At 39.3% G+C, this 288,358-nt stretch overlaps 10 protein-coding genes across 20 annotated transcripts in view; 3 read left to right on the top strand and 7 right to left on the bottom strand.

The window, feature by feature from the left end:
- The window catches only part of LOC109036512 (octopamine receptor beta-1R), a 125,311-nt gene extending 115,113 nt beyond the window's left edge, over nucleotides 1-10,198 (top strand). Inside the window, exon 3 of the mRNA XM_019050788.2 lies at nucleotides 5,873-10,198. Within this exon, the coding sequence (XP_018906333.2) occupies nucleotides 5,873-6,287 (415 nt within the window). The 3' untranslated portion in view covers nucleotides 6,288-10,198. The remainder of the gene's footprint in view (nucleotides 1-5,872) is intronic.
- Nucleotides 10,199-30,730: 20,532 nt separating this feature from the next.
- LOC109035522 (uncharacterized) lies at nucleotides 30,731-58,216 on the bottom strand. 2 transcript variants are annotated; one of them, XM_072299673.1, is made up of 5 exons: nucleotides 57,930-58,216; nucleotides 56,425-56,690; nucleotides 54,140-54,340; nucleotides 37,666-38,675; nucleotides 30,731-34,237 (listed from the first exon to the last, which is right to left on the bottom strand). In XM_072299673.1, exons 4-5 carry the CDS (start codon nucleotides 38,427-38,429, stop codon nucleotides 33,550-33,552), a joined length of 1,452 nt encoding a protein of 483 aa, XP_072155774.1. In that variant the 5' UTR covers nucleotides 38,430-38,675; nucleotides 54,140-54,340; nucleotides 56,425-56,690; nucleotides 57,930-58,216; the 3' UTR covers nucleotides 30,731-33,549. The 2 variants fall into 2 exon arrangements, with proteins under 2 accessions (XP_072155774.1, XP_018904724.2); XM_019049179.2 differs by lacking the exons at nucleotides 54,140-54,340; nucleotides 56,425-56,690; nucleotides 57,930-58,216 and adding an exon at nucleotides 44,231-45,244.
- A 3,767-nt stretch (nucleotides 58,217-61,983) lies between these two features.
- Nucleotides 61,984-75,928, bottom strand: LOC140224488 (uncharacterized). Its single transcript, XM_072299672.1, has 2 exons — nucleotides 75,726-75,928; nucleotides 61,984-65,838 (listed from the first exon to the last, which is right to left on the bottom strand). Exon 2 carries the CDS (start codon nucleotides 65,755-65,757, stop codon nucleotides 63,403-63,405), a length of 2,355 nt encoding a protein of 784 aa, XP_072155773.1. The 5' UTR covers nucleotides 65,758-65,838; nucleotides 75,726-75,928; the 3' UTR covers nucleotides 61,984-63,402.
- On the bottom strand, nucleotides 69,536-76,061 carry LOC109035457 (uncharacterized). The gene is made up of 2 exons (XM_019049102.2): nucleotides 75,922-76,061; nucleotides 69,536-70,881 (listed from the first exon to the last, which is right to left on the bottom strand). Exons 1-2 carry the CDS (start codon nucleotides 75,959-75,961, stop codon nucleotides 69,542-69,544), a joined length of 1,380 nt encoding a protein of 459 aa, XP_018904647.2. The 5' UTR covers nucleotides 75,962-76,061; the 3' UTR covers nucleotides 69,536-69,541.
- Nucleotides 76,062-76,773: 712 nt separating this feature from the next.
- Nucleotides 76,774-98,927, bottom strand: LOC109036531 (polyamine-transporting ATPase 13A3). Its single transcript, XM_072299671.1, has 21 exons — nucleotides 98,638-98,927; nucleotides 97,614-97,869; nucleotides 96,676-96,902; nucleotides 95,913-96,117; nucleotides 95,075-95,144; nucleotides 94,350-94,612; nucleotides 93,839-94,021; nucleotides 93,294-93,482; nucleotides 92,642-92,863; nucleotides 91,885-91,965; nucleotides 90,990-91,031; nucleotides 89,975-90,137; nucleotides 89,191-89,318; nucleotides 88,736-88,853; nucleotides 87,764-87,918; nucleotides 86,554-86,757; nucleotides 85,799-86,005; nucleotides 84,177-84,400; nucleotides 83,030-83,181; nucleotides 81,107-81,297; nucleotides 76,774-80,609 (listed from the first exon to the last, which is right to left on the bottom strand). The coding sequence occupies exons 2-21, from the start codon at nucleotides 97,860-97,862 to the stop codon at nucleotides 80,484-80,486; spliced, it is 3,399 nt and encodes a 1,132-aa protein (XP_072155772.1). The 5' UTR covers nucleotides 97,863-97,869; nucleotides 98,638-98,927; the 3' UTR covers nucleotides 76,774-80,483.
- Nucleotides 98,928-99,238: 311 nt separating this feature from the next.
- On the top strand, nucleotides 99,239-120,945 carry Synj (synaptojanin). Of its 2 annotated transcripts, none has more exons than XM_019050559.2 (21): nucleotides 99,239-99,690; nucleotides 100,768-100,854; nucleotides 101,524-101,791; nucleotides 102,333-102,497; nucleotides 102,921-103,065; nucleotides 103,820-103,993; nucleotides 104,642-104,811; nucleotides 105,149-105,230; nucleotides 105,809-105,961; nucleotides 106,374-106,530; nucleotides 107,248-107,430; nucleotides 109,154-109,247; nucleotides 110,126-110,313; nucleotides 111,261-111,406; nucleotides 111,837-111,974; nucleotides 112,660-112,834; nucleotides 113,236-113,426; nucleotides 113,985-114,155; nucleotides 114,613-114,757; nucleotides 115,435-115,514; nucleotides 116,154-120,945. In XM_019050559.2, exons 1-21 carry the CDS (start codon nucleotides 99,564-99,566, stop codon nucleotides 116,493-116,495), a joined length of 3,381 nt encoding a protein of 1,126 aa, XP_018906104.2. In that variant the 5' UTR covers nucleotides 99,239-99,563; the 3' UTR covers nucleotides 116,496-120,945. The 2 variants fall into 2 exon arrangements, with proteins under 2 accessions (XP_018906104.2, XP_018906096.2); XM_019050551.2 differs by having other exon boundaries at nucleotides 99,240-99,690; nucleotides 109,148-109,247.
- Nucleotides 120,946-122,409: 1,464 nt separating this feature from the next.
- Nucleotides 122,410-130,833, bottom strand: Pus1 (Pseudouridine synthase 1). 3 transcript variants are annotated; one of them, XM_072299669.1, is made up of 8 exons: nucleotides 130,643-130,833; nucleotides 129,492-129,693; nucleotides 128,776-128,942; nucleotides 127,339-127,606; nucleotides 126,699-126,799; nucleotides 125,146-125,300; nucleotides 124,248-124,393; nucleotides 122,410-123,351 (listed from the first exon to the last, which is right to left on the bottom strand). In XM_072299669.1, the coding sequence occupies exons 1-8, from the start codon at nucleotides 130,668-130,670 to the stop codon at nucleotides 123,132-123,134; spliced, it is 1,287 nt and encodes a 428-aa protein (XP_072155770.1). In that variant the 5' UTR covers nucleotides 130,671-130,833; the 3' UTR covers nucleotides 122,410-123,131. The 3 variants fall into 3 exon arrangements, with proteins under 3 accessions (XP_072155770.1, XP_072155771.1, XP_072155769.1); XM_072299670.1 differs by having other exon boundaries at nucleotides 130,536-130,675; XM_072299668.1 differs by lacking the exon at nucleotides 130,643-130,833 and adding an exon at nucleotides 130,190-130,371.
- A 1,323-nt stretch (nucleotides 130,834-132,156) lies between these two features.
- Nucleotides 132,157-245,804, top strand: LOC109035992 (trehalase). Of its 6 annotated transcripts, XR_011899753.1 has the most exons (12): nucleotides 132,157-132,372; nucleotides 133,862-133,949; nucleotides 165,998-166,370; nucleotides 213,005-213,113; nucleotides 216,238-216,584; nucleotides 217,546-217,872; nucleotides 219,277-219,410; nucleotides 225,972-226,282; nucleotides 227,039-227,281; nucleotides 227,790-228,055; nucleotides 240,997-242,477; nucleotides 245,158-245,804. XR_011899753.1 is itself a non-coding variant. In XM_019049917.2 (11 exons), exons 3-10 carry the CDS (start codon nucleotides 166,264-166,266, stop codon nucleotides 228,057-228,059), a joined length of 1,848 nt encoding a protein of 615 aa, XP_018905462.1. In that variant the 5' UTR covers nucleotides 132,159-132,372; nucleotides 133,862-133,949; nucleotides 165,998-166,263; the 3' UTR covers nucleotide 228,060; nucleotides 237,083-237,975. The 6 variants fall into 6 exon arrangements, 3 of the variants coding, with proteins under 3 accessions (XP_018905462.1, XP_018905456.1, XP_018905452.1); XM_019049917.2 differs by lacking the exons at nucleotides 240,997-242,477; nucleotides 245,158-245,804 and adding an exon at nucleotides 237,083-237,975 and having other exon boundaries at nucleotides 132,159-132,372; nucleotides 227,790-228,060; XM_019049911.2 differs by lacking the exons at nucleotides 240,997-242,477; nucleotides 245,158-245,804 and adding an exon at nucleotides 228,446-234,488 and having other exon boundaries at nucleotides 132,159-132,372; nucleotides 227,790-228,060.
- Nucleotides 245,805-246,291: 487 nt separating this feature from the next.
- LOC109036024 (U-scoloptoxin(01)-Er1a) lies at nucleotides 246,292-261,966 on the bottom strand. The gene is made up of 5 exons (XM_019049929.2): nucleotides 261,845-261,966; nucleotides 254,754-254,799; nucleotides 251,301-251,347; nucleotides 249,648-249,871; nucleotides 246,292-248,326 (listed from the first exon to the last, which is right to left on the bottom strand). Exons 1-5 carry the CDS (start codon nucleotides 261,845-261,847, stop codon nucleotides 248,269-248,271), a joined length of 378 nt encoding a protein of 125 aa, XP_018905474.2. The 5' UTR covers nucleotides 261,848-261,966; the 3' UTR covers nucleotides 246,292-248,268.
- Nucleotides 261,967-265,287: 3,321 nt separating this feature from the next.
- On the bottom strand, nucleotides 265,288-274,950 carry LOC109037011 (peroxisomal N(1)-acetyl-spermine/spermidine oxidase). 2 transcript variants are annotated; one of them, XM_019051494.2, is made up of 7 exons: nucleotides 274,692-274,950; nucleotides 273,582-273,751; nucleotides 272,020-272,590; nucleotides 271,287-271,472; nucleotides 270,475-270,670; nucleotides 269,575-269,695; nucleotides 265,288-268,935 (listed from the first exon to the last, which is right to left on the bottom strand). In XM_019051494.2, exons 1-7 carry the CDS (start codon nucleotides 274,867-274,869, stop codon nucleotides 268,744-268,746), a joined length of 1,614 nt encoding a protein of 537 aa, XP_018907039.2. In that variant the 5' UTR covers nucleotides 274,870-274,950; the 3' UTR covers nucleotides 265,288-268,743. The 2 variants fall into 2 exon arrangements, with proteins under 2 accessions (XP_018907039.2, XP_018907030.2); XM_019051485.2 differs by having other exon boundaries at nucleotides 270,475-270,673; nucleotides 274,692-274,949.
- Nucleotides 274,951-288,358: the final 13,408 nt, after the last annotated feature.

Below are 288,358 nucleotides of genomic sequence, written 5' to 3'. Positions count from 1 at the left end.
AAGCCGGTGACCATGTCCATGGCCCCTTTGAGGCAGGGGTTACCAGCTGGGGTCCGCAGGATTGCTAACCCTGTGACACTACAGTCCCCCATACGGACTGCGAGAAAAATGATCTGAAAAATTGGAAGAAAAATATTCATGAGTTTATCTGGAAATTCGTGTTTTATCAAAGGAAATTTGACAACGCCTGATGGTTCATCCGACGTTTTTTCCTAGCACGGCGGTACTCTCTGAAATAACTGAAAGATAAAACAAAAATTCGGTATCCGAAACTCTGAAGCTTTTTTGGTTTTCTTCAAGAAAATTATGAGGAAAAGGGAAAACACTTTGGTTTCTCATCAGGGAACCAGCTCATGATAATCAGGAAAATAACAGGGAATAAGCACGGTCAAGAATTCTACACACCATGCTTTTATACTTTTTGTAGATGCCTTTTACAGTTAGAGTTGAGATATCTCGGGTCCTCATGTCACCATGGGTGGAGCTTGGCAGATCAGGGGATTATGCCCTTTCAGAAATCTACTTGGTACCTCTCAAAAATTGTGAGAGATTTCTGCTAGAAAGTGCGTGACATGACATTCGTTTTAGAAATTGCTAATATACCAATTTTCTTTGCAAAAATAGCTCAAAATTGGACGTATTTCTGCTAAACGATACAAAGCGTCAAGGGGGGAGACGGAGGAAGGGAGATGGGCTGATGGATAGACAGGTTCATGTGACAGAGAAGCTTCACCCGTCCTACGCTCTCAATGCTTTCGGATGGAACTTCGTTCCGTTTGGCAGAACGCACTATCTAAAATGCGGTGTACGTGTAATGCGTGAAGTATTCATATAGTCTTGTAGGCGCTAGTATGTGCTAAAATTACGTCCACTCGCTCATGAGGCGACTCAATTTTTCAAAATTTTCCCGGGAAGATCCTCTACACTCCCTTATAGTTAGAGTCAAGGAAATCTCCCAAATCCTCCTCTAGAGTGAGAGAATCATACATATTATTTTATTTACCCATTATGTTGAAGCCTGTTCAAGAGCAGGATTTCGCTAATGCCAAGATACGTGTGAAAGGTCTCTAGTTGTCTTTGTTTTCAACGTAAACTGTAAATCCTATTACCAGAAAATATAGAGATAGGGAATACTCAATCCGTTCATGTCAGCTCTGAAGTTGTCAAGTCTCCTTGATTTCCTGTCTAGCCATGTTTGGTGACTCAACAGACAAATTGAGGCATTTGGTGTAGAAAGGAAATTTTTGGCTGCGGTGTCTCAAAATCTTCACTGCTAATCGGACGTATTTCTGCCAAACGGAACTCTGTGTATTATGACGTGAGCCCTGTTATGCATATATTCTTATGGGTCTCAGGGCTCATGTCTTAATGCACACAGTTCCGTTTGGCAGAAATAAGTCCGATTTGTATTTTAGAGAGGGAACTATCAGTGAATTTTCTAAAAAATTTCGTTTTCAGCATCATAAAGTTATGAAGAAAATTCAGTAAAAGTTTGAACGAATTCCATTCATTTGCTTTAATTACAACGGATGAAACGTCGGCGGAAATTCGGAGACACCTCAATCAAGAAATGCCCTGTCTGCACCCAGCGCTTCAATCAGTGGCGAGGCGTGGATGATCGATTATCGATATTTCTCCATTTGAAGCTATGGTGGAGAATCGATTAATGAGGTGTACGTTGCGAACACCCTCTTTATCGACCCTTTTCCATAGGTTTAAACGGCATCTCAGTCGATATATCGCGAAGCACGCCACGCCACTGGCTTCAACACTGGAAAAAAAACACATTGGATCTAGAGTCCAGACTCTTAAAAACATCGACAAGAAAAAGTACTCTTGATTCAATCGGATTTTTGCTTAAATCGAAAACCGAGCCCCTTAATTTGAGCGGTTTTCCTTTTGATTCAAGCAAAAATCTGATTGAATCAAGAGTATTTTTTCTTGCCAATGTTTTCAAGAGTCTGGACTCTAGATCCAATGTGTTTTTTTCTCCAGTGCGCCACTGGCTTCGATCTATGAGCTAATCAAAATCAAAATGGTGCCCTCAATTTAACCTAATGCAGAGTCTTTTCCTGACGTTCGGTTTTTATTTTTTTCGTACGTCACCACTCGTCGAGTCATCTCGGCGGTAAACGACAACGACGCGGTCTTGAAACCCACCCGCAACAGTTGAGTGACGATGCCTCTCCCGGGACATCTCCGAAACCAGATTTGAGACGAAATTTTCCCGTTTCATCCCTCGCAATTTTGATCGGATGTTTTTCCCGCGTCGCATCGACGGCAACTACTTCCGCCGAAAGTCAACTTCAATCGGAGCTCAATCGACGCGACGTGACGTCCTTTCTTATTTCTCATCTCCTGTAGTTGTTTTTCTAAACTCCGCGTTTCATATATCATGAACTTTGACGCTTCCTCGATGTCTCGTGAATAACGACCTCGCCACATCCTCCACAGCAACTATCAAAGAAAGTTTCCTACACCATCCAGTTTTCATCTTCGCGTTTTGAGTCTCCTTTCCTTTGCCTTCAATATGCTTTTAAGTTTTTTTAATGGACGCCAATCCTCGCAATAGGTGTTTCCGCTTGCATGGTTGGATCTCTGACTCTGATTCGTCACGAGATTTTTCCGTAGTAGAGAATTTGCATGCAAATTTTTAATTGCTTCATCTGAAAGGGCTTAAAGAACTGATTTCACAGTATTTTTTATACTTTTTTTCAGATATGGAAATTTAAAAGTGAGAAAATGCACCGCTCAGTGACGTTATCTGGCAACATTTCCCTTTTAAACACTTGTATTTAGCAGATTAGGTCATTTTGTCGTATCTCCTCCAATCATTGTTTAATTCATGAACGAAGGGTATCCTCGCGTTCATTTCACTCAGTAGTTTCCACTTAAACACGAAATTCATCAAATTTCAGACACCTGCAAATTCTCTACTCAATTAAATATCATGATTACGGAGGAAAACATATTCATGGATTCATTGGGAGCCATTTAGGACCTTGAACCTAAATAAGAATATGATACACAAAGTAGCCCGAATAATTTTAGGGAAACAAAACACAAGAAAATAAGAGACCAGAGCTGAAAACTAACAGAATGCCTGGGACGTTTCAGGGTGGTTTCAACCCTCTCCTTGACGAGAATCAAAAATATAAAAATCAGGAAACCTCTCAGAACCCCATTGGTGATAGCCAAAAAAAGCCAAATTTTTCTGGTATGACGTCTCCCAAATAGTAGAGCGGCACTTCATGGTAACGCCTTTGAATGGCAACGTTCTTGACCAAAGTGAATCCTCCGCAAACTGATTGCGGTGGACACACGGGTCGTAAGACAGTATGTTGAAGTTTTTTGCCATCGTTCGTTAAAAAATTCAGCATAAAGCTGAAAATCTCAATGCAGAGGGAAAACGCTCATATGTACAAACAGCATATTTCTTCGAGGGAAAATTGTGCTCATATGAGCTTTTTCCGCCTGTATTGAGATTTTCAGCTTTATGCTGAATTTTTCAACGCACGTTGGCAAAAAACTCCAACATACTGTCGAATCCTCCAGTAGCTCTTCTTTCCCGATGAAGGTACTCTAGCTTGAATGATGGGCTTGTGGTAAGAAAGGGTTTTGCCACGACGTTACCTCAGTTGGTTCCAGTGGCGTAACTAGAAATCTTCACGCGCCCCCGCCGTTCTGAGGCTGCGCCCCTTCATAACGGAAGTTTTGAGCGGCGCACCCCTCCCCCCTCCCCCGCCCGTCTAGTCATTCAGATCTGAATAATTGGGAGAAAATCAAGGTATCGCTATGAGAATAGAAAGAAAAGTGAAGAGGAAATTCAAGTCCCAAAAAAGTATGAAAAAATGTGAGACTTACATGAAATGTTTGCATGATCAAAAATCTGACATGTCAGAGATCAGGTCGCAAATTACCCTACAAAGTCACCTGTGGGAGTTTTACGTACTTGTTCTCCTTGCTTTCCTCTTTCTTTCTTTCTTTCATACCTCTCTTTCTCCCTCTCTTCCTTTTCTTTTTCTTTTTCTCCTTCCTTTTCCCGTTTTCTTTTCCCAAAATTTTGTGCCCCTCGCATCACTGCCCCCCCCCCTCCCGCCCGGCGGTGGCGGCAGGCATGGTAGTATTACGCCACTGGTTGGTTCTTTGGAAACACTGATGAGAGTGTTGGCTTTCTCCAGGCGGAATCTGAGAAGGCGTCAAAAATAGCATTGTCGCGGCTGAGGGAAACGAAATGGTGGCCGATCAGGAAACAAAAGGGGATTTAATTAAACTTGTCGAGAGGAGGAATAAGGAGGGCGGCGCCTCCACGATAACGTCGTTGTAACACAACAATGACAAGAAAAGCCTGGCAGCCACGCACGAGACATTTTTGCTCCTTCCCTCACAAAAGAACCTAACTCGAATTTCAGACGAATCCCAAACCGTGCAAGGGCACGCCGGAAGCAGGGTTAGATTGGAATTGCAGATACGTCTTGACATCCAAGTTGCTACGATTCCTGGTGCCATTCAAGAAGTGACAAAATTTTAATCATACCCCCGTTCACGAAGCGACGCGACAGTCATTCTGAAATATCTCGTGAAATTCCATATCACTATGAAATTTGAGATATTGCACACTCTCGTTGCTGTTTTCGACGGCGCTTATTTTGCATACTTGGGCACGAGAAACGAGAATCAATTTGAAACACTTTGAGAAGCAGTTGGATAGTAGAGGTTGAATGTATTATTGCACCTTCCATCAAGTTTTCTCTTTGAATTTTACTGTAGAATATATGCAGAGCATGAATTAGAAGAAAATAAAATTGTCTCTTTGACCAAACTAATAAATTGATACATGCATTTCTTGATAAACTTCGTCCACTTAAATTTCGCCTACAATTTAGCGGTATAGGCAACGAATCTACAACGATCACGATATCGGTTCTTCAATGATACTCCCATTTAGCTTTGATTGAACTAGTTAATGATGTGCATGTGGAGCCATTGACTGATCATCCTTTTAATAGCATAGTGCAATATGTGTGGTTTTTTTTGTGTTTTTTTATTTTTGTCTTTTTTTCAAACCTCGTAATTAATGAAGCAAACTTATCGTCGGCATAAAGTATTAATTGCAAGGCATAACTTATTTCAGACAGTGGTAACATTGAGATGTTGCATGTGTGAGGATTTGCGATTGACTGTTGATTCTTGTGTAAAAGTTCTGAGAAACCACGATGGTGCAATGGTTTCTCGAAATCAACTCCAAGTCAAAAAAAGCTCTCGAGTTGAGGCCAAAATGGAGGGATATCCTCACTACTGAGAGTCACGTCTACATCAAGACAAACTCTCCATGCAAAGATAGGGAGCAAATACATCAGCAAGGTTGCCGTGTTTTCAGTTTTTGAGTCCCCATATAAAGTGGCAGCCCTGTCAATGTATTTGCTCCCTATCTTTGCATGGAGAGTTCGTCTTGATGTAGAGGTGGGCTCTCAGGATAGCGTGAGATATCCCCTACATTTCGGCCTCAACTGGAGAGCTTTTTTTGAGCTTGGGAGTTGATTTCAGAGAAAACCAGTGGCACTATCGTGTTTCTCGCGAACTTTTACATAAGAATCAACATTCAAATCGCAAATTCCTCACACATGCAACATCTCCATTGATAACAATTAACAGATCAAAACATCCTCAATTTTGTGACCCCGACGATGAAGCGCTTGCTTCGAAAAGCTTCAGTCAAATGTTATCAATAAAACGTAAGTTTTCCAAAAAAATGTTACATTATTTCTAGCATTTTGGTACACTCCACATACCGATATATTTCAGTGCTATTACCTTTTGAACATTGCGTTAATAATACAATGTTCGCTGACCTTGGGAAACTGTGTTGCAGGTATCTGATCTCATCCCTATGCGGGGACGCGTGCGACTTCTCACCCTCCGTGGTGGTGGTGGTGTTCTGGGTGGGCTACTTCAACTCGGCGCTCAACCCCATCATCTACGCCTACTTCAACCGGGAGTTCCGGGTGGCGTTCAAGAAGACGCTCCAGTCGCTCTGCCAGACGCTGCTCCTCCTCCTGCCCGGGCGCAAAGGCTGCTGGGGACGACGGGGCGACGCCAACGCCCTCTCGACGCCGGCCAACCGAAACTGCATCAGCAACAGCAACGTCTCCTCGACGGCCGAAATGAACTACATCAACCACTCCACCATCGTCCGACTCACCACCGACGACGACCTCAAGATGACTACCTCCACCTCCGTAGCAGCCGAGCTCCGACCCCCTTCCTCTGTCGACAGGGTATTCTAAGCTACTTTCCAGTGGCGGGGCGAGCTTTACGATATATCGATTGTTATGCCATTCAAATCTATGGAAAAGGATCGATAGACAGGGTGTTCGCAGCGAACGTTTTACTAATCGATTCTTTACCATGGGTTTAAATGGCATAACAATCGATGTATCGCAATTCACGCCACGCTACTGCTACTTTCCTCTGTACAAAATCACAACTATTCAATGATTGAATTTGATAGACGAAGCAGGGTGTCTGCAAGTCTGGAATTTCCGGAAAGTCCGGAAATAGTACTGATTCTTTAAGGGCGGCCCGGAAGTACTGAAAAAGTGCGGAAACCTCGCAAGAAGGTCCGGAATTTCACTCACTTTTTTGTCATTTTTGTCGCAATTTGAGCGAGAAATTTAAATATTTGAAATTTTTCGAATCTCGTCGATTGGAGGTTCTGGAAAAGTACTGAATTTTTCTGTTGAGGAGGTACTGAATTTTCGGGAATGTACTGAAAAAGTACTGATTTTTGGCCAGTCTGTTTCAGTGGACACCCTGGACGAAGCTACAAAGAGAGAAGACAAATGGATGGGGAGTACTCCTATCCTGCCGTGCTAAGGAAGAACGCCGTAAAGCCTTCAGGCGTTGCCATATTGCCTTCGATATAATACAAATTTCCAAAGAAACTGTTGGCTGTTTTCCTTCCAATTTTTAAGAGAATTTCACCAGCGATTTGATTTGGAGGATATGAAAATTTCAAGGAAAAATATTTATATCTTCCCTCAAAAATTAATGTTTTATAAGGGGAAATTTGACTACTCCTGGTGTTTCATAAGGCGTTTTTCTTCAGCACGGCAGTATCGGTGGAAGCGGGTGGTTGAAATCACGAAGGAGGTAGGCAGTAGACTAAAAAACGACACTTCACGAGTGACCATATAGTAGTCCACCATTTGCTCCCTTAATCTACAGGAACCACCCATTTCAACCGACAGAAAAGTACAAGACAGCAGCATGCAGCACTGCCGCGCTATAAGGAAGAACGTCGTACGAGCTTTCAAACGTTACCATATTTCCTTCGATAAAAACCGAATTCACTGGAAATATTGTAAATATTTTCTTCCAGAGATTTCAGACAATTTTTTACGAAATTTAATCTAAAATATCTGAAAACTTGGAGGAAAAATATGCATACATTTCGTTGAAAATACATGTTTTATAAAAGAAAATTTGGCAACTCTCGAATTTCCGTACAGTATTCTTCCTTAACACGGTAGAGCAGTCATTCACCGTGTGTTTACCGTTGATTACCTCAAACTGGGCAGTTGGCCTACCCATTAGTTGGTCGATAAGCTTCGGGTGACGCAATGTGCCAAAGAAGATTCCCAAACTTCGGCTTGTTTGCTGAACGAACTCATCCGTAGTCGTTGAAACTTGTGAGGATAAGTCAACAGTTGAGTAACTTTTGAGTCCAAAAAGTAAAAGCTACCACCATTGCCAAGATATCAGCTGAGAGGTCCTCAATATTTCTGTTTTAGTCCCATAGGAAAGGACGAATCGGGCAGGGTTCGGAATCAAGCATCATAATACATCGATGATAAAAAGTCGCAACTTACGAATATCGGTTTGCACAAAATTTGTGATTTCATCCACCATACAGACTAGTTTGTCCGTGTTGGGAATTTTCACATTTGATCGATAAATCAGAAATTCGCGATTTTCTTGATGTAAATTCGAATTTTCCAGTTGCCAAAATACCAGAGTCTACGTAGATTAAATTGGGCACGGATTAAATTGACTGATTTTACCGTGTCCTGCGATGAAATCCTTTAATTAGGAAGCCGAATTTGTGTCGACAAGTTTATGAGCAATGATGCAAAGCATCAAACAAGTTCATCAAACTTTCGCTTGTTTCCTGAGGGAAATGCTGCATCAGAGGAAGAGTAGGAAAATTTTTAAGAAACCTGACTCTCATTATTCATTGCTTGATAAGTTTAACTTCAATGACCAATTTGACCTAAAATTATTTTAGTTTTCATTTTGAGCGATGAATTTGAATTTGTTAAAAATGTATGAGCTGAAATAAATGCCAATTTTTCACTGCAGAGGTGATACTCGAAATTTTCAATATGTTCAACCTTTTTTGACAAAAAAACGTGTCACGCGACACTTACCTTCTCTCTTTTCCTTTCTTCTTCTCTACCTCTAATTATTGCATCGTCTAACGGACCAATACATTTTGAAGGTTGAGACTTATTAAATGTGAGCAAAGAGTAATAAAGTTTGTCCAAACGGCAAGTCTCTTCATTCTGTCTGAACGGAGATGTTATTGCCCTCGAAAAATACAGTGATTGAAAATATTCACCTCGGTGATGTAAAACCGTAATCTCTTCCATTTTGACTTTGTTTTTAAAGTACGTTGATCAATCTGTGATAGTGTGGGCATTCTTGATTTATCCAACTAAGCCTAAAAAATAATGCAAGGTCTGCATTTCTGCGCAGGATGCCATCAATCACTGTGTTTTCAAGGGCCTTCAATTACGGATAATTGCGTATGCTAATCTACTTAATTAAACCATCAAAACACGGTCAAGCGAATAGCGCATTCGACCCATTTATGTCAAGTTGGTCCTCGGATGATAGCTGGATGCTGGAGTCTACTAAAAAAGGGTACTTATCTTTTTCTCAATGACAGGTATTACATGACGCCAGTCAAAATCTCGCCAATTTATTTGTTCTAATTCGACGAGATTTTGAGTAGCGTCATGTAAAGTTGTTCACTCAGCAGCATAGAAATAAATTGTGATCTGTACCTCGTACCCGCAAAATTTGACTTGTTAAAATAGTTGAAATCCTTTCTCAAAATTACTTTTGCATCTGTTCTGTGATTACAAATGATTTTTATTCCGAATACTTTGGACCACTAAAAATAATTGCTATAAGCAGGGAGAAAAAATCCAAAATATACTTCCAGTGATTTTGAAAATAAGGAACCAAGGAGGGATCTAAGTTTCTCTCTTCGAGTTAACGTTTAAAGGAAATAGGTATGTACAAGTTCTGTAATTACTTACTTCCTCAAAGTCACGAAGTTGGATAAGTGCAGCATCAAAATTTACTTTTTTAAACCTGACTCTATACGACTGTTAAACACAACTATTTTCGATTGTTCGTTGTACTCCTTTCATCCACATACGAATTATTAGAATACCTGATGAGTATGATGCAACGCTCAGTGCTCATGGAGACTGAAACGTAAAAAGTTCCCTGGGTTTCTTCATCCTTTGGGAGTATTTTAAAACTGAAATATACGCATGTTTTGCCATACCTTTGAGCAAATTAAAAGTAGACAAGTGAAAGAGCCCTATTTGACTGCGATTGATATTTATCTCTGATTTTAATAATCCTAAGTGTTTTTCCTCAATCTGAACTGACTGTCCGAACGTTAACCACAAGTGGTATTGTACCTATGCTTTCCGCATTAGGCATTTTAGTAAAAATCAATGACGGCACATTTCATCATAACACGTAGTAAACTTTTCATGATGAAAATAGCCACAGTCAATACGTAATTTCTTTTTTAAAGCGTGCCCGTGTAGGGCGTGTTTTCCCCCCTTTTTTTGTTAAATCGTGAGTAACAAAACGACTATCACAAATTGGTTATTTTTATATAATCGGATCCCTTATTTTCAAACTGTACAAATTGTTCATTACCTTGTGAATTGGAAATAATTTAGGTTAAGTCATCCTGTGTTATTTCAGGAGTTGATCGAGCTACACCTGATTCAAAATGATGCAATTTTACCTAATAACCGAGTTTCATGTTTTCACAACCCACATTGTACAAAAAAGAGCTTGTATTTATATTACGTGTAAATCCTGTTGATCAGTGTAAAAAAATAAGACTCTTGAGTTTTCTCCTAGAATAAATGTAAAAACAAAGCAACACTTTGCTGATTTCTTTCTTTTACCACAAATACCTCCCTAATTACACATTGAAGAGGAAATATTGCACTCCAAAGATCACTTTTTTTTCAATGACCGAAAAATATGATCCCAAATTGCGGTGATGCGAATATCCACTCATATTTTACTCTCAAAAGAAATCTGGCTAAAGAACAATGCAACTTGTGCAATGTGTACATGAACATGTGGAAAATTATCAAAAGAGAAGCTGCCTAAACTAGAGTACCTGTATACGGGAGAGTGTTACCATCTCAATCCTTTTACCACAGAAAAAGTGTGCCGCTCTCTGATTGGTCGGTTATCATGGAGCCCCAAATTTTTACCAATGTAAACAAACCCCAGTCCCTCTGCTCCTAGTTTGGTCCAACGTAAACAAACAAGATGGCCGAAAAGTTCTAAAAAATTCTAGATGTGATTTTGGGTGTGATAGAAATTGTTTTACATCCAACTTCTGAATTGAGTTCGGATCGAACTTTGATAAATATTTTTGCCGAAAATTAAACTTCGAGTGTGATTATCATTCATTTCTCAGCCGGTAATACGTGTTCCTTTGGGCCGAGTTTATTTACATTGGTCCAACTTTGGAACTCCATGACAGCCTAAAACTGATGAATCAATCAGGGACCGGCACAAAGATGGCAATACTCTCCCGTAAACAGGTACTCTAGCCTTATAAAAGTTTTGGATTTGGTGCTCCCCGGGGTAAGGCAACTGGGACGTTCCATGAAGGAATGGTAGTATTGCAGGATTGACAGAGCATCAACGAAGAGATATTACGTTGTCAGTTGCTCAATAACCTTTGAGAAGAAAGGCACATGTGGCGTTTGGGTGTTGCAGAGCGCAATGGTGCGCTGAAGGAGCAACGCATATCGAGGGTGTAAGTCGGCAATCACATAACTCGGTTTACGACGTCGCAGACATCCTGTCATACTTAATTTTTTAAACGGAAAACCACTCAACGCCAATTCTTTAAAACTGCCGTGATTTTACGTCTCTGTGCGAAGAAAATTCCGCAAAAACTACAAGGAATGATGTCAATTTGTTCTCCTTTAAAAAAATAACATAATGGTGGAGATTTTCAGACACCGCAAACGCGTTATGTGATTGCAAACTTACGCAGTCGATGCGTATGTATAGTACGTATCTAGCTAAAGTATCGCGTCGAAATTTTCCTTAAAAATTTCCATTTGTTTCACTCATTTTTACAATCTCCGCAGAAAATATTAAAGAAATATTAAGTTAGTTTAAAAAGAATATAAATAAAAAAATTAAAAGATCCTTTAAAAACATCAAACAATCGAGGATCTCGAAACCTCACAACATTGGTATGGATGTTTCGACACTAGCTAATGAATACACCCCTAAAAAAACTAGAACAACAAGTAGCCTGATGATAAATATATATTGCTTTATTATTTTTTCAGACGAACAAAATGGGAAAGTTTATTCGTAGGTGGGTTTGATTTTTGGCGCTCCGCGAAATTTGAAAAATGAGCTGAGGTGCGTGATATCGTTCGGAGTATAAATCAAAATGCGCTACAATAACTACGTAATAAAACGATTTTTAAAGGGAAAGGAGGTCGAGATAGGGGACCGGGGTTAAATGATTTGCAGTCCGCACATGAGGAGTTGAATCCAAGGTCGCCCAACAAATGTGTAGTCAGAATAAAATGTACACGTCGCGTCTGCCAGATGGGGAGGGAGTAAAATTCACTCACTGGGGTTTTATTACGACGATCAATCTTGTTATAAGGCACTTATTTGTAGTTTCCGCGCCCTCCCCTCTCGTCGCCACGTTTCGACCCCCTCCCCCTCCGCTTTTTATCAGAATTATCGCATAGCCCCTCAACCGCACCGGCTCCAAGCATCACTTTTACGAGTGGCGAAAAACTTCGCACGTTCCAATTTCGCAATCGGGCGTATTTCTGCCAAACGAAACAATGTGCATTATGACATGAGCCCTGAGACCCATAAGAATATATGCATAACAGGGCTCACGTTATAATGCACATAGTTCTGTTTGGCAGAAATACGTCCAATTAGAAACAATGCGCTCGACAGGAGTGCAATGGGCCACCAGACAATGTATGATTTAAAGCGATACGTATTACATCCATAGGTCGGAAAAGCGTCTCTCTGTTGCGAAGCTTCGTTAATATGTCTGTAACGAAGTAATTACCTACTGCTAACGCCACGTATATGTTCTGAATTACTCTATCAAACGTAACTCTTACACCAGCTGCATACTGAAAAGTTAAAAATAATCCTGTTATGAACTGAATCGACATTATAAGCCCCGATGAGGACCCAAAATTTCAAAAACAAGGGATATTAGAAAGTGAGACTAGATCTGCAATAAATATATTTATTTGATTCAATTTAGATTTATGTATAAATGTATGATGCTTTTAAGTTTTACATTTGTAATGGGCGTCTACAGTTTTTGAAAATTTCATAAATAACAATGAAACAAAACAAGAGGTAGAAAATTTAAAAAATTAAAATCTATTAAAAGGAAAAGATATGAACTTAAGAATGAAATATTAAAATTCATAATAATGAATAGAAAAGTTTGAAAATTGTAAACTGAGATTTTGGGATTTTCAGAAGGAGATTTTGATTCAAAATCTCTGAAACAGGAAAACAGACCAAAAGCTCTCCTAAAATTGTTTTGGTAATGTCTTTGAATGTGTGTTAAAAATTAACAGAAATATTCTAAAAAAAGGGGGAAAAAAAAAAAAAAACAAGAAAAACTGTCGTTTGGTTTCTCGTAGAGGAATCACAGATAGAACAAGGAAATACCAGAAAAATGAAACAAGGAATACTCACTGAAATCCATTACCACCATGATCAATCTTCTAACTGTAATTTCACTCGTCGTTCTTCACCGTGCCCCATTTCTTTTACAAAACATTGAACGAGATGGAGGGTACCAATTTCATTCAACTCTAGTTGGGTTAAGCAACTAAACTAACTCTGCGGACACACATACGGTGTCCAGCGGAATTGAAGGCGCTTCAAGTCGTTATCGTTATGTCGGTCGGTTGCTCATCATTATTTATTAATTATTACGTATACCTTGATAATTTTATTTTATCCTATGGATGCAACTCTGGTTGCAAAGTAGCTTACCCTCTAAGCGCTTCACGCTGTAAAGGGGAGCCAATACCATAAAAATCTGCACCCTGATTTGATCAGTGTGGAATCACCCGGAGTATTATTATTATTGAGTGCTAATCGCCATCGTATAATGTATCCCGGTGGATTTCAAGATTTTACGGATTAAAATTTGGGGCAAAGAAATCGTTTTCCATATCGTGGATGAAGTTTGAGGGACAAATATTTGACAAACTGCTGAAGTTGTGCATTTACAAGAAGAACAACGATACGGTAGTTTTAAGAGACATTCATATCCGAACATATAGATCACTCGTAACAATAATATAGTTGTTTTGCCGACGGATGTAAATGACGATGTCTCGATCTTTTGGAGTCTTTGACTTCAGTAGCGTGGCGTGAATTGTGATTTATCGATTGTTCTGCCATTTAAACCTATGGTAATGAATCGATTTTTAAGGTATTCGCTGCGAACACCCTGTTTATCGATCCTTTTCCATAGGTTTAAATTGCAGAACAATCGATACATTGCAAAGCACGCCACGCCCTCTGTTTGACTTAAATAAAATGATACACTCAACTAATGAATTCCTATGAGGAGAAGGCGGCCTATGACGGTAAAGCATTCACGTGAAATAAACTTATTTTTCAGAATTCTAAGTTGAAAATTTTGTCACGTGTTTTTCCACATACATCATGCAGAAACTTCACATGCACACACTATAATTTTGCGCTTCCAACCTAATCCATGTATGTAAACATATTTTCATTTCGATCAAAGAGAATGTAATGGATACATGCCTAAAACTTAGAGTCGTCACAAAATGACTTTCCGAGATAATCCATGACCTGTATTGCAGATTGCGACGTTCAAATCGCAACTTAATTGCAAAATCGCAACAAGTGTGCATCCCATGATCGAATCTTTTCAATAAGATTGCAACGAAATTGCAATATCCTCTCATGACGAAAATCGTAATACATTTTGGTAGCTAGACACTTAACCCAATTTTTTTCACCCGATACCGAGTTTGGCCATCTAATTTAATCCAAGTCATACTTTGGCTGTGTTGCTCACGTCGCCCTTTAAACCCCGCTATAAATAAGACGATCGGAACCGACACAACGCGGAAATAGAGTAAGAGAAAGGACTCGCTTTGATGACGGCGCAGAGATACAACTACTCGTGCTTGATGGATGTCCGTGTTGTATCTGCTAACTTGAAGGCGCGATGCTTGAACTCGCAATGCTCCGCTTTATGCCGTCAATGAGGTATCGCTTGGATTCGAGAAAAAAGGTAAGAAAAAAGGGTCCGATTACATCTCTCCTATCTTCGGCTAACGTAGCCCTTGAAGCACCACTACAAATAAGACGGACGGAACCAACACATCATGGGAACAGAGCAAGGGAAGGTCGCGCGTTGATGACGGCGCAGGGATACAACTATTCGTGCTTGATGGATGTCCGAGTTGCATCCTCAAAATTGAAGGCGCGATGGCGTGAGACGTGAGCTCGCGATGCTCCGCTCTATGCTGCCAATGAATTGTCGCTCTGATTCGGGAGAAAACTTATAAAACCAGACCCAAAAACGTCTCTCCTATCTTCGGTTGTGTTGATATTTAATTTTGTACTTTTTTTTCAATTTGATGTTTTATCTTTTTTTAAGATGTATTTGTAAACCTGCTCAGTTTGGATATACCAGCCCCATGGAACCTGCGAAGTAAGTATTTTAGCGATCCTCGGGTCAATTTGATTCGGCTTGGGTATCTAAGTGTTACATTCCATTATTTGGCAAAATCTCAGCAGTTATACAATTGCCTACAACTGGACAAAGTAAACGATTGGTTCATAGAATATTGCACACAAAAAAACTATTGGACTAACTTTATGAGAGGACAGTGAAAAATTTGGATCCAACAAAATTGGGTAAAAATTTGAAAAATTCCGCACTTTAGTTGCAAGTTTGATCCCATTATAAAATTTTTCTACGCAGCACTATTGCGAGGTTCTTGGAAAACTTGGGAGCACATTGCGTTTATCTTAATATAGGTATGGCGATCAGCAGCATGGTTTTTATTCCTGGAGTTCAGCAATTTAATTTCAGGTCGAGGTATTTGAATTTTTTTAAATCTTTGATGCAACATAAGTAACAGGAGGGTCACTAAAAGTGAAAGAACCAACACATGTAAGAAGATTTTGAATGTTTCACGTCGTTTTTGAAATGCACATGTTGTATATAAATGCGAAAAATGTGCCGTGCATAAGCCCTTTATGCACGAGCTATTCCTGTTATTTTTTCACACATCATCCATGCTCCTGAATAGAATCCAAACACAACAGCCTGGACGAGAGGCTTTCAAAAGTCCCCCGACATAAATGGAAGGACCACTTTCCTTCAAGCACAAATGAAGAGGCGAATTTTGGTGCAAAACCGGATCTACACAGCTGTTTTAATTAATAAACCGCCGTATGTTTATTCTAATGTTTCCAAATTTCCCCCCCCAAAAATATATATTTTTGGGAACTTTTTTGAATACGTTTCTCCTAAATTGTCTGGTACATTATACCGTGTTGCGAGCAAAAATAACTATAAAAAACTATAGGAGAAAATACCCAGGTTTTCTGAAAATTGACTATTTGATACGAGGAAATTTCGCAGCGTTGAAATATTCATACGGTGTTTTTCCTCAACACGGTGGATGCACCCCGATTTTCACTTGGACAATGCGCTTTGAAGTCATCAGTTTGTCGCTGCATTCAGAATAACAGAGTGATTAGCTCTCCTTTTTTTCACCCATCCATTTCCTTTATAGCCGTGCAGGTCCCCTCCCCCTGCCGTCTGCTCCCGAAGAGCGAAATACTTATCAGATTGACATTATATTGGCGTGGAAACGGAGGGGTGGGTAAAAAAAGCGGTGCACTCCGCTAACGATGACACGTTCGAATGGAATCGCAGCGCCTCCTATTCAGTGACAGTTTTTAACCCACATTGACACTCTTCATCCTGCAGTAGTTGTTGTCTATTTTATCTGGTATTAAACACAACATAGGGTCCAAATGGCAAAAAGTCACTTTTTCCATGTTTCAGACATACATTAAAGTCGCTTTCACAGCGCGCCCGGGCGCTCTGCGAGACCTAATCGCCACTCTTGTCTGTCGACCCAGAGGTCATCTGGTAAATAGCATCTTGTAATTTAATCTTGAATATTCCATTTTTCAGAGAACCCTAAAAATCTGTAATTTTTTGGGGGTTACGTTGATTGGGCATCTGGAGAAGGCATGAATTAGCACAGTGCTAAGTGGTTTCTCTTCAAAATTTTGTAAGGAAAACGAATCATGCAACGGGAAGTCTGATAATCAACTCCTGAACAAGATATAAGTGTTTTCTACACTTAATGTGCACACAGTAGTACAGACATGGCAAAACTTTCCGTACAAACAGATGCTGTAGCACTTCTCAGTGATGTCTCATCGATGGATGGATTCTCTCCGAACCTCGTTTAAGCCTTTTCGAGAATGAATCGTTGGAAAATATCGTCTTAACCTCAATGTTCAATGTGCAAGACTGTGCAACTGTTCAGGCACAGGATCGCGCGGAAACGCTACCTGCCGACCGCGCAGCGGTGGGGCACCCGTTAAAAACAAAACGCAAAAACAATGGGAGCTGGGAAACGGTGCCGCCAACGACCAATGAAGCGTACGATAAGGAAATCGACGATGAGCAGTAGAACACACTTTGAACCGGTGGAAAAGCGAAAAAAACTCACCGTTATTTAAAATAAACGGGGTCTTCTCTGCCAGATCGGGCTTGAAACGGTATGCCTACACTGGAAAAAAAAGTTGCTTGGATCAGTCCAAACTTTCAATAACTTCGACAAGAAAACATACTCTTGATTCAATACGATTTTTGCTCGAATCGAGGAGCCGAGCCTCTTGATCTAGGAGGATTTCCTTTTGATTCAAGCAAAAAGTACGATTGAACCAAGAGTATTTTTTCTTTTCAATGTTTTTAAGAGTCTGGACTCTAGATCCAAGAGACCTTTTTTTTCCAATGCACTCGGGTGGAGAGGGTAAGGGGGCATGTAAGGTGATGGATTTACCCATTCTCTAAGTATATTTCTACAGAATTCATCCGCGGATATAGGCATGTTTATGAATAAAATTTTAGTGAACCTACTTGTACTTAAAATATTTCCTGGTACGCTGTTCGGAGCTCTCTAGCTCCATCATTAGCCGTATTCGGCGTACTAAAGATCTACAAGTCGAGTAGCTAAAATTGTAAAGTTTTATTCATCAAGCACCTACCTGTATCTGATCACGGTTATGTTTATTCTGCAGGTCGACTTCCAACCATGAAAAAAGATAAGTAACCGAGAGAAAGCACTGAGTTTCAGTTGGACCCACTTTCTCCCTCCTCCTGATTCAGCTTTACGAAATTTAGTCGCAATGACATACTGTAAAAGTAGGATCTTTGCTCTTACAATGCTCTCAGTGGACTCTAGGCCCTACTTGCCGACGTTTCTGGTTGCAGCTACAAACGTACTTTCGTTATGAAATATAGGAGGTAGGGAACATCGCTTCTGTTCTGATTACAGTGCTGCATTGTTATCAGGACCGGACATATTGTTACCGTGAGAAACAATTTCTCAAAGAGACCTTGCACCAACAATCTGATGGAATCAGTTGAGGCAAAAGTTAAATTCGAAGGCCAGCATTTCTTTTCGCCCATAGTTGACTTTATGAGCAGCTTGCTGCGTATACAGGTGCATAATAAAGCCTAATTGAAGAATTTTGGGATGTGCACTTACTGAGCGAGTTTTTATAAATTAAGTTGGGATTGCGAAACCAATTCCATTCGGTGAATTTGAGCGTTGATTTCCGAAAGTAACCCTTACGCTATAAGAAGGATAGCAGTGTGGGGTCGTCTCTAAAATACATTTTCATCGGTTACTGGGACCATACTGTTGATCACCACAAAATAAACATTGCAACCTGAAGTAGAAAAGTAGGTGGGATCTGAAGTCCGATTTGAGAATGGTAATCTTAAATTTGGTCTCTTTTTCTTTCCCTTAACTTGTAACTTTCACTAAATTTTTAGTAAAACATTGAACTTTTCTAGAACGTTTTTAAAACAAAAAAAAAATAAAAAATCAGGGTTCACATTACGATGGCTAAGGTTCGAAACCACTTACCTCAACTGCGGATCAAAATTTCCGCTCCTGCGTTTCACTTTTATAGAGAAACTTTAAAGCTTGACATTTTTACAGAATATTCTGCTAGCAGAAAAAAATTCTGGAATTTTTCAAAAAGTTATGTCATGACAAGCTTGCCGAAAAAAATGAAGTATGACAGGAAGTCTGCAACGCTGCAAACGAAAACAAGCTCAAATCCGCACCTTCACCATCGACACAAGGATTCTGAGATAAAACCTTTTTCCCTGCCATTAATATTTTAGGTTCCGAGAGTTAAGATGACGGTATAATTTTTAGTTTCATTTTAGGAGGTTTGATTTCGCGAAGCGATGGCCTCAAGAACTCACTGATTTTCAGTCACGCTAGACATTTTTACAGAATATTCTGCTATACGAGAAAAAATTTCTAAGAATTTTTCAAAAAAAATTACGACATGACAAACTTTCCGAAAAAATGAAGTATGGCAGAAAGTTAACAACGTTGCAAACGGAAATGAGTAAATCCGCAGCTTCGCCATCGATACAAGGATTCTGCGATAAAACCTTTTTCCTTCAATAAATAATTTAGGTTTCAAGGGTTAAAGTGTTGGTATGCCTTACAGTTTCATTGAGGTTTGAATTCACGAAGTGATGCCCTCGAGAGTACCGAAGTCTGATTTTCAACCACACTGGTCGTCATTTTCCCCGACCACTCTGCGTCGCGTCGCGCCGGTCGCACAGCCCGCCAAGCTCCGTCGAGTCATTTGATTATTGGAGTGTGAAGCTCCACTACCGATTGCTGCGCCCTCACCGCAAAATATCATGGGCTCGGGAAAAATGCCGATCAAGTCCATTGGACAGAACCGTGCACGAATCATCTCCGTGGAGGAATGAATGAAGAGTGACTCTTCAAGTTGTTACAAGGAGGGATCCGTTACTGACCTCTCCCACTAACACTGATGTAATTTTAACCGTGATAGATTAAACCAAACTGTGTTTTGTCGTTGTTTCCGAGATGAAGAACGTACTAATTTTAGATGTCAGGAAATTTCTCTTGAAAATTTCATTATTACTTAGAAACTACACGGCTGAAAATTTCACTGATTCTCCTCAGTACTTGCAAAATTAATCGAAATTTCAGATAAAAATTACGTTTTTTTAACGGATCCGGTTGTTTCCTCGGAAATTTTAAAACCACCCAGTATGACACATTAAAAAAAATCTCTCGTAAAAAAAGATGATATGAATGATAATCACACTCAAAGCTTAATTTTCGGCAAAAGTATTCATCAAAGTTCGATCCGAACTCAATTCAGAAGTTGGATATAAAAAAATTTCTATCACACCTAGGACTTTTTAGAACTTTTCTGCCATCTTGTTCGTTTACATTGGGCCAAACTAGGAGCAGAGGGGCTGGGGTCTGTTTACATTGGTAAAACTTTGGGGCTCCATGATAACTGACCAATCGAGAGCGGCACACTTTTCTGTAGTAAAAAATTAAGATGGCAATTCTCTCCCGTATACAGGTACTCTAGGTATACCGAGTCAAATAATTCGGAACAAATTGAATACTTCGGTTGTGTTGCCCAACAAGACTAGGTTCCATATTAGCAGTTTGATTTGATAAAACTTTAATAATATTTTGTTCAGCAAGCTGAGTATTCCAAGTCTCTTTCTAGCTAAAATCTAGGTACAATCAGAGAATAAACCCAGAATCATTGGATCAATTAACCGTGAGAGGAAGACGACCAGGTAAATACTCAATACTAATTATCGTGACTGGGACTTGTGGTTCATGTTGAGGATGGGCAGTAAGGACCTGAGAGAGGAGCCGTAGACCGGATGGAGCAAAGACAACAAACCACCACCGCCCAGAGCAACGCCCGCAGCCTGGCTCATCGGAGGCCGCCACAAGGATGCCAGGCTTGAAGATAAAGTGCATTTGTTGCAGCTGACCTTGTTGCACAAATGTCATTTTTTCAAAAGTGCATTCTCGGAGGCACATGCAATTTCATGGAATTTGATCGGGACTACAGGGCTCATAGGTGGATCCAGGGGGGGTGCACCTTCTCCCCCTCGTCCGTCTGAAAAATGGAGGAAGAAAAAAGCAAGAGAAGAAAGGAAGAAGGAACGGAGGAAATAAGAAGTAGAAAAGACGCTCAAATTTGGACCACGTTTAGCAGAAAGGACCCAAGCCACATCACTTACTGCCAAATTTAACCTGGCAGTTTAATTTTTTACATAGAACTTTTGTGAGGATTTCTTTGATAATTTTAAGGAACTCGCTTTGTACTCTGCAGAAAATTCACTGAAATTTGCACAAAAATCCGCACAACCCTCTTCATGGAAAACATTAAATTACCCATTTGGGCATATGGTTTTGGTTCTTTCCGCTTAACGCGGTCCATTTGATTTTTTAGAACTTGACTAAACCCATGGAAAAGGGTCGATTATCAGGGCGTTCGCAACGAAAACCGTAATAATCGATTCTGCAGGGTAGTTCTATATCGAAAATCGATTATCACGCCTCGCTACTGCAAGCGAAAGAACAGAACTGGCAACGTATCTGAGCAAGTGCATCCTTCGTCTCGGGGCGGACAGATCATGCGCGCACCGCGTTCGACCGTGAACTATGACGTCGATCATGTCTATCAAGTCCTCAGAAAGGTAAACGCAGCCGTGGTCATGCTAAAGACAAACTCCATAGGTATCGATGGACAAAGTGTGAAACCAAATCACTCCGTTGGCGACGTTGCAGACCTCCTGTCACACTGTGTTTTTTCTTTGAAAAGCTACTCCACGAAATTCCTCGAGAACTTCCTTTATTTTTGTTTCATGCTAGCAGCGTATATTTTGTAAAAATTACAAGCTATAAAGTTGACTTGTTTCTCTCTGGAAAAAAGTAGGAGCGGAAACTTTGAAATCCAGGAATCATGGTTTTGAAAAAAGTTATTTCAAATAAATTGTGATGTATGCGCCATTTTCAAGGTACCTACAATAAAGCCGGATTATAATGCAACAATATACCTTCCATTCATAAAAAAGGAACTAAATCTATTGAAACCTATTATTTTAAGATACAAGAGCATGTCTCAATTGTGCGATCCAACTGGACGAAAATTGCACTCTCGTGAATTTATTGTTTCCGGGGACCGATAATCCTCTTCCCAATATGTACGGTCTGATACAATGATTGTTTAGCTCGGAAACCACGCATTTCAAAAATTCCTGTTTTTCAAATCAAAATAGGTTTAAAAAATGACCAAATAATGTCTGAAGGGGGCTTTTCCATGCGTGTTAACTTCCTGAAACATTTTAAATATTATAATCGTGTCCTAGATATGAACTGCAAGGAAATAGTACATGCTTTTTCATCCCTAATCGAATCGACGCACTCATTGTCAGTGGTACACACATTCCTGTATCCGAATCAGTCACGCAGGGGAAAAAATTGCCTTCAAATGCTCGTGTATGCAATTTTCGCCAATAATTTTCCTGGATGGAGGATGGAGCTACTGAAAGATCGCAACGGTCATGGTGTCTCGATAGTTTTTGTCATGGGAACGGAGTTCCCCATGATATTACAATCGTTCCGTTGCTATCGCTATGGGATTCCCTATACCTCTGCGACCTTGAGCGTTTCGCCCAGTCTCCGATTTTTGGTTGATTTTCCGATGTATCAAAAACCGTTGTATTTTTTAGCCAATCATGTCTCTACGTCAAGTTGTGTTGATTGCTAAAATTCGCTTTCAGCGAGTTTTTTTCCACCTTGAGATGTCGTGTCTGACTGGTAAATCTGCGCAGAACCACGAAGTTCCGTTTTTGGGCAAATTCTTTTTTTTGGGAGGTTCTGATTGGTTATTTTTCGCCATCAGTTTTCTGTTCGTTGGTGCAAAAGATCGCCTACCTCGGTGCTCTTGAGAAGCCGCCATTATCCCACCTCAAATTTGACAAATAGAAGTAAAGACATAATAACCATCGTACAAGGTGGAAAATTGCTCTGGAGGACTCGTTACGGACAAAGAAGTCAAAATCAGAGCTCGATTGATTGATTTAATTCATGGATACGCAAATATTGCCTTAGCTCAACTGCCGCGATCGGAATGCATGTTGGGATGAACCTCGAGACACATTAAAACAGTGCGAACCATGGCTCCTACAGCAATGCGCTTCTCATATCCCAAGCGTCAAGGTCTCTTGTGATAAGTCCCGCCCATTGCCCGAGTCTTTTGTATGCTATTTTTACTCCCTCGTACACGGATCCGTTATAGCCTAGTTGACTCAACCGCCTCGTATTTTTGATTAGGTGCGGGCACTAGGCGATCGGGAGTTCGATACCCGACGATGGGTGTTACTTTTTAATGGTTGTATTGAATGTTTTAGACTAATCATCAAAAAATAATTAATACTAGATGATAAATGTACGAACATTTTCTCGTGAGTTAATATGTTAAACAAAAATACTGGAATATACCTTCTTCATATAATCAGCCACATGTTCCCCCAAATTAATGACGTTATTTTCTTTTTTCAATAAAGTTAATTTGCATTCAACGTTCGTAAGTTAAGCAAAAAGTACCTATTGATACAAATAGAAAGACATGAAAATAGTATGTCTAACATTTCAGTTGTTTTTTTTTTATTTATTTTTTGTTTTTTTGTTTTTTCAATAAAACAAATTGACTGGGACTAGAATCATTGTATCTCTGAAGACAAAAGCTAAGTTTTTTGATACAGAAATACTAATATATTCATCCTTTATATAATCAGGGAGATGTTGACCCAAATATTGATGTATATTTTCTCTGTTCGCCCAAATTAATGATGGTATTTTCTTTTTTCAATAAAATTCATTTACATTCCACGTTCTTAAAGCAATATTTTCTCCAAAATTCAGCAAAAAATAACAATTTATACCTACGCAAAAAGTAAATAAATAAATAAATAAATAAAGCAATGACATGAAAGTAGTATAGGTAGTACACATCTAACATTTCAGTTACATCTATTTGAATGAAAAAAATGGCAACTTAGGAAGCACATAAGTCACTTATGATGCGTATTCGGGCATATGCGTTGAGTAAAAATATCATACTTTACGCCGAAAAAACGAAACTGAAAGTTAAATGTGTTAACTTCCAAAAACCATACATAATCCAACGAAAATAAATAATTGGTAAATAACAGCTTTCTTGTATGCAAAGAAAAAAAATTAAAAATGTTAAAAAAGAGATGTCGACACAAAATTACATAGCCCCTTCAATTCTGAAGATACTACAAACGAACTGTACCTTAACATTTTCATATCCCAGAAGCAAAAGTTCCCATGACGAATATTGCTATCGCTAGCGATTGCAAAAACCAACTTGTTTATCATTTCTCTCACCAAGGCAATCTTATTGTTAGTAGGACGTATTTCTGCCAAACGGAACTATAGACGAATGGGAAAGATGGGGTGTGCTCTAAAAAGGTGGATGTAAAATTTTGTAAAAGTGGTCGTGATTCCCTTTGGGGAAATGGAAAATCGGAATTTTACATTTGGCCTACAAAAGTAAGCGCCAACTGTAAGCGGCACTCATGAGCCGCGGGCATGGGAAAAGAGAGTTGTGGACAGGGCTCATGAGTTAAAAAACCATGTTGCCGGGTCGTCACTCCCGTCGCACAGTAGATCGAGTCAATTAGGGAGGTCGGATGTGAAATTTTTGACTGAAACTCCAAATTTTGATGTTTTTCCCGTCATATTTTAAATTTGAAGGGGTGCTTCAAGAAGAAAATTTCACGAGAAAAGCAATGGAACCACTTTTGAAACCTCAAAGTGTTGTATAAATGGAGTTATAAGCGTTGAAAGGCTCCCAATTATGTCCGACCTCTCTTATTGACTCAATCCACTGTGCGTCGTCGCCACTGACGTCACTGGCGCTTTATAATTCCCATTAATTCTTACGGTCCTCGACCAAGGCGCGCACCTCTTCTTTCCCACAAGTCTCTGATTCCGTTCAGAAGAAATACGTCCAATAAGTCAATGGTACACTCTATGATTACATAAAGACAGGAGGTCCAACGCTTTTTAAGTTGGTATGTGTGGAATCTCGCGTAATATTTTACTGTTTTATTTTGTCTAAAAGTATTTTCTAAAAACTCTTCGAAATTAGCGCTTACACTTTTCTTCAAGAAACAAATTGATAGCAAGATTTTTAAAACGCCGGAGTCGAGATAAACGATGTTTTAATCTCATTGCGTCTGTACTGAGTTGAATGAGATCACATCGGCATCCATTAGCTCCCCTCTACCCGATAGATTTACAATTCTGAACATTCTGCGACTACAAATGGGACGACATAAATTCAACAGAATGCAATTATCTCGACAACAAAATGACCGAAGATTAATATAGTCCCTTTTCTAAATGCTGCTATACCTTTGAGTAGTTAAGTAGCACTACTTTTAGTGACGGAGATGAACTGGATACAGCGCGTGAAAACCAAGAATGGAAATTGCTGCTGCATATAGCTTTGAGGAATCGGGTTCGTTGGAAAACTGCAAAAAAGTTCTTGCTGGTACTCAATTTATGGGGAAAAAAAATACACACTTAAACGACTTTGGACTTGGTTCTTTTATCCGGGGCTTAATTCCTGAAAATAAACGAAACACGTCTGTCTCATTCTTGAGGTGGTTAATTTGGCTTTTCTTTATACAAATTCATGAGCAATTACATAAACACTGAAGGTAAAATTATAAACTTAGGAATATAAAAATCTCAGGAATTAGGTTGCACCTGAAATTTAGTCTAGGTGCCTGTTTGAAAACGAGATAAACAATAATATGGATCATTTACAGACATTCAAGAGGTTTATTAAAAAAAATAATAAAAAAAAAATACTATTTTTTCCGTTTCTATCGATAAGTAACATCGGGAAATGCGTATTTACATTGCGACTTTTCAATGGCCTTTATTACGCTTGATTTTGGAAAAGAAAGCGACTTAAATATAGCCTTGAATTTTTTCCTATAAATAGTTTCAAGCGAGTAAAGGAAATTTTAGAGAAACTTTTTCTTGATTTTCTTGTGGAAAATTAAACACCAGTAGAGATTCGCAACGTTGCATAAATCCTGATCGGAGTTTAAACGATGAGGAAAAGTCAGGATCAAAAATGTGAGATTCCATTTTTCCCTCAAAGAAATCCGCGCAAAAGTATTGACTTGGACTTTTGAAATTTTCAAAGCTCATTACATTCGTTCTAAGCTGTAATTTAAATTCAAGGTAACAAAAATTCATCATGCGAAAGAAATTTACAGTTTCTTGGAGTTCTCTAAAATTTTGAAAAAGGGACTTTGTCCCCATTCGATCATACAAGTTTCAATATTATCCTCATGGTAAAAACGATGAGCGCGCGCGTAGCTGAGAGGGCTACTCGAAAGCCGAAGCGCCTTCAATGTTCTGCGTATGCAATGCGGGTATCTATAAAGCATGAATAGTTGCATCAAGGCGCTGAGACGGCGTCCAAGTCCGTCTTTTCGACGTATTCGTCAATAGGTACACTGGATAAAATGTCCTCATCCTCATTTTATCTTCGTATTTGGAAATAAATCAATAATTGAACTTCATTATGCAATTAAGAACTGCAATTGAGGCGTTGGCCGTTGGGTGCAGAAAGGGCATTTCTCGGTTGCGATGTTTCAGAATCTCCTTTGCTAGTGTAGATTTTGGAGAGGAAACGATTGGGTAAATTTTCTGAAATTTTTAGTTTTAAGTATGGAAAAGTCATGAAAAAATGCAGTAAAAGTTATAAGGACATTTCGTCAACGATTTTTTGTCCGCGCACCTGTTTTTTTCCAGTACTTTACGTCCACGCGTTTTTTCGGCACGGGAGTTTTGGTCTACGTGCCCGTTGAGACCTAAAGCTAATTGGCCCACATGTAAATACAAACGACATTTGCTCACGACGTTTTTGGATGAAAATATATAATGTCTTAGAAGAATGAGGGTTTGCTTGTTTTTTTGTTTTGTCTGCTTGGTCCAACGGAGAATAATATATAGTTGATACTTTTGGTAAAAATGGAGGAGCGTCAATTTCATGAGACAAAATTCACTAAAACTCTCTACACCTCTTTGGTGTAACAGGACTTAATTATCTTTCAAGAAATTCCCACCTTGTTATACCTGAACCGGATGAACCTCTATATTTGCCTCAGCTAAAGGCTCTTAGATTTTTCCTGTGTACGATAAGTATCTTGATTTACTTTGCGAGGAAAGATCTGTACTTTTAAAGGATGCCTGTAATTCTTAATACGTTCAATTTCGTATAATACTGTGCAACACCTCTGTTGTGAAATAGTCGCTTCAGGCGCCGCCGCACGGCGGGCGGGCGGCCAGCGCCAAACGCGCATTGGCGCCTACAAACCTAAGTGGATACTTCAAGCATTGTGCAATGCGTGAAGTATCCACTTAGGTTTGTAGGCGCCAGTGAGCCTCTCGCGCTGGCAGCACGCCGCTCCGCTCTGTTCGGCTTAAATATTTGTACTCGCATAGTCAGCGTTTTTTAACTCATGATTTTGAAATGTTAGCACACTCTGCATTGATTATTCTCATTTAAATTGATGGGAAAAAATATGTATCAATTTATCAAAGGAGAATAATAATATCATGTGTGTTTTTTAAATATTGGTGGTTCCGAGTCAAATTTAATTATTTCAAATAACTTTAATTTTTTCTTTTACATTTTGTGCTTTTATTGTGCTGCAGCGAGGTGTACGCCCAACGAAACGCTCAAAATTTGACGTACCTATTTGACTCTAAAAGATCGATGTGCAAATGGGTTAAAACTGAAGATTGCATACTACTTGGTTTTTTTTTCTCTTTTATTCATTTTTGCAGTTTCTGTCGTCACAACGGCGGCTCATTGAGATTAATGTCGCTTGGAAAAGGTTTTACAAATATTTGTCTCGTTTTAAAAATATAAATGTTTTCAAAATGAAGTAATAATTTTGTAAAGAAAAAATAAAAAAAGAAAGCACCTATACATATATAAGGTATATTGTACATTCAATAATTTAAGGATAGAAATAAACCAATGACAATTTAAAAATATGATTCAAAAGCAGAAAGTGATAACATTTCATTTAGAAAATGAGCAACTATAACAACACCTCCTTCTCTCTCAATTTCTCATTTCCATATTGTCAATATACTTTTACATACGAGGTCTGTTAGATTAGAAACCGGATTTTTGTCATAACTAGCCCACAGTGCGTCCAAATTACGTTTTCTTGAGCTTTTCTGATAGCTGAAAATATATTTAAGAACGCTACGTTCACAAATTTGAAAAGTCCTAATTAGCTTTGATGGTATGTGGCTTGAAGTAACGCAACCTCAAGGGTGTTTTGCGATTTTTATGTTTGACCGAACTTGTCTCTCTTTTTTCGATCTTGCACTACATTTTTCAACCCACAAGGACGATTGGAGTTTCGTCTCCATATCGTAGCCGTACACTAACGTATTGTCACCGAAAATTATCCTATCCAAAAATGTAGGATCATTGTTAGAAAAGGGAAATTGACATTTGGTTGGATTTTCGTTCAACGGACAACAATCAAGGGGCAAGTGTACCTGAAACTCGATGCATGTCTACATATTCTATCAAAATTGTATGTACAGAGCCTTCAAAAATATTACTCTGTTCAACAAGCTCGAAACGACCATTTTCGAGCACTTTTGCCCGCACTTCTTTCACGTGACAAATGTCAGTTGCCGTTGAGGATCGATTCCCATGCTCCTCATCTTCGACGAACTCCTGACTAGTTTTGAATCGTTTAACCCACTCAAAACAGTAGGAACATCTCATACAATGATCTTGGTAAACTTTACTTAGCATACCAAAAGTCTCGGTACAAGGTATACCAAGTTTAAAACAAAATTAAATGTTGAATCTTTACTCTATCAGTGATCGCATGATGAAAATCGCAAAACGCACCTGACTTACTTGTATTCAAGATGACACAGAATAAACACTGATCAAAATAAACAAAATCTGTGAACGTAGCGTTCTTAAGTATATTTCCAGCTATCAGAAAAGCTCAAGAAAACCTAATTTGGACGCATTATGGGCTAGTTATGACCAAAATCCGGTTTCTAATCTAACAGACCTCGTACCTACTAAAATCTAACGCTTGGACCAAGTCACTGTTGCTTATTTTACGTGTGGGCGTAAACTACTGGACAAAAAAAGTGCGCGGACAAAAAAATCGTTGACAAAATGTCCTGAAACCGCAGTAAAGGTTTCAACGAAATCCAAGCATTTGCTTCAATTATAGTGAATGAAACGCTAACGGCATTGATACACCGCAACCAAGAAATGCCCTTTCTACACCCAGCGCTTCAATTTCTGGTTCATTCGCAAAAACACTCATGTGCATAGGGAAACTAATGGTGCATACGTTGCTTCCAAACTGATCCAGAAATTGCAGTTCCCGATTGCAAAATATAGTGCAATCATAATGCGTCATTATAGCTGAAATATTTAGCTTCTCCATATCAAGGGGGTACCTTAGCTTCAAGTAGCAACGTAGGCAATCGATAAGCCGGAGGCACCACGCTGCGAAAGGTCAGCAATTCGGTTTAAGAATCCGCGGTTCGAAGACCCTTCTTTAATTACAATCATTTGTATTAATTAAGGGAGAGGCGGAGCGTTCGTCGACGATTGTCACCACAATACACTCCGGGCGAAACTCGGAAAAGTGAAAGACAATTGCGTGACCGGGTCTTATTATTCACCACTCCCACCGAAGACGACGTTGACTCGCCCCCCTCTCGCAATTCTCAATTCTGTGGTAATCTTAAACGCCCCCCCCCCCCCCCCAACTCCATCACTCTCCAACAGACGTGAACTGAACTTTCCTTTACTTCACAACCACTCGATAAAACTCACCAAAAGATGAAAGCCGCAAAAAGCGACACAGACATCATACGAAGTATATCACATTGAACTGATTTTTTAAATTGATAGACACAGCGATAGACAAAGAAGATGTAGGGAGTGGTTGTTCCAGTTTATCGATTGCCTACCTTACTACTTGAAGCCAAGGTTTCTCCTTGATACGGGAAAGCTAAATATTTCAACTGAAATGACGCCTTATAACTATCCACTTATTAGCAAATACGAAGATAGAAGGAGGATGAAATTTTATTCAGCGATCCTATTGGAGGAAGTAGATGGTTCTTATAGATTAAGCGAGGAAATGATGGACTAACTATTTGGTCTCTTAGGTTGCCGTTAGATTAGTCCATTACCTACCTCCTCCGTTCATTGCAACCACCCGCTTCCATCAATAGGATCCGTCGACCCCTCTAAATCCATTTTGTCTTCTTTGTCTATACCTCTATCTGCCAATTTCAATAATCATCGGCCCGCACACATCTAAACGGGTGGAACTTCAAAACTTAGTAAGCGCCATCAAGTGAAGCGTAAAATTCAAGACCTTGTGAGTACCATCAGGCTACAAATGCTCATGTTGTTTCTGTAAAATACGAGTAGCCTAAAGTCCTCCGCTTCTGTGACTTTTTATCGGGATATTTTCTCAAATTGTAGTCTCATTTTTGAAGCAAAGATAGTCATTCTAAAAGGAGTAGTTGCACAATCTACATGAAGGAACTTAACTCCATTCCAAGGTTGCAAAATTTACTCAAACAATTTACTTTTTTACAAAAATGTACCTGTGCAATTTTTGTCCAACATTTTCCTGATTTTCGCATGAGATCAGTAGAAGAATAAGTGAAATTTTAGCCTGGTGGAAGAGCCTAAGATTCTTCCGGTAATATGCAATGAGAGGGGAGATTTGGCAACATTGAGATGTAGTTACGTTCTTTCATGATAGAGAAACGACAAAACTTAACAGCACTTGATGGCGCTTATAGAATTTTAAACCACGCAAGGGATACATTCCCCTTCTCCCATGATGGTGTCCGTAACCGTAAAAAACCAAAATTCCTTTCGCTCTTCATTGAATTTGCATTGAAAATTTGAGCTTTCCTTCCTTTCGAGAATCTTAAAAGGATAAGTTATGACTGAGTGCGATTCTTACTATTCTAGGGAGACATGAAAAAGCTCAACACAAAATTTCAAAAAAAAGTATTTCTTTATTTTTTTTTAATTAAAAAGTTTATCCGGAAACTCCTGAGGAAAAAAAATTAAAATGATTGACCGGAAAATATCTACAGTGCTAGTGAGATTTTGTAGCGAACACAGATTTGACTTTTACAGTTTACGTATCATAAAAAGGGTTTTGGACAAGGAGTAAAATGAAAGACATGGTTCGGTGGTTTAAAAGTTCATGCCGAACTCGGAGGACCAAAGTCAAAGAGCAAACTGAACAACGCTGTTAAGAAACTCTCGAACTTCGTGAGCTCCATGCAAACCGCCCTTTAGAGAGAGCATATCAGGCGAGGCCCCGGTCCTTCAGGGGTGTAAACTGTAAAGGCTGCTCTAATTTTCATTTTAACTTACGGAGAAACGGCTACAAATTTTCTTTTGGAAACTTGAGCTCATTTTCTTTGCATCAACTTGTCACGCAAGTTTTCTAGAAAAACCTGCGCCTTAAAATACCTAAAAATATCCTCTCTCTCTTACTACCTTCCACCCTAAAAGCGAAGATTTTGCGATATTGTTGCTACTAGTTTTAGATTCTAAATATCGCAACGAATGATTGAAAATCAGTGATGATGTAAATCTACCCGGTAGCAAAAAGTATGTCCCCATTCATTTGCTTTTTGGGGTTAAAATTTTCGGGAGCAATGAATTTGTTAATTCAGTTATGTCACATTCATGTATTTGTATATTTTTTGTCGCAAGAGAATAATGTGAAATTTGCAAGGTGGAGTACATTAGTAATATACCTAATGTCTCGATTTGATGTCAAATACAAAGTGAAGGGGTTATTCAAATTATAAGTATCCCTGTTTTCTATATCCAAAACTATTAAGGATCAAACAAATCCGTGAAATGTAAAATCTCGTCTCATTTTTTATTTTGGATTTTTTAGTTCACTTAAGTTTATGAGATTTTTTACAAAAGGTGTGCTGTAGAAAGATTATTGATTCCAAGACTTGATTGATTCAGTTCATACAATCCGCCATGAGAGCTGAAGGTATTGGTGATTGAAGGCGTGTGTTATTAACTATCACACAATGTTCTTCAGTTTTGGAAAGATGAACAAGGAAAAGACAGAACTTACTCTTAAAAGTAAGGAGAGCTTTTCCTTAGTAAGGAGAGCTATGAGAGATTTTCCTATTGGAAAATCTCAATATAATTTGATGAATTTTAAAATTTTTAAAAAAAGGAAGAACTGAAACCTTTCCGGTATTTATCAACAAAACTACTCTCTAGAAAAAACAATTACTCATTCATGCTTGTCCTTAAACAATAAAAATACGAATAAATCTACAGAAATAATTTACAATATTTTTTTGCCAATGTTCAATTGAAATAATACGAATCGCTCTATCTCTTGATTATTAAAATGTTAGACCGTAAAAGTTGTGAATCTAGAACAAAGAGGGAATGAATCAACTTTGACCCACTACTCGGAATCTCACTAGGAGTTCAAAGTAGAGAATTCTGACTCAGAATAGAAGAACAGTTTTGCGGCAAACGATGAACTTTCGCTTACCTCGTTCCGCGCAAATTTCGCAATGATTTGTTTACTTCACGGAAGACATATATTACTTAGAAGATTTCAAATTTGGTCCATTTTTTTTCAAACTGGTTATTACTTCAGGTATAGGAATTTCAATGGAGAAAAAATTAAAAAATTAAAAAAAGGTCTAAATTAGTGCGCAATTCAGCGAGGACTTCTTCGGTAAAAAGGAGTGAGGGCCATGCAATATAAAAGGAAATCAGGTCTTCATCCGCATCCGACCCACTCAAAAGCTCTGATGTGCATTTGGACTTCATTTTGTATATTTAGGAACTACAATTTCTGGCTCATCCGTAAAAACACGTATATACATAGGGAGACAAATGGTACATACGTAGTTTCTAAACTGAGCTAGAAATTGAAGTTCTTGATTACAAAAAGTGGTCCATTTGACCGCAATTTGGCCCATTTGACCAATACCGCATGCATTGTTTCTCAGTTTCCTGGCAGTAAATTAATTCCATTTGCTGCAAACGGTTTTACGCAAAATTGCATAATCTTACTCCTAAGATTATGAAATTTTGCAAAGACTACAAGCCCCTCTAGCGATGGTGTCCTCAATACGAGTTTCTAAAAACAAATACATGCAATTTCTAAAATGGCTTTTTAGCCAAAAAAGCGAGTGTAGCGACCGACATCGCTACACTCGCCGTGCACTGTGAAACCCGTCGATAAGAATTAAACAATTAAACAAGAACAGCAGGACTTTTTTAAATGGAGACAAAGCAAAGTTTGGAGCGTGTTGCGCTTGTTGCAGCTTTGTGATCCAAGCCACGTTGAAAAATTCAGTTTCTGCCCACGGTTAAGATTATGCGCGAGCGAGATTGTCCGCGGTTCCAGTTATTCGCGGATTTCGAATATTCGCGATCCCTCCAGTTCAGATTCCCGCACTATACCGTGCTAGGAAAGAGCGCCGTATGAACATTCAGGAGTTGCCAAAGTTCCTTCGATTAAATACTTATTTTTGAGGAAATTTATGAGTATTATTGCTTGAAATATTCACCAACTTTAAGTGAAATTGCGAACGAAATAATCTGAAAAGTTGGAAGAAAAATATTCTTCAGTTTACGAGTACATTCGTGTTTCATCAAAGGGAATTTGGCAACACCTGTTTCAAACGGCGTTTTTCCGTACCATTAGTTTCTGACGCACACGAGTGTTTCTACGGATTGGCTAGAAATAATTGGACTGAATTTTGCAATTTGAAACTATAAATTCTGGTTCTTCTAGAAAAACACTTATGTGCATAGAGAAACTAATGGCACATATGTTGTTTTTAAACCGGGCTAGAATTTATAATTCCAAATTGCAAAATGTAGTCCAATTTTGGTTCCCAATCGCAAAATGTAGTACATTTAATAGAAGTCCGTCTTCGTCCCGAAGTTTTCCTGAGTATCAACCGTTCGCTGAATGTTGACCTGGTTGTTGTCGTTGTTGTTGTTCTTCACCTCCTGGAAGCTCTTCGACACCTGCCCGTTACCCCCAGCACCCCCGCCGAACCCTGCCCCCTCTCCTCCCGCAAATGTACCCCCTCCACCTCCACCACCCCCTAGTCCTCTATTGGATCCTCCCGCATCCCTGGACTGCCCTGGGAAGGTCACCGGGAGGTTGGGTCTGCTCAGGTCCGTTTTGAAAGTCCACTTGGACGCGGGGAACTCCAACCGGGTGTCGAAGCCGGGCGACCGGATCCGCGAGTAGAAGTCATCGTTCTCGAGGTCCGTCGGGTAGTAGGTGGCGTAGCCGAAGCGCGGGGAGGGCCCCAGGGAGCCGAAGGAACCCGGGTTCCGGAACCCAGAGCTGGGAAGATCGAAGCGGTTCCGGAACCGCTCGGTGGGCACGAGCCCGGTTCCATTGAAGCCTTGGCCGTTGAAGTAGTAGTTCTGCTGGTTAAGCCGGTCCGCCGGGTAGTAGTTTGAGTAGAAGCCGGGGCCGTAAGAGCGCATCGGATCTCGCTCCATGTACAGGTTTCGTTGCGGAGGGAGCTCTACGATGGACGGGTAGCCGTAGACCTTCGAGAGTGGGTTCCGTCGAAGTGGGAAATTCCTGCAAACAGATAACCAATAGGTGAGGTGACCTTATAGAGGGGAGTAAGGAACACTAGATCCTGCGGTTCATCTTAGAAAACACGTTGCGCGCCTTATTTACGGACGTGCTTTCATGCGCTTTAAAACTGTCCCTACTTGCAATGGCTGTTTAAATTCGTTTTTGGAGGAACTCTTAAAGAGAACTGTAAAAATGTACGAAGAAGGAAACCATTTGGTGGGATTTTTTGCTTACATAAAACTTACGAGAGGCAAAGTTTAAGTGGACTAGAGACAGTGTAGAACAACTCTTTAAAAAACTTGATTTTTTAAAATAAAATGTGTGTGTTAAAAAAGTGACAAAAAATCAGTGCAAGTATAATTTTTAAGAGTTTTTTTTAAACAATTACTGTGCTTAAATTTGACCTCTCGTAAATTTTACGTAAAAAAAAACCCATAAAGGGTTTCCCTCTTTGTAAATTTTAATAATTTCAGGAGTTTTTTCATTAAAATTTATAAGTTTTTTAAGAAATGTTTTACATTATCCCTGCTACTAGGGGTTGGCACGTGGACTGAATTTTTTGGGAAGGGTGGGGGTGCAAAATTTGAGAAACGAGATGGAGGGGTTGGAAGGGTTGACTCTCAGCCTATGATACCACTAGAACGCAATTGTCGGTTGTTTTCATAGTAAAATACTGCAAATTAGAGAAGAAATTATCGAAAAATATAAGGGGCTACCGCCTCCTTCTCGTTCAGTACAAGCTTCGCCGCTGCGCTTCAATGGATTTCGTAACCTACCTACACGACTGATCATAATTATTGACAAATTTCAGAAAAATCAATTACATCTCCACGTGTGGAAGACACATTTGCCAACATATTGAGAAAAAATTTCGATTATACGAACCAATAAGCGCTTTTCGATTCAAAAGAACAAGCCCCTTTATATTCGTGCTGAACAATCTACGAAAATAAACCGTAGTCTCACTTCTTCGGGCTAATGTTGCTTTTCACAGTTGAAGGCTCAGTCCTCATCACCAACAGAACTTATTGGTTCTTGTAACTAAGATTTTGGCTCGATTATAAGCATGTTTAATTGAAATTTTGATTCATCGTCCCCATAGACGTAAGAAAAGCACTGCTCCGAATTAATGAATACGAATAATGATATATACATATAAGAATACCCTGGTAAAAATTGGCGATAAAAGCTGCGTTTCAAAATACCATAGGAATTCTTATAGCCGGCTAAAGAAGGCTACAGAAAATCATATAGCTGGATGTAGAATGCGGAGAAAATCATACGGCCGGGCTATGCGAAGCGATAAAAAAGTATGCAGCCGGGCTATAATTCCTATAGCCGGGCTTTACACTTTATCGCCTGGCTGTTGCTTTTTCGCCATCGATTATAAAAGGCTATAAGAAATTATGTAGATATTCATATGCTTTGGAAATCATTAAGTTTGATACAGAACCACCTTAATATTTACAAAACACACGTTATATTTTCCTTTAATACATATTTTATTCATCAATTAAAACGAGAATAATTCATACTGGATGTGAAACATTTCAAAATCATGAGTTGAATAACGCTGACTCCGCCAGATTAAATAGTAGAGCCTAACACAAAGCGGAGCGGCGACGCACTGGCGCCTACAAACCTAACAGGGATACTTCACGCATTGCGCAACACGTGAAGTATCCCTGTTAGGTTTGTAGGCGCCAATGCGCGTTCCGCGCTGGCTGCCCGCCTGCCGCACCGCAGCGTGCCACGGCGCTTGAAGCAACTATTTCACACCAGAGGTATTGCACAGTATCATACGAAACTGAAGGCGCTCTAATATAATAGGAATGGCAAGCATCCATCAAAAGTACGGAGCTTTCCTCGCAAAATAAATCAAGATACTACGGTCCAAAAACCCACGTCAAAGTCCTAGCATCCGTAATTAGTGACGTTTAGCATACACTTTATCGCCTGGCTGTAAGTTGCTTAATCGCCATCGGCTATAAAAGGCTATAAGAAACTAGGCCATATTTTGAAAATCTGAAAAAAGTTGGCTTATCTAGAGACAATTGCCCGTCGATAGCCGCAAAAATCATGAAAATCGGCCCGGTAGAACGCTGGAACTAAGCGTTACCAGTTACGCAAAATTAGGAGGCTTGAGAGCTTATAGTATAGATTGTGTAGCCGGCTATAGAGGCTAATGGAAATCTTACAGCCGGCCGTAGGTCTATGGTATTTTGGAACACAGATTCTACTGCCAATTTTTACCAGGGTATGTAATTATATATAATAATATGTGTAATATAAATAAATAATAATGTAACGAGTAAACATAAAAATTGCCGAACAAAACTAAAATACACAAGAAAAGGCTTCCGACGTTTTAGAGTGGTTTCAAAGCCCCTTGTAAGAGACAACTTAAACAAAAACTTAGAATCGAGGGTCCCCACTGGCTGATAACAGATAAGATATCTTACATGTCGGCGGTGAAACTACCAGACCACGTATCTCGTTTGCAGTGTTTAAAAATCTCCGCTCCCATTTTATCCTTCGGAAGGAGAAAAAATCAATATCATTCCTTGGAGTTTCCACAGAGTTTCCTTCGCACTGAGATGAATATTCACGGAAGTTTTCAAGGATTGACGTGGAGTAGTTTTCCATTAAAAAAGTAATGATAAGTATAATTGATTTATGGCCTGTCAATGATTGAATTCATCGCTACTCCGACGAAAGGGCGTATCTCGATTTCCACATGAGGCCCAAAAAGCATGGATTTATACGTGAAACAGTACATGACGTAATGTGACTCACGTGGAAATCCAGTTACGCCTTTTCGTCGGAGAAGCGACGAATTGTAATTAATTAACACAATTAACTCACGATGAATTCGCAAGTGAGATTACGTTAAGAGTTCGATATTATACATAATTTCTGTCAAACGGAACTACGTGCATTACGACGTGAGCCCTGTTATGCACATATTCTCATGGGTCTCAGGGCTCTTGTCTTAATGCACATAGTTCCGTCTGACAGAAATACGTCCATATCGAATGACGTAATGTGCTGGTTACACGCTCAAATTCCCATAAATTTCCGATCAATTGGTGACTGTTGCGCATACCATCTACCATCAAACTTCATGCGGCCTGCAAAAATTGGATGGTAGATGATGTAACTGTGGGGCTCATCCGTCATCTGATTTCTACACAATCGTGCTTATTTCATGCTTATTTCAATCAACACGCTGTTTTAATAAATTTTACTCATTAATCTAGATAACTCTTGGCCGCCATCTTGGTCATCATTTTGATCGGAATTTGGTGGAAATTTGAGCGTGTAACCAGGACATTCGTCACTAAATCAGTCTGTTGGAACCACCTATAACGTCCCAAACATTCTATTGTGTATTTTTTGAGGGGGTGGGTTTTTTTCCTGAGACATACCTCATAGAATCAAGGTTCCCAGAGAGCTGATTAAGGCCGCCCGACGTAGGGCCGAGGCGTTTCTTGGCGTCCTGGTCCCTGAGCTTGGACTTGGTCTCGAAGTTGAATCCTCCCGGTTTGATGAGCGGCTTCCAGCCGGGGGGCGGGTCCTCGACCTTGAGCTTCGTCGGTCGGCCCAGCCCCGTGATGACCTCCCCCTTGAGGTACCCGTCCACCTTCACCCCCTCGTCCGGCGACGTGATCCTGATCGGCCCGGTCGAGATCTGCTCCTCGCCACCCCCGCCCCCGTTCTCCGGCTCCTTGGACTGCCGCCGGGATTTCGTCGAGATCGTGTGGTACGCCCGACGCGTTATCCGTTTTTGTGACGTCGCGCCGAGTCTGTCCATCTTCTGGCCGCTGCCTCCACTCCGGGAATAGATCTCTCGGTCGCCGGAGGGGTCGCCTTTGTGCCTCGACGGTGTTTCCTTGGTGACTTTGTAGCCGGAGGAGACGGGGACCGTCGCCGAGGAGCTCAGCGCACTCTGGTGGGTGTTGCCGGAAGCTTCGTCGGTGTCGTTGACCGGGACGCTGAAGATTTCAGCTTTGAAGTATCCCCCTGTTTTGGACTTGAGATCGAGGGGGTCCTCCCGTATCGGGTCGTAGCGCATCGGACCCAGGTGGGTTATGATCACGTGATCGGAGTCGCTCTGGCGATCCGCTTCACACACGACGAATAAAACGTAGATATTTACAAAAATTATCCTCTTTTTCAGGATGACTAACATTTTGACGGTTTGGGAGGATTGCCTATCGTTGCTTTTTAATCGGGGTGGTTTGAGTATCGATTGGTTTGGGAGTTGAGATCTTTAAGGCTACATTTTTATACGGTTTGGATCTTGGATTTTCGGAGGTCTTTCCTTTTTCTTTTCTTCTTCTTCTTTTTCTGGGTGATTTTTTGACCAGTTCGACATCAATTGCCCATAACGTCAAGTATTGGTGTTTATTTGTTGATTGTACCGCCGTTTCAGCTCCTGCAAAGAAATGCAAAAAGGTGTGAGTGAGACCAGTTTTCAATGAGAGAGGGTCATTTTAGTTTTGCAGATTGCATTGGTTGAGTCATAATAATTTCTATATATATTTACACATCGACAGTAAAAGTGCACAAACGCGTATCTCGTGTGCGATGTTTCAACGCGTAAAAGCTAAAACCAATACTGCCGTCTTGAGGAAAAACGTCGAATGAACATTCGAGAGTTGCTAAATTTCCTTCGATAAATAGTTTATTTATAAGAAAAATTATAAATATTTGTCCTTGAAATTTTCAGACCCTTCAGATCAAATTACAAGCAAAATTATCTGAGAAATTGGCAGAAAAATGTTCAGAAATTTTCCTGAAATTGAGTGATTTGCCAGGAGAAATTTGGTAACGCCTGAAGGCTCATACGGCGTTTTTCCTTAGTACGGCAGAATAAAAGTTTATGAATTTTGGCAACGTTGTAATTATTCAACTATAATTGGACTGATTTTTGCAATGTGGAGACACAATATCTGTCTCAGTTTAGAATGCAACATTAGTTTCCCTATGCACATGACATGAGTGTCTCTACAAATGGGTAGAAAGTGTAGTTCCAAACTGCGAAATGTGGCTAAATTACAAGATGGTATCCTCTGGCTTAAAATTATAAAAAAAATCGAGGATCATTCAAATTGAGTTTCGTGAGTAAGCATTTTTGAAAGAGTGAAGTGTGAAATGCGCAAGCTAACAGTTCAAGCGGACAAATCTCTTTACACAGAGAGAATAGAACAAATAGTAAAAGAGTATTTATTTTTGATAAATGTGATGCATTTGAGAATTATCTAGTACATTTGGCAGTGACGGTAAGGCTAGAGATCAGTGAGTTTTCCTATTTCCGACATTCTCAGAGAAAAACAATCAACAGTTCGTAGTTTTATCCTGAAAGTTTTGCCATCCAAGTTTTTATCAAGCTCACCACGAAAACTCCGTAAGATATAAATGTGGACAGATGCAGTCCGCGTCAATGCTCCTTTTGAGATTTATTTTCCTTCAGCATTCAAACCACATCAAATTCTCAAAAGTAGAGAAACATTGACGTTCAATCTGAAGTTGATAGTGAGGAACTGTAAATATTTTCTCCATACATGCGTTAAGATACAAGACAGGAATTTTCCAGCGAGACGCATTCAAACTTTTCATGTGACCAAAGGCACCAACGGAGAATTTGCACACAAAAATGTTATTGCTTCATCTGAGAGTGCCTAATGAGCTGAGTTCGCAGTATTTTTCGTAATTTTTTTCTGACATGGGAAATTGGAGAAAATAGATTTAAAAGTGAGAAAATGTGCCGCCTTATGACGCCCATTATTATTATTGTGCCCATTTAAACACGTGGATTTTAGCAGATTAGGTTATTTGGTCATATTTTCTCCAATAATTCGTCGCCCTCACGACGAAGAGGCGTATCAAGATTCTGACTACTTTTCAGGAGAGCGAAAATAAGATTTTGAAGAACTTAATTCCTTCGCCGCTACGTCCCTAATTAACGTATCTGATTTTTTTTTTCGCATTCAGCGCCGGAAAAAGATCAGGATTTTAAATATCACATTGAATTTGTAAAATTATGTCTAGCAGCCCTGATATCATTGAAATATTAGAAAAGGGTCCTGATACGCCCGTTGGCGGAACACTGAATTCGGCACCTCCGCTGCTCCGCCGCGTCCTCTCGGCGGGCGTATCATCTTGTTGCGCTATATCTTCCCCTATTTCATTCCTTACTTGTTAGTTCTTTCACTTAATTTCTTTTCTTTGAGTTTGATTTTTCTTCCGCGATTTTTCTAGGTGGTCAGTTCTGTATATTTACTATGGTTTAAGGTACATCCTTTTTGAGATTTCTAAAAGGTTATGAAAATGAAAAATATCAAGAGAGCGCATATTCAATCAGAATTTTCAAAAGCAGTGTCTTATTAATACGACTCTAAAGGAATCTATACTGAAGTAATAAACATAAGAGTATATATTTTATGTCCTTCTTGATAGTTTGACATACTTTAATTTACAGCTGTTTAAGTTAAAACAATGCCTTGATAATAAAATTTAAGAAGAAAAAGAGGTTTAAATTCAAAGAGATGTGCCAATATTTCAATTTCAGGGCAGACTATGACATTTCATTTTAAAAGATAAAGTAAAATAATTTTTTTCATTCGCCAAAGACGAAATAATGTTAACTGTTAAAATTGACTGCATTAGGATGCTTAATTGTATTTCTGACACGACGAGTCATATTTCATTAACTGCATTTACTTTTGATCAATAAGAGCTCGCAACTTGAAGTGTTTAAAAATAATGTTTTCCTTGCCACTCCAAATGTATTTTTGTCATCCTTAATCACTGAAAATTAATAATCTTACCAAAAGCTTTGATATGTTGAATATTGAAATCTCATTATCTGAACAAAACGGCGGAAAGATTTTTTCTTTTATTCAATTGAAAACACTTCATTTTGCTTACTCTTGATGGCCAGGTGGTAAAAGCTGTGTCTGGACAATTAGAACAATGAAGTTAAATATGAATAATGAATGTCTATTTAAACGATAAAGCAAGAGAATGCCTGAAAAATCAAAAAATCAAACATCGATAGTAGTCGATTGTAATTATTACACTCATTATAATTGTAGGTGAAAGACAAAAAAACCGAACATGATTACATTTGATACGTCGTCAAAAGAAAACAATTAGAGCTAACCAAGTGTTTATTGGCATGTAAATAGAAACTGAAAAAATCTTGACCTAGTTGAGAATCTTTTGACATTTACCGTCTATACACCCCCGGACAATTTAGATCTTTTCCCAGAATATCCTGTCAAACCAAAATTAAGAGGCGAAAAGCCATCGAAATCAAAGAATCCCGACTGACAATACGAATGTTTACCGAAACACCCGACAAATTAGGTTTCCTGACCAATAACAATAAAGAGCTCTTTAGGCTGTAGCATTAAAACACGCCGACAAATATAAAAAATACCGCCAGATTGGTCTAAAATTTATAGCAGGAATAACAAAATACTGAAACAATAACTGAGAAACACACCCGATCAGTGAGTGACGGGCATATTGTGTCGCGCGAACCGAAAGGGTCTGATTTTCGAGGACGTATCATTGAGGAGAGGTCAGGTAGTCGCGTTTGCTTTATGATGCGCCCGTTCGCCGTACCCAGAAAAGGTCTTTCTTATGTTACGCCTATTTGTTTTTCCTCAATAACTCGGTTAATATTGAGAGTTGAGCTTTCAAACAAGACTCAATGGAAAAAGGAGCTTGAGGTGAAGAAGGATCCATTCATAACTCAAAATGTCCAATTTTGATGATACGCCCCTTCGTCGTGAGGGCGACGAATAATTGTCCGATTTAGAAACCGACGATATTCTCGTGCTCAGTTCCCCCAGTAGTATCATTTTAAAGATGAGATTCACAAAATTTCAGACACTTGCAAATTCTCTACTGAGGAGATCGAGGGGATGAACTGGACGTACTTATGATAAAAGGAACCATGTTGTACGCAACCCATATGCACATAGTTCCTTTTAGCAAAAGTACATCCAATTGCAAACTAGCCGGTCAAGCCTCCTCCACTGCGTTTGAAATTCGACCTTTTTTGTGGGGGGGGGGGGGATTTGCCAATATTAAGGCTTTTTTTTAGGTAAATTAAGTTTCGCGCCGCCCCCACCCCAGAGTACGTTTTACCTCCCCCACACCTTTCATTATCGCCCTGTCTTTGGTATTCGGCTAAAATAGCTCATTTGCTACTACGAACTACACCTCTAGAATGGCCGCGAGATAGCAAACCTGCGTAACGCGCATGGGCCGGTTCTTGAAGGCAGGAGAGGGGTGGGAGCCCAAGTATAGCTAACCTCAATCTCCATTTCTGCTGCGTCTTGCCCATAAGGATTACATGTGAAAATTTCAACCTTCGTAAACTTTCATTTTTTTGAGGTTTTCTTTCAAAGTTTCTAATTTTTGAGTAAAGAAAACCTTTTGAGGTGCGATTGTTCAGCAATCTTTTCATTGCTATCACTTTATTCAACAATATTCGGCAAAATGTGGGCAGCGTCTGACATGAGTTTAGATGGCAGCCTGCTGTGTGAGCCCAAGTAAACCTAACCTATATCAACTTCAAAACGTTCCGGGTCTCTAACACTGGTCAGCCATTCTAGAGGTGTAGTTCGTTGATTTGCTAGCTAAAGTCCTACAAATGGACTGCATTTTGCATTCAGGAACGACAACTTTTGGCTCATCCGTAAAATCAAGTATCTGCAGAAGAAAACTAATGGTACTTACGTTTTTTCTAAACTGAGCTAGAAATTCTAGTTCCTGATTGCAAAATGTGGTCCAAGTGTGTGTAGTCCACTGTGTTGTAAACCGAACACTAACAAGCTTTACAGTACGTAAAACTTTCACCAAAAATGTTTGACAGCCAACAAGAAATTACGCTCAAGAAATTACGGAGCCCATTTCAAAATTTAAAATTCTGAAATTTCTCGATTATTTTACACGATGGTATTAGTATCATCAAAAATGTGGGGGTTTTATTTTTGATTCATGAAAAATTACGTCACGGGAAATTAAAGGCCTTCTTATTCTTACAAAGCGGGCTACAAGTTCGCGGTCCAGTAGATCTAAGAAAGTTTGTCATTACGAAAAGATCGAGTAAAGACTGAAGGAAAGTAAGTTCCTGAGAACAATAAAAATTCTGCTTAAAATGCGGTGGAACGCATATGCTCGTCCTTAGCTCCGCGAGCTGCTTTTTGCGAGCGTCTAATAAAATCATTCAAAATCGCTCTCATCCGCATGTAGCATCTAAATTGCTCTTTATTTGGGACCAGAGTATTGAGCACCCCTCCGCCTGGAAAAGAGCTTTCTTTGTGTATGTTTTCAGTGACCACCGCTGCTGCAATGGCGTAAAATTTAACGAACCAAAATTGCTCAGTATGATCAACCGCAAAATGTATTTACTATAATAGTTAGTAAAGTTTCTAGTTATTATTAATTAGTCATATTATTTTCATTAATTTATTTATTTATTTACTTTTTTCTTCTTCTTATTTTTTTATAGTTTTACGCCAATTGAATCTAGTGCATCGCTTTCGACCAGGGATGATGGATATGGATCTTCCAAAAAAAAAAAAAAAAAAAAAAAAAAAACCAAGCAGCGGTAAACATTTAATACGTGGTCATTAGAGAAGCGCTTAGCGCAATTTTAAAGAGTTTCAGCTTTTATTCACTACATCTTATTCTTATTTGTCTTCTTGTTCTTCCTACTTTCTACTTCCATTCCTTTATCTCTTTTCTTCTATTCCCATCACTTTTCATCTTCCTATTCTCTCTTGTTCTTCCTCTACCTCTACCTCTTTCATCCAAATTCATCCCTCTCTGACTTGCCCGCTCACAAAGCTTCCCCCAAACAAGGAGTTTCGAGGAAACCCTCGCGTCTCAAAGACAAAGTTGGTCATTTTTTGCAGCCCCTCCATTGTGAGCGGAAAGTGACCCGGCTCTGAGAAAAAAGCGGGTACTCACTTGGAGATCACTCGGAACGCCTGTCGGTGCTGGGCATCTTGTGACGTCTCACTCTTTTTTGTCGGGGCACTTCATCAAGACCACTCGGAGTGAAATAATTAAGTGTGTGGATTTTTCCTTGCTTCTTCCCTCGTGGCCGTGGCGCTATAGCCGCTCCGGTCCGGGCAGTCCGCGTGCATCCAATTTATCACCCGCAGTCGTCCACTTCTCCGCAGCACGAGCCACCCCGTCTCTTCCACTCGCGATGACACACTCTCTTGACGGATCCTCGCCCGACAAAAACTTAGACTCGAGTTTTTATACTCCGAACCCGGATCCACCGTAAAAATTCCCGCCCGAACACACTGAAACCCTCATCAAGCACTTCGCACAAAATTTCACGATCGTCCTTCGATTTTTTTTTCCGGATTCCACACCGTCCGCGTCGAACTCGCCTGGTTTGAAAATCTACGTCCCGAGGATGAACTTCGCACACTTTCCCACAAAAATACACCAACGATGTTGTTTCGATTGCAGCTCTCTGCGTGTGGAGATACACGCGCGAACACTCGGTTTATTTTCGAAAGAGATTCGAGAGAGGACTTTACTCTCCGACGGCGGAAGTCGCTCGAACCTTCTCAAAAGCTAGATTTCTAACCGACGAGGCACAATCATAGACATGAAACTTGCGTTGGATCATACGAAACACACGATGCACAGTTCGTCCGTGGGGAAACGACACAAGTCCTCGGAGTTGGAAGTTTTTCGGTGTTAAGAGTCGAGAGACTGTTAGTTGAGGGACTTTTAGTCGAGGGACTTTTAGTCGAGGGACTATTAGTCGAGGGACTTTAGTTGAGGGACTTCGGGTGCGCGTTTGGAGCGGAGGTGTGAAGCCCCTGGCGCGAAGACTCAGGACGCGCGTGGGTCTGTTGAGCCTGGACGACGCGGATACGACCAGGACGCGACGCGACGCCTCCAAGATGGAAAACCTATCTGGACGACGTCCACCGACCACGGTCCTCGTCTTGGGCCGGATGACGCTTCGTTCTTCTTCATCTTCAACTTGAGCGCCTCCTCGGGCGACCGCGAGGGGGTTGCGGGGTGGGGGTCCGACGGGGGAAGGGGGGCGCTCCGGGACCGCCGCCTTTTCACGGTTCAGCGAGCCCCGGTTCCTAACTCGCCATTAAAATTGCATGAGTCTTCGTTAAACTGTCGCCGCTTCGTTTCTCGAGGCGAACCGCGATTTTTCCTCTCGTCTTTCTTCTTGCCCGGCCCCGGCTGGAGTGGCTTCATTCATCTGTGTCTGCGGCACTCCTCCCCGAGTGTGCCGCCCCCGTCCTCCCTGTCCATCCCCCGCGATGTCCTTCCCCGATTTTTTATCATTATCCCCATTACTTTTTTGTAATGGGACGCACTCCCGGCAACTTGGTGCCGCGGTTGCCACGCCGGCCTTACGGTGGTTCGTCCCGGGCGCTACGCAGTTCAAAATATCCCTTTCTAGGGGCCGTCCCTAAAATACGTAACGCTCTAAAGTCCTTCTCCCACGATCAAATGAACTACATCAAATAGTCATCAAATGCAAGATGGCGACTGGTTTTCGCGCAAGTCTCCTATCAAGTGTTAGCGGGCCGTCAAATGTTGATGAACCCGCCATCTTGCATTTGATGAGTTCATTTGATCGTGGGAGAAGGGCTTAAGGGAGGAGAAGGTATCGAGAAAATCGTTACACCATTTTGTTTTTACGTGTTAAAGGATACGGATCTACGTCACAAAAGCGTTACTAGGGGGAGGGGGGGGGGGTCAAAAATGCCGCAAAAAAGCGCTACGTAATTTAGGGACGACCGTTTGTGGTTACTTTGAGTTTTGAGTGAGGTCATGAAGGGTTCCTGAGAGCCCCTCCCAGAAAATTTTCGAGATTTTAAAGCTTCTGTTATTAAAATCAATTTTGTCGTGAATAATTACCAAATAAGAGCGTCTTTATTCCCGTTCTCTCCTCCTTTCTCTCCTCCTTCATGTTTTCTTCATCCTTATTTTCGGGCAAACAGGAAGGCATAAGCCCCCTCCCCTTTGGATCTGGCAACGCTTTGAGTTTCTTTTCTTTCAGTCAGATCAATCAAACGGACCTGGTTGATCGGCCGAATTTTTAGTGATGTGGACCGAAAAGGTAAGGTTACTCTGACAATAAGACACCTGAAGATGAAAAAGTTTCCTACTGAAGTAATGTACTCTTGCCTCTCTAATGACACTCACAATCAGCGCTGCTGATTGTTGAAACTTTGACTGGCTATGTCGGCAAAATAAAACAAGACATAGCCCTAACTACGCCGTATAATATATCGATTTTCGATTCTTGTCGTGCCGACATAAATTTCAACAATCAGGCTGCAGAGGTCGCGATTGGCTAGCGATTAGCTAATGAGATGCTCCACAATGCCATGTGGGTTCGATTCGCGCTTGATTTTTAATGAGGTTGCAGAATTTCAACCCAAAGATTTGCTCGCGGTAACCCAAAGAATGATTAGTCCAAAATATATGTAACCGCACATTTAGGTTCGTTTGCGTTATCCATTGACACAAGATGTCAGTTACGTCTCCTTACTGCAGTGTGAATACGGAACCCAAACCGCCCTCACGTGTTGGCGTATGCAACAAGGGCATTCGCTGAACACGAATAGTTGCATCCAGGCGCCTCTATTGAAGCGGAATGTGACCGTGCAGGGAGAGTATGAACACGGTAACCCATGAACGCCTTCAATTGTTCTTGCATGCAACACGGACATCCGCTGAACACGAATAGTTGTATCCAGGCGCCTATGTCAAAGCGGAATGTAACCGTGCAAGGAGAGTATGAACACGTCAACCCATAAACGCCTTCAATTGTTCTTGTATGCAACACGGACATCCGTCGAACACGAATAGTTGCAACTCGGCGCTACTGACAACGCGCAGCGAACTCTTATAAAATCGCAGACTGAAAAGTTGCAAATCGCTTGTTGCATTTTAATTTATTGAAAGAAAACCGACAAATATTATTTATTGAAAGTTTTACTGATTTTCCTTTATCCTTTGCACGATTATGTGACAATTTCAAACCTCAACATTAATTGTTTTCCTTTTTAAAAAGAAAAAGTTAAACATTTGCGGGCGGATTTTGAAGCTTTGCAATTTACTCTCAACTCATTTTTTTTTAAAAAAATGCGACTTGGTACATGACAATTGCCATGGGGCCGGTAAAATGTCCTTTAGAATTTTAAAAATAAGTCTCCTATAACCCAGAGATTATGGATTGATCGAATAAGTAGCGAATCGGTCTTCAAAATGGTAGGTTTGGAGTTACTTTAATTCAGTTTTTTCATTCTTTCTTTCAAATGATCATCGACATAAGCGAAGAATGTTCCATCGGCGGTGAGTCTGTGCAGACACCACGTCCACCAGATGCGGATCCCACAGGGCGGCAACATAGTATTTTCTCTACTCAAACTTGTGTCGAATGATCGATTCTTGTCGGAGCACCCGGCTCCCCCGAGAATCGATTCATTCCCACAAGTTTAAAGGAGAGAAAACACTGTTGCCCACTTGCTGGATCCGCCGACAATATCCAAACCTCCTAACTCCTTGCCTCATATAAAGTTGAGTCCCTTTATACTGAGAGTTAAGACAATGTTAATCCATTTCTGATTGGTCAACGTATATTAGGCCTCCACAGTGTCACAAACGAGAATAAAGACTACATTTTCACCAATTGCAAAGATTATAATCTGGAATGGACCTAGGAATTACGGGTTCGATAAGGAACAAACGGAATGAGAGAAGGAAAGGAGAAAGGAATTTGAGTAAGAGCCGGACCAAAGATTACAAAAAACGTTCAATTTGTGTAATCTTTATTTCCGTTTGTGACTCCATGAGGGGGCGTTGTCTTAGCTCTCAGTATAAAGGGACTCTAAAATAAAGTGGACGTGTCGAAATATGGAGCTCAAAGGGCCCAAAATGGCAGCCAATCCTCTAACACTAAAAAAGTCACTACTAATCTTCAGATTTTAATATGGAACCAAAATGGCCAAGAATGTTTATGCATAAACGTCCTTCCTTAAAAATGAGTGCATTTATGCAAAAATCAAGTCAAATACGTGCTCTAAAAACAACGAGTCGCAACAATGAAGAATTTGCATGCAAATGTTTTATTGTTTCATCTAAAAGTGCTTACAGCACTGATTTCGCAGTATGTTTTATAATTTTTTTCGGACATGGGAAATGGTATACAAATAGATTTAAAAGTGAGAAAATGCACCGCCTAGTGGCGTCATCTGGCGGCATTTCCCATTTAAACACACGTATTTTAGCAGATTAGATTATTTTTTCATATATTCTCCAATAATTTTTCAATTCATGAACCAAATGTATCCTCGTGTTCAGTTCACTCAGTAGTTTCCACTTAAACGAGAAATTCATCAAATTTCAGACACCTGCAAATTCGCTATCGTAATAATGAATCACTCTGTGTAATCTGAATCCACAGATTGGCTGGTCTTTTAGGCCCTAAAATATAAAAGCTCCATGACCTAACATCAAACTTACCGACACGTCCGTGCTCTGCCTATTTAGGCACTCCAGCTTGACGTCTAGCAGACGTCACGTCCAAGTTACGTTCTCCTCGGAAGATCCACGATTACGATTCCCGATCGCAAATCCTCCGACAAAAATCCAGCGGCGTCAGTCGAGATACCTCCGCACGGCCGTGTCACGGATGAGAGCCGTAAGCGCATTTTTGCACGAGCCACCGTTACCACATGCTCTAATGGGTCTCGTGGCTCATGCGAAACTCCGCTTACGGCTCTCCTCCGTAACGCGGGAGCGTAGTCGGTAACCGCGGCGCGGCGGCGCACGGTGGGTCGAGTCAATCAGAGAGGTCGGACATAATTTTTTGGACTTAAACTACAAATTTTTATGTTTATTTCGTCACATTTTAAACTGTAAGGGGTGGTTTCTTGAAGAAAACTTTACGAGGAAACCAATAAACCCACTTTTAAAACTTCAAACTTATATTTAAGCGGAGTTATAAGCGTTTAAAGTTTCCAAATGTTGACAGACCTCTTCTATTGACGCGATCCACTGTGCGGCGGTTACAGCAGTCAAGATCAAGAGGAGTTACGGACGCAGGATGTTAGCCGGGATTATCTAAGTTATCTAATTACAAATTTTTATGTTTATTTCGTCACATTTTAAACTCTAAGGGATGTTTCTTGAAGAAAATTTTACGAGGAAACCAATAAACCCACATTTAAAACTTCAAACTTATGTTTAAACGGAGTTATAAGCGTTTAAAGTTTCCGAATTTTGTCCGACCTCTCCTGCTGACTTGATCCACTGTGCGGCGGTTACAGCAGTCAAGATCAAGAGGAGTTACGGACGCAGGATGTTAGCCGGGATTATCTAAGAGCGAGCCCGCCGCGTAACACGACACAACAGGATTATCAATGCGCGATTTGTCTCGGTCCCGAGGCCCCCTCCGTCTCCAGCTCTCCCGAAAAGCGTCCACTCATCGTGACTTCCCGTTCCCACCCCGGGAACGGAGCCCCCGGCGGGGGACGCCGGGAGAAACTCCCGAGGGGGCGGGGGGCCCTGGGTTTTTGCATCTCGTGTTCCGGGGCCGCGCCGCTTTGACCGAATGCGGACAGCTCCGCGTCGCTAAGTAAAAACGCCGCATGAACATTCGAGTCTTGCCAAATTGCCTCTCAGAAAATATTTACTTTTGAGGAAAGTTGCCCTAGTAAAAATTGGCTATACTGCCGTGCTAAGGAAGAAGGCCGTACGAACCTTCAGGCGTTGCCGAATTTCCTTTGGTAAATAACGAAGTCTTGAGAAAGTTTGTAAATATTTTCTTCCAATTTTGATGATTATTTTGTTCGCAATTTCACCCGTAGTTTCTGAAATTTTAAGGAAAAATATTCATAACTATCCTCAAAAATATACATTTTATCGAAGGAATTTGGTAACTCTCGGAAGTTCATACGACGTTTTTTCGTAGCACGGCGGTGTAGGAGCTGCGTTCCAAAATACCGCAGGAATCTTATTACAGCCGGGCTTTACGAAGCGATGAAAAATTGTATAGCCGGGTGATAGTTCCTATCGTCGGGCTGTATGGGTCATCGCTTGGCTGTAGCTCTTATAGCTGTTGGCTGTATCCTAATCGTCATCGGCAATAAAAGGCTGGAAAAATTGTGTGGCCGGCTATAGAAAGTTGTAAGAAATCTAATGGTCCGCTATACTGCCATGCTAAGGAAGATTGCTGTATGAGTCTTTAGGCGAAGCCAAATTTCCTTTGATGAAGCACTAATTTCTTGGTAAGCTTATGAATATTTTTCTCCCAATTTAATAGTAAATTTTTTTCGGAATATCACCTAAATTTCTTGACATTGTCAAGGAAAAATATCATGAACTTTCCCCAAACATGAACATTTTATCAAAGGAGGCTTGGCAACTCTCGAATGTTCATACGACGTTTTTCCTTAGCACGGCAGTATAGGTCGATGGTATTTTCGAACGCAGATCCTGCACAGCCAATTTTTACCAGGTATGAATATTTTTCCTCGGAATTTTCAAACTTTGTAGATCAAATTACGAACGAAATCGTCTTAAAAATCAGAAGAGAAATATTTGTAAATTTTCATGGAAATTTGTGATTTGTCGAAGGAAGTTTGGCAACGCCTGGTGGCTCATACGACGTTCTTTCTTGGCGCGGCGGAGCTTGGCTAGTACCGTTGCGTTACGGAGGTTACGGAGCGGTGCCGCGCTCTCATCGCGGGTGGATTCGGCAGCTTCGCCCTGTTACCGAACGTTTTTTGGCCTCGTTTTGTAATATTCACCTGTGCGCCCGCCCCGTGTCTCCGTTTTCAATTCCTCGGACTTGGCCAAATTCCTGAGCGGCTCTGATAAAAGTTCCGCATTTTTGTCGCACGGAAAAAATTAAATTGCTGATTTCAACAATTCACTTGCTAAAAAAAGTGACTGCAATGTTTCAATGTAGATTTTACAACAAAAAAAAAATGCTACCTTAACAACCCCCGTGATTAAATAAGCTTACAGTAGTGGTTGAAGTAGCATTTTTTTTTGTTGTGAAATCTACGTTAAAATATTGCAGTCACTTTTTTTTAGAAATTGAATTGTTAAATCGGCAATTTAATCCCTGGTAAAAATTGGCGATAGGAGCTGCGTTCCAAAATACCATAGTAGTTCTTATAGCCGACTAAAGAAGGCTATTGAAAATCATATGGCTGGCTGTAGAAATCGGAGCAAATCATATAGCCGGGCTACACGAAGCTATAAAAAAGTATACAGTCGGGATATAGTTCCTATCGCCGGGCTTTACACTTTATCGCCATTGGCTATAAAAGGCTATAAGAAATTGTGTAGAAATTCGTGTGCTTTGGAAATCATTAAGTTTGATACGGAACTGCCTTAATATTTACAAAACACACATTATATTTTCCTTTAAAGCATATTTTTTTTCATCAATTAAAATGAGAATAATCCATAGGTACAGAGTGTGCAAACATTTCAAAATCATGAGTTGAAAAACGCTGACTCCGCAAGATTAAGTATAAGAGCCACACAAAGCGGAGTGGCGGCGCACTGGCGCCTACAAACCTAACAGGGATACCTCACGCATTGCGCAATGCGTGAGGTATCCCTGTTAGGTTTGTAGGCGCCAATGCGCGTTCCCCGCTGGCTGCCCGCCCGCCGCGCCGCAGCGTACCACGGCGCTTGAAGCAACTATTTCACACCAGAGGTATTGCACAGTATCATAAGAAATTGATGGCGCTCCAACATATTAAGAATGACAGGCATCGTTCAAAAGTACGGAGCTTTCCTCGCAAAATCAATCAAGATACTACGGCACAAAAAGAGAGCGGTAGTCCAAAAACTAACCAAGTCCTAGAATCCGTATTTAGTAACGTTTAGCATAAACTTTAGGTATCGTCTGGCTGTTTCTTAATCGCCATCGGTCATAAAAGGCTATAAGAAATTGTACAGCCAGCTACAGAGGCTATTGGAAATCTTACAGCCGGCTTTAGGTCTATGGTATTTTGGAACACAGATTCTACTGCCAATTTTTACCAAGGATTTTTTCCGTGTGCGTCCACGGAAGGAGAAGACTCTTAGGCTGGGTCTTGGGATGGTATTACCTGGACTTTGGGTAAATGCTAGCGCACCCCCTGGCTGATCATTGAAATTGACATGAAAAAGCGACAGACAAAGGGAAAATGGACCTTTTTTAATGGTTGAAATGGGTGGTTGCGATGGAAAAGGAGGTAGGTAATAGTCAACTAACGGCAACCCACGAGAGACCCTGCGCATAGTCAGTCCACCAAATCCCCCTTCGTCTATAAGTTGCGCCTATTTCAACCAATATGGTCACCCCATTTTCCTTTTGTCTGCTATGTCTATCGCTTTGTCTCTCAATTTCAATGATGCGTCCACAGGACCAATCAAAACAAAAGGCCTCTGGACAAGGTATATGAATTGGACTACATTTTGTGTAATAAGTGTAAAAATGGGTTAGTGCTAGAGCTAGAGTATAGTCATTTCCACGGGGGATGAGATCTTGTAAACGGCAACTCTCTCAGTTTTGTATTAAAATACGATGACCAAAGCAAGAAGACTTTAAAACCAGAATCTGAACTAAGAGTTCGGGCTCTCTTTTTAGAAATGAGACTTATACACCAAAAAATTTTTTTATTAATTAATGATCAAGATAATATTCTTCGGGCATTTTTCAAAATTACAGCTCGACTGAAGACTCCAAAATTATGAACATTTTTAGTCAACATCATTGTAGAGGGCCACTCACATAGTATACAGAAGAGCGCCTTCAACCCACTATGTAATCTCACTACGAAATTCTGATACCACTATTCGGGCGTCACGACAGGCATTTTGCTTGCCGGCAAATTGAAGGCAAATCATTGACCTGGGAAACACGGTACGAATTTCAGCAATGTAAGCAGAATTTTTAGGGAACAAAACCTCCGGGGGTACGGTACCCCGACCTGACATTCAAGCAGCACATCCCTCCGGGAGATACCACCTAGATATCCAAGAATTCCAACCCAAAGAGGTACCCGAATTTGAAAATGAAGCACCTTGATCATGATCAGGCTTCCTCGTAAGGGAACAATATATCAAAGAGCAATGCGAAGTGTAGATTGGAGTAATGGCGTTTTTCCTGTGGTACTGGCGGATCCAGCAAATTGGCAACAATGTTTTTTCTCCATTTAAACCTATGGAAATGTATCGATTCTTGAAGGGGCCAGGTGCTCCAACAAGAATCGATTATTTAACATAGGTTTAAATGGAGGAAATCCTATGTTGCCAAATTGCTGGATCCGCCCCTGTCCTATATGGTCGGCAGATTTGGCATATGATCACGCCGGGCTACGAAAACAAGAGCATTCTAGGCGATTACGCAATGCTGTCTTAAGCTCTCCCGTACTGCCGTGCTAAGGAAAAACGCCGTATGAACATTCGAGAGTTGCCAAATTTCCCCAGATAAAACTTGTATTTGTTGTAACATTCGTACATATTTTTCCATGAAAATTTCATATATTTGAGATTAAATTGCGTACAAAATTGTCTGAAAATTTTGGAAAATAATATTCGCAATTTTCCCGGTAAATTTGGTTTTTATCAGAGGAAACTTGACAACGTCTGATGGCTCATACGGCGTTTTTCCTTAACACGGCAGCGTAGGAAACTCCACGCAAGGAAGCGTTCGCTCGGTCACTGCATTCAGCGTGAGCCCATAAAGAATGGATCGACTTGGACAGCTCTGATGTTGTTCTTCCGATGTGTCACTCGGGTCGACGCCGCCGTGTTACGGATGAGAGTCGTAAGCGCATTTCTGTGGTGAGCCACGGTTGGCAGTATTCTTACGTGTTCAGAGGCTCATCGCAGACTCCACTTTAGGCTCTTTTCCGTCGTGATCAATCGTAGCGACGCTTAAAAAGGAAGCCGGGCCAGCCGCTGTAGCTCCCGGAGAACTTCTCCGTTTTGACGCAGCCCCCGATGCAGTTGCAGCAGAAAATATTGCAGGAGCCCACACCGCAGCAGAACTTCCCCTTCTCCGTGTAGTACCTGCACCAGGAGAACGAGTAGATCAACCACGATAACAATAGCGTAAGGCCTCGAGTATACTGCCGTGCTAAGGAAGATTGCCGTATGAACATTCGAGAGTTGCCAAATTTCCTTCGGTAAAATGTTTATTTTCGAGGAAAATTATGAAATTTTTTTTGAAATTTTCAGACGTTTTAAATCGAGGTACAAGAAAGATGATCTGAGAATTGGTAGACAAATATTTAAAAATTGTCCTGAGTATTAGTCGGCGCCCCTCTGACAAAAGGGCGTATCTCGATTCTTACGTGATCCCTGTTTCACATATAAACCCATGCTTTCTGGGGCTCATGCGGAAATCTAGATACGCCCTTACGTCAGAGGAACGACGTAGTGATTTGCAAGAGGGAATTTGGCAACGCCTGAAGGCTCATACGGAGTTCTTCCTTAGCGCGGCAGCACGAGAGAGTATAAATCGTCGCTCCTGAAACGAAAGGGCGTATCTCGATTTCCAAATGAACCCTGGAAGTCATGGCTTTATATGGACAATAGGGTTCACGTGGAAATCTAGATATGGCCTTACGTCGGATGAACGACGAAATGTCGCAGGCAAACTAGTCAAATCAGGCATTTAATCAAATGCCTGGTCAAAAAAGAGTTGAATAGTCGTACTTATACCAATTCTGATTCTATTGCTAATTTCAGACAAAATGATTCATTGCTCGTGTAAGAAAGATATCTCTGTGAAAATGTGCATTCCATGACCTCCATTCTTTCTTTTAAATGTGTGCTGAATAGGTTATCGCTTTTTTTCGGAGCTTTTGGCTCCTCAGAGAATCAATTTATTACCATAGACTTATATGGAGAGATCACAATGTTGGCAACTTTTTAGATCCGCCAATCAAAGTGGTCTTAAAGCAAAAAATGTACCCAAATACGATTTGCAGGGGATGAGTCTGTGGAACGTGTTGACTTGAAATTGCGAAAAATCAAAATCTTGGCTGACCCTGATTTCGAGATATCGCATTTTGAAATTTTCATAGTATATGCAAGTTTTCAACTGATTTTGATGCGCTTTGTTTAGTTATTTGTCCATTGAATCGGTCGGTGTTGACCGGTTCACGTTTTTATTTTTCGTTTGATTCATGTTGGTCGTACACATACCCTCTCGTTACATGCAGACTACCTGTCTTACTCTTTTTTTTAAACTGAACATTTCGCCTTCTGCTGCGTCTGCAGCAATTGTTGTTACAAATATGGTGTACGTGCCGATTTCAGCCCATTACATACTCGACTCTCTGAAGGCGTTCAATGTCGAAAGTAGAGCACCCTGTTGGAGAAAAACAGAAGTGAGATTGAATGAATCGCTCAATCCCTACTTCGTTCGTGCTCCGACAGACTGCGCTACTTGCGCACATAAAACGCCTTCAGAGATTTGAGTATGTAATGGGCTGAAATCATCACGCACAACATATTCGTAACAACAATTGCTGCAGACGCAGCAGAAGGCGAATTGTTCTGTTTAAAAAAAGAAGGGTATGGTAGGGTGGTCTGCGTGTAACGAGAGACGTGATTTGATTGACAACGATTCGATTGACAACCTTGCGTTGGTCGAAGAACCCGTGAATCGATCGACAAAGCGTTGAATCGCATCGAATCCCGTCGATCGATACACGTATTTATCTTTCGATCGAAACGACGCACAGTGGATCGAGTCAGTTAGAGAGGCCGGACATGAAATTTTTTACTAAAACTGCAAATTTTGCTGTTCATCTCGTCACATTTTAAATTTCGAGGGGTGCTTGATGAAGGAAATTTTACGAGGAAAACCAACGAAACTACTTCTAAAACCTCAAAATTATGTATAGATGGAGTTATAAGCGTTTAAAGTTTCCAAATTTTATCCGACCTTTCCTATTGACTCGATCCATTGCGCGATCCATTGCCGGTTTTTGTTCTACCCAATTTATCGATCAAATCTGTGTCGATCGGTGCACTTTTTCATGTTTCGATCGATTAACGTCGAGCAAATCCATACCCTCCCATTTAAATGAGGGTAAAGCAATACTTCCAACTTTCTGGATCCGCCAATGGCCTCGTCTTTTTACCTTGTCCCTCCGCAATAGTCGAAAGGCGACTGGAAAGCATGTGAAATGGCGGCACAACAAACAGCCTGGACCCCGGTTCTCATGATCGAGGCGGCGCATGCCACGAAAACCATCAGCTTGGCCAGCGAGGTGATCTGTACGACCTTTTGGATGCTAGGCATCTTGGATTATGAACACAAACTTCACTGCGAACCATTAGAATCCATCTGCTAACCAATCATCATTTGCCGTACTATGCCACAAACCGCACTTGCTCCTGACAGTCTCTAGAATCAAATTCTATCAAAATTGGACAACAAATTGCCATTGAGGGGCTTGGAAGTCAAGGCGCATATGTGCAGTTTCTGCTATTTCGAGAAAACGTTTTTAAAGTTCCGAAATTACACGGACCCTTTGGCGGAAAGAAAGGTCAAACTGACTATGTGATGCTTAAAAATTGGAATTTTGGAGCAAATTTTTCGCAGAATATGCAGTCAGACTAGTTTTACTTGAAATCGTTAACGCCTGGATTTTTTCAAAAATTGCACTTATGCGCCTTGTCCTCCAAGCCCCTCAATTAGGAACTACAATTTCTGGCTCATCTGTTAAAACACGTATCTGCATGGAAAAACTAATGAAACATATGTTGTTTCTAAACAGGGCCAGGAATTAAAGCTCCTAATGTGCAAAATGTAGTTCAATTAAAGTACGTAACTGTACTGGACGTAGGTCGAGACGCCCAGCAAAATCGGATCACCACTATGATCGATCTGAAGAGAGAAAGGACTCCTTCAGTGACCTTGTATCGGATTTTTATTTAAATGTAGTACATTCACAATTTTAATGAGTTGATTCGTATTTCTATGTTTTTTCCATCTGACTTCTACGTTCATGAAGCAGTGAGAACGAAGAAACTAATTTCTTAGGATTTTAGGTTTTTAAACGTGTAAATAGAATCGTGTACTCGATCAAAAAATCATTTTGATTTTCCAATACTTCAATATTGATAGCTCTACAGTCGCACAATTCCAACTCTTCCATCGGAATGTTTCGTAATTTCTATAAGTATGTTTTATTGTTTGTTGTCTTGAGGGGGGAAAAAACGAACCAAAATACCAAAATATATCCTAGAAAGTGCCTGTAAATTTTTCAAAGGAGAGCAAAATATCCACAAGAAAATTTAAAAAATCTGTTTCATTTTGTTAGAAAAGAACAATTAAAATGAGTGGTGATCTAAAAAGTCGCAATCGAATAGAAGCATTTTTTACTTTAGTCGAGCATCAACACATTCGTCACATCAAAAAATTATTTTCTGTTTAATTACGATTATTTTAATTCCGATCTGTATTCATCGCTTAAATTAGAGCTCCATTTCTCAGAAATAGCATCGATAATAATGTTCAAACAGCAATTGGCCATCCATTACGCACAATGATAATCAGCCGATCCGTGAAAGTTTTTCCGCAGTTTTAATGGTTTCAAAAGGCATAATTATATTGAAACAAAAACTAATTTCACTTACTTACTTGACAAACGAGAGTGGAGAGGATTGTAGAAACGAAGGCAAAACAAACTTAAAATTCCGACATAATACTGAAATCCGACTGAAAATCTTCTGAGGTGGTAAGGAAATAAAATGTACACAAGAGTTTCACAATGCTGTAGTAATTGCACGCTGAGAATTATACCACCACTCTTAATTTATGACCTTGCCGAGAGCATTTGCACCCTTTTAAAATCGACATGATTTAATTTTATGCGAAAAAATTTCAGAGTATGATGAAGAGAACACGTGCATTCTAAAACTTGTTCTAACTAGAATCGGCAGAAAATCATACAAAAATAACGATGAGCGGCTACTATGTGATCTGGAATGCCCTCAGGTAAGCATGGCTGCCAGATGAAACGATAAAGCTTACAATTAGTTGTGGTAAAATAAAACGAGCTATTTCAAATTATTCGAGATAACTCGGTAACGTTTTTTCTCTCTTTTTTCCTTTTTTTTTTCTTTCATTAAACCCCACATGGACGTATTAATACTAAAAGGAACCAGAGACGGGTGGGAAAGAAGGAGTTTCAAAATACCATAGGAATTCTTATAGCCGGCTAAAGAAGGCAATAGAAAATCATAAAGCTGGCTGTAGAAAGCGGAGCAAATCATATAGCCGGGCTATACGAAGCGATAAAAAAGTATGCAGCCGGGCTATAGTTCCTATCGCCGGGCTTTACACTTTATCGCCATCGGCTATAAAAGGCTATAAGAAATTGTGAAGAAATTCGTGTGCTTTGGAAATCATTAAGTTTGATACGGAACTACCATAATATTCACAAAACACACATTATATTTTCCTTTATTACATATTTTTTTTCATCAATTAAAATGAGAATAATCCATACAGGATGTGCAAACATTTCAAAATCATGAGTTGAAAAACGCTGACTCCGCAAGATTATATTGGAGCCTAACACAGAGCGGAGCGGCGTGCTGCCAGCGATAAGCGCGCACCAGCGCCTACAAACCTAACAGGGATACTTCACGCATGGCGCAATGCGTGAAGTATCCCTGTTAGGTTTGTAGGCAGTAAGGCGCTTTTCGCGCTGGCTGCCCGCCCGCCGCGCCGCAGCGTGCCACGGCGCTTGAAGCAACTATTTCACACCAGAGGTATTGCACAGTATCATACGAAATTGAAGGCGCTCCAACATATTAGGAATGGCAGGCTTCCTTCAAAAGTACGGAGCTTTCCGCGCAAAATAAATCACGATACTACGGCCCAAAAATAGAGCGGTAGTCCAAAAACTCACTAAGTCCTAGCATCCGTAATTAGTAACATTTAGCATACACTTTATCGCCTGGCTGTTGCTCAATCGCCATCGGCTATAAAATGCTATAAGAAATTGTGCAGCCGGCTATAGAAGCTATTGGAAATCTTACAGCCGGCTTTAGGTCTATGGTATTTTGGAACACAGATTCTACTGTCAATTTTTACCAGGGTCCTTTTGATTTAAGGTCAATTTCCACTTTTCCATTTTGCCAAAAGGTATTACGTCCAATTTTTCATTGTTTTCTTAAGCAGCTTTTACAAGCACACTCCATCTTTCCTATTTCTATTTCTTCCATTTCCTTTTAACGTAAATACATCCATATCGACGGCGTAAGTTCGCAATCACATATCCTGTTAGTGGTGTCTGAAAATCTCCTCGTCTATGTTATTTTTTAAAGGAGAACAAATTGAGATCATTCCTTGAATTTTTTGCAGAATTTTCTTGGCACAGTGAAGAAAAATCACGGCTGTTTTGAAGAATTGCCGTTGCGTAGTTTGTCGTTTAAAAAATTAAGTATGACAGGAAGTCTGCGACGTCGCAAACCGAGTTATGTGTTTGCCGACTTACACCGTCGATATGTACCTCCTATAATCATGATAAAGAATAAAAACAATACCGAATACGATTCTGATTCTTAAACATTGCATTAAGGTAATCAAAGCCTGACTCAGATGAGTATTCTCTTTTCATTTGCTTTGCGAGTCTTGTGACGTAAGCAGATAAAAATGGTAAACTTCTCTAAGACAGCTTGTCTACCTGCTTTAATTTTCAACTCATCCTTGAGCTAAAATTGCATCAAGCTTTTTATAGAGCTCTTATGCACACTGGGGCTAATAAGTTATTGTATGAGTGCTTTCCTGCAAATTTGTTGCCTATCCGGCAATATTGAAGGCAAACTTGAGGTGACCGATACCTGTAGCAAAGTAAGTGCATTTAATTTCTGACTCGATTAGTCGTGCTTTCCGAGAGGTTTGTTGCCTATCCCAAAAAATTGAAGGCGCTCTTCAAATGGATGATATCTGTGATTAGATTTTCAAATTCTCGGTTCATTCGGAGCATAGACGAAGTTTGCTTAGGTTCTTTCTAACGCTTATTCTTGGTTCTTGGACTATTAACCACTAAAATAAAGGTCGAGGGGACGTTGAGTCAATCTTCCATAAGATGGTAGGGCAATGTGGCAATGTGTGTGTGAGTGAAGGACTCCTAAGATAAAGCCACTGACGCGGTCTAAAATTCCGATATCTACCGATCAAAGAATTTGACACCATGACGACTACGATGTCAGTGCACTGAAATCGCACACATTCATTTCGCAAGTCGCGTTTGCGCACCCGTAACTTACGTGTCACCAAGACTTCAATTCCTTCATCTCCTTTGCATTTTCAAACTAGTACTGTAATGGGACGGAGAATTTCGAGGAATTGAATTTGTCAACCGCCCAAGTAGCACAGTGCGACAAAAATATTGCGATATCTTTACATCATTTGGCCAGTAAAAGTCAATTTTAAACGAGAATGGGCGGGCCCTAAAAAAAATTGCGTGTTTCCCAAACACTGAGAAAATTGCCTACGTTTCCTCTCGAAAAAATAACTTAATCTATTAATGCGTAAAGTCCGCAATCACATATCTCGTTTTCGGTGTCTGAAAATCTCCGCTTCTGTATTATTTTTTTAAATGAGAACAAATTGAAATCACTTCTCGAAGTTTTTGCAGAATTTTCTTCGCACAGAGAGGAAAAATCTCGGCAGTTTTAAAGAATTGCCGTTGAGTAGTTTTCCGTTTAAAAAATAAAGTATGACAGGAAGTCTGCGAGGTCGCAAACCGAGTTATGTGATTGCCGACTTACACCGTCGATATTCATAAATTGTCTGATATAAAAAATTATGATAAGATAACGATATCAAAAGAATTATTACATTTTTAACAAAAAATAAGGCGGAGTGAGACTCATGTGCCTACCATCTCTTCAACGATTGATACCAACGTTTTGATACAACTATTCGTGCTCCCGGGATGTGCGTGCTGCATACACACAAAATTGTAGGCGCTTTGGGTATCTTGTCCGGGCATCGAATGAGCGCAACGGCGCACAGTGAATCGAGTTAATAAGAGAGGTCGGACATGAAATTTTCGACTAGAACTGAAAATTTTGATGTTTATTCCGTCACATTTCAAACTTAAAGGGGTATTTTTTGAAGAAAATTTCACGAGAAAACCAATGGAACCACTTTCAGTACTTCAAAGTTGTGTATAAACGGAGTTATAAGCGTTTAAAATTTCCAAATTTGTCCGACCTCTCCTATTGACTCGATCCATTGTGCGGCGTGCTTTCACAGATCGCTGGAAAATGTAGAATTAATAAATTGGGGCACCGCCGACTGTCGAGCGGTCCCTTGCCAATATTAATTCTTCATTCAATGTCTTTTGCTCTTATTTGTAGGAACGAAACATAGCACCAACACCAACGACTAACGTTTGAGTGCGTCGCGGAAACTGCTCGTGCACCAATGTCCCAAGCGCCTTCATTCCATTAAGTATGCATCATGAACATCTCCCGCGCTTGAATAGTTGTATCAGATTTGAAAACATCCTCAGGAGATGTTTTCGAGCAGAATCATGTGCGAAGGTTCCACCTCATCACGCAAACGGAAAAACCTCCCGTGTGACAGAATCATTATTGAAGACTCAATACTGCGTCTTATCGCAAGAGAGTGACTAAATAAGAGTAAAAAATGTACGAAAAATATTTTATTTAAAACAGAAAATGCCCTTGGGTTGTGCGTAAAACTAAGGAATCAATAAGTAAGTAACTGGATACAAGCTTATGTTAAATTATTTACATTCAGTTTTAATGAACACAACATTTTTCGTTAATGAGGAAAATAATTTTCTTGCATTTATTTGCACGCAGCTCAAACTACCATGTGCTTTGAAGCAAGGCGCTTTTGCGGAATGAAACTGATAGGATCACCTAAGGTAACATCAAGTTGAGAAAAAAGGAGGCTGCCTTTGTGGGACTCGTTTCGGTTTTCCTCGGGAAGTCAATTGAGAGATTTCGGGCCCTATGGATAATTATACTTTTGAAGCGTTAATGCATTACAAATAAAAGAATTAGCTATGAAAATTCCCATATTTGACTTGTCTCTCCTTTAAAAATAAAAGTAAAATATTTTTGACCTCAGTGTATTTCACACTTTAAAAATTCGCCCGCATAGGTATTGCCGGATTTTCCTGCACATTAGGTAAACACACTGCAAACAAATATATTGGTCATGACAAAGTAGTCACGAGTAGAAATAATTAAAAGTACAATAATTACAACAGTCTAAGTAAATCATTTTCTGCAAGCAGAAAAAGTAACCTATTTTTGATGGTTTTCAACCTTGAAAATAATCTATACCTAGTTATAGCGCTCACTATGTAAACGCCAAAACAGCATTCCAACGAAGAAGGTGACGATGGAGGCGATTGCCATGGTGAAAACGAAGGTAGACTTCGCTATTGAATTGCAGGATGTGTAGGGGTTCGGGTGGCCATAGCAAACAACCTCTGTCGACATCAAGGCCCGATGTCCGATCTCCACGTCAATCTGGTTTGACGCCGGATAACATTCTGTCCTCTCAGCTGGGTTGAATTGGCTCGGTCCATTAGACTTAGGTAACGACTCTAGCTTGTCCGAACAGAGCTCAAAGCACGAATGTGAAAGGTCCTCTTCGCCTGACCGAGAGCGCAGCGGAGAGCCATCTTCACTGCACGGCAAGGTGCAGGGTTGGCAGTCATCCTGGTTCGGAACACAAGAGCAACCCTCTCGGCATGGATAAGACTCGTCCTCAAGGTGATTGTCGATGCAGGGGTGCGAATCAATCTCACTGGGGGCGAATGACTCATTTATGAATCGCAAGAGAAAACGATTGTCGCTACAGGAATTTGATTCTTGTCCACAGCCTAGACAGGAGCTCTTCTTGGGACAAGGTTGTGTGTGGGAGCTATTGTGAATGCATAAATTTGAAGCGGTCTTTCCCCATGGCGAACAGGAGCAACTTTCGCTTCGAAAATTCGTGCGGTGTTCGTGGCATGGATGGGGATCGAAATGGGAGCTTTCACCGGTTAATGCACCGGGATCATTTTCAAAACAGAAGTCAGAGCCAACCTCACTGCCGGAACATGATCCTTCTTTCATCCAGGGGTGGAAGCTTTTTCCACTGTGTTGGATAAGACTGTTCTTTTTTTGAGGATAGCGTCCACACTTCGCGAACGACGACCAACACCCATGTCTACCACAGAGAGAGTATACAGACAAAATGCTTGTCCGCTCACATCTTCAGAACTAATACTAGGACATCGTGTTCTCCTGTCAGCTTCTCGAAGGAACACTGGAGCAAAATTAACATCAGTTTTACTCGAGCCTTGAGGCCGCGTGCTTCCCTTTTCTCTGCATTCTAATGTTCGAGACTGAGTTCTCTCGGCTATATACCCTCTATCTTTGCTACGAATGAGTTCTGGGAGAGAGCGTGAGTTGATGGCACTCCTTGATTTTTGCGATATTGTGTTCTCGTGAGTTTGGGCATCATTATCATCTTTGTATGACCCGATCCATCTATCATCCAAACAAACTGCTCCATCTTCAGAAACATGAGAGTCGTTTGATTTGCAATTCAACATGCGGATTTTGAAAATGCTATCGTAGCTTACATTAATGCCATCGAACATCGATCGGGACTTTTTGGGCGATGAGGGATTTTTTCTCCGGTCAAAAATAGTGGTCGGTGGCGCGGATTGCTTGACCAATGAGCCAAGGCCATGACAGCGGTCCCTATCGGACTGTAAAGAGCATGCGCATTCAGACGCTACCATTGACGGCTGTTCCTCCAACTCGAAAAGCTGATTTTGTATCTTACTTTTTTGAGGTATGGAATCATCGCCAACTTTTTGGTCGGGACACGGCACAGTTGGGGACAAAATTGAATCAACCAGGGGCCTTCCGCAACTATCCTCGTGCATTGACGATGAATCGCTGAAAGTTCCGATCAGAAGATCCCGAATATTTGATAAGATATTGGTAGATAGAGTGCATTTGTCATCTTTTACAGTCATTTTATCGTTCATTTTATTCGTGCTTCTCACGAGGATTTTCTCTTCGATAATTATTTGAGTGCTCGAGGCAACCGATTCCCTCTCCGATAAATTAGACAGATTCTCCGTCATTCGTGATTTACCCATGTCGGATAATGCGGGAAAAGCTTCAAAAAAACGACTGCTAGATAAATCATGTTCCGATGTGCTCTTCGGTGGACTATAAGACTTGCTGCGAGCCTCAAATTGGCGAGTTGGCTTTGAGCTTGGGGAGCTTTGTGGTATATTACACTGAATTTTGACGCATCGTTTATTCAGGTCTTTCTGTGACGCCTTTCGACGATTCGGCATTTGCAAAGTTCCGTCCACCCAAAGAGACTCCGGGTAATTCGAACTTTCATTCAGCTCAATTGAGCCCTCTTGGCTCCATTCATCGCACCCATCGACATCCTCCCGAGAACTCGAAGATCTCTCATGGCCTGAGGATAGATTACATTGAGTCTCAGCGCACCGGTTTTGTTGCAGCACATTCCTTTCCGATCCTGGTTTCGATCTTGACGTGGAGGTGCATTTTACCTCTGGAGAGACATTTTTACCAGGGTCGTCTTGCTGATTCTCCTCGCTAAGGTCTTGGTTGGGTGCGGATTTTTCACTAATGAGGACCAGAATGTCTTCGGTTTTTGATCGATCAGATACAGGATTCACAACTTGCTTGAAAGAGGGCTGAATCACGAATACCCTGGATTTTGCAGATGAATTCTCCGGTTTCACTCTTCTCAAGATTTCGACGCTGGAAGTTCGCATAATTAATTTATGTTCTGGTTCAACCCCCCTTGATGCAGTGCTGCTGCCGCCATTCTCACTTCCCGCGCTTTTTAGACGATTTTCTGGATCATTTAAGAGCATACAAGGAGAGACGCTCGCTGTGGTTCCAGCAACCGTTGGACTATGAGACAAAGAAGAATAATGAGCTGATTCCTCTTCGGTAACACTTCGCCCAAGCGATGGACTGATCAAACAGTGTTTAGTGTCAAGTGTATCGGCGGAAACACACTTTTCATTCGTACTAGCTATGAGATTTCCAAGGATAGCGCAGTCGGTGTTCTCTTCAGTACTCGCTTGCAAATGGTGGGTTTCAGACGATTTTTGTTTATCAAAGGGCAAATGAATGAACTGCCTCTTTGATTGGACTGTTCCCATACATTCCTTACTTTCAGATGTCTGAATCTCAGAGGCATTACTTATATCGGCTTCACAAGACAAGGTTCCGTCACGTAATTCATCTTCCCCATAGGTTTCTATTATCTCACTTGCGTTGGTTTTGTCTTTAGAGGGACATCTTTGGAAAGACGCGACATCTTCGGTGACTTTGTTTTCTTCACAAAGTGCATTATTTCCTTGTGAAATCAATTCTTCGTTTGATCCAGTTCTGTGGTGCGAGTTTGATCCTCTACGCATGACGGTCGATTGTTTTGACGTAAAAGAGTTTGACAGATCAAAAATAATCAAGCTGGTTGCATTTGTCGAACACGTATTTTGCTGCACCGAACAGTAAAAAAATTGAAGATCTTAGTATTGACGAAACATGAATTTGTAAGCGATAGAATATGATTGGGACGTATTTCTGTTAAACGGAACTAAGCGCCAAATTGAATTCCTTTTGAGGATTTTAGAATCCCGGATACCGCGTTCTGTCAAACGGAACTAAGCGCCATGGAAAAGCATTATGCGAGTATAGGACGGAACGAGAATCGCGTTCCGCAACACCCGCCAATCCAAGCCCCCCTCTACCATCCTCCCCCGATGGCGCTTAGTTCCGTTTGATAGAAATACGTCCATTTGTTTCATGCTTGACAGCTCATGATATTTAAGTTTTACTGTATGCTGTGAATGTCAGCTATTTTGCCGTGCTATGGAAAAACGTCGAATGAGCATTCAAATGTTGCCAATTTCCTCTCGTAAGATATATATTTTTTAAGAAAGTTCTGTATATTTTTCATTGAAATTCTCTGAAACTTCAGATCAAATCACGAATAAAATTCTCTGAAAAATAGTGAGGGGTGTCTACCAATTTTCCCAAAAATTCGAGATTTTCCGCAGTATATTTGGCAACGGCTGAAGGTCCATATTACGTTTTTCCTCAGCACGGCAGTATTGGGCACTAAGTGGAAAAGGCAGACAAATTTGCATGAATATAACTGCAAAACAACTTTTGTCAAGTCAAATGGGACCACAGCGACAGCTCACACATAGGTAAAAGTATACAAATAGGGATCAAACATTTAATGATTCTCTTGAGGAAAAAAAACAAGAATATAAATTCGACAAAAATGACACGACGCCCCGTCTCTCTTAAAAGACGACAAGAGAGGAGCGCACAGAAATTGAATAGCAGTATCATTGCGAAATGGCACGCCTACTCAAGACACAGACAGAAAAGAAGTTTTTACAAAACGGGAAAAGATTAAAATCAACGCCAAGTCAGTTCGCCTTCAATGTCAGGGTAGGGAACATGAGCTCCCACTTAGTCGAATAGTGACAGCGTCGTGAAATGCCATGCTTACCCCGAAATCACTGAAAAAATAGGTTTTTATAAAACCGGATGAGGTTAATCGACGTCACATTAGTTCGCCTTCAATTTTTAGTGCGGGCAAAACGAGCTTCGACGTGATCAAATGGTGGTCCCGTCGAGGAATGGCGCGCTCACTCCAAATACACTAAGAAATTAGTTTTTTTACCAAACCTTAAGAGGTTATTAAGCGCCATATCAGTCTGCCTTCAATATTTCGTGTAGGCAACACAAGCTCCCAAGTGATCGAATAGTGGTACCATCCTGAAATGGCACGATCAATCGGAAAAATATAGCTTTTTAAAACCTAACAGGAAAATATTGAATTGACGCCATCGTCAGTTCGCCTTCAATTTTTAGTGTAGGCGACACGAGTTCCTCCATGAGCAAATAGTCGTATCATCCCCCTTAAATATAGTGTCTCACGGACAGTGTCGAACAATGTCTCTCGGGAAATTTTTTTTAGACATGACAACTTTTGTCGAGTCGACTTATTTATATTCCTCAGTAATGTGCTTTTAGGTTGTATGAAGTTTAAGTTACGCAGAAAATGAAGTGATCAATATTAAATTATAATTTATGGCAAATCCCGTGACTAAAGTCACGAGCTTCCCCATAAATTGTGATTTCAGTCTCGGGGTTTTCGCTGGTAGATCAAAAAATTAGATAAATGCATGTTTTCTTTTATTTTATTGATTCCGCAGAAATATAGTTTTAAGAAAAATGTGTGGTAAATTGGATAAGCCAGGTGCAATCTTACACTACTTTTTACAGTATTCTTAAAATTTCACTAGTTTTGGGGCAGTTTTTTAAGATCATCTATTTTAAAAGGAAGGAGCTCCGCGTAAATCTCTGTATGATATACACTCCTATAAACAAATGTTCAGAAAATCTCTAGAAAACTACATACAAGTGTGACTAATTTCACAAGCTCACATCCTATGGGCCACTACAATGTTTTTACGAGGTTTAGTTTAATATGTCTAGTGATAAATGTGCGAAAAATATTAAGCAGACATTTGTACATGATTAATAATCATATGTTGGTTTTTTTTTCAATGTCAGAAACTAATTCATACATTAAACATCCCAGATTTTTACACATCCCTTGACCACGACAAACATTGTGTGGGAATCTTTTGCACGGCAGTTCTCTTCTTCAACACACAGCTATGATATGATCACAAGATTCGGCTTTACTACTCTGGACGGCCGAGAAAATTCTGGGTGACAAAAGTCAGGGTGCTGAATGGTTGAATGGTAAAAGAACATATCAGCTGAATGCACGGGTTTCCTTCTCCAAAGGCTTTTCTGTCAACATTCACTCTTCCACTTCCAGTTTTCTTGTTTTGTCATCTCTCATTAGTCGCCAGACAAGCATCGCGATGAAAAAGAGGACGATAAAAATGATTAGCATGAAGAATACACAAGTGATACTGGACGTGTCTCTGTAAAAAACCGATGAACGGGATGGACATGATGTTGGAGCAGACGTCAAATGGCAAGCCTCGACGTCAGTTTCTCTTGACCGGCATGCTTTTTCGTACGGCTTACAGGATTTCGTAGCATATGACGACTGGTAGGTAATAAAGCTAACGTCACTACAAGACTGTGAGTCACTGATCTCTGTACAAGATCGCCCAGTGACGTCATTAAGAAAGACCGGAGAGCAGACGTCTGTCTCATGCCTATGTTCGTAGGAATCGTATCGTCTTCGACGGTCACTTTTGCGGCGAGGCGAACCACAAGACTTAACGTTTGGTTGCTTACAAACTTCGTTTTCCCACACCACTGAGCAGCGCCGACAGGCGCACCGATTTTTGGGCAACTTAGAACAATCATTGCTCTGTTTTGAAACGTTCCGCCCAGGAGATCTATCCTCACATCTTCTACGGTTCCTGTGATATAGAGGGGCGTGACAGTCAAATTTTGTCTCGTCTGCACTGTCGTTGTCACAGCTACTGTCGCAGATATCCTTTTCACAAGTGTACCGTCGGTATTTGCGACTAATGTCCGGTGACTTTGAGCAATCTGTACTCCGCTTTGAAACTTTATCATCGAGAAATCGACCCCTACATCTTTCGCTGTTCTTGTGATAGTCACTTTCGATCTCATACACTGTGTCTTTTTCACTATACCGATCGAGGAAAACACCTTGCTTGTAAGAGGCGATGGACATCTCGTCGAAGTAAACACATTTATCCTCGGGTAAATGACATTGGTCGACTTTGCTATCCTGACCTGTCGTCAGAGAATCACGTCGACTAGGTGGACTTGACCTGCCGTCGAAATACTTCCGACTGGACCTTGATGAGCACTGGTCCTTATTTTGTAAGACACAACTCGACTCTTCGTTCAATGGTTCAGACTGTGATGGCTGCGAGCATGAAATCCCTGCCGGAGTGGCACAATTATTTTTAGTGGAGGTGGTTTCATGAGACATAGATCTTCTGATCGGCGCTTCAGGGGGTGATGAAAAATTTCTGACAGGTTCTGCGGGTTCGTCGATCGATTTATTGTTTCGTTCGGCGAGCGACTCATCCTGATTCCCACTCAGTAGAGCGCGAATGCTCGACGCGAGAGACCTTCCACTAAAAATCGAGCGATCTCCAGTTATGATCTTCTTCCTGATCGCTTCGGGAGTACCTTTGACGTAGATCTTCTCCTCGATGACTATCTGGGTATTTGAATTGACCGGTTCTCTTTAGTCGAGGTTTGAGAATTCCCTCGCTTCCGGGACGTGTCCGAGGTTGACGGCCCGATGAAAACTTCAGACACGCCACTTTTCGAATCATCGACCTTGATTTTCGAAGGACTGGCAGACTTGCTCCGACCCTTCGGGCGAGGCCTAGAGCACTTCTGTGGCATCTTACACTGGATCATCACACCCCGTTGTCTATGCTGGTCTTTCCGTTCCGACTTCGAGTTTTGTGTAGAAAGGTCATCTTCCTCTGAGGAGGATTCAGAATAATGCGAAGCGGAACTTGTATTAACCAACTTGGGCTCATCCTGGCAAGAGAGAGCATTCTTCCCGATCCAAGATCTCTCGACGTTATCAGTCTGTACTTCCTTCGTCGACTGAGATACCAGAGGTCGTACACATTGCTCGAAAGTTGGCTGAATGACATACACGTTAGCCCCCTCGAGGTACTTTCTCGGCTTGGCTTTCTTCAAAAGCTCTGTACTGGGACGGTGCTTTGCCAGGCCAGACGCGGAGGCGTCTTCGCAAAGATTTTTCTTATCATCTGCTTGTTTCTTCACGCTACTTGAACTTCTTGGAGCTGAGAACTTCTTGTGCTCAGGTGGGTTTGTTGAGAAGGGCAAGGTCCTGGGAGCCAGAGGGTTCCGCCGGACGGGTGGACATTTGATGAGTTCAGCCTCGGTTTTCGTGCGGGGCAAGCTGGCTGGTAATGGTGCTCGCCTTTTGACAGGACTGCACCTCTTGCTCGGTGCTCGGGATGACTTAGGGGTGGGTGTGAAACTGGCGAGTTCTTGCGTGTGCAGGCACCTTTCGCATTTGTTCGCGACCATGTTCTCCAGGATGGCACACTCGCTGCACTCGGCGACGTCCTCTTTCGAGTGGCGGGCGATGAAGGATTCTTGAGACTCGACTGGTAGATGGGTGAATTTCTGTCTCGACTGGATTTCATGTTCACATTTCGTAGGCTCATTACATGGTTGAGTCTCTATGGACTTTTGTGAAACGCTTCCTTCGCAAGTTTCCTCACATGATTCTACTAACGCATCTCCTTCTCGTGAAACGGTTTCCTCGCGACACGCTGGTTCCTTGCCAGGTTTGATCCCCTCACAAGATGAAGATACAGTTCCTTCTGGTGTTGAATATTCCTCGCAGGACATGATTTTCTCTGGCGACACCTCTTTTCCTTGTGAATACGTCCTAACACGACTGATATGGCTTCGCTCAGATGGAGTTGACGTTTTTCGGTCCTTCGAATTAAATTTCAGCTTGGCTTGAGTGCAATTGTCGGAAGCACGTTTTGCTGCACAGGCTGCTGCACGAAAAGCAAAATAAATGTCGCGCTTAGAGTCAAAAGTGCAGTTGTGGGTACTTAATACATGGCTCACGATTGGACATATTTAATTGAAAATGAACTAATTCTGGTATGGCATGGGCCCGGGCATGCGTCTATTCTTATGGGTCTCAGGGCCTAGGTAACGATGGAGATAGCTCCTTTTGACTTGAGTTTTGATGCGTCAGGATTAATTTTCTTGTTTAACGGGAGGATAGGGTTACGCCTCCCTGAGAATCATCGGCAAAATGTTCACGAATGAATGAGTCATGAATTTTTGGGGAAATGAAGATATTAAATTCCATGGAATTTGAATTAATTTAATTCAGTTAATTAATACAAAATGAATGAATTAATTTAAATTAATTTAATCTCATGGAGAACGAATAGAGAAAAAAAATACAAGAAAATAAATAGATTAAAAAGTTAGAAGTGTTACTTGTTTCGAAATAATTAAAAGTTGGAGTTTTCAGAATTTTCTGAAAGAAGACGTCAAACCCCCTACGTATCTTTGAAGATGCATCTTCTTTTCCCACGAGAGATCCAATTGATCGCCCACCTAACCGAAATCGTAAATTTGAGGAAAATCAGGGTGGACCCAAGAACAACCCTTATCGATGCCACTCCTTTACGCTAGTTGCTAAAGACGCAGCACTGTGCCCAATCACTGTTCCTGTTATTTTTATCACTTGAAAATAAAATATATTTCTCGTGCAGTGAGAGCTAAGGATTGGACCTTTAAACTAACTACAAACATTAGAAAGGTCCTGGTCACATTTCAAAATATAACACCTTAATCAAGGGTGTAGAATCTTTACGAATGAGTGACCGATTGGTCGTTCGTGAGCTGCGTAGGCAACAATCTTGAATAATCGATGATAACAAATTGATTATGTTTTAATCAACATGAACTCCATTTTTGCGTGCACCTTCCGAAGTTGTGTATGCGCGCTACCTGCACATTTCTGCCGTGCTAAGGAAAAACGCCGTATGAACATTCGAGAGTGGCCAAATTTCCTTTGATATAATGTTTATTTATGAGGAAAATTATGAATATTTTTCTTTCACATTTTCAGGGACTTTCGATCAAAATTAAAAGAATATTCTCTAAACATTGGAGGAAAAATATTCATAAGTTTACCAGGGAATTCGTGTTTTATGGAATAAAATTTGGCAACGCCTGAATGTTCATACGGCGTTTTTCCTAAGCACGGCAGATTTCCAGATAGCGTGCGCAACTCGGATCTTAGCGCGATTCGCGAGTGAAGAATCGAGAGTGAGACTATAAATCAGAGAAGGGACGCAATGCTTGAGGTATCTCCAAAGTTTTGCAGGCGCTTCCCGCGATCGTTTTTCGCGCCGACTTCAAAGTTTCAGAAATTTTCTTCCGGAAAATGGGGTCCCTTTTCTCAGATCCGGTCACATTATGAAGAAACAAAACTCTCTTGCATATCCGCAAAAATGAAAAACGCAGCTTAGTCTCTTTTCCGCTAACTCAGAGAATTTGACGCAGAATAGAAAAGTTGGATGGGGCCAATCGCGTGATACAACTATTTCCACCTCCAAGTAGGTAAAGTTGCATATCCTCGAAATGGAGGAGAACGCGCACTCTTTTTAGCTGACTCAGAGACTTCAACGCAGAGTGGAAAATTTGGATGGGGCAAAACAGGAGAGATAGGTAACTGACTTGATAAAATTGCCCCATTATCAGGGTGTCCACCAGTTATAAAAATTCAAAATTGGGGACTTTCAAGGACTTTTTTTCCCGAGATAATAAGAGGAAGGGAACTAGTTAGAGCGTTAAAAGGCGTATATTTTTTACGACTTATCTAATTTTACAAGTCTTGTTGAACCGATGAAAACATACGAAAAACCAATCAACCACTTCAGTTTGTCTAACCATGGTTATACTATACGCCGCCGCGGCCGGCGGGAAAATGTGAAAATGCCGGTGTTTAGGACGATTTTTGTCATTTTTCGGGGACCTGAACAGGAAAATTGAGGACTTTAGGGGATATCGGGGACTCCCTTCCAAAATCAGGAATAATCGGGGACATTGGCGACTTTTGGGCACCGGTAGACACCCTGATGATAGAGGCATGGGATGTTTTTGGAAGATAAAGTGTAAGATCTTTTGGATGGTTGGTGATTGGTGAAGTACAGAGGAAATGAAACTCAACCGGAAAAAAAGAAAAATTTCATGACTCTCATGCAAAAAATGGCTGCGATAGGATTTCGCGAATGCACCCTTTTTATACCTTTTTGGAAATGCATAGGATTGCGCGAATTTCTCTGGTGCTAAAAATTCAAATGTTTGCGCGAATATTCGATATTCAACGAGGAACCATTAATTTGGCAACCTTGGTAGTTTGTGGTAGACAACTACATCGCGGAAAACTGTTCGTTCCCTCCTCACTTACGGGCATGTCTCTCTTCGATGGATAGCCCTCGCAGCACGAATGGCCCAGAGAGCTTTCACAGACATTTAAAAAGTGAATCAGGGGTCTGTGGCCGCTACACGGCTTCCAACCTTTGAAAAAGACTACATATAGAAAATCGTGGAACAACCACGTTCAAGTTTTCTACTAGATGAATGGATTCAAAACACGACGGGCGCACCTGAAAGCAAGCGTATATTTAAATCTGCTTGCAACGTTATGCACAACTTTTGTGCTTTATTTTTAATAAATGTTTTTAAAAATCTATAGATGAATGTGCACTATGGCAGCCCGAGAAGATAGGTATGGACAAGATAAGGCGGGGACGAGACTGAAAAAACACACAATAATTTACAAAATACGGGACGTTTTGACCGGTCTCCCGGTCATTATCAACCGTCAAAAGAATTAAAAAATCTAAAAAAAAAAAAAAAAAAAAACAATATTACCGGTCCCTGGTCACGGCAGCGAGAAGACCTTTTGAAAAAGGTTTATCAGTGTCTTTGAAAAGTTTCCGCGAATTACCTAAATGATCTCAAATAAAAGTATGTAAAATTTGGACGCTATATTTTCGTTCGTTCTATTTTCTTTCAATGTAAACCCCAAAAAATGAAATATCATCTGAGTTTCTAAATCGTTACAATGAGGATACATATTTACCCTTTAATTATAGAAAAAACTAGAGCAAAATGTCAAGAATGATGACACGCAGTCTCACAGCATTCCTGCAATCTTGTAGGCGCTAATATGCGTTTCGCGATAACTGATCGACTGCACTGCGTTTGGCGCAATGCGAGAAGTATTCGCGCAGTCTTGTAGGCGCTAATACGGGCCGTGCGCCGACCGCACTGTTTGGCGCAATGCGCGAAGTATTCCTACAGTCTTGCAGGCGCTAGTACCTACACGTTCAACGCCGCGCCGGCCGCACTGAGTTTATCACGATTATTCGAACTCGCGTTAGAATAATCGCGGCGTCGAATAATAGAGCTTTATAGGCCCACGTTGTGTTTCGACACCGTATGAGCATTCCAACGTTGCCTCGTTTCTGCCGAATAAATATTTTCTCCGAGAAAAGTTAGGAAAGTTCTTTGTACCCACGACCAATATTCAATATTTTCACTTCATTTATCATCGGAAGGTAAGACAACGATGACCTGTCAACAAACTAACCTTAACTAGCGTTAACATAAAATGCGTTCATTTTCCAACTGTTTCCTGTTTTGCCAACTTTCTACCTTAAATTAACTTCCGCAATCCTCATATATTTTCTTAGACCTTTCGCGCAATCCTGGAGTACCGCAAAAAATGGACCCGGATAATACCGGATGTATTCTACATTTCTGGTTAAATTGGTTGATCGCCGGAAACTCTTTCATTGCGCGGAAGGAGAATGCAGCATCAAATGATTATTTGCGGTGAATATTCACTTGACACTGTAAATTTCGTGGACGATGAGAAAGTATTACCGGCGATATGTTGATGCAAGCGGGGATACCCAATTAGGTAAATATCCACTTGACGTTGTAATATTCGTGCACGATCATAGCGTTTCTAGCGAATGGTTAATGGTACTGAAAACTCTGAATAGGTACTTCCGGTAAAACTTCACTGGACGTTGAAGCTTCCCTGCACAGGCACACTGAGAGAGTGTTTCCGGCGATCAGCTGACTGACGTTTTTCGGATCGTGAGATTCGGTTTTCAATTGGAAATGCCTTGTCTGCCTCATTTTGAGATGAAATTTTGCTGGCATCACCGCCATCTTTAGAGCCCTATCGTAGAAAAACGCCCGGGCCGTCACTGCCGTGCTAAGGAAGAAAGAACGCCGTATGAGCCTTCAGGCGTTGCCAAATTCCCTTCGAAAAATCACTAATTTTCAAGAAAATTTGTGCATATTTTTCTTCCAGTTTCTCAGATGTATGTGTTCAAAATTTGATCTAGAAAGTCTGAAAATTTCAAGGAGAATATTGATAATTTTCCTCAAAAATACCTAAACATTTTATCGAAGGAAAATTGACAACTCTCGACTGCTCATGCGGCGTTCTTCCTAGCGCGGGAGCATAGCTCTCGTTAGGCCGATGATGGATTTTGGGATCAGAGAGAAAAGTTCCGTCGATTTTCAAACATTTGTCCATTGTGACCGAAATGTCAGCGACCTCCTGGACTATCATGGAATTTTTTCTCCTAAAAAGATGACAGGCAAAATAAGTGCACTGCATACTGCACAATCGCCTTTGCAGCATAATCGGCAGCATAGAAATTTTGATTATAAATATTGCATGATTTCAAACAATAGAATAAGCTTCGGTTGATTTTAGATGTTTTTTTGTTGGTTGATGTGAAAGAGTAATGAATGAGGACTTGCAGTAGTGTTACCATTATTAACTCACCTCAGGTGATTGTTGAGAAGTATAAGAGGAAAATATTTAAGGGATCTTTTAAGAACTATTAGGGACTGTTAAAATTATTAATGAACACTTTGAAGAGATTGATATACATTAAAAATAGATAGATAACCTTGCTACTCAGGCCCACGGGGAGATAAAATTAACTACACAGCAACAAATCGGAGGTTAGGTACTTTACCAGTATGCCTGACTTTTTTCCGAGTACATTTGAATCGCATTCTGGGTTGAAAAATTATATAAATTCAAAGAATGTTCACACCTAAGCACTTAAAATCATTCGGGCTTTTCTTCATTCATAAGAACTTGCAAGGACTATAAGACTTTCTATTTCACTCCTGTAACCTGCAATTCCTTTCTGTCAGCTGATCCTATCTGAAAGTAGCTTTCAAATTGCATTCAAGAGCTAAACTGGAATGCAAGATGAGACTTTGGGGATAACGGAACAGAAAAACTATGAATTACCATGGAATGCTGGCATGTTAACCCATAAAAAGAATTTATTAAAAATTGAAGTACTTCAAATGGAGACAGTTTAAATTTTAAGCTTAGAAAGAGTAAAAACAAACAACTACCTAATTGGTGAACTGTTAGACATCCTGGCTAGCATTATATCTTTGCAAAACAAACTTTAAAGTACTTTGACTTTATTTGGGATTGGCTGAGAAAATCCTTGCAGCTATGTCAACAAAAGGACACCACTTTTAGATTGCGTGTCAATCTTCAGTGCTAATGGAATTATCTCGGAGATGCTCTTTCTTTTGCGTAAGCAAATGTTTTTGTCCTAAATTATCATCTACTTACACTTATTTGGTTTAAAAAAATTCACAAACGATGTAAGTACCTTCAGCTTACATCAATTTGAATACGCAAAAGCTTAGTATTGAAGATTCACGTGCGAGCCCATTAGTATAGGGTTGAATTACTTATACTAATTTGCACTATGCGTTTTAATGGTTATTTCAAAAAGAAAAGTGTGTGACTGTCTTGAAACAAAACAGAATTCAGGGAATTAAAAAAGATGCAACTGCTGTTGTTTTTATAGGAAACGAAACGAGTATATTCCAATCAATATTCTGAATTTTTAAAAATACAATATCAGACTTGATTAAAATTAATATCAATAAATGCGAACACTCTAAAGTAGGAAATTGAACTTCCAACATAAGATAAATGAGCGAGTAAAATAAAATAACACTCCTTTAACCATCTACAGTTTGAGCGAAACAGCTGTGGTTCACCCGTATAAAGCTTACATTTTCTATTTTTGATTTCAATAATAAGAGGTGTCAACTGAAGTCAGAGAGCAAAAATAGACAAACTATTTCAAGGTTTTCATGCATTCTCAAGGACTATTCCAAAGATAACATTGACAAATACTTATTTGGAACCTTCAAAACTTTCAATAAAACCTCCATTGGCTATAGATAGGTAGTCTAAACATTTTATTCAATACCTGCGAAATAAACTCATTGAAAGAAAGAAAGGAAAAAAAACATTGTTACAAATAATACTAAATGTCAAAATATTCAATTGCCCAGGTTGTGCTCTCTGCGCAATATCACTCCTGCAGAAATCTTGATTTTGTGTTCTAAGAGTCTAAAATTAGAGGTAGTGATGCTGAACTTGACAAATTTTACATTTTATCGCCCCCAAGAGTTCGCTCACAGAAGAGCTTCTTTCGAAAGATCAATCAATTTTAGAATAAAAACGCTAATTCAACTAGCCGACTAGGAATGGAAGCCATTGTATCTCTTATAGAGTGAATGTGAGTATGGACAAAGTGTTACTTGTAATTGGACGGAATAATATAAAAGAAAGTTGAAAAAAAACAAAGCATTTTGACTGATGATTATCAAGTCTACAAACAACTGACAATTAAAAACAAGACAAAATTGTACCATACAATCCTTAAGTGGTGATTTCTTACATTCTTAGATTTCAAATCACACAAACTGATGGATGAAAAGAAATTACATGCTCCATCGAAAAATAGCAATAATAATTAATTTGGATGATTGGTTACGATTTCATTCATTCCAGATGAATGAAAGCTTTTTGCTTTGTTCCACAATTTTCAGAGAATTCCGAGCTCAGCCTTATGTCCTATTGATATAATTCGTGTTTAACTACTGAAATTAAATGGTATGTATAGAGGTAATAAAAAAACAAACTTAACAAAAGCAATGACTGGAGGAGGCAGAAAACTTGTCAATAAAAAATGAATAACAGGCGCAAAGTACGGTCTGCCAATAATATTTGAGGCAATAAGTTGTAGAGAGTAAACCTGCAGTTGACAGCCTTCCTTTATGATTTAAAAAAAAAATAAATAAATAATTGACGAAGATAATGTTTTAAAAAATCAAAAGTCTCACTGATTTCAGATATAATTTTGATGTATTTGTGGGGTCCTATACTTAAAACTGAATGACGGGTGTTGGAAATAGCAGTATCAAAATTGGTAAACCTTTTGTTTCAATAATATCAATGTCATTGCCTGACCCGTTTTAAGACATTCTATGGCACGTAAACTAAAACTAAAGTGATAACAATGTGACTTAATCCGTTGAGTACCTAGTTAATAGTTTTAAAAAAAAATAACATCAGTCACAGAAAGTGGAAGCTTCCACTCTGATCTAGTAATATGTCTGTGTCTGAAAACAGTCATGAACATGCAAGAGCGCGCATTGGGAAATCTTTTGCCACCATAATTCACGCAGCCGGTATGTAATAACGTCATGGATTCTTTGACCGGCCACAAGAATTAATTGAATTTCAAAAGATCCTTCATGGCTTGTTTTTTCAATAATGAATCCCTCTTTAGTAACAATTTTTTTAAAGATAGAAAACCTCTGAGTAATTATTTTTAAAAAGAGAGAAATTATGAAAGCCCCCTTTCATTACCCTTGAACGCAGAATCAATGTTCAGCGATACGATATCCTCTCGGTAAAAAATCTATCATTACTCACAATCTCTACTCAGAGGTATTCCTATTTGAAGGTCTATCTGTCAAGGAAAATCTGAACTAAAAGTTTAGACACTTTCTGACAAAGGGCACTCCGATTTGTCTGCATAGCAACCAATTCCCATTGCGGGGCATGCGCCTTCAGAATCTAGCCTAGGAATGAAAGGGTTTCCTATGGTTTCGGCTCAGATAAAAAGCTTCACAGGAGAGAAAAAGAAGAAGAAGAAAAAAATTTACATGAGAACCTCAGAGGTACTCAGAACTTGAGTAACTTAAATAAAATTATGTTGATAAGCACACCACCATGGCTCATGGAAAATGCATACATTCTAATGTTAGAAGCTTTTAAAATGCTTACGCGGCACTACACATTAACTGAACACAGCCGCATTTATCAACAACTTTTTAATGCACATTTAAGAGTCTCACAATCAGCTACAGTAAAATTAATTTTACGTTTTGCCAAAAACTAATGTAAAAAATCAACTTTTTAGAATCCTGTGATGTATCAATTCAAGAATGGTTTTTTAAAGTTTGAATACATACTCTTAAGACTAAAAATAACTTCGAATTTTCAATGTAGGTATCCATCATTAATACTGAGTGAAGGAAAATAATTGGCTACATATTAATAAAATTTTAAAAAAATATCGACAGCCTATTATGTAATAAATTTTAATTAGAAAGCATTAAAATATACCTAAACACGAGTCACTGAGAAATAATTGGACATTAATGACATTTAAAACTGTTTAGGGTGCCATAAATATTTCAGTCATCGGTTTTAAATTCCACTTTACTAATTTCAAAAACTTCCACAAGAATTTCGATGTTATGTAAATTAGAGAATCCTTCCTACTAAAAGAAAAACTAAACTGGTACCTACATTCAAAATAATGTCTGGAAAATTTTCATAACAGTCTAGATATCAGTAATGGAACTGCAGAAATGCGTACCTCTGTTTTTGACGTTGCACATTTCCTGTTATACTTTATTTTCTACATGGAAAACTACTGAACATCATTTCCTGAAATCTTCGGTGACTTTTCTCCTCTTAGTGAAAACAATTCTGTGAAAATTGCAATTCATGATGTTAGCTTGGTTTCCTTTGAAAAAATGAAATAGGAGCAGAAATTTTAGAACACTGAAACCGACGTAAACATTTTTGCAATTTCACTGTCAATATTCAATTTCTTTGAGTTTCTCTCTCAGCAGAAGTGATCAGATCGGACTCATCACCCAAAAAGATAAGAGAATTTCACATTAAAGGTAGAGACCAGATGATTACTATATACTGGATCTCCCCTCTTCATACTTTCCTGAAGCATAGCTTAGATTGCTCACAATGGAATAATTATGAGCCAGAAAAATCAGGTACCGAATCAGACTCATGGTTTACTAAAAATGAAAATTTTCTTGCTGTATATATGTATAGTTTCAAAAAAATAGACGCATAATAAGATTCAATATGAGACCTATTCAGTCAATGAAATATGGCAGATAATCGACAGTCTAGAAAGGTACAACAATTTATAAAAAATAAATCAAATATCTGATCACAATACATATACATACGAGTATATCACAAATTATCCGTCAAAAACCTTTAGTCCCAAACCTTTAATGACTTACTGTGCGGCCATCTCTGACATTCGTTTTTCGAATCAATTACAATTGAACGATTATGTTAGGAGGTTGAAAGAAAAACTTAACTTACCTACCCCAACCTTAAAATTAACAAATTACCCAGGAAAAATGTACTTGAAGGCACCAGAGATCACAAATACTGATCTAGTTCACCATGGGAGTTCTCAAATTGCTTGTAGGGATTTTTGATGTAACCTTGACTGCATGTTATCAATTTGAACACTTTTTTCACGATTGGTGTATGAGCGATTACATTCTGAAACAAAAAATCAGACCCGAGTGATATTCAATCCATCAACTTGCAAAGACGAAGAAGAATTTAAAATGAATACTGGCAGTAGATTTTTGATCTTAATTGAATTGATATTTTTTTAAAAAGTCTAGATTTCCAGTTCCTGGTATATACGTAAGAGAAAACCTAAAAATTTTAAATGGAATCTATTTCCTTTTACAAATTAAACAAAATATTTTTGAGTTACACGATACATCGTTTCAGTATTTTTCTAAAAAAGCATTTCCAAAAGTACAAAATATTTTTAAGAAACTGATGCATGAAGATGTTATGACAGGTACATGCATGAAACAAACATAGAAACTAATCGATCCCAGAAAACACATTCCTTAAAATCAACTATGGAAATCTCTGTAAAGTATCTAGAAAATGAAAGTTTTGTAACAGCGTTCATTTTCTGCACAAGAGTCTAGGAATATTTGGACCATAATACTTTAGTGCAACTTTAATAAATTTCTTACCTCTATTAAGTAAGACAACAGGAAATTGCAAATTGGGAAAAGAAGTAGCGAGAGCCGGAAAAGTTTCTTGGCTTCCGGATCAGACGGAGACCAAGGCATCAACTCAAACTGATTGGCAATGAATTTAGATGGAGCAACAGTGAAGAAAGCAGTGAATGATGTCATAGAAACCACAACAATCACCAAAAATGCTGAAAAAAAATTTGCAAAAATAAAACCTGGATAAAGATACTTAAGGCTCTAAAAGCTCTACTCTCTATCAATTAATCAAATTTGAATAAAAATTGGAAGTTCTTGAAAACATCATTTCTTATCTTTGGGGATCATTGATTTCTAATCTGAATATTTTAAGAGAATGTCTGATGTTCATGATTTTCTTTTTTACCCTCCCAAAAAACTTCCATTTATTAGCATACATATGTTACACCCTGATGGCAGAATGACCCATTCTGCGGAATGGTCAGAATTTGACTATTCCGCAGAACGGTCAACGAGCTTGACCAGATAGTTAAATGAGCAGAAAATTGACCATTCCGTGAAATGGGGCAGCTGAAAATTGACTATTCCGCAGAATGGCATAGGGTACAAAGTATGTAGAAAACAGACGGAAATAGAAGCATTGCGCGCTCCTTCGCTTTGATGATAGTGTGGCTGACGACGAATAAATTGTAAGTGTGAGTGGGAGTTAAGTGGAGTTGAGGAACGTCTATTGTTTGCAGTCCGATTTTTAGGTGTAAACTAGATGATGATCTTGTCAGGAAGCAAGTGCAAAGTTCAATATACCTGCGTCGACAATGCAACTGTCCTTTCTCGCCAGGTGGCCAAGTCAGTATTTCGGCGACATTTCGTCCAGTCGCATCTTCGTGCATGTTTTAGCTTTTTTTCGTTTTAGCCTTTGTTTCGTTTTCCCTTGTGTTCTCTATTTTTTCATTGCATGTCTGGGTTTTGTGTATTGTTGTACGTTTCAATAACCATTTTTCGTTTTATTTTATAATTTATTTCCGTGTTTTGGTCTTCTTCTCCCCCCCCCCCCCCCCCCCCCCCCCGAAAATGAGTGTTATTGCAGATGCAATAGAAAAGTGTTTGATGTAGTGGTCGGATGAATATGAACGTGAAGCGATAAGTTTTTTAAAAGTTCTAAAGTGTGGCATTAAAAGGAGCAGAAATTTCCACCACATGCATGAAGAGTATAAATTAGTAGAGCTGTTAAGTGTTGAAAAAGTAGCCAGGAAGACAAACGATTGCATAATGGTTACAAAGTCACAAGCGCCTCGAATAATTACAGATATTCATGTTTTCTTAAACCACAACTAACTTAAATTCAATTAACTTCAATTATAATACTACATCTTCTTGTATTTTGTAACTTACAATTTGTGGCCACACACACTATTATCAAAGCGAAGGAGCGCGCATCGTTTCTATTTCCGTCTATTTTCGACGTGCTTTGCACCCGATGCCATTCTGTGGAATGGTCAATTTTCTGCTTATTTCACTATCTTGTCAAGCTCATTGACCGTTCCGCGGAATGGTCGAATTTCTGAGCATTCCGCCATCAGGGCGTAACACGTACATACCTGACAGAAAACGCCTGAATCTGATTACCAATAATTACAAAAACTTAGAATAAAGCTCACACAATTTGTGTGCATTTCTGTCAAACAGAGGGGGAATGCGGAGGTAAAACAAAAGTCAGGTTTTGACAAATGCTATTAATGAGTTAATTGAGACTTTGAACACCACAGCAAAGATGATCAGTAGTACAGTGAATAATGATTCAAAAATTTGGGGTATTTTGAAAAATTGAGACTCTAAACTACACAGAAAACATAGAAGCACTGCCGAGAATTTACATCCCCACCATTTATACCACACAAACATAGAGAGAAACTTTTAAGCTGGAAGCAAGAAGTCAAAGCTTACTGTTTTTGAAGAAAGAGACCCGATGCGGAGGTCCTTTGGAGTAAATTGTGGCGAGGATAAAATACTGGTAACAACTGACACAAAATATTACAGTGTCTTCCCAACAGAGAATAACATCATCATCTTTTTCCGCAGGGGATACAGGCGCATACCTGCAAAATTCCAATTTAAATAAGTATGTGATGGATGGAATGGGCCTGTTGCATGCAAGAGATACAGCCGTGCGAATAGACTATCTAGAGGTTAAATGACACGAAAATTACGATGGTCACATTAAAAAAGTCTGAAATACACTCCTTACTGCGCAATTTGTGTTGTTAGGAACGCGCTTTTTCAAATTTCCCGCGTCTGGGGGCAGTTTTCTAACGGAAACAATTAACGGCAACTCGCGGCTATTTCCGGTCAACTAAAACTGACAACATAACCTAAAAATTGGAGCTCGTGACATCGTGAAATGAAATGTAGAAGGATTGCGTTGGATATTTAAAAGTTGATCGATTTGATTACCGCATAAAGCGTATATGGACCACAATAGGAGATCACGTTGGGTTTGTAAACAAACTGAAGGAAAAAATAACAACAACAACAACGACTCGGCATCTTCCGGAAATCACCGAGCCCGCCGTTTGCTCGTTTCCGGTGATTAGAAAACTGCCCCCAGACGCGGTAAATTTGAAAAAGCGCGTTCCTAACAACGCAAATTGCACAGTAAGGAGTGTATTTCAGACTTTTTTAATGTGACCATCGTAATTTTCGTGTCATTTAACCTCTAAAAAGTCTATTCGCGCGGCTGTATCTCTTGCATGCAACAGGCCCATTACTGAAACAGTCATTTGCAACTAATGCAAGAATCATTCAAGTTTACTAAAAAAAATGTTAAGTAGACAAGATCATATCTAGATCTTCATTCCGCTTAACGTTTAAAATTTTTCATTACTACACAAATTGATTGATGTTATTTTCACAAATTGACTGATGTTATTTTGACAGCTTTTTTATAAATACATGAACACTTTCACTTGAAATTTTAGTCGTTCTTTTCATGTAGCAAATTTCATCTCTAAACTACACATGCAGAAGACATTAACCAGATACTCTCCAAATTAAAGGTTCCTATACACAAGAGTCATTTTTTAATTTTACTTACCAAGGTTGGCGCTGGAGCCATAAAACAGACGATATTTGCACTACAAAAACAAGAATAAACTGCAGTATCAATGGAATGATATTTGCGGCGGAGAACAGATTGATAATCGGTCGCTGCGGGGACAGCGATTCTGCTGGCTTGGTGTAGCCCATTGCTAGGGCAAATAAACTTGTCACAACTAGGTCCACGTACAGGAACTGTAGATCACCCATCATTAGGCCATACTAAAAAAATCCAGAAAAACATATTCAACATAATGCCTTGAATAAAACCAAAACTCTTTTAAGCACATTAAAAAAAGTTAAAAAATATCTTTTTAGAGGACAGACAATGGACATGCCATTTGCGGCATGGGATGCACTGATACTTCAATTTCACCTCTTGCTTGATGCAATAGCTTCGATTCTAAGTTGTTCATTGATACTTTTTCTGACCAATGCATGTTATAAAATTTAAGACGAATTAAAAAATTAAAATTTTCACGGTTCTACGTCCATTGATCTAGTCAGAATACGGCCTGAGGAGATGCAAAGCAACTAGTGACTCTAAGACTTTGGACTAGATTGTTTCATTGGGAGTAATGAAGGATAAACTCTCACTAAAATATTAGCTTATTGTTAGCTATATCTTTTATCTGCTCAAAGATGGGCGTAGTCTTTCTTGTTATACTTACAAGAACAACTTTTTGATTCCAAATCAACTGAAGCTCATTTTGGTACAGATGTCTACTTCATCTCTCTATTGCTCACCACTCTTTTCAAATTTCATATATAGTATCGTACAATGGGCTTGTTGCAAACTTTTGCAAGAGCAAAAATGAGAGTTCTCTCTATCAGTAAATGTCTCAAAAATCATGATGAGCGCATTGGCAAAGTTTGAAATACACTGGGGGTAAAAAATTTGAGTTTTTTCGAGTTTCCCGCTTCAAAAACGATACAACGGCATAGGTGAACATTTCATTAGAGGAGTTGTTCCATTTAATGGCAAGACCCAACATAGCCGACGCTTCCACGCGCAAATTTCAATCAAGAGCACATGGTTAACAAGAGCGGATCTTTATCAATGCGAAGAAATCGTTAATGTAAACTTGCTGGGTTGTTAACAAATGTTTAGAATCTCATCCAGGCACATGTGTTTTGGCAGACTGTGGTGTCAGCCATGTTGAGTAATGTGTAGTATCCTAGTGCAGAGGGGTTGGATAGAATGGCACCTCTAACGCAATGTTCACCTGTGCCATAGTATCCTTTTTGAAGCAGGAAGCTCAAGAAAACGCGAATTTCTTACGCAGATTGTGGAGTTAGGAGTGCATTTAAAACTTTGCCAATGTGCTCATCGTGATTTTTGAGACACTTACTGATAGACATAACTCTTATTTTTGCTCTAGCAAAAGTTTGCAACAGGCCCATTATCCTAATCATTGGTAAAACTAGGAGTATTAAGAAACTTCTAGAGTAAATGCCCAAGGACCTATTCCTAGCAATATAAGAAATGGGATCTCCTTGCTTTACTGTGAAATGGGAAGGATTTTGGGCTCATGAGTTCTTCCTGTTCTATTGTAAAGTGACGGAGGATTTAGGTTGACTTTCACAGGTTTAATTGCATATTTTTAGAAGAAAACTTACATGATAAAGGATTAAGACGGAGACAAATTGAATAATACTGTAACTAGCCATATACTTGAATAGACCAAAACTGGTGACCAAGGCACATCGGCCTTCTCTGATTATTTGAGACACACAAGAGATATCAGCAACCTTTGAAGTGAAAGGTGCAGCAATAGAAGCTTCCGCACTTGACAAAGATACACCTACATGAGCAGCTTTCAAAGCCTGAAAATTTTAAGAGGGCACATTAAAAATAGCAGAAAATATTAAAAAAGGGAAAACTCAAAATTACGAACTTGACATAGTAAAAGGTCAGTGACACCCTTTTTTATTAATATACCTTCTGAAAGTATGGAGTGAACTATTTTTGTGAACAGAGTGAACGGATTTTAATTAGCTTGTTCTCCCCTTTGAGATTTTTTAAACTTTTAAATTGAACTTTACATGGCAAGAAATTTTTGCAGGGTTGGAGTGAAGTTTTTCTTTTGTAAAATTTCATGAAAAAATCAAGAAGTTCGTCGGAAAACTCCAAAAATTATATAAAAATGATTTTAACTCCATTAAAAACGGAGATAATATGATAAAAACCTAACACTGGGCTCAAACTAAAAAAAGCAAAAATAAAAAAGCTTTTAGTCCTCCTAATCGTTGCACAACTTGTGTGGCACATATTTTGTTAAATGCTTTATTTTTGATAAACTTTCAAAGAAAGACGTACCCTAAGGACTTTTGTTATAAAATTTCTGCATAAAAAAGTAAAACAAACAACTTACACCACAATCATTGGCACCATCTCCAACCATGGCAACGATGTAGCCCAAATCTTGCAACAGCTCTATTAACTGTGTCTTCTGGTCTGGAGACATCCTTGCAAAAACAACTCCTTTCGTGACAATTAGTGGTAGCAGGTGCGTAAAATATGTTTTAACCATCGCCCAATTATTACCATCAATGGCAAATTTTACATGTGAGCCCACCTTGAACAAAAGATTACTATTACTGACAATAATCTGAGGAAATGGGTACAAAAGCTATTGGGGCCTTTTAACCCACTGACTTAAACTGACGGCTCCCAGCCGTCCACGCTGCGCTGGGCCAGATCTGAAGAGACGGCTCAGAGCCGTTCGTCGATTTTTTGCGTTATTTCAGCGATTCTCCAATAGATTGCGTTCTCATCAATGTTTATATGAGTAGTGTGGCCCTTCTTTGACTTATTGTGTACGGTAATTTCTTGTTTCGTTACAGTATTTTCATATTACTGTGCGTTTGCACATGAAATAACCTCAAAATTTTCTGATTTTCGCTGATTTTGCGATTTTTGCGACTTAGACAGCTACAAACCACAATAAGAAAATCATTTTGTTCAAGGTTTTCACGATTTTTCTCAAACCTTGTATTGTGAATGCTTATTGTGTCAATTATCACCCTTGAAGAAAGAATTTCTGGATTATTTTGAAGTGTTCAAAGTTACTGATTTCCGCCAAATTAAAGCTTAATTCCTGGCCCGGCAGGGTCAAATTAAATTATAAGTCGATGGGTTAATTACACCCATACCTACATATTGACCGTGAAAGGGTAGAAGTGTGTATCTCTGCTTGCAGCGTCACAGACTTCCTGTCGAACTTTATTTTTTCTTTGGAAAACTAGTCAACGTAATTTCTTGAGAACTTAATTGGTTTTTCTTCTCTTTCGGCAGAATATTCTGTATGAATTTCAAGCTATAAAGATGGCTTGTTTACTGTCCAAAAAATGCAATAGAAGCGTAAATGTTGAATCATTGCGATGGAGATACGTTGTTCCTAATTTTGGCCAACAATGAGCAGATAATTTAATAAAAATCATAATGAAATCAACTGCAATCGATGATTCCTCAAACCTGTCTCTTACGAGTTTTTTAAATTCCTTATGGATTTTGGAAGAGAGAAGACAATACACTACATTGAGCAGTGGTTAGGAAAGAAAAAAGTGACAGAAAAATTGTACCATTTTAAATTTTTCACCGGTTGAAGCAGCCTCAAAAGTGATCGTAGGAGGCACATCCTCTGAGGGTCCATGAGCAATCACAACAGCTATTTCTTGGTCTGGATGAATAAGGTCTGAATCTCGGCTCACACTGATTGCTGTCAAAATATTGTCACCTGAAAATGTAGATATAAACATAAAAAGTGCTTTAAATTGAAATTAAATAATCAGGGTTGCTGCAGAAGTAAAAATGAAATTCCCTGACATTTTCCTGATTTCCTTGACAAATTTTGGTAAAATTCCTTCACATTTGAAAATACGTAAAATGGTAGAAAATTGCAACTTCCAAACCCATACAAACAACATTCAGCTGCTCAAAACATCAAATATCCTAGAAAACAAATAAACAGGAGATTTATCAATATTTTCCTGGCACTTTCGTCATTTTTCCTGACATTTTCCAGCTATCCAGAAATTCCTGACTGGGCAACCCTGATGATAGGTGGAGATTTTGATTTGTACTTTTATTATCTTGCCAAATTCAAAAATTGCATGATCTCATTGTAAGAGTTTTGAGTTACAAAAGTCGTCCAGAAAGTAAATTTACCAAGTTTTAAAACTCTTCAATCAAAATAGATAGTAAAAATCAATAAAAAATATCAAGAAGCAACTTTCAACTTTCCAATGCCCCTTAGGTATTTTAATCTGATCTAGTGGGAAAAATGGGTTTTTCTGAGCCCATTCCTTCGCCAATTGGATCCAAATTTTGCGGTACATCATCCGCAAGCAAGCTGCTAACTAATGCTGATTACAAGTACGTGGCATATGCATGCAAGAACTTCATTGAAACATGCCAGAACAAATATTACCAAAAAATTGCGAGATTGAAGGTGTTTGCAAGAGATCGTACTTTATCAAACAAGTGAAAAACTTGGTTTCATTAGATGATGGTATTTTAAAGGATTTCAAAACCTAACCTAGTTTTTTGCTTACCAGTAGCCATAATACACTTGATATTTGCTTTCTGAAGCTGCTTGATGATAGGAATTGTCTGCGGTTTTAGCGTATTGTGCAGGATAACTAATCCTAGAAAATCAAGATCCACCTCCATCTGTTAAAAAATAAATACATGATACGGCTAAAAAACTTAGGACATCATAAGAGAAGACACTAATATGGCTCTAATTCAAATTATCCAAATTGACATAACACTTCCATGACTAAAGTACCATTATTCATACAGTCCTCATTTGTATTTTTCAATTGAGTTTTCGAAAGAACTATTTTACTTTAATGACGAGAGAATTCTGGGTTAGACTGTTGTTCTATGCATCAAGCACTGTTTTGTGCAATTTTAAAAATGCCTTGCTTTAGAGCTACTGGATATGGTTTTTTTTTTTTTTAATCGTTTGATTTTCATCTTCTGATACCTGCAGGCGTAGACTTACCTCATGTTTGTTCATTCTCATTGCATGTGCCCAAGTTAATTTTCTTGGTAGTTCTTTGTATGCTAACGCAATAACTCGAAAGCCAGCTGATGTGTATCGATGCAAAACAGCGTCTAAATTAGTCGGAACTGAAACAAGAGACCAGAAATAACAACAAGGTTTGCAAATGTTGCAATCAGCACAAACCAACTGGAAAAAAGGGCAATGACAAATGATCTGTATTTAATATTGATGTATAAGTATCAATGGCTAGAGTAAAAAAACCCAGATCTCAGATTGCGACGTTCTAAGTCTCTGCTCATGATTAATTATTTTGTAGTGGATAACTGTCTTCACTCATTTTGAAAACAAAAATTGCAAAGAAAAATTTAGTTGGTTTTTTCTTGAAGAAAGTAAAACACAGAGAGAGATTTTCATGATCATAATGACAGTTGTTTGATCGTACTTCCATCAACACTTAAAACACTTGCAGTTTGTCCATGATTATATTACACCCTTAAAATAGTGTATTTTCTTGCAAAAATGCATTAACAATAGGCAAAAAATAAATCAAGAGATCATTGTCCTTTCTGAGAAGAAATTTTAATCATTCTTCATTCTATCTGAGATTAATACATATCTTATTTTTCTCTTCTCAAGCTTTGCAAGTCTGCCATCCAACATGTATCAATTGTCTTTCATTAAATTGCTTTCTGTCCTGAGAGTAAAGTCATTTACTGAGAAGTTTGAGGAGGAGAAAATCAGAAGAAAAAAAGGTAATTAGGTTTCAATACAGTGCACTTACTTGAGTCTTTCGTACAAAGAGCTTTAATCTTTTCTGGGGCTCCTTTGGTATATAAAGTCATGTTTCGTTTGCCGAGAACTTTTCCTATCACGGACATGGTGCGGGTTCTTGAACTGAACGGGAATTGGTACAGTAGACCGATTTCATATGGAGTTTCCATCACCTGATAATAAAAAAGAAAACATCTCTATTGAAGTTTCTTTGGAGAATCGTTGATTACTACTGGACATTGCCGCAGAGATGGGCATGCAATTTACTTTTACTTTCTGCTTATCTCTACAGTAATAGTTGCAAGTTTTTAAACAAAGGATAAAGTGTAAACTATGGAAAGCAAAAGAAATCAAAAGCAAGCCAAACTAACATAAAGTAAAAATAAGATACTTAGTTTGTCTAATTGACCTCATTGGCTCAAGTTTTTTTTTCTTCTTTTTTCCTTTTTTTTTTATGTGTGAAAGGGTGTGTGTGGGGGGGTGAACAAGTGTAGGTGTGCCCCAGGTGTTCCTTTGACGAGCCGCGGAATGCCGCATCTGATCATTGAGTGCGAGAGAGTCAGACGACAAAACAGCATATCGACTAATCCAAGTTGAGCCTTACTCGCCGTATACGGCCATTCTTTCCTGCGCTCACAGTTGGAAAGTACTGCGGTGTTTTTTCCAGCAATGGAATTCCCTACTACCACCGCGGACAAAATTACGAGGCCCAGCCTGTATTTTTCCATGTGTGTGTGTGTGTGTTTGTGCGGATAGGTTAGCAGATCTTTCTGTTAAATCATACTTTTCAAACTGTGAACTAGGAAAACTCTTAAACGATAAAAAATAAAAAAAAAATAAATTAAAAAAAGGGAAAAGTAGCAAAACAAAAAATTGTTATGATTGCCATTAGCTTCCATAAATTTTGATAAGTCTTAGGAGCATGGGATTGTGGAATACACATTGATCTAAAAAATCATTAACCTACAAGCCATTCCTTCTCATATTAAAAATGCTTAAAAGAGGACACGAACTAAATTTCTTACCATTTCTGGATTTTGGATCATCTCCTCAATAATTTCTTCATCCTGAAAAAAAGTTTAACATTAATCATTATATAAAAAAGCTAGCATTTACATTTATTTTAATTTGCATTTAGCACGCATTAATATTTTATGAAGTTTATTTTCCAGGGACAAAATTAAATAAACTTAATAAAAGGGCATCCTGTGAATGAATCATTGAAAAATCATAGACACTGTCGTTCGGCTAGATATCAAATACTGACCAGAGGCTTGGCGTGCTTTGCCATATATCGACTGATCTACCCTTTAAACGTACGGAAAAGGATCGATAAACAGGGTGTTTGCGACGCACCTCTTAATAATTGATTCTATACCACAGCTTCAAATGGGGAAATATCAATAATTGATCATTCACACCTCGCCACTGATACTGAATGTAGGCATAAGAGAAGGAAGATACAAATTTCAAAAGAAAATGATTACCATGAATTCCATGGATTTTGGTTTGAGCTACTTTATGAGCGGTGATTACCTCATTTGTCCATTGTCCTTGTGAATAAACCTTCTCATAGAATCCATGAACACAAAAAAATCTGATTTATAGAACTTGAAATTTTGAGCATAGGATATTTAATCAGTCTTTGTTACACTCGGTAAGACAAGGTATGCTCTTTTACATTCTGTTGGTTAATTTAAAGATAGCAAAAAATTGAATATCATTCATCTTTAGCCTATTTTGACTAAAATGGTCAATTAATGAATAATATTGCTTTACAATTTTAGGATAATAAATTTTAATTGATTTAATATTTAAATGATGCTATTAAATGTACAATACAAAATTATAGTCCATAGTGATATAAATTGAGTACTAAATAACAAGGATTAAAATTGACATTAGAAAAATTTGTATTACCGTTTTTGTAGTTGCTGGTTTCACAACTGGGATCATCAAAAGATCAAACTTGTAAGTATCTTTTCCTGACTCTTCCAATTCCTGAAACAAAAGAGGAAAACTTTAGAGAAAAGTCGAGGTAGAACATGTCAACTTGCTCATAACCAAGAAATTTAGACAATAGTTTCAGAAAACATTTAAGATTACACCTACACTACCATTGAGCGGCACAGATTTCCTCATGAAGATAAGTGGAGAGGGGGAAACGGTGTTTTGGCAAAGATGCTTTGACAAGCAAAACAACAGTAGAAAGTTGTAGCAGTAACCATGAAGTGTGCAGTCTTGAAGTGTAATCCGAAAGTTTTCAAATATAAGATCTTAACATTTAAAAGTTGTTCCGATCTTGATAATCTCATCAAATAATCCGTAGGCTAGTTGTGGTGGTTAACTTGTTAAGCATCAGCACTGGCGGAAATCTCAACAGCAACCAGCAATACTATTCCAAGAAATTTTCCTGACGTTATAAATACAAAATCTAGGATTAAATATATTTTACAATAATTTATTTACATCATACCTTAGAGAAAATGGTAGAAAACGAATTTTGAAGATTAAAACAATCCTCTTCTAGAACTGTTTATATAATGATTTAATTTCATTAATGGCCAGTAGATTAAAGTTTAAAACAAACTGTTTTGATTTTTAAAAGTTTTCCGGTCATTTTATAGTTAATGTAAAGGCCAATAAACAGGCGCTAAATGTGTTTTTAGTGACTTACCCATTTGGTTGCATTGAATAAGCAAAGATCAACAGGATCACCACAGAGTTTTTTGTCAATATACGTCAGTGAATGGCATGAGCCCATGGTTGCAAGGACGGGTGATTTGGCTGGCAAAGATGTGGCATCTTTCACAAGGTCATTTTCACTTATTTCACTGGAGTCTAGATTTGCTGGGAGGACCCCATGCACTGTGAATCCTTCATCTGTCAGCGTTCCAGTCTAGAAATATTCATTGCCAGTTTAAATATTTTTTACGAGGAATGGCTCGAGGAAATTGAGAACGCACAAGAAAAACGTAATGCCACAATAATTGATTCTTAGGTTTGATGACTTCCTGTCAACATCTACAACTTACTATAAGCTTTTTATGACTTAGATGAGTTTTCAAATGCCCTCTGAACTTTTCTGAAAACTTAACTGATCACTGATCCGTTCAGGACCAGCATTAGAGCTAATTGGCTTTAATGTGCGAAATATGTAGAATAAAAATAAAAATAAAAATAAAATTCTCCTATCAACCCTGCTTAATTCATCAAATCGTGTCGTCAAAATATGTCTGCAGTTGGACTCTGAATTTTAGTACATACTTCTTTATACTGTTAATTATTGATACTGAAAATATGCGAATGAATGACTCTTTAATATTTACCTTATCAAAACAGACAACTTTGACTTTGCCACTCATGTTGATTCTAGAAGTTGAGGTGCAGAAGATGCCTAAAGCTTTTAACCGTCCTTGCGAAGAAACAATTCCTGCCGTAAGAGCAGCTGGCAAGGCCGGCGGTACAACAATTGTGATGATATCTAGACTTCTTAAAATGATTTCTCTCAGACTAGCCTGTAAATCAAAGAGAATAATAAAAATTGGATATAAAACCTCCTATTAAGTTATACGTTTTGAGGCAGAATTTCTTACTGGTACAAGCTTGAGAGAGTAGCTCATCTTGATGAGACAACACAAGGCGATTTAAAGGCTGATTAAACTTACTTTACAAGGAAAACTTACATAAGACAGGACTTCATTCACTTTGCAATCAAGATCTAATAACTGATAGTTAAGTTGACACTTAAAGAAACCTAAGAGTGCTGAAGAGCTGTTCTTGTATTTTTACGTTGGTTAAAGTAAAAAAAATGCCCCTCCGCAGCAAATAACGGTGTAAGACTTTACGTTCAAGTATTGAAAAGAGCACTTACACCGCGGTTATGGTATAAATAAATACAGTAGATCATTCCAAGGCCAGCCACAAATCCAAGGAAAGATAGAAACTTGAATGAGTCTCGGTAGAATTTGAAGTAGACCTCTTTTGGGTAGAGAATGGACCTGACGAGCTGACCTTTCGCAGAGAGACTGCCAGTCCTTACAACTAGTGCCAATACCTGAAAACAGACAAAAAATTAACGGGTTTTATATTTCTGAGACAATTTTCACAGACATTGAAAAATCTTGGTAACCAGGATAAATTTACGATAAAATAGTACTTTACTTCAGTAGTATACTTTACTTTTTCATGGAGTCTCTACTTCCATCAATGCAATTTAGGTATCCACTTTCTGTTTTTGAACCTTAAGTGCCATCTATACCTAGATAAATCCACGATTTCAATGTTGATTTTTATTTTAGTGTTAATAAGAACTAAACTACAACAGAAGTTATCCTCCTTATCATACATTATACTCTACCAGTAATACATGTTTGAGGCCTCACCTTATCGTGGTGGTAGAACCGAGTTTGAATGACCTGAGTCCCGCAGTATAGTGTATGCCGGCCATGCACATTGACATCATATATTTCATTGGTTGAGACAGGTGGAGATTTAGTCGTGGGAAGAGACTCGCCCGTTAACATGCATTCGTTAACGATGCATGTTCCAGTTAATAACACCGCATCACAAGTCATAACACATCCATGAGCTGGGATCTCTATTATATCTCCAGGAATCAGATCTCGCGAATCCACCTCTTGGTACTCTGCGGAGTGAAAAAACCTGTTAGTGCCTTATCTTAACATCAAGTCAAAATTGTAAAACAAACTCATCAACTTAAAATCTCTGGAATTCCATCTTGATAGATAGGTGGCGAGGAACTCATAAAAAATCTCAGAGTTTTTGGCTAATTAATGGCCGAAAAAGGGAAAAAGGATTGCAAAATATCTGAGACAAAAAAGATTTTTGGAATTAACTTAAATATTAAAACCACAACTGCAATAACAACCTTAAATACATTAAATTCACAAGCAGGTGAGAGTTGAGTGATAATTTTTCATTCTCTTTGCCCTTGTTTTTTATAGGTCTGTAACATTTGATGACATAAACTCTTTGTACAAATTCAACTGAGACCAGATAAGTATATTTTTTAAGGAGCAAGTTTGAAGAACTTTGCAAACCATTCATACGAGAGAAAATATTACACAAAATAATAAAAAGTACTGACCTTGGTCACACAACACTTTCACTTGTCGAACATTAGATGCTGCAGTAAGGTCTCTTAGCATTACCTTTTGCTGAAAGAATGAAACAAAAAAATATATTGTCAAAATACTTCTTTAAAGGTTTTTGCAGATTAAAACAAGAATGTTGTTGTTGTTGTTGTCGGTTGATTGGCCTAATTCTGCGTTGCAGAAAAACAGCCACTTACAAAAGAGCGGGATCACACACTAGATGATCATTTGACTTTGTTATTAAATAATGCTTAATGCGCTGATTAATGCTTTGCACCGTTCAGTAAAGGATGACTTGAGCCTGCTGTAAAAAAAAGTTTAGTGGAAGTGCGGCTTGAATTTAGAACTAAATTTTCTCAACTTGAAGTCAAATTTAGAAATTCTTCAATTTATGTGCTGAATTCTCCATGTAGAAGGATGGGTTTGTGGTTTATGTTTGGCAAACTTTAAACAGATCTAAATACAGACATGGGTTTAGCTAGAATTATTTTTTTTACTTTTCTTCATTTTTTAAATTTTTTTTATTTATTTTTTTTGCTTCTTTTTTTGAGGGAACTAAGAGCCTATCTACTCCTGACAGGATGCTTAAGGTACTGTATGGCTGCAAAAGATCACAATTTTTCAGGAAATCCAGTTCGCGGAGAGGATAAGTTGATACATGATATTTTTTTTTTTTTTTTAAGTTGGTCAAGAACATGCGGCAAGATGGATAAACATGGAGAACGTTCCAGATGGTAAAACTGCCTTGATTCAAACTTTCTTGGACACCACTGAAATTATTTCAAACTAATACCCACTGTGAAATAATTATTATTAGAAAATAAAACGTACCTGACGTGTCTCATAGATGGAGACCACAATAGAAACAGTTGACATAATAAAGACACATGCAGCATACGAACTGTACTCATCCATGCTCCACACAACAACACTGATAATTTGGAAAACATAAAATGGGTGCAGAATTTCGTCAAAAAACAGCTTGATGTATGAGTCTACTTTCACTTCCACTAAATTTTCACCATATAATTGTAACCTAGAACAGAGAATTTGTACATAAACTTAGATGCAATAATAAAAACCGATAGATTACTACTAAAAATTATCAAAACCTTTGATAATTTCATTTTATAAATATAATGGCCACGACCGGTTATTTTGTTCAAATTCAATTGTAAAGGATGGAGTATCCATGCTTCTTGTCCCAAAATGCCTATCTCTATGGCAGTGTTTCAAGATCTCTGGTTCTGTTCCATTCTTCGAAAAGAAAACCAACCAGAATATTCCCTCCAAATTTTTTGAGTGTTTATGAAGGGGTAAAGAATGTTCACAAAAAATTCCAAGGAATACTGATAGTTCTCTTTAAAAAAAAAAAAAAATATGGGCAGAGGTACGCCATGTTGCGATCAAATAAGTATTAACCATCCTTATGTTAAGGGCACATACGTATTACTGAAAAATGAGAGAAAAATCTTACATACTGTGCGGTCGGCTTTCACTAAATCCATAAATGCATACATGCTCATAATTTAATTATAGTATATACTTAGTTCAGAAAGCCAAACTGAGGAGGTAATATTAAAAAAAAGCTTACATTTGCTTATGATGATAAGTATCATGTCGTTTGCTGCTCATATATAACATGTCACCAAGTGTATTGACACCATTGTCCAATCCATGAAGCTGCTCAAATTCATTGCTAGAGTTGTTCCAAACAAACCTGATTAACTTATAGACAAAGAAGCGGTGCTGAATGAGAGCGTCTCCTTCTCGGATAGCACAGTGCTTTACTGGAATCAATCCATAATATCCGTCCGTGTCCTGAAAAATTAAACTTACCACTTTAGATGGGAATGAAAATGTGTAAACTGTCAATTGTCATCCAACCCATGGTTATAGGCATGAGCAGACTCATTAGATTCGACTATGATTTGATTGTGGATTTAATTTGAAGCAGATGCACCAGGTCATAGTCAAATGAAATCTAATCTAATAAACTGCGTTAGTTTGATGCGTAGTCTGAACCACTCCATAAACTTGGTTTGATAGAACTTAGACTCACTGATTTTTTTTGACCACCACTATTGAAAAATTCCTGAGAACTGAGGGATCTGCACTACTGAAACTTGACAGCACATTTTGCTGGCAATTTCAAACTTGAATGGCTAGCCCTCCCCCCTCCCCCAAATAAAAAGCAATAGAAAGAATGAGGCAAATCGAAACCCTGCACTAGCTGTAAGTAAAGTTTTGTTAGAAAAATTCAAGTTGTTTCAACAACTTGACTTTAAATCTGAGTTCAAGCAACCATTCCACATATTTAAAAAATGTGTTTTGTGTTACTTATCATTTTGAGGTAGGTATTCCTGTAAAGAACTGATCCAAAATTGATTCTTTGCAATATCCCATGTGCCCAATAAGATGTGCATGAGATAATCAGATACTTTTCCATTTCATCTTTTAAAAAGAAATCATGCAATAAGATGACTCACTTATCTTTTTAGCTAAAAAAAAATGGCAGGAGCAGACACTTACTTTCATCAAAACATAATCCGCCGTGGCAAGAGAGCATTGAGTGTACTGGAGGAGAGCATTTAACTTCGGGAACCATCGACACAACAAATACAACGTTCCAAGCGAGAGGATTGAGAATAAGCTGAAGAACGCAGCTTTAACTTTACTTTTCTTCCAACCATTAATATACAGCAAACCATCTTTCTCATTTGAACAGGTGATGAACTGACCAACCACATTGCTGTCAAGAGGAATATAGTCGCCACTCATGATACATCTGAAAGTAGAACATTTTGAAGAAAACTTGAGAAAAAAATCTTGAAGGTACATTTTTACCTGTTACAACCTACCGAGCTCTTGCAGAAAATTTATTTGTATTCGAGAGATTTAGATTAGTACAATTGCTAGGTGAGGAGACATTATGTACTTTGAAATTTTCCCTGTCAGACAATGGCAACCTTAAGTCCCGCCCCATCATGAAAAAATTCATACTCTCAGCATTTCCGTAATTTTATTTCTCAGACTCTAAGTGGTCACGAATTTAAGTCAGCTACACATTGTCTTTTCATGGTGCAATGATATAAGTATACTGCTGCAGGGTAGAGAGAATTTTTACAAATTTATTTCAGGATTCCATCGAGCTTGACAGGAACAAACAGATGGAATGGTAACCATTGGCTTCGTCCATCAAGAAATTAGTAGCGCCTTCAACAAAAAACAAAAATGTTGATGTGTCTAAAATGAGTGAAACCATGCGATTTTTTTGGCAGTAGTATTGATTAATCGTGCAATGATGAGTTGATCAGTTGTCTAGACTGGAATGCGCTAAGCCAGGTTTGTATGCTTCCCATTGGTGTTGCGATGCAAAAAGTTAGGATTGTCAAAATAAGCATGACAAATCAGTCATGTGATCATAAACGCAAAATATATTGTCAAGAAATACGATTTCAGAGGCTCGAAAGTGCAGTGAGAGATGAATACGCAAATGTTTGAATAGTGCATGATAAAAATTCGATTCAAGCATTTCAAGCATCATGTTACTTACATAATCAGTGGCAAGCACGTCACTGGCCGAGCATAGCTGGTTTAGAGGATGGCATTGACGAAAACAATCAAGGCAAAAAAATGTTTACACGGTCAAAATTTGGCAGCAGATTAACTGCCTATCGTAAATATCACAGATTCTCTAAGTTATTAATCAAACTTATTTAAAATTGTTGCTGTAAACTGCACATATCAAAACAAATTGAAAGTAAATACGAAAACGTTGCGGGCGCTGATAAGGAGCATGGCATAGGGTAAAGTATCCATAGAACTGCGACTCGGATTTTGTGGAAGGTGTCACATATCACACTGGTCACACCACACACACATGCAAGACATGTAAGAAGACACGCTGACATCGCATGATCATGACCCAGAATATACAAAATAGTTACTTCCTTATGAAGGAAAGCGAAAATTTTCTTATCATCAAACTAAACTGTGAGAAAAGAGGGTGAAGGAGATTAATTTCGTAAAATTTACAAGAATGAAAAGTTTCATAAAAAGTACTCAATAACTCGAATGCACTACATTGTGTTTCACAGTTTACATAACCTCCCAGGCGAAATTTCATCACTTGACTACTCTTCCATCTGCTTATCTCACTCCTATGGGCGTTTTTGTTGTCATTTTATCAGTTTTTGTTCGCTACCGTGACACTGAGTTGTGGTTGGCGAGTTTTAAAGTATTTTTAAGACTTTTTCTGCTTCAGTTTATAATGAGAATTGCTTTTCACAATGTCCTCAATCGCGCTAATATTAATTTAAGGGCTATCGAATCTCTAGGAACCTCACTATACCAACTTTGAGTGTGTTTCACCCTGAGCAAGTAACCCCTTTCTCTGGGAACTTCTACTATGCCCTCTGCAATTAGTGTAGCTTATTATCTCTAATCATCTAAAGCAGATTTGTTTTCTTTCCTCTAAAAATGGCTATGGGCAAAGCGTATCGAGTTCTGGAGAAGGTCAAGCCTCCCAGTCCGTACAGTGTTCTACTGGAGCACAGGTTTCGGAATGAATCTCTTCTCTTTGAATCACAAGCTGTCGCTGTTTTGTGTGAGTATTTTATGCGTTTATTTGCTAAAGCTCGCACTGATATTCATCCCAACCAAATGCCATTTCCCTGAATGGATCATCTCGACTTATCTAGTGGGAACCAATAGTTGTTAAATTGAATATTTAGCATACACCTGTTTTATAAAGAGATCAAGTGAAACAACTTGATCCAATTTACTCCCCAACAGCTAGGGAGTTGATTAATACTTCAAGGTGAATGTCGTACTTTAGGAGAACATTTGCTATGCACAAAACAATCCAAGATTTGTTTTTGGCTTTAATTGTTTCAGGGTGTACCAAGTAACGTACAGACTTCAAAGAGTGTTAACGCACCTGTGTGATTTTTAATGTTTCTGCTTTCCCATTGAAGTTTTAGAAGAAACTTTAATTTTCTGTAAATTTTGACTAATTCTATCTATGCTAGATACAAAAAGATGTACCCATAAAATCCAGAAAAAAATTATCTGAATTATTTCTTACACATCTTGGTAACTGAGGTGCTCCCTAACAAACCTGCATGCTGATTATTGAAAGTTTAAAGCAGCTGGATAAGACATCGAAATGTGGTATATTTTATGGTGAAGTTAAGGTATTCTAGGTGGCGGTAGCCACCCTGGCCCAATCCTAAAAAAACTCCCCCTAAAAGTTGACGATCAAGAAAAAAAAATTGTCTTGTCCTGTCAGGCTGACATTATTTCAACAATCGGGCTGCAGACTAGGAAACACGCATCAGCACCTGTTATGTCCCTAAGTAAATTATGATCATTTTTATCTTTGAACTAGAGTCAGAAATCAAAAGACAGCCTGTACTCAAACTGAGAATCATGTTTCTGAAGCTAATAGATCAAATTTTATGGAGAGAAGTAGTTATTATTAAAGTTTGACATTCATTTGTCAGTCCAAGGCACCTGACGCCTTCTCAGAATTAAGAATATTGTCAGATGCTGGGGCCTGAAGCTATTGCCCTAAAAAAAAATTCCCTAACTATGAGCCAGAGATAAAAGTTCATAAAAGAGAAGTCGCTTGAATGGATACTCTGCTAAAGCTATTCACTTTCATGATATAATCTTTTTGCAGCTCAAGATGAAAGTGATTTTGTGAAGAAGCAATACACAAAACTTCTGGATGCTTATGGTTGTCTAGGTGTTCTCCAGTTGAATGCAGGTAATTATATGACATCGATATTCTCATTAACTTATCATCTGATGATTTCTATGAATTTGAGGAGTTCTGGACTTTTTATTGGCATGTATATTTCCAAAATAAACAAGGGCATCTGGTACAATTTGTCTTTCATCCAAAGTTTTTTCCATTGATTCTTTCCTTTTACCCTCCTCGCTTACCCTCTCCCCCTTGGGATCATTATTCTATTAATATATTTTGTGAATTTGGCCCAAAAATACTTGCTCACATCTGTTAGGAGAGTGAGCTCCCCTCTCCATTGCCAGTTTTGCAACTTTTCTACTCGGAGCTAACAATAATTTGCTACCTCTAATTTTCCGAAGTCATAACCTTTTTTTCTGCTTTTCAATCATAGGTATGAAAAAAAAATCTCCGATACTTATTGCACATAATTAGTCTAAAAGCATCAAGGACATTACTGATAAATAATAACGACAATGACATAAAAGTTTTAACGAACCATCTGACCGAAGATTCTGAAAATTTTTTAAACAAGCCCACTGAAAGTCTATGTTAATGAATGTAACCCATTTGCCCAGAAAAGGGCTCATTCTGTTCGCAATTTTTTGCATTGCAGGAGCCTTTGGCCTAATTAAATAGCTTCAAAATAAAACTAATGTTACAAAATACTCTCTTCTGTTTCTATTCAAGGTGAAACCAGCGTCCTGTATTTGCTAATGGTAACAGGCTGTGTGTCGGTTGGCAAAATTTTTGACTCGGAAATATTTCGAATCACGCAAACCTCCTTCATCTCACTGAGGAACCAAGCTCAAGATGAAGAGCGAATATCAGAAGTTAGGAAGCTGTTGAACTCGGGCACATTTTATTTCAGCTGGTCCTCAACCAGTGAGCCGCTAGATATCACACTGTGTGCTCAACGCAGGTGCAAAACAAATATAACAGACAATAGATTCTTTTGGTAAGTGTGCTTTAGGCAGTCTTTAGTATACAATTTAAAATCCGAGCATAACATGTACCAAATGTAAAGAGAAAAGAGGTCGAAAATCCTCATTCCCATGTTTGAGTGCTCTTATAGCATCTATCTCTTTCTCTGTAGAATAATTGGAAAGTTTTTGTTGGATCCAATTCTTCTTCTGTACTTAGTTTCTATACGTCAAAGTCAAAGTTTTTCATTTATCATTCTTCATCCATCCATGGAAAATTATTTATGATAACAGTAGTTTATTGGTTCGCACTGGATTGTGGTTTATAGTAAGGAGAATGTAGATATTGGATCACTCTCAATATTTTGTGATACAAAACGAAGACAAGAAATTTAATTGAACTGATCTTCAATCACATGTTAATGGCATTTTAGAAGTGAAAGCATTCATTTAAGAGAATAATGAAATTCAAAAGGAAGTTGCTTTCACCTTTAAGTTTGCAAAAACTCATCCCTAGAAAATAAGCCTAGAGGATAATTTTATAATTTACTCTTGATTTTCTTCTTATTTTTACAGGAACAGAACATTGCATATTCATTTGCTGCGTTTTAGTGTCCCATGTGATGCTTGGTTGCTAAAGACCATGTGTGGCAGCATTGAAATTCGCACTGTCTATGTTGGACATCGTCAAGCAAAAGCTGTCATAATTTCTAGGCTCAGCTGTGAGAGGGCTGGAACAAGGTACTTTTACAAGCTAATTTCATCCCATATCCAACTCGACCTATTTAATTAATTACTGGCATTCGAAGAAATAAATTCATTAATACCCTCTGAGATTTGTCAAAAATCTTCATAAAAAATATCCTGTCTTTAAATTCTGATAATAAAAGAGAACCTTAAACTCCAAATGATTAAATTTTAAGAGTTTCAAATTAAATTTTGTTGCATCTCATACTAATGATTATTGTGAAAAAAAATTGAATTTTTCAAAGTATCCCGTCTGAAAAAATTGACAATGGCCAAAAATTAACATTGTCTTGTATAGGTTTATGAAATCAAAATACTAGTCGAAAATAATAAGTTATTTTACTCTTTAAATTTCTTAAAAGTCTGCTTTTTACCACCCGTTTAAATGAAATGTCACCTCTTTTTTTTTTTACACAGATTTAATGTCCGAGGATGCAATGATGAGGGTCATGTGGCGAACTTTGTAGAGACTGAACAAATTATTTTTCTAGATGATGAAGTTACATCGTTTATTCAAACAAGAGGCTCCGTTCCTTTGTTTTGGGAACAACCAGGAATTCAGGTGAAACTCATTCTTAATATCAATTTCTATTCTTATCAGTCTTTAAGATAATATCAAGACTTTAACAAATGTAGCTTCCTTGAATTCAAGGGTGACCCTGGTCCAACCAGGGGCGAGGCAGGAAAGTTATCATCAGAGAATACCAGAGGGACATCCAATGAGAGGATAGAGTGTGTGTCAGGCAGTGTTCCATCTTCAGGATAAAATTTTAGAAGACATTGTGGCTGGAAAGCCAAATTTTTAGGAGCCATCCATATTTTTTCAGGGGCTATAATGCATAAGTATCACCCATCATGGGGCATGAAATTTTTTATATTAGTCACCCGACCGATTATTATGCTTGATTTATGCTCCTATTTCAAACTGCGCCCTACTGTGTCCTTGTTGAAAGTGGTGCACCATCCCTGCTTCAATAATTTGCGGTATATTGCGCCTGACTTTTAGGCATGACCTTTGGCCAGTGTTCAAAGTTTTTAGAAACCAGAGCTTCATTTCCAGGCACATTTTGAGCATGGTGTTCGGTCATAGTAGAACACTGATATTAGAGCAACCTTTGTGTGAGTTGTTACCTTTTGTAGAGAAATCTTCAATGCAGTTTAACCGACACTGTAGCATGCTTTAGCATAATATTACCAAGATTCCATTTCTGATAGATCCATACTGTTTGATTTGTAAGGTCTATAGATTTTGGCAATCATTATCCACCCAGCTGAGCCATCAATTGACCAATATTTTTTCTTTCTTTTATTTGTAGGTTGGATCTCATAAAGTGAAAATGTCTCGAGGACTCGAATCTTCTTACTCGGGTTTTGAACGTCATATGAAGATGACGAAAGAACGATACGGTTCTCAAGTCATCGTAAATCTCCTAGGCACTAGTTTAATTGGAAGTAAAGAAGGAGAGGCAACTCTTAGTCAATTTTTCCAGGTAAATTTATTTGTTAATATAATTTTACTACTATTAGCTGCTCTGGGCGGGCTTAGTAAAACGGGCTGTAGCAAGACTAAAATTTGATTAAATAAAAAAAGCAAGACTAAAATTTGATTAAATAAAAAACAAAAATTGCAAACGTTCTCATTTTTTATGTATTTTCCAAAAATGAATTTCAAAAAAGGTGCAACAGCCCCATTGTAATAAGTTTCTGTGCAAAAATTAATGGGATTTGTGTTAACAGCAGAGAGTATGGAAGGTTAGAGGCCCGACTGGATAGGGAAAAATTGAAACAGAAGTCGAGCCATTAGTAAGAAGTTGCATATGTTGGCGCGAGAATGCACAGCGAGCGGGATTCCCATACTGCTGCGCTGATTGGCCAAGCAAGAGTTGTGGACGGACAATGTATGAGAAATTGCCTACGTGAAGGTGGTCCGGCAGCAACATTCCCGCTGCCAGTCACTGGAAAACAATAGAAAATAGTAGTTGCATACGTCGCCAGCAAGCACGCTGCGAGCGCTTCTGTTTTAATTACTTAGCATTGAGTCGGGCCTCTAACCTTCCATCCTCTCCGGTTAACAGTGAAATAATTCAACTTAACTCAATTGACATGAATTACTAAACCAAATTTTTATATTTTATCAGGAAAGCCATAATTCATCTCCTTTTCTGGATGAAATCCCCCATGTTGTATTCGACTACCACCAAGAGTGCAGAAGTGGAAATCAAACAAATCTGAGTAAATTGAAGGCAAAAGTAGAAAAATTCATCGAGATGCATTCATTTTTCTATTCAAAAGGATTTAGCGTTTTGAGGTAAGATATTTCTGCTTTCCTCTTCTTTCTTTGCATGTTAAGGAATTTCCTATTTTTCCTTCGAGGAAGGAAACAACCCAATGATATGGTAAAATAAGACTGTTCGGAACTGATGTTTAAATTAATTGCTCATTGGTGTGTTTAAAAAGTAGATGGTTGTTCCATTGCAATCAGATGATTGTAAAGTTTGATGAACAATGTAGTGTTATCAGTGTCAATTAACACTTAATTCCAAATCATCAAACATTGTTGAGTTTGTCCCTCTTCATCCCTCAGTCTAAATTGTTCCTGCAATTTTTTCAATTTATGAATCGTCATTTTCATTTTTATTTTCTAGTGAACAAAAGGGAGTAATTCGGACTAATTGCTTGGACTGCTTGGACCGTACCAATTGTGTTCAAACGTTTTTTGGATTATACGTAAGTCACATCTTCCCATGTAGTACTCAGAACAATCATACTTCCGTTTAGTAATTCTTGCCGTAGTTCTTGTTAAAAATTTAATGCTGCATTATCATCTGAAAATGTATACTTTAGGCCTTGTTCACTAGGGTTCAGCTTGTGGAACTTTTGGGCATATTAGTTCAAAGAATCAAGGTTTTGTGGATTAAATTTTAGCTAAGTCATAATAAGTTTCAGGACCAAATACGCCAAAAAGTTCCTCGAACTGTGCTTGTTTGGACAAGGCCTTACTTTTGAGGCAGGTCTACACTGCTGCTGGCAAAAGTAGAAATGAGGACAGTTTTCATGGTAAGATCGTGAGATACATTTCAAACCCAAAAAATTTGCTGAATTTTATTTGTACCTCAGCTAATTATGGCTAATTTTTTTATTTTTTATATGAGAGATTCATATTTAAACCCAAACTTTGTTCATAATCAATCTAGGCGAAATTCAGTTTTATCCAAAAAGAAAAAATTGTCATCAACTGAATACAGCAGGGTTTTTCTACTTCTAATTTTTGTATGAGTGAATTTTTTTTATTAAATTTATTTCAGGTCTTATTGAAACAGTTGGCTGCCCTTGATCTGATGGACAAACAGCAAATTGTATCACGATTTGAAGAAGTGTACAAACAAATGTGGGTGAATAATGGTAATGAGGTCAGCAAAATTTATGCAGGGACAGGTGCAATACAAGGTGGCTCAAAGGTGAGCCTAGTCTTTTCTTTTTTCTTAACCACTGTATTTATACAAGTTTCCATTCTTTCTTTTATAATGGAACAGTTAACGCACATGCACGCTCATAATACTAAAATATTACTCTTTCACTAAGGATGCAATTTCCAACGTAACTCCACTGTTACGCTGCTGAAGGTTAGGAAGCAAAGTATGTAAACAAAGAATTGAATATGAAACAGATAGCAAGCTTCTACCCCCCCCCCCCCCTCTCTGATTTGAAAAAATCTGGGGAAGAAGGTATTTTGCGCCATGAAAAGTAAGCTCCTTAAATTGTTAATTTTACCATGGTTAATGCCATTAAACCTCCTTTTTCCCAAATTACCTAACATGACTGTAATTCAGCAACAATTTTTAAGAAACTTATGTGGCTTTTCTCTTCCAGCTTATGGATGGTGCTAGATCTGCGGCAAGAACTATTCAAAATAATCTCTTGGACAATAGTAAACAGGAAGCCATAGATGTTTTATTATTAGGAAATACATTAAATAGTGAACTTGCTGATAGAGCACGCACGCTTCTAACTTCTAACATGTTACATGGTAAGTTTCAAACTTTGATATGTTTTGCTGGTTCAAAAATGAAGGTTTTGTCTCTACCTCTAAATTCTGATATATCTGTCTCATCATCTTCATCCCCCTCCCCCACCCTAAGTTTATCATCAGATGGGCTTATGAGTTTTCCACATATAGTACATAGAGTCATAATGTAAGCGGTAGAGCTGCCGCTACTTTTAAACATTTTCCAGGTCCCAAATTCCAAGACTCTAGTGTGACGCCAGGTCACTTTTTCGATACATGATCAATCGATTGTTTGCGATACGCATGTACCCAGGCCATCCAATGTAAACAAAGAAGATTGGAATTACCACGTATTCACCACGTCAAAAAAGTGACCTAAGCTCGGCGCACACCGCGCTCAGATCTCGTCGAGCAGAACATGATGCCAGCTCTCCCATTTATATTATGACTCTAAGTACTCTATGGTTTTCCAACAAACCAAAATAATCAACACTTGCATGAGTATTAACAAGATTACTTGATGAAATCGCTTGGAATTAAAATGATTTGTTATAAATCCAATTGACTGTAAATATGGCTTGCACTACCTGTAAGGTTGTCACCGCACGCCACTACAACATGGCTGTATTGCTTAACGGGGTCTAAATTACTTACATGTAAAAGTCAATACTTTTTCCCTCCATCAGCTTTAATCCGTTTACTGTGTTGTCAATGAAATTTTTCCTTAAAATTTTCCAGCACCAACCAATGTACTGCGTGAAATGTGCAAAAGGTATACTGAATTCGTGAGTGCAGCAAGTCTGAGGGTGGCAGTCGGAACCTATAACGTCAACGGTGGTAAACATTTCCGCAGTGTTGTGTATAAGGATGCTTCTCTATCGGACTGGCTCCTAGATGCATATGACATAGCCAGTAAAAACTGTAAGTTTTGCGTTTGCCCACATTTTTAACTTATTAATTTATTCCCAGGTGTTTATAAAAGCACGTCATCATTGCAATGCACCGCAACACCAATCCTCACCAGAGGGCTTTCATAAAAGGCCCAGTCAAAGAGGAAAATTTCCTGTTAATCAATATCCATCGACAGGGACAATTTTACTCATATGCAATCTGACAATTTTACAGGATGAAGAGAGAATTTTGCCATTTTAATTTTGAGGTTGCCGGCCAGGTTGGCCTAGTGGTCAGCGCGTCTGACTCTAGGCCAATAGGTCCCGGGTTCGAATCCCGGTGGTGGCGACAAATTTTCATGGAACTGACGAGTGGATCTGCAGAAACAGATTCCACTCGGCCTTAATCCCTGAAAATTTTAAAGCCTGGAGCATGGATGTGCCTAAATCCCATGATGTCTAAGGACAATAAATACTGTCTATCGATGGCTGTAGGTTCCAACGGAATATAAGCCACTAAACCAGCAAAAAAAAAAAAAAAAAAAAAAATTTTTGAGGTTAGATGTGCAATATTTTTCTTACATTACAGCGCTCCTATGCAGAACTGGAAAAAACTAAAAACATCAGCTTGCGTATTTTGTACTGTAGAATCAACTCCGGCAAAATCGCTCACTCGTTTACGCCAAAATAGTCAGTTAGGCAGTATTGCTCCCTAGCCTTCAATATGTTTGAGAAGCCCAATTCTGATTCTTTCATAGTGGAAGCTTTCAGTTTGATGAAGATTGAGCTCTATGTTTACCATGAGAAACAGGCGTCTTCAAAAATCTTTTTTTTTCTTTCTCTGATATGCAAAAAATATTCTGTGTAAATGAAAGTTATCAGAATGGTCCATTTTATCCTCTACAAATGAAATATAAGAAGTAATTTGAAAGAGTAGAACTGATGAGGTATATGTAATTCTAGCTTTATCATTCGTATGTGGGCGTATACGTTATAATTTAAAACCAAGTCATCAATGTAAAGAAGAACTGAAAAAATCATCTGAAGTAGAAAAGGTCAAGGAAATTAAGCTTTCTGACTTTTCTGATGAAGTAATTTATCGTCTACAAGTTGAAGTTTCTGAAACTTTTAGAAGTAAAATAACTCATGTTAATCTGTTTTCAACTAGGGATATTTCCTAATCTTTCTAACTCTACACTAATCCAGCTTGTTAATCTAGCTCTTTCTTTGTTCTATCATTCATTTTGGATTTTATTTTTTCCCATGCCTGGTGAGTGTTTTCAAATTTTTCCGCATTGTAATGTATCCCCTTTCCAAAAATTAAATGGATGGAGGAATTAGAGAAACTAAACATCCAAAGACATAAATTCAAAATTCTGTAATTTATTTCAACCTATCCATCACTCATAACCATTTATAAATCATTTTATATGATTGTAATGGGAAAAAACTTGACGCACTTTTCATAACCTTGTTTGATGGATTCTGTTTATAACTCTTGATCTTGAATTTAAGCAAAGTGGAAGACCTCTCAGTTTCAAGTTTTGATGCCTTAGTAGATCTTAGAATCTTTTTGCAAATAAATGTATCAATAAACCCTCAACAGAAACATCCTCAAATTCCAATTTTCCTCCCTACCGACCATTTTGTATGTACGCACTTTTACCACCTCAATTCTTTTAAACAGATTATTCTCTTCGCTTTCAAACTTCCCAAGCTGTAATTTTGTGTCTTTCGTTTTTTTTCAGTCCTAGTAAATGTTCAATCTCCAGGGAATCCCGTAGATATTTTTGCGATTGGTTTTGAGGAGATTGTTGATCTTAATGCAAGTAACATCATGGCAGCTAGGTAAGTTAACCAATTTCACAACTAGTCTGTTGCAAATGTCAGGTAGAGTGAGTATAAGAGTTGTTTCTAATAGAAAAAAGATTAAAAATTTCGATAAGCGCATGGACAAAGTCTATAATTCATCAATTATCAATTCACCGATTACAGTCCGTGGAGATCTATATATTATTGTGCTCTGTACTTTAAAAAGTAAAAACTGTCACATTACAGGGGCATTTCTGGTCTTTGAGGAATCATGGAACCAGTTTGACCCGTCTTTTTTTTTTTTTTTTGAGAAGCTCGAAAATGTGCAACTTCTCACACAAAGTATCATATAACAAGAAGAAACTTCAGACTTTGCTAATACACTCATTGGTATTTTGAGCCATTTTTTTTCGTGAGACAGTTATCACACTCTTCCTGAAGTTTGCTCTATTCAGACCAATCCAGTATTTTTAAAAAAAAAATTGTAATTTTTGTGTAAGCTGCTTTGTAATTTAAGTAGTGTTAGGTTGGTATTATTACCTTTTCTTTTTATTTATTGTAAATACAGCAAAATTATATTGCATTTTTGGTATCTGAACGTACAACCCTTATCACACAAAATAAGACAAAGCAAGTGAAATACCATGCATGAAAGCCAAAATTAAAAATTAATGATGTTGAAATGACCCCTTCTTTTTCCACATTTATTCTCATTCAATGACACAATTTATCTTAATTTTTTGAAAGTTAAATCTGAAGGAGGTAATTGAAAAATTATAGGCATTCTTAAATGACAATTTTATTTTAAACTCTAACCAAATAATTCATCAAGATCTCAGCTTTATGTAGTACCAAAAGGCTATCCTTTCCATGTTATGGTGTATTTTATTTAATGAATGACAAATTTTTTTCAGCACGGAGAATGCAAAACTTTGGTGTGAAGAGCTTCAGAAAGTCTTGTCTCGAGATAATGAATATGTTTTACTAACTTACATCCAGCTGGTCGGCGTATGTTTGTTTGTTTTCGTCCGTCCAGAACACACGCCATTTATCCGAGATGTTGCTGTCGATTCAGTGAAAACTGGTTTTGGAGGAGCAACTGGTAATCATGGCATTTTATTTTTTACTGACTCTCGCTTGTTTGGATTGACTCGCGTTTATATTCTTTTGTAGCACTAAACTAACGTTTAGATGTTTTTTTCCTTATTCAAGCATACATTTTTTCTATGTCTGTTACATAATCTTAAAACCGAGAAATAATCCAACGATGGAAAAAATGTTTCTCTCATAAATGCTCCAAATAGATTCTCCTTATTAGTCTCCATTCAAACTTCCTCCCCTTTTTTTTACCGACTGAAGTTAAATCAGGATATTAAAGACACAGTATTCAAGTCGTGGAAATTGTCTATCCAAATAGGAAATAGGCAACCAAATGTACATATCAATCTGTCGAAAGGAACTCGATCAAGTTTCACGGATCGTCACATCTACATCATTCACTGACTTGAGCAGTGGACTTGGGTACCTTTAGTGCTGTCCCTTCAATTAGAAAAAAATATCCCCTTAAACTGAAAAGCGTTACCCAGAAAGACTATCCAGTCTTTTTTATTACATCATATAAAGAGAATATCAATGTTGAAACTCTCAAATTAGTGTCCGGTTTGCAGTGTTTTAAAATCCCCACTCCCATTTAATTTGTTTGAATGAGAACAAATCTTTATCATTCTATGTAATTTGTCTGAATGAGAACAAATCTTTATCATTCTATGAAGTTTTCACAGAACTTTCTTGGCACAGTGATGAAAAATCTTGGAAGTTAGGAAGGATTAACGTCAAGTAGTTTTCCACTTACAAATTAAGTATGACAGAACGTTGCAAACCAAGATACGTGGTTTGGAAGTTTGGTCATCAATTTTCTAAATGATGAAAATCTCAACACTTAAAGTTCTGATAATGCCAGGACTTATCCCAAAAAAGAATTTTTCCCCACAATTACTCAATTTTTCCTTTCACTCTTTACTTTATCCATCCTCTCTGTATTTTTAACAGGTAACAAGGGCGCTGTTGCAATACGATTTGTTTTTCATGCCACATCCGTTTGTTTTGTTTGCGGTCACTTTGCTGCCGGACAGTCTCAAGTTGCAGACCGAAATGCAGATTATGCTGAAATTACCAGAAAAATCTCCTTTCCAATGGTTTGACTATTTTCAGTTTCCTCTTATCTTTATTGGTTTTAATTTAAATTGCATACATGCTCTAGCTCCCTACAAAAGTTGTTGAGATGTGTTAGAGCATATTTTGTCTTCTTTAGCATGAAGGAACATATCTTGACAGATTCGTGCAACGGCTCCTCGGAGAAAAAATTATATCTTAATTAAATCTAAAAAAATAAAAAATAAATCTTCACAAATGTTTGTAGTTTATCATGGCTGTCACAGAAAATCAGAGATTTGTATTATCAAGATTTTGCAGTTTTTTGTCGATCAGTTTCTATATAAAGCTAACAGAAAACTGAAAATCTGCAGTTTTGCAATAAAATTACGGATAGTATTTCATCCTATATTACTCAATTCCAGCTTACAAGTAATGGAACCATGTTTTTAACATCCTCTATCTTTGTTGCAGGGCCGTTCGCTTAATTCTCACGATTATGTTTTCTGGTGTGGAGACTTCAATTACCGCATTAACATGGATAAAGATGAGTTGAAAGAACTGATAAAAAATAACCAACTAGAAGAAGCACTGGCTCAAGATCAGCTGAAGGTATTTGAATTCCTTTTCAGCCTTCTTTTTTACTTTTGTACCATTGAATAGAAATGGAAACTGTGCAAAAATGAGTAAATGTTCAATAAACTCAGGAGCTCTTTTGTGCTCTTAATTGGACGTATTTTGATCAAACGGAACTGAACACCATAGGGGGGGGGGGGGGAAGGGAGAGGGGGACTTGGATTGGTGGGTGTTGCGGAACGCAATGCTTGTTCCGTCCTATACTCGCAATGCTTTTCCATGGTGCTTAGTTCCGTTTGATAGAACGTGCTATCCAGGATTCTAAAATCCTCAAAAGGAACTCGATATGGCGCTTGGTTCCGTTTAACAGAAATACGTCCAATTGTGTTTCTGTTGAAACCCTCATTTTCATGCAATTTTTCAACATTTTAAGACTAATTGCTCTTTTAATGAAATCTGACCCAATGAAGTCACTAAATCAAGTCATGGCAACCACCAAAGGAAAGAATCATTATAAAACCATTGTGATTTTGCCTTGCCCCAAGCCAGGCACAGACAGCTGTCATATAAAACTGTGGCAATAGTTAACGTGACAGGAATTTTTATTCATCTTTTGGCCTGATAAAAATGAAAAGAGCACAACATGGTAGGAGGAATCGTATAAAGGAACCTCTTCTCTTTTGAACCATATTATTAACTATGTTCAAAACGTCATTTACAGCAACAACAAGAAGCAGGAAACGTTTTCAAAAACTTCATCGAGGGTGATATTACTTTTCCTCCCACTTATAAGTATGACTTATTTTCTGATGATTATGACACAAGCGAGAAGTGTCGTGCCCCTGCATGGACTGACAGAATTCTATGGAAAAGAAGAAAACATCATCCCGACTCAGGTATATTTTATGGTCCTTTTTCTCTCCTTCAAACTCTTAGTTTTAAACTTTCCACATAAAACTTCCTCAAGCAAGTCTATTAGTCTCAGCAGAATTCTGTGATTTTTCTCAACTTTTTCTATAAACTACAACGTAGAGCTTTGAAAATATGTTTAAGTTAATGCTTTGCAGTCCCTTCATCTTTGATAATTTTTTCCTTTTTTTAAAGAACTTGTTTTCGATTTATTCATCAGCATCAACAAAGAGAGCTATCCTTAAATGTTTTAAAACCGAGCATCGGTAAGATGCTCAAATTGGAAAACATCATGCCAAGTGACACCTGTTATCTCCTAAAGAAGCCATCTCTTTTACTTTCCTCCCTTGAATTTTGTCATCGAGATTGTACTTGGGATGATTTTCAGACTTACCTCCTGATTGGAGCCATGGCAGACTGATTCATTACGGGCGGGCAGAACTGAAACAAAGTGATCACCGTCCTGTGATTGCAATTATCGATATCGAGATTTACAAGGTGAACCCTGATCTGCGGGCGAAAGTTCTGAAAGATGTCATTCAGGACCTCGGCCCTCCTGACTCAACCATCATCGTACAGGTCTGTCTTTGGTTTCTTTCTCAGCAGTCTTTGTAAAACTCAGCAATACTCATGGGTTGAGCAGATGAGCCCACTCTTTTCAGATTTTGGATCTATGACTTTTTTATACAGCATGATAAAGTTGTGAATCCTCCCATTAAAATTATATAAACGTTTATTTTTTGACAAGAGACTAACCCTAAGAAACGTGGCCCAAACTGTATGTAACATGACACTAGTCCCCAAATGAGATTGCTCTTTATAGATTAAATCACTGGGGCCCACAAATCGAGCCTGTTAGAGAGCGCAAAGCATCCTCTGGGGGTTAGGCAGTGTGCCCCTTTGTAAAAGAATAAGATGTTGCTGATCTCTCTGCAATGTAGTTCATTTTGATGTCTAAAAATCATTAAAAAATATTCTTTTTTAGCAGTTATCAGTGACCTCTACGAGCTCGTTGCAAATTTTTCATCAATAGACTAATGGCACTGAAGGTGCTAAAGACATATGATTCTTTATGAAAATATTTAGTCACAACAATAATGTAAATAAAAGGTGAACGTATTTTTGTCTGTATTGCAGGTGGAGACAGATGAAGAAGAAAATGTGTTTGAAGAGTTAATGCCAGCTTTACTCCAAGAGTTATCGCAAGTTGGGGAAGTTGTTTTAGTCAGATTTGTAGAAGATACGATGTGGGTCACTTTCAGAGATGGACAAACTGCTCTTGCTGCGGCCAAAAAAGCCAACACTCAGGTCAGACCTTTTCCCTTAAGATTATTACTAGTCAAATATAACAAAAATAGCAGAATACCCAGATCTATAGTTTATGTAAGCAGGATCGTGAAGTGGGAAAATCTTTTGAAACGGCTCAAAAGTTATCTTGTAGAAAAATTTTTATATTTCTTTCTACCTGCATATCCGCTGTGGATCCCTTAATCTACCTTGATAGATGTTTTTTTGAACACGCCATGTGCAACAAAAGCCATGATAGGCGGCTCATCATATTTTTCAGCCCTGCTTTTCTCAACATTAACACACAGAAAGTTGGATTTTAAAAGCTCACCACTCTCAGGAGCTTTTACAGAATATCATATCAAATAACATCAAAATTCAGCAGGCATTGAATTCTTCTTGGGTTTTCTCTGCAAGGTCCCTCAGGTTTAATGAAATATTATTACCATGTTCATGCGTGTCTCCAACTCTGTTGCAGGTGTGTGGCTACAAATTACATTTAAGTCTGAAAACTCCTGATTGGGTTGACCGAGTCATGCACGAGCTAGAATTTTGCTCTGCCAATACAGTATCTCTCTGTGATTCGTTTTCAAACCTCTGTGCCAGCTCTAACACTGTTTCTGGTAAGTTACCTTTCCAACCCAAAATAATTTTGTTGAACAGAAAGAGGGCTCTATGATAACAACTATTTTTAAAACATTTAATAAAAAATTTTCATTGCCCCTCTATAAAATCACCTATTGCTACATATCAATAGCTAAGATGCGAGATCACATATCTCCGTTTGCGATGTTGCAGACTTCCGGTCATACTCTATTTTTTCCTCGGAAAACAAGTCAACGTAATTTTTTGAAAACTTTCTTGAGTTTTCTTTTCTGTTAGTAGAATATTCTGTTGAATTTCAAGCCATAAAGCTGGCTTGTTCCTCCTCGAAAAAATAAACTAGGAGCAGAGATTTGGAAACACCGCTAATGTCGACTGCAAATGCATTTTTGGCTCCTTGTTCCGTGAAGCCAGCGCTGGTCAATAGCTACCAATATTCTTCAAGCTGAAGTTGGCACCCGCTTGAGTAGAGGGCTACAACTGCTATATATCAACTTGCTGTGTGACAGAAGATTATTTCAAGATTTCTTGCCAGTTTTCTAACTACATCAACTTTGCCTGTTTTTGTGGTTTTATGGAACCAGCCGCTGTCGGATCCTATTGGATGGTGTGGCACTCATTGTATTAAACACAGAAACAAATAAGTCATCATCACTTTAATTTGTAATTTTAATGTTATGTGTTTTCAATTGTTTAGATCTCAGTCCAGGTCACAGAGCTGTGGATCGGTGCAAGTCCCCCTCAAGACCTGCTCAACCACCAAGACCTAAAGTCAAGGTAATCAATAATTTATTTTTTTCCTTGAAATTGAATTTTTCGGTAAGACTAATATTCCGAATCACATATTTTACCGCTTAAGTTTAGCAAACACTGTCCTGCAGAAAGGGAGGATGGCTGGCAGCGGCCCTCAGGTGAATACTAGAGAAAAGCAGAGATGTTACGAAAGAAATAAAACTATAGGGTTGCCGGCAGTCTGGAAATTCGGGAAATTCCAGGAATCCATGGGGAAATTTAGTGCATTTCTGACACATCTATGTATTACTGAAACATATCACTGATCTTCCAATTGTTTACCTATCTTGGTCTTTTTTAGTGCTTGTCATCTTTTAACCAGCTACTGAATGATTTTTTCTATCATTCAATCCCTAAACATGGAAATTTTGTCCAAATTTAGCAAAAGACAGTGTATCCAAGAAAAATAAAATAAAATAAGTAAATAACCAAATAGAGCAAATACTAAACAATTTTAAAAAAATGAAACAAAGTGAAATAAATAAAAAAGAATACAAACGGAACTTTTGTTCGAAGGTCAGGGAATTTGAAGATGAAGAAATCGTAGCAACCTTGAATTGTAACCCAATCCTTTTCTTGTAATTTTAACTGACAATGAGCTCCTCTTATGTTTATGTTTACCAGGCTGGCGTTTTAAGCATCCCCGTGAAAGAGCCCCCTCGACCGCCACCTCCATCTGATTATCAACAGCCGATTTCCGGTGGTGCATTCCTGCGAGATGAGCTGGAAGCTATCACACAAAATGACTCTGCAATCTACGAAGAAATAGTGTCGGAAGAATTTGAGAGTGCCCCTATTCCCTCTGGACCTCCACCGCCACCACCTGTGATATCTAACCCTCCGCCGCTCCCTCATCGCACCCTACCCCCACCACCAATCCCCAGCCGCGAGGCCCCTCCTCCCATCCCGGCTCGTAGCGGGGGTCCTCCACCTCTTCCAGCTAGACCTGTTTCTCGACCCAACTAAGCTTCAAGCATTCCTCATAAAATTATACTCACGTGAACACGACTTTTTTTGAATTGGAATTTTTAGATAAATCCAGGCACAGTGCAACTGTTGTCTCAAATTTTGTCTTTTTCTGAAAGTTCGAACTTTTCCGATTTGCCGACAACAAATTTTAGACTAAAAGTAGGTATCTTTTTTTTCATCCAATGATAAAAAAGACACGTAAAAGTAAGCAAGGAGCACCTTTTATTTTTTTGTATAAAAAATAACTTAATTACTTACAAAGTAGTTCAGCGGTAGAAGATTTAGTTTGATTTCCTGTGTATCATATGATCATATGTTGAATATTGACATTTTGAAGTCATATGCGGACTCCACAGTAGATAAAGGAGTTTGGTGAAGAGAGGTCAAACAAAATAGTTGCAAACTTGGCAAAATATATTTGAAGATCATTAATTTAATTTTTGTAAAATTCTTGCTTGGCATTAGTTTGATAAGACCCCTGATAATAATTCAACTTACAATTATATTTTTCGTGTTTTTAAAAAATAAGTACTTATGAAAATGTCTGCTGGCAGTTATTTTATGGAAAAGTTTGGACACTCTTATCTTCCGAGGTGTTACAGAGGAAATAACTCAAACAAGCCATAGTTTTTATTTTTATTTTAACTTTGATTGGGCTTTCTCAAGCAACCGTATGAAATGAAAATCTTGCCCGATATTCCATGATCTCATCTGGAAATTCTATGTTCCTGTTTTTATGAATTCCATGATGACTGCTTTATTTGAAATGTGCATAGATAGTTAGGCCAAGTTTGAGCAAAAATTGACTGCATCGATGATTAACTTTGGAATGGTTATATACCTAATATTATAACATTTGTCTCAAAACTACCTTCTTTTTGTCATTCATTGAGACAATAGAGGATTGCATCCATGAATGAAAATGTCTCCAAACGCTAAAGCAGTAAATGAATGGTGTTTTGAATTTGAATTTTTTCTTACTTAAAAGTTTTTGAAGATTGCATTTGTATTATTTTGATGTACGACAGATGAACCTTACCTGAATTTAGCCTAACGTCTATGCAACTATATCAAAATTATTTGCTTGGCATTGTACCCTCAATAACAATGTATCTGCTATAATCATTGTTTTTAGATCATATCTTTACATCTTTCTATCTGTTCCAAGTCATGAACGATGATTCCTGTTAAGTTTGTAATATTTAGTATTATTGTACGTATGATGATTTTTGTTTAACTCCGTGTATAGTGTCTGTTTTTGTAGACATCGTGTAAATTCATATTTAAGTCAAGTTTTTTGCCTCCTTTTGGGCTCTTTGATTCCTCTTACTTTTTTTATATTTATTTATTTATTTATTTTTTTTGTGGTACCTATCTAAGTTTCTCTGATGGCGGAGGTTCCCTAATTGTGTCCACACATTCTTTGTTTGGATTAGTTGCAAGAAACTAAGTCTTCGTGAATTCAGAATAATTTATTCAACAAATGAGGTACCCTACTGTTATTTTTTTTTCCTCAGTTTTTTTTTTTCCTCTCTTATTTTCCTGCATAAGGGAAGTTCAGATAATAGGCTAATTTTGTTCTCAGCTGAATTTTTCAGAAGCTGTCACAAAAACTGTGACATTGACGCGTGCATGGAAAAATATTGGTGCTTTACATTCCTCAACTATTGGAATTCTAGATTATTACAACATTGTTAGGCATCCTTTGTCAGCTGTTATAACCTTCCCATCTGATGCCGTTCAGAAATTCATATTTCTGGTAAATAATAAGTTCTTTATCAAACCCCCTTTTGTATAATGTAAGAAAAAAATGCATAAACACCAAGGTGATGAATGATGAGCCCTAAAAAAAGGAAATAAACAATAAATCATTGACTGAAACTCATGTATATTTTAAAAAAGAAATGGCGCTTCTCAAAACCTCCATGGTTCTATCATCAGGGCCAGAATTGACCACGATGAAAGACAATTATGTAGGCTTTAATTTTTTCCCCTTTCAACAAAAATGAATGTGAGTTTAAATTTGATTTTTCTTGCTCTGTTAATTTCATTCTGATGAGTCGATTCTTACACTTTTCATCCTGCAAATATTTTCTTTCCTTTCCCGAAGTCCAGAGTTTCAATTGTAATTACTTATTACTTATTCCTTTTTGATGCCTAAGAAAGAATACTGCTGAGCTTTAATTAGAAAACCTCATTTCGGAGCTACGAAAACATTATCTCTGACTTTAAAAATGAGGAGCATATTATTGTAGCCAACGCAGCGCACTCCTGTCCTATTCTCCTTGAAAAAACAAGAGATTTGTTTGTTTCATAATGCAAAGTACATCTACGTTTTAGGAAAGTAAATCACTAATAACCACATTATCAATGTTGTCTCCCAGACAATGTTTCATCAAGTGTAAAAAATTAAATCATTGTCTGGGGTGTGTTTGATTAAGAATATTTTGTTAAATCTCGGTGGCTTCAGATGGCTAGGTGCTGTTTTTCTGACTTCTTTCAATTTACTTATTTGTTTGTAGATTTAAGTATATTTTCTCCTATTGATGATGATCTTTCAGTTCAAGGGATAAAACATTACATTCCCTAGTTTTTTAATGAACTCAACTGTACCTGTTCCTTTTTTTCTTTATCGTTAAAAAAATTTGCAACATCAGCCATATCTAAAGCTCTCTGTGAATTAAATACTATCAATAGGGGAAAAGAAAACTATTTTTTTTTCTTTTTTTTTTTCAATATCATGTAGTCTCAAAGACATTATAATGCATTTCACACACAGAAAAAAAAATTGTTTATTTAAAGTAGGAATTCTCTAGCAAGTCTCTCTCGCTTTTCTTTTTTCTGTGGTGAAGAGAAAGTTGAACAATTTCAGCAACGTTGCCAGTGCACTTATATATTTTCTCCCTACTTAAACTGGTCCAGTTAAAGTGCAAGCAAAATTATTAGTCGTGCACGTTCTTTGTGTCATAATTATTCAACTTCAGTTGAACAAAAAATCTGATGTTATGATAGTAAGATACTCTCTTTACTTACATTTTTTCTGTGAGACCTCCAGAGTGTAGCAAACCCTCTGGTCGTAGTGAACGCAGCGGAGCAAAGAGGTCTTATAAGTTTTAAACTGCCAATAGAAAATTATTTTACCAGTTATCTGAACCTTGTCACTGCAAATCGATGGTATACCAAACTATGTATCTCGGTTTGCCATGTTGCAAACTTCCTGTTATACTTGTTTTTTAAATGGAAAACTACTCATTAGTAATTCTTAAAAACTGCCTTGATTTTTCTTCTATGTGTGAAGAAAATTCTGTGCAAACTTCAAGAAGTGATGGTGATTTGTTAGCCTTTCATACAAGAAATAGAAGCAGGGATTTTAAAACATTGCAAACGAGATATGTTGTTTGGGAGTTTCACCGTCAAAATCTCTTAATGGTGGCCATGAAGATTGTCTGTCCTTTATATCCGATTCAAGCAAGCATTTAAATTTACAAAGTCCAAAATGTTGCCTGTTGTTGTTGTAGACTTTATTTTACTATCAGAGTCTGTATTCTTGTTTTGCTTAATCAAACATTAGTCATTTCAGTTTTAATCATGTACCTAGCTAATCCATAGCTGTGAAGCAGCATATTGTGCAGAATCCTTTAATTGTGAAGATGAGGGTGCTGGAACCCCCCTAATAGGAGGCTAAAGTTTTGAATCTTCCCAGAAAAATGGTGTTTTAGTGATGAGAGTCATCACCAGATATTTCTCATCTCTCCGTTTGTAATCATTCCAATAATATTTAGTTTCCTTGAGACTTTCTAAGCACCCTCATGTCAGTGTGTGCATTGATCTGTTACTTAGTGTAGAAAAAAAAAATGTCAAAAAGGAAAAGACACACTTTTTATGGGCCTGTGGCCCTTGATGATTCGGGAACTAAAGTTATATGTATGGATTCTAAAAATCTGGTCCATTAAATCATTATAAAAACTCTAATTCAAGTCGTGGCAGTAGTGTAAATATGAAACGACAGAGGGAATTCCCCCCAATCTTACCTCCTCTAAATCTCTACCAGATCTTTATTTTATGAATGCGAGTAATTGGTGCGCTTCTTTCAATGCCCTCCTCAATATTTTCCGTTTTTAATTAAATCAAAACCAGTTACTGTAAGTTAGCTGGCTTGAGGTGAAAATTAAACTGAGGACTATCTTGCTGGTATGTCGTGTCCCATTTCCACTCAATGGAATGAGTTCTTCGGTGTTTTAACACTGATGAAGAGTTGGTCTACAACTAGATTTTGCAGGAAACCCAGCAGAATAGATGGAAGTCCTATGAAGGCGTTAATGTATGACCAGTAAAATTCATCGACTTATTTTTGATTCCAGTATCATTAAGGGCTAAATGCTTATTTAAGGTGTCCTTGATCCTTCGCAGTAAGTCAGATACAAATAAAAGTATTGTTAATATATCACTGCTGTCTTTGAAATTTGGCTTTGGAACATCCTCTTTAATAACTTTTTTTACGCCCTAAAGTATTGAAAATATCATGTTATCCAACAACTGTCTAAGCATTAAATAGACGTATTTATGCTGAAAGAAACCATGTTGCAGGCAAAGTACATGCACATAGTTCTTTTTGGCATGAATACATCCGAATTGCAATTGCACAATCCGGTATTGACAGTATGGAAGGGATGGAACTAAAAACAGCATCATGAGCTATAGGTTTTGCTTAGGAGGAAGTTTAAAAATTTAATGGCTAAATGCGAAAGCGCATCTCAATTGCTATTTGAGAAAATCTCCGACCGTGTTTTATTTTTTTATGGGAAACTGATCATTATAATTCTTGCGATTTCATGTCATTTTTGTTTTAATTAGTGAGGAAACTTCACAGGATTTATCTCAGAAACTAGATGTTAGTTTTCCTCTCAGAAAATAAATATCAGCTGAAACTAAAGCAACATCCAACCTGAGATACTAATTTTTCGACTTGAGCCATGGATTTGCTCCTATCAGAGAGCTCCTTCAAATTTTCAAAATATAATTTTGATATACATACATATGAAGTCAATATCACACATTTTGAGAAAATCACCCATCACCAGTCTGGAAAATCCTGAGAAACTAAAAGGTGCCCCCTCAAAAATGTCTCCTAGGGAAGGATTTAAGAGACTGAAAATATGTTCATTAAGTTCCTTGATTTTACATCAGTTGTCTACGTTTTAGATTCGAATCTCTGTTATCTTGAGCTTTATCAAAGATGCAAACAATGGATGGACGGTGGCAACAAGCCATGAGAGAAAGCAACTTTTTATAAGAAAATTTCAGAAAGAATTGTTTTAAAATAGAAAATTTATTTCAAGTTAATTTTACAAAAGTTAAAGCATACAATCCTCAGTCGACAGTGAGCAAAAAGAGAGAGAGGAGGGGGGAGGGGATGGATTTACGTTATTAGAACCTTAATCTGGATGTTCTTTTGGGACGGAATGGCTTGAAAACATGAAATTAATTTGATCATCACCATTCAGGCGCAATCAAGTAATGACGATCTGCAACTGCAAGATTAATCAGGAGACCAAAAAGACGATTTTTTTAAAAAGCCAATTCAGAGTAAATCAATAAGTCTGATGCTACATTTTACACTGTCAGTCTAGTCAAGTAAAAATTGCAGCTGAATATTCACAGGATCATGCTGCAGAAGTGACTATCTACAGATCAGAGTATCTACAGAATACTCTTTTTATCAAAGCAGACCACTCATTAAGGTGGCGAGAAACCTGCTTTTGAAATATACAAAATCAGAAAAAAGATGCAATGAGATTACAAGCTCAAAACCGAAATGACTGTGTACTTTTTTTTCTGTGTGACGGCAAAAAATTTATTGGAATATATTTCATTTTCAGACTCATGTACTCTACTCCCTCTTTAAAAGATGTTCTTTAAATTTTTTTTTATTTTTTTTTTGAAGCCAGATTTCAGGTTACAGTAACAGAACTGTTCAGCTTAAATTGGAATAAATGAGCTGAGACCTATGACTTGAGCAGAAAAGTAAACAAAAAAGTTAGGATTGATATAAAGGCATGACGAATAAATAGTACTACATATGTACTCTTGCTAGATTTACCTTTGAGAGTAAACAAACTATAAAAAATACTTAAGTGGATCAAGGTAATTTAAGGAATTCAAAGGTGAAAGGGCGCATTTATGGAGGAATGATGTTAGTTATCCAACTAAAATTCTTGGACGATTCATCTTGGATGAAGTTTTAAATCAAACAATTCATTTCTTTCCACAAGCTGGCGAGTCCTTACTCACTTCAGTTGAGAGTATAAGGATAAAGAGGGCTTAGAAAAAACTCTAAAACCATTTCTGAACTTGAAACCATTTTTTCCCCTTTCTTTTTTTGCTCCTGGGGTGAGGGCTGTTTTAATGACGTCATGGTCATTTCATCACCACACTTGTAAACAGGAGAAAATCATAATGAAAGATACTTTTACAATCTTGCTTCAATTTTTTTTTTAAGCTTGCAATTGAAATACATTCCAACAAGGAAAAAATTTGCAAGTCACAAAAAGAGTTAGCAGACCAGTTTTTGGTGTGCTACCTAAGGCTACTTTCGAGAAAAACTTAACGCTGGGTTTCCAGGTACTTGTCAGCTCAGTCTGACTTTGAATTGAATTTTTCAGGACTGACAGATTGAGCTGCCTGTGCTAAAGTGTTGAGGTTGTCGTTGAGGTATGAGTCGTTGGATTTGTCTTCAGATTCAATGAGGTTGGCAGCTTTGCCTAACGCTAGGAGCCCAGCACATTCTTCAGCTGCTTCGTCTCGAACGTTAAATGTGTGCCTGGGGAGTTCTTGTGTGATGAAGTATAACGTCCTGAGAAAAAGCAGTTAAGGAAAAATTCCGTGCAATCATTTTGGATGAAATAATAAAAATGAAGAAACTTTGGAATCTCCTGGGATTTTTCAACAGATTTTGTTTTAATAAAACCCTGAGAAATTTGAAGCCGATTTTTTTACAAACCATTTAATACTGGTATGAAACAATTTGCAGTTGTCAGCCTCAGTGGTGTAGTGGTCAAGGCAGTTTGCTGCCAACTTTGAGGTCCCGGGTTCAATCCCCGGAGGTGCCCGTGGATGACTATGCTTTTCCAACGCCCTGTGACCCTTCGAGGTAACAGGGTGTGGGAAGGACATAGTCACCCAGTAAGTAATCCATCTGCATTGTTCAACTGGGTTGTGAAAAAATCAGAGATCACTATTAGTATGCACGACTACCAGCGTAACCTATCGGTGGAGATTGAAACAACACAGTCCAATTCGGTGGAGGCATGTGCTCCGGAAGTCCTCACTCTGTAGTGTCTACCAACATCGTTGATATGACCTTCGATTGGCTTATCAGACGCAGGGCCCGCAGGGCCTTGCGGGAATATAGAATGAGTCAATAGTACAAAGTTAAGAAGGACAATCCAACTTCGGGGTGCACCACGGCAGTAGCCAGTTGCCTTGCCCCCTTGAGGGCGCCTCACCTGTGAGCCCGGCCCTTACTTAAAAAAAAAAAAAGATTAGCACCAAAAATTTTAGTTGAGTAGAAAAGTGAATTTTTCCAAGTTGTCGCTGCTTCTACTTCCTTTCTTGGTAGTACATTTATTCTTGTACTTCTTTGATTCGTTGCTCCCTTATTTCGGCGAAAACTTCAACACAAAAGAGCTAAAGATGGAAGACAAATGATAATTTAAAAAAAGTGTCAAACAAATGAAGAATAAAGGATACGTTTTTTCAGCTTTTTCCGTTTTAACTATATGAGGTATTAAAACTTTGTCCTTGAACTCTTGGATTTCTGACTCAAATTCTGCCCAATCTAGAGCTTCATGCATTCCATCCGAGCCAAATCTTTTATTATATGAGTCGTAATGCACCTGGAATTCAAACAGAAGTTCAAAAGTAGAAATATTTCTTAATTAATTAGGGCTATAAGAATTATATATGTAGATATGTGAGTGAATGGAGAATTTTCGGCAATCCAAAAAACTAGTATGAAAATAGAATCTGTGCTCTCTTACTAATGGCCTTCAAACCCAGGAAAAAGTTGTTAAAACTTGCACAACAACGAACTGTTACATTTTATTTGATGAATTGATATGATTTCGTAAGTACAAAAAAAGAACAAGAATATCTTTGAGACATTATTTTCCATTGTAGAGAAGAATCTAATGCAATTACTGTTTTTGAAGATTGGACATGACAGATCGATGTGAAAGGAGAAAGCCAAGTTGCTGAATGCTAGAAATGTAGAAAATGAGGAACCATAAACGTCTTGGACTTATGAAAAATTGATAAAAATCAAGGTTTTTTTAAAAATTTTAAGTTCCATTAAATTACATATTTTTTTGTTTGAAAAAAAAAATGAATAAAATCTTAGAGTTAACTGTAAAGTTTGATGCAATGTGCTAAACCTCGTCTTGGCGATTGTAAATTTACAGACAAAATTTTCCTAAAATTTGGACCAATAAGATTCACTGGTAGGATTTATTTCCAACATCAATCCAAGGAATTCATTGAATTTTCAGGGTGAGTTTGCGGAATTTGCCTACTTCGGAATCCTTCCATAACTTTCTTTGAAAGAACATTGTCCGTGCACATTAGAAAACACACATAAGTGCAGACATACCTGTTCTAACATTAAACCTAAGGCAGGCGCAGTAGGAAGATCCAGTTTCAACGTTTGGAACGCTTTAGTCATCGTTTCAACAGATGTGATGCCCCGAGATATCGCCATGACCAAGCCCACCATTTTACGAATTTGGTGCAACATAAAACTTTGACCTGGAAAGGAGGCATCAAAGTATTCCAAAATACAGTCCAACTTCAATGACTCAATTTCGCAAGGCTAAGTATTCCCTTTCAATCAGAGGATTTTTCTAAAAATGGGACTTTTGAAAATGAATCACACGTCCAAAAAAGAGAATTTTCAAGAACAAAAATTACTTTAATAAGATAACTGGTTCTTTCAGAGTTGAGAAATACTAATGGGTGATAATATTGGATTCAATTCTTCCGGGCAGAGCTCATGCCATTTTCCAAAGCTTAACTCATGTCATTTCTCAAGGCTTGACTCATGCCATTTCTTGAAGCTTTGCCGTGGATTTCAGAAAAGAAAGATTTGAGGATGAGGATGAACTCGTACACCAAACGTAGTAACTTGTTGAATGATAGAAACTTTTTTAAAATGAGTGTGCTCAGTAATTTTTTATTGTTGCATTTTTGGAAAATAGAGATTGCATTCGATTCACAAAAAAATTTCCTGGATTTTTCAGGACAACACTGACTTACAAAATTCAAGTTCAAAGCTGCATGTTTTGAGCTCTCATTCAGATGTTCGTTGTCAAAAAAGCCAGAACGGTGTCTGAAAATATCCTTCTGGCTCCTGAGGCAAACTGGCGCAAAGCCAGATCACTACCCCTCCACGATCTCTGGTCCATGCAAACATTTTCAATGCACAGCTGCACAGACTATACACCAAGGTAGAGTCACTACATGGTTGAGATCGTAGTCACAACAAAGAAAATATTTTCAGAGGTCACCTTGACTTTCTTGGCAATGTGCACAAGAAAATGAGCTCAAAATATGCAAGTATGAACTCATTTTTTGAGGGTTAATATTGTTCAAAAAATCCTGGAAAAATGCTGTGAGCAAAAAGCGAAGTGGTCTGATTTGAAAAATTCTAGTACTAAAAATTACTGGACAAGCCCGATCTTTCACTTCGTAGAAACACCGTCTTCAAAATGCTGTAACTCTGCAAATTGAGCTCAGATTGGGTGCGTTAGATAGATAATTAGCCAATCTGCAATCTTGCACAACCAACGTTGCGCTAGCTTATTTTCTTAGTCCACACAAGAGACTCGTCTCAAGAATTTCGAGAAACCCTATATATTCGTCCATTCAAGTAAGGCATGTCAGGGAATGCTCTGAAAAAATTGAAAAAAGGAGCTCTTTTTTCCTTTAATTTTCGAGTTTAAAATTCTATTGTGTCATACCCTTCCAGGTAATTTATCAACTTGAGAGGAAATTTTCCTGGAATAACAATGAAGACACTTAACCAATTCATCTGCAATACATTTTAAGTACAAAAAAATCCTGAGGCAACTCATTACTATCTTATTCTTGTTCCTAACACTGACTTAGAAATACATGACCATTTAAAAATTACAGGGGAAAACTCACCTTTCACAGTGATTTCCACTAATTCTAAACCATCCTTCATGTAGGGCTCACTACATGCTATATGTTTCATATACCTATTACAACTTGGATCATTGGGCCTCCTAAAAGCAGTCAACAGGAAAATAATAAGAAACAATAGAAAAAAGTATCAAGATTATCTAAAAACAGTGAATCAATTTTAATACTAGAGTTTTCTGTGGATAATTTTTTTGAAATACTCGGAAAATAATGCAATTTCGTGAGCCTTTTTTGTGTCCTAAAAGTTTCGAAGAATTGATGTTACGTAGTTTTCTATTTAAGAAATAAAGTATATGATACAATGGTTGCAAAATACAAACTGAGATCCGTGGTTTAGAAGTTTCACCGTCAATTTACTGCAGCCAAATGAATGCTCTCGTCACAGGCTCAGTGCGCCTGATTAAATAGTACTAGGGACCACATATTGGAATATTTTTAGAGCATACCTAATTATACAATGCCTGTTCTGAATGACAAAATTACAAACTGCTGAGACAGGTACATCGTGTCATTCCTCTCCAAAATTCTGTTTTATTTCCGTAACGTCAGATGTAACAGAACTGTCAGAATAAAAATTCACTAAATTATGAAAATACGCATGGCCTGAAAAAAAGTGACTTACCTTTTAGCGGTGAAATTATAAAAACATTTAGTTCCTTCGTACATCTTAAGTATGTTATTGACATTAGACAAAGAATCAGGGTCTATTCTGTATTCTTCGGAGGGTTCTACATTACTAGGAGCAAATGCAAATGATGGACATGTATATGAATATGTTCGACCATCACATGAATTCTTGCTATTGAAGCCCTTCGTCACCCGCTTCATTCCAAAAATTCTAATCTGCTCTGGCAAATGCTGCGCAATCGATTTAATATCCACATCCACAGCTACAATACGGCCAAAGAAAAAAAAGAGTTTAAATTAGGCTGGAAAGTGAGAAAGAGGAGAATTTGTGCCAATAAAATTAACAGTTGTTAACTTACAACGATCGCGCGATAGACCGTTTTACGTACCTCCACACAGCGGCAGTATTGCTTGTGCTGAATCCTATATTGCTATTAGACAAAAGCAGTGCAACAACAGGTGGTACAACGCTATCAACTTATCGGATACAAATACTAAAAGTACTTCACTAAGAACACAGAATTAGCTCTAAAAAATGAAATGTTCAGAGGCCTGATTCCAGCTCTCTTACAAAGGTTCCTTTCAAACACAGAAAGTGGTAAAAGTGAGAGACTAAAACTGCATCATGAAAAAATCAGCAACTGATTCGTAGCCTGTGACCTGATAGAGGACAACTTTTGGGAAAAATAGTTTCTACCTGAAGCTTTTGAGTGTTCATGCAAAATGCGCTGATATTAATCTAGACTCTAGAAAAAATCTTGAGGAATATTAAAAAAAAGCACATAATGGGCCAGTGGCACCCATTTTTTTAAGTCATTTTTTTGAGGCACCGAGTGAACTGATCTTCCAAGAATTTTCTACGATTTTTATAAACCCTGAATGGCGAAAAAACCCCATTTTGAGAATAGCAAAAATGGGACCAGATTGAAGTGATATTTTTGGCAGGCTCTGATGATGTAGCCAGACGAGGGAAATGGCACTTGCCAATTGGCTGAAATCAGCTTTGGACTTCGCTGTGCTACATCAACTCAACCGTGGGCTTATGATCGGACAGATTTTGACCAGCTTTCTCTCCCCTCGGAATACTTTTTCGGACTTTTCAATGAACTTTTTGGCTTGTCACAAAATTTTACACTGAGAAAACTACACTGCAACTCTGTAAAAATTCTTTGCTGCTGCCCCATTATTGAAATAATTACAGGTAAAACTTGAGATTTTTCTTTATCTTACACAAGAGTTCTCCTAATTGGACAGCATTGGGTGAGAAGAAATTGACTTTTTGGGCTTCGTAAGTAGGAGCTATTGCAGACGAACCAGAAACAGAAATTCATTTTTGTGTAAAGAAACTTGATTGCTGAAGCCCTTGGTTAAAATTTCATCCTTTTTAGAAAGAAAATTAGGATTGTGGGTAAAATATCTTTTAGAAACTTACGTAATTTGAGAGAGAGGGTTTGTCTCAATGCAGAGACACCTTTATCGGTTCGAGCAGCTCGTTGGAAAGACATCAGTTGAGCTGTTTCAAAGACATCATCGCCAATAGCACCTGCTTTAAGCAAGGCATTCATGATGTCTTCTTCTACCGTTTTGGTTCCTTTATTTCTGAAATCAGAATTAAATAAAATAAATGAGCATATTCTTAGTTAAAACTTCAGGAAAGGAAGAGCCAAAAACAAACCCATGGGTACGAAGACCTTATTTTCATTTGATTACTGAAATAATACATTAATTTTTCCCTTCTTTTAGGGATTATAGAGGATTAAGCAGCATGAGCACTGGTTTTGAAATTACAAATTAGGTGGAAAATGATACACCAAGTTCTTCGATGGGCGGTAACTCGGTTCGTATTGGATACAGAAATTTGGATGGATCTTATTAATTATTGCTCATCCATAACCTTAATCCATCAAAACACAATTTTGGGACTAGCACAACAGACTCAGTTCAAGAATTTTAGATCTTGGAAAAATTCGACTTGAACAATTGAAATTCTAATTTACCACACAGTCTCATGTTGGTTCATCTTTCTTTCCTTTCTCTATCTTCATCTACTTTACACTGCCTGAAACCTCCTGAAAATTTGCCAATCCTGGCAGTTATTTGAAGTGGCTAAAAAGTATGCAAGCTTTGTGGATAGATAACTATACGAACCTTTGAAGACCATGGTATCCTTCTCCGCAATAACCCAAGACAATAGCCATTTTCTTCCTGTTTACTTTAGTTTTTTTGTTGGCTTCATTAACATCGTCTTCTTCATGAGATCTTTTCAGAGATTCTTGCTTTTCATTGAGACTGCTCGCTGAGATGGCCTCACTCATTTTAACTTTTGTTAAAAATAGAGAGCTGACTGGCGCTGGAAATCAGAATTACATTAATTCTTTAAGTTCGTTTAGTCAAACAAAAATAGGACAAAAAAAAAAGAGCAAGAAACAAACAAAACCAAACCAGCGATGCAGAAATTGGGCTAGAACTGAAATTTCCAAATTTAGAATATAACTTAGGAAAACAGATCACCCATCAGTTAGCGTCAAAAAATTATTAGGTAACATACATAGTCAATTAGGCACTTTAGGTGACTTCAGGGATAAACTTTGGCTACAGAGATTTGAGATTCAAGAGATATCTTGGGCTTTGAACGACAGTGGGCTAAAAATTTTGGGGGATTGCGGCCCGCCCCGAGACATCCCTATGCAGCCTAGCTCTTTCACGCCCTTAGAACCCCCCGAAACCCCCCTTGTGAAGTGATGCCCTAAAAATGCCCCTGTATGCATTCTAAAGGCATTTAATTGCACCTGCAAAAACAGAAAACCAAAGGAGGAGAACCTCCACAAAATATATAGTACCAATACCAATAAGTAATCCTAGTAGCTTTGGAAATTGCATAAACTTTTATCCAGTGAACGGTAAATGGCTGACTTAGTGTTCGGAGGCAAAATGTTAAATGTCCATTGTGTAAAGACTTGGGTGGTGGATATGAAGAAATGACGTTCTAGAAAAATTATTATTAAAATTAATTAATCCAAAGGATAAAAATTTAGAAATTGGGTGTTGTAAATTACATAACCTCAAAGTTGCTAACTATCACCAAAGCTGGCCTAACTAAAAATGGAAAATTTGCGCTATGAAGGCGAATTTGAAAAGGAAAGATCAAGTAAGAGACACAAGGCAATTTGTCAAAAGGTACTGTATAATTACCCGACAAACTATTTCAAATGAGCGGCGAAAAAATCTTGAGAAATGAGGAAATTTCAGGAAAGTTCCTGAGAGGAATGAAGGCCGCTGAAGCAAAATTAATGCCTTACCAATGTTATTTCGAAGAAATTTTATCATTTGAAATTATTCACACTGAATACAATCCAATAACAATAAGGGATAAAACTTTCACATATCATACGTGAAAAACGACGAAACAATTGTACAGGATAAAAAAGAACTTTGCTGTAGTAATATTCGTATGCGATATGTACTACAAGCACTGCGGCATTAGCACGTGAGACACGACAATTGCAGCTTCATAATTTTCAGGCGCAACAAATCATCATTATTTTTTTTTCATTTTGCTCCGACAATGATCGGCGTATCGGACACGGACAGAATAGTGCTGTGATATTACCAACTATTTACTATTATGGCATCTCATCAAATTATTAAAACTACTTAGCCTCATAGCATAATTATTTTTGTCTTATAATTTTTAAAAAATTATCGGGTCTGCTTTTTTCCTACGTTAGACCTTTCTAATCTAAAGATACACGGATCGCGGACCTAGGTGGAACATTTCAGTAAAATTTAAGGGACCCAAAATTTCTTCGTAGATACTTCGTTTTGCGCTGGGTGACAGCGGTTACTCTGAAAAACTCCGCAACGATATTTTTTTCGATGTGCTTTTTATGAGCGAAATTAAGAACTGGGGGGGGGGGGGGGGGGCAAAAGGACACCTCATCAAGGGACGTCAGAGGGGCGGGGGGGGGGGGCGACACAGATAGACACCCAATCAAGGGAGATTTGTGGGACTCTTCCAGCTCCAATAGAGAGATCCGAGGGGCGGAAGGGGTCTGGGAGAGCCCCTCCCCCCCCCCCCCCCAGAAAATTTTGGCACAATCAAGTCGTCCTATGGGAAATTCTGAGCTGTTTTTACCAAAACTTGATTGAATTATAATTTCAAAATTGTAAGTTATATCAATCACTGGCTTCGAAAAACTCTTCACATTTTTTCGGGAAGGGGGGCAGTAGATTTTTAAGGGGTCAGACCCGCAATCCTCAGCCCCCCTTTTCCGCCCATGGTGCTGTTGGGTGGGAATCCATCATATCAAATCGGACCATACGTACAAACACTCGCGAGGTATTACCGTGACTGCGAAAATCTCGGAAACCACGCATACGATAAATAAACATCAAGGGTTTTTTTTTTTAAAACCATCAAAATTATGAAAACTTTTTTCATGATGTAATAATAACATATGGAAACCGCTGGAAATACACCAACGTCCGATTCAACATTCCAGGCTTTTCGCATTGCAATAGTTGCTTTTCCTCCTTTTTTTTCTCTCTTTTTTAAAATTCAAATGGTTATGTGTTATTGAAGAGGATTTTAAAAAAATTAAGCTTGAATCATAAATTGTCAGGAAAAAGTATATTATTTTTTTTCCTTGCTCCCCGCGAGATCCTCTCGTCTCCACACTCTCCACGGCTTTCAAAAAATTCGCGCCTTATTTAAACAAAACACAGTTGGCGCCGAAAAGCACGCAACGATGCCGAATGAAAGAAAAATGGTTGCCAAAAAAGTAAATAAAGAACACTGGAGTCTCGCTATCAGTGGTCGTGTTCGTGTTATCATTCTATCGTTTTCGCGACGCGAGGTGAGGGCTTTTCTCGTCGATTTTCAGGGCATTTCCTCCAGAAAACGACGAACTTAGCATAATTTTCGTCATGGAAAGCTGAAATCCTCTAAACTGTGTGCTGTAAATCGAATCCTTAGTCACATTTGTGCAATTCCGACGGCGCACTTGATACTGATGTCATGTGCGATCTGGTAAGATTTTTTGCGTTTTTCGAGTCAACGTGTGTCCTACAAATTGTATGTCATCATCAGAGCACATGGAGGGTTCTGAAATTTTTTCTCTGCCTTCTACACACAGTAACCCTTTTTTCAATGCACCTTGCCCAAATTTAACCTCAAGCTCTCTCTAAGTTTAGATTTCAATAAGTCACCCTGACCTCTTGCATAGACTTCATCCCTTCATGAGCTGTTATCATCCAAATGATCCCCTTGTAATGCCATAAGTTAGGTTTTTTATTGATCCCTCCTCATTCTGCCCCTCGAACAGTGAATTTATCAACCCCCAAACCCATCGTGCGCACAAGATTTTGCTGCAGCTGGAGTCCGCCGAAGGGATTTGACCAGCACATTTTCTGAAGTACCCTCTGTTCCTTTCACTGAAATAACTCACGCCTGAAATCAAATTCTGGCACTCTCATTATCAATAAATTATGATGTTTTTCAAGAAGAGACTTTGAGATCGTGCAATGTGTGTTTCTAGAACGGCATTATCATGCGAAATGTCATTGAAGTTGTATCTATTTTGAAATATTCTAAATTAGTTGAGCATTCTTCAGACTTAAAGCACAGTGGCTTTCTCATATTTCCTTTAATTCCAATTCAGATGGACAGTCTATTTGTTTAATTATTCTTTTGCTGTTGTCAAATGAAAAGTTCAATCTTAAGATACTGAGAAAAGAACACAGAGATCAAATGAAAAGTTTTATGAGAACTAAAGTCCGACGTCACCTTCAAATTTATACACAACTTGCCAATTATATGGACAGTTGAAATTTAAATCAAAATTTTCTAACAGACTTGAGCTGAAACTGTATCTCCGTGAACCGGAAGCTAACAGCAAAAATACCCAAATGCCAATGAATAGCCTTACAACGATATCACACGGCAACGGTGATTGAATCAAATTTCCTTGCGTGAACATTCCGTTCAACTTTTTGTCCACTTTTGTTGGACAAAGAGTTGAACAATTTGATTTGGGCCTCAGCGGAAATGGGCCAATTTTAGTGTTCGAGAGCTTGTTTACTTACTGCAAACATAACATAAATCGACAGTGTAAGTCGGCAATCACATAACTCGCTTTGCGATGTCGCAGACTTCCTGTCGTACTTTATTTTTTAAACGGAAAACCACTCAACGGCGATTCTTTGAAATTGCCGTGATTTTTCTTTTCTGTGCGAAGAAAATGCTGCAGAAACTTCAAGGAGTGATGTCAATTTGTTCTCTTTTATAAAATTAACATAGAGGTGAAGATTTTCAGACACCGCAAACGAGTTATGTGATTGCCAACTTACACCATTGAAATGTGACACCTACTTGTAAACCTTTGCAAAAATCCTTTTAACCAATTTAGACCCCTCTCAGTTGATGAAGAAGGTTTACCTTGCCTCACTCGTGGATTTTGATGCTATTTCTAATATATCTGTAGCCACAAGATAATCGTGTCTGTGTGTTTTTGTTTCAGGGACTCAGTACACATCTGTAAATAGTTCCGATGTGCAATCAACAGTACTTTTCCTTTCTGAGAATTAATCAGTACTATTTCCATTTTGGTAAGTGAGCTTTTAGATTCTACTATTACTTTTTGAACTGTAATTGCATGAAATTTTCCAGGAAATGGGGCATCCACAGATCTGCCAAAACTGTTGATTTGAAAAATAGTTCATGAATCCATTTTGCCACATTAACCGTAGGTTGCAGTGCAATTCATGTTCCCTTTGATCTCATTTTGATTTAGCTAGGTCTCTGATTCATTCTGGAGGCCTTTATTAGTTGCTCAATCACCTTGCCTTTCTTCGTAGAGTACAAAAAAATCAATACAAGTAGGGAAGCTGCTGTCATGTCTTGACAGAGAAACTCTGAGTCCTATCTGCAATGCTGCCTTGTGGAGGCAGAACGACATTGCCAAATTTCCTGTGAGAAAATTTGTATTTCTCCAGAACTCTGTGAATATTTTTCTTTGACTCTTTTAGAGAATTTTTCTATGCAATTGGATCTAAACCATCAGAAAATTTCAAAAGGAAATATTCATAACTTTCCTCAAGAATATACATTTTATCGGAGGAAATTTGGCAACTCTCAAAGGCTAGCTCAGCGTTTTTGTTTTTTTTAACATAGTAGAATGAGTGTTCGAAAAGGCGAGTGACTGCAATTGCAATCCTTGTGCTTTTAATGACCCTCTCAGCAAAACTTCCAGTAACCTTTATTCGATTCTCCCTGCAGAAGAATATTCTGATACAGACCCCCCACTCTCCCCTTGTACCGCAGGGACATACCCCGCCCTGTGTAGAGCCATACTTAAATTGGACCAAATTTATCAGAAAGGAACCAGCCCACATTTTCGAAAAATTCGAGTTAAGAATGTTCTTGACTTCCATCAGTCGTCCATTTTCTTCTGCCAAAATCTGAAAGTCGAAAAAAAGAAATCAGTTTGTGAAAATAGAGGTTAAAGGTTATTTTTTACATGGGGTCTTATGCAGGAATAAAACTTCAAAACTTTTTTTCTCCGTTTCAACTTAATGTGGGTTGCTTCCTCTCTGACTAACGCGGTCCAATTATGAACGTTCCCAAAGTTAGAGAATTTTTTTCATCCAAGTTCAGTGTTCTCAGAGGCGCCAAATGCGCCTAAGAAATTGGTCGTGGCGCCTAAAAAATGAAGACTCTGCGCCAACGTGGCCCCTAAAAATTGCCGACCCCCTCTCCAAAAAAATCCTAATTTTTCTGTTTGGTTATTTTTCGAAATTTCTATGCACGGCACCGGATTGTAACTTTTCATTAAATGCCGTGATATATCGGCAAAAAGTCAATTTGGCCCCTAAAAATCGAGCTTTATGGGCCACATGGCTCCTGAAACTCAGAGCTGAGTTTCGAACACGGTCCAAGTTGGTCTACACCCTGCGGTAACTTGCTTTCTGGGAGACCAACGCGTCTATACATTTCAATAAAACCGCAATGGACCACTAGACAAGGTACGAATTTAAGCATTCTGATACATGTTTCTTAACCAAAATTTTACGTAAAGCACGATTTGCGCAACGAAAACTAATGAAACAAACTCCAAACGAAGATATTAACGTTTTTATTTCACATTGGTTTTGAGGAATTTGAACTGCCCGTTCACAAGAAACTCAAAGCTCTACGTGAGTCAAATCGCGCACTACAACGGTTTCAACAAGCTTCTCAATCGAGCAATGTTCATTTTCCACCATGTGTTGTTCAAACTATACGCAATTTGCTACAGCTGAGCCAAAGCGTCAAGATTGAGGTTGCCACATTTTTATATCGCAGAGACTGTCATGATAAACGTTTAGCGCGAGATGTGAGTCACGCAGAGCATTGAGTTTTCATGAGCGGATGGTTTGAATTCACGCATCAAGAATTGTTAAATATCTTTGGGAGGAGTGAATTTCGGTAATTTTCGCTGTGCGCGTCGTATTCTACGTGAAATTTTAGTTAAGGAACATGTATCAGAATGCTACAATTCGTACCTTGTCTAGTGGTCCATTTACAACGAAGTTACTCAAGCCGAACAGTCATTGGTCATTGACGTGATTCCCGCGCGCATTACACAATAAACCTCGCTCTGTTGCTCCTGAGTCGAATCCTTGAAGGGCTCCTCGGTGGAATCCTCAAAAGCCGGGGGAGGGGGTTTACGGAAACTCTTACGGGAGGAAGAAGATGACTCGGAAGTGAAACAGTTTAAACAAATCCTGTTCGGCCGACTGATCACCGCGATGGAAACCGATGGGATATGACGAGAGGCGCCGATCGCGAATCGGTGATCGCCAATTAGCGAGAATCAGCGACGGGTCTTTAGACCGGGAGCCGGAGCATGACGCCATCCTGGCTACATCGCCGATACCTACTCAAGCATTTACTTTTCCGGGTCGGTGAGGTTCCCATATGTAAAGCTCTGCTGGGACACGAGCAGAGACCTCTAAATTATTTGGACGTATCTCGGTCAAACGGGACTATGTGCATTGAGACATGAGCCCTGAGACCCACAATAATATATGCATGACAGGGCTCACGCCGTAATGCACTCAGCTCCGTTTGACAGAGATACGTTCATTTGTAATTCGCCTCTTCAAGGGTGTAGAGACTTCTCGACTCGGCGCTAATATAGGAAGGTTGTGAACTGGACTACATTTTGCAATAAGGAACCACTGTCTCTGGCTCTTCGATAAAAGCACATGAGGACTTATCTGTAACAAAAGCGGATGTGAAAAATTACCTTTTCGAAACACGCTTAAAAAACTGTTTTGTTCACACAAAAATTTAATATGCTTGGCTCTGGCATAATGTACAGATCTCGAAGATCATATCTCAAGTATTTTCTCAAAATTTTCTCGATCCCAAAACAGTTTTTGAATGTGTTTCGAAAAGGTAATGTTTCACATCCGCTATTGTTACAGATAAGTCCGCATATCTGCGTAGGGAAACCAATGACATGTATATTGTTTTTAAAATGGGCCAGAAATAGTGGTTCCTTATTGCAAATTGTAATCTAACTGTGAAGAGAGGTTTTGGACGTAGAGAGGCTGGTTTCCGTACGCAGGAGCAGGAATCACGTCTTATTCGTAGGATCTATTCGTCTTCTTAAGAGCCGTTCATAAAATGAAGGGGTTCGGAGGACAAGGCGCATAAGTGCAAGTTTTGAAAAAATTGAGATAATGATGATTTCAAGTAAAACAAGTCTTAATTCAGTGTCTGTGAAAAATTCGCTCCAAAATTCCAACTTTGAAGTATCCAAAAGTCATTCGGAACTTTCTTCCCGCAATAAGGATCCGTGTAATTTCGAAACTTCCAACTCGTATTTCTCTAAATAGCAAAACCTGAACTTATGCGTCTCGCCCTCCAAGCCTCCACTAAAAACGATCGTGCTGTTGAGTGAAATATAATACCATGTTGACGTCAACATGATATCAACATGGTTTCAACATGGGGCAAGTGAGGAAAACATTGCTCCGTGGAATCAGCTTCAAGAAGGAAGGTCACTTTTGAAAAAAAATTGAAATTCAGGAAATTGCCGCATTCATGCCGTGGTAAAAATTGGCGATAAGAGCTGCGTTTCAAAATACCATAGGAATTCTTATAGCCGGCTAAAGAAGGTTACGGAAAATCATATAGCTGGCTGTAGAATGCGGAGAAAATCATGCGGCCGGGCTGTACGAAGCGATAAAAAATTATGTAGCAGGGCTATAGTTCCTATAGCCGGGCTTTACACTTTATCGCCTGGCTGTTGCTTTTTCGCCATTGATTATAAAAGACTATAAGAAATTGTGTAGAAATTCGTGTGCTTTGGAAATCATTAAGTTTGATACGGAACCACCTTAATATTTACGAAACTTACGTCATATTTTCCTTTAATACATTTTTTTTTTCATCAATTAAAACGAGAATAATCCATACAGGATGTGCAAACATTTCAAAATCATGAGTTGAATAACGCTGACTCCGCCAGATTAAATATTAGAGCCTAACACAAAGCGGAGCGGCGACGCACTGGCGCCTACAAACCTAACAGGGATACTTCACGCATTGCGCAACGAGTGAAGTATCCCTGTTAGGTTTGTAGGCGCCAATGCGCGTTCCGCGAGGGCTGCCCGCTTGCCATGCCGCAGCGTGCCACGGCGCTTGAAGCAACTATTTCACACCAGAGGTATTGCACAGGATCATACGAAACAGAAGGCGCTCTAATATATTAGTAATGGCAGGCATCCATCAAAAGTACGGAGCTTTCCTCGCAAAATAAATCAAGATACTACGGCCCAAAAAGAGAGCAGTATTCCAAAAACTCACTGAGTCCTAGCATCCGTAATTAGTAACGTTTAGCATACACTTTATCGCCTGGCTGTTGCTTAATCGCCATCGGCTATAAAAGGCTATAAGAAATTTTGTAGCTGGCTATAGAAGCCATTGGAAATCTTACAGCCGGCTGAGGTCTATGGTATTTTGGAACACAGATTCTACTGCCAATTTTTAGTAGGGTGGAAAGAATCAGGGGGATTGGGTAAGCTGCCTTCGAGAAAAATAATCTGCCCCCTCCAGGAAACATAAGGGATTTTGCGAAATAAGTGAGTGATATTTTTGTCATTTTAATACTGTATTTCAGTCAATTTTTCGTTAAAACAGCTCAGAATTGCTCTTTTGATGCCTCAATTGTACCTACAATTTTTCTATAGAGACTTTTTCCGCCCTTTGGGGTTTCCGGAACTCCATACACTCTCTATATTGATGATCAAAGTGAGAAACAACGTATCTCCGTTTGTGTTGTTGCAGACTTCCTGTTAGACTTTATTTCTTCTCCGGAGAACTAGTAACGTAAATTTTAAAAACTGCCTCGATTTTTCCTCTCCATTAGCAGGATACTCTGTTTTACTTTCAAGCTATTTATTTGGCTTGATTTCTTTCGAAAAATAAAAGGGAGATCCAAAATTTTAAAACACCGCAATGGAGATACATGCACTTTGGCTATCGTTATAGGCACTCTCTGTATCGTAAGGGGTAGAAGAATTTTGGGTGTCTACAAGTCCGCAATATCCGGAAAGTCCGGAAATACTACTGATTTTTTAAGGTCGGTCCGGAAGTACCGAAAAAGTGCGGAAATTCCGCATGAAGATCCGGAATTTATTTAATCTTTTTGTCATTGTTGTCACAATATCAGCGAGAAATTTAAATTTTTGAAATTTTTCGAATTTTGTCAATTAGAGGTACTGTAAAAGTACTGAATTTTTCTGTTGAAAAGGTACTAATTTCTTGGAAATGTACTGAAAAAGTACTGCAAACACATTGGATCTAGAGTCCAGACTCTTGAAAACATTGACAAGAAATAGGACTCTTGACTCAATCAGATTTAAGCTTAAATCAAAAGGAAATCCGCTCAAATTAAGAGGCTTGGTTCTTGATTTAAGCTAGACTCTGATTGAATCAAGAGTACTTATTCTTGTCGATGTTTTTAAGAGTCTGGACTCTAGATCCAATGTGTTTTTTTTTCCAGTGTGAAGAACACTATCTGAAAAAAAATGACGCTCTCTTCTGCGAAACAACGAAATATCGCCTCGTCCAAGATGGCATCAGAGCCGAAATCCGGGCGGTACGAAGGTGGCGAATATGATGAGCATCCGAAAATCGCGAACGCGCCCAACGTAATTCGTCTTAAGGTCAGCCGCCGACGAGCTCTGTCATCGGTGCGCCTCCTTGTTGAACCAATCAATTAACTGTTCATACCCCCCCCCCCCCTCCCCCCCGCCGACTCGGGCCCACCTGATGATATTCCTGCGGTTGTGCTGGCTCCCAAACTGACTCTTCCTTTTCCTACTTGCAATCCGGTCCCGGTCGGATGACTCCTGCGATGATCCTGTTCCTCCATCCTAGTTCCGTTTTCCGGCACCCAGAGTATCTAATAAGCAAGAACGCCGTATGAGCCATGAGACCTTGCCAAATTTCCTTCGACAAGTTAAGAATTTTCAGGAAAATTTGTGAATATTTCTCTTCGGATTTTTCAGAGGGGTTCATTCGTAGATTGATGTGAAAAGTGTGAAAATTTCATGGGAAAATATTCATAACTTCCTTTTTAAAAAAAATATTTGTTGAGAGGAAACTTGGCAACATTCGAATGCTCACACGACGTTTTTGCTCAGCACGGCAGATTTAGCCTCATAATCATCATTCCAATGACCCTTGGCGTTAGTGGCCGTTCTGTGGTTTGTGCCGCTCTTCGCGGAATAGGATTATTGCGCTCTTCCAACCAGTGGCGTGGTGTGAATTTCGATGTATCGATTGTTATGCCATTTAAACCTATCGTAAAGAATCGATTATTATGGTGTTCGCTGCGAACAACGTGTTTATCGATCCTTTTCCATGGGTTTAAATGGCATAAAAATCGGTGTATCACAAAGCACGCCACGCCACTGCTTCCAACGGGAACGCGATTACCTAAGCTTGAGCATGCGAATTTCCGAGCAAGCATTCGATTCTTCTGGGTAGCTACAGTCGGTGTTCAAAATTTGCAGGTCGCCTTACCCAGAATGCGCCCAATAACGAGGCTTCGATGCTTAGAACTCAAGTGCCTGAAATAGTCAGCAGGGTTGCAACGATCGGAAAATGTCAGGACATTTTAAAAATTCAGGGAAAACCTTGAAATGTCGGGGAATATGACGAAGGTGTCAAAGAAAAATTTTTAAGTCACCTCTAATATTGCTGTCTGGAATGGGTTTGACGTTTCAAACTACGGATTTTTCGTAGAAACTATTTCAAATTGCGTCTTTTAAATCATCTGACGTAGCTATAATTTTCAGGGAATTTTACCAAGATGTGTTGGGAAAATCAGGAAATTTCATTTTCTATACTCTGTGGCAACCCTGAGTTAGACGTGAGCCTCCGCGAATTTTTGAGGGAACGATAGCGCACCATGCACACGTATGCTAAAAAATCATTTTGACCCTTGAAAAATTGTAGATGGCTCGTAAAAATGACGCTTGTCTACCGGGATAGCTTCTAAAAATTTACCCTGAAGTTTGAACATGGACGCAGTGTGGAAAACCGGAGCGAAATGGCAAGGGGAGAATGGATTTATGAAATCCTGTAAAAGTCAGGGGAAAAGAGCAAAATCACCCAAGAGTCAGGAAAGAATTGCGTTTACAGAAACAGCGAACCTGCTCATGGTGACCACAGTCAGGAAAAACCTGAAAACGTGGAAGAGGTCGGTGGAAAAATAGTTATGGGGAAATCTGTTAAAGTTAGAGCAAGAGAAAGAGCCAAATTATCTGCTATTATCATTTACTGTTCCATCTCAAAACTCAGGAAATCTTACGATTCGTCAGGGATAATCTGGATTTGCCAGGGGAAAATACTGGAAATGCACTTTCTTAATTTCTGTGGCCACTCTGGCAATTTCCGAACCTAACTTATGGTTAAGGACAGGTCTCGATAAACAATCAAATCCCTCAAGGGATATTATTTTGAAGAAGTAAGAAAAAGAAGATAGAAAAAAGAAAAAAAACATCTAAATAATTCGTGTTTAATTGACAAGGCCAGATTTACCTACTTGCCGCCCATGGGCCGCCTGTATTTTGCCGCCCCCATCTCATTCGTTTTGAAACATCATAAAAACCGTCAAGTGAACGTGCCGGAGGGAAAGGGATGCACAAGACGCGTTTACTCGTGTTGGATACATTTTTTGCGGAAGTTCTGTCAACACCACCAGCAAAAATTCACGGAACTTGGCGCGAAAGTTAAGTTCCGTAAGCCTGTCTCTGTGTGGACAATGCCTTCCATTAATAAGAAATGAACGAAAAAATTATGAAAGAACAATCATAAATGTGGTTCAATAATTTTAACTTCCACCGCGACGCCGTGCTGATCGCACTTTGTTTGGCGCAATGCGTGAAGTATTCCTACACTCTTGTAGGCGCTTTGCCTTTCACGCCGACCGCTGCTGAACGCACTGTGTTTGACGCAATGCGTGAAGTATTCATGCAGTCTTGTAGGCGTTAATATGTTACATGCCGACCGCGACCGTCGCCCCGCCGAGGGCCTCTCCTTCTCATCTCAAGCCCTCGTCATCATTGCTCTCTGCGCCGCACCGCTCCAGGCCAAACTGCGTGTTTGGTTTCTCTCATAACTCGACTAATTAAAGGTGCTGTCTTTTGTATCACCGCAAAACGACAAAATTAGAAATTACTTTACTCACAGGAAATGAAAGATTTTGTCGCCTTTTCCCGTTTGTAATTTTTTTTCTTACTCCTACATTTAAAAAAAATTGCAAAATTTGCCGCCATGGACCGCGGCCCATGTGGCCACCCCCTTAATCCCGCCCTATCCGTACTCTATGAGAGTAATCCAGGGACTCATTATCCTAGGGATATCCTTACTCCTCAGCTTTAGGCTCCTCCACGCTACTGATCTTTTCTCAATTCGACCATCCGCGGCTTCGCAACGCCGCGCTGTCGGACGGCACGCACCGGAAGAGATTAGAACCTCCTGGAGCATCCGAGTGGTAGCGTTCTCCGCGGAGGCGACCTCTGGCCGCGGCATGCTCATTTGCTCCAATTTCCAGGCCCCCTAATTACGACGCAGCCAGCAGAAGAACCCGGCTCACCGGAGCCCACGCTTCGTTTGGCAAATCGAGCATCCGCGACGCAACCGAACGCCACCCCCTCTCCCTCCTCCTCAACAATGCCAAATCCAAAACCGCACATCTACGTCCGGATTCTATTGGACTTGCGCGGTTCTTGATCGGCATGTCGATCCTCCTGCGCCGCATCACAGCTCGCCATTCATCAATCAGGACTCATAGATCGTTCATATCGTGCAGGGTGTCTACACTTCCACAGGTCTGGAAAAGTGGGAATAATCAGGGTTTCCACAATCAGGGAAAACCGGGAAATTTCAGAGAAAATGACGAAAATGTCAGGGAAAATTTGTTGAATCACCTTCATTTGCTTTCTAGAATAGGTTTGAGGTTTCGAACAACTTTTGCCCGAAAACTTTTTTCAATTGGACCGCATTTAACAGAAAGGAACTAAGCCACATCAGCTATTGCCAAATGTAACTGGGCAATTTAATTTTTTACAAGAGAACTTTTGGATTCCTTTAAAAATTTCAAGGAATTTGTTCTGCACTATAGAGAAAATTCACTGAAATTTGGAAGAAAATCCGCCTAACCGTTTTCATGAAAAAATTAAATTTCCCAGTTAAATTTTGAAATAGCTGATGTGGTTTGGTTCCTTTCTGTTTAACGCGATCCAATTATGCCTTCTTAACCATCCATCACATCTTCAATTGTCAGGGAATCTCACCAAAATGTGTAAGGGAAATGTCAGGGAATTTAATTTTCTAAATTCTGTGACAACTTTGATAATTTTACCCACTCAAGAAAATCAGGGAAAAGTCAGGTAATGCAAGGAAAAAGACCGGAATTTAGATAAATCTTGAAACTTGAAATTTGGGAAAACATCATAGCGCTGGGCGGCAAGACAACTAGAGTCTCCGTCTCATTGCTGTGAGGCACACGCTGATTAGTGGAATAATTTTCAATTAGTAATGGAATTGATGCGTTGGATGCAGAAATAACATTTCTTGGTTGAAGTGAATATGCAACAAACCCTGCCGTTTCTGTAACTCTGTCGATGGCCCAAGTGCAAAACAACGTACATTCGTTTGCGACGTTGCAGACTTCCTGTCACACTTTACTTTTTATTTGGAAATCCAGTCAACGCACGGTGTCTACAAGTCCGGAAAGAATGGAAATAGTACTGATTATTTAAGGTCGGTCCGGAAGTACTAAAAAAGTGAAGAAATGCCGCAAAATAGTCCGGAATTTTTTTATTTTTTCGTCATTTTTGTCGCAGTTTGAGCGAGAAATTCAAATTTTTTAAAATTTTTGAATTTCGTCAATCGAAGGTACTGAAAAAGTACTGAACTTTTCTGTTGATGAGGTACTGAATTTAGCACTGAAAAAGTACTGATTTTTTGCCAGCCTGTTTCAGTAGACACCCTGCAACGTAACTTCTTGAAAACGTAATAAATCTGTTCTATCTACTGACTGAATTTTGTTCGTGAATTTCAAGCAATAAAGTTGGCTTGCTTTTCCACGAAGAAACAAAAGAGAAACGGAAATTTTGAAACACCGCAATGGAAATAAGTGGTTTTGCACTTCAGCCATCGCCGTGTTTTACAAGACTCTCATGAAAATGAAGTAGTGACGCTCTCGAGTGAGAAGGCAATTTAACGTCGAATCTATTTCGGCAGGCGAGTATGCTCTCTTACGAACAGTGACCCGGTTGGATGGAGCCTCTCGAAAAATTACCGGGAAGTTTTCTGAAAATAATGTTTGCCTATTCTTTTCGCAAATTGTTCTGTGTTTTCCGGTCGGACCGCCAAGGCCGGTTTACCGAACGCGATAGGAATTTAGTCGTGTCGCTGCGTACCATTGTTCGTGTGCCCCTATTATTTTTTTGCCACTTCAATTTTCTACGCCCCGGCATTTATGTGAGTACCCAGTGCATCGAAAATATATTCATGGATTCGTCCTTAGAGTTCTTATCTCACAAAGAAAGCAGACCAGAAGCATTATAATCTCGAAAGTAATTCAGAAATCTCCCATGTAAAAAACAGGAGCTGCGTTTTTCAGTCGTGACGACTATGAATTTCTTCGTGTTATTTTCATTTTTATTTCTAACAACCTACCGCTACTAAAAGGAGCTATCGTATCTTTAATGAACTGAATGTTAGAATTATAGAACAGTGAAATATATGTTTAAAGAATAGAGAAGCTACTAAATAGTCTATTCTCGCTCGGTCTACCATAGAGAAAAAGAGGAGGCGGTTGCATTTCGGGCATTTTGGATGACGGAGGTAGGTATAATCGCTTTTTGTCATAGATTCTCTTGAAAATGGTGTAGTTTATGGAAAAAGATCATTTTGTACGAAATGTTAGAGATTATTATTTGAGTTGAACTATGCTAAAAAACGGACGTTATGGTCCGTTTTTCATACTTCGAATTTTGGATTTTGCCGAAATATAGACGTCACAATGTGCCTACCTATGTCACGATTGTCACGTGGTACAAAAACCCTCAAAATGCGACCTCCTCCTGTGTTTTCTCGATGCCTGTCCAGGGGCGCAGAAAGATCTTGGCCCTCCCATTTTGAAAACCCCTTTTCCCCCAAAAATGTCGAAAAGATGACTTTTACATGGCTCTGTACGTAAAAATTGCCGCGATTTAGCGCAAAATACGTGAATTTTATCGCGATTTTGCGGAAAACGTATGACTTTCATCGCAGTCTTGTTAAAATAATCGGGATTCTGCCAACTTTCCCATTCACTGGAAAGAAACCACATTGTATCTAGAGTCCAGACTCAGGAAAACATCGAAAAGAAAAAATACTCTTGATTCAATCGGATTTTTGCTTAAATCAAGAACCAAGGCTCTTAATTTGAGCGGATTTCCTTTAGATTTTAGCTTAAAGATGATTGAATCAAGAGTCCTTTTTCTTGTCAATGTTTTCAAGAGTCTGGACTCTAGATCCAATGTGTTTTTTTTCCAGTGTTTCGAAACACCGTTTTCGCTCCGCCTCGCCTCCCCATTTTCGGACGCTACCGATCGCGACGCGTCCGGGCGCGTAGCTCCGAAGTTTTTGCACCCCTGTGCCTGTCTATTGGTCCATTGGCCCTCAATTAGTAGACCGTGGTCTCCTGTATACTTGAGAACAAGTAGGTGGACTGTCGTGCCATGTCTGAAAAAATGAAGAGTTTGTCGGCGGCGTAGTAGATGGCGGCGAAAAACAAAGTTGGTCCTGGCGCAGGTAGGATGCGACGAGCTTAAGCTCATTATCGAATTTACATGTGATCTGTCGCTTCCTGCTCGGCTCATCGCGGTCTTGCAATTATTCGCCTCTGTCTTGCATCGCCCCATCGGTCAGGAGAGCTCGCTGACGCACAGTGGATCGAGTCAATAAGAGAGGTCGGACAAAAATTGGAAACTTTAAACGCTTATAACTTCGTTTATACAAAACTTTGAGGTTCTAAAAGTGGCTCCATTGGTTTTCTCGTGAGATGTTCTTCCAGAGGCACCCCTTCAAATTCAAAATGTGACGAAATAAACATCAAAATGAGCAGTTTTAGTCTACGTCAAACCTCTCTTATTGACTCGATCCACTGTGCGACGTCGCACACTGCGACCGACCGAGTTGGTCGATCTATATCGAAGGGTATGGATTCGATCGACATGAATCGATCGACGTAAATCGATCGACGTTAGTCGATCGACATATTATCAAAAATACCGTGTCGATTCGATCGACATGAATCAATCGATGAATACAAACGTGAACCGATCGACACCGATTCGATCGAAAAATTTGATTGATTCACGAGTTTGCCGATCGGTTTACGGTTTTGTCGAACGATTTACGAGTTAGTTGAATGATTCACGGGTTTATCGATCGATTCACGGCTTTTGTCGATCGATTCACAAGTTTGTCGATCAATTCATGGCTGTCAGTCGAATTGGTGTCGATCGGTTCACGTTTTTATTTTTCGATCAATACGTGTTGATCGATTCGACACCGGTTTTTTAATAATTTGTCAATCGAGTCTGTGTCGATCCATTCACGTCGATCCATTCACGTTTTCATTATTCGATCGATTCTTGTGACTCGAATTCATACCTTCCATCAGTATCTTCCCGATTGAACAATTCATGCTTAGTAGAGCAAAGTCTCATAAGCTTTTGAGTTCTGTAAGTTGCCGTGGAGAAAAGAGACCTACGCTCATTAATGCTAGTCATAATGCAAAAATGAAGTTAAGAGAAAATGGGCCTCGTATAGTGTTCGAGCGGAAAAAAATTCTGAACAAATCCTTCATTCTTCGTAAAACTGTCGAAATTCATCCAAAAGACTACTAGATTTTGCTCAGATGATTGAAAATTAACGAATTTTACCGAATGTTATGAGAATTTTTTCCTGAAATTTTCGTATAAGTTTGATATGGTTGTGCGTGAAATTACCTGAAAAATGGAGGTAGAATATTCACAGCTTTCCCTGCAAAAAATTATTTTATCAAAGGATTTTTGGCAACGCCTGAAAGCTTATACGGCGTTCATGAACATTCGGCAGTTGTCAAATTTCCTTCGCTAAAATGCTATTTTTTGAAGAATGTTATGAGAATTTTTTCTTTAAACTTTCTTATAATTTAGATCTGGTTTCATGTGAAATTCCCTGAAATATTGGAGGTAGAATATTCTCAGCTTTCCCCAAAAAAAATTATTCCATCAAAGGATATTTGGCAACGCCTGAAAGTTCATACGACGTTCCTCCTTAGCGCGGCAATGTGCTCTCTTCCTTTAGGCACTCTAGTTATGGCCGATTATCTGATGGCTCATGAACCTGCAAGCTCTGGTGAAAAGGTTTAAAATCAGAGAAAAAGCATTTAGCCAAACGATGAGCGGATTTCGAGTGGAATCCATGGCGCTACTGAAGAATGCACTCGTTCGTTGATTGGCCGGCGTAAACCGTGAATCAAATCACAGAAGGAGGATGGACGGATAAAGGTGAAAAAGGGGGAACGTAACGAGGCCATTGAATTGCAAATGCCCGCTGCAACTCCAGAGCAAGGTTCTCGGGATTGCACTTCACAAGTGCCTGTAAAGCTCTGCCGTGCTGAGTAAAAACGCCGTATAAGCATTCGAATGTTGCCAAATTTCATCCTAGAAATATTTATTTTTGAAGAAAGTTATGAATATACTTCCTGAAAATTCTCAGACTTTTTAGGTCGAATCACGAACAAAATCCTGTGAAAAATCGGAGGAGATACATTCAAGAATTTTCCTGAAAATGCACGATTAGTCGAGGGAAATTTGGCAACGCCTGCTGGCACTTACGGCGTTCTTACTTAGCGCACGGTGAAGCTGGGATGGATCGACGTGGTGCGCGGCACGGTGGCAATTAAGCATAATAATCCGTCTCATATGTACGTATTTCTGCCAAACGGAACTATGTGCATTAAGACATGAGCCCTGAGACCCATGAGAATATATGCATAACAGGGCTCATGTCTTAATACACATAGTTCCGTTCGGCCGAAATACGTCCATATAATTCATCCTCCTCCGTTTCCGAAGCTTCCCTTTATCGGCCGAATTCTTTCGCCTCACGTGCGACCAAGTTATGTCACGGAGTAACCCAATCAGAATGAGGTAACTCCTTAGAGTAACCTTGGCGTTAGACTAATGCATAATGTTGTGGCATTTATGAACATTTTTGGACGAGCCGAGCACAAGAAACCTTAGGGCTGAGACCCAAAGGGCTGCAGTCTAAATCGTTCCTCAAAGAGTCCCTATCTCCATAGGCAGATCCAAGGGGAGGATGTAGGGGGCGCATGCCCCTCTCGTTCGATATATAGAAAAAACGGAGGGAAAAAGGTAGGATAGAAAGGAAGGAAAGAACGGAAGAAAGAAAAAAGAGGAAGGCATGGAGGAAAAAAGAAAGAAGGAACGAAGGAAGGACCGAACGAAGGAAGAGAGGAAGGAACGAAAGAACGAAGGAAGAAATGAACGAACGAACGAACGAACGAAGGAAAGAAGGGAAGAAAGATAGAAAAGAGGAAGGAACGGAGGAAAAAAGAAAGAAGGACGTCTATCTTTGGTAATAATTACTCTAATTTATTCTAGATGAGATTGGCTCACACTGAATCTAGATTCTTTAAAATTTTGACAATTTTCTGGGAGAAGACCCTTGGAACCCCCCCCCCCCTCCCCCCCCCCTCATTCAAAGTGTCTGGATCCGCCTATGCCTATCCTGTAGAAGGCCTCTACCGATGGCTAAGGTGCGAAACCTTTTGCCATGTTGCAGGCTTCCTGTCGTCCTTGACTTTTTCCTTGGAAAACTAGTCGACGTAATCTCTTGAAAACTGCATTCAATCATTTGTTGAATTTTACGCTATTTCTGGAAAAATTCGTCCTGTTTATGATGCAAGCTCCTTAAATTAGACGATGAACTAAGAGGGGTTTCGCAAGCAAAGGCTTGATTGGAGGAAGGACTATGAATTAAAGACCCTAGACTGACGCCCTCCCCTGACCCTTACGTGATGATTTACGCAGGATTGCCACAGTCAGGGAGTACCGGTAAAACTGGGGAACTTCGTATAGTAGATAAATAATGACGGAAATGCGAAGTTTCTAAAGGAAGATGTAAAAAAGATGGGCAACACAGGACGCTTTTGATAGTTTCTAGGGACGTTGAATTGTGTGAGCCAATAAATTGTGCATAATATGCTAATGAAGAACGGACGAAGACATCAGTTCAACTCGACGATGCGATAATATTGTAATGATTCCATTCGTTTTATTTATAGCGCTTGTTCTGGGTTCGCGGTAATTGCGCTAATCGCTAATTCATATTAGTACCTAGAATAGTATGTTGAATCTCGTTACACCGATTCCAGTCAGTGGCTTTCAACACTCAGGGAAGCTACTGCAAGTTGGTAGCCTTTCCTTTGTCTCCTGTTTTACTCCTCTACCTTCTTCAAGGAACTCCTGGTTTTTTACATAGTTTCTTTCCTTTTTTCCATCACCGGTAACGACTTTTGAGCGTGATGACCCTGGAACCAAGGACAGAGTTAATTCTCCAGAAGCCCGACCGGACATATTGAGATTTTTATTCTCACGAAGGATCCTATTCGTCCTTTCCTTCGGATGTCTTGTAAGCAGTGCTCCACTGCTTCCTTTCTATGGCTGTCTAAATTTCCGGAAGTTGAACATATTTGCTTCAATTTCTCCCATTTCAAAGGGTGTCTAGCATCTGGATTTTCCCGACTTTCCCGATTCTATCAGGATTTGAGGTTAATCAGGATTCAGCCCCGATTTCATTTGGATTTGAAGAAAAATCGGTCGTAAAGTAGGATTGGAGAAAAGTCGGACGCCCGATCGAGTTTTTTTATCGAGCTATTTTTGTGAAGCTGAAGTTTCTCCGCCAAAACTCAGGGTTTGGAGAAATTATGAAATCAGGATTTCATCAGGACTTCCCCAAATGAAAAAAACTAGACACCCTGTTCCATGACCGTCAAAAGTTCCGGGATCTTTTTGAAGTTTTTCAAAAGTTCCGAGAAAGTTCCGAAAAATGCAAAAGACCCGGAACCTCTCGGGAATTTCGAAAGTTCCGGGGGAAATTTAGGAAAATCTCAAAAGTTCCGCAATGCGGAACTATATGTAGTTCCAGGAAATAGGAGCATTGCTTGTAAGTTTCTCCGTCATAAAAAATAATTCGAATGATATTCCGGATTGTAAACCGTTAATAACTTCTGTAATTTTTATGAGCGCGACAACTTCCGAATGCTCCTGATAAGCGTGGGAACATCGTGCCTAGGTGCATGATTTTGAACAGTTGCGTGCATCTAACAAAATGATGCGTGTGCGTCCCGACGAAATGAGTGGATTAGGCTTGTTACTTCCAATTCAGCTGGTCTTTAAATCGTGTCCGTTCTAACACCAGGGTTTCGTGATATTTTTCCACAGTTTTTCATTATTACTACTCGTGCACGCGTGGCAGATAATCTATAAATGTTAGCTTCATTTTTAGTCTAACTTTTCCATTACTAGCGCACCAGATTTAATGAATCTAGTAGGAACCATCACACTGATCTTAAAATGATGCAATCGTTGGTGGTCAATTTTTGTGGGACGCACTTATCTCATGTTTTCTGCCAACAAAATAAAATCCGAGAAGAATTAGGCGATGTCAAATGGACGTATTGCTGTTAAACGGAACTATGTGCACCGAGACATGAGCCATGAGATCCGTAAGAATATGGCAGAGCTCACGGCAGAATGGAAATAGTCCTTTTTAATTTAAACGCGTCCAAATGTAATGTAACAAGGTGGTAAAACAGTGGAGGGTCCATATGTTGCGGGGAAAATAGGGCCAAAAAGTTTCATTTGAGTTAAACATTTTTGAGCTCTAATGAATGAGTACCAGTACGAGACTGAAAGGGAGGGTGTTTAGCTCAGGCAGCGTGCATTGGCATAGTAAGTTGAGGTCACGCTGAGGGATTTGTAACGCTTTCGGGCCTAAAAACCGATTTTGGAGAAAAATGCGAGTTTTGCGGGTTCGCAGTCAAAATAATGCCAAAATATCTTCATTTTGCGCCAACATGGGCTTTCAGACTCATGTTTAGGCCAGAATTAGACCTGAAAAGAGAACAAAAATGACCAAATCATGATGCATTCCGTAAAACATAGACCATCAAAAAGTAAAAAATCGTAAAGTTGATAAATTCAGCCAGAGTGGGCCCATATCGATCCATTTCCTTTAAAAGGTACCTAGACTGCCAGTCAAATTTTGAGAATAGGATCAGCCTGTAACAAAAGGTATTAGAACATGGCCTTGCGTAATGCTAGTAAACAAAATTCGGTTCGTATTCGACGACAGTCTTCAAAACTGCCGTGCTAAGGAAGAACGCCGTATAAACATTCGAGAGTTGCCAAATTTCCGGAAAGTTATGAATATTTTTCCCTCGTATTCTCAGAATCTTGCGAACTGAATTATCTGAAAAATTGGAAGGGAAATATTGATAAGTTTACCAGAAAATTTGCGTTTTATCAAAGGAAATTTGGCAACGCCTGAAGGTTCATACGGCGTTCATCCTTAGCACGGCAGAAAAGCACGGCAACGCCGCTTCGGAGACAACTTGATAAACACAAAATACCTCGCGATTGGATTACTCGAGACGCGGCCGAAAACCCGAAAAAATGCACCGACTCGCGTTGCAGTTGCAATTGCGGTGACATCCGAAAACACACCGTTCACCGCGTCAACAAGCCCGACGACAAGACGAGGAATTCGCCTCGACGGATGACAAATCTCCCTCCTTCGACGTAAGCGCGTACCTCTATCACTACACGAGCCCCGGGGAGCATGGGGCTATACGAAGCATGGGGCTCACTCGGGAATCGAGATAGGCCTTTACGTCGGGGGAGCGACGAAATGCGACCGGCGAAAGCGCAGGGGCCGTTGGGATCCGGTGTTTACCGCGCGTCCCCGCGTCTCGACGGAGGAGGGGGGAGGGGCGAGGGGGAGGGGGAGGAAGTTGGCACAAAGTGTTTTTATTTTTGTTTTTGACTCTGACACGGATAGATGAGTTAGGAGGAACCTGAATTATTGTTATTTTTAGCCGTAAATTTCATATCGCGCCGCGCGGGGACGGCTGCGGGATCTCACGCTCCGGCGAGGCAATTCGGGGCCTCCTTTGGTACTTAAGGGCCATCCGTAAATTGACAACAATCGTCGGAAATGGTCTAATTACATTTGACGAGAAAGGAAACGCTAGGAAACGTGGTCCGAACGGTGTGTAAGAGGGTGGTAAAATAGTGCTGGGTCCATACTACGTAGCGGGAAAAACAAGACCGAAAAGTTCAAAAATTTCAGTTAAGAGTCAAAATTTTTGGAGTTCTAATGAGCACCAGCATGAGACTGAGGGGTGAGAGTGTGAGAGGTAGATGAGGACTTATCTGTAACAATAGCGGATGTGAAACATTACCTTTTCGAGACACATTCAAAAAACTGTTTTGGCATCGAGAAAATGTTGAGAAAATACTTAAGATATGATCTTCGAGATTTGCACATTATGCCAGAGCCAAACATATTAAATTTTTGTGTGAACAAAAGTTTTTTAAGCGTGTTTCGAAACGGTAACTTTTCACATCCGCTATTGTTACAGATAAGTCCTCAGATGGCGCGACCCTGAAAAAAAACTCCGGCCGTGAAGCCGTGCTTACGGGCTATTTGGACATATTCCGCGTTTCGGGCTCGGAGGCCGAAAGTTCCGGGCGTGGCACTCGGAGCAGTTGAAGCTACGGCTCCAGCACACAGAACTTCCGGCCTAGGGGCCCGGAACGGTCGGTAAGTCCATATAGCCCGTAACTTTTTTTTCAGTGGAGGATCGCGATTTTTGTGTTGGTCTCACTGATATTACCAAGACCGTACAGTAGAAGTCCTAAAATCTCCAAAAATAGAAGTATACACTAGTTGATGAAATGCCGCAGTATAGATACGCGGTTTTGCACTTCGCACATAGGAAAATATTGCCTCTGGTTGTATCTTGAAAAGTAGGTTCGGCTGAACCTAAATATATCTTCTTCAAGCAACTAATCTCTTTTTTCCGCGTAAATTACTCTTGTACACGGGAACATCTTGTCCCGGAACGAGGAGCTAAATCAGTGTCGGGAATTTTCCATCCCGCTCGGGAAGTGCGAACGCACCTCCATCCTGGCGGCAATGACAGAATCCCAATGACAGCTGCGCTGCGCCTCGACGCATCGACGCACAGTGGATTGAATCAATCAGAAAGGTCGGACATGAAATTCTTGACTTAAACTGCAAATTCTGATGTTTATTTCATCACATTTTGGATTTCGAGGGGTGGTGCCGGAGGGGATCTCACGAAACCAAGAAAACCACTCTTAGAACCTCAAAGTTTTGGATTAACAGAGTTACGAGATTTTAAACTTTCAAAATTATGTCCAACTTCTCCCATTGACTCGATCCACTGTGCGCATGGTGTCTCCAAGTCCGGAATTTCCGGAAAGTCCGGAAATAGTACTGATTTTTTAAGGGCAGTTCGGAGGTACTGAAAAAGTGCGGAAATCCCGCAAAAAGATCCAGAATTTATTTCATATTTGTCGCAATTTGAGCGAGGAATTCAAATTTTTGAAATTTTTCGAATTTCGTCAATTAGAGGCACTGAAAAAGTACTGAACTTTTCTGTTGAGGAGATACTGAATTTTTTGGGAATGTACCGGAAAAGTACTGGAAAAGTACTGATTTTTGGTAAGCCTGTATTAGTAGACACCCTGTGTGCGGCGCGGCGAACGAAGCCGTATTCACACCGAGCGGTTAGTGTCCACCCGCACCGGGGGCTAAAAATAGCCAGTGCGAAAAAAAGGCTGGAAGGATCGGACGCGATCTCTAATAATAGTGGTTTTATGCTAACCAGCTCATTACGGATGCGTTAGGTAAATAATGGTAGGGCGATCGCGGGGGACAAGTGACAAACGGTGCATTGTTCGCGACGAGGGCGGGGGAGGGGGCGGCAGGCCGATAAGTGCTTCGAGTCGGAGAGAGCAAATTGGAGCTGGGGTCATATCAATCCCGACTGAGCACAAGTCCAACCTCGAAATTGGCACATAGCGAAGACTACCGAGTCTTGCCGTCTTGCGTCGTCTCCCGACGCTGAGAATGAGTCTTGAAAACGTTCTGTAAGTTAAGGACCACTCTGTCGTCTTACCGAAGAAAGTAGCAACTCGAGAAATGAAGTTTTAAGAACGAGGGCCATCATATATCGACGGTGTAAGTCGGCAATCACACAACTCGTTTGCGGTGTCTGAGAATCTCCGCCTCTTTGTTAGTTTTTTAAAGGAGAACAAATTGGCATCATTCCTTCACTGGAAAAAAAAAAACACATTGGATCTTGAGTCCAGACTCTTAAAAACTTCGACAAGAAAAAATACTCTTGGTTCAATCAGATTTAAGCTTAAATCAAGAACCAAGCCTCTTAATTTGAGCGGATTTCTTTTTGATTTAAGCTTAAATCTGATTGAATCAAGAGTCCTATTTCTTGTCAATGTTTTCAAGAGTCTGGACTCTAGATCCAATGTGTTTTTTTTCCAGTGTTGGAGTTGTTGCAGAATTTTCTTCGCACAGAGAAGACGTTGCAGGTGTCTGAAATTTTGTGAATTTTATCTTTGAAATGATTTCACCCGGAAAACTGAGTACGAGGATATCCTTGGTTTCACAGGAAACGTCACAGAATGAGGAATGACAACCCTACTTTTACTGTACAACTCAGCGCCTGGATACAACTATTCGTGCTCTATGGATGTCCATATTGCATACATTCAAATTTGAAGGCGTTTCAACTTTCCAAGCTCACTTCAGTTGCTACGTGTGCGCTCGCCGCGCTGTTTACCGCTGCAAGGACACTGCTACCAAAAGTTGGTAGAATTGACCCAAACGCAGAATAATGCGTTACTCTTTTATTTTGATTCACCGAGTCTAAAAATAACCTGTTTTTTGCCAATCATCGATCAGTTTGCCTGATAGTCGATGTTTCTGGATGTAATTTCATGGAAAGCTTTTCTCGCACGGAAAAAATCAAATTGCTGATTGAACAATTTTCTAGCTAAAGAAAGAGACTGCAATGTTTCAATGTAGATTTTACGACAAAAAATCCTACTTTAACAACTGAAAAATGCTACTTTAACCACCAGTTTCATTTGTGAGAAAGGTGAACTAAAACTCATAACGATGAGTCGATGCCTGCGGTCTGCGGTCCATTCCAATCGGATGCTCAGCGATCCGTGTAGTGCTGCCATGTCAAGGAAGAACACCGTATAAGCCATCAAGCGTTGCCAAATTTCTTTCGACAAATCACGAATTTGCAGGAAAACGCCTTAGTATTTCTCTTCCAATTTCAAGGATGATTTCTTTCGTAATTTGATCTGAAAAGTGTGAAAATTTCAAGAAAAAATAATCGTTGTTTTCTCTTAAAACACATATTTTCTGAGATAAAATTTGGCAACCTTCGAATGCTCATACGGCGTTTTTACGTAGCACGGCTGTGTAGGGATTCGTTGCGCGATCGGCTGCCTTTGAGATGGGTCTCATGTTTCTCGTTTCGGGGAGCCGATCAAGGATGGCGCATCTTGAAGCCTCGTCGTTGTCGGGTGTCAGCGTTATGCTCCAAGGCTCCGTTCGCTCCACTCACAATCACGGCTCGACTCAATTGGTCTGACCTTTAAGCACACTCCACCAAAATTTTGGCCCCAACACCACGTAAGACACGGTCACTGCTCTTGCCGCATTCGCGAAACAACCCGCGCTCAAGTATAAGGGTGTCTATCATAAGAAAAAATCGAACACTACAACTAAGTGCGCCTAAAAGCAGGGCCGGATTCACTTACTTGCCGCCCGTGGGCCGCCTATATTTTGCCGTCCCCTTCTCATTCGGTTTGAAACTCGATGAAAACCATGTAATGAACGTGCCAGCGGGGGAGAGGTGCATAAGACGCATTTACTCGTGTTGAACACATTTTTTGGGAAAGCCCTGTCAACGCTACTAGCAAAAGTTCACGAAACTCTGCGCGAAAGTTAAGTTCCGTAAACCTATCTCTGTGTAGACAAGGCCTTCCATTCATAAGAAATGAACGAAAAAATTATGAAAGAACAAACATAAATGTGGTTCAATGATTTTAACTTCCGCCGCCGCGCCGCGCAGATCGCACCGTGTTGGATGCAATGCGTGAAGTATTCACGCAGTCTTGTAGGCGCTCTGCGTTTCACGCTGACCGCACTGTGTTTGGCGCAATGCGTGAAGGATTCATGCCCTTTTCATCTGAAGTCCTCGTTATCATTTCTCTCTAAGTCGCGCCGTTCTAGACCAAATTGCTTGTTTCGTTTCTCTCGTGACTCGACTTATTGAGGGTGCTGTCTCTTGTATCACGAATAAGAGACGACAAAATTAGAAATTACTATACTCTCAGGAAATGAGAGATTTTGTCGCCTTTTCTCGTTTGTAATTTTGTTTTTATAAATCCGTTTTTTTTTATATACCTACACTTTAAAAAATTGCAAATTTTTGCCGCCCCTAGATTTGCCGCCTTGGGCCGCGGCCCATGTAGCCACCCCCTTGATCCGGCCCTGCCTAAAAGGCCTCGATGCCTAGAACTCGAGTGCCTGAAATAGTCAGCAGGGTTGCCACATTCAGGAAATACCGGGAAGTGTCAGGTAATTTTAAAATGTCAGAGATAATGTGTCAAATCAACTTCATTTGCTTTCTAGAATGGATTTGAGGTTTCGAACAACAAATTTTGCCTGAGAACTATTTTCAATTATGTCTTCTTAACCACCCGTCATATCTTCAGTTGTCAGAGAATTTGGACGTATATAGCTAAATGGAACTATGTGGAAGTGGAAAGTTGGGGTGTGCTCTTGGTGAGCACGATAAGAAACAATGTAAAAGTGGATATAGTTCTTTTTGAGAAAATTCTTAAATGCGTCCAACTATCTTTCACGAAGAAAACAATTCAGCCGATTGTTTCGTCTTTCCTCTCTCGCTGGAAGCACTTTTCAAGGTTGCTGATAAAAGCACGGAACTCGATCTGCGACGTTGAAAATTTTCCAACAGCCACGAACGCGTGTATCGAGCAATTGTCAATCGTCGATTGGCTGAAAGGTGTGGAGGTTTGCAGGCTGGGGCTCAACTGAAGTCAAGTGCAATTAATTGAGGTCACATGCCACTTCAGATGACAGAAATGATGCATTTAATTAGCATCAAAGCCGATGCTCATGCACTTGGTTTCGTTGCGTTTCACCGTCCACCGGTCGTTTTAACGTTCACGCGATCGGCCATCCTGCAGAGGAGGAGTCCAGGGTGTGAATGAGTCGACCGCAGGGGTGGAGGAAGACACTCCGCCACTAGAGAGGCCGACTGCGTAAGTGATGCTTCACATGAGAACAAGTGCCCTTAACTTCCTCAAGGTCGAGTTAAGTCATCGTTCTCAACCTCTCAACAAGAGTCCCTTTATACTGAGAGTTGAGGTAATGTGAATCCATTTTTGATTAGTTACTGTATTTTAGGCCTCCACAGTGTCACAGATGAGACCCTCTACTAGTATCTTGGACATGGTGGAAGCTTTTACTTTCGGGACTTCAACATTCTACTGTTGACTTAGCTATATGGTTGATGTTCAACAACGTGTTGGCAGTTTCGTTTCGCAAACAAGCCGAAAATGACCGAAGTTTGGGAAACTTGTTTGTTCATGACGTCACCCGAAGCTCATCATCCACCATGTAGGTAGGTTAACAGCCGAAAAAAAAGTGATGACTGATGCTCCCTTATAATTGTCCATAAGGAAGTGTTGAATCCCCAAAAGTAAAAGCTTCCACCTACCGCCAAGAGGCCAGTGGAGGGTCTCTTGTCTCTGTGCTCAACAGGGCCGGATCAAGTGGGTGGCCACATGGGCCACGGCCCATGGCGGCAAAATTAGGGGGCGGCAAATTTTGCAATTTTTTTTAAATGCAGGTACAAAAAAATCGGATTCAGAAAAAAATTACAAATAAGAAAAGGTGACAAAATCTCTCATTTCCTGAGAGTTCATTAAAATCCAATTTTGTCGTATTTCGGCGATACAAAAGACTGCGCACCTTTAATTAGTTGAGTTAAGAGAGAAACCAAACACGTAATTTGGCCTGGAGCGGCGCGGCGCGAAGAGAAATGATGACGAGGACTTGAGATGAAAAGGAGAAGCCCTCGACCCGGCGGTCGGCATGTAAACACATATTAGCGCCTACGAGACTGCATGAATACTTCACGCATTGCGTCAAACACAGTACGGTCAACAGCGGTCGGCGCGGCGCGGCGTGAAACGCACAGTGCCAACAAGACTACATGAATACTTCACGCATTGCGCCAAGCACAGTGTGGTCAGCGCGGCACGGCAGCGGAAGTTAAACTCATTAAACCACATTTATGTTTGTTCTTTCTTAATTTTTTAGTTCATTTCTTACAAATAAAAGGCCTTGTCCCCACAGAGATTGGTTTACGGAACTGAACTTTCGCGCGAAGTTCCGTGAACTTTTGCTAGTGGTGTTGACACGGCTTACGCAAAAAATGTGTCCAACACAAGTAAACGCGTCTTACGCACCCTTCTCCCTCCGGCACGTTCACTTGATGGTTTTTATTGATGTTTCAAAATGAATGAGAAGAGGGCGGCAAAATACAGGCGGCCCATGGGCGGCAAGTAGGTAAATCCGGCCATGGTGCTCAACTGTCAACACAAAGGTGACAACTGTTCCTGACTCATAAGTGTCCATGAGGAAATTTTGAATCCCTGAAAGTAAAAGTTAGTAGGTCTATTCTCTTGTCTTTGATATTCTCAATGATTATCCCAACGTGTGCGAAGGGTTGCACTTGCTTTCAAGAATCGATTTCCAAGTTTCAATAAAACATTTTTTTCGTTTTCCAGTTATTACGCTGCTACTAAAATCCTATGTCATTACTGACGAACTCTAATATTTTCGCAGCAGCCAGCAGCGGAAATTGGCGGGAGCCATCATTCAATCAGAGATGATTCGCTTCAACGCCTTTTAAGTTGGGGATGTCACGCGGTCAGTAATAATTCAAGCTGCGTCTCTTGTTTTCTCCTCGAGGCAGACCGAGACACTACTGCCGTGCTACGGAAGAACGCCGTATGAGCCTTCAGACGTTGCCAAATTTCCTTCGATAAAAACCGAATTTATAGGGAAAATTGTGAACATTTTTCCCCCAAATTTTCAGACAATTTCGTACGCAATTTAATCTAATACATCCGAAAATTTAAAAGAAAAATGTGCATGAATGTCGTCAAAAATACATGTTCTATCAAGGAAAATTTGGCAACTCTCGAATGTTCATACGGCGTTCTTCCTTAGCACGGCAGACTAGACACCCCCCGCCCCCAGATTACTTTACGTAACGGTTGGATCCCCCCTCCTCCTCCTGCTGGGCATTTGAAAATTAGGCGCGGTGAGCCCTTGACCTTGGAGGGGATTTTGCTCATCTTTTGAACTTGGTGTGAATTATGTGGTGGCTGTAACGGGGACCGGGGCTCCAAGCCGGAGGCTACGCACTGGTTGAAGCTAGGTCAATCCGAGAGTCATCTGCTCATCTAAATCTCCGGCTCCGGCGACACCGCGCCGGCACCGGCGACGCGTCCAGAAGGAGCCTCCATCGCTGATGATCGTATCAATTGCTGATGGTTAAACGTTATTTATATCCTCCGCGGATGTGCCGTAATTGGTACTACTCTTTCTAAATATAGAGCGTGGCAGTGTTGTCGGACCAGAATTTGGCCAAAATTCCTTTATCAGGAGAGTACGGACTTGTCTCCGGTACGGACATGCCGAAATATGGAGCTCTTAGGGCCCAAAAAAGCAGCCAACCTTTGAAAACGAATAATGTTACTGCCAGTCTTCAGATTTCAATATCAAACCAAAATGGCCAAGAATGTTCATAAATGAGCGTTTATTCGAAAACTAACGTGCTTTCGCAACGACGATCGCAACAATTGTAATAATAAATCACTCTGGATAATTTGAACGCATAGATTGGCTGCCCTTTTGTCCCCAAAATTTTGTTTTCCCCCTAGGAGGTTTGCCATAAACTGCGGGACGCCCATCGACCATTAGAAATATTTTTTTTCTAACGGTCTAAAGAAATTCAGGATACCCTAAAACTCGTATACCAATCAAGAAGCGGCGCCAATGTCTTACATACCAGAAAAATGTATTACTGTATACTCTCCCGGTATAGGTGCTCCAGTTTTTTATGCGGTGTTCTGTTCTCTTGGCCCCCGCCGCCTAGGGGGACGTTTTCGGGGAACGGGGCTCCCTTCGAAAATCAAGTGGCAACTCTGTCGGAGCCCCCCCCCCCCTCCGCATGTGTATTCGGCTCCAAATACAGTGAACGCAGTTTTGTTGCGTTGAAATAGTCGAGTGCTAGCCGCTCCTATATTTTCAACTTTTCGTCGTTCCCTAGATAAAAGAACGTAAGTGCATTTCAGCGTTACGAAATTTCCACTCTCAAATCGCACGTCCATCAGGAAAATGATGGGAATTTTTCACCGAAAGTTTCCTTAATTTTTCTTCCGTACTTTCGAAAATTAGCGAAATGTTGAACACGGATTTAACAGTTATATTCCTGTGAAAAAATGTGTTGTTCGAGATGGTTTCGCAACTTTGAAATGGAGTTACGTGCCTTCAGCTGAAAAAAGATTATTTTTTGTAACGCGTCTATATTAATTGGACACCATTCTACAATGTGGGACTATCTTTTCCGGCCTAGTTTAAAAAACAACGTATGAGCTATTAGTTCCCTTTTAGACTATGTGTTTTTACAAACGAGCCAGAAATTGTAGTTCCTAATTGCGGAATGAACTCCAATTAAAACCCTAATTTTATAAAAATGGCGAGGGGTCTAACGCATACGAAAAAAAAACAAATACATTTGAAAATCACGGGTTTTAGAAAGTCTGTATACGGAAGTAAGGAATACGTACGGATTTTCCGGTAGAAAGCACGGTTTTGCGGGATTTTCAGGATAAGCTGGACCATGGACCAATTAGCTTAAAGCGAATGGAATTTCTGATCTGGAATTCATTCGAGATATGGAACCATTATTTCTGGCTCATCCAGAAAAGCTCCTCTCCGCATAGGGGAATCAATAGCACTTACGTTGATTCTAGAATAAGCTCAGTGCTGTATCGCAAAATAAAGTCTGTATTATATTCCCCGAAATCTTCAGTTTGATTCCGTGTATTTCGTTACGTTCTTCACCTCCTCCGCCACACAATGGATCTAGTTAATTGGACAGGCCGGACATGAAAATATTTACTAAAACTGCAAATTTTGATGTTTAAGCCGTCACATTTTAAATTTTAAGGGGTGCTTCACGAAGAAAATTCCGCAAGAAAACCAATGGTATCACTTTTAAAACCTCAAAGTTTTATATAAACGGAGTTATAAACGTTTAAAGTTTCAAAATTGTGTCCGACCTCTCCTATTGGCTCGATCCACTGCGCCATTCCGACGGTCAATTTTTCAAATCTCATTGAAAAGATGTAACTGAAATCGGTTCCATTTCAGCGAGGCGTATGTGGCCCATTTGGAACTGCGCAAAACTATCGCATGCCAATCTAGCAACTCTGGTTCTTGACCCTTCCATCTGGTGGGTTTTGGATTAGTCCGCAAGCTCCATTCTGCGAGAGGACACTCTGTCAGTCCTGCGTCGTCCAAGTCGGTATTTTTTCATCAATTTCAACATTCGGGTATCGCAGATAGATCTTTTCAATCGAATCTTCGGTAATAAATCTAAAACTACAAATAGTGAACTGCCCCTTCCGACTCTCTCCGCTGAAATTTGTCTTTTGCCGGTTTCTTAAACTTATCAATCAATAAATTATTCTCCTTCGCGCATCTAAACTTTTCGACTTATTCTCATTTGTTTGTATACATTAGCAGAGTAACGTTCTAACGTTTTAGAGTTTTCCGCGTTACTCTCACTCTCTGCCGTGCGCAACGTCTTGTGTTTTTAGCTCAAAAAGTGAACTTAAACTTTCGGTACAAATGCATTTATCTCCTCTTGCGGTTATCTTAGTGGAATCAAAGACTTTATTCTAACTAACGGTTCTTTATCACATCGTTTATTGTTGAAACTTTCTACAGACCCTCTGCCTTCTACCGTGTTTTATCGTAGACGATTGTTATTAAAACTCTGATCCGAAAGTTTCTTCTTGTGAAATCACTGATCGATTTTGATGGACTCACGGTGTTAGATTCCTTCGTTGTTTTGAAGTACGTATAACTTTCATTGTTTGGGGGGTTTTGTTTTTGTGAATTATTGTATAAGTGCCGCAGATTCTCAAGTAGCAGTAATCGCGAACAGTACCAGAGAGTGTATCGCGACTTTATAGACGTCAATTTATGGCAATATTATCGGATGAAAAATTGCTATGAATTGCGATTTCATGACATAAATTTGCGATAAAATCGCGATTTTATCGACGGCGATTCAAATGCAATATTATCGAACAATAAATCGTGATAAATTGAGGTAAAATTTCGATTGTATTGAAAGCGATTTTATAGAGATAAAATTACGACAAGATCGAGGATAATCGCTCAGATGTTGATGACCCTAGCAATTTTATCGCCAAAAAATCGTAAAAAAATCGCAACTTAATTTCTAAATATCACGATTTTTCCGTCGAAAAATTCTACTTGGGTCAGTATGTCAAAAACTATGATGCATTAATGAATAATATGTCTTATATGTTATCTGACCAACTAAAAATCGCCAGTGGTTTTAGTTGCTGTAATTTTTTGTGTAGATATTTTTCTATCTTTCGTGACTTCCATACACGGCGTAAAAGGACCGCAAAACATATTTTCCCAATTGTCAACGAAATAGTTCGGGTGGGCTATGGAAAAAAAATCTCCTCGGAATAGGAAAGGAAAAGAGTTTACAATTTTTAAAAACTGTTCTTAGCATTTACCTTTGCACACAATGCAAGATAGGGTGCTCCCACAAACAAATTTCAGATCCGCTAAGTCAGTTTTCTACAATTTATTTCCTAAATCTGGGATTCAATACATCCCATGACGTTCATTTCTTTACCCACGGCCAAAATTCCTCCGAAGTTCTGCCTTAAAATCAAAAGTGAGCGGCCTTTTATCTTTCAGAATACATGGATGATTCGAACTTCAATTGATTTTTCAATGCGATCAATTTAATAGCCTTTTTCCAAAATTCATGGGTCGTCACTCGTATACATTTCCTTCAATTAAACTACTGACCCCGTTCCCAATCGAAATTCCCTTCAAGACAAAAAGAAACTAAATTCTCTGAAGTTACCTCCTATTTTCAATGTTTTGAATTAAAAATTGGTGACAGAATTGCCTCAAAATTTCTCCAGATCTGTACCGAGAAACAGAAAAATCAGAAGAATTTTTCAGTGAGAATGTTCGACGATTTTTGCCATCGAACTGCAAAAAGGGGTTCTGGCCCATCACGAAAGATTTTGCGGGTTTGCAGGCTTTGACTGCTTGCGTATAACAACGGTTTATTGCCTATCTTACGATTTGAAGGTTTTTTCCTGATTTAGGTAGTTTCCAAATAAATCCAATGACGACGATACTCGAAACAATACCGACATTTGAGCTACAATTTAATGTAAGAAATCACTATTTTTGATTTATTTAAGAAGCAACACTTGCCCCCATTGATTTCTTTACGGTGGCCGATGCTTTTATGAAAGAGCCATTAATATTAATTCCGTATTGCAAAATGTAGTCAAACCAAAGAGTGCGTCTAGTCTGCGGCAGTTCGAGTGCGAGCTCACTCTCACAAAAATATGCCAAGCCATACATTTGATGGAGCTCATCACGGCACACGTATAACACGTAATTTTCGCTTTCTTTTCACACTCTTTAAACTACTTTGTAATAAAATTTCGAATGGTCTCTTTAATCGTACGTCTGGCGCAAAAAACAGAAGTTTGTGTTTCTTTCTCAATTAAAAGCAAATGCCATGGGAGTTATCGCGACTGTTGCAGATCTGATTTAAGAAGGGCATAAGCAATAAAATTATTTATTACACAAATAGTTATCAATACTGTCAACCTTTAAGACGGCTCGAAACGCCTGAGGTTACGGTCCAATAGGGAGTCTCTGCGTAAAAGTCTTGGTTATGAGTCCATAGCTTATCTCTCGTGAAATAAAATCAACTTAGCTAATATCAAGATGTACTGTACGTGATTAATAAGGATGATGCAAACCTGTAATAAAAACAGTCATTGTGCACTGTCTGACACTTAACAGTGGGTCATGGCTCACCGTTACCACTCCTTTAATAATTTTACCCTATCATCCGTGGTAAACTCATGAAAACGGCAGTGTATGACAGTTGGCATTTTTAATGTTTATCATCTTGTTTTCCTCCTATTAGCTCCTTCCTTTGAACAATAAGTTTAAACGGATCGTAAATTGCCAATTAAAAGTTGTGACATAAGTTTTAACATTTTAAGGATCTCGAATTATTTGGATACCGGTCTTCGTGTCGAAACGGTTCTATACTTAAAACATGGTTAAACAATAATCAACATGCATGCCACAAACGAAAAGTACCATTCACGGTGACTCCTAGAAAAAGCATAGCGCGTTGAGTGTATGAATTTTAGAAATTAAAAAAATATGACGAAATTGTTTAAAAGCTAGGAACTACGTTTCAACATTTTCACTTTTACCGTTATCAATTTGTTTTTCATTGAATCATACAATAGTTACACATTTTAATAATATGTAAACCTTCCAAAAGTGTTTAGTGAAAAATGCTTACTGTATAACTGTGTGACGTGTGTTTGCCGCTCAAAAAATTTGTCTTGTTCCGAAGTAGGTGATGATGTGAGGGTTCTACAAAGGATAAATTAAAATAAAGGACGGGTGTACCGTACTTTGCAGACATTAATGGAGCATGGGTTTACTTTAAATGCATTAAAATTTCCTGGAGGACATGCCCTCTCTTAAACTTGTACTTTTTTTTATCGTTAGTAGAGCAAAAATTTGTTTTTGTCAAAGATGAAGCTCTCGTTTAATTCTGACGTTTACATGTACGCGCGCTCGACTTAGTGAAGGATGTAAATGATGGTTGCCCTTGCTTCTATATGGACGGATCTAACAATGGAACAGCTTAACTACATTTCATATTGGCAAATACGAGTGAAAATTTGGCAATGTGAAATGTAGTTAAGCTGTTCCTAGTTAAATCCGTCCAAAGAATTAGAGGCAAAGGCAACCATGGTCTCATCCTGCACCAAGTCAAACGGTCAACTGATCCAGTAGAAAGTCCTATTGCCGGAATCACACGCTGAATTTGGCAGGTGAATATGGAAGTTAACAGTCATCGCCCAACAGCAATTTCGCAAATTCGAGTTATTTTCATCCAGATGTGTATCAAATCTATTCGAATAGTTCAGACAAATCCGACATTATCCGATAATCGCTGAGAATTATTGCTGAATTTTGCGCGATTGGGCCGATGACTTCCACATTCAAGCCACATGCAGCGTGTGATTGCAGCATATGATCCCTCTTGTGACGCCACGGCACGACCCACGCCCACGGTTGGAAAAGTCCGCGAGACGAAGTGCGGTGTCTGCCGTGCGGGTTGCCACACTCCCCAGTCGAAGGCGCGAGCAAGGTGTTTGTGGCGTGCCCCACGCGTCGCGTCGCACCGCGCGTCTCCCGCGGGCCGCAGCCGCGACCGCCGCGGTGCGGTCGCGAGAAACGGCGGGCGGCTCACTCGCTCGCTCAGTCACTGTCTGTCCTCGCCCCGAAAACATCTTCTCACCGGTGCATGTGTCGGGAACTTCCGTCGACGAGACAGACAAAGATTCACACCGCCGACAAAATCGCATTTTAAAAAATAGGAGAAAAAAACAACGCAGTTGTCGAATCGCAATTTTTTCAAGTTCCCAAACTCATCAATCTGTTTTCTCTCTCTCTGTCGCAGGGTCCGCGGGGATGAAGCACATATCCACGACGCCAGCCCAGACCGGAGGAAAACCAAGTGATACCCTAGTGAAATGAAATACAAAGTGTGATCCTAACCTTTTTTTGTTTTTTTCGTTGTTTTTTTGTTTCGTTGTCCGCGGTTTCGTCTCTTTTTCTTTTGTTTCGTTTTTTTTTTTTCGTTTTCGCGGAGTTTCTTCCGGCTGTGATATTCCCGGTTTTTGTTTACGTTTTGACTCGAGAGGTGTTTGCGTGCTCGGGACCGATATGAATGGTAAAATGAATTGTTTTAAGCTTCTGTGTTTGCTGACGTTTTTTGGAATAGTTGTCACCGCTGACGAGGAGGAAGAGAGACTGCCCGCCAACTGTCCCAGGTAAACATCCACATTTCACTTTCAATTCCTCTATATTTTGCTCTTGTTGATAAATGAATCGTTGAGAACGAAAACACACCAACTCGAAAACACACAAAGTTGCTCCGTAGGTGAAGACAGGGTTGCCAGTGTCAGGGAAAACCGGGAAATGTCAGAAAATTTTAAAAAGTCAGGGAAAACCAGGAAATGCTAGGGAAAATGACGGAAGTGCCAGGGAAAATGTGTTAAATCACCTTAATTTGCTTTCTAGAATGGGTTGGAAATTTTGAACAAGGAATTTTGCCTGAAAACTATCTTCAATTATGCCTTCTCAACCATCCGTCACATCTTCAATTGTCAAAGAATTTCACCAAAATGTGTCAGGGAAATGTCAGGGAATTTCATTTTCTAAATTCTGTGGCAACCCTGTGAAGAAGCTAGTCTAAGAAAAAGACTTTTTGTGCCGTGAGACAAGTACTGAAGGATAAGAAAACTTTAAAGGCCCAGGTTGGACCCAATGCGCAAACTTCAATGACATTTATGAAAATTGGCCTTTGGAAAATAATCCGTTCAGAGCACCTCTAATTTCCTAAGCAAACTTTTCTTCAGGAGAATCTAAATGAGTCGATGGCGCGATGTTATCTTTTCAATAGAACTGTAACATACGAGCCAATTTTAAAAGGAGAGGACCAAGAACACCAATATCAAACCAAGAGCTAGACGCGGGAGTGACAAATTAATACGTACTCATCTTAATGAGTTTGATAAAGTAGAGCCTTAAAAGTCCGTGGGAATAAAGATGAAAAGAGGATTCAGAATTGTTTATTGAACAATAAAGGAAAAAATTGGAAGGTTCTTTTTCGATTCTTTCCTTTTTTCACATCTAACTGAAAGTGATTTTTTTTTTTTCTTGAAGCGTGGGATCAAGGTTTAAAAATTATCAATTTGATCACTCAAGGATTATCGCTCATTTATAAAGGAACGTTGAAAAAAGGGTGGTAGTAGCAGTAGCAGTAACTGTAACAGAATATATTTATCATAGAGGTGCCGGCCATTCACACCTCTGCAACTTAGCGCAAGGATTTGTAAGATGAAAGAACCTAGTAAAACTACTGAAAAAACGTTTCAAGGACAAAAAGAGATAATTAATAGCGTAATGAGAGAATAAAATAAGAGAGAGAGAGAGAGAGGGGGGGAGATGAAAAAAGGAAGAAGAAATGAAGAATAAGGATTGAAGTAAAATAATGGAAATCATAAAATCCAAAAAGGGGAAGGGTCGGTGAAAACCTGCCGCAGAACTGTACTATTCTAGATTGAGGAAGGATTTAATGATGGCGAGCATGTGAAAATGACTGCCGGCTTATTCAAGGTGTGGATGCGTTTATTGAAACAAAGCTGTTTTAAATTGCTAAGGAGGAGCAAGGAGTAAGAGTAATTATCGTGACTAAAATAGTTTATTATTGCCTTAACTTCCGTACTTACAATTAGTTTTTTTATTGTTTCATCATGAGAGAGTTTTGCTTGCATTGAGGGGCCTTAATATAGTTCTTTCTGAAGGGAATGAATCAGTAATCTATCAGTTTGAATTATAACTTGGAGATTTTACAATGGTACAAACTTTCTATTAGAACTATGAGATCAAAAATATAGTTGTTCGTAAGCAATTAGCAATGACACGACGAAGTGAAAACTAAAAATATAGGTAAAACATGATGAAATATTTAAAGTTCTTGATTAAACGTTAAAATTTTTATCTGTTGTGCCCAGGTTTTTAGCATAGGCGGTTCTACGGGGGTGCCAGTGGGTGCCGGGCACACCCAAGCAAAAATTAAGTACGGTTACCGGAACCGTGAAAGAGGCTTTTGGGCAAGTAAACACGTCAAGAAAAAATCGTATTATGAAGCGCAAAAAATTGGCAATATTTTTATTTCATGAATTTTTTAAATCTGAAAATTGATCTAAAAAAGACCAAATTACTGCTTTTAAAGATTCTGTATTCGCTCACACTGAAAAAAATCCCAGCAATTAATTGAAAATGTTTTAAACAGAATTAATATTGATAGCCGTGTTTTACAAAGATTCTACTGTTTTTTTTTATGGTAAGAATGTAGTTTTGGTGGAAAGTTTTGCTAAAAATTTTCTACGTTGAATTTATAAGTATTTAAGTAGAAAGAAAGGAGAGAAAAAGAGAAAGGAGGGTAGGAAAGGGATAAAACTTGAGGGCCGAAAATTAGGCCTCCCCTGAGCGACCGTCGCCTTTGGGGCCGGTCTCCGACATTTTCCACCTCTGGGCACCCCCAAACATGAAGGTCTAGAACCGCCTATGGTTTTTAGTTCATAACACGCCGTTTTCCAATTTTTTGGTGTAATTAATGCATTTTTGGTTATAAGAACTTTAACATGTCCATGGCCCGTGTATACAGCTAAGTGGAAGGAATTCCTTTTGGAATCTTTTTCTCATGGTACTTATAGTACTCTGATAAAATTTTAACCATTTATCTCCGAAATGTGAAAGGAAAAATCGGATTTCTGGAAGAGGGCTGCAGGAATTTCTAGGAGAGATCGGGTCCGCAATGAAAGAGCGCGTCAGCTCATGGGAGTCGAAAATGACATCATATTCGACGTCATGACCAGACAGCTTGTCTGGTATGGTCATGTCAATAGAATGACGGACAAAAGGCCGCAGAAGAGGATGCTTGGTTTTGTCCCTCCTGGGAGGAGACGAAGGGGACGCCTAGTGAAAGGGTGGCGTCAGGGGGTCTTATAAGAAATGAGGGTTTGCCAACTCCCTGAGCGGCTTTGGGAGGATAGGGGACTTTGATGGCTAGGTGTCGCAGAGTGCCGAAGAGCACTATAAAAGCGGCTTTATACATACAAATCGTTTTTTCCTGAATTTTGAAAACGGTTGTGAACCAAATCTCATGAAAATTTGTACTCCCCAGCACTTTTATGCTCTGAATTCATAAATGATCGAAAAAAAATCGAAATCTCAATTTAAAGGGGGGAGGGGGGGGGGGGGTTTGGGGGTGTTTCGGCTCCGGGAGTTTGGCCGTCTAGCCCTGGATCACCCTGTATAGTCTCTATTTCCGATGGTTTAAGTTGTGGAGGCTAAGTGGCGGAGCTTTCGCGGCTGAAGTGGGCCGTGTTGGTGTTGGTGTTGGCCTGGGCGGATCGCGGATTGGGTCGGTGATTTCGCGAAGCGGACAGTGGCGAAGCGTGGATGATCGATTATCGATATTGCCCCCATTTAAAGCCATGGTAAAAGATCGATTATTAAGGTGCTCGATGCGAACACCCTGTCTATCGATATTTTTCTATAGGTTTAAATGACAGATCTATCGATAAATCGCAAAGCACGACACGCCACTGGGAGCGGGACCTCAAGTCCACCGTCCATTGGCCGCGGTCGTCCAGTCGAAAGTCCGTCATGCCCAGGCATCTATCAAATCGTAAATATTATTTATTTCCGCCGTGTCACTGGCCGGGCCGGCCCTCGCGAACCAGTGTTTAGCGCTTCCACCTCGAATTTGGAATCGTCGGAAGATGGTTCCAAGCCCCGGTCTGACCATTGCCTCATACGACCGCCGCACAGTGGATCGAGTCAGTGGGAGAGGTCGGACAGAATCTGGAAACTTTAAACGCTTATAACTCCGTTTATACAAAATTATGAGGTTCTGAAAGTGATTTCATTGGTTTCCTCGTGTAATTTTCTGCTAGAAGCACCCCTTGAATTTTAAAATGTGACGAAATAAACATCAAAATTTGCAGTTACAGTCAAAGATTTTATGTCCGACCTTATTTCATTGACTCGATGCACTGTGCGTCGTGGACTGGGATAGTGGCTACATCATTCGATAAATCGTATTCGTAAAATTGCGTAATTAATTTGCGAGGTTTCAAACCCAAACAAACTAACATAGTTTAGTGTTCAAATTCTGTGTGAGACAATGGGGTGAATGCAATACAATTAACAAGTCGTAAATCAATTAATGGCTCATTAAACTCGAGACGCTTCGATTGCAAGAGACACCTGGACGGTTTTTTACCACCATGGCGCGAATTTGACAAGGTTATGTGTCGGATTACATTTGAACTACCAAAATTGCGATCTGAAACTAGGACGTAGCCAATTTATCAGTCTGTCGCTAGGATGGAGAACCACAATGCGGTAGGAGGCAAATTGAAGAAACTGAACATGGTATAAATTGAACCACATTTTTAGGATTCTGATTCATTTTAAAAATGATGTATGTGCAATCAATCTTAGGAAGATTATTTGACTTTTTGCCTAGGCATCTGACAAAATTCTCAGAAATCTCAGAAAACTGGTGGATGATGGGGGAAAAAAAAGGTAATCTTCAGACCTGGGGAATCAAAAGACTAAAACACCCGATCCCGAGTCTAGAACATTCTTTACCTATTTTTCCGTGGATCTTGGGAATTTTGCAGGATTTACCCGGGCCATTACCGATTCCATTACTTTTCAGGTTTCCCGACATCCTGCCTCATAAATCGTATATTCACTGGAAAAAAACACATTGGATCTAGATTCCTGACTCTTGAAAACATTGGCAAGAAAAAATACTCTTGATTCAATCGGATTTTTGCTTGTATCAAAACGAAATCCGCTTAAATTAAGAGGCTTGGTTCTTGATTTAAGCTAGATTCTGATTGAATCAAGAGTATTTTTTCTTGTCAATGTTTTCAAGAGTCTGGACTCTAGATCCAATGTGTTTTTTTTCCAGTGCACCTGATCCCGAGTCGAGAGCATCTTCACCTATTTTTCCGTAGATCTGGGGAATTTTTCAGGATTTACCCGGGCCAGTCCCGATTCCATTACTTTCCAGGTTTCCCGACACCCTGCCTCATAAATCGTATATTTCTCTCCTCGACGAGAACTTATCTTAAAATATTCAAGATGCGCTAATGGAGCATCTTCCGGCTGCATAAACGCAGTACTCCGGCTCCGGTGCGGCAGTGATTGCCTAATTATCTCAAAGAAGGCAATTACTAATTCGCACGGCAAACAGACGGCAACCGAAACTTGGAACACGTGCTTCTCAGATGATCCATTAGCCGCCCGCTTCTGAACTAGAAACGATCCGCCGCTGACACCTGCTGCGCCCGTCTCGTCTTCGAGCAGATTATTTTGCGAAAATCGAAAGAAAACGACGGGAAAGAAAATGATAAACTTAAGATCACACTCTCCTGACATAGAGAGAAGGCTTAGAAACGATCGTAGATTCGTGATATTGCGCTAATTACCACGCGAAGCTGTCAAAAAATTAAGCGCTCAGCTGATAGCGGCCGCATTTTGCTTTCAACCTAGAGAGAGTCTGCAGTCCCTACATATTTTCACCATGTGAACCACACTGCACTGGAAAAAAAACACATTGGATCTAGAGTCTAGACTCTTGAAAACATTGACAAGAAAGAATACTCTTGACTCAATCGGATTTTTGCTTGAATCAAAAGGAAATCCGCTTAAATTAAGAGGCTTGGTTCTTGATTTAAGCTAGTTTCTGATTGAATCAAGAGTACTTTTTCTTGCCGATGTTTTAAGAGTCTGGACTCTAGATCCAATGTGTTTTTTTTTTTCCAGTGCACTGCTGCTAAGGCACACTTTTCTCCGGTTCTACTGGGCGGATTTTCAAAAACTTTTGTTTGTTAGATCCCCTCATACCTTATTTTAGCTTTAGACGAGACGATTTTGAGAAATATGGAAGATTAAAATTTTCCTGAATATTTGGAAAAAAATATATGGAATAAAAAAATGGAAGCAAGTTGGACTTTCTAACTCATTTTTTTATTGATAGTAAAAACAAAGTCTCTCGTCTGTATTAAGAAAAAAAGGTAAGGAAAATAACGAAAAAAAGTTCTTGAAAATCCACCCACCAGATGCTGAGAAAAGTGTAAGGTCAAAAAACATAGTTTTGAGAGAAACCTGTTTAAAGGTTTGAACACACATAAATGTTGCATTACTTCGTCTGTCACAAAACGTTGCCAAACTTCATCAATAATAAATTAATGAGGGAATTTTGGATCGGAATAAACCTCTGGCAGTAATAAAGGCGATTGCATTGACTGAGTCGGAAATTCGCGGAGGAGGCACTGATATTCCACTCGCAATCATATTGAATATTTTCGGAGAAGGACTTCTGGCAAATCATGCAACGCTGGGCCATGCGCCCTTGCCCCCCCCCCCCCTTCCTGAGACCTTATATGTAGAATAGAGAGCTCATGAAAATTTCTTAGTCCAGGATGGCAAGATTCCAAGTGGCAGTTTCGCTAAAACTCACTGCATGATAATGATGTTTTCGAGGAGAGAGGAAATGCTCCCGCTCAAAATCTATTAAGATTCCTCAGGAACAAATTATAGCCTAACAAAATTAATTAATAAGTTTTGTTTTGGTCTTATTCATCATTTTAGAGAATAATGACTCTAAATGGCCCCGACAGTCAGAGAAATCATGCTGATGACAGTCGAACAGTCAAACAGCCCGTGGCCAGATCTAACTTTCGTTGCCCCAACAAAGTTTTCAAAAGTGAAGTGTGACCTGCTCTCGTTTTGTGATTAGATCGATGCGAGTTGTGTTCGACACTTTCGCTTTTCGGTGGCTTTACTGGGACACCTGACGAGCTCCTCCTATCGTTCTTGAGCTGAACTAGTGTATCCAGCGGCAGCGTTATCGACGGGCGATGCTGATTAGCTAAATGCAAAAAACATGTACCTCGATTCGCTACTTTAGAGAATGGAGCTCTTGCATGTGTCAGGAATTTGCGACTTAAGTACTGATTCCTACGTAAAATTTTGCGAGAAACACGATAGTGCCACTGGTCTTCTCTAAAAGCAACCCCAAACCCAAAAACAAGCTCTCAAAGTTGAGTCTGTAATGGAGGGGGGATATTTCACGCTACCCTGAGAGTCCACCTCTATATCAAATCAAACTCTCCAAACAAGGATAGGGAGCAAATACATTAACAAGGTTGCCGTGTTTTCAGTCTTCAAGTCCCCAAACAGAGTGGCAACCCTGCTCCCTATCCTTATTTGGAGAGTTTGACTTGATGTAGATCAACTTAGAGAGTGTTTTTTTTTTAAGTTTTGGAGTTTGTTTCAGAGAAAACAATTGGCAACATCGTGTTTCTCGCAAAATTTTACGTTGTAATCGGTACTTAAATCGAAAATTCCTGACACATTTAAGTACATGAGGATTATTTGAAGAAGAAGGAACATGGAGCGTCCGTAGATTTGATAAGTCATATTTTTTTTCAAAATATTAAACGCTCGTTAGCATTTCGTCTTAAATTTTCAAAATTTAGTAAACCGTCGGATTTTGACCATCTGCTCAGGCATTTGATACAATAGCCTAATTTGACTAATCGCCTGCGAAAATTATATATCTTTGTATGAAACATTTGCATAGCTCCTTGAATCGACGTTCGGTCCTTATGACAAAAAGTTTCGGTTATCCGAGACCAAAATTTTCCGGCGTTCCGCCTACCCCAAAATTATTTTTTCGGTGTATTTTTTCCCTGAAACCAAGGAGTCAGTACATTGTGGGTATACTTTGAAGCTCTCTTTAACGTATGCGTGGCGTTACCACGGATCTTAAAAACAGCCAATTTTACCACTAGCTTGAATCTACAATGAAGCATTGCGGTGTGGATGAATGTAAGGAGTTAGAATGCCAACTTGAAACGGTCATGAAGAGCGCAAATCAAGGTCAGAACCGCGGGAGTGAGAAAATTGTTGCCTCCAAGAGCATGAGATCGAACCTCCACGTCAGAGCACTTGCCAATAAAATCCAACATTCACGCAAAAAGAGGCCACGTCCATGCCCACCCGATTGAGTTGTACAATAGAATCAGCCTAACCGTATTTCACGTGTCTGAATGGACAATTTGCTCGAAAAATGTCTATCGTTGCATCTGAGAGCACTTAAGAACTTGGTTTGCGGCATTTTTCATAATTTTTTGTGGTATGAAAAATTAAAGAAAAATAGATTGAAAGGTGAGAAAATCTGCCGCCCTGTGACGTCATCAGGCGGCATTCTCCATTTTATCTCGTGTATTTTAGCAGATTAGGACGATTAGTAGGTCATATTCTCATATCTTCTCTAAGAATAGTTCATTTTAAAAAGCAAGGATATCCTCATGCTCACTTCACCTAGTAGTTTCTTCTCAAGCATGAACTCCGCAAAATTTCTGACTCCTGCAAATTCTCCGTTCTTGCTCTTGTGACGCCTGAAAAATTTGTGTTTATAGTTGACTTTTTTTTAAAAAATTGAATTTTCAATTGAATTTCTCAGTTAAATTTGGCAATAGGTGTGTGTTTCTCTCCTTTCTGCTAAACGCGGTCCAAATTCGAACCCCATAAATATCTTCGATATTGATTTCAGTACTATGCCTGATGTGCCCACGTTAGGAGCGCGGACCTTAAGTGAAGTTACGGCCGAACCGTACGTGTTGTCGCACATTGGATCGAGTCGATTAGAGAGATCGGACATGAAATTTTTTACGTTAACTGCAAATTTTAATGTTTTTTTCGTCATATTTTGAATTTTTAGGGGTGCGTCTAGAAGAAAATTTCACGAGGAAACCAATGGAACCACTTTCAGAACCTCAAAATTTTGTATGAACGGAGTTATAAGCTTTTAAAGTTTCCAAATTTTGTCCGACCTCTCCTATTGACTCGATTCACCGTGTGTCGGCGCACAGTGGATCGAGTCACTGGTAGAGGTCGGACAAAATTCGGAAACCCTAAATGCTTACAACTCAGTTTTCATAAGCTTTTGAGGTTCTAAAAGTGGTTCCATTGGTTTTGTCGTGAAATTTTCGTCTGTCGGCACGCCTTAAAATTTAAAATGGGACGAATTAAACATCAAAATTTGGAGTTATAGTCGAAAATTTCATGTCCGATCTCTTCTACTACTTCGTTCCACTGTGCGGCGGGGCGGCAGATCCGCGGGTCCATTCCGCGGCTCGACTCTCCCCCCGACCGCGGTTTTCACAACCATGTGGCTCGGGCTCCGGCGCAGCCATAACCACCGCTGCGCCACGTCATTATGTAATTGCGCCCCCCTCCCCCCCCTCGCCCCCCTCCTCCCCCTCGACGCTCTCGGATCTCCGTGATCCATAATGGTTGTGCAAGGCGATAATGACAACAGCCCGTGGACGGGGGCGCGAGTCGCCGGTAGCTCATGCCGCCGCCGACGTCGACGTCGGCCGCCGTCCGTGCCGCAATCCCACGTCCAGACACTCCGGACGCGACGCTCGGCCTCTCGCTTGACCGCCAAAACCGGAGAGAGGAAAGAGGTCGTTTACCGGTGGTACCTGGCAACAGTCCGCCGCGCCGCACAGTGGATCGAGTCAATAGGAGAGCACTGGAAAAAAAACCCACTTTGGATCTAGAGTCCAGACTCTTGAAAACCTTGACAAGAAAAAATACTCTTGATTCAATCGGATTTAAGCTTAAATCAAAAGAAAATTCGCTCAGATTAAGAGGTTTGGTTCTTGATTTAAGCTAGATTGTGATTGAATCAAGAGTATTTTTTCTTGTCGATGTTTTTAAGAGTCTGGACTCTAGATCCAATGTGTTTTCTTTTTCCAGTGAGGTCGGACACAATTTGGAAACTTTACAAGCTTTCAACTCCGTTATACAAGATTTTGAGGTTCTGAAAGTGGTTCCATTGGTTTCCTTGTGAAATTTGCCTTCGGATACACCCCTTAAAATTTGAAATGTGACAAAATAAACATCAAAATTTGCAGTTTCAGTTAAAAATGTCATGTCCAACCTCTCTAACTGACGGAATCCACTGTGCGCCGCGCAGTGTTGCCGTTCACCGAGTTGTCGTGCTGATCGTGGAAGTTCGGCAACCTTGTCGTGAAGATTGCACCCTGCCCACCGCCGAATTCTCCGGTCATTGTCTAGGCCGATCGCCAAGAGGCTGACGGCGCGAATGGACAGTCGCGCGCCGTAGGCAGGCCCCTTTCCCCCATATGACTAGAAAATTTCCCCAAAAAACGCGACTTCTTTCGCGGTTTAGAGGGTAGTCTTACCCTTGAACCACCCCCGCCCCCCATCATGAGAAAGTTTTGGCCATAGATTCCTGGTCCTTGAAAAACTTCTGGCTTCGTCAATGAATTGAGCTCTTGCATGGCCGGGAGTTTGCAATTTAAGTACCGTCGCCCGCGTAAACTTTCCGTCAGACTTAAGTAACAAAGTCCCGTGACATGTAAGAGCTCTCTCTTAGGGGGACGAAAAATTGGTATTTAGCTTTGCGAAATGTATGACTTGTTTTTCAAATCCGTGATTTTACGAAGAGGTAACAAGAAGTAACCAGAGGGAATTGTTAGCTACTGCAAAAGAATTGCTCTGTGCTTATCAGCTAACAATAAGTTGAATGTTGTAAATTCAGTAATCTGATGGCCTTAATACTCTATTATCTGTCTGCAGAGGTATTACTGTCATTATCATGGAGATGTGCATCTGTTCGCTAATGCCTATTACTTGTAAACAGTTACAGCTTCGCGATGTAATTAAATCAGAGGAGCGCTCGGTTAAGCGTTTATTTTCAGTCCATCGCCTGCTCGTATAATTTGCGCAAATTTAGTCACTTCATCGGTCGAACTTACTTCTTAGGTCCCTAGAGAGCGTTCACTATCGAAATCCTAAAATCCGATTTTACGATCGAACTCTTCAAGCAATAACTGTCAAATGATTACAAAGAATAAAACAAATCAAAATTCGACCGATCCAGTTCAAATTATCGAACTGGTTCCGTTAAAAGAGCAATATTTTCTTGTGTGTAAAAAACAAGTCATGAGACAGTAGTAAGTGATTTCAGCGAAACAGTAGTAAGTTCACATTATTCCGCCGGAGTGCTTTTAATACGGCTGTCTCTCATAAAATGGTACCCTTTTCTGCCAAATTCTACCCTTAAAGTTTCCTTGTTACATGTGTCCTGTCCGCTGTCACCATGGAAGCATAGAGAACATAAGAAGCACTATCTAATCATTTATGAAATTGACTACATTTTGCAATTCGGAACTCAAATTTCTGACTTGGTCCAGAAACAACGTGCAGCGGGACAACAAAACGAGCTAGAAATTTTAGTTCCCGGTTGCAGAATGTAGTTCAGTTTTGCACTTAATGCGCTCTCCAATGATACAACAGTTATACTTACTTCATTTTGCAAGTTGAAACTACAAGTTGTAGCTCATCCGTAGAAACAATTTATGTGCGCCTTTAGTTTCCCCATTCAGATAGGCGTTTTTACGTGTAATGAAACAGAAATTGTAGTTCGTGATTGCAAAACGCAGTCCAGGTTTTTTGCACCCAAGGTATTGCCCGAGATATAATTAGTGCGGGGGTCTCTTGAAAATTTCTTTTCGTTTCGAACGGCAACGAGGAGCAGCCTTCTTATCGGATTACTCGTTTGTAGAAAACTTGACAGAGACTAACTGCGACATGCGAATAAACACTTGCCAAGGATGTATTTTGACACAAATTTGGCCGCATGCTGATCGCGGTTGCAATCCACGCAAAGTGTGAACATCACTCCTCTACTGCTTTCTAATCTCAGCTCTCGTAAAGTATAAGTAAACTTGAGGCTGAAAGGGCGCTCCCTCAATTATTCAGTGGCGAGTCGTGCTTTGCGATAAATCGATCGATCTCCCATTTACATCTATGGAAAAGGATCGATTAGCTAGGTGTTCAAAGCGGACAACTAATAGTTGATTCTTCATCATAGCTTTCAAATGGGATAAAATCGATAGCCTGCAATGCACGCATCGGCACTGCTTCAATTACGTTAGGTAACTTTTGAGAAAATAGAGAAACGAGGCGTTGTGCTGAAGACATCTGCAAGGATCTAACGCAGCTTAAACAGCAGTTTCTGGAATGTTTCAATCGGTTTTCTTCCTTGGCTTGAAAAACGAAGTGGGTTACATTTTGCAATGAGGAACCACTATCTCTGGCTCTTCTATAAAAGCACCTTTCTGCATAGAGAAACCAATGACATATATGCTGTTTCTAAAATGAGTCAGAAATAATGGTTCCTTGTTGCAAAATGTAATCCAAGTGATCCGTGGAAACCGGGATAAAATATATGTACGAGCAGTTGTCTGTACGTCGGAAATTTGGGAAGCCTGCTTCGAAAACTCCGTCATGGAACTTGAGAAATGATGTCTCCGCAGTTGGCCGTCGTGGAGTCGCACTGTGCAAATAACAAACAGCCGAGCGCGCGACATCCCTCTCGACGTTCTGTTGCGCCGAAGGAGAAAAATTGGGACGTTTATGGCGCAACCGAACGGTAACGTCGAGCAAACAATACGTCACGACCCCGTCCCGTCCGTCGCCGACCCCCGACCCGAGCCAGAATTCTCGGAACGGGAAAGAGAATGTCGCCGTAATTGCACCATTAACGGGAACATGAAGTTAGGACCGGTGATGGCAAGGAGAAAATCCCTGGACACACGACCAATATATATTTGTTGGTTGGGAATGACGTCCATTACCGTCAAATACGGTCGCCACGCCATTTCCTGTTTAGATTGACGGATCTATTTCTTATGTATCCGAACTACGTTAAAAGTTAGAACACTTGTACAGCACTGAAAAAAAATCTCGGTGTATTTACTAAGAAAAGGGTAAAATTACCAAGAATTCAGGTTCTATTTGATCCCAGTTTTTTCTGGTAAAATTACCATTTATGGAATTGGTAATTTTACTGACCTTGGCAAAAACGCCAATATTTTTTATCGCCTGTGGTAGAATTACCGAGATAAAATGGCAAAGTTACCGGAATTGATTACCAATAAAAGTGTATTCTTACCTGAAAAAACAGTACAAATACCGGTTTTAGGTAAGCTTACCAGACTCTCTTGGTTAAATTACCAATAATTGGTTAAAAAAAAGTGAGATGGTAACGGTACCAACGTACCGTGGTAAAAACGCCGAGAATTTTTTTTCAGTGAGTGAGGGGTTCTAGTTGGAACCAGTAAAGCTTTCTATAGAAAAAAAGCACAGTTATTCTACCGTTACAACGGAAGTAATGTCACACGGGATTCCACGGTAGTAGAACCATGGATTTTGATTCTTTTAACGATGAACACGGTGATATGACCCAGTTCACCGTAATATTCCTGCGGGCACAGACATACCATTATGAACATGGTTATGCTACTGTGCTCATCAATAATATTACCAAAATCCACGGTTCTACTACCGTGGAACCCCGTGTGACATAATTACCGTGGTAACCGTCGAATAACCGTGTTTTTTTTTTCCGTATACGGATTCATATTTGAACTCGAAAAAACGCCCAGGTCTCAACTGCCTTGCTGCCGTGCTAAGGAAGAACGGCGTATGATCCCTCAGACGTTGCCATATTTCCTTTCAATGAAAAACGAATTTACCGGAAAAATTTCGAATATTCTTCTTCACATTTTCGTGACAATTTTTGTTCGCAATTTAATCCACAAAATCTGAAAATTCGAGGAAAATATGCTTAACTTTCTTCAAACTTACATGTTTTATCCAGAGGAATTCGGCAACTCTCGAATGTTGATACGGGTTCTCAGTGGCGTGGCGTGAATGATATCGATTATCGATATTTCCCCATTTGAAACGGTGGTAAAGAATCGATTACCAAGGTGTTCGTCGCGAACACCCTATCTATCGATCCTTCTCCATAGGTTTAAATGGCAGATCAATCGATATATCGCAAAGCACGCCACGCCACTGTTCCCTAGCATGGGAGCATGGACATGCAGAAACCGCGAAGATTGCAGTGGCGGCACTGAAGCGCGACAGCAAAGCTCTCCAACTGGGTTTGACCCTTAATCAGTGACCTCTAGTGTCTTGAGTACATACCTGTGTGAAGAGGGCATCTTGCTGACCTTGTTCCGTAGGCGTTGGATCTGTTATCACACGATGCGCTGCTCGGCGCCTGTGAATCCGATCCATGTCCCAACGTGAGCCCTGGATTGCATGCGTTCTTACGGACTTCAGGGCTCATTGAAAATTCAACATGTTCGGTTTTAACCCCGACCGATTCCGTTGAGCTAGTTGAGATAACCGTAGTGGAAGCTCATTAACCGTACGGTTCATGGAGTTGAAGAATCGATGCTCACGCTTTAGCCGAGGCTGATGATACTCAAGAAACCGAATTGATACTGGGAACGTGCGTCGAAAAGAATATTGTCATTTCAATTTCCACTAGGGGCGCAGATAATACCTAATTACCAGGGTGTCTACCGGTCCCCGAAAGTCCGAGATGTCCCCGATTATCCCCGATTTTGGAAGGTGTCCCCGATATCCCCGAAAGTCCCCAATTTTCTTGTTCAGGTTCCCAAAAAATGACAAAAATCGTCCTGAACACGGGCAATTTCAAATTTTCCCGCCAGCCACGGCGGCGCGGGATAACCATGCAGGACTAAAAAAACTAAAGTGTTGCTTGGTTTTTCGTATGTTTTCATCGGTTCATCATGACTTGTAAAGTTAGTCGTATAAAATACGCCTTTTAACGCTCTAACTAGCTCCCTCTCTCTTACTCTTTCGGGGGAAAAGACTCCGATTTCCTTGAAAAAACACCCCTAAAAGTCCTCGAAAGTCCCCAATTTTGGTTTTTCATAACTGGTAGACACCCTGATATCTCAATTTCCATATGAGCCTTGATTTAAGATAAGTCCATACTTTTTGGGGCTCATGTATAGAAATTGAGGCACGCATTCACGCTAGAGGAGCGATATGATTTGTCTCTTGTTGAGCTTTTTGAACGGAGCTTGATTAGATGATGCGACCGCCTCCGCGACAGGTCAACAGTTGCCCAGTGCCCTACTCTTACGGAGAATCAGGGATCGCAATTAGCTATGCTCAGTTTTAATTAACCAATTAGCGAGGTCGTATAGAGCGAAGAGCACAGACAGACGCCGCGCCGCGCTGCATTGATGCTGAGTTCCGCGCAACACAGTGGGCCTCTACTAACGCTACTACGGCCACGTTACAGAAAAGCGACTTATAGCGATTTATTCTCATTGGTATAGCATTGAAAGAGGTTATGTCATTGTTATTGTTTTGGTCTAATTCGATATAACGGAAAATCCCTGTGATAACGTTATCATAAATAACGATTATCCGTCGCTTGGCTGACAAAAGGCCGTTAAGGAGGGCATGCTGCCGTGCGAAGGAAAAACGCCGTATGAATATTCGAGAGTTGCCAAATTTCCCTTGATAAAACATATATTTTTGACAACATTCATGCATATTTTTCCTTGAAATTTTCGGATATTTTTGGTGAAATTGCGTCTAAAATTGTCTGAAAATTTCAGAAAATAATATTCGCAATTTTCCCAGTAAATACGGTTTTTATTGGAGGAAACTCGGCAACGCCTGAAGGAGCACGGCAGCATTGGTGGCGTACAACCCCCTCCCCCCTTCGACCGAAAAGAAGGAGGAAGAAAAAGAGACGGAAGGAAAGAAGAAGGAAAAACGCAAGGTACATTTAGTCATTTTTAATGACGAAATTGACTGAAACTTAGGTACGTTACAAGTCAAAAAAATTCTAGGGGAGCCCCCCTCCCCCCCGTCCAAAGTGTTTAAATCCGCATTTGTTAACGTCTGCCTTCCCCTTCCCCCAGTGATTTCTTTCTTCTTTTTCGGCAGTACGTGACATTTTTCCGAAGTCCCTGAAGGATCCTTGAAACTCCTCGATTCTACCAATTACAACTCCCGGAAAAACCCCCTGAAAGCGCTTAATTTTGGCTTCGAGAAGGGGAGAACCTGCCGTAAACCCTGGACCGTTCTCTTCACGATCTCAATGAGTTGGGATATTGAGGCCCCAAAGCGAGGGAGTGGAAGCCGATCTGGCAAAGCAAAACATCAACATCAGTCACTTGGTCTGCGACACTTGACCGCACTCCGCTTCTGCAGCGCGTTTGACCCTGGACGAAAGGCCACTCGTGGCGATTCCTCAAAGTTGGCAACACCGCTTTCCCTCCATTTAAATGTGTGTAAAACAATCGATCCTCTTGCCTCGCCTAAAATCGATATTTTTGATGGATTTCAACGGAGGGAAAACTGTTGCCAACTTTCAAAATCGCCACCGAAGGCCACTCGTGATCAGCTCTTCGTCCACTCTCTCCTGCCGGGCCGCTCCGCGACTCCCCGCCCCGCCCCTCTATCCTTTGATTCATTCAAGCTCCCAGAAGGTGCAGGAAACGTGCAACGCCGTGTGAAATGTCAGCTCGTGAAGCTTCCTCAAATTGCCTGCAATGTCGCGAAATTCTCATCGCTGCGTTTCCTGGTGAAGCGCCACCTCCATCGGGTGACGTATCCATTGGCGTGGCGATTGCGATTCATCGATTGAGCTGCCGTTTGAACCTATGGAAAATGATCTATGAACGGTGTTCGCACTGAACACTTTAATGATCGATTCTTCACCACGGCTTAAAATGAGGAATCATCGATTATCGATCATTAACGCCTCGCCACTAGACGTCGTATCATCTCTCTGAAAGTTGGTTTTTCATGGTTCGTGGTGCCTTGAATAGTTCTAAGGGGACCGTTCATTCAATACGTGACACTGGAAATCGGATTTTTTTTCATAAGTTTGACCCCCCTGCTCTTTCATATAAGGCACCCGTAACATAGGTCTGCGAAAAAAAAATTCCGTGAGACTTACAATTATTTCAACCTTCCCTCAAATAAGCGTTTTGTGATGAATTTTCAATAAAAAATTGCGCAGATGCGCAATGCGTTGATTTCTCATCTTTGATTTTCGATTCAACCCTCACTCGAATTAACGTTTGCCCGTGCGTTTTGAACGAAAAACCGCCACGTTGCGTTGATTTTTCATCGTAGATTTTACCGGTGACACAGGCTTGCAACCTTTTAAAATATTTCGTGACTCTCAATTCAGCTCTCCCTCAAATTAACGGATTTTGAATAGAAAGTCGCCTTTCGGCCTTTCGCCCTTGAACGGATTCCTTTCCTCTACAATTCACCTGTAACGCAGACTCAGGCTCCATTTTCCCTCCGTTGTCTTTTTCTATCGCTTTGTCTATCATTTTTAATAATTAACCCGCTGGGGTCAGACAAACTATTGTATATTTTGTCCCCTTCGTCCATCGCTATGTCTGTCAATTGGAACAATCAACCCGCTGGGATCAGACAAACTATTGACTGTTTTGTTCCCTCCGTCCATCGCTATGTCTATCAATTTCAATAAACAGCCCGCTGGGGTCAAACTAGCAATTTGCTGTTTTGTCCTCTTTGTCTATCGATTTGTCTATCATTTTCAATAATCAGCCCGCTAGGCTCAGACAAACTATCGGCCGTTTCGAACACGTCAATGGTTTCTTTTCTTAGACTTGAAAATTTCAGGGATCTTTAACCTCAGGAAAGTTATTTTTACGATGTAGACGCAGGGGATTATCCCTTCACCACGACAACTTCCCTAATACATTCGACCTCAGCCGTATGCTTCTCGTCCCTTTGACATATGACCAACGATCAATTTTAATTTAAAGTGTTTTCGGCGTCGGCTCAAAATTTGCAACGGAACCGCGCACTTGCCGAGGGCCGTCTGCGCGGACGTCAAGCCGCGTCGTACGTTGAACTTTTACGCGAGCCCTCCGGAGCGGCTGACGTATACGTACCGAAACACCAATAAGCCGTTTTGACGCAAGGACCCAACATCCATTGCAAATAGCCCATTTCCTCGACTCGCCTCCCGAGCGTGCAATTAGTCATCGCAAGGAGTTGCAAACAACTTTTCTCCCCCCCCCCCCCCCCCCAATTTCGAAGTGTGTTAAACAAATCGTCGCTCCTCTGACGTGAGGGCCTTATCTCCATTTCCAGTGGCGAGGCGCGAATGATCGATTATCGATATTTGCCCATTTGAAAATAAAATTTGCAGCACTCGAAAAAAAAAATTACTTTGGATCTAGAGTCCAGACTCTTAAAAACATCGACAAGAAAAAGTACTCTTGATTTAATCAGAATCTAGCTTAAATCAAGGACCAAGCCTCTTAATTTAAGCAGATTTCGTTTTGATTCAAGCAAAAATCCGATTGAATCAAGAGTATTTTTTCTTGTCAATGTTTTCAAGAGTCTGGACTCTAAATCCAATGTGTTTTTTTTTCAGTGAGGTGTCTGAAATTCGATGAATTTCGTGTTGAAGTGGAAACTACTGAGTGAACTGAACACGAGGATACCCTTGGTTCATGAACTGAACGATTATTGGAGAAGATATGACAAAATGATCTAATCTGCTTAAATACGTGTGTTTAAATGGGAAAAGCCGCCAGTTGACGTCACTAGGCGATGCTTTTTCTCACTTTTAAATCTATTTTCATACTATTTTCCAAATCAGAAATTTGTTTTAAAAAAAACTGTGAAATCCGCTCTTTAAGCACTTTTAGAGGAATTAAAAATGTGCATGCAAATTCTCCATTTACACTGTTAGAAATTGGTGCCAGAGCAAAACAATGTTGCCTCTGGTTGAAAGTCGCTCAAAATCCACGGTGAGCATGTGTGGAGGGTCGTACATTTACTCTAAACGTCAATATCTGTGTAAGAAATTTGCGTGGTTTTGAGCTTCCCGCTTCAAAAAATATGTGTAGTGTATGACATAATTTGATTAAGACTAGTCGTCTCAGTTTCACAACTCCACGCCGGCCGTCAGATGTGTCAGTTATTCAATAATTGCAAACAAACAGCATAACAATTGCTATGCGACATATTTTTTTCCTGCTTTTCAAATTTCTTCATAAGTATAGAAGTATACTCGAGTTGTTTGTTTTTATTTATTTATTATTTTATTTTTAGCCTAGCTCGGAGTTGTGAAACTGGAATGACTTAATATGCCAATTTATGTATTTTTTGTTGTATGCTCAAAGTGGGAATTTGAGAAATACCCAATTTTTTTTCTGCAGATTGTGAAACTAGGGGTGTATTTTAGATTATTCTAATGCGCATCGTAAAGTCAAGCCATTTTCCTGAAGGAAGGACTCTTCTTGCCGCCTAGAAAAAGTTTGCAATCTCATTGCCGATCGATCTCAAGCTTGGAGTGAAAAGATAAGTTAGTGGATAGCTCGATGGAAAAATAAAGATTTGACTCATCTGGTTTACCATTTGGCCACGTTGTTCCAATGATTCTGGAAGAGGAGTGAAAGGCGAATGTGTCCAGGTGAAACTTGAAAGTAACTTGAATCTATCAATTGAAACATCGTATTTGTTTATCCCAATTACCTCCCTTCAACAAGGCGCTGATAACCTTACCTAGTGGGCATCGATTTTTTTCTTTTAATCAGTCCGATTTCATTATCAGCTGCCTATGGTTCAAAGATACATATAGGCTTTGAGATATTGAAAACCTAACGCCTGTCCATTCACACCTTCAATATCTTCCAAGAATAAATTCTTTTTGCAGTGATATTTCTCTTTTTTTATCGAACGGTATTCTCAGAATATTTTTAGCCGCGATTTAGGATCGTTCTCAACTAAGAAGAAGGAAGCTGGTGCTGAGTATACCAACGGTTTTTTGCACGAATGCTGTAGATACGCTTTTCCAAAGGGGTTTCTAAGAACGTCGGGAACGAAGCGCTATCTCTTCTAGAGACTCAAAAAATCAAAGAAAAATCAGACATTTTTTTTGAAGAGAAAAAAAATTGGTTTTAAGTCAGGAGGATTTTAATCCTTGAGAACGAAAACACGCCAACTCGGAAAAATGAAAATAATCAAAATCCACACAAAACTGCACAGTTGGTGAAGGAGTTAGTTTAAGAAAAAGATTTTTGCTGCCGAAAGACAAGTATTTGAGGACTCTTTAAAGGTCCAAGTTGGAGCAGATGCACTAATTTCAATGCCCTTTACGTAAATTATTTGTCTTTAATGCAAATTGAGCAGCTTTGAGTTACCGAGTTGGTGTGTTTTGTTCTCACTGATTCATTTTAGGAATAGTTTAAGAATGGGATTCTCGGAGGGAAAATTAAGAAAAAGGTAAAGAAATAGAACAGATTTTAGACGATGAGGTATCCAGTAGACTCCCTGAAATTTATGGGTCCCCATTTGTCTCAAGCAGAGCGTACCAGTGGCGAGGCGTGAATGATCGATTATCGATATTTCCCCATTTGAAGCTATGGTAAAGAATCGATTATTAAGTTGTTCACTGCGACACCCTGTCTATCGACCGTTTCTCCTAGGTCTGAATGGCAAATCAATCGATATATCGCAAAGCACGCTACGCCACTGGAGCATACAATCCTTGACTCACGGCTCTTCAGCTCTTGCCTTTGTGCAAATCGTTAGTTTGCACTTGAGGTCTCGACCGAATTAGTTTCAATTATGGCGCGAGTGACAAGTCGAATCATTGACTCGGAAGGTCGGCTCCGTAGCCGCCGCTTAACTGCAGCTAAACAAAAGCGAAGATGCGCAATAACTTCAAATTCGGGTGCTCACGTAACCGGGCGGGTGTAACTCGAAGTCACGTTTCAATTAGAGTGCCTTTATAGGGAGAGAATGGACACCTCGATTTATATAGCTGTTAGGGCCCAAAAGGACGACAACGTGAAAAACGAAAATCAAAAGGAAAGTGCCGCTGCCAACCTACGCATTTGAAAAAGTAATTAATAGGGCCGACAGCGCATTGTGAACAAGCGTTTTTAAGAATTAAGACTTTGAAACTGAGAAAATCTATACAAAATCAAAGTTTCATACTTGCTTTTATCATTTTTGCTCCGTGTGCCTACTCTCGGAGTTTCAATTAGTACCACCGGATAATTCGAGTTCATAGGTTGGCTGGCTTCTTGGGCCCTAAGAGCTACATGACCTGATCAAACCTAACCTCCAAATTTTCGAGTTGTCCATACTCTCCCCATAAAAGGCACTCAAGTCTATATAAATCAGTAGCTGAAAATGGGATTTGAGGGTCAACATTCAACAGCGACACCGAAGACACATTTTCACACATTTTCCACTTTCAGCGTGTGAAGTCGACATAAGTCAAAAATTGTAGGTATTTCTTAAAGTACACCATAAAGCAGGGCAGAAAATTGATTTCAAGGGCCCCTAAGCCAAACTTTCCCCTGCCGCACCTCTGTCATTGTCGACACTTGAATCTCACGGACATATTGTCTGATCAGTGAATCAAAAGACCTACCAAGACCGCATCTCGGTGAAGCTGTCTGCGAATCGAAGATTGCATCTCAACAAATGCTATCATTCGCTTATGCAACAGTAGTATCAATTTTACCCAATGGATTGTCATTGTTGCCAAATGTAACTTTGAATATTCGATTCTCCTTGGGAACGAGGGTTTCAGTTCCTGTAGGAGTATTCGCCAATAAAGCTAGTTTTGTCTACTAAGGTCCAAAATGATGTGTTCGACCTTTTGGAGGCACTTCAGCACATTGGCGTGGCGTGATATGCGATTAAATATATCGATTGATCCGCCATTTAAACCTAAGGAAAAGGATCGATAAACAGGGTGCTCGCAATTAACACCCTAATAATCGATCTTTTATACCATAGCTTCAAATGGGGAAAAATCGATCATCGATCATTCAATCCTCGCCATGATTCAGTATGAGTAGGAGGCTTTGTATTTGGACCATATTTCTCAACAAGGAACTGAAATACCTGGCTCATTTCAGTAACAACTTATGTGCTGTTAGTATCCTAGCGTACTTGGGTGCTTTTATAAACGAGTCAACACTAGTGGATTTCTATTGCAAAATTAAGTCCGTTTCAATTTTACTGGTGCACCTACATATAGTGTGTAAAAATGCAGGGTGTCTACTGTATGGAAAAATAGTACAGCTACATTGAAAATTCACGGATTCTGGAAAGTCTGTGCGGAAGTACGGAATAGGTAAGGATTTTTTAATGTGAAGGTAGCAACATTCGAAATTTCGCGATAGACTTATAAATATAGAACCTTGAAAGTTCGCAATACATAAATATATAATGTGATATAATAAATTACGCATGAACAATTTATTAAATCACGTTTCCGCAAAGTCTCAGTTATGTTTTGCGTATTCTAGTCCATTCCTCCAGATGTACCACTTTCCAAATCCGCACCTCTTTATCTTTCGTATGAATCTACCCTTGTCCATGTACCAAACGCTCGTCAAGCTAGGAAAAGTTAAAAATTTCAGGAAACCACTTTAAAGAGAAATACTTTGGGAAGTACGAAAAAGATAATGAAAATGTAATGAAGAACCAAGGATTATTCTATGTTGACGGACCAATTAAGTTTCTAAGCGGGCTGAATGATCTCAAAAATACAGAATATATCAGGTTATTCATTCATTTATCCGTAATATCTGCTGTATTTTTCGTAATTCAACTGTCAGTTGAAGCGTTTTTTTTATCCCCTGCAAAAATCTACGTTCTTCGATAATGCGTCGCTTGGCTGACATAAGGGCGTAAATACACATTGAGATGAGCCCGGAAAAGCATTGAATTGTATGAAAGACAGGGTTCATTGCAGAATGTAGTTACGCCCTTATGCCAGGTACACTGGAAAAAAAACACATTGGATCTAGAGTCCAGACTCTTGAAAACAATGACAAGAAAAAATACTCTTGATTCAATCGGATTTTTACTTGAATCAAAAGGAAATCCGCTCAAATTAAGAGGCTTGGTTCTTGATTTAAGCTTAAATCTGATTGAATCAAGAGCATTTTTTCTTGTCGATGTTTTTAAGAGTCTGGACTCTAGATCCAATGTGTTTTTTTTTCCAGTGTATAGGCGACGAATTAATGTGGGAACCGAAGAAAACCTCAGAGATTCTTGAGGACGACAACTCTGTAGTGAGTACATGTAAGCGTGCATGTGGTGTTAATTATGTAACAAGGCACTTCTGATGTCATTTTAATGGCTTTGCTTTGACTCGCTCGGGCAGAAGATTTCCTCTCTTACCGCGACGTCGGTTCGGCGGTTCGTTTTACGGCTACAAACAGATCTCATAAATCCGTCCCCGGTGTGAAGAGTTCGACCTTCGTTCGCCAATGTTCTGTCAGTTAAGTGCAACTTAACGGAAAAGAGAGCTGCACTCTAATTATTGTAAGTGGCTGGCGGAATAAGTGATGAAGATAACCAAAAACCATGACCTCATGTATGGCTCCAGCGGTGGAAATCGGTTTTAGGGGGTTGACGTCATTCTCCTCTTCTGCCGTGCTAAGGAAGAACAGCGTATGAACATTCGAGAGTTGCCAAATTTCCCGTGATAAAACGTGCATTTTTAGCGATGTTCATGCACATTTTTCTTTGAAATTTTCAGATATTTTAGACTAAATTGCGCACAAAATTGTCTGAACATTTTGGAAAAAAATATTGATCATTTTCCCGGTGAATTCGGTCTTTATCGAGGGAAATTTGGCAACGTCTGAAGGTTCATACGGCGTTTTTCCTTGGCACGGCAGTAGTTCATCTTGACTGCCATTTTCAACATGGTGTTGAGCCTCCACCAACCAATCAATTGACAAGACACCACTTGTCTCCACCCTATCATCAATTTGCATTTACTTTGTGCGCAGTCGCCGCCTATATGTCAAAAAATCATTCAGAATTTCGTGTTAAGGTGATTCTAGGTGATCTAGGACAAGATCCATCACCACGCTGCGCTATACCTCACGATCTGCGTCTTTGAGAAGCAATAATTACCTATCTTAATGTACAAGACAAGATAATGCAAAAAACTGATCCATAACGCGTAGCAGCATTAATACTAAGTAGAATGACGTCAAATTCGTGTAGATTCATAAAGGTGAAGAAACCGAAGAAGTCGACTTTAGCGGCTTTTCGTCTTAACCGTTTCTACGCTTAAGGTGATTCTATGTGATCTAGGGACGAGATTCGCCACTGCATTGCGCTGCTACGCGGTTTGTGTTTTTGAGAAGCAATAAATATCGTTAAGTACAAGTTAACGCAAGAAACTGATACATAACGTGTAGCAGCATTAATACTTAGTAGAATGACATCAATTTTTTTCAGATTCTTAGTAAATTTATACCTGAAACTTCGATAACGGACGTCGTCGCCTATTGGCTCAATAGGTAATGGAGAGATAGCCCTATAATGACTCTCTCTTACAAATCGAGTCAATGGGCTACGTTCGTTATCGTATTTTCAGGTATAAATTTACTATGATCTGAAAAAGTGTGATGTCACTCTACTCAGTGTCAATGCTGCTACATGTTATGGATCAGTTTCTTGCATTTATTAGTACGTAACGATAATTATTGCTTCTCAAAGACACAAACCGCACTGGAAAAAAAAAACACATTGGATCTAGAGTCCAGACTCTTGAAAACATTGACAAGAAAAAGGACTCTTGATTTAAGCTTAAATCAAAAGGAAATAGGAAATCCGCTCAAATTAAGAGGCTTGGTTCTTGATCTGAGCTTAAATCTGATTGAATCGAGAGTATTTTCTCTTGTCGATGTTTTTTAAGAGTCTGGACTCAAGATCCAGTGTGTTTTTTTTCCAGTGAGCGCAACTTATAGTGGCGAATCTCGTCCCTAGATCACATATAGGTAGAATCACCTCAAGCGTAGAAACGGTTAAATTTTTCTTCGGTCCCCTCGCGCTTCGTCTTAACGAGCTTGTATGGAATTTGTGAAACGTCTTTTTTTTCCTTTAAAATTTTCTGATTTTTTGTATTTTGCGCAGCCTTTCGTCAGATTAAGTTGTTATTTTATCACGTGTTTTGGCTCTTTTAGTCGTTCATCATTATTTATCACACGGTCTACTCTCGTCCGACCTTGCGCTGAAAGCCGAGTAAACCCTCTTTTTCCACGGAATGACGTCATCTCCGACTCGGAGGACCCTTCTAATTTGCATTCGATGACGTCACGTCTGAAGCCGGTGTTAATTCGGAGTCGGAGCCGTAATTTTTTCATTTCCGTCGGTCGGATCGGAACATTGTTGTGACTCAACATCAACAACGAAGAGCGGACATTGAATGAGCATCGAGTGTCGAGGGGACGGGAGTGCACCGCGGACCGGTGATTGTTCACCTGGGCCTGGGCGGTACGCTGCCGCACACTGGACCAAGTCTACAGGAGAAGTCGAACAAAATTTGGAAACTTTGAAAGCTTCGAAGGTATGAAACCAAAAAATTTAAAAGTCGTCCTGTTGGTTTTTTCGTGAAATTTCCTTTCAGGAACACCCATTGAAACTGAATTTGTGACTAAATAAACTCAAAAATTCGACATTTTAGCCCAGAAATTTCATGTGTGGCCTCTTCTATCAATTGGTTCCACTGTGTGCCGGTGCGGTGACGCTGTGTTGATTCAGCGGTGGCGGCTTAATATTGGTGTGTTAGTCACTTCCGCGGCCGCATATGACGGATGTGTCCGAGACGTGGGATGCGCCCAAAGACGCGACACACGGTGTGTCACACACCGATTGTTCTCTCCTCCGAAAGCGACGCGCCACGCGACGCGGCCGGACGCTTCTTAACGCCACGCACTTTCCGCTGTTTCCCCGACGAAAGAACGTATCTACATTCGAATGTTGTCAAATTTCCCCTCGCTATGAATTTTTAACAGGAAATCTTGGGCATTTCCGTTTGGACGTATTTATGCTAAAAGGAACCATGTGGAAGTGGAAAGATGGGGTGTGCTCGTGGTGAGCTAGATAAGGTACAATGTAAAAGTGGATATAGTTCCTTTTGAGAAAATGGAAAAGCGGGATTTTCAATTAGATCAAAAGGAACTGAGCGCTAACTCGTGAGCCGTCAGTGCTGCCATTTCCCGGAATTAACTCCGAAATTCGGAACTTTTCAAATAGTCGGATCTTTCCCCGGAATCTTCTGAATTCCCGGAATTTTCAGCTACCTTTGGAATTTCCTCGAAATTTGCGGTTTTTTCGCCAGTTTGACCATTTATTTGATCAAATTTAGGGACGTTTTGATCACCTTTGACGATCTTCGGAATTAAATCCGGGCGTATTTCGGAATTTTTTCCCGGAATTTTTCTCGGAATTTATGCAAATCGGAATGTGTCCCCGAAAATCGGAATTATTTCGGAATCTTTTGATAAAATAAAATTACAGCATTGTGAGCCGTGGACATGTGACAGGAGCGTTGTGGACAGGGCTCGCGACTTAAAGCGCCCCGACGACGAGCTCGTCGTCGTTCCGCGTCTTGATTGTCGCCGCTGACGTCACTGGCGCATTAAAATCCCCATTCATTCTTAAGGCCCTCAACTAACCAGCACACCCCATCTTTCCACTCGCACACAGTTCCATTTAGCAGAAATACGTCCATTTGAAAACCACACTAACGCGTTTACGTCTCTTTGCCCAGGAAACGACGCATTGTCAATGTCGCGCACCGCTATTAACCGGCGCTTCCTTTTAAATCTCTCAACTCCGAATGCTAAGGTGTCACCAAGAACCCATGAATTAGTGTCTTTGATGTGCGAAACACCTGGAAGTGGGTGGGATTTGCGAATAATGCCGATGTTTGTCTGCAAAAAACTCCATTCAAAACACCTCATCTTAACCGCCCTATTTCCTGGATGTCGACTAATTTTACATGTATTATTCCCTCCGGTATAGACTGCGTCTCTCTGAAAATTTCAAGACCTATAGTTAATTTCCATCTCTCTGCTTGCGTTGCCGAGTGTAAAATACCTTGCAACACAACTTTTATTTCCTTCAAATGATATGAAACTCACCTGGCAACTCTGCCGTAAAGGTATGAATTAATGTGAGACCTTGAGACTTTCGGGAAAGGTGTGTCCAGGGGATCATCCTCGAAATTGCTAACATCCAAAGGCAGGGGAAGAATGAAAGTGTCTTAAGTTTTACTAACGAAGGAGAGACCTTTACTTACCTCCTTTGTCCTATGGGACCACACATGATTCTACTCATAGGGTCGTCCCATTATCTCTGTGTCTCCTTCGTCTATTACTTTATTTATCAATTTCAATAATGACCAAGAAGGACCAAAGTCACGCCTCCAGAAAACTTGTGTATTGAACGCAAAACTCGCAATACAACAATTGTGAACGCTATGCACTGGGAAGCCGTACTCACGGGCTATGTAGACATACCGTCCGCGTTCTGGGCTGAGCGGCCGAAAGTTCCTGGCGTTAGACCCGGAGCAATTAGATCTACGGCTCCGACACCCAGAAGCTTCGGCCTCTGAGCCCGGAACGGACGGGATGTCTATATTGCCCATAACTTTGTTTTTCAGTGTAGCTCATATTGCACGACTTTCAGAATGAAGGCGCTTTCGATTATTAAAAGCCTCTACCGACAGGATCGCTCCATTTCCCCCTCTGCCTTCTTTGTCTTTCGCTGTGTCTGTCACTTTCAATAAAATCAGCTCGTCAGTCGTCTTCTCATTGGGACACCCTGTATAACACCACCCGACCAAAAGCGAAACAAGCACGAGGCAATGAGTACCACTACTGTGGGCGAAAGTGATCCCGCCATGAATCCAGCACTAATCTATCGCACGTTTGGTTTCGGATAGTGATGATCCGCGATGGAGAGCTGCGGCGAATGAGAGACCGAGTCTAACCTTCGGTGGCTTCGGCTTGGTCGCTGGCGCACAGTGGATCGAGTCAATTGGAGAGGTCGGACAAAATTTGGAAACTTTAAACGCTTATAACTCCGTTTATACAAGTTTTGAGGCTCTATAAGTGATTCCATTGGTTTTCTCATAAAATTGTCTATACCTGAAGCACTCTTTATGATTCAAAATGTGTGGAAATAAACATCAAAATTTGCAGTTTTAGTAAAAACTTTCATGTTCGACCTCTCTAGTTGACTGGATCCACTGTACGGCGCCCGGCGATCTCCGTGTCGTCAGCGTCGGCCAATCCGCGGGCGGCGACGGGTTCATTGATGAAAACGTCCACTGTGTTGTCGGTTGTCGAGTCGCGTGAACCCTCGTTCCTGGGACCTCGCCAGATCACGACTCTGTCGACTAACGTGTTGAATGATCGAAAAATTGCCCTCGCTACGACTAGAGTCCCTTTTTAGAGAGAGTTAAGACAACGCAGCTTATGGATGTCACAAACGGGAATAAAGATCACACAAATTGGACGTTTTTTGTAATCTTTGATCAACCCATTCCGGAATACCTAGAGTCCCTTTATACTGAGAGTCAAGACAACACTCCCTCATGGAGTCACAAACGGGAATAAAGATTACAGAAATTGAACTTTTCTGTAATCTGTGATCGGCCCATTCTCAAATTCCTCTCTCCGGATTTTTCAGCATTTGACTGCAAACGCAGAAAACCCGCATCGTTCGCCGAAATCAGCATCTAGACCCGTGTTTAGGCCAGTATTAGACCCAAAAAGAGACCCGAAAGAACTAAAATAATTACGCATCCCGTAAAACACGGGCCTTCATGAGCAAAATAGTCTGTTCGATGTCGGCCTACTGCGGCTCATAATATGGTCGAACTTGCTCCCTCAGTGGCAGTGCCAGGTGATGATTGTTGTGACGATCAAAAGTTGTGAAGTTTGATTTGCGCTTGTGCCATTGGATTTTAAAATTGAACTCTTTTCTGTCTAATGTCGGCATTCTACGGTTCATATATCGATCGAACTTGTCTCCTCAGTGGTAATGCATGGTGATGGAAGATGTGTCTATCAAAAGTTGAAAAGTTTAACTTGTACCTGTGCCATTGAATCTTAAAATTAAGCTCTTATCCGTCTAAATTCGGCATACTACGGTTCATAATATGATCGACCTCGTTTCCTCAGTGGCAGTGCATGGTGATGGAAGTTGTAGCTATCAAAAGTTGAAAAGTTTAGCATGCGCTAGTGCCCTTGAATTTAAAAATTTGAACTCTTTGCTGTCTGATGTCGGCAACAGTGTTGGATTTGCGACTTTTGGCACGGATATCGTAGCGATACAGTGCGTGGTGTCCAAGTTCCTCAGCCGCTCCGCTCTCTCGGGGAGTCAGGGCTTTGACATGAAAATCAACTCAATGTCTCACTAACCTTCGCCTGCTTTTACGTTTACATTCTTCGCTGAGCGTTCAGCGGCCATCTCTGAATTACCTGACGCTAAAATCTTGGTTTTTGTGAATTCTATCATTTCCTGCAACTTCTGATTCAGGATTGCCTCAGTCAGGGAATACCGGGAAATGTCAGGGAATTCTAAAAGTCAGGGAAAACCTGGAATTGTCAGGGAAAATGCCGATAATGTCCGGGAAATATCGTCAAGTCACCATTATTTGCTTTTTAGACTAGATTTGACGTTTCAAACAGTAGATTTTGCGTGAAAACTATTTGAAATTATGTCTTTTTAACCATCTGACATATCTTTAATTGTCAGGGAATTTAATCAAAATGTGGCGGGGAAATCAGGAAAATGTCAGGGAATTTCATTTTTTTTCCTTCTGCGGCAACCCTGACCCAATCTTAAGAATCGTTAAAACTTGTCTTTATCGTTATACAATTTTAATTTTCAATGTTTTCTTGTCCTCAGGTATGTATTCAAAGCAGTTTTTGAAACACATTGTCCCTTTCATGTGAGTATCTTTGCTTCTTCATGATCATATACTTGGGAGGGTAAAAAATCCCGAATTAAAGCTACGCAATACGCATGTTCCCTCTCGTTTGGATGTCATTTTAAATGAAATAACTCTTGACCATTCGCTCAAAATGGTGCGTGCCCAGTTCCATGAACGGTCATTTTCTGCTCCTTTTGGGATCAAATTTGAAATTACCTTTCACCCCCTGAAATTCTCTTTTCTTTAAAATTTAATAGTAAAATTTAAAAAGCGCGAAGGTTCAAAAACGGAAACAGTATTGAGGTCTCCATCAAAATGAAGACATGCGCTTGTAAATTGGCGAGAGCAGAGAAACTTTTGCGCAAATTATTGTCCTTGAAGCTGAAGAAAATGAGATAAGGAAACTTTATCTGAGTTAGAGATCTGGTTGGAAGGTTACAACATTCTTCAATTTCGTGTTATTAAATAGTCTCTGTTCAATAGGTAAGCGAGCTAAGACGTTTAGTGAATATGTTTGTGAAGGATATCTAAAAGCGTTGATACCTAAAGAAAGAAAATTTCAAGAAAAAACATGTTCATGATTTTCGTCAACGACGCACATATGATTGAATGTTAGGAATTTTAGGCAGACTTTCTTTAAAAATACATACTTCCGCCATTGGTTTGTTGTTTATGCATATGCACTCGGTTTGCTGGCGTTTAAAATCCTTGACTCTACAGCAATGTAATGTGAGACATTTTTTCTACAAGCTTGCCTCATCCGCTTTGAACTGACCGTAGTGATGTACATTTCGGACTGGACTCTTTTCAACTTTACCGCGAAAACAAATTTGCTGAAATCAAAAAAATTGTCCTAAAGTGTCCGCCGTAAAACGGCTCTGGCGCATTCGTTGGACTCTGGTCAGTAAGAGCAGGGTCTGCAGCCCACATTTCAGAAGGGCAATGTTGTGATACATTCAAACAAGCAAAGCATTTTTCGGAAAATTGACAATGGCGCGATCAAAATCAGTATTAGTTATTAGTTTGTACTTTATCGGCAAAATAGGCGACACTAGAATTAACCTTAGTGAGTCGAACAAAGTGCCCTCAGTTAGTATCGCACACGACGAGCGCTAAACGAATTTCATTCTAACCCCTGGATGCAACTATTCGGGCTCCACGGATGTCCGCGTTGCATACGCACGAAACTGAAGGCGTTTTGACGCTCCAGACTCTCCCCGCTTCAACCGCGGTGCGGCGGCTGGCTGTTCTACGTGGAATCAAGGTAACAGAGCTCCTTCAATTCTTCGTTTATATTACCAAGAAATCTTTCAGACTATGATGTGAGTCATTTATGCTTCAATATTGGTATTGAGAATACTGTGTAGAGAAATGTGCTCGTAGTACTAACGGAGCATTGAAAGATCTCTTTCTTTTGAATCATTGTAGTACTGCCCGCCGTTGTGCCGCAGCGCCGCGGATGGAGCGGTAAGTGCCTGGGTAGTCAAAAGCCCCTTATTTTTGGTGCATATGCAATATGGACATCCGTGAAGCCCGAATTGTTGCATCCAAGCGTTATAATAAATTTCTTATAGTTTTCGTTCATTGCGACATTAAGAAAGGTAGCTTTTTCCTTACACAACTTAATTTCATTACCGCGTGGTCTATTGTGTCGATGAAGTTGAAAATCACTCGTGACATCGTCAATTTTTTCAAAAATACATTGAGAGTTTAAATAAACTTGTATTTACAACGTCGCCAGTCCTCAAAATCGCAAAAGAATGTATGTATTGGACATCGATTTGTAGAGGCTCCTTTAACCGAATCCAGAGAGTCGTCCTTCGCTTGAAACCCTCCCCCTTTTAGACAAATATTTTTGACCTTTAAGTCTGAATTTTTTTAAGAATAATCTTGATAAATCGCACGGAGTTTTGAACCAAAACGACTACCGTTCATTTTTCGATAGAATGAAGTGCGGTAGATATTCTGTAATAGCTCAAGCCGAAATTCACAAAAGGGGCTCCAGCTTGCGGTATGAGGAAGAGAGGGAGTCAGAAATACCCAGGGTTCCCTGCGGTCTGGAAAATAAGGGATAATCAGGGAATTCGTGAGGAAAGTTATCAAATTTCCGATACATCTACTAAATATAAAAGCATATCTCTGAACTTTCACTTGTTCCTGCTCAATTTTGAAGCTCTTCATCTTAACAAACTACCGAATGCCTTTTTCCATAATAGAGAATTTGCAAGTGTCTGAAATTTGACGAATTTCATGTTTAAGTGGAAACTACAGAGTGAACTGATCACGAGGATACCATTGGTTCATGAATTGAACAATTATTGGGGAAAATATGAAAAAATTATCTAATCTGCTGAAATACGAGGGTCATCCAAAAAGTAAGGTTCCCTACCTTGTATCTTCCGAACGAAAAGAGATAAATCAAATCGGTAAAAAGGTACATATTAGGCATACTCTAAGCTTTAAAACAAGCTCAAGTTTTTGAAAATCGGTCGAGGAGTTCGCGAGAAAACTCAATTTTACTGAGACGACCTCCTGTCGTCGCGTGCCCACCTCCGAGGTCAGGATGCGCGGAGAGTCGCTTACTTCAGAATCGGCTTATCGCCTCTAAACATCAAATCAAAAAGGAATGTAAAATAATTTATTAAGTAGGCCTTTCCTTACTTTTTGAGATGGTCTCTGCATCTTTTTTGACATTTCTGTTATCATTACAGCAATTTTTTCATGCCTTCCGCGTAGAGGGTCTCGTCTTGGCTCCAAAACCAGTCATTGCCAGCGGTCAGCACTTCCAAATCAGTTGCTTTCCTTGGTAAAATTTGTCCCAAATCCTCCGTACTCTCTTAATGTAGCCTCAGGTGACTTTCGTCTATTCCTGAGATGAAAAACTCCCACTGTGGAAAGCGATTTCCAACCGATTTAGAGGCGCAGAGCGCTGGCAATGACTGGTTTTTGAGCCAAGACGAGACCTTCTACGCGGAAGGCATGAAAAAGCTGCTGTAATGATACCAGAAATGTCAAAAAAGATGCAGAGACCATCTCAAAAAGTAAGGTAAGGCCTACTTAATAAATTATTTTACATTCCTTTTTTATTTGATGTTTAGAGGCGATAAGCCGATTCTGAAGTAAGCGACTCTCCGCGCATCCTGGCCCCGTAGGTGGGCACGCGAGCGACAGGAGGTTGTCTCAGTAAAATTGAGTTTTCTCGCGAACTCCTCGATCGATTTTCAAAAACTTGAGCTTGTTTTAAAGCTTAGAGTATGCCTAATATGTACCTTTTTACCGATTTGATTTATCTCTTTTCGTTCGGAAGATACAAGGTAGGGAACCTTACTTTTTGGATGACCCTCGTATACGTGTGTTTAAAAGGATAATGCCGCCAGATGACGTCACTAGGCGGTGAATTTTCTCACTTTTAAATCTATTTGTATACTATTTCCAAAATCGGAAAAAAATTACAAAAAATATTGTGAAATTAGCTCTTTAAAAGCACTTTCAGATGAAGCAATGAAAAATGTGCATGCTAATTCTCAATTTGATCGCAATACAAGGAAATTTTGTCCCAAGTTCAGTAAAATCCAGCAATTTTTAAAAAAGTGAAAATTTACTTCGAAGGTCAGGGAACGTCAGGGTTTTTGTAGATGAAGACATTATGACAACCCTAATACCGAAATGTGCGTTACGTCATACCTAACTTGCGAACTACCCTTAAACGCTCCGTATGCATTCCCACTCCCTTTGGGGGTCAGCATCGACCTTTTAGGAGACCTCCCATTATTTTTCGACCCGAGAGTCATTATCACCCGCGGAGTGGAAATCGGCGTGAGTTGGCAACTCTCGGGAACACGGATATAACGGATTTAATTGCCGCAATTAATTGTTACGTTTGAGAGCGGCGGTGCCGGATGGTGCGGTGGATTTTAATTTCGCCGCCGGGTGGCGCCCTTTTCCGACGCAGCCCGGCCACCTGTCTAATAAGTTTAACCTTGCGCCGATGCGCCGCGCTGTTGTCTCCTCTGGGAGGAAAAGCGGCGGCTCCTAATTAGCCTCTCATCGCGCTGGAGTCGAGCCCCCGAGGCCTCCGGAAAATCTCCCTTTCCCACCGGAGATAGTGTATTCCGAGACCCCGCGCACCTGGCTTCCCGTTTGTCGGATTTTTATCCGAAATCAAGAGATTTCTCCCTTCCCTGATATTCTACCGGATTATTTGCAAATCGAGCAATTTTTCCGGAAGATTTGCAAATCGAGAATTTTTCCGGAAGATTTGCAAATCGATAATTTTTCCGGAAGATTTGCAAATCGAGAATTTTTCCGGAAGATTCGCAAATCGAGAATTTTTTCGGGAGATTTGCAAATCGAGAATTTTTCCGGAAGATTTGCAAATCGAGATTTTTTCCGGAAGATTCGCAAATCGATAATTTTTCCAGAAGATTTGCAAATCGAAAATTTCTCCTGAGGATTTGCAAATCGAAAATTTCTCCGGAAGATTTGAAAATCGAGCATTTTTCCGGAAGATTTCGGATATTTTCCGGGATAACTTAGTTCTGACTTGCGGGAGGCCATTCGCGCACTAAGAATGGAAGCAATGTCATAATTAGGATGAGGCGCCACAGTTACGTTCGTAAGTCAACGCTACTTTTCGCCCAATGATAATTGATGAGCAAATTGTTAAGCACAATATTTGCAAAATGATGGCTTGTTTAGGATGGCCTCGATCAGTTCGTTTAGCATGAAAGGGACCACTAGTCAAGCTACGAAGTTAAGCATTCTGATACAGGATACAGGTGTCTTAACCAAAATTTCACGTAAAACACGATTCGCGCAAAGAAAATTGCTGAAATTCATTCCTAACCAAGATATGAAATGTTTCTTGCGACGCACGCGTGAATTCAATAATCCCGCTCGTGATAAGGCAATGGTCCACGCGAGTCAAATCGCCCACTAAACGTTACCACGACAGCCTCTGCGATATGAAAACCTGGCAACCTCAATCTTGACGCTTTGGCTCAGCTATAGCAAGTCGTTTGTAGTTTGAACAACACAGGGTGTGAAATACACAGTGCTCGATTAATAAGCCTGCCGAAACCGTTGTGGTGCGCGATTTGATTCGCGGAGAGTATTGTTTTTCTTGTGAGTGGGAAAATCAAATTTCCTTTAACCAATGTAAAATAAAAACGTTAATACCCTATTTAGTTGTTAACTGTAGTAGTTTTTGATCGTGAGAATTGTGTTTCACGTGAAATGGTCAGGAAATTATATGTATTAAAATGCTTAAATTCGCACCTTGTCTCAAATGATGACTGACGCATGTCGAGGTGAACACTTTGGGTGATATCTTAAAAGCACAATAATCGAATGGGAACTTCTTAAAGGATGTACACATTTTTGGTCGTTTTTGACAATCTGTCTCCGATTTTCTAATATTTTGAATCTGAACATCGGTCAAACTAATCGTATGAATTTTCTTTCAATCTTACTTTTCAACGGGTTACTCGCCGATGTTGACGATCGAAATTATTAATGCTTTTCATTCTCTAAAATAGCGCAGATTTGAAATTTACGATGGTTTTTTCTCCAACTTTGACTTCCTTAGAATGCTTTTCTACATTGGTTCAAAATTCTCTTAATTTTTTCCTAGCTGCTTAGCGGAAATATTTCCCGGCTCTTTTATCAGAACTGTAGGATTGAAATGAATTTCATAAAATGGTGCATCGTCACGAATTGCAAGCTAGCTTTTCCTTATGTTTTCCTACAATGAATCGACAAGACAATGTTTCTCCTCGTCACCTCATAATCAACGGCAAGTTAACGTTTCATCCGCGCCACTTAGTAATAAATAACAAATTAAAGTTCTTAATTAGTGGAAAATCGAGGAAAAATTTCTCCACGCTACTTGATAATGAAGATCGCGGTGCAGCACGAGCGAGCCCTCCGCCAATTGTCATTGATCAGTCACAATCACCCGTGCGCCGCGCCGCCAGATTCCCACGAAATTACATCAATTTACGACCCTATCGCGTTCGAAGCCGGTGGTGAAGCGAGGACCACCGACAATCGATACTTTCCAATTTGAAACTATGGCCAAAAATCGATTATTGAGGTACACTGCAATAATCGACCCTTTTCTACAGTTTTCAATGGTCGATCGATCGATTTATCGCAAAGCACTGTCGAACGGGTAATCGTCATCCGAATGGCTAGCAATTGATACTTCCCGCTGAACTAGGCCAAACTCGTATTGAGTACACTGCAATCGACCCTTTCTACAGTTTCCAATGGTCGTCGTCGTCTATCGCAAGCGCTGTCGGAAGCGGGTAATTCGTCATCCGAATGGCTAGCAATCGATACTTTCCCGTCTGAGACTATGGCCAAAAATCGATTATTGAGGCACACTGCAATAATCGACCCTTTTCTACAGTTTTCAATGGTCGGTCGATCGATTTATCGCAAAGCGCTGTCGGAAGCGGGTAATTCGTCATCCGAACGGCCAGCTCAGTCATTTTGACAGCAATTTAAATTCTCCCGCGGCCGGGACGGAGGCAGAGGGTCCCCTCGAAATATTCCGTGACGTCAACCTCTGCTCCGTCGTTGCCAGGTAGTCGGTCGAAACCCTCGTTTTAGCCTCGTTCGCCGCTTGTAATTCGGGGCTTCGCGCGAATTTTGGCTCTCGACTCGGCTCGGACGTGCCGCGAAAGGTTCCGTTTCGTGGGCTGAATTTTTATGCCGCTGTGGGTCGCAAAAATCCGCGACCCACCTTGAGCCACCGCGACGCGACACCGCCAGCCGCACAAAATCTAGCGCTTCTCAGAAGAAGTGACGATAATACTTCGGGTCGGTACTTGCGCCTTTGGTCAAAAATTCTTGACAAGCGAATTTTTAAATCTTGTTGGGGGGTCGGCTTGATATTACATTTTATGGTCCGGAGGACATTTTCGATTCTGGTGTGATATTCTTACAAACATACACGGAGAAAAAAACTTCGTGCAAGGGACCCGAAGTTGAGGTCATATGGATCTCTGAAGTTTTCGGATCACGTATTTAAAAACTTGAGGTCCAGCTGCCGAAGTTCGGGAAAGACATCGAGGCACTTCGGTATGTACCGGAGTACTTCAGATGTGTGACCCGAACCCTCCGGTATGTATCGAAGTACCTCAGATGTCTGATCCGAACTTCGGCAGCTGGACCTCAAGTTTTTAGATACGTGATCCGAAAACTTCAGAGATACATATGACCTCAACTTCAGGTCCCACGCACGAAGTTTTTTTTCTCCGTGTGCTAAGCGTCTTACACTCAGGGGTGCTGAAAGTTCTTCGACCTATGCAATTTCTAGCAAGCAGAGATTCACACGCTATAACTATACGCGTCCGAAGTAATTTTCACCCAAAAATAGCGCCCTCGCAGTAATTTTTTAAGAACTCAAAGTTATTGTAGCAAATTCCTCAAAAATTTAAAGTTTTTACAGTACTTTTTTCAAAAATTCAACCCTGAATCAGGAATTTTTTAAGCTATTCAATACTTACTCAGTAATTTTTTATAAAATTCAGGGCTATCGCACTAATTTTTACAAAATATTATCATCCTTGTTATAATTTTTCGTACAAATCAGTACGTTGAGCGTTACCTCTTTAGAATAAAACCTAACTTGTAATCGAACGTTCGGTTACACGAATTAAAAGTTGGGTATTTGCCGAGCCGAATAGTTGGGATTTATAGAACACCACGTTTTTCTTCATTTTGTGGCAATGCAATTTTGTCTTTTGGGAGTTAAAATGGTTGTATCACGTGCTTCGCCGCATCTTACTTTTCTCCTCTGCGTTAAGTCTATGAGTCAGCCGGAAAGAGTGACGTTCTCCTTTATTTTGTGGCTTTTCAATTTTATGTTCTCGGAAATCGGAATAGGTTCATAACACTTTTTCCGCCCCATCCAACGTTTCCATTTTGCCTCGAAGTCTCTGAATCAGTTGAAAAGAGTTTCTGTTCTCCTTTATATTCATCTTCTCGGAAGTTATCATATTTATATCTCGTGTTTCGCCCTATCTACATTTTCCACTCAGCGTTAAAGTCTCTGGGTCAGCCAAAAAGAGTTCAGGTTCTTTTGCATTTCGAGGATATGCAATTTTACCTACTTGAAAGTCGGAATAGTTGTATCACGCGCTTGGCTCTATCCAACTTTCCTATCCTGCGTTTAAGTCACCGAATTGGTGGAAAAGAGACCAAGCTTTTTTTTTTCATTGTTGCGAGTTTGCGAGAAAGTATTGTTGCTTCATAATTGTGACCGGATCTGTGAAAAGGCACATCATCTTCTGGAAGAAAATGCTCGAAACTTATAACTTTGCTGCGCAAGAACGATCACGGGAAGCGCCTGCAAAACTGTAGGGATACTTCAAGCATAGCATCTCTTGTCTCGCGCTCTCGGCCTTAGACTCGCGAATCGCATTAAGTTCCGAGGTACGTACGCTGTTTGGAAAAGTGTAGGGCAACGCGCGTCCACAACTAAATTACTAACAGGGGTGAGGTAAAAACAAGTTGAAATCGAAGCGTGCCACTTATTACCTTTGCTTGTATTCCTCCTCGTAACTTTGTATAATTTTTTTCGAAGACTTCTGATTTAATTTTAAGGGGTCTAAAAATGTATTAAAACTATGCAAAACCTCTAAGTATATTTTGTCATGCCGTTAAAGAGTTACTTCAGAGGTGTGAGACGATCTTGCGAGCGAATGCTTTTCCTTCGTGAATGTGCAATGCAACCCGCACAACATTCTAAGAAATCTGGATGAGGTGATGCGAGAGGGGTTGAGTGAGGCGATTGACTCGTCCATTTTCGATATGCCACCGCCTCCACAGCCTCTGTGTTCCTCACCTATCTTGACCTTCTAATTAGATCATGAGTTTTTGGCGTATCGGAAATTCGAATCGGTTTCCGTTCGACGGGTGTAAGTCCAAAAACTCATACGCCCTAGCGTCCAGCGTGATCAAAGAGAGCCAGAGCTCATAATTTTTGGTCTTACGCCTGTTCAACAGAAACCGATTCATTGCTTCAGTCGTTTTCGCCCTGTTGTTTTTCTATCATGAATTCGCACAACGCGTTGAGCACGGCGCTGTATAATGAATTCGGTGTCAATCGATTAGGAGTTCTTATAAAAGCACAATTAGACAACATTTTGAAATTAGGAACTACAATTTCTGGCTCAACCGTAAAAACATGTATATGCATAGGGAAAAGAATAGTGCATACGTTGTTTCTAAACTAAGCCAGATATTGGAATTCCTAATTGCAAAATTTAGTTTACTTAAAACGAAGTCTAACTGTCGATGAAAACCGTGCACACTTTTGGTTCGGAAGGATGGGAAAGAGACAAAGAGTGCGGGATTGTTAAAAAAAGGGCAGGCGCCATGCTCCTCAACAGTTGACTAATGAGTTTGTATTTATAGTTAGTGCGGGAGAGTTGATAACTTATTCGTCTCTATCTCTTGCCCTTTTCTCCTTTCTTCTGATAGCCTTTGAACTTTCGGCTTGATTGTATTAATTTCATCCTCTTTTTTCGCGCCTTATTACCTGAGTCAGTTGTTTTCAAAAGGAAGCAGGTATTACTTCGAGTGAGCTCTAATACGCATAGAAATACGTGAAAACTAGGGCTCGTCTGAAGAGGTCTTGTTCCTTTTTAAAAACAACTGATTCATTTTCGATGAGTACAGTGCTTTATCAGCCTAGTTTCCACAGCCCAAGTCTCTTTTGCTTTTTATGGATCCATGCTATAATTATACTCTTTTTCCACCTTCATTCAGATGCTGACCGAGGGTTTTGCCGCAAAATGTTACCAAGATAACTTGGCCTTTTTTAGCGCTGTAACCGTCGCTTTTCTTTCTCCGTCAATATCGGGATTTTCATTCCAAATTGAGCTTTGGGGTGTATGTCAAATCACACGCTAATACGGAGTTTTTATTTTAGCCGAGGATTGTACAAAATCCACCTGAGTGGTAGAAAAAAATCATTTTGAGATACCTAAGAGGGGCTCATTGGACGCCTCAGCATTGTAAGCTAACACAAACATAATTGGAATGCCTGCAACATCTGCAGATAAAATGGTTGTTTGTAGCAGAGCACAATTCGCATACATAATCAGCGTTTCAGTTTGGCCGCTTTTACTTTTGACCCAGCATTTATGGGAAGAGATATCGGTATCAATCTTGAGAACTTATTAACCACTCCCACATCCAGTTCTGTGAAAACTATTTTCCAAGGGATCGCATCGCACCAGGCATGAAAATATCAGAGCTGAGCGGAATTTTTCGCGGTCAGCTCCAATACTGCCTTGCTAAGCAGTGGCGTGGCGTGCTTTGCAATGTATCGATTGATCTGCCATTTAAACCACTGGAATAGGATCGATAGACAGGGTGTTCGCATCGAACGCCTTAATAATCGATTCTTTACCATGGCTTCAAATTGGGAATTGTCGATAATCGATCATTCACGCCTCGCCACTGGTGCTAAGGAAAAACGCAGTATGAGCATTCCGCGGCTACCAACATTCCCCCGACAAAACATTTATTTTTGAGAAAAGTTACGCAAATTTTCTTTTGAAATTCTCAGATATTTTAGATCAAATTATGGAAAAAATTGCCTGAAAAATCGGAGGAAAAATATTCAGAACCTTCGCAGTAAATTAATTGGACGTATTTCTACCAAAGAGACCTATGTGGAGGTGAGAAATATGGGGTGTGCTCTAGAAAGCTGCATAAGAAGCAATGTAAAAAGTGGGCGTGATTCCTTTTGAAGAATTGGAAAAGCGGGATTTTACATTCTATCAAACAGACCTATGTGCCAAGTGAATGCGAGATTCATGAGCCGCGGGCATGGCAAGAGAGCGTTGTGGACAGGGCTCATGAGTTAAAGCGCCCCGACAACGATTACCCCCTCGCGCGTGGTCTCGATCATTGCCGCTGACGTCACTGGCGCTTTATTATTCTCATTCACTCTTACGGCCAGAGAACTAACGAGCACACCCCATATTTCTCACCTCCAAATTGGTCTGTTTGGTAGAAATACATCCAATTGTATTGTTGTATTGATTTATTTGTTTAATGTTTGTATTAGGCTTATCAATTTTAGACTCTCTATCGGTTTGTGCTATAGTTGTTGTAATTAAAATTATAACTGGTGGAATTAATTTTTCTGTGATAGACACGTAAATTAAATCTGTATTTAATTCTATAAATCATGATAACTTGTTTCCTAAAATTACAGATGGAACAAGAAGAATGATTTTTCTGATCTTTTGACTACTTACCTCTACTTACCTCCTACTTTCCTCCTGTTGAAATAATTTTACTTAAAATCTAAATCTAAATATCTACATTTTTATATATTTTTAAATTAAAGATTATCAATTTTATTTAGATATATTTGATATTTTGATCTATTTTACTCTAACACTTAACTTTTAAAGTTTCAAGCGCGGGATCAGTCCTTGTTGGCTACTTAGAGTGGTAAAAAAAAAATTTCATTGAAAGAAATGTGGCAACGTCTGAAGTGTCATACGCCGTTTTTACTCAGTACGGCGGAGCGGGAGAGCGGGAATGCAACGACCGCAGTCTCCGGCTCAGATTAGCTGATCCGTGTATTCGCACTTGAGTAACTTTTTTCCAGTGACATAACGCCTTCTCCTCGTCGCGTTGTCCCGTGCCCCCGTCGTCGCCCCGTTGATCGCACAGCTGAGCCATGAAGGCTCCTCTCTCGTCTTCTCTTCGGCTCCAACTCTCTCTGATCATTTTCCATTCCACATCCCCTCGAACCTCCAGTTTCTTCGTTTCTATTTTTCATTTTCTTAAAAAAAACGAGAGCGGGGAAAAGTGCCGTGTTATCTGCAGCTCTCAGGGTCTCATCGATCGTTGCACTGCATACTGTCGTGCTACGGAAGAACGCCGTATGAGCCTTCAGACGTTGCCAAGTTTCCTCCGATAAAAACCGAATTTATAGGGAAAATCGTTAATATTTCCCCCCCCCAAAAAAAAAAGAAAATTTTAGACAATTTCGCACGCAATTTAATCTAATACATCCGAAAATTTAAAAGAAAAATGTGCATAAATGTCGTCAAAAATACATGTTCTATCAAGGGAAATTTGACAACTCTCGAATGTTCATACGGCGTTCTTCCTTAGCACGGCAGTATAGTTCTAACGACGACGCACGGTGGACCGAGTCAATGGGAGAGGTCGGACAAAATTCGGAAACTTTGAAAGCTCACTGGAAAAAAACCACATTGGATCCAGAGTCCAGACTCTTGAAAACATTGACAAGATAAAATACTCTTGATTCGATCAGATTTAAGCTTGAATCAAAAGGAAATCCGCTCAAATTAAGAGGCTTGGTACTTGATTTCAGCAAAAATCCGATTGAATCAAGAGTATTTTTTCTTGTCGATGTTTTTAAGAGTCTGGACTCTGGATCCAATGTGTTGTTTTTTTCCAGTGCTTATAACCCCCTTTAAACAAAAGTTTGAGGTCCTGAAAGTGGTTCCATTGGTTCTCTCGTGAAATTCTCTCTACGAAGCACCCGTTAAAAATTAAAATGTGACGAAATAAACATCAAAATTTGCAGTTTTAGTCAAAAATTTTATGTCCGACTTCTCTGATCGACTCGATCCACTGTGCGACGATGTGGATTCTCAGCGGCGTGGCGTGCTTTGCGATGTATCGATGGATCTGTCATTTAAACCTATTGAGAAGGATCGATAAACAGGGTACATCGTAATAATCGATTCTTCGCCATTGCTTCAAATGGGGAAATATTGATAGTCGATCAGTTTTACGCTTTGCTACTGAGACAACTGCATTGAAAGATTGCATCCGGGAGTTTATGCACTTTTTGTCCATTGAAGCGTGAAATCAAGTTTTACTTTCACCATGTATTTGATACTCGGACGGGAAAAAAGGTTCGGTTTATATTGATTACCTATGTTTATCCGTTCAAGTTACGAAGTCCTCGATCGCAGAAAACGAACTCAGGTTCAGCTAACCAAAATGCAGTTGCTTCGACTGGAAATATGAAAAATTGAATTATCAATCGGGTGCAAAAACCGGGATCAACGTCGACCGGTGTGTAAGACACCATGTAACCGAGCATTCGTTTTTGTTGATTTTCTTTGAGAGAATTTTCTTCATAAGCATTATGTGCTTTTCCGCGGCAGGGCAGTGGCGATTTTGCAAGTTGGCAACACTGCTAATACTCCATTTTAAATCCATTAACAATATCGATATTATAATGCATACAAGGCAAGCTGCCTCAACAAGAATCGATTGTTTTGCATACATTTAACCGGAGGAAAAACAGTGTTGCTAATTTTCAAGAATCGTCCCTCATTTCATGCCAAGGAAGAATAATACTCGGGCACTGAAAAGTTGCGCTGAAATTTTCGCAGATTAAGTGCGTCTTGTGAGTAAAATTCTCTGAAAATCTTTAAGAGAAAGTCCAGAAAATGTATATTTCATCCGGAGAAATTCGGTATCGTCTGAATATTCTAATTACAATTTTCTTTAGCATTGTGCATTGTGCAGCATGGACACCTTGTTCAACTCTCGCTTTTCGATCCGGATTCGTGAATTCGAGTCCAGAGCTTGACTGGCAAAACCACTTAACTCCCAACGTTAAACCCTTGTCCTTACTCGATTTTTATTTGCGATACAGTTAGAACATCCCGTCTTCAGGCTCTGTTGGAGTTGGCGTCCGGCGGTACAGGATGAACTATCGGCCAATCACCTTTGACCTCATCCAAAGGCCTCGGGCTGGCTTTTCACCACCTGACCTTCCTCAGCGGATTTTTCTCTCGAAACCTTCCGAGAAAATCCTTCTAGAAAGGTCTCTAGAAAGTCCTTCGCCAAAAAGGTCCTTTTTTTCGCATACCGGAGTTGAAATATGGTCGGAAAGAAAGTTCATCGACGGCAAGTGGCGATTTAAAAGTTGGCAAACAGTCTTCTGTGTTCCCCCTAAAATTTTAGGAGCCACCTTGGTGAACGGAAGGCCAGAAGGAAGGGTGACGATTTATCATTCCGTTCTGTCTCGACAGTCTTTCTGGGGAAATTTGCCGGGGAAACCTTTGGCATCCCAGTTCCAATTCTACTTAGGTAAACACCCTAGACGACTCTATCGTCTTTGAAAAACTTTTACGGTTAGGTGTGGGAAGCGTTGAAGTGTGAATTTGGTCGAAGAGAGACTAACCCTATTGCTCGTTCGCAACGTCGTCGGACGGAAAGAAATTTATAGTTGCCGTGGATTTTGCCTTTCCCTAAGCAGGGCCTTGGGAAACTCATCGAGAAGATGGAATCATGGCAATCTCATTAGCGATCAGTGCGACCGAGTGCCGCGCCTGGCTGGTCACGACCACGTTATGCGTTAATCGCTAAGGGAGCGCTTTGTTGCGCAGACCACGCGTAAAGCTGTCAAATGCCAGGGCTCTTAGCCACCCGAAAAATCCGGATCAAACAGAAAAATTGATGCGATGGGATGGGGGTGGGGGGAGGGGGTAGCAACAGGAAACACATGGTATTTGAAAAACTTCTCTTGCAGGACTCGCAATTTCTTTAATTAGGTATAAATGCTTAAGTGTACCAGCGGGCTGATTATTGAAATTGATATACAAAGTTATAGACAAAAATACAACGGGGAGTTCAAACTTTGAACGACACATAGGGTGGGGAAGAAACGATGTTCGATTGAGGAGCCCGCCGAAACCGTTGTAGTGCGCGATTTGATTCGTGTAGAGTATTGTTTTTCTTGTGGACGGGGAATTCAAATTTCTCGAAACCATTGAAAAATCAAAAATTTTAGTATCTCACTAGAAACTTAATTTCAGTGTAAGTGAAATTTTGGTCAAGAAACATGTGTCCGAATGCCTAAATTCGTACTCGTTTAATGTCCTGTTGTTGGTCTCGAGCAAGTTGGGGCCATCGAACCGAGCTTCACTTAAAAGCAGTGGCGTGGCGTGCTTTGCGATGTATCGTTTGATCTGCCATTTAAGCCTATGGAAAAAGATCGATGAACAGGGTGTTCACAACGAACACCTTTATAATCGATTTCTTACCATAGCTTCAAATGGGGAAATATCGATAATCGCTCATTCACACCTCGCCACTGCTTAAAAGAGTCGAATAATATGGAAACATGGATTACTGCCGTTTAGATTCGACAATTGCAGACCTACTTTAAGTAAAAAAAAAATTGAGAAACGTGATATTTTCTGAGTTTACTCGACAAAAATTACAAAAAATGACGTCGAAAAATGTTTTATGGAACACCCTGTATTACGCTCCTCTCTCCCCTCTCGTAGTGGTTTTTGCCCTGTATTACTCTCCGTGTAAAGCTGTACAACGATAACGGAGACACCCAAAGGATCCTCAAGAGTTATGGCCGAGCAAGTGCCAAAGAAAGCCGGCGTCTTTTTTTCTATCCATGCGTTTAAGTCACCGGTGGCGAAGCGTGATTGATCGAGTAGTGAGATGTTCCCATTTGAAGCCATAATAAAGAATCGATTGTCAAGATGTTTGTTGCAAACACCCTGTTTATCGACCTTTTTCTGTTGCTTTTAAAGGCAGATCAACCGATTTGTCGCCAAGCACGCTACGCCACTGCAAGGCACCAGTTAGCGATGATATCTGCTGAGAGTGAGAAGATCTTCCGTGTCGGCAAACAAAAATGTTGCTCCTGCAAGGTGCATTTTGAAGGGCGCTTTTTGCATGTTTTTTTGTGTTTTCGAAATAAATTGTCACGGCTTTGTCGTCTCTTTAAGCGTCCTCAGCGATCAAAATAATTTTCTGTGTGTTTATTTTCTGCTGTTTCTAGTTATGTATATCGCACGAAATGAAACACAAGAAAATGGGAAACCCTGGGTTTCCCATTACCTTTTGTTTTGCTTCGTTAAATTACCAGGGCTATTTTTGTGTATCTTAGTTATGTTTATTCGTGCAATGTTGACGCATCGAAAGGCTAGACTGGCTACCTTATCTTCCATTTTGATTATTTAAGTCGAAAAATATGTATTTTTGATCAAGATATTGCAAGCATCCAATGATATTTTACTTTTCTATGAGAAAATCAACTATATCCAGGTTTTGTTTCTTTTTTCCTGCCTTAGGGCAAGTAATTGTAAAATCCGACACCGTGACTGAAAAAAAATATTCACATCGTGTACCCATATCGTTGGTTGAACGTAATTTTATTTTATTTTATTTTTGAGTTCGTAGATTCGGTCTTTTTTTATGGCCCTTTCTAAAGTGACCCCTAAGATATTTAATTACCTTGTTAAGAAAATGCATCCACCTACATCCAAGAAACTCGACAACAGAGCTGTGCGCACAGCAGCGCCAGATCGGCGTAAGTGGGCGGGGGTGGAACTCCGAGCAGGTCCGGGCCCGGGCCCATGACAAGCGACCATTCAGTGCTTCCTGCCATTATCTCTCTTGGTCAAGGCCAGTTGCACACTGGGACACTTAACGCGTTCCGTAGTCGCGCCGCCCGCCGCGCTGCCGCTGATTTTGTTCCAGAATCAGGATAATTGCCATGGAGAACATGTATCACCAGGGGTGCAGAAAGCTCTTAGCCTTCCCCAATTTATAGTATGCCGCCCCCAAAATTTGCTATTTTGCTCTCTACACGAAACAACGCGCTGAACAGCTTCCTTCCTCGAAAGTAGCGCGCTTAAAAGACTTCCAGCATACAAAACAGCGCGCTTAAAAGTTTCCTTGCCCAAAAGCAACGCGCCAAAATCATGGAAATCAGCCCAGTAGAACGCTCAAACGAACTTTGACAGAATACATAAATTTACATTGTTTGAATGAGAGAATTCGCAAATTTACCACGTAATATAAAAAAACCTGGGTCATGTTTTGAAAATTTGGATAAAACGGGCTCATCTAGAGACAATCACCCGTCGATAGCCGCAAAAATCATGAAAATCGGCCCGGTAGAACGTTGGAACTAAGCGTTTTCAGTTATGCAAAATAAGGAGGTGATTTGATATTACTATTGCAACTCCTGTGAACCCGTTTTGCCTATCTTATGAATTTAAGGCGGATCACCATCATATATCTTGCTCTTTACTGCTCTTCTGACCCTGTTTGTGTTCTTATTGTTTGAGAGGCCGTTTTAATCTTTGAATTTTGTGTGTGTTTCAGTGAAGTTTACTGTCATGGAACACTTTTGCACACGGTACAGATGGCAGGTCTTTACCATGACTCGAAAACGTTCGTAGATATGAAGATGAAATTCTCTCCCAACGAGACGGTATGTCATAAATGCATATTTTTTTGTATTGGGTACTCTGTGTTCAATTTTTTAAGGGAATTTTAATTTTGTTTTTCTCGTACCTTTTATCTCGCCATTTTGGATTTCTCATTGTATGCAGTTACTTAATTAGGGTAAGTCCATAGGGTAATGAGCTCCATGCACTATCCTTTCAACGCATATGACTTTTTGTAAATTTCGGGTTATTTTCAAAAAAAATTAGATAGACAGGCTTCAAGATTATAGATTCAAAGTTTGAAGCTAATATCTTTCCAAACTACGGCCAAAAAGATGTGATCAATCGATCCATCAAAAAGTATCAATCGGACGTTACTCATCGACTCAGTATGTTAGGTAGAATATTATAACGTTATCCCTCTCATACACATTACAAAACGGAGGAACCTATCAAGGAGGAGGTCGAAACGATCGCAAAGATGGTATACTGCGTATACGCGTCAAAAATCAGTATTTACATCTGGAAGTCTGGAGAGGTAAAATTATTTTTCCCCAAGATCGTCTCAAAGAAGTGGGAGAGAACTTTGGTTTTTTTACCAAGAAACGAGCTAAAATCAGGGAACGAGCATGGGGAAGAATGAAGCTCTTGCGCATGTGTCAGGAATTTGCGATTTTAGTAAAATTTGTAAAATTTCGCGAGAAACACGATGGTGCCACTGTGTTTCTCTGAAATCAACCCAAAAGCTGAAAAAAAGCGCTTAAAGGTGAGGCCCGAATGAAGGGGATATCCAGCGCTACCTTGAGAATCCACCTCTATATAAAGACAAACTCGTTATGCAAAGATAGGGAGCAAATACATTAACAGGGTTGTCGTGTTTTCAGTTTTGGAGTCCCCAAATAAAGTGGCATATAGAGAGTTTGTCTTGCTATAAAGGTGGACTCTAAGGGTATTGTGGGATATCTCCTCCATTACAGCCTCAACTTTGAGAGCTTATTAAAACTTTGGAGTTAAATTAAGAGAAAACCAGTGGCACCATCGTATTTCCGGCGAAATTTTACATAGGAATCAGTCCTTAAATCGCAGATTCCTGACACATGCAAGAGCTCCATTCTTGACACCATGCATTATGAGCGCGAAGCGCCTCAGGGGCTTTCCCTGGTAAAAATTGGCGATAAGAGCTGCGTTTTAAAATACCATAGGAATTCTTATAGCCGGCTAAAGAAGGCTACAGAAAACCATATAGCTGGCTGTAGAAAGCGGAGAAAATCATGGGCTATACGAAGCGATGAAAAATTATGCAGCCGGGCTATAGTTCCTATTGCCGGGCTTTACACTTTATCGCCTGGCTGTTGCTTTTTCGCCATCGATTATAAAAATCTGTAAGAAATTGTGTAGAAATTCGTGTGCTTTGGAAATCATTCAGTTTGATACGGAAGCACATTAATATGAACAAAATACACATTATATTTTCCTTTAATACATATTTTTGTTCATCGATTAAAATGAGAATAATCCATACAGGATTTGCAAAAATTTCAAAATCATGAGTTGAATAACGCTGACTCCGCCAGATTGAATATTAGAGCCTAACACAAAGCGGAGCGGCGACGCACTGGCGCCTACAAACCTAACAGGGATACTTCACGCATTGCGCAACGCGTGAAGTATCCCTGTTAGGTTTGTAGGCGTCAATGCGCGTTTCGCGCTGGCTGCCGCGCCGCAGCGTGCCACGGCGCGGCGCTTGAAGGAACTATTTCACACTAGAGGTATTGCACAGCATCATACGAAACTGAAGGCGCTCTAATATATTAGTAATGACAGGCATCCATCAAAAGTACGGAGCTTTCCTCGCAAAATAAATCAAGATAATACGGCCCAAAAAGAGAGCAGTATTCCAAAAACTCACTGTCCTAGCATCCGTAATCAGTAACGTTTAGCATACACTTTATCGCCTGGCTGTTGCTTAATCGCCATCGGCTATAAAAGGCACAAGAAATTGTGTAGCCGGCTATAGAAGCTATTGGAAATCTTACAGCCGGCTGTAGGTCTGTGGTATTTTGGAACACAGGTTCTACTGCCAATTTTTACCAGGGTCGACTGCGGCGCGGTCAGGGGGTGTAGCCCCATAGTCTGTAGAGTACTCTATGTATGTAGAGTACCTATATAGCGAGAGTATGGACAGATCGCTTCTTGGAGGGCTTACGGCCCAAAAGTGCAGGCACCCTTCTAACCAACTTTTAACGCACAAAATTTCACTGAAAGTCTGCAGCAGTCTGCAGATTCCAATTCTAACCAAGATGGCTAAGGATGTTCATAAATGAGCGTTCTTCCGTAAAAATGAGTAAATTTATGCAAAAACTAAGTCAAATACGTGCTTTATAAACGATGGTTCGTAACAATGGACCACTAGACAAGGTACGAATTTCAGCATTCTGATACATGATTCGTAACTAAAATTTCACGTAGAATACGACGCGCACAACGAAAATTACCGAATTCAACTCCTTCCAAAGATATTTAACGATTCTTGATACGTGAATTCAAACCACCCGCTCATGAAAACTCAATTCTCTACGTGATTCACATCGCGCGCTGAATGTTATTATGACAGTCTCTGCTGTATAAAAATCTGGCAACCTCAATCTTGACGCTTTGGCTCAGCTATAGCAAATTGCTTACCTATAGTTTGAACAACACATGGTGGAAAATAAACATTGCTGGATTGAGAAGCTTTCTGAAACCGTTGTAGTGAGCGATTTGACTCACGTAGAGCTTTGAGTTTCTTGAGAGCGGGCAGTTCAAATTCCTCGTAACCAATGTGAAATAAAAACGATAATATCTTCGTTAGGAGTTAGTTTCAGTGATTTTCGTTGCGCGAATCGTGTTTTACGTGAAATTCTGGTTAAGAAACATGTGTCAGATTGCTTAAATTCGTACCTTGTCTAGTGGTCCATTGTATTAATAAATCGCTCTGGATAATTGAAATTCATAGGTTGGCTGCATTTCTGGGCCCTAACTTTATTCGCGGAGGCATCGGTGAAGGCCTGATGGATTTTCGGAGTTTCACATCTGTCTATACTCTCGCTATACAGGTACTCTAACTCTATGCCTCTGTTGGATTTCGGTTGGGTTTTCATGAGGATCCTTGGGGGTGTTTGTGTGCAGGTGGGGATGTTCGCGGAGCTGATGAAGCGAACGGAGAGCCGGCCGTCGCGGCTGCAGCTGGAGCTGTTCGTGAACGAGACGTTCGAGCCGCCGGGGAGCGAGTTCGAGGCGTGGGACCCGTCCGACTGGGTCCAGACGCCGGGCTTCCTCGGGCGCGTCAAAGACAAGGAGCTGAGCGAGTGGGCCGCCCAACTCAACGACCTCTGGAAGTTCCTCGGCCGGAAGATGCGCGACGACATCAAGCACCACCCCGATCTCTACTCCATCATCTACGTCCCCAACCCCGTCATCGTCCCCGGGGGACGATTCAGGGAGTTCTACTATTGGGACTCCTATTGGATTATCAGGTAAGCTGTCCTAGAGTCCGTCAGCGGCCCGATTATTGAAACTGTGTCAGCCCGACACGACAAGACAAAGCACTATCTCAAGCAATATATCGCAATTAGATGTCTTATCGGGCTGGTTTAAATTTCAATAATCGGGCCGCAGGGAGTCCTTCCATTCTATTCGTCAGAACTTCCGTGATTCGGAACTTTTTTGTTCCAATACAGGGTTGCCACAGTCAGGGAAAATCGGGAAATGTCAGGGAAAATGACGAAAATGTCACGGGAAAGTTAAATCAAGTCATTTGCTTTCTAGAATGGGTTTGAGGTTTGGAATAACAAATTTTGCCTAAAAACTATTTTCAATTATGCCTTCTTACCCATCCACCTTCAACTGCCAGGGAATTTCGCCAAAATGCGTCAGGGCAATCAGGGAAAGGTCAGGGAATTTTATTTTCTAAATTCTGTGGCAACCCTGCCAATATCTCCCACTCCATGACCGTCAAAAGTTCCGGGATTACTTTTAGATTTTTTCAGAAGTTCCCAGAAAGTTCCGGAAAATGCAAAGGATCCGGAACATTTCGGAAATGTCAAAAGTTCCAAGAAATTCAAGAAAATCTCAAAAGCACTCTCTAATCTCAAGAAATTCGGGACTTTGCCATAAGGAACTACTTTTTCTGGCTCATTTTAGGAACAACATAAATTTGCTAATAGTTTCCCTACGCAGATAGGCGCTTTTACAGAAGAGCCAGTGCTAGTGGTTCCTTATTGCAAAATGTAATCCAATTGGACTACATTTTGCAATAAGGAACCTCTATTTCTAGCCCATTTTAGAAACAGCGTATGTGCCATTGGATTCCCTATGCAGAAAGGTGCTTTTATGGAAGAGCCAGTGATAGTGGTTCCTTATTGCAAAATGTAATCCAATTCATATTTGAGCTCTTGTTTTTTCTTTGAGTAAGACGGGATCTCTATCCGTTGGCAGGGGTCTGCTGCTGTCGGAGATGTACCACACAGTGCGAGGGATGCTGGAGAACTTCCTGACGATCGTGGAGGAGTACGGACTCATCCCGAACGGCGGGCGGGTCTACTACGCCAAGCGCTCCCACCCGCCGCTCCTCATCCCGATGGTGAAGAGCTACTTGGACACAACGAAGAACATCACCTTCCTCCGGGCCAACATCGATACCATGGAGAAGGAGTTCCTCTTTTGGATGACCAACCACACCGTCAAGGTCGAGAAAAACGGCAAGTTCTATACCCTCGCCAGGTATAAGGACTCGTCCTCGGGACCCAGACCCGAGTCATATAGGTAAGTTCTCAACTTCGCCGTTAGTCCAGATGCGGGGGAAAAAGAACGGAAAATATTGGGATACACGGTTTTATTGTTTTAAGTTGCTCATTTGGGTAAAAAGAACGCTCACAAAAAAGTCCCCATGAATCCGAGTCGTGCTAAACGCAGGAGAGGGAGAAAGGGTCAAATTGAGGTATTTTCAAGTTTTTCTCGACCGTTCTTCTACGCGCTAAGAAAAAAACTCTGTGAAAGCATTCGAATGTTGCCAAATTTCCTCTTTGATAACATTTATTTTTGAAGAAAATTTTAAATATTTTTATTGAAATTTTCAGACTTTTTGAATCGAATTACGAACGAAATCCTCTGGAAAATCGGAGGAGAAATATTCAAAAAGTTTTCCTGACATATCGTGATTTTTTGAAGGAAGTATGGCAACGTTTGATGGCTCATACGGCATTCTTACTTAGCACGGCAGACAGTGGTCTCTTCCCAACTTAGTGTTGTAACTGAAATATTTCAAGTGTTTTATAAAATTTCAGCCGTGTATTTCATGAAGATCTACGTAAAATATTTCAGTAATCTGGATTGGGGGGTGGGGTGGCAGTATACAATCCGCCTTTTCTCCAAAGTTCAACGTATTTGTCTCCTCCCCTAACGTTGAACAATCGTTTTTTTTATATTTTCAAGTGGCCTTGGAATATGGAGCTCTCAGGGCCCAAACCGGCAGCCAACCCTCCACACGAAAAACGCTAAAAAAATGTCATTACCAATCTTTAGTTTTCGCAAAATCATAGAAAAATAGCCCAGAAATTTCATACATGGTCGTCCTCCCGCAGAAATGAGTCGATTCATGCTAAAACTAAGTCAAATGCGTGCTTTATGAACGACGGGCTTTTACAGCTGAGATAATAAATCATACTGGACAAAATGAGTTCATGGTTGGTTGCCTTTTTGGGCTGTAAAAGCTCCACGATCTAACCTTTAAAGTTACCGATTTATCCATGTTGCCGAACTTCTCAAACTTGTCCAATGTTTTGATCGAAACTAATTTACATATTCACGTGGAAATGTTACCCAATATTTTTTTTGTTATCAAAGTTAATCCCTGAAATTTCCACGAAAGTACGTGCAATAGTTTTAAAGACAAAATGAAAACAGTATTGAGATTTCCGGCAACACCGCGTCCGTAGTGGCGCTTGTGATACTTAGGCCGGAAGGCGGAAGCTGACGACTTAATCTTCCCTGAAAGCAAAAGTTAAATTAAGAATGAATTTAATTGACAAATTATCACTTGTGTCGTTGCTAACCATTTCTAATCTGATTTTTACCTCATCGATATAATTTGTTCATCTTCTGTTGAGGCCCATTCTGGCAGTTTTGCAGTTAGTAGGAGTTGTTCAATGCAACCGGTTTCTGTTTCAGGGAAGATTACATGAGCGCACAAATATTTAGATCTGACAAAGAAAAAGAATCTTATTACTCAGAACTTAAGTCAGCTGCTGAATCCGGCTGGGACTTTTCAAGTAGATGGTTCGTGCTGAACGGCACAAACAAAGGTGAGCTTTTCGTTTTAATTCCCACCTTTTCTTTAACCGCTCTCATGATATTCAAGATTATGCGTTCCAGGCGCTGCAACGGACTTGAACCCCTCCTTGGATACTGTTCTCTATGTGGAAACCCGGTTCCACCGGGGCAGTTGCCCGCTTCGATTTTTAAGTTATATATGTCGCAGGCAAATAGTAAAATCAGGCATTTTGTCAAATGCCTAGGCAAATAGCCAAAAACTCTTACTCAGATTGACATTTTTATTCTCATCATAATTTTAGGCAAAATAATCCATTTTTCTTGTAAGTAAAAATTCTCCGTAAAAATGTGCATCATACAGTAATCTTTTACACGATATTTAGGTCTTGAACGAATATTTATCTTGAAATCTTCAGCATATCATCAAATGCAGAAATTAAAATTTTAGCATCCAAATGTATAATCATCATTTGAGGAGGAAGGAACAAGGGTAGCTCGTATATTCGATGAGTTATTTTCCCCCAAAATATCGAAAAATCGTGAGCTCTTCACTAATAAATTTACAAAATTTCGTAAACGGTCAAAATTTGGCTATTTGCGTTGGCGTTTGATAAATTGCCTTATTCGACACATTGCCTGCGACATATATTTGAAGACAGTGGCATAGCCGGAGGGAGAGGGGTCAAGGGGTTTAAATCCCCCCAGAAAATTTTCCCTTAGGGACTCTTTTTTCTTTATTTTCGGGAATTTTCCACTCACTGACCCAACCCCCTATGAAAACTTTCTGAGTATTCGCCTGTTTGAGGGAAGAGCTACCCCAGATGTGACTTACGATATTGCTCACCCTTGGTAGCTTTTGAAAGGGGACAAAGTGTCGAGAATAAATCAGGTCACTGACGGTGCACGAGAGGAAGAGGCAGTTAAAGAGGGCTGAGGTATGCAGAGGGGCCGGGGGGCCCTCCGTGATTATCCTTGGAATAATTGGTTTGTCGGACAGTGAAGACCCTTTAATGACCAGCGCTCGTTTTATCTGCAGATGAGTGAATGCATAGACATGATTTTTCGGGCCAAGAATTCGATTCAAGAAATAGAGACCATAATTGGTAAAAAATCGTGGAGTTGAGGAAGTTCATATTCAATGAGCCCAAAAACGGCCCATATTGATACCCGTCCTTTTAAAAATTCAGGTAACATGCTGAAAGTGTCAGAAATAAATTGTTTCCCTTATTTCCTTTCTAGAATGGGTCTGACGTTTCGAACAACAGATTTTGCGAGAAAACTATTTCAAAGTATGTTTTTTTAACCATCTAGTATACCTTCAATTATCAGAGAATTTCACCAAAATGTGGCTGGGAAATCGGGGAACTATCAAGGAATTTATTTTTCTTAACTCTGTCACAACCTCGTGAGATTGAAGATCCACACGCATCGGACACTGAACTTTCTCGATTGACGTATCAAAAGGAGACATCACATTCATCTGTTAAGCTTACTGAAATTCACGTCTCACGTAAAATTTCGATAAATAATTATCGCTCTTCAGTTCTGGCCAGTAGAGTTATAGACATTCTTTTTTTGCGGGTCGAGTGCTTCACCTGTATTACATGATCATTGTTTTTATATCAGAGGGTATAGCCGGTAGCCGGTAGAAAGATCCAATTGTTTTTATTTTTGCATTTCTCGTTGGAAATCCGCCAAACTGCCCCCCCCCCCTCCCTCCATTCCCTACTGCTCGTTCAGCCGGTACATATTTAAAGTTGTTGAACACGAACGTCACAAGCGCGGACACCTTACAAAGTAGTTAGGAGGACAGTGACCAATTTTCGCCTCGTGACGTCGTCACCACTTTTAGGATAAACTTCTCCAGCTGAAGGTAATTCGACGGTTGCCATTTTTTGTGTCAAAGCAACGCGGGATATATCGCGTCAATTCGTTCCATAATTTCAGCTACTCGTCATTTTTTTTGAATTTTGAAATCGCACTTCTGTTATCATGAGAATAAAGGATTCATGTTCCTTTTACAAAGAAATTCTACGTCCTAAAGGCAGGGTTTTTCAAAGGAAAAATATTGCGTTCGATATTGATATTGAAACTGCACTCGAATGCGATATTTTTCCTCTGAGAAAACTCTGCCTTTAATACGTTGAATTTCTTCGTCAAAGGTACATGAATTCTCTAGTCTCATGACAACAGAGGTGCGATCTCAAAATTCGAAAAAAATGACAAGTAGTTGGAATTATGGAGCAAATTGATGCGATATATCGCACGTTGTTCTGGCACAAAAAATGGCAACCGTCGAACCACCTTACACAAACTGATTAGGTACGGTGGACGCACGCGGCGTTAGACGGTATGTTGGAGTTTTTTGCCAACGTGCGTTAAAATAGCTGAAAATCTCAATACAGAGGGGAAAATCTCATATGAGCACAATTTTCCCTCAAAGAGATATGCTGTTTGGTGCAAAACTAGTTACGTCCATTCAGGAAGACAACTACAGCCGCATTTTGGCCTTGTTGGGCCAATCCTCAGTGCAGTGCAAGAGTTTTTTCCCTCTGTGTTTAGATGTCCTGCTTTACGCACGTTGGCAAAAAATTCCAACATAGTGACAAAAGTGTTTAATTTCCTATATTAAACCAAAGTATGACACAAAAACACAAATATTTTCATCAGTGTAGGTGCACCTCAATCACAGACCTCAATACTGTGTTGAGAAACTATTATCTAAACTGAAAAAGTTGGGTGTTTAATGTGAAGTGAGCATTTTTCTACGCACTGAAAAAAAAGTAGCTTGGATCAAGCATGATGATTCTTGAATTTGCCGCCAAGAAATTTTTTTTTCTTGCTTTAAGCTGACTTTTTCTTGATACAAGGAAAATAATGCTTGGGTTAAGCAAAAAAGTAGCTTATATTACCAGAAAAATTCTTGATTTAAGAAGAAATACTTCTTGGCGGCAAATTTAAGATTCTTTTTTTTCCAGTGCGTTTACAAGAGCTCAAGTACGGAGTTCGATAACCCAAGCCGAGCGGAGGAATGCGAAAAAAATGAGCGGAAACAGCGAAAACTGTCGCCCTCTGTCAACTTTACTGACCTCGACCCCCGGACTGGCCAATACGCCGGTCACGGGCAGGTGAATGTGAACAAAATCACCTCAAAAACAACGTCATGCCCCGTCCACCATCAAAAGCGAAAAGAGCCAAATGGACGCATGTTGTTTCAAATCATAGATTTATATAAGCAATTTTGCTGGAGGAGAAAGAGCCTATCTGAGTATTCTGCCCATGCTGAGGAAAAACGCCGCACAGTAGATCAAGTCAATAGGAGAGGTCGGACAAAATTTGGAAATTTTAAAAGCTTATAACTTCGTTTATCGTAAACTTTGAGGTCCTAAAAGTGGTTGCATCGTTTTCTCGTGAAATTTTCTTCTGAAGGCATTCCTTATAGTTTAAAATATGACGAAATAAGCATAAAAAGTAGTTTAAGTCAAAAATTTCATGTCCGATCTCTCTAATTGACTCGATCCACTGAACGCCGTATTACCGTCCAAAAATTGCCAAATTTCCCCCGATAAAATGTTAATTTTTGAGGAAAGTCATGAATATTTTCCTTTAAATTTTCAGGAACTTTAGGTGCAATCGCGAACAAAATTAACCGTAGAGTTCGAAGAAAAATATTCATAAGTTTCTCGAAAAAATTCGTGCTTTATCAAGAGGTATGTGGCAACGTCTGAAGGTTCATGCGGCGCTTTTCCTTAGCACGGCACTATAGCTCTCACTTTTTAATCATTTTGACCAATGCACCCCTATATTCGCGATGCTATTTATCGATATCTCACGCAAAAAACACCCGTTTTATAAAAAATTTTACTGCTCTACCGGGAAAAATGTTTTTCATTAGGTGTTTTTCGCGCTAGACATTTTGGCGGGAGTCGCTGGAGGAGTGGCAGGCGGTCCGCTGGGTGCGGATGGCGCGGTGTGCGTCAGATCGTCCGTGATTCAGGCGCGCCATTATGGTTATTAAATTTAATTAAGGCATAGCAATCCCACAGCTCAGCCTAGGTCCCGGTGACAACGCCAGCATTGAGTCCAAGGTCGGGGCCGCCTCCTCCCCTCACCTATGTACCATCCGCAATTAACAGGGCTGCCACAGTCAGGGAATACCGGGAATTTTCAGGGAATTTCAAAAAGTCAGGGGAAACCTTGAAATGTCAGGGAAAGGGACGAAAGTGTCAGGGAAAAGCAGCTAAGCCACCCTTATTGGCTCTCTAGAACGGGTTCAACGTTTCGAACAAAAAATTTTGCCCGACAACTATTTAAAAGTATGTCTTTAAAGTAAAATAGCGGAGATTTGGGAGCACCGCAATGCAGATATCAGGGTGTCTACAAGTCCGGAATTGCCGGAAAGTCCGGAAATAGTACTGAATTTTTAAGGGCGATCCGGAAGTACTGGAAAAGTGCGGAAATTCCGCAAAAAGGTCCGGAATTTTTTTAAAAATTTGTGTCATTTTTGTCGCAAATTCAAATTTTTGAAATTTTTCTAATTTCATCAAATGGAGGCACTGAAAAAGTACGGAATTTTTCTGTCGGAGGAGGTACTGAATTTCTTGAGAATGTACTGAAAAAGCACTGTAAAAGTACTTATTTTTGACCAGCCTGTTTTAGTAGACACCCTGAGATATGTGGTTTCGCAGTTTTTCCATAGATATGATGCGTGAAAATTGCGCGAGTCCCCCTGGAGAACGGTTTCACCTCTCGTTATATCCTCCTTTGATGAACGAGCAAGAGTGTGATGAAGGAAGAGGAGAGCTGTGAATTGGCGGGCGATGTGTGCTGCACGATGGAATGATTAATGTCTATTGACCTCCGAGAGCTCTGGTTGACCCCTGAACCACCTCACTGCCGTGCTTCTGTGCAATGCCGCTGCCGATCCCGCCGAAAGCTTCTTTCAGACGAGAGATGCGTGCTTATTTATAGCCAGTGCCAATCATTAAGTTCAATTGGTCCTACTCGCGCGAGTGCCCCTGGCCTCCCCCGCCTCCCTCCTGACTTCTGCCCTCTGCCTCTGCCTTAACCAACCGTCTTTTTCTGCGCCTCTTTTCACCTAGATCATCAACAGTGGCAGAACAGATGCCTCAAGTCGAGGAATGCGCAATTTAGGTCTTGCATGCGTCAGGAATTTCCGATTTACGTAAAAATTCCTCTGAAAATTTCGCGAGATGGTGCCACTGCTTTTCTCTGAAATCAACCCCGAAGCTCAAAGAAAGCTCTTAAAGCTGAGGCCGTAATGGAGGGAATATCCCACGCTACCCTGAGATTCCACAGCCTCTATATCAAGACGAACTCTCTATGCATAGAGAAGGAGCAAATAAATTAGCAAGATTACCTTGTTTTCAATTTTGGTGTCCCCAAATAAAGTGGCAACCCTGTTAATGTGTTTGCTCCCTATCTATGCATAGAGAGTTTTTCTTGATATAGAGGTTGACTCTCAGGGTAGCGTGGGATATCCTTCATCAGAGCTATCAACTTTGAGAGTTTTTTTTTTAGGTTTGGAGTTGATTTCAGAGAAAACCAGTAGGACCATCGTGTTTCGCGCGAAATCTTACATAGGAATCAGAACTCAAATCGCAAATTCCTGACACATGCAAGAGCTCCACAGGGCCGGATTTACCTACTTGCCGCCCATGGGCCGCCTGTATTTTGCTGCCCCCTTCTTATCGTTTTGAAACATCGATACAGTCCATTAAGTGAACGTGCCGGAGGAGGAGGGGTGCATAAGACGCGTTTACTCGTGTTTGGCACATTTTTTGTGAAAGCCCTTTCGACACTAGCAAAAGTTCTCGGAACTTTGAGCGAAAGTTAAGTTCCGTAAACCTATCTCTGTGTTGACAAGGCGTCTCTTTTATAAGAAATGAACGAAACAATAATGAAAGAATAAACATAAATGTGGTTTAATAATTTTAATTTCTACTCCCGCGCCAACCGCACTGTGTTCGGCGCAATGCGTGAAGTTTCCCTACAGTCCTATGTGTTTCACGCCGACCGCTGCTGACCGCACTCTCGACGCAATGCGTGAAGTATTCATGCAGTCTCGTAGGCACCATGAGTTTCAAGCCAACAGCTGCTTCTGACCACACTACGTTTGATGCAATGCGTGAAGTATTCATGGAATCTTGTAGGCGCTAATAAGTGTTTCATGCTGACCGGCGCGCCGAGGGCTTCTCCTTTTCATCTCAAGTCCTCGTCATCATTGCACTCTGCGCCGCGCCGCGCCGCTCCAGGCCAAATTGAGTGTTTGGTTTCTCTCTCAACTTGACTAATGAAAGCTCTTGTATCACCGAAAGACTAATAAATTAGAAATTACTATACTTAAACTCTCAGGAAATGAGAGATTTTGTCGCCTTTTCTCGTTTTTAATTTTTTTTCTGAATCCGATTTTTTTTTTCTTTGATACCAATGTTTTAAAAAATTGCAACATTTGCCGCCATGGGCCGCGGCCCATGTCCCCACCCCCTCCCCTATCATTCCAAAGAAGACCTCTGATTTCAATGAACTCTTGTATTTTATGTATCTAAATAGAGCGTTATTTTTGGTTTCAGGCAACTTGACTAATGCTAAAACGACATACCTACTACCAGTGGAGCTAAATGCGATCCTGTATTGGAACGCGGTTCTACTATCGGAGTTTTTCCGGACGCTAGGCCAAGCCGAGAAGGCTATCAAATATGAGGAACTTAGCAAGGATTGGATGGAGGCCGTGACAGAGGTGCTGTGGCACGATGAAGTGGGTGCCTGGCTCGACTATGATATCGTCAACGAAGTCAAGAGGGACTACTTTTACCCGACCAACATCTCACCGCTCTGGACTGGGTGCTTCGAGAAGAACAAGACTGAATACTTCACCGCAAAGGTATCGCTAAGTCTTCTTGCTATTCTTCTGTCCTCAGGAAAATCCTCATATCCTCACCCTCCGGAACAAATTTTCACAAGCGCCGTGCGACGTTTCAAAATTTCTGCCGTCATTTTATTAGAGAAATTGTCGGTTGAATCTCTTTGAAAATTTCGCTGAATTTTATCGGCAGCACAAAGAAAATTCAGTAAAATTTTCGGACAGCTTCGTTGAACAAGTTCTCTGTAAAAACACATGATGGTGGCGGAAATTTCTAAACATTGCATGGCACTTGTGATACTTTGGCCGGAAGGTGACGATATGAGCCTTCAGACGTTGTCATATTTCCTTCAATGAAAAACAAATTTTCTAGGAAAATTCTGAATTTTTTCCTCCAAGTTTCCTAGCATTTTTTTTCACAATTTAATCTAAAATATCTGAAATTTAAAGAAAAAATATGCATAACCATACTGCCATGCCAAGGAAAAATGCTGTATGAGCCTTTGGACATTGCCTTCAATAAAAAACGAATTTGCTTAAAAAATTGTGAATATTTTGTATATGTATAAAATACATGGGTTTTCATTGGAAATTTCGCCAAATGACATCACCAGGCGGTGCATTATTTCACTTTTATATCTTTTTTTATACTTTTTCGTATATCAGAAAAATACTGCGGAATCAGCTCTCTCAAAACTCTCAGATGAAGCAATAACAAATGTGCGTGCAAATTTTCCATAAGAGTAAAATTAACATTTTCTCTTGGTGTTTATGTAGGTGATGAAATATTTGGAGAAAACACAAATAATGGTGAACTTGGGTGGCATTCCTACGACGCTCGAGCATTCTGGTGAACAGTGGGACTATCCGAACGCATGGCCACCACTCCAATATATTATGATCATGTCCCTGGATGCTACTGGTGACAGTTGGGCCCAAGACCTTGCTTATGAAATGAGTGAACGATGGGTCAGATCCAATTTCAAGGCCTATAATGAAACAGGAATTATGTATGAAAAGGTAAGATTAGCTATTCCTAATTTCCTCTGGATCCCATTCGACAAACTTTCTTCCCACCCTCCCTTCTCATTCTGAGGCAGTTCTTATCTTTTAATCAAAACATATCTAATTACTGATAATCAAGGTGGTAAAATAGTACTGGGTCCACAGTATTCTGCTAAGAAAACAAAGCAAAAAAATTACACTGACTTCCATAAGATTCTCAAATTTTAACTCAAATTACTATTAGTGCAAAACTGAGGGGAAAGAATGTTCAGCAGTGGTTACTTACAGCTCAGGCTGCATTTTTAAGTGGGTTTTTTTTCTGGTCACTGATAATCTTTGTGTAGTTTGCAGCTTAAGAAAACAGTGAAGAGTTGACAGTGCCGATCAGCAAAAGGTCTTTTCACGTATCACTGTGTTTTGTTTTGTAAAATGACAATGCTCATTTTGTCTTGAGAAAATGATCTGTAGCAAACTTTTTTGCTTGATGATTTTTCACTGATTTACTTTTACATTATCTTTGCAGTATGATGCGACTGTACCCGGTGGACACGGAGGTGGTGGTGAATATGAAGTACAAATGGGTTTTGGATGGACCAATGGAATCATTATGGAACTGTTGGACAAATATGGGGAACGGATGACGGCAGAAGACAGGTTTATTGAACCACCCCAGCAAGAGCACAGTATCAGATCGTCAGCGCTATCTCTACAAAGTTCACTGTCTGCAGAAACGCAGGTTCTTACAGTAATCTTAGCCCTCATAGCAACACTAGCAGCAGGATTCATTGGGTGAGGTATGTATCGAAAATTTCAGCTTTTACACTGTATAAATTTGGCTAACTTTTAATGAAAGATAAACGCTGAAGGAGTGAAATTTTGAAATTCGTTAAAGACGGAAGGTATAATATTGACAAAACTATGAAAAATTTGATTTAAAAGTACATAATTTTCTCATTGTGCCCCTGTGTAAATGCATCTACAAAAATCATATTATTTTAAAAAACATCTTCGCTGGTCCGCCTGCCTAACTCAAAATTATCTATCACCTATGTATATAAAATTTGGCCCCTTTTTGGGCAAGCAAGTTAGTCATAAACCAGGGTTTAAATGAGAGCTTATGATGACAAAAATTGGTTGGTTGTGAATCTATAACAGGATTTTTCATTCTTTATTTTTCAGATATTTTCAACATTTGTTTAATTGTGGAGTATCGTTGTTCAGGTAATGTGATCAAGCATGGCGTTGTTCGTTTTGAGCCCAGTGTATGTATAGCAGGTCAGATGTATCATAAAATTACTTTATTGCTGTTGTCCTAGTGGTTCTGGCCTGTTTTGTTTTCCATACTACTGTTGTTTTCTTCCTCTTCTTTTCTGTCTCTTCTTTGTAATCTATTCATCTTTTCATCACTTTTCCCTGAAGTCATTACCGTCTGTGAAAGTGTAAAGATAGGAATTAGGGCAAAACTGCAACGTCTCGGCTCGACCTCCAGATTTTAAGGAAGGTTATTCCATTTCCTGTTTTTTGTGCACTGAAATTGGTGCAGGATGACAGGGGAATCTGGATGTTCAAATGATGATCAAATTACTGGGGGATTCTTTTTACTTCCTTAAAGTTAGGAGGAAATCGTATGACAAGAAAAGAAAATCCAAAAATAATTCAAAAAGTAACATTTAGCTCTGCAGATTAATTCACCGTTTAAAACCAGTATATCTTTTACCTGACTTTTTATCTGCAGATTTTAAACCAAAAAAATTATGTTACTTTGTTGTCTTATTTTCCTGAAAAACTGAAAGTGTTTTCCCACCGGTGAAGTACCAAACTGAAACTAATATCAAAAAATTTTCTCAGCTACTGCTGGTGTTTTTGGTTAACTGAAGGCAGAAATTGCTACTTTTTCTTTGTTGCAACTCAGCCTTTCTTGAGCATCAAAATAGTAAAAAAACATTGCTTGTCGTGTAATTCAGTGAATTTTGACCAGAGTGGCATTATCTTCGAAGGATTCGGTGCTTTTGATTTTCCTGTCAACTTTTCGGAATTTCCTTTCCCCCATTGTAAATATCCGTAACTTGTCAGATCATTCATCTATCTCTCAGGGTTGAATCTCATAAGACACTCATCTTAAGATTACTGTAGCACGGTGTATTCAAAATAAATAGTTCACCCAAAGCTGCCATTTGCGGTAAAAAATACCAATACTTCATGTAATTTGTTGTCTCTTTCACCAAGGAACGCATCTTGTTTACGCTTGTTTCAGTAATTCTACAAACATTATATTTTTTCATGGGAAAACCGTCGCACGAAATAGTCTGAAAATTTCAGATTCTATTCTAACAAAAGTAAAGAAAAATCACTTCAACATCAAGAAAATTCATATGGACAGTTGTTCTATAAAAAAATAAAATGTAAGTAGAAAATACTGAAACAGCGCAATGGAGATATGTTCCTTTGTGTGAGAAACGAGGAATTGCAAGTTGGGAATTCTTCATTGCAGACGGGAGTTTGGTCTGAGATCCTCTTTTCATTCCTATGGCATCACAAGGCTCGTGTGTCATGGGACCCTTGCGCTCTTTGTTAATACCAAAACAAGTAGCCTTAAGGTCCTAGTTTTAAGTTATCTAGTCCAGAACACTTCTTATTTATTTATTAACCCGTTCATTTTGTTTATTTTAACGAACTGTATGGGTTTTGCTAAAATTAGGTAGTTCAATTACTTAAAAGATATAGAGGAGAAGTTAAACTGAGCAATTACAAATTGAGTCAGTAACTCAAGTTAATTAATGGATGCGACAATCAACTCGGATTCTTTCTTTGTCAACTTCTTTCTATTCGATTGAAGGAAAAGTTTTGCCAATTTTCCATCGTATTTTTTGTAAGTTTTTATCTGGGTTTAAAACGCTATCAAATTTTTTTCCGACCCCATTCTTTTAAGTACATTTTTTTACATCTGTTCAAGTAGAGAGCATCATATTTCTGTTTCTTTAGCGGCTATTTGGGCTTAAAAAATTATTGGTTGCAATTTCACACTTCTTCAGTGACTGATTAAATATTTTTATGTTTCTTTTTTAATGTGTAATGATATTTTCTTTTATAAGGATGTAGTTTTGCTCTTGATTGCAAAAGCATCTATGAACCACTAAATCAAGCTTCTTCCTCACCGATTATAGCCACAAAACAAGTTTTAATAGTAGATTTTCATTTGATAAATCTTGTTGTTTGCTGGGAATTTGTTTCCTATCATTTCATTTCTTTCTATGCCCCCTTTTATTATTTTTTTCCCTCATTCTACTTACTATCATCACTCAAAATATTTAGACCAATCCTAAGTATATTTTCTACTAGAAGAAACTAGCAGAATAAAAGAATTTTAAATTAAGTCAATCAGCTGAATCATGTCGTTTTGTTACATCCATCAAATTATTAGTATGTATCTCCGACACACCAAGTGATCGTTTAATAACAATTAATTGATCAAATTCACAATGATTTTTGCACTCTTTCCTCTCTCAAATTTTTTTTAAAGCGAAACTTTACAGTCCTGTATGTTAAGCACTTTTTCTACAAAAATATGTCGAGGGTTTTTTTTTTTAAATTAGACTAAGCAAAGAACGGAAATGTTGATCTGTAAGTATTAGAGCCTCTGAATTTTATCGATCAAAATTAATGGTACCAATGTGCCTGATTGTTCCTATATTTATGAAATTTTATTTTGAAAATCGATCCATTTTTTTATTCACATTAAGCAAACAGGATTCGCTCCTGATATCTGTTTATTTATTTATTTATATATCTAATCTTACGTATTGTAAAATCACGTATTTTTTCCACTATGACTGAGAATTGTTTTCATTTTTCTCTTGACCAAATTTACAGAGGAAATACCTCTCTTTTTAGTCTAGCTATTCGGGCTATTTTGTATACGTGTAATTTAATTAGAAAAATACTAACAAATATTTATGCTTCCTTAATTTTTGGCCTCCTGATAGCTCACCAATTCTATCTCTAATTCTTGATTCTGATGAATATTTTCAGTAGTGAGTATTAAAAGATGGTAGTTTCAGAATTTGAATCTCGGTTTGATAGATCTTTTTTTAGATTTTTGTTTTTCATTCTCTGCAATTACATCAGTCTTCCGCTGTCTAAAAATGCAATTTTTCAAATTAGGATCATCTTGTAATGTAAGGTTTGACTGCTCTCCTTTTGTAATGTCCTGCAACTTAGACAGATAATACATTTTACCTTTCATTTAAACAAGTACCGCAAGTGCCCGCAGGCAAATCTGACCTAGCATTTAACGGAAATAAATCCTGCCTATTACAAAAGAGCGACTCTCCCTAATTAGAAAAATTCATAATCTAGACTTATTTACCACTAATCACTAACCCTCAAAAACTCTTTTTTATTTCCATCTCATAATGAATCTCATGCATGACTTTATTTGTCCAATATCATTAATAGAAAAACAGAAATGATGAAGTTACGATCAGTCTCTTTGCCAAATTCAAACAACTTTGCCGAGTCCCCATGTTTTTTACATAGTCCTTAGAAGGTCATCTGCTCTCATGAATACGGACTTGATGCTATCATAATGTCAGTTTAAGGTGATTTTAAGAGATTTAGGGACAAGATCCACCACCACATTTCGCTGTTACACAGTTTGTATTTTTGAGAAGCAATAATTATCACAACGCACAAGTTATGCAAGAAGCTGATCCATAACTTGTGGTTGTATGTCGTCAATTTTTTGAAGACTCAGAGATTCTTGGTGTAAGAGACAGATAGCAATGTAATATCTCTCTCTCTCTCCTACACATTGAATCAATGAAGAACCACAGTTATGGTAGTTTCTGATATGAATTTTTAATGATTTTTCTCAAAGCAGATTTCGTACTACTCAGTATTATTGCTGCTACATGTTATTGATCAGTTTCTTGCATTTATTTGTACATTGCCATAATTATTGCTTCTTAAGACACAAACCGTGGAGCAACGCAACTTAAGGGTGGATCTTCTCTCTAGATGACTTAGAATCACCTTAATACATGTATATATTGAATTGAGTCTCTTCAAGATGTTGTCCGACTGCTCGCAGCTGTTATTTATCGTAGTTGATGGCTCAGTAGCATCCATTTCATTTTTTTGAAGGTGACTAGAGAAGATGTACAAATCCAGTCCTAATCATGGTACATCTTGTTTGTTTGTTTGATTGGCAGAGCAGGCTTACCCGTAAAATATTTGATAGCGTTTGTGAAATGAGCAATCTCTGATGTTTCTTGATCTGCATGGTCTTACGGTAGCGTAGGATTGTCATTGTTTTGTGTGATACTTTAATTAGCTAGTTTATTGCTGTTTGCAATCGTACGATGGTGCAAATTTGTATTTTGTTAAGTTGTTGTTGCCTGTTTGATTAATGTGGTCAGTCGGCCGAACTTGTTTAATTATTTTGTTAGGTGTACAATCGGAAGTTCCTCTTCATCGCAGCTGTAAAAATATTTGATTATTTATTCATTAAACTAAGTACATATTTTAATTGAAGAGTGGCATAGATTTATTTCTGCTGTAGTTGGTCTTACCATGAAATCAAATATTATTGCACTATTCGATTATTGTATTTGTTTATTCTTGTATTTCATTTTTTTAACTGATGGGAATAATTCACAAATGTCTTCTAAACTTTTAATATTTAAATTAATAACTTTCAAATTCGGCTACAAGTTTTTTCAATCTCCTTAAGTGACATAATAAATCTACAAGCTTACCTGATCTAAAACGATTTCAAACCATCCTCAAAATTTTCCAAGGCGTAAAAAATTCATGACTAACAATAGAATCTTAATTTTACAAATAGAGGTTCAAATTTATCTAACAGAGAATGAAAGTAAGAAATGGTGTGCCATTAAGTGTTAGATCTATGAATTTTGAGGAACTAATTTTTAAGGTGAAATGGAAAAAATAAATAAAATCAGGATGTCATTACATCTTATTTTTTCAGAGAATGGTTATTCATGAGTTCTCTTTTTAACCTAAAATAATTTTTGCAGGAAAATTGAGAGTGAAGGACTGATTTTATTATTTTCCGGACTTATTTTTTCTTAAAATCTATCTTGCTCAATTCTTCATTCCGCCATTTAACAGTCCGAAGTAACTCCTACCATTTCTCTGGAAGCTTTTCAATTGTTTTATCCACACACATTTGAACCTCTTAAAAACTGTTTTTCTACTATTTATTTTTTTCGTTTCCTCTCAGAAATCATGATCCTCAATGTTTGAGCAAGGTTTTTTTTTTCACTTGTTATGATCTGTCTTATGAGGAAGATGAAAGGTCTGCCATCTAAATTAAAAGTTTTTTCAGTCTCTGGTTTTTGTCTAACTCACAACAAAAATACCCTTTAATATTAAAAAAAGGGAAATAAGGAGAAGGTGAGCCCTTGGAAGTTTGGCATGAAAAAGAAAATAGAAAATACATATTGAATGAAGGTTCCGCATTATGCTTGGTACTGAGAAAGTTCTTGAACGAACGCGGATAACACTTTTGGTAATTAAAAAAGACAAAGCTGATGGGACCAAAATCCCACCTTCTCAAAGGTACAAGCAAACTTATATTTTCTGAGTAGCTTTGACTTCGCAGAGAATCAAAATTAACACCCAACCAGGCTTCCTCTACCAAATGGACATACTTAAATCAAAAGACCTTTTAATCACTTTGACATGAGCCCTGAGATCCATAAGAAAACACGCATGACAAGGCTCATGTATCAATGGATATAGTTCATTTTGATTCAAATGCGTCCAAATGATGTAAGGGTATCTCTCCTCTGGCTTGTGCCATCTCACAGACAACTTCTATTGAAACAAATAAGACATCTGCAGAGTGTTAGGGATAGAGACCAATCAATCCTACCGAAAAAATCAAGACCTATTAGAAGTGGATAAAGGCTTGGAAGACTTGTCAAAAATTCTCATCAGCTTCCTTTGGAAGAGACTTACGTATCTTAGAAGTTCGTATCAAAACACAGGATGTAAATTTTGATTATAATAGAATCTCGAACAAATACTGTTTTTAACTTGTTTTAAAGTATATTTTTAGTATTTGTTATTAGTTTTTTTTATGTTGCCTTCAACCGAACGAAACTTGAAGCTCTTGCAGCTCTTCATCATTAGTCTATTAAACGTAATTGCTAATTGATTTGTGATTTTGCTATTAAGTAAAATTTTTTAAAACTAATTTGCTGTCTTTTTACCATTCCTCATCCTTTAACATCGTTTTAGTTGAAAACAAACTTGCCTGTTTTTGTTGGCATCTGATGCATAAACCATTGGTTTCAGTCTTTGAGTTTAACTTTGAAGTTTTCTGTTCCCTTCTTCCTCTATTTTTACTATGGTTCCTTTTTGTTTGTTTTCTTGACACCTCAGTCAAGATAAATGTGCATATCGATGGCCAAAGTGCGAAACCCCGTACCTCTGTTTGCGACAATGTGGACTTCCTATCATACTTTATTTTTTCTTTGGAAAACTAGTCAACGTGATTTCTTGAAAACTGCCGTGATGTTTCCTCTCTATAAGTGGAATATCATGTAAAAATTTTCAGCTGTCATGTTTGTTTGTTTCTCTTCGAAAAAATAGAATACAAGCAGATATTTTGAAACATCGCAATGCGGTTTTACACTTTGGCCATTGATATAACTTCATAGGTATGCGTATGTGTATTTGTTCCATCTAAAGTAATTCAAGGCTACGTTCATTTTTAATAACATCTTGCACTTCAATATTATTTTCATAATGGAACCAAGAGGACTAATGAGATTACTTTAGTGAATCTCGAAGAAAGTTTCCAAAATGTAGGAAAATATTTTGAAAATTGTAAAATTATCCATCAACCATGTAAAGACTTTTCTTAAAAGCTATCCAAAGACTATAAACTTCTTTAATAAGACGGAGGTGTCTTAAATCCTCATTACTAACATTCCTCTGATTCCATATTAATTTAATTTTTTAAAAAAGCATAATGAAAATGGAAAATACTTTTAAAAATGATGAACTCTGATAGTAGCTTTAACCAATGATATTTCAAATGAAGACACTAAAGTTACCTCTTAGCTCTTAATATTTAGGTAAATTATTTTTTGAGGTTGTAGGTGTTTTAAAAAAAAATCTATTTTAAGTAAATCCTGGTCAATGTTGATTAATAGCAGATTTTGAACTTTATCATGACAATTTAAAAGAAAATCGTCTTCACTATAAGTAGATATTTATCTCTGAAACTTATTCAAATATTTTGACGTCAAGTTGCTCAAAAAAAGAAGACAAATGTATCAAAAGTAAAAACTTTTTGTTCAATTGTCGGTACCAATCAATGTAATTTCCTTTGCCGCATGTCTATCTTTATTTTTGATTTATTTGACGATAAAATATAATGATATATTTTTAAGCTAAGTATCTTTCTCCTGTACATTGGATTTTACGAAAATTTCTGGCTAGAGCTGAAGAAATATTCAAAATTGAATCAAAGTTACTTAGTATTGAATAATAGCAGGATTCGTATTAAATGAATGATAAGATAGATAAAGCACTCAATAAAGAAACACCTCAAACACTACTCATAAAAAGGACAATCTAAGTGAAAATATTCATTCCTAGGAAGATTTCTGAATGGCAATCTTTGAATCTCATCTGTATAAAAATTAAATTTCTGCGAGTGGAGGAAAAAATTATGCTCAAAATAATCAATTACAATGACAAAGCTCATCACAGTTGTGAAGCACACTGAAATTACACATTGAATATCAGTTGTCAAAAGAGAATATTTTAGGAATCGAATTCTGCTGCAAACTGAATGGTTCAAAAGCTTATCAATCAGTGATAAATGGCTGTACACGTAACATTTCTAAGTGTCTTGCAGTCCTCTTTTGTTAAAACTCCTTACATAACTTAATCCTCCACTGAGTTGAATTTTATATGAATACGAAGTTCATCCATTTTTTTTAAAAATTAAATTATTTCTGGAAATTTTTTTTTTTTTTGTAGTCTTGTTTTTCGTGCTGCCAGCATGAATTTAGAGCTTAGGATTTGCCAATATTGGTGAAACTTCAGTGTTTTTTGCATGTTCTTCTTGGTACATTTTTTCTCTCATCTAAAGCTTTCTCATGTTGCATGTTGCATGATCCCTCAGTTTTTGACCCATGAAATTTATTGGCCAATAAGTATAATTTATTGAAATTTAACACTTGTCACAGATGATCATAGAAAGTGGCTTGTCTAATTTTCTAATTGTCATTACAATTTAATGAACAATCACGACAATCTTTTTCATTAATAATGTGGCGTTCAACTTTTGCATGGCAAATTTTACCTCAAATGAAGTCTAAAAGTCATTGTAAAATGTATTTTCAATTCATTCCATGATGCTCACTTGGTTTTTAGCAAAATATTTAAACAAAGAAGTTAAGTCCCAAAAATTAATTTGACATTAAATTGTTTTCACTTGTGTGCCTGGGTATTTTATTTTATTTATTTATTTTTTTTTTACAAAATAAGTTTTGTTAACACTCAAAAAGTTCTAATTTCATAGTCAAAAATGTAAAAAGCGATCCTTGTAGCTGTTTTTGTACGATACCTAAATTTTTTTTTTTTTTTTTTTTTTTTTTTTGCTGCACTAAATGTTGAGTTTAATTGCTCAAATGTTCTTGATCCCTTAAAAATCAACTTTAATCATTCATTTAGTCATTCTGCATTTTTATATCTCTTCCGCTGTTTTTGCTTGAATGGTGTTTTTATTTTATGATTTTTATTCATGCTTATAATTTTTTTTTCTCCCTGCAGGCACTCTAAATCTCGGAAATTCTTCGCCTCCTTAATAATACAAGCTGTGCTCTTCGATATTGATTGACGACTCCATTTAATAGCATTTTCATTTCAAGCAGTGCTTCAAGCTTCTTAATTTTACTTTGCCATCTTTGAGTTGACATTTCATCTGTTTCATATCCTCATTCAAAAATGTTTTAAAACCTTTCCTCCTTTTGCCATTGTCCTTCTCAAAATTCAGAAAATGTCAATGAATTGAACGGACTCAAAGGGAAATACCCTACCATCAGATGCCCCTACTTTCAATTTTAACATGTTAATTGCGCCAGACGTCCTTATCTCCCCTTGAATTTTAGACATTTGAACTCACTGTAAATAAATTTAAAGAATTCTTGTTGATCTTCAAGTACCGTAAATATGCATGAAAAATTTATATGATAAAAAACGCACAACCTAGAGGAACAGGATAAAGACAACACAATAAATTTGAAGAGTTTCGCCTAAAAATTGGCATTTTCTAAAGAAGGAGAAGGAGTGTTGATTAGACCCAAATTAGCCTTCTTCCTTGGGTCCTCATACTTTTTTATATTTTGCAGTGTATTTCATAGAAATATTCGCATACTAACAATTCTTACATTTTTGCGCCTTGAAATGGAATTTCAAACTTAAGTCCAAAGGCCAAACGCAGTGAAAATGTGTGTTTTTTGTGATTTGTAGCTTTTCCTCTCTCCCTATACCTAGCTACCCATTGTTCTATTTTTATCGTCAATTTTTTTAAAGCCACCGCTTATAAAATTTACGCTGCATTTTCTCAGACTGACCAATAACTTGTAAATAAGCGACACTAAAGTACTGTTTTCGAACTGTGAATAAAGGAGAAAAAATACAATCAATACTGCTGACGTTTTTCACATTTTGCTTTTATTTTCATTATTTCAAAGCTTCTCTTGCTACCACTCCACTAGACTAACATTTCATGAAATTTAGAGCTTTTATTCTTGCATTATTCATTTGATCTGGCTATCATTATTATGACAGTTTTCCATTTTTGCTACCAGCTTGGATGTTGTCTTGTCCGTTCTACTCACAGTTTAATCATTCGAAAATCATGGAGCACTTGCGGAAAACAATTTCTGATGAAGTACATCAAAAGACAAAAAATCACTGCCTAAGGAAACCGCAATTTAAGAGTTGATTATCTATGAATTTATAACTCGAACAATTTTGCTAGTTTAGTCTCAAAAACTGAACTCAGAGGCTGAGAAAACTGTCAAAATATACTGCCAAGGAGTTTTTGCTTGTTCTCATTTTTCATAGCTTTTTACTTCATAATTGCAAGTCTCTCTTCAGTAATTATTTTTTCACAAATGTTGGCCCCCTGAAGAAGGCATACATTGCTCTTGCTTGAATGTCTGCTATACCTATCGAATTTTCTTTTTATAACAGTCTAAAGCGGTCAATGCCAACCGATAGTAGACTGAAAGTGAAACTAGAACAGCACTTACTTAAGTATCTCGATATGTTAGGTTGCAAATCTCTCATCAGATTGCACTCATCGGAGGAAAATCAGTTGTCATTATATCTTACAAAATTTTCTACCATCTTAGTAATAGTTAATAATCAATAGTTTCAGTCAATGGTTTTTTTCCTTTTTCTAAAAAGAAAAAAAAAGTGTGCTTACCAGTTTATTTTTATCCTCACAAAAAATGAAAATTAACTGACATTTTGAGACAACTGCATTTAAGAATGTCATTTTTAAATTTCAATATTGAAATGCAGCTGAATCACAAAAAGTGCATCAATGCCTGAGAACCAATTTTCAGCCTAGTTTTTCACCGGCTATTCTAGGAGAGGGAAGAGTTAAAGTCAGTTATCTGCTTTTTACAAGCGGTACAATTCGTAAACAATATTTTTACAGAATGAAATCAGAGGTTTTTCTTCTCATGTCATATTTATATGAAGAAAATAATAAATTAATTGGAAAGGCATCGTTTCTCAACAGAATGTCACTGTAGTTGGATCTTGTAAAGATTGTGCGCCATGTATTCTTTTAAAGCTGTTAGCTGACCTATCGTTGCACATTTTGACTGATAATAGGAAATAACTCATTTTATCAAGTATTAACGAGAAAACTACAAAAAAGTGCATTTCGGTTTGCGGCATTACAGACTTTCTGTCATACTGTAAATAACAAACCACTGAACATTATTTCTTGAAAACTTACATGATTCTTTTTCTTTCTGTGAAAAATTCAAACCACAATGTTGGTTTGTTATCCTTAAAAAAATAAAATAGGAGCTTAGATTTGAAAAACTGCAAATAAGGTTTGCGTTTTTGCAGTTTCACCGTCGAGATATATGTAAAGATAACATGAAATAAGCAAAGGTTATGAGTGGTTTGTGAGGGAAGAAAAAGTTTGAAACTTGCAATCACAGACTCCTCTCTTTTTTTCGTTTTAGAGTTTAAAAGGCGGGAGAAATCCCCGTAATTAATTCACTCATTTCTTCTTTTTTTTTCATTTATTCGCTTTTCACATATCCTGATGATGTAGAACCAAAAAATATCGAAGTACATCAATGATATGATTTTGATGTATCCCACAATAATTGCTTTGTAAAGTTAAAAAAAATAATTAACAATTGTATATGAAGACGACTAAATCAAACTGAACTTTCATTAAAGCTACATGTATTCCATGGCATGTGCCCCGTTTGAAAACTAGAAATACATTTATTTCAATAGCTTAAAGTGATTGCTAAATTGCCTCCTTTAATTTAGTTGTGAAGAAGAAGACCAAAACAATTTTTGCCGACGAACTTTATCAGAATATATTGAGGCTTGAGTTTTGGTTTTGTACATGGATTTTTTGTAATCTCCTTTTGTACACGGAATACGTTGTTTAATATCCATAAGTGTAGTTTGAACGTGTTGACAGATTGTTCATTCAGCTAATATCTGTTTGCATGATTCTTTATTTTCCTTATTCACTGTTTAAGAACTTTGAGTGTTTGTAGATGCTTTTGTGCCTCTATCGAGTCCACTAATCGCAAGCCGTTTTCAGCTACATTTTACTTGGAGTTTCCTAACTTTATTGGTACTAAATTGGATCACATGTACTCTCAAGGTAAAATTCAATGGTGTTTTATAGTTTCTTTTAAAATTCAAAGTCAGCAATCACAATTGCATAAGATTTTCAGCAAAATTGGATAAGTGAAGAGGTAAGGCATACTTAATTAGCCACTTAACTATGACAGTGAAACTAGGAAAAGATGTAGATACGAGGGTTTCAAAATTCCTGTATTCGTTAGTAGTTCCTTAGGAGAACTCAAGAATTATGTTAGATAAAATTTTTAGAAAAAAGTCATTCCGTCTTTTAGAAAAATAAAGGATTGTTGAATAAACAGTGAATTCCCTTTCTCCCCAAAGAATAATTTAAAGTAGGAATGCTTCAAAGTTATAAATCGAGAAATACCAATTTTAGAGTTTCAATTTTGATTTTGCACATAGGGTACCTAGGACGCAGATCATTTTAGTTAATATCATGTAGAAATCAGTGATCCAAAAAAGATAATATATGCTTAACTAGGAAGTCTAATCCGTATTATTATCTCTTTCATGTCTGCTACAAATTCCTTGTGAAATATCTCAATTCTTACCTACCAGAGGAAATTATGGAAGGATTGAATTGTTGTAAAATATTCATGCATTTTATGGACTACACATGAAACACATTAGCATGTTGTGTGGCGTTTATTTGCCGCCTAATCCCTGAATTTAATTTAACATTTTTGCTGGAACAAAATCTCTGTAATCTTGAGAAAATATTGCACCAAATTATATTTTTCCATGCATTTTAAATATATCGGCTTTGGAGTTTCTTTCGTTACTTGTCGTGCAATTATTTTATCATCCTCCCCCTTCTGTTTTTTCAGGGCCCTTGTTTACAAGAGACGGCAGCAGTACTCTCCATATTCAGACAAGAAGAAGCTATGTCCAAACCTCTGCAGTGGCTATATGGAGCTGAAAGATTTAACTTTTGATTGAAGACAAGTCCGTGTCAGGATATGGTTATCTCAATAAATTCAACGGTCTATTTTGTTATAACAATCAATTTTTTTCAAACTTTTGAAGGTTTCAGAATATGCTTAGAAAAATAGATAAGTTCGACTGTAAAAAGTAATAAGTTGAAAAACCTGTGATTTTGAATGTAAGAAACTAGGAGGCAGCTGTCCTTCTGCAAATGCAATTTCTTAAACTTAGTGAATGTTGGCAGCTTCTCACACTTTTCTTTTATTGTGCGTATCATATGACAGAATATGATACTGACGTAAGTCATTATTTTTTTTTTTTTCTGCATTGTATTTTATTGGAATTTTAATACTCATTTAAAGTAAGTATTACCACAGGTGTTACTGAGAACAATCAGAAACTTTTTTAGAACAATCATTTCTCTTTCCAATAGATTTCTGAAACAAAACTATGTGAAACATCAGTAGAGTATTGTAACGGGCTATTGAGCATGAAACTTAGAATTTCTCAGTGGAATTCTTAGGGAACAGAGCTGCTTTTTGTAATATATGACTTGCTATTCTTTCTCCTATCCTATTTAGCCCTGCCTGGATGGAGGGCAATTAAAACAGGGAAAAAAGAAACGCACGCTTTTATGTATATGGAAAAAAAAATACTTCCATGTAGCCAAATAAACTTGTTAAGAAAAATGTCTGATTTAATAATCTAGTCACAAGAGAAGAGAGAAGTGCTTTTCTACCTCCTTCTACAGTTTTTTACTTACTCAATTACTCATAATTGTATTATTTCTGCTTGAACTTCCTACTCATGAACAGAAACACAGGTTTATTTTTTTATGCAGCTAAGTACTACATAATTTGTAAGGTTAAAGTGCTGTAATATCAGTTGGTAATTTTATTTTTTCTCTCGTCATTTTTTTAAGAAAAAGTAAGATGATGCTTTAGAAGTGATACTTTTTTTAGTTGCACTTAAAATTTGTCTGCTAGACTCTGTTTATACAAGCATGTACATAAGCACTTTTTCTGGACAAAGCCGATATTTTTCTCAAGATTCCAAGCGCCAAAATTCAAATTTCGAAAAAAAAACAGGGAAAAGTGTGTCATCTGGCATGTGTTCAATCTTCTAAGACCCAAAAATGTATCTATCTGAAGAATACCTATTGAAACTAAGCTCAAAAGATTGAACTTACGCTGGATGACACACTTTTTTCCGTTTTTCTGGAGGCTTAGATTTTGGCACTTGGGCCCTTGAGAAAAATATCAGTTCAGTTTTGGTTAATTTTTGATGATTGCTATATGGCAATATTTTGATTATGATCAAAATCATGTCAATTTGTCCATTAAATTATTTCTTTTGCATGTCTTGCCTTTTTAAAAGGGGACATGTGGGTGAGTTCAAATAAGCGTCTAATTTGGTGTCCCGAGCTGTTTTAATCGTCATAATCTGAGAATCATGGGCAGATCAAATTTTTTTCTCATTTTCCACACTATTGTTGACTATTACATGCTACTTCCCACTTTATTTGGACTGAAATAAAAATTTAGGAGAACTTTGAATGTGCAAATTGCCTACATTTGTCCCAAATTTGCGTGTCCCCCGTGCCTGGTTCTTGACTTTAAATCGATGTTGCAGCATAACTAGAGTGATTATTTGAGAAAACTTTATCGGAGATGATAGGTAATGCTTTTGAATTTGAGAAAAAAAATAGGTCAATTTATTTTTTGCTCCATCAATAACTTTTTCACGCGCTAGAATCATTGTCCCGAGCAACAGTCAGCAACAGTCAGGAGAGACATGGCGACGATGTAATAAGCTCTAAATGACTGCCGTAACGTTGAGGTTTTTCCAAAAACGACTTTTTTTGTTTTGATTGAATAGTTCACACGTCGTAGATGGCAAAAATTCTGAAATTCGCAAATTTTTGTGCAAGATTAACGCCATTAATGATGCCAAACAGAATGCTATACATGATAACTAACAGGGCGTCAAGCATACACACACACACTAATATCAGCTCGTAAAATACTTTCGAAGTGTGCGTTAGGGAAAATTTTCTCTTATTCCGATCCTCTAGGACGTGCTACTAAATATTCCGTGAAAAAAAACACCAAAATTGTCTTTACTGTTAGAGATAAGCTTAAAAAACAGCTTATTCCATCCTGTCCCGTTCCATCTTGTCCCGTTCCATCCTGTCCCATATGTTTCCATCCTGTCCCATGTCCCAGCTTAGTGGGACAGAGTGGAAAACTGTTACAACTGAGACTTGCTTGTTTAAGCCCTGTAGGCGCTCTTTTCTACCGATTTAAGTGAAACTTGGTATCCGGGGGTATTTTTCAATGGGGAACTCGAATTTTTAGTCGAATTTTGAAAATTCGAAAATCCAAGATGGCGGACATGACCTAAAATGCTATCGCAGCGCCTAATCAACTGGGACTTGTTTGTTTAAGCCCTGTAGGCGCTCTTTTCGACCGATTTAAGTGAAACTTGGTACACGGAGGTATTTTTCAATGGGGAACTCGAATTTTTAGTCGAATTTTCAAAATTCGAAAATCCAAGATGGCGGACATGACCTAAAATGCTATCGCAGCGCCTAATCAATCGATTTACGCAAAACTTGGTATCCGGGGGTATTTGTGAATGGGAAACTCGAATTTTTAGTCGAATTTTCAAAATTCGAAAATCCAAGATGGCGGACGTGGCCTAAAATGCTATCTCAGCACCTAATCAGTCGATTTACGCAAAACTTGGTACCCAGGGGTATTTTTGAATGAGAAACTCGAATTTTTAGTCGAATTTTCAAAATTCGAAAATCCAAGATGGCGGACATGGCCTAAAATGCTATCTCAGCACCTAATCAGTCGATTAAAGTGAAACTTGGTACCCGGGGGTACTTTTCAATGGGGAACTTGAATTTTTAGTCAAATTTTTAAAATTCGAAAATCCAAGATGGCGGACATGGCCTAAAATGCTATCTCAGAGCCTAATCAATCGATTTACGCGAAACTTGGTACCCGCGGGTATTTTTGAATGGGGAACTCGAATTTTAGTCTTTCCAAGATTCGAAAATCTAAGATGGTGGCCGTGGCTTAAAACACTATCTCGGTGACTAATTAATTGATTTTTATGAAACTGGACCGGAAAACCTTGGTATAAGGAAAAGAAAGGAAATTTTAATAGGGGTGCAATATAGGGTTTCTTATGTATCTTAGGCTACGAAATCGAAAAATTCCTGTGTTTTTTCCATCGTGCACAGATTCTCCCGGAAAATTGACTCTTCTGGAAAAGCTAGACTTTTAAGGAAAATTCCGATTTCTCCGGAAAAATTCCGAACTTTCCCAGGATAAATCGCATTGATACAGGTAAATGGAGGTGTTCTTCAGAATCAGCGCCAAAAATCTACTCCGAAACCATTGGCAAATCTTCGGAAAATCAAAAAAAACAAAAAAAAAAAAAAAAGTTGACCGGTGTAATTGTTATGTTAATGTAAGTCCTCAAAATTTCCTGGCTTTATCACCACTTCAGCGGGTACACGCCCACTCGAAGTTTTAAAATTCGGTGTTTTTGATCCATTTTGTATTGCAATATTCCAAGAAATAAAAGCTTCTTCTCGTGTGAAACGAAATCAGTGCGCATTTTGATAGACAGACGGAACTGTCTAAAAGACAAGCAGAATAAGCTCCAGATATCTTTCATGACAGATGAATTTTTTCTTAATTTTTTTGGTTCTGCAAGATATGAAAGGGTTACATGTTTTCAATTATGCTTTAATTTAGTGATCGACGATGCTTTTATGACAATTGTGTTCAATTTTTAATTAAAAGTATTATATGTCACCTCTGAGATGAAAATTTAGGAAATCAGGCAAAATTAGAGCAAATTTTGGGAAGTGATACACTTGACGGTGGAGATTCGGGTTTAAGCCCAACTATTAAGCTCGACGAGCTATATTTCCTAAGTCTACACCTAATGATAGTCAAAATAAAGTTTGGTTTGCCCAAAAATTCAGAAAAAAATTTTGGGAGGAAATAGAACCTGGAATTTGACCCTTATTTGAATTCACCCAGGTACGTAGATGTTTGTAGATGTGTAGATTTCAGTAGCTTCTGACTCTAGTCACAATTTAAAAATCTAGCTCATTCCTCTCATGAGAGCTATGTAATTTACCTTGTTTCTTTGACTCTTAAATATTTGAACTAGTCAAAACTTTAAATTATTTTGCCTCCTCTTTTGTTTGCACAGTTTCTATTTTTTTCAATGAACCGCAGTACCTCCATACGCTACACTGACAGAGTAAAATGGAAGGTATTTTTTTGAAAGACCTAATCTCAATTGGTAGTGTAGAGAGACTATTTTTTGCTCTCAATCACAATGGGTCAAGAACTGAATTTTCAACGCAGTTACTTGTGTGCTCATCCCAATTCATCAAGTATGGAGTCATTCATGAAATACATAGGTAACACTCGGGGAGGGGGGGAGGGAGAGTCAAGAAGACCATTATGCTATTTTATTCTTAAATGTTGAACGATAGGGAACTAAGTCACAAAAGTGTTAGAAGGGGGAGGGGAGGTCTGAAAATCCAAATTTTAGTGTTAGGTACGTATATTATGAACAGCCCCATTGCATTAAATTCATACATGTTAGCATTGTATAGATTTTGAGGAGGTCTCTTATATCATAAAACAATTTTTATATCCAAGTGCTTCGTTATTTACCAACCTATCCTCGCCTTGCATAATCTAATTATTAGTTCAGAATAACTCAGCAAAAAGATTTGAAATACTGCGTATGTTATTGTTTTGTACTTGTAACTGGTTCTCCCTCTCCCTTCCTATTTTTTGGCCAGTCTATCTTAATGCTTGGTCTTTAATTTTTACAATTCAGTACCTATATTGTAAGTAATTTATACTTCACTATTTTTAAAGACTTATTTTTGTATTGGAGAAACCGTTACAATTGAGGTAAGGCCTTGTAAGTTAAACACTGAAGCTAAGTTTTTGCCAATGATTTTATGTTTAAAATGAACTTAAAATGTAAAATTATGTACATATATTCTCTGTTTAACTTCAATGTAGAAATTGCGAATTTGATTGATATTTCTTTATTTTAGAGGTTTGTTTTTACTATAAAATTATTTTTGTAACCCAACCACCGATATGGCAAGGGAAGTTCCTCATTATTGATTTTAGTCAAGTATGGTGTTTATTTTTTTTTTTGCTGCTTAATAGTAAATATCTAAGTTTAGTTAGTGTGTTTTTTTTTACTTTAGGCCCGGTTCCGCTCAATGGCTCAAAAGCTGTCCCCAAATAACTTGACATTTTTAAAGATATCCCATAGAATATGGATAGATGAGAGAGTGTTTAAGTGTTCAGTGTAATTGATTACAGGCTGGTTCATTACCTTTCAAGAGGTACATAAAATTACCCATGATACCTAAACCTCTGTTTAGTACGCACCAAAGCACACATTTTGTTGAGCCCGATTATTATCAGAAAGTAAGACTCACTGAACAGTTATTTTAGGACAACTTTTGCTCTCACAATTAGACTATGTAAATTAAGTTTTTGACTTTAACATCATTTGTATGGTCAATCAAGAGGAAATATTTTATGTGACCTCAGTTATGTGTACAGTTTATGTTATTATTTATTTATTTATTTTTATGAAATAATTAGTCAAACTCAAATTCAACGAAACATTGTAGAAAATGTAAAAATCCAATGCCCTAAAAATAATCGTTTGCACTTTCAAGTTAAATTTTTAAAAAAAGGGAACCAAGTACAAAAGAAGAGAAAAATCCTTTTTACATCAATTTATTCAGTTGTGAAAACATTGGGTAAGTATGTACAATTTTATGGTGCTTACAACTCCTAAGGCTTAAAAGTGTCCAAAAAAATTCTGTGATGTTAACCTGAATTTACTTATAGGTGGAGATTTTTTTTGATTCTAGCACACATACAACCAATCACAGAAAATTGCATGTTTTAGTAACATTCATGGTGCATTGACGTATATTTTCAGATAAAAATCAGGAAGACAATACTTTTAGTGTGAATATTTTGTCCTCGCATAGTATTCTTAAGTATTTTCCAGCCCTCAGTAACCAAATATGTTTGAAAGCACAAAAACTGAACAGAATTTACTTTAATCCTGTTTTGTCGTACATCCTTCAATGTTTTATGAAGAAGTCTCAAAATTTGAAGAGGAATACTTCAAAGTTGAACCATGAAATGTTGGCGGTAATGGAATTTAAATCACACTCTGTTGATTTGCATGAAAATGCTATCTACGGATACACTTAGAGGACTAGTCTGAAGGTGAAAAATTCAGAATTTCATTATTATTTCCCTAGGTTTTCCTCCTTGGCTTTTTATAGCTTTATATTCTTTAAAGGATCCAACATTTTGTAGTTCACCGGCAACTTTGTTGTGTATGCCCTAGATTATTTTCCAGTCTTGTTACTTAGGTAGGCTCTGTTGTTAATCTTTGCTTTCATTGTGCAAAGAAAAGTTGAAAAGCGATCTATTTTTATCTGTATATATGTACTATTGCTAAAACAAATTTTATATTTGAATAAAAAACCAGTAAAAAGTAGATCAAAGCCTTTCTTTTTTCAATCTTCTTACCTCTGCAGTTTCCCCTTTAATTAAGAACCCTTAACTGGCAGAATAAGTAGATGAGTCAGGTATTACTAAACATTAAGACATTCAATCAATGTACCTAACTCTTAACGGTTAAGGAGTGACTGTAAATATTGCCTGAATTCTACATACTTTAAAGATCATATATTTTTCTGTTTTATAAACTTCCGGAATTGTTTTTACAACATCTACCTACCTCTGGACTAAAAAACTTAATAGTCAAGGTAATGTAATTTTATTGCTAATAATGTTCTGTAGGTACTTGCTTTATGTTGGGGATTTTGACATTTCCTGACAAATACTCAATCATGGTTAGCCCCTTATTTGAAAGAATACAACAGTTTTGAGATCAGAGTTCCATACATTTGAAATTAGACTTTTAAGAATTTGCCCCAATTTTTCTTTTGTCGCTCTTATCCTTCACCTCTAAGTGTGCAAGCAATTAATGTTGCTTCAATTCTTAAAGCAAAATACCACCTATCTCCTCAGCTGAGAAAGTTGTATACAAAAGAATTTTATCACACGGCTTACTTTCAACTAGAGGTTATTTTCTCTTGGAGGATCTGTCACGTACGTCAGCTCATTCAAATAGTACCTAGAAAAAAAGCAAAATAATATTAAGAGGAGGTTCAGACCTGAGACTATGATTTTTAAATAGGATACATTGACAATTTCAGCTGTGTCCACGATGAACAATCTCAGTCCTCTTAAATTCAAAATTATGCCCCGGACAATAGAGAAGTGCTCTGCAAGCATGTTCAGACAAGATTGTCAAATCGATGGCCGAAGTGCGAAACCATTTACTTGTCTCCGTTTGCGACGTCATGGACTCCCTGTCATACAAATACTTCATTTTTCCTCTGAAAAACTATTTAACGTAATATCTTGAAAACTCCCTTGATTTTTATTCCCTATTAGCAGAATATTCTGTGTACATTTCAAGCTGTAAAGTTGGCTTGTTTCTCTTGGCAAAAATAAAATTCGAGCAGAAATTTTGAAACGCCACAATGGAGATACGTGGTTTTGCACTTTAGCCATCAAAATTAACCCTAAATTATGCAGGTCTCGCGGTTTCAGTGCAAAAAACGTAGTTTCAATGAAAAGCTGTCGAAAAAGTCTTCCATGTTCACATTACAAAATTCCCGAATCACGATGTAATTTTACACTCTTATAAGAGTTAGTACCAATTATAATTGGTACTAAAATGAGCTAATTCGATCACCACTTACTGCTTTAACGGGCATTACCCCGACCGCTCTGTTTGGCGCAATGCGTGAAGTATTCCTGAGGTCTTGCAGGCGCTAATTCACGTTTAACGGCGGCGGCCGCACTGTGTTTGGCGCGATTATTCGCACTCGCGTTAGAATGATCGTGGCATCGAAAGAGCTTAAAAGGCCCATGTTGTGTTTCGACACCGTATGAGCATTCAACACGTTGCCTAGTTTCTCCCGATTAAATATTTCATCGGAGAAAAGTTAGGAAAGTTCCTTACACCCACGACCACTATACAGTCTTTTCACTTAATTTATCATCAGAAGGTAAGACGTCAATGACCTGTCAACAAACTGACCTCAAAGAGAGTATTCCGACAAAATCCCATAATCGAATTTTTCAACCCAAGTGGACAAAAATCTCTCAACTGAAAACGTTTCCTCTATGAAATAGGTACCTACCTAAGGTTCCTTTTCCTATTGGCAGAGACACAAGCTGTATTTTACTTTGTGTCTTGCATGAATGAGTATGGTTGATTTAGAGTTGAATAAAATTTGTTTTAGATTTTTTTTCCTAACTTATTTTTTAATTATATTTATACGAAAAATCTAAAAAGATTTGTATTAACTGACAGTTTTACAAGTTTTTCTCTCTATTTTTTAACGAATAGACTGTAAACTGAAATTAATGTCTGAAGTACTCACCAGTCCTGTGACTGAGCGCAGTCAAAGTTGTAAACCCAATCACAAATGCGATATTGCTGATTGAAGGAGGTGTCATTTGCGCAGATGTATGGAACTCTCCTACCATCCTCATCACACATGTGGAAAATTTGACAGTGGTGCTCCATGTCGGCATAAAATCCAACTGCTCTGTCCGTGCAGTCGAATGTGAAGGTCAGATTAGGAAAATTCTCCCATCGTTTCGCCTGAAAATTAGCAGAAATTGACAAATCGATACCCAAAGTGCGAAACTACGTATCCCTGTTGCGGTGCTTTAAAACTTTTGCTCTTTTTTCTTTTTTCGAAGAAAAACAAGCCAACTTTAATGCTTAAAATACAGAATGTTCTGTCATAAATAGAGAAGAAAGACCAAGGAAGTTTCTTACAAACTACAATGACTAATTTTCAAAGAAGAAATAAAGAATTATCTGCAACGTTGTAAACGGAGTTACGTGGTTTCACACTTTGCTCATCGAAATGGTAAAGAATTGGGAACATTTAAATAGTGATATATATCGCCCACTTTCCTCATACCAGGGCCGGATTTACCTACTTGCCGCCCACGGGCGCCTATATTTTGCCACCCCCTTCTCATTCGTTTTGACATCAATAAAAACCATCAAGTGAACGTGCCGGAGGGGGAGGGTTGTATAAGACGCGTTTACTCGTGTTAGACACATTTTTTTGCGAAAGCCCTGTCAACACTACTAGCAAAAGTTCACGGAACTTTGCGCTGAAGTTAAGTTCCGTAAACCTTATACCTCTGTGTGGACAAGGCCTTCCATTTATAAGAAATGAACGAAAAATTATGAAAGAACAAACATAAATGAGGTTTAATGATTTTAACTTCCACCGCGCCGCGCCGTGCCGCGCTGACCGCACTGTGTTTGGTGCAATCCGTGAAGTATTCCTTCAGTCTTGTAGGCGCTACGCGTTTCACGCCGCGCCGACCGCTGCTGAACGCACTGTGTTTTGACGCAATGCGTGAAGTATTCATGCAGTCTTGTAGGCGCTAATATGTGTTACATGCCGACTGCGCGCCGAGCGGGGGCTTCTCCTTTTCATCTCAAGCCTTTGTCATTGCGCTCTGCGCCGCGCCGCTCCAGGACGAATTGCGTGTTTGACTTCTCTCTTAACTTGACTAATTGAAGGTGATGTCTCTTGTATCACCGAAAGAAGACAAAATTAGAAATTACTATACTCTCAAGAAATGAGCGATTTTGTCGCCTTTTCTCGCTTGTAATTTTTATTCTGAATCCGATCCTTGTTTTTATACCTACACTTGAAAAAATTGCAAAATTTGCCGTCCCCCTAAATTTGCCGCTATGGGCCGCGGCCCATGTGGCCACCCCTCATACAAGTTTTATTGGGCACCTCTTTTCAACTTTAGCTTTAATTAAGCTGCTTTGCATAAGGAGGTCGTTCAGGATTGGCCTTATTCCTTCCTTCGAAAAATATCTTCTGATCTTACTGATGAACTAGTTTTCACTCCAAAAATCTGAATCGAAGTAAAGCCATCAAAACAAAATACATCATTAGTTCAATTGTGAAACTATCAGTAACTTGGGGTCCATGCATGCAAGGTTACTCAACTAGATACGTTAAGCAACAGAACGTAAGCATTATTTTACTCACCCTTCGATGGATCGTTTCTGTTGGTTTTGAATTTACGTACACAAAAGCTGGAAAATAAAAGAAAAATAAACAGTATTATGTGCCTTGCGTTTAGGATGAAGAGACGTCAGCGTTAAAATCATAGAACGGTGTTAGACTGTGACGCACTGCAGAAGGCGTTTTTTGAAACACCTCCTAGAAGTTTGAGAGATAACTATTTTAACTCTGCAGTTGTGCTAGGTTGCATCCTCCTATTTGGAAGGCGTTTGCGCCAGAGGACGCTTTAACCTTAAATAAGGCCGTTGCTCTTCCATATTTGGACGAAGCAAAAGTGAATTTGTCATCCTGTATCGTCTCAAAAGTTGAGGATCCTTCGCACCTGATTTATTAAAGTATTTTGGTCTCTCGATTGCAACAAAATACTGTTTCGTTACTCAACAAATGACTGACGGTTGAAAAATTGAGCTATGCGCTCAAAAATCGCGTATCCTCTTAGTGATTAATGGTCCTCGACTAAAGCTCGACCAGACGGACTGCGTACATCATACGATTTGCAATGCCGTCTTCTAGGCATTTAAACTTCAAACTGAGCGAGCGGGGCAGGGCAGGGGGAGACGTGAGCCCATCGATAGCACGATTGACTGTTGATTTAAAGCTGTCGATCCGACAATTATTCTTGCCAGTGTTGCCATGTCAAGGAAAAGCGCCAAATCGACGTTCCCCTCCCGAAAGAACGTAATTACATTTCAATGTTGCCAAATTTCCCATCGCAAGTAGCATTTTTACCATGAGAATCTTGGGGATTTATAATTTAAAATTTCACCGATTTTTCTTCTGATCTCATGTGAAAATCAGACAAATTTTGGACAAAAATTGTGCATGCATATTCGTGTAATACATTGGAATTTTTAGTCAATTTGGCAACTTTGGGGTAGAGTTACGTTCCTTCGTCTAGAAACGACGAAATGAGTCAAAGAAGGTTGCCAAAATTTGTTTGTATGGTTTAAGCAATTCTGAGAAACTTGCAAATATTTTCCCTCCAATTTTTTAGAAAAAATTATTCGCAATTTCATCTAAAAAATCTGAAACTTCGATGAAATACATCCACAACTTTCCTTTAAAAAAAAGTATCCTATCGGTGGAAATTGTTCAACATTCGATCGTTTATACATCATTTTTTAGCACTGCGATGAGGCGGTGTGGGAAGTAATGAACAAGTTTACTTTCATTTTTCTAGCAGCTCAGAATTTTCTCACGGGTTGGACTGGTGTGCTAAGGAAAAACGCCGTAAGTGCATTCGAAGGTTGCCAAACTTCCTCTCAGAAAATATCTATTTTTGATGACTGTCACGAATTTCCTCGATATTTCCTCCTCACGATATTTCCTCTTGAAATTTGAAAACTTTTTAGATCAAATTGCGAACGAGATCCTCCAAAAAAGCAGAAGAGAAATATTCAAAAATTTTCCTGAAAATTCTAGATTTGTCGAGAAAAATTTTGCAATGCCTGATTGCTCATACGGCGCTCTTCCTTAGCACGGCAGTTTACCGCCATGCTAAGGAAGAACGTCGTATGAGCCTTCAGACGTTGCCAACTTTCCTTTGATAAGAATCGAATTTACTGGGAAAATCCTGAATATTTCTCCTCCAATTTTTCAGAGTATATTGTTCACAATTGAATCTAAAATATCTGAAAATTTCAAGGAAAAGTATGCAAAACTCTCCTCAAAAATACATGTTTTATTCGGGGAAATTTGGCAACTCTCGAAGGCTCATACGGCGTTCTTCCTTAGCAGGACAGTATAGGTAACCCTACGACCTGTTTTTCCATTTATAGTGCTAGATCAAGGTACGTCTGAAATGGGCGGGTGGGTGGATGTGCATTCGAAAAAATTTTTGAAGCAAGTACCATTCCGCAGATGCTCCGGTCAAGTGAGGTGTGACCGGTTGCCAAAGTGGCCACAAATCGTCGCTTCTCTGACCTAAGGGCGTATCTTAATCTCTATGTGAGCCCTGTTCTCCGTATATAGCTCTATGCTTTCAGGAGCCCATGTGGAAATAGAGATACGCGCTTATGCCAGAGGGACGGTGAAATTAGGTGAGTTTCCGTGTTGGCAGTCCTTAGCTCCGTTACTTTGTCGTTTTTATGTAACCGATTTGCATTCAACTCTCCGGTCAAGAGCCGTACGAATGTAATGTAATAGTCTCGCCTTTGATCCCAGATCCCTCAAACTGAGCGAGCACGGGTCAGCTCCCCAGTGACGAGGCGTGCTTAGCGATATATCGTTTGATTTGCCATTCAAACCCATGGAAAAGGATCGATAAACAGGGTGATCGCAACGAACGCCTTAATAATCGATTCTTTACCATAGCTTCAAATGGGGAAATATCGATAATCGATTGCCGTTGCCGTTGCCGTTCCGAATCGGAGCCATCTCTAGGTATTTACTTACGCGCGGTCATTCAAAACCCCCGATATTGAATAATGATGACATAAATGCTGCGGCTCGCATAAAGCCATCAGGTTGTTTTTTTTCTATGATGCGTTAAAGTCACCGAGAGGGCTAATCGGACTTATGAGGTCGCGAGCTTTTTGAAATATGAGTAATGCTAAGACGCGAGCAGTCATATTTATTTCAACAAATCCATTAGGTTGTTTTTTCTAGTCTCGCGTTAAAGTCTCTCGGCGGACACATCTTACTACTGCCGTGCTGAGGAAGAACGCCGTATGAAGATTCGAGAGTTGCCAAATTTCTTTCGATAAAATTTTTATTTTCAGAGAAAGTCATGAACGTTTTTCCTTGAAAGCAGAAACTTCAGGTGAAATTGCGAACAAACTTATCTGACAAATCGGAAGGAAAATATTCGTAAGTTTACCGGGGAATTATGTTTTATCAAAGGAAACTTGGCAACGACTAATGGTTCATACGGCGTTTTTCCTTAGCACTGCAGACTAGACGTCATGCCACCGATGGACTGACGATGTGATGAAATTTTTCAAGCGAAATGTACCCTGACCTCTAAAAACAGATACCTATCCTCTTTCTCTAATGCTCTTCAAGTTTATGAGCTGATTGATGTGGATGGATTTGTCAACTGTCCTTTCGTTTATCAACAACCTGAATTGGCTAAATGAACCGCAATAAGTGAAAAGAAACCAAGTCGCATCAGCCATTGCCAAATTGCATCGAATGATTCGTTTTTACGTTGATAGCTTTTCAAGATGATTCGAGGGGGTTGGGGGACAAGGCGCACGAGTGCAGCTTCTGCTATTTCAAGAAATACGCCTGTTGAAAGTTTCAAAATTACACAGAGCCTTATAGCGGAAAGGAAGTTTAAACATACTTTTTGATGCTTTTTTTCGATGTAAGTAAGTCACTTCTTTAGTTTATTTTCGATGTTTGTTAAGTGAAAAAATACATACATACATACATCAATGAATAACTACATGCGTATGTTGATTGAGATGAGATTACCTGTCAAGACCGCGGCAGTCATGATACACAGATTCATCGTTCTTATCTGAAACAGAATTCAAAGCAATGGTAAAAATATGCGAGGATAGATGAATAGATGATAACATTTGCGGACATGATTTGGACATAATACGACGTTGAAGATCACCTTAAACCACCCTTAATGACTATGTAAACCCACAAGGCAGTGGCGTGTTGTGCTTCGCGATATATCGATTGATCTGCCATTTAAACCAACGGAAAAAGATCGATGGACAGGAACACCCTGATAATCGATTCTTTACCATAGCTTCAAATGGGAAAATATCGATTATCGACCATTCACGCCTCGCCACTGACACTAGGAGCCTCCAGAGAAGAGGGGCTTTACAGCTGTCTACGAATAACGAAAGTTCAGGGGGGGCCTGCATGGTTCCCCGGGTAAGGTTGAAAATGGTATCATTTGCCCCCACCCCCCGGAAATTCTGGATGGAAGAAAAAACTGAAAATATGTTGAATTCAACAATTCGGAAGTATTTTAAGCTATAGAAATGCACAAAGCAGCGTAATTTGTGTGCAGAAATGAATGAAAAAGTTGCATTTTGATAGCCTCAAAATAGTCCAAATAGAGAGAAAATTTCACAAATTTTCAGGGGTAACAGAGAATCTGATGAACCTAAAATCTGAAAATTAAATATACAGCGTAATTTTTTTGCAGAAACGAATGGGAACTTTGCGTTTTGATAGCCTCTAAATACGTCCAAATAGAGTTGTTTAAAAAAAAAATGTCCGGGGGAGGCCCTCCGGACGACCTCAATCTGTGTTGGGGGGGGGGGGTATTCCACACCCCACCGATCCCCCCCTGTGACAGGAAAGACAGACCCTTTTAGATATGCCTAGGCTACGAATACGACTCCTAGGGCACGGATTGGGATAAGTTGCCGTTGCGTAGATGAGCCTAGTTGACGTAAGTTTCTCGATGGGTCTCGAGGTTGAAGTTAGTTATTTCAACGTATTTATTCCAAAAAGAACTATGTCTCACGCAATCCCTATGTACATAGTTCCTTTTAGCATAAATACGTCCGTTCGGCCATTGCACGATTGCAATCGACTCCGGTAGAGGGCACGCGCTGGGGTTAATGATTGCAGCTTGCAGCGCTGGCGCCGCGCAGTGGATCGAGTCAACCGGAGAGGTCGGAGATGAGATTTTTTACTAAAACTGCTTTTGATGTTTATCTCGTCACATCTTAAATTTCAAGGGGTGCTACTAATAGAAAATTTCACGAGAAAACCAATAGAACCACTTTTAGTTAGAACCTCGAAGTTTAGTATAAACGCCGTTTAAGGTGATTCGATGGACGCCATATTTTGTGTCAGAACGCCGTGCGATGTATCGCATCGATTGGCTCTACTTTTTCAGCTACTAATCATTATTCTCGAATTTCGAGATCGCAATTCTGTCGTCGGGAGACTAAAGCACTCACTTACCAATTTTCACAAAGAAATTCAACGTAATAAAGGCGTGGTTTTTTTTAGAGGAAAAATATCGCATTCGAGTGCAGTTTCGATATTATTATCGAATGCGATATTTTTCCTCTGAAAAAACCACGCCTTTATTACGTTGAATTTCTTTGTAAAAATTGGTAAGTGAGTGCTTTAGTCTCCCGACGACAGAATTGCGATCTCGAAATTCGAGAAAAATGACGAGTATCTGAAAAAATGGAACCAGTTGATGCGATATATCGCATGTCGTTCTGACACAAAATATGACGTCCATCGAATCACCTTAAAGTCTCTAAATTGCGTGCGACCTCCCCTATTGACTCGATCCACTGTGCGCCGGTGATCCCTCGTTGATCTCCGAATCCTTCTCCTCCATAACGTGTCGCGCGGGTAATTCAAATGTCGAGCTGTCACTCTCCGAAGAGAGTCGGGTGGTCCCTCATCTAACGTCTTCATGGAGCAGGCACAGCATCCAACATCGTCAAAACACCGCACGGCGCACAGTGCCCACAGATAGGAATTTCAAAGGCATCATTTATACAGTTTCTGTTTCTTTCTTCTTTGTACCGTCCAATACTGCCGTGCTAAGGAAAAACGCCGTATTGTGAGGAGACGCCCAATTTTTCCCAGACAATTCATCATTTCAGGGAAATTGGCAACGTCAGGAGGAGCACCGACTTTAGGAAAAATGCTGATGTCCGCTGGGAAATGCGCATGCGCGCCGCCGGCCGACCCGAGCGTAGGGAGCTGGCCACTTGCTCCGACGCTCGAGGAAAGCCAGTCTTCGCAACGTGGTCGTCTTGTGCAAGTGCTCAGGGCTCCGGTCTGCACTCGTACGTCATTGACGAACCGAAAAATCAGACGAACGACTCCGGCTCGCTTTTCAGCACCGGATATTCCTTTCCGAGTCTCTTCCCTTTTAGCTGTCCTATTTCAGTCTTGTCGGGCTCTTGTCCATCGAATAGGATTGTTCAACTCCAAACAAAGGAATACATTTGAAAGATCGTCAAGGATAGATTTTGTCTTCTTCATTGACTTCTTCATTTTTGGGAGGGTCACCGACTGCCCCCCCCCAAGAGCCCCCACTGTTGTGTTGCGTCGGTGGTCTGCACGAGATCTCTCTCTATAGAGAGACCACGGGCGACCGCTGTCCGACACAACAGTCCCCCCCCCTGGAGTCCTGTGACGTCAGCTCGAGATATCTCACTATTGAGACGTCCCGTCGGCTGACGTCGCGACGCTCCAGAAACGACCCCCTTTCGACCCTAATCAGGGTCATCACAGTATGGACATTCGAGTTTTGCCAAATTTTGTCTCAGTAAATATTTATTTTTAAAGAAAGTTATGAATATTTATACTTGAAATTTTCAGAAACTTTAGGTGAAATCGCCAACAATAAATTATCTGAAAAATTGGAGGAAAAATATTCACAAATTTTTCCGAAAACTCGTGATTTACGAAAGGAAATGAGCAACGGCTGAAGGTTCATACGGCGTTTTTCCTTAGCACGACAGTAAAGAGGAACGCCGTATGAGTCTCCAGACGTTCCGTACCTACTTTAATGAAAAACGGATGTACTGGGAAAATTATAAATATTTTTCTTCAACTTTTCAAACAATTCTGCTTGTAATTTAATCTAAAATATCTGAAAACAAGGGAAAAGATACCTATTTATAAGACTTTCCTCAAAAATATATGTTTTATCAGATGAAATTTGACAACTCTTGAATGTTCATACGGCGTTTTTCCTCAGCACGGCAGGATGCCCATCCAGCACTTATTGTCAGAATACACCACTGTGTATGAGTACTCACCGAAGTACACGACAACCCGACTAATAAATCACAAGCCCGCTAGTTGTGTGTAGTAGCTTGTCGCTTTTTACTGCGACCAGAGGTGTTTTGCATTTCCAAATACCTGGAGTGACGCCCTCAAGAGTTAAAACTACATCTATTTTGGAAATAGTTGTTTGGACACACATCCCTTCTCGCGCTTTCCTTTTTCCATGTTCAATATAACCAAAAGTTAGTAAGCACCACCTGCGGGCTGATTCTTGAAATTGGTAGAAAAAGCGATAGACAAAGAAGATGAAAGATAAATAAAGCGATCCTTTCGGTGGAAGCGAGTGGTTGCAATGGACAAAGGAGGTAAGTACTTAATAGACCAGTGGCGAGGCGTGAGTAACCGATTATCGTTATTTCCCCATTTGAAACTATGGTAAAGAATCGATTACTAAAGTGTTCGTTGCGAACACCCTGTTTATCGATCCTTATCCGTAGGTTTAGATGGCAGATCAATCGATATATCGCAAAGCACGCCACGCCACTGTAATAACAAACTAACGGCGACCCATGAGAGACTCTATAGTCAGTACATCATTTTTCCCCCATAATTTATCACGATCAACCGTTTTAACCAATAAGATCGCTCCATGTTCCCTACGTCTTCTTTGTCTAACGATTTGTCTATCAGTTTCAAAAATCAGCCCGCAGAGGAATTCATTCGAATGCAAACAATTTTTTGGCAAGATTCAGAGAGGTCTTCCTCGCGGGCTGAGAAAAAATTGGGGGACTGGTAAACATGCCAATGAGCAACGATATTCTAACTGACGAAATCGCCGATCATGGCCGGTCCTAATCCGCCCATTCATCAGTCAGCAATAACTTCTGGAATTACGCGCACATCGGAGCGTGGCGCAAGTATTATGAAATACTAAATATTTTACGGTCCACACGAGTAGGAAGGGGAAATTGCCGCTAAGCTAAGACAGTAATGAACTCCAAGTCCAGTAATAGACCCTCTTTACCCTTTTCATGTCCCTACACAGATCGCAGATGGCAGCTGCAGTAGGTATTTGCGAAAGGAGATGAACGAGGTACACTGACATGAAACTGGGTCAGGAGCGTCCCTCCGGTAAAATAATAGAGTGGGTGGCGAAAATTTTTCGGAGGAGTTAAAATTTTGGTAAAGCAGAAGTAGAAATTTAAAAAATCTGACAGCCCTGATGTTGATCCAAATTGACCAAAATTTCCCCAAAAATGGTCAACTTAAAAAAGTTACCCCAGTTCGTCGTTTCTCCGACGAAGTAACGTAACTCCATTCCAAGGTTGCAAAGTCAACTAAAACAATTCGATTTTTTACAAGAGTGTACCTGAGCAATTTTCGGCCAAAATTTTTCTGCATGATTTTTGCATGAGATCAGAGAAATTTTCAAATAGAGAGGTGTCACGTCATGAAATGGTTTACTTTTCTTATACTGCGTTAAAGTCTCCCAGCTTTCCCTGTGTGTTTCTCGACTTATTAAAGGTACTGGACAGGGAGTGTTTTTCACCATGGCTATCATGGCCAACTGGATTGAACAAATAGACAGCTGTCACGTCATGAAATGGTTTACTTTTCTTATGCTGCGTTTAAGTCTCCGAGCTTTCTTGTGTGTTTCTCGACTCATTAAAGGTACTGGATTGGGAAAGTTTTTCACCATGGCTGTCATGGCCAACTGGATTGGCCAAATAGAGCGTCGTAGAATGGTTAACTTTTCTTACGCTGCGTTTAAATCTCCGAGCTTCCCGGTGTATTTCTCGACTCATTAAAGGTATTGGATTGGGAAAGTTTTTCACCATGGCTGTCATGGCGAACTGGACTGGCCGAATAAAGAGGTGTCACCTCAGGAATAGTTTACTTTTCTTACGCTGCGTTTAAGTCTCCGAACTTCCCTGCGTGTTTCTCGACTCATTAAAGGTACTGGACAGGGAGTATTTTTCACCATGGCTAGCATGGCCGACTGGACTGGCCAAATAGACAGCTGTCACGTCAGGAACACACGGAAAAATTAAATTGCTGATTTAACAATTTAATTGCTAAAAAAAAGTGACTGCAATGTTTTAATGCAGATTTTACAACAAAAAATGCTATTTTAACCACCCCCGTGGTTATATTGGCTTATAGTAGTGGTTAAAGTAGCATTTTTTTGTTGTAAAATCTATGTTGAACCGTTGCAGTTACTTTTCTTAGCAATTGAATTGTCAAATCAAAAATTTAATTTTTTCCGTGTAGTTTACTTTTCTTACACTGCGTTTAAGTCTCCGAGCTTTCCTGAGCGTTTCTCAACTGGTTCTTTTATTTGTACACAGGTCCGGTTAATGTAAAGTTAGGTACGTTTAATTAAGCTTCGAGCTTTACAGAAGCTATGAGGTTTTCATGAGTTTTATTAGATATTGATGGCAATTTCAATAGAGTACTGTTAAAAAGGCGATAGCCCACTGGCAAAGCTCCATGCGGCAAAATATAGCCCAATTAACTTTAGCGATGGATCCATAGGGAGGATTGATGGGATTTTCCTTTGCAAGAATCAAAAACGGAAAGCAAAATTTTATGATTTTTACAGGCTTTCAAATTACAGACAATTGATCTCCCTGAAAATAAGTTTCCAATATCATTCTGTTCTTTCTTAGTTATTTTTTTAGTTTTCACAGTAGATTATCATGCGGATGATTTTGAAGATTATTTTTAAAAAAAAAAATTCGACTTTCATTCGAAACTCCTGAAAATGTTCTACCTCTGATGCTGTCTTAGAAGTTTTCTCAGACCTCTTTTTATCACACATTAAACCGTGCCTGCGATGGTAGAAATAGCAAAGTGCGTAGGTATATCAGTTGCGACGTTTCACATTCTCTATGCTGTCTATTTTTTTTAAAGAAAATCTGGTGAAGGATATTGTTCAAATGTTTACAGAATATTTTATATGATGATGAAAAATCAGTAAAAATTGTAGGGAATGGTATTCTTCAGTTTTTCTTTGATTAAACAATGAAATCTGACAAGAATTTTACAACGTTGCAAATCGAAATACGTGTTTTGCAACCCTCAACATCAATACATCGCCTCTTTATTTGGAAAAAAAAAAAAAAAAAAAAAAAAGTAGGCAACTAAAAATTTTCTGGAGTGTTAAAAGGATGGATAAACATATATTTATGTTTAAAAGTTCTGAAATAATTTTTTTCTGGGGGCAAATGTTCGGCACATTTTAAGACTAATTTGAATTTGCACGCTTACGCCCTTATCAAGGGAATGGAGGAAAATTGAGAGGCTTGGAGGACAAGGCGCATAAGTGCGGTTTTTGCTATTTCGAGAGATATATGTTTGATGTTTCGAAAATGCGTGGGTCCTTATGGCGGAAAGAAAGTACAATCTGACTTTTTGATGCTTAAAAGTTGAAGTTAGGTGGCGAATTTTTTGCAGAATATGCATTAAGACTAATTTTAATTAAAATCATTAATATCTCAATTATTCAAAAACTGCACTAATGCACCTTGTCCTTCAAGCCCCTCAATCGAAGCATTCTTTGGACTATACATGGGTTTGAAAAGAATGTTAAAAATTTTATCGCTCGCTTTTGTTACCTATTTAAATGAGCATAAAGGTGTAACCTTTTGATTAAAAAAAAAATGAAATGGGTTTTTTTTTTTTTTTTTGAAAAATCTTAGGGAATGTGTAAATAGCTTCCAAAAGGTCAAATATTGGAGAAAAAAGAATTGGAAAATTTTGAACTTTCGCTCCTCCACCAGAGACCGATCCCATTGTGGTTAGGGTCGAAGTATAAATCCACTCACCATTGTTGATCTGAGCGCTTGAGAAATGAGACACGTGAAAAATGACCCGGGGTTGGTACAAATTAAAACACAGAGTACATTGATAAAGATCGCGATAGACAGTGGTTTGAGACAGACGCCCCTCCTTGGATATTCTCATATTTATAGGGAAGAGCAGATGATCCTCTCGAACTTGACTTACTCCCACTGGCCGCGTTGCAGGCGGCCATAAGTAGGTCCATTCACCGGTCATCCTCATCCATCGGAGCGAAAGCAAATGCTCGCTGGATTATTACGCGATGACCGAACTTCGATCGCTAGCTGAGCCCTTTTGTCACATCCATTCTGTGCTCGCGTACATTTCCATCTTTTTAACAGAGTGTTTACAGGTGTCTGAAATTTGATGGATTTCCTGTTTAAGTGGAGACTACTGAGTGAACAGAACACGAGAATACCCTTGGTTCATGAATTGAACAATTATTGGAAGGAAAAAGGCCGTATAAACCTTCAGGCGTTGCCACGTTTCCTTCGATAAATCACGAATTTTCGGGAAAATTTGTAAATATTTTTCCACCAATTTTTCAGATAATTTTGTTGGCAATTTCACCTAAAGTTCCTGATAAATTTCAATGATGAAGATATGACAAAATGATCTAATCTGCTAAAATACGTGTGTTTAAATGGGAAATGCCGTCAAATGACGTCACTAGGCGGTGCATTTTCTCACTTTTAAATCTATATTTATACTATTTTCCATATCAGAAAAAAAATTATAAAAAATGCTTTGAAATCAGCTCTTTAAGCACTTTCAGATGAAGCAATAAAAAATTTGCATGCAAAATCTCCATTGAGCACATTACTTTTTGTATAAAGATCCAGGTCCATAATATTTTAATCAGATCACACCAATATTATAGCCTCACCACATATAAATGCTGAAACTACCAGACCACGTATTTCGGTTTGCGACGTTGCAGACTTCCTGTCACGTTTTACTTTTTGAATGGAAAGCTACTCAACGGCAATTTTTAGAAACTGCCGTGATATTTCTTCTCCGTGCGAAGAAAATTCTGTGAGAACTTCAAGTTAGCGATGAAGCTGATCGTTCACCTGTAAAAAAATAATATGGGAGCGGAAATTTTTAAACACCACAAACGACGTGATATGGGAGTTTCAACATCGATATGCCGAGTGTTGATTGCAAAAATATTGAAATAATTTTGCAATTTAATTAATGTAAGTAATCAATGAAATTTTTTATTTTTTTTATTTTTTTAAAAGTCTTGTTATTGCAATGGTTTTACATGGTCATTAAATCGGCCACAATCCATACACGCTCTACGCTTTTTAAATGAATCAGTGGAAAAAGTACCTTTCCTTCAATTCTGATTATTCACAATTCATCGACGGAAGCTCATTCTATCCGTGCGAAACTTGTTGAATTCACAACCGTTTTATAGTCAATTGCGATCTTGTAAACGGCGACTCTCTCAGTCCGATAATCCAGGATTGCGCGAAAGGTCTGAGAAAATATCCGAGGATTGCGCGAAAAAGGCACAAGGATTGCGCGGATAGAAACCTTAACATCTGCTACAGGATTGCGCGAATTTAGAATGAAGTTAATTTAAGGTAGAATTTTGGCAAAACAGGAAACATTTGGAAAATGAATAAAGATTGAAAATGGTCGTGAGCATGAAGAACTCCCTAACTTTTCTCGGAAAAAATAATTAATCGGGAGAAACGAGGCAACGTTGAAACGCTCATACGACGGTGAAACACAGAATGGGCCCTCAAAGCATCTCTTATTCGATGCCGCGATTATTCGAATGCGAGTTCAAGGAATCGCTCCAAACAGCGCGGCCGGCGTTAAAACATAGTTTAGCGCCTGCAAAACTATGGGAATACTTCGCGCATCGCGCCAAACAGTGCAGTCGGCGTCAAGCCCATATCGGCGCCTACAAGACGACATGAATACTTCTCGCATTGCGCCAAACGCAGTGCAGCCGGTCAGGTGGCGTGAAACGCATATTCGCGCCTACAAGACTGTATGAATGCTGTAGGACTGTAGGTTTTTACCATAACTAGAGGGAAAATATGTTTCCTCATTGTAATGATTCAGAAACTCGGATGATATTTAATTTTTTTTTTTTTTTTTTTTTTTTTTTTTTTACATTAAAAGAAAATAGAACGATAGAAAACATCGCGTCGAAATTATTGATACTTGTATTTGAAATCATTTATGTAAATTCGCGGAAAATTTTCAGAAAAACTGTGTGAAGCTTTTTTAAAAGTGGTGCAGTCTTCTGCATTATAGTTATCTACCACAAACTACCAAGGTTGCTAGATTAACGATTCCTCGTTGAATATTGAATATTCGAGCAGCTGCAAATGCAAACACGTGAGTTTTTAAAACCAGAAAAATTCGCGCAATCCTAAGCACCTCCAAAAAGTAAAAAAAGGTGCATTCGCGCAATCCTATCGCAGCCTCTCAGTCTAGAATGAGAATAGGATGACCATAGCAGGAAGACTTAAAAACCTTAACCTGACCCAACGTTTGGGCTCTCTTTTTTAAAACAAGACTTACAGAGAGAGAGAGAAATTTGGAATGCAAAATAATGTTCCTCGGAAATTTTTCAGAATTGCGGCTCGATTAAAGACTTCAAAAATCTGAACATTTCTGGTCAACATCATTATGCTCAGATGAGATTCAGAGGAGCGCCTTCAGCCCACTATGTAATATTAATGCGAAATTCTGATACCACTATTCGTGCATGACATATTGCATACCCGGTCAATTGAAGGCAAATCATTGACCAAGCCAACAGGGTACGAATTTCAGCAATGTCATACGCGTTTTTTAGGGAACCGAACTCCAGCGGCTGTCCCACCGGACCTCCAAGAAGCCCAACCCTCAGGGGCTGCCCAACTCGGCATCCAAGGAGCCGAACCCCGCGCGGGCTGCCCCCCTGGCATCCAAGAAGTCCAACCCTCAGAGGGCTGCCCCACCTGACATCTATGGGACCCAACCCCCCGAGGGCTGCCCCCCCCCCTGACATCTAAGGAACACAACCTCCCAGGGGCTGCCCCCTTGGCATCAGAGGAGCCCAACCCCAAGAGGGCGGCCCCAGCTGACATCTATGGAGCCCAACCCCCCAGAGGCCTGCCCCCCCCCCCTGAAATCTAAGGAACACAACCCTTCAGGGGCTGCCCCCTTGGCATCCTAGGAGCCCAACCCCTCAGGGGCTCCCTCCCCCCCGGCAACAACGAAGTCCAACCCTTAGAGGGCTGCCCCACCTGACATTCAATAAGCCAAACCCCCAGGGGCTCTCTCACCTGACCATCTTTGACCATCATCAAAGACTATCTTTGAAGCAAAAGATTCTCTCATTTAGTTTTTTTTTAATCTCCTATTTAATACTACTATATGAAGCAGCAAGGTTAAAGTAAAACAAATAATCTTAAAATTTTGCAGCATAAAAAGTCAGTGTAATGTAACAAAAAAGAGCAATATTTACATGGTAATGTAAAAAAAAAAAAATAAAAATAAGTTAATCATTCCAGAATCTTCCAGTTTTCACTCTTTGGCTCGGCAATATGCTGATTGACAATGAACTATGTAAGAATAGCAGCTGTGGTAGGGGCCAAAAATTAAAGACAAGATGCCTTCCTTAGAAAAAAAAAAATAAATTAAAATCTTTAGATAAAGCTAAAATTTAAGAAAGGTCTTAAAGGCAACTTTGCTTTGTTTGTCTACTTGGAGACAATTGCAAGTCAACCTTAAAAAAACTTGAGGAAGCGACAATGATCAAAATAACAGTTATGACTTAAGGTGATTTGACGGTTGCCATTTTTTGTGTCAGAGCAACGTGCAGGATATCGCATCAATTCGTTCCATAATTTCAGATACTTGTCATTTTTTTCGAATTTTGAGATCGCACTTCTGTTGTCATGAGACTAAAGAATTTATGTACCTACCAAAGACAAAGAAATTCAACGCACTAAAGGCAGGGTTTTTTCAGAGGAAAAATCGTAGTTATTTTTCTCCTATGTTATACTACTATATGAAGCAGCAAGATAAAAGTAAAACAAATAATCTTAAAATTTTACAGCATAAGAAGAAGTCAGTGTAATGTAACAAAAAAGAGAAATATTTACATGGTAAATATCGCAAAATATCGCATTCGATACTGATATCGAAACTGCACTCAAATGCAACATTTTTCCTCTGAAAAAACCCTGCCTTTAATACATTGAATTTCTATGTCAAATTTGGTACATGAATTCTTTAGTCTCATGACAACAGAGGTGCGATCTCAAAATGCGAAAAAAATGACAAGTAGCTGAAATTATGGAACGAATTGATGCGATATATCGCACGTCGCTCTGACACAAAAAATGGCAACCGTCGAATCACCTGAATAAGTGATGTATCAATATAAAAAACAATTAAAAATAGTTATTCTGTTTGAAGAGCAAAAAGGAATACTTCTTTCAATAAAAGGCCTGCCCTCTATCTTAAAAGATGAACCAAAAAAGATAGTATTAAGGTGTACTGGCACACGCACACACAATTAATGGTATTAACATCATAACTGAACGGCTTTTCTCAGCAATTTCACATTTTTCTCCAGAAATCTACATTTTTCAAGTAAGCTGAATGATAGACATCACATAACTGTGATACTAGTCCGTCATAATTGCTACATCTATTGAAACATTTTTAACGCCGATCATCGATTACAACATTAGATTGAATGCTAGGTCATGCGATCAGTTTATGAATCTGAACCTCTCTGTTAAAGCTTACCTACGAATGGATCAAATTTAGCAGAGGTGGACCACCAGAGTTACCCTATTGTAAAAATTGTGCAACTTAATCTCTATCTGAAAAATACCTGGAAGCTCCGACTTTTTCGGTTTCTCTGCCAAAAGATTGTCAATTTTATACTATTCTTTAAATTTCATCAAGGGAAAATGTATTTGATATTATTAAAAGTAAATAAAACATTGCACAATTCTGACAACACTGTAATTGCAGTATTTCCCTTCTGCTAAATTTGATCCGCACGAGATATAAGAGAACATTATACATCAAACATACAGAAAATCATCATATGCTATTTTTAAATGAAGTATATTCATCATGAAAAAATGAAAAATACTCTTTTGTAAGTAGCTGTCAAAGGATCACAGAAATACAATGTGGCAGAGAATCTAGTCTAATCGTAAAATCGAACAACCATAAAAGCAAAAACATTCCTTAAAGGGAGGAAAAAGTTTTTCTTACTTATTATTGCTCTAAATTTCTTTCATTTGAATGTTAAAAATTAATAATACCATGAGTGGCTTAACGACTTTATTGGATTTTTGTACCGTTATTCGTTGAAAATATACTCAAATTATGGTAGTTTAAGCGGCAAATCCAAAAAGAAACAGTACCAGAAATTCCTATCCAAATGGTGGTATACTGGTAAGATTTTAACAATAAAAGATAAAAGAAAACAAAAAATTAAAGCAGTGAAAAAATACAAATAATAAGTAAAAAAAGTTACTTTACCAACAAACTTAACAAGTACATAATAAACAAATCTACGAAAGACTAAAGCAAGCTTGAGTAAGCTGTTTTCAATTTCCATTTAGATCATTAGTGCTGACAAAAAGTTTTCCCAACATTTCCAACCAGACTAATCATTAATATCTTCTTCCGAATTACACCCGCTTTAAAACTTAGTAAAATAATGTGAAAATTTGCCCAGAGACAAACATAGTTGAAAGAAGTGTTACAGACCCATGGAAAGTTCAGCCTGTATCTTCAGAATAAAGTACCTTGTGCTTCTGAAGGAAAAACTTAAGAAGCTTCGATTAAGTTAAACATAAATTCAAGGCTGAGTGCTTGGAATGCTTAATCTCAAAGCTGACTACAAAGAAGCAGAGTCAAAAATCTTGATGGCCAAAGTGTGAAACGACGTATCTCCGTTGCATACTTCCAGTCTTACTTTATTTTTTTCACTGAAGAACTGTTCAACTTAATTTCTTGAAAACTTTCTTGATTGTTCTTCTCACTCAGCAGAGTGCTCTGTATGGATTTCAAGGTGTAAAGTGGGCTTGTCTCTTTTCAAAAGAATATAAGAAGAGCAGAAATTTGAAAAATTGCGATGGAGCTAGGTACGTAGTTCTGCACTTTAGCCATTGATCTAATTACCTACATTGTGAGAGGACAAATTAACAATGACAAGTAATGAGAATCAGAAGAGTATCACACTGTTGATAGCAGCAAAATTTGAGCCCAGCTCACAAAGGAGGACATCTGCTACGAGAGACATTTGGACAGCGATAGACAAAATGTATACACAAAATTGTATTTTGGCATGTGAAGTACACTTTAAAAGGGTGCATGCCAACCTAACAAAATGCTAGAGCAGGGTTGTAAAAAAATTTTATATCCTCATGTCACAAAAAATTTGCAGTTTTCAGAAAAATATTTAAATAATCCTGCAGCACAAAGCTTAGTCTAAATTTGATCTATTCAGAAATTAGTCCCGAAAATCATTGCTTTTTACTTTCAATCTCTAAGTATTGTTGCTAATGAAACAATGTCTTGAAAGGAAAGACACGTTGTGAGTTTGGTTTGTAATATGGTAAAGAAATGAAGAGCTCACATTTTACGGGAGCTGGACAACACTTTTGGTGGTCTTACAAATATTAGAAATGAGAATGGTAGCATGATTACTTTGTATGAAGATTGAAATGATTTCAAAGGAACGAAACTTATACAAACACCAGTTTCTAGAAAAAAATGCATACAGCTTGATGACTCATCTTGATGACTCTTCTGAGGAATGACCTTTTTTTCTTCATTTTACAAGAAGACTAAAACAGATTGGATTTCTTCTCTACAAACAGAGAGAGGTGCATTACTTTCATTCCTGTAAGGACATTCCTTGGATGAATGAGCTTAAGTCTGCAGTTTCTTTGCAATCAACGACGATTTCTGATCCTATCAATGCACAATCTATCAAGAACTGAGCTGCGTTGCGACCAGTCAAGTATGCTCCGTGAACGGTGGAATAAAAGTTGGTATGAGTGTGCTCACCCACAAATAGAACAGCAGGCTGAAAAAAAAAAAAATTAATCATGTTACAGAACATTGATTTCTAAGCAGTTAGTGGCATGTAACAGACCTTCAGAGCACTTTACTTTAAATATTCAAGCAGATGTATATTCAGCTCCTATTTAAACGCGCATGGCTGAGAAAGCAAAGATGGCGTTCAAAAGAATCCCTTTCGCTATGGGTATAGGCGCGACTTTTCTGTCACGATTTTCGATCTGTGCGACCTTTACCAGAGAAGGACACACACCATCAATTGCCGTAGAGGATTCGCATGGTCAAAAGTATGCCAATAGCAGAACAGATATTTTCAGATGCCATCTAGACTATCTTGGTGATGAACGTTTAAATGAGAGCAGAAAATACAGAACTTTGAACTTGTTTTTTATTGGTTTCAATGTTGCTAAAAAAAATAGGAAACAAATCTTGTGAGCTAACTGCACTCTCTTCTTTTCAAAAATGAGCTGTAAAAATTAATGAACAAGCTTGTTCTTCTTTCTTGCTTTTCAGCTTGATCCAGCTGGTTTCATCTGCATTCTACTAGAGAAAAATTTCATTATTATTTCTGTTTATCATTATTTCTTGCTACAGATGATGATCACACTAAATCAAAGAGAAAATATATTACATTATCCCAACTTACTCTTGTTTGCAGTGAGTTACTGTAAAGAGGCTCTTTGATTTGTTCTATTTCAAATTGGGTGGCGCCTACCGCCATGGCAGTATATGAGCCTTGTGAATATTTATCACTATGCCATTGAGAACTGAAAAAGATCAACGTCCAATTTACAAACAAGATATCAATGATGGGAAAGTCACATCTAAAGTCAATGATATGCTGAAAAATATTAATGTAGATACTGATAAAATAGTTCCTCATATGTCATAAATGTAAATAAGCCAGTAGGCTTAGGAATGACGAAGAGCACAATAAAACCTCCCTGGAAATTGTTACACCTTTTGAAACTTACATACTTTGCCTTTACAGCCGGAAGTGTACAACTGAATATGCTGAGAACTACACTCTTAAGATTCAAGATCATCTTACCGCCCTATTACATCCAACGTTTTCTGACAAAGTTGGAGTTTCCATAATTTCTTCATTCTTAATTTTCTGACTAATCCCTGACTCCAAGATTTTTCCAAAATTTTGCATTCCTTAACTCTTCCTAACCTTCCAGCAAAACTTCTGCTGAGACTTTTTTTCTTTTCATTTAATTACGCTGGCTTTTCTGAACTTCGGATAAAATTTCCTCTTCTAGGTGTTTAAATGATAGAAAAAGGCATTCAGAAATAGTTTGCGCTCCCTTGAATGGTACCGGCTGAAGTTGCTGAGCAGATACACGATTAACGAAATCTTCTGACTTTATCAGGTTGCTGTATGTATATTCTCTGACCCTCCAGGATTTCCACACCAGAAGAAACCCTGAAGATTCAAGGAAAAGAGATTCAGAAGGAACAAACAAGAACAATCAGACTTAGTGTTATTTGAGGCAGAGAAAAACATAATTCAAGAAAAGAAAAGAAAACATATTCTCCTTACCAAACACAAAGTTTAGGCTTTGGAATGAAAGGGTCATTGAGAAATTTCCTGAGAATGTCCGTGCAAGTGTCTCCAACCTCTTGCGAACTTAATGTTTCCATGTATTCTGCTTCTATCCCACTAATCCAGCCCAACAGAAGCGTTTCACTGACTTTGGAGAAAGAATATATTTTCTTGAACCATCTACTAGATAAATCTTCTGAAACAGTTCAATTGAAAAACAGGTAAAAATGGATGGCGCTCATTTAAAACTTTGAGATTATTGTCATAATCTACATTTGAATTGATTATTTTGGAAAAATATTGTCTCAACTTTTTCAGGACTAAAACTTTCTTTGAAGAGGAGCTCCTACTACCTTGATAGGTTGACTTGCACATATTTTTTCATGGGGAATCCTATTTGATATGAAGTCATTCCTGAATAGTTGACTGCCTTAAGACTGTACTTAATACCCTTATCCTTTTATTTGTGGTTGCCCTGACGAAATGAAACTTTTGACTTCGTTTTGAGTTCACTCTTCTACATCTTACATATGAGAGACACTACATCGAGATTTCATCTAGCGATATCATTACAAATTATATTTTCCCTTCAAGAAGATTAAACCAAATGTATATTTCTTTCCTTTTTTTCTAATTTTCTACCTTTTTAGATGGAGAGGGGGAGAGCAGTAGATGTGATAAACGATTTAATGATTTATGAATAAATGATTTGTTTAATCGTTGGATAAAGATATCACCTAAGAAATAAATCTGATGTCTTCTCTCCTGTGTAGATAAATATTTCTTCATAACAGAAAGTAGATATTTACCTTTCAATTCATCATTTGTCTGATTCCAAAGAAGCAAAACCTCTGTGACATCAGTATTTAGGAACGGTCGGTCGTAAACTAAGAAAATTTTATTTACAGTGCCAAATAACAGCCTATCAATAGCTTCTAATTTGTAGTCTGGTAATGGTGGGGAAAAGAGCGTTCTAGCACAATTTTTTAGGACACCTGCAAAAATAAAAATTGTGAAACAACAATTAGGTTATAGCAGCCTACAAAATAAATGAAATCTTTCTGATAGATAGCTAAAAATAAATCAAGACCTTAGAAGAAAGTCCTGTGCTTGGTGGGATTATGAACAGTTGTATTCTTTCTACTAAGAGGCACATTTTCTAATACAAAGAAGGAATTTCAATTTTTACAGTTTTTGAACAGAAATTTGCAGTTTCAAAATAATTTTTTGATAGGTATTTGCTATAATTAATTGGATTTCTTCTTATGTTTCTATATTTTGGGACAAGCAAAACTCTCCTCAAAAGTTCGCAGTTCAGACTACCAAACCCAGAAATGTACCTTAAAGCAGTTTGCATTGTCATGAAGATTAAGTCATTAAAATGAAAATGAGACCTTGCTGAACAAAGTCTTTTCACAATGACACGTTGCAAAGGATTTTCTGCAACTTTATTAAACAACCCTCTTAAAAGATCCACCTTCATGGAAAATGGTGAGTGTCTCACTGTTCTTGTAAATATTAGTGCTAAAAGAAAATTCTTACCTAAGGGTAAGGAACAAATCACAGTTTCTGCTATAAATCTGACACCATTATTGCACACAACTTCTATCCTATTTGGAGGTGTGCTTTGGCTCTCCGTTGGGCAATCACTATTATGCCTTGATCGAAGACTCGACTCCTCAACTATTGTATGACTAGAATCATCCGACTCCTCTGAGTCCGCATCTGCATCGGCCCACGTAACTTTTGTTACTTCATGGCTAAGCAGCAATTTTTCAGGTGGTATCAATTTTACAATTGGGTTGAGTATACTACTGTAACCCTTCGGTAGGGAGATATTTCCACCTTGAAGCTCTACGTAACTACCCAGCTCCAGAAGGTCAATATCATTCATATTATCACAGCCGCTAATACAGGATTCACGTTTAAGTAGGCATTGGAAAATTAAACTCCGGACGTGTTTTTGTGTTTCATCAGGGATTTTGTCGAGGTAAAGGGCCGCTTCCAGATTTATGTGCTCTCCTACGCTGTTGATGCCCTCTGGGGGTTCGTACTGGCACAAAAAGTATTCTTCACAGCGGTGCAGGAAGCAGGAGTAAGCTTCGAAAATTTCCTAGAAAACATAAAGAATAATGTTGTTTATGATAAAAAAAATGTGGAAAGAAACTCATTCGTTCAAATTGACTAATTAATTCTGATTTTAGTGACATCAAATAAAATTTGAGGTATGGTACTGAAAATAAGTGGGCACGGCACAGCAGTGAGCAAAAGAGGTTATTGCTGGAACGTGAATGGATATTACTCACTGTTTAAAAGTTGATTGATACATCAACAAAAAGTCAGATCCGCTACCAATTTCTTGAATGTTTGTTGCCCGGACCAGTAAGTGCGAGATTAAGATAAAATGATCAGACGTGCTTTTGTCAGGAGGGTATGGCTTCAACCAACGAGAATGGACCGAAAAATGAAAACGTGAATCAATTGACACCGATTCGATGGACAAATTATTAAAAAACCTGTATTGATTAGATCAACATAATTCAATAAAAAAACGTGAATCGATTGATGCGAAATGATCGACACCAATTTGATGGACAATTAATTTTAAAAAACCGGTATCAATTCAATCGACATGAATTGATCGGAAAACCAAAACATTAACCGATTGACGTGATTAGATTGACTCACAGCTTTGTTGATCGACTCATGGCTATTTTTGATCGACTCATGGCTGTTTTCGATCGACTCATGGCTTTTGTTGATCGATCCATGACTTCGTCAATCGACTTACGGATTTGTCGATCAATTCCTGGCTTTTGTCGATCTATTCACAGGTTTGTCGATTGATTCACAAGTTTGTCGATCGATTCACGGATTGTGTCGATCGATTCACAGGTTAGTCGATCAAACCCAAGACTAAACTTATTCAAGAATCGGTAGGGTAGACAGAGGACTGAGTGGACTTTGTCGGCATCTCCACTATAATATGTTGACCACAGATCGGTGCCTAAGGTGCCGTCCCACGCAAAATCATCAGGCAGATTCATCTAGGTTTTAGGTTCCCTACCTTAAATAAAATCAATCAAATCTATTGAATTACAAACCTGTAAGATGCTGAATGGCACTTGTTTACCATCTTCAAGAGCTGCTACAACCTTGTGTGGTTTTGGTGTTTGAACGATGTCTATTAAATTGTGAGCCATTGCTATCTCATACATCGGATTCCCTAGGACACCATGTATCCGATTTGCTCCAAGGTCCAATTTTTCTCCTTCTGTTAAAAATATTGAGGAGGATAAGTATAAAAAGGGAGCAGCTTTAGCGCTGAAATTCACGATGCTGAAAAGAGAAACTTGCAGTGATTCAAGTAAATTAAAAGCAATTCTGAGAACATTTTCATTTGAGAGAGATGCAAGTTTTACTTGGAATTTTGCCAAATAATTGAATTTAGAGGAAAATGATACTTAGGTATGTTAAGAAATATAGATACTAAGAAAATCTGAGGTTAAAATAGCAAATCCTAAGGAGATAAAGCGCATAAGTGATAGCCTTACTCTGTAATTAATGATAGTCTATAACATGACTTCTGCCGCAATCTCAAATTAATGTGCGTGCATCATACCTTTCAAATTGTGTCTTCATCAGTTTTGTTTATATGTTGTATAGGGCTGAATGGATTATAAAGCATTCATTTATGTAGACATAAGTTAACATAAAAATGTACAACATCGCAGCAGCATTCTGATTAAAGCATTCTGAATTTAATTAAGGGATCCGGACAATCACAGCTTGACTCAGTTTTCCGCTCATCAAAGAACAGAGGAGAAAACATGTGAGACTCTGCTCCAAAAACCACTGAGCAAATACTTAATCAACGAAGGGAAGTACGGACACTCTGCATTAGCTCAGGAAAAGAGGACAACCATGAGGATAACTCCGGTGGATGTTTACTGAAGTCAAAACTGGATGGTGGAATGATGTTGGCATGACACTAGACACATGTAAATTAAAAGAAGAACTAATTTGGCCTGTCAATCACTAGGTTTGGCTGTACTTGATGCTCAGCGCAAAACAATTGGGGCAGACAGTTTTCAATAACCAGCAGTTTTCTTCTTGGACGCTGCAAACTAGTCACTTGTGATGAGAAGAAATACATGTCTAAAATACACTGCCAATTATTAGACATCAAAAGAATTGAAAAATGAGAGTCTTACGAATTTCAAAGCTAGATATCCGTCCTCCTATTTTGTCCTTGGCCTCCAGCACAACAAAGTTGGTGTCATTATTCTTTACTAAATGATTCGCGGCAGAAAGTCCGGCTATTCCTGCTCCAATAATGAGAGTTTTTACGAACTTATCATTCTTTGTTTTCACGGCTGGAGCCTCTTCCATAATTTCGCCTACTGGTAGAAATCCATCAGTTCTTATCACTTATCGACTCACAGAAATTAGGTTTTTTGGTTATGTTTACGTTTTTATTTTCAGTTAGTTTGGCAATGCTGTAAAATACATCGTTGTCAACTGGAGCATGCGCGCGGCGCAACTGGCAAATGCGCAGGTCTCGGAGTCATGTCAAGCGGGAAATTTAAAGTTCAGGTGATTAGTAAAGTTCAAGTGACTTGGTCGAACTGGCATGCGGACGCTCAGCGCAAAACCCGCATTGGCGCCTACAAACCTAAGTGGATACTTCAAGCATTGCGCAATGCGTCAAGTATCCCCTTAGGTTTGTAGGCGCTAGACGCGCAGTGGCTCCTACAAACCTAAGGGGATACTTCAAGCATTTCGCAGTGCGTGAAGTAGCCCTGTAGGTTTGTTGGCGTCGTCGGAATCCGTGACGCGCTGGCAGCACGCCGCGCCACCCCGCAGTATGGTCCAGAACTTAAAAATAGGAAGAAATAAGTCGGTTAATGGCTGAAAGATTGCGAAAGTTCGATTACATATGTTTCTTGAGTCGCTTATTTCGAATTTGATGCCAAATTGTCAACATTCTTACACGTACACCCTGACCGATTAAACGCGGTTTTTCTCAATTCATTGAGGAAATCAATACATCAGACAAGTTTGAAGGTGGATGAAAATTGTTAAAAAAGCATCAGTACTCAAATTTGATACCTGTATTATGCACTAACATCTGTCGAACAATGAAATAGTTATGACAATGCTTCCCCTAGACCCCGCGGGGGGGAGGGGGGGGGTTCACAGAAAATTATATGGGATTATATGGCAAGCTGCATTTCCCTCGAATACTTTTGGCAAGAACCTAAATTACATTCGCCTAATCTAGCTTAACATGCATGATAATTCCATCCAAACAATTTGGCTACCAGGTTTACAATTTTGTTAGAATTAATTCAAGCTTCTAGAAATTTTGTAGCTTCTTGTTTATTGTTTAAAAGCTTCGTAAGGGGTATTGTCTTTTTATTGATCTATATTTTTTCAAACGTGGTCGAACGGACAAGTACGGTTATACATGTAGCGGATAGTGTGCCCGGGACGGAACACCATAGTATGATTCACATGTCCGAACTTCTTTTCTCAGCGTAAATTACTCGGTGCTTGTATATTCACGGCTAGCTTATAGACGTTTGGCAAAGCTAGGAGAATTCCATCAAATGAATGAAATTTATCAACGTATATAGCAACAAAAATCTTGTGCTTTTCTACTCAAATTATTCCTATGAGATGAACCTTTACTCAAGCCGGTCTCGAAACTTCCATTTCGTGACTATCAGAGTAAGCAAGGCGACACTTGAAAAATTGCGCATTTAAAATTTTAAATGAAATTCGGATACGTCACAAATAATTGGGCTCTTCTCAACTCTCAGAGAAGTCAAAAGAAATGGATCTCCATGTCACTTGATGTTTGAATTTTCCCGAACAAATAGTCTGTTCGTTTCAGATCGGCAACACTGGAAAATTTCACTGATTAAGTGAAATTATGGCAACACTGTAATTAATTTGGTTTTTGCCAATTCTCTACTGCATTAGATTGTAACAAAGACAAAAAAATGACTATTTACACGACAAGGAGACTATGTACAATTCTCGTAGCGCACCTTTCCTTATAGCCAAAAATGCGACTTGCGGCATCTCGAGAATAAATCATTTCGGCCATTTGTTGCAGTTTGTTGCAGCTGAATCCTAGCTTAATTTGAGGCTTTATGTACAAAGGAACTTTTAATGTTAGAATCATCGTGACGCATCGCGACGTAAAAAGTTGGCACCCTCATAGAGACGCATTTTTTTCTGAAAACCCATCGGTTGAGAGCTTGCTTGTATCCCGGTTAAAGTAGCGAAGTATCGGATACATAAATCAATCAACACATGATTTATCATTAGGATGCTTCCCGGTTGAGATTTCATCGCAATGCTGTGGTGCTGGTTCGAAACCACACCGATTTTCGAGATGATGTTAGCAGTTCCAAAATGTAATAATCAATTAGTAAATGTTGTGTTGCAGCGCGCTCTACTTTGAGTTGCTGTCCTGATCTTATCAATCATCATCGAGTGCTGAAAATTCAAATCAAGCATTCTAGGACCATATACTAGAAGCTTACAGTGAGAAATCTCTATTTTCAGCACCTTCCAGAATGTACTTATTTCCGCCAATTGGAGATTTCTGGACCATAGTGCGCTCCGACGACGCCTACAAACCTAAGGGGATACTTCACGCATTGCGCATTGCTGGAAGTATCCCCTTAGGTTTGTAGGCGCCCATGCGCGTTTCGAGCTGAGCTTGACAGCGAGCAACTATTTTAACTCCTTGGAGATCAAATTGCGTGTCCGACGAAGTGAAGGCACTCTCAATGAGTCCGGCAATCTGCACTCAGCCATTTCAGCGAGGGAACCGCTGCTTTCAAATAATAATTAATAACATCCGTGCTGAATGAAGGCTACGCTCCACACCCATTACATTCCTGTATCCAAGAGTTAAAGTTCATACGGCGTATTTTAAATTGCAGAAGTACAAGCACACGGTAAAAAACTCGTACATTAAGTTTTGCAAGAAAAACAAACTTTCTTCAATAAACTCATCTATATAAAACATATGTTATTTGTGATAGAAGCGTTTCGAGCCCGTTGCGATCCCAACGCAACGAGCGTACTGCCATGCTGAGAAAGAACGCCGTATGAGCCTCTAGACGATGCCACACTTCTTTTGACAAATCATACATTTTCTGAGAAATTTGGGAGTATTTTCCCTCTAAAGTTTTATGGAATTTCGTTCGTAATTTGATGTATCTAGTAAAGTGTCTGTAAATTTCAACGAGAAATATATATGTGTCCTCGAAAATTGGTATTTTCTGAGAGTAAATTTGACAATAGTTGAATCTTCATCCTGCGTTTTTCCTCACGACGGCAGAGTAGTACTCATGTGTAAAAGTATACCAAGAGTAAGTACACTGCTGCCGTGCTAAGGAAAAACGTCGTATAAACCTTCAGGCGTTGCCAAATTTCCTTTTACAAAACGCGAATGCCCTGGTACACTTATGAATATTTTTCTCCCGATTTTTCAGATAATTTTGTTCGCAATTTCACCGAAAGATTCTGAAAATGTAAAGGAAAAATATTCATAACTTTCCTTCAAAATAAATTTTTATTGAAGGAAATTTGGCAACTTTCGAACGTTCATACGGCGTTCTTTCTTAGCCCGGCAGAATAAGTGCAGTTATTTTGAAAACTCCTTGAAATTCCCCAAAGCCAGGTTTTTTCCGCTAAAATTTTTCTGGTGGGGGGGGGGGGATTTCAGACAGCTCCCTCTCACCGATCCGCGTATTTCCATGTTTTAAAACATGGGAGAGGGCCCATTCGTGTACAATAATTTGAAGTTGTCACTGAATGAAATGAGAGAAGATGAACTTGATCAGTAAGTCAGCTTGTTTATGTGTCGATGTGTTGGTGTGTATGTAGGTAACGGTGTGTACCACGACCCGGTTCGCCCATTTGGCATCGAACCGGCCTCGAAAAATTGATAGCTCAGTTCCGATGCGAATATGCAGACCTCCCAGCGACGAAGATCGAACGTCGAACCGCGTTATTAGTAAGGATTTGTAAAGTGGAAAACTGTTAACCAATAACTAAACCCTCTAGAAGCAAGCTTTCGTGTCTATCGACGGCTAAAGTAAAGTAAAGCGCATAAGTACTGTTTTTGCTATTTAGAGAAATACGTGTTCGAAGTTTCGAAATTACACGGATCCTTATGGCGGAGAGAAAGATCAAACTGACTTTTTGCCCTGGTAAAAATTGGCGATAGGAGCTGCGTTTCAAAATACCATAGGAGTTCTTATAGCCGATTGAAGATGGCGATAGAAAATCATATACCTGGCTGTAGAAAGTGGGAAAAAATCATACGGCCGGGCTACACGAAGCGATAAAAAATTATACAGCCGGGCTATAGTTCCTATCGCCGGGCTTTACACTTAATTATCGCCGGGCTTTACACTTAATTATCGCCGGGCTTTACACTTTATCGCCTGGCCGTTGCTTTTTCGCCATCGGCTATAAAAGGCTATAAGAAATTGTGTAGAAATTCTTGTGCTTTGTAAATCCTTAAGTTTTTACGGGATCACCTTCATATTTACAAAACGCACATTATATTTTCCTTTACTACATATTTTTTTTTTCATCAATTAAAATGAGAATAATCCATACAGAGTGTGCAAACATTTCAAAGTCATGTGTTGAAAAACGCTGACTCCGCCAGATTAAATATTAGAGCCTAACACAAAGCGGAGCGGCGGCGGACTGGCGCCTACAAACCTAACAGGGATACTTCACGCATTGCGAAATGCGTGAAGTATCCCTGTTAGGTTTGTAGGCGCCAATGCGCGTTTAGCGCTGTCTGCCCACCCGCCGCGCAGCAACTATTTCACACTAGAGTCCCTTTATACTGAGAGTCAAGACAATGCGAATCCATTTCTGATTGGTTAACCGGATTTTAGGCCTTCACAGTGTCACAAACGGGAATAAAGATTACATTTTCACCAATTGCAAAGATTATAATCTGTAATGGACCGAGGAATTTCGGGTTCGACAAGGAACAAACGGAATGAAAGAAGAAACGGAGAAAGGAATTTAAGAATGAGCCGATCAAAGATTACGAAAAACGTTCAATTTCTGTAATCTTTATTCCCGTTTGTGACTCCATGAGGGGTGTTGTCTTGACTCTCAGTATAAAGGGACTCTATTTCACACCAGAGGTATTGCATAGTATCATACGAAATTGAAGGCGCTCCAACATATTAGGAATGGCAGGCATCCTTCAAAAGTACGGAGCTTTCCTCGCAAATTAAATCAAGATACTGCGGCCCAAAAAGAGAGCGGTAGTCCAATAACTCACTAAGTCCTAGCATCCGTTATTAGTAACGTTTAGCATACGCTTTATCGCCAGGCTGTTGCTTAGTCGCCATCGGCTATAAAAGGCTATAAGAAATTGTGTTGCCGGTTATAGAGGCTATTGGAAATCTTACAGCCGGCTGTAGGTCTATGGTATTTTGGAACACAGATTCTCCTGCCAATTTTTACCAGGGGAACATTGGAATTTGGGAGCGAATTTGTCACAGAATATGCATTAAGACTACTTTACTTGAACATGTTTTACTTGCACTCGTTCATATCTCAATTTTTACAAAATCGCCACTTGTGCACCTCGTCTTACAAGCCCGTCAATTTTGGATTTGGAGTCACAGTCACTCTTAGCACGGTCGATAACGCCGAGGATAAAATCTGGAAGTCCTTTCACTTTTCGGTTAAAATTGTGTGCTCGCATCATGTGAGGAGTTAAAGGATGAGAGTTGATGGGACCCCTCAGGGTCCATCCCGTTTGCTCCTCTTTCATACAATATCTACTCAGTCGGTGAAAGTTTTCGGTTTTAGACTCCCTTTCCTCACTTTCTTCCCTTAGCGAGACATCCCGCAGCAAATATGGAATTATGATCCAAGGCCCGGATTTAACCTGACAGAAGTTGGCAAATCGTGGCGCATGTCCGATCGCTGGTAAGATAACTACCCAAGCAGCATTTTTCAACTGAAAAATCGCGATATTTTGAAATTTTAATTTAGGATTTTTTTAAGATTTATGCGATAAGATCGCTAGAATCATCAACATTTGAGCGATTATCCTAGATCTTGTCGCGATTAAATCTCTATAAAATATCGATAAAATCGAAAGTTAATTTCAATTTATCGCAGTTTCTTTATACGATAATATTGCGATAAATCGACTTCGATAAAATCGAGATACATTCTCCGATCAAATCGCATCTTATCGCGCGCATTGTTACTATTACAATCTATCGCTACTGCTTTGAGAGGGACTTGATTCTGCATTATTTCATATCAAAGAAACCTGAAGATTGAAAATGTTTAATGACTTATATGGCTTTCCGGTCACTCGAAAAATGCCAACTTTTTGGGGGTGAAAACTACCGAGCGTAAAAACACTAATTTTAATTGTGTAATACTAAGCTGAGACTTGATAATTTTTTGTTTCTCTCTCTTTGCACACTCTCGAGCTCTGAAATATGGTGAATTTGTCTTTTTCCTCTTCTTATACTATACAAAAAGTACTTAAGAAAAGAAAAGTTAAGGGATTTTTTTTTCGGAAGACGCGTTTTTACGAGACCCCCCCCCCCCCCCACGAACTAACGATTCGACGGCGAAACTGGACAAATCCGTATCTCGTCTACGGTGTTTCAAAATCTCCCACTTCGTCTTGTGTAAGGAGAACAAGCGAACACTATATTCTTGATATTTTTCACTATATATTCTTCACTTAGGGAAGAAACCCCTAAAAAGTTTTCATCAAATGACGTAAATTATATTTTAGTTGAGAAAATAAATTATGACATAAAGTCTTCAACATCGTAGACCGAGCTACGCGTTTTTGCATTTTCACCACCAGACTGCTTCACAGTGCACAAAAAGGTGATCTGTTGCCAAATTTTTATTTCACGAATTCCTAAAAACTTACCCCCTGTCGATTAGAGAGAAGAATTAGCTCGTTTCCTACCGCAGCTTCGTGACCCTGCAGGGAGAGCGTCTAGTTCTGCAACTTTTTACCGAGTCTCGAACTGCTTCTTAGGTAATCAATTCTCGATGGATGAACTTTCCTTAAGACACACTCTCAACTTTCCAACTGAAAGAACTCATATCCAACAATAACTCGATTTCTTCAAAGGTCAGTTTGCTCCACTTTGTTGTAAACGAGGTCCGATTTTGGTCGACCCACACGAACCCCTACTTTTGCATGGCCGCGAGAGATCACAAAGCAGGGGAGGCGCATGTGGGTGTATAAGACGAGGGGGGCTGTTCGCAGGGCTGGGTGGTGTGTATCCTTCGGGCTATACCAATTATGCGAATAGCAGTGTTGCCGAATTTCGAATTTCATTTACGCCCGAGCATCGCGAATGCTACCGTCAGTGGCGTGGCGTGCTTTGCTATATATCGATTGATCTGTCATTTAAACCCATGGAGAAGGATCGATAAATAGGGTGTTGGCGACAAACACCTTAAGAATCGATTCTTTACCATAGCTTCAAATGGAGAAATATCGATAATCGATCATTCTCGCCTCGCCACTGGCTACCGCGCTAAGGAAAAACGCCGTATGAACATGCGAAAGTTGCCGAATTATCTCTGATAAAGTGCTTATTTTTTAGGGATAGTAATGAATATTTTACTTTGAAATTTTCAAGAACTTCGGGTAAAATTGCGAAAAAACTTCCCCGTGAGATTGGAAGGAAAATATTCATAAGTTCACCAGAGAATTCGAGTTTTAATGAGGGAATTCTGGTAACGCCTGAAGGGTTATGCGAAGTTCTTCCTTGGCACGGCAGAATAAACTGCCGTGCTAAGGAAGAACGCCGTATGAACCTTCAGACGTTGCCAAGTTTCCTCCGATAAAACCGATATTCCTGGAAAAATTGCTTATATTATTTTCCGAAATTTTCAGACAATTTTGTGCGCAAATTGAATTTGAAATATCTGATAATTTCGAGGAAAAATATGCATAAATATTGTCAAAATTACATGTTTCATCGAGAGGAATTTGGCAACTCTCGAATGTTCATACGGCGTTCCTCCTTAGCGTTATTCCTTAGCGTCCTCTCAGCTGCGTTCCCCCCAGTAAACTGGATGTTTTGGGGGAATTGGCAACTGCGACGAAGCGAGCGTTTAGCAGGGCTTTTAGCTTGTTTGCACAGGAGATTAGCTACCGCCACCGCAGACTCGCTGTGTCGGTATGGGGCAGCCGAGAGGTAAATAAAATGCTGGACTTTTATTGTGTCTCCTATGTTCGCGGATGAGAAAACATATTGCGGTCGCCTCGTCAATTAAGCGCGTCGCGTCGTCGCGTTGCGGAGCCCGCTTCATCGGGTTTCTAAGGGTCTATCTCAATTTCAACGTGAGCCCCGCGGTCCGAATAACTCCATGCATCCCGCGGCTCATATGAAAATCGAGTTACGCCCTTTTATCAGAGAACCGACGCCTTTTGCTCGTAGTAATGAGACCAGCGTGAGCGAGGAACTGCTGCGGAGAATTTTACGCTAGAGAATTTTATAGCTCATCTGAATGAAATTGCTTAAAGAGCGAAGCTCACAGTAATATACACTTTTTTCTTCTTGCGTGGGGTAGAAGGAATAAACTAGGGGGATTTTCCGAGCATCAGGGCTCGAATTCTAGAGTGGTGGCGTTTTTCCTGACCGAAAATGTGGAGAGAGTAGAATTGGATTGCATTTTGCAAAAAGGAACCACTAGCATTGCAATGTTGCTAAGATTGTGCAACTTCTTTTGTCTTGGAGGAAACCCCCGATCATCCCTTAATAGTGTCTATTTTACTCGCTAAAAACTGTAAATTTAAGGCAAAAATTACCATCTAAATTTCATAGTTTTTCACAATTTCCGCGATTTTATTGCAAAGGATGAAGTTGCACAATCTTAGCATTATTGCAATGCTAGTGGTTCCTTTTTGCAAAATGCAATCCAATTGATGCGTAGGGTGCATGGAGGTTTGCCGTTTCGCCTTCAATTTTCGAGGTAGGCAAGAGGTCATCTTCGACGCTGCAATGATCATGTATCGACGGTGAAATTATCAAACCGCGAAACTCGTTTGCGGTGTTCTCTCGTTTTATTTTTTTGAAGGAGAACAAATCATTGTCATCATTCCTTAAAGTTTTCAAAGAGTTTTCTTCAGTCAGGGAGGAAAAATCACGTAAGTTTTTAAGGAATTGAAGTTGAGTAATTTTCTGTTAAAAGGATAAAGTGTGGCAGGAAGTCTACGACGTTGAAAACCGAAGTGCGTGGTCTGGTAGTCTTACCGTCGATATTAAGTGAGGCTTAGTGTCTTTTGTTGCCTACACAATCTCGTCTCGCAAGAAGTTTTGCTCATTTCCAATTTAACGCGATTTTGAAGCTGCCTTTTATCTCTCTATGTTAAAGCAAAAATGCTGACTCGGCCATCTGATGTGATAGTATTCGCAGAATTGCACGAGTACTTGGCCGAGTTCATGAAGTTATACAAGTGGTGTTTCCACGTGCCACTCTGAAAAGGACTATACCCTGAATTGTGATACCTACATTTGTACGCTTTCTTTAGCGACCTTTCCAGGAACAATTGAATATGCTGGCAAAGTTGCAGTTTTGAGGAACTTCCTACAATAAAATACACACCTACACGCCACTTCCTCAATTTATTCTCTTCTTTCGGAATGTCCTCTCGGAAATTAAGTATATTTGATGAAATTACCTTTCTCCCGATCACCTTTTATCCGGTTTTTAGACGATAGCTATTTCGATGTTAATCATCATCATCAGGACACTTCGACTTCGATTTGGTAAACACTAACAGTCACATCTTATATTATTAAAATTTACTAAAATTTACTAAAGAACACTTTTAAAATACTCGTGGGTGCACCCGTCGCCGCGAACGCGTTCTTATCACCCACTAGTATTTTAAAAGTGTTTTTTAGTACATTTTAGTAAATTTTAGTAAATTTTAATAATATGAGATGTGACTGTTAGTGTTTACCAAATCGAAGTCGAAGTGACCTGATGATGATGATGAACATCGAAATAGCTATCGTCTAAAAACCTGATAAAAAGTGATCGGGAGAAAGGTAATTTCATCAAACATAATACAGCCCGATAAAAAGAAGTTCAACTTTAAATTAAGTATATATTTCAATGCCGCGTTCCGCTTTTTTTCTCCTTTTGTGAAAACGTATTCCATGTGGTTTAATGTTTTAAATTATGTGGATAAAATCGTCAGAAAGATCTAGCAGAACAACTAGTTGTTGATGGAGCAATACACATAATATCTTAATTCCCTTCGTTAAAATGAGGTGAAGGAATAGCGGTGACTAAAATTACCTGCGTCAAATTTGACATGGTGAAATAATAACCGAATTAATTTTCCCCGAAATGGGGTCCTAGGTCGCTGTTTCATTGGAAAATACTCGTTCGTGAGTTGCTTTTCCCTCGGAATCGCCGTCCAGTTAGGCAACCCGCTCCGCTCAGCCTCTTAATAATATTGATTCAACCCCTCAGCGTTGATCCCGCACTTCCCAAAGGTCCTGTCATTCCGCAGTCAGGCAACTGAACGAGAATCGATTCGGACACATAGAGATTAGAAATTCATTAGGACGTGTCCTGACAATTTTAGTTCACCATTAATTTCCAGCCGGCGTTCGCCCGTTGTCGAGGCAGAATCATTTTAAAAGCATTTCAACGCTTGCCTCAAAGGAAACGACGTTTGCGGAGTGTGCTTTTAGTTTGAAAGCTAGCCCTTGTCAATGGGAGAGGGAAAAATAAAAAAAGGTGGGTGAAATGCCGAACCCAGCCAGCGATTTAATTCTTGTAGCAAAATTAATCCCGAGGGATAAACGCGACAGTAGAGTACAATTTTAACTTTTCGGTAAAGCATTGGATGACAGTAAAGTTAGTGAAACCTAGATATACATATCCGCAACCAGCACTACGTGACTTTACGTTTTGACACACGATCTCATTTAACCTCAACCGAGGTTGATTAACCCCCGGCATGAATTAACTTAACCCAAATCGAATTAAGTTAAGTGATCCCAGAGTTTCATGTCACACAGCACAGGATAGAGGTGGAGCGGTTTACCTCTCTCTAAAAGTGTTTTCACGATGGAATTCTTTAGATGTTTCCATCAAATTTCAATTTCGTGAGAATTATATAGGGTGATATAAGTTCTGCACCACCCGCGTAATCCATGATGCTCTTGTACCTTGTCAGGGAGTTATTTTTTTAAAACTTCTATCAGAGAGATTCTCGTGGGCCCCAAAAATTGTGTTCTTTGACCCAGGGGCACTCACAAAATTTCAAGTCCCTATCTGAATTTGTTTAAAGGCTACGATGGCACTGCCTAGCGCTGGTGATGTGGGGCTTTTGGGTCACCCCGTAATTGTCAATTTTTGATAGTACTTAATATAGCATGTCGACGGCGTAAGTCCGCAACCATGTATCTCGTTTGCGGTGTTTGAAAATCTCCGCTCAACTTCATTTTTTTAAAGGAATACAAATCGTCATCATTTCGTGAAGTTTTCGCAGAATATGCTTGGCACTGAGAAGTAAAATTACAGCAGGTTTTAAGAATGGAGGTGTTGCATGCGTGAGGGATTTGCGATTTGACCATTGATTCTTGTGTAAAAGTTCGCGAGAAACACGATGGTGCCACTGGTTTTCTCTGAAATCAACTCCCAAGCTCAAAAAAAGCTCTCAAAGTGAGGCCAAAATGAAGGAGATATCCCACCCTACCCTGAGAGTCCACCTCTACATCAAAACAAACTCTCCATGCAAAGATAGGGAGCAAATACATTAGCAGGGTTGCCACTTTATTTGGGGACTCCAAAACTGAAAACACGGCAACCCTGCTAATGTATTTGTTTCCTATCTTTACATGGTGAGTTTGTTTTGATGTGGAAGTGGACTCTCAGGGTAGGGTGGGATATCCCCTCCATTTTGGCCTCAACTTGAGAGCTTTTTTTGAGCTTGGGAAATAGTTTCAGAGAAAACCAGTGGTGCCATCGTGTTTTTCGCAAACTTTTACATAAGAATCAATGGTCAAATCGCAAATCCCTCACACATGCAACATCTCCATTGCCATTGAGTAGTTTTTCATTTAAAAATAAAATATGACAGGAAGTCTGTGACATCGCAAACCGAGATACATGGTTGCAAACTTACACCGTCGATGCGTAAATCGATTTTTTTACCTTAACGTTATTCTAGTCGAATTATTCTGATATATATCCCATACCCCCACCCCCCCGACCGACCCCCTCCGAACCCCTGTCCAAATTTTTCCCGTTAGAGTTTTCTCTGTGCACTTCTCTTCAATCTAGCAATAGAGTCTCTTGACGTTGTCACTGCACTTAATTCACCTCCATAATATTGGCAAGCATACGGATGCGAATTCGTTTTTTTGCCCCGGCAGAACTTTTACTGTTCCATTTCCTAGAGCGAGGTTTCCAGATCGCACGATAAAATATGGTTATTTTAAATAGGTTTAAATAGGAAATTCAGCACTACCTGGCGACAATGACCCAGAAAGACCGCCGTGCTCCGATTTTCCCCACGCGTCGAGCCAAAATCACTACCCGGTTCCGGATCGAGTTTTCAGTAGAAAGTGATGGATTTTCAGACGGAAAGCAGACAAGCCAAGAGAAATAGAAGCAGTAGAAGGGAGAGGAGGGGCAAGTTCAAGGGCAAAAGAACGATCTTACTTTCTTGGCTTTGCGGATTGCGGAATGAATTTGATCGAGTATTAGAATATAGCTGTATCCGATATATAGTCATGACAGTCATATATAGTCATGACAATATCCCGGGTAGCACAATCCCATGAAAACATTAATATCATTTTACTTGTTAATGCACTGAACTTGCGATTTTTTGCATAAAATTACAATATCTTTACATCGTTTGGTCGATAAATGTCGATTTTAAACAATCTATAAAATGAGTTCCGTGTGTGCAAAAGGTAGGCAATTTGCGATACAAAAAAATTGCAATTTTCTTGCAATACACAATAAGAGTAGCCCCCTCAATTATTGAACGGACAACATTTATAACACTCCGCTACGATAGCAATAATTTTATCATGCAATCACGATTTATTGCAACCTGCGCTCTTTTAGGAGTGCCTTTTTTCACAAAAATACCTTTGCGAGCGCATAAAGTTCCCCGTCTTTCGTCCCAATCCAAGCGCGACATTTTTTTATTTCATATTCGTCCCTACGTAACATGTGCTATCATTTTAAAATACTGCCTATGGTTATTTTTCAAAAACTCTTAATGTAGATACAATTTCGATTGAATTATTTTATTACTGTCTGACCATAATCTGTAAATGGACATTTTGCAATACGGAACTAATATTTCTGGTCCACACATAAAGGCACATATCTGCATAGGGAAACTTATGGTACAAACTTTTTTCCTAAAATGAACCAGTTATACGATGGCCAAGGTGCAACACCACGTATCTCCATTGTGGCGCTGTCAAAATCTCTGCTCCTCGAAACGGAACAAGACAACTTTATAACTTGGAAAAAAACAGCATATTCCAATGACATACAAGAAAAATCACGGAATTTTTCTAGAAATTACGGTGACTAGATTTGCACGGAAAAATTAAAGTATGGCTGGAAGTATTGACGGTATCAGCAAATTGGCAACATTGTCTTTTCTCCATTTAAACCTACGGAAATGTATCGATTTTTGTAGGGGCCAGGGCCAGGTGCTCCAACACGAATCGATTATTATTTAACACAGATTTAAATGGAGGGAATCCGGTGTTGCCAAATTGCTGGATCCGCCTCTGGCTGGAAGTCTACAACGGCGCAAACGGAGATA

Source organism: Bemisia tabaci, chromosome 4 (assembly GCF_918797505.1).
Source record: "Bemisia tabaci chromosome 4, PGI_BMITA_v3".
In the NCBI taxonomy this organism is placed as follows: Eukaryota; Metazoa; Arthropoda; class Insecta; order Hemiptera; family Aleyrodidae; genus Bemisia; species Bemisia tabaci.
This window is presented reverse-complemented; position numbering and strand designations above follow the sequence as displayed.

What these genes read in the sequence shown, in the direction of transcription:
- LOC109035992 (XM_019049907.2), top strand. Translation starts at nt 166,264, where the DNA reads ATGAATGGTAAAATGAATTGTTTTAAGCTTCTGTGTTTGCTGACGTTT. An exon ending in AATTCTCTCCCAACGAGACG is followed by an intron (nt 213,114 to 216,237) that starts GTATGTCATAAA and finishes GTTTGTGTGCAG; the next exon opens with GTGGGGATGTTCGCGGAGCT. An exon ending in GACTCCTATTGGATTATCAG is followed by an intron (nt 216,585 to 217,545) that starts GTAAGCTGTCCT and finishes ATCCGTTGGCAG; the next exon opens with GGGTCTGCTGCTGTCGGAGA.
- LOC109037011 (XM_019051485.2), bottom strand. Translation starts at nt 274,869, where the DNA reads ATGGAAGAGGCTCCAGCCGTGAAAACAAAGAATGATAAGTTCGTAAAA. An exon ending in TGCCATTCAGCATCTTACAG is followed by an intron (nt 272,591 to 273,581) that starts GTTTGTAATTCA and finishes TATGTTTTCTAG; the next exon opens with GAAATTTTCGAAGCTTACTC. An exon ending in GTAACTCACTGCAAACAAGA is followed by an intron (nt 268,936 to 269,574) that starts GTAAGTTGGGAT and finishes TTTTTTTTTCAG; the next exon opens with CCTGCTGTTCTATTTGTGGG.
- LOC109035457 (XM_019049102.2), bottom strand. Translation starts at nt 75,961, where the DNA reads ATGCGATTCAAATGTACTCGGAAAAAAGTCAGGCATACTG. An exon ending in GAAAAAAGTCAGGCATACTG is followed by an intron (nt 70,882 to 75,921) that starts GTAAAGTACCTA and finishes CTTTTCGTGCAG; the next exon opens with CAGCCTGTGCAGCAAAACGT.
- Synj (XM_019050551.2), top strand. Translation starts at nt 99,564, where the DNA reads ATGGCTATGGGCAAAGCGTATCGAGTTCTGGAGAAGGTCAAGCCTCCC. An exon ending in TGTTCTCCAGTTGAATGCAG is followed by an intron (nt 100,855 to 101,523) that starts GTAATTATATGA and finishes TTTCTATTCAAG; the next exon opens with GTGAAACCAGCGTCCTGTAT. An exon ending in GAAAAATCTCCTTTCCAATG is followed by an intron (nt 111,407 to 111,836) that starts GTTTGACTATTT and finishes TCTTTGTTGCAG; the next exon opens with GGCCGTTCGCTTAATTCTCA.
- LOC109035522 (XM_072299673.1), bottom strand. Translation starts at nt 38,429, where the DNA reads ATGTTAGTCATCCTGAAAAAGAGGATAATTTTTGTAAATATCTACGTT. An exon ending in GGGAACCTTGATTCTATGAG is followed by an intron (nt 34,238 to 37,665) that starts GTATGTCTCAGG and finishes ATCTGTTTGCAG; the next exon opens with GAATTTCCCACTTCGACGGA.
- LOC140224488 (XM_072299672.1), bottom strand. Translation starts at nt 65,757, where the DNA reads ATGCGTAGAGGATCAAACTCGCACCACAGAACTGGATCAAACGAAGAA.
- LOC109036531 (XM_072299671.1), bottom strand. Translation starts at nt 97,862, where the DNA reads ATGAGTGGCGACTATATTCCTCTTGACAGCAATGTGGTTGGTCAGTTC. An exon ending in ACTTATCATCATAAGCAAAT is followed by an intron (nt 96,118 to 96,675) that starts GTAAGCTTTTTT and finishes TCTCTGTTCTAG; the next exon opens with GTTACAATTATATGGTGAAA. An exon ending in CAAGTGTATTATGGCTACTG is followed by an intron (nt 87,919 to 88,735) that starts GTAAGCAAAAAA and finishes CTACATTTTCAG; the next exon opens with GTGACAATATTTTGACAGCA.
- LOC109036024 (XM_019049929.2), bottom strand. An exon ending in GACTGCCGCGGTCTTGACAG is followed by an intron (nt 251,348 to 254,753) that starts GTAATCTCATCT and finishes TTTATTTTCCAG; the next exon opens with CTTTTGTGTACGTAAATTCA. An exon ending in TGCGCTCAGTCACAGGACTG is followed by an intron (nt 248,327 to 249,647) that starts GTGAGTACTTCA and finishes CTTTTTTTCTAG; the next exon opens with GTACTATTTGAATGAGCTGA.
- Pus1 (XM_072299668.1), bottom strand. Translation starts at nt 130,223, where the DNA reads ATGCAATTTCCAAAGCTACTAGGATTACTTATTG. An exon ending in AACCCTCTCTCTCAAATTAC is followed by an intron (nt 127,607 to 128,775) that starts GTAAGTTTCTAA and finishes GCCGTATTGTAG; the next exon opens with CTGTGGATGTGGATATTAAA. An exon ending in TATAATTTCACCGCTAAAAG is followed by an intron (nt 126,800 to 127,338) that starts GTAAGTCACTTT and finishes GACTGCTTTTAG; the next exon opens with GAGGCCCAATGATCCAAGTT.